At 47.2% G+C, this 288,358-nt stretch overlaps 4 protein-coding genes across 11 annotated transcripts; 3 read left to right on the forward strand and 1 right to left on the reverse strand.

The window, feature by feature from the left end:
* The first annotated feature begins 4,404 nt into the window (after positions 1–4,404).
* On the forward strand, positions 4,405–147,868 carry EPG5 (ectopic P-granules 5 autophagy tethering factor). The gene is made up of 44 exons (XM_069747033.1): positions 4,405–4,582; positions 26,924–27,784; positions 30,442–30,685; positions 31,012–31,148; positions 32,824–32,931; positions 33,043–33,116; positions 33,337–33,442; positions 33,828–33,942; positions 34,703–34,853; positions 35,527–35,682; positions 36,077–36,234; positions 48,901–49,055; positions 50,557–50,697; positions 54,885–55,049; positions 61,839–61,958; positions 62,319–62,557; positions 62,636–62,776; positions 70,885–71,029; positions 71,608–71,805; positions 74,536–74,646; positions 75,857–75,979; positions 76,063–76,229; positions 76,711–76,938; positions 84,232–84,355; positions 84,642–84,786; positions 85,520–85,694; positions 92,698–92,860; positions 92,948–93,090; positions 94,497–94,653; positions 95,096–95,290; positions 96,171–96,384; positions 96,602–96,762; positions 97,348–97,555; positions 100,716–100,791; positions 105,857–105,960; positions 106,849–107,024; positions 125,772–125,957; positions 126,036–126,245; positions 136,875–137,019; positions 138,998–139,240; positions 140,127–140,346; positions 141,330–141,545; positions 142,014–142,128; positions 146,713–147,868. The coding sequence occupies exons 1-44, from the start codon at positions 4,529–4,531 to the stop codon at positions 146,893–146,895; spliced, it is 7,656 nt and encodes a 2,551-aa protein (XP_069603134.1). The 5' UTR covers positions 4,405–4,528; the 3' UTR covers positions 146,896–147,868.
* Positions 15,244–18,886, forward strand: LOC138657611 (uncharacterized). 2 transcript variants are annotated; one of them, XM_069745354.1, is made up of 3 exons: positions 15,244–16,694; positions 16,896–16,979; positions 17,451–18,886. In XM_069745354.1, the coding sequence occupies exons 1-3, from the start codon at positions 16,551–16,553 to the stop codon at positions 18,087–18,089; spliced, it is 867 nt and encodes a 288-aa protein (XP_069601455.1). In that variant the 5' UTR covers positions 15,244–16,550; the 3' UTR covers positions 18,090–18,886. The 2 variants fall into 2 exon arrangements, with proteins under 2 accessions (XP_069601455.1, XP_069601454.1); XM_069745353.1 differs by having other exon boundaries at positions 15,246–16,694; positions 16,896–18,886.
* Positions 147,869–218,662: 70,794 nt separating the features above from the next.
* ARK2N (arkadia (RNF111) N-terminal like PKA signaling regulator 2N) lies at positions 218,663–267,457 on the reverse strand. Of its 3 annotated transcripts, XM_069747045.1 has the most exons (5): positions 267,171–267,457; positions 252,727–253,551; positions 229,806–229,985; positions 226,347–226,473; positions 218,663–222,909 (listed from the first exon to the last, which is right to left on the reverse strand). In XM_069747045.1, the coding sequence occupies exons 2-5, from the start codon at positions 253,454–253,456 to the stop codon at positions 222,720–222,722; spliced, it is 1,227 nt and encodes a 408-aa protein (XP_069603146.1). In that variant the 5' UTR covers positions 253,457–253,551; positions 267,171–267,457; the 3' UTR covers positions 218,663–222,719. The 3 variants fall into 3 exon arrangements, with proteins under 3 accessions (XP_069603146.1, XP_069603165.1, XP_069603155.1); XM_069747064.1 differs by lacking the exon at positions 229,806–229,985 and having other exon boundaries at positions 267,171–267,312; XM_069747054.1 differs by lacking the exons at positions 218,663–222,909; positions 226,347–226,473; positions 229,806–229,985 and adding an exon at positions 247,183–248,549 and having other exon boundaries at positions 267,171–267,308.
* On the forward strand, positions 267,445–284,452 carry FDX2 (ferredoxin 2). Of its 5 annotated transcripts, none has more exons than XM_069747082.1 (6): positions 267,445–267,541; positions 270,277–270,458; positions 272,040–272,091; positions 272,842–272,948; positions 281,559–281,646; positions 282,542–283,067. In XM_069747082.1, exons 2-6 carry the CDS (start codon positions 270,290–270,292, stop codon positions 282,696–282,698), a joined length of 573 nt encoding a protein of 190 aa, XP_069603183.1. In that variant the 5' UTR covers positions 267,445–267,541; positions 270,277–270,289; the 3' UTR covers positions 282,699–283,067. The 5 variants fall into 5 exon arrangements, with proteins under 5 accessions (XP_069603183.1, XP_069603176.1, XP_069603192.1 ...); XM_069747075.1 differs by having other exon boundaries at positions 267,533–267,897; positions 282,542–284,452; XM_069747091.1 differs by lacking the exon at positions 267,445–267,541 and adding an exon at positions 267,591–268,573.
* Positions 284,453–288,358: the final 3,906 nt, after the last annotated feature.

Consider the following 288,358-nt stretch of genomic DNA (forward strand, 5'->3'; position numbering starts at 1 on the left):
GGGGGCGGCCGAGGCTTCTTAGCTCCAGTGAAAAGGAATCTTAATTCTTCAGCACAAGACATTGTGGACAATAGTAGCTTTCACCTTCCCCATGACTGTTTCCAATGCACAAGCTCCATACAGACAAGGGGGGGGGGGGGGGGGAGGGAGGGGGGGAGAACATGAGCGGCCGCACAGAGCCCGGACCTCAGCTCCATCCAACACCTATAATGGAGAGTGTGAGCCAGGACCTCTCTTCCAACCCCAGTGCCATTACCTCTTAGTCAGAGGCCTGGTTCGCTTCTTCCAATATGTAGCATTAGTTTTAGTCCTCTTACTCCTTGAAGAGGCAGATGCATAGTTTATTTCCCAGAGAATCATTGCGTGGCCTATAAGCCTCCTTACACTGGCACGTTACTCTCCATAAGGAGAGGCGTTAGCTCTTTGACCATGCAAAAACATTGCCTGAACATACGTCTCCTGGGCAGGGGAGGAAACAAATCAAGACGGATTCTCTCTATTCGGTATAACAAGCAGCAAAAGCTTCACCCATCTCTGTCCTCTTCAGCGTCCTCCCCTGCCCAGGAGCTGTGGTCTGACCAAACCATGGTCCTGCACGGTCAGACACAGACATTACACAGCAGGGGCACAGTTAAAGATCTCACCAAAATGTGGAACCTATTAATCTGGGATCTATTAATTAAAATGTATTTTGTTTGTGCCAAAAACTCTTGAAATCCCACCGTAGGAAATCTTCAGGTGCGACCAAACTTCATGTTCCTCTTGTGTATTTTACAAAGGGATTCCCAGCTGAAAACCAAGGCAGACGCCGGCAAGCGACACGGGGATTGGCATCATTGACGCAGCTTTTTTGGACGGCATACAGTCATAAATCCATATAATAATAAAAAAAAATAATATTATAAAGTGAAAAATTATATATAAATTATTGAAAAACAATTAACATTAACACGGAACATCATAACATGCAGTAGAATGTATTATGTATGGCCACAATGAGTCACTAACTGGCCATGGAATTATTGTTGGAGTACACTTTATATTTACCGTAATTACTTATATGGCGCCATTAATTCCACAGCACTTTACATACATCATCATCACTGTCCCTGACGGGGCTCACAATCGAGATTCATGATCTGTGTCTTTGGAATGTGGGAGTAAACTGGAGAACCCAGAGGAAACCCACACAAACTCGGGGAGAACATACTAACTCCATGCAGATGTTGTCCTTGGTGGGATTTGAACCCAGAGCTGTAAGGTTACAGTGCTAACCACTGAGCCACCACACAATGCTAACCACTGAGCCACCACACAGTGCTAACCACTGAGCCACCACACAGTGCTAACCACTGAGCCACCGTACAGTGCTAACCACTGAGCCACCGTACAGTGCTAACCACTGAGCCACCACACAGTGCTAACCACTGAGCCACCACACAGTGCTAACCACTGAGCCACCACACAGTGCTAACCACTGAGCCACCACACAGTGCTAACCACTGAGCCACCACACAGTGCTAACCACTGAGCCACCACACAGTGCTAACCACTGAGCCACCACACAGTGCTAACCACTGAGCCACCACACAGTGCTAACCACTGAGCCACCACACAGTGCTAACCACTGAGCCACCACACAGTGCTAACCACTGAGCCACCACACAGTGCTAACCACTGAGCCACCACACAGTGCTAACCACTGAGCCACCACACAGTGCTAACCACTGAGCCACCACACAGTGCTAACCACTGAGCCACCACACAGTGCTAACCACTGAGCCACCACACAGTGCTAACCACTGAGCCACCACACAGTGCTAACCACTGAGCCACCACACAGTGCTAACCACTGAGCCACCACACAGTGCTAACCACTGAGCCACCGTACAATGCTAACCACTGAGCCACCGTACAGTGCTAACCACTGAGCCACCATACAGTGCTAACCACTGAGCCACCGTACAATGCTAACCACTGAGCCACCATACAGTGCTAACCACTGAGCCACCGTGCTGCGCCATATACGGCAGATTTATTGTTTGGTTCTGGTTGCTCATTTATTGATTTGGGTTCGATTTTTGGTAAATTGGTTCTGAGATATAAATCATGTGGCGAAATCCAGATTTTTGTCAGCCGCTTTCTTAGGATATAAACCCAGTCGGCCTATGTGTCCTCTATACGGACAGGTAAGATTTCCGGGCTGCGGTGATTGCAGCACACACAGGTAAGGTGTCATTTACACACTGGATTAGTAGACACGTCATTAACATACATAGGAGACACTCATCTGTATAAAATCACTGCAGGAGGGAATAGACGTCATTACTAATCCATAACTAAAGGAGAAATAATCCAGGGTGACTCATTGGGTAGCACAGATCCCCTTCCCACCATTTCTTTAACACGACCAGATCAGTAAAAATACACAGTGGTGCCCACACTGTAGTACCATGGACACCACGGTCACACACCAGCGTCTAAAGGATTTGTGTAGGATTAGAAAATCAAGACCATCATCGCTCTAAAACAGCGCCACCCCATCCACAGGTTGTATGTGGTACTGCAGCTCAGGTCCACCTGCTGTAATGCAATACTAGATAGAACCTGTATCAGCTTACTTTTTTCCTGAATAATGCCACCTCTCCTGTTTTACTAAATGACTATATACCTCACAAAATAAGTTTTCATGGAGCATCTTCCTTAGCTCTGTGTGTCAATCCTCCGCTATACTTTTTGGAACCATATGAATAAATCGACAAATGGGTGTTACAATTTGACAAATACCGTTACACAATTGGGCAATCTCAACACTGGACAGTGCAATATTATGTAGGTACAAACCCCTTTGACAGGGGGAATGGGAACACCCAATTGTCAATTATAAATATTTTGTAAGAATAATCAGAAGAGCGGCACAATACAAAGACCTGTGTGGGAGGTTTTTTTTTTTATAAATTGGTTAACCAGGAATAATAAAAGTCTTTTTTTGTGTAGGATTTATTTTTTTTGATCCCTGGGTTCCGATAACCTCAGGGCTTGATGGCAGCTATGTTTTTGGACACTACACAGCTGACATCAACCCCCAACTACCATTACCCTGATTGCTAACGCACCGAGGCAAATCAGGAAGAGCGAAGGCGAAACGGCGCATCAAATGTAATGCTCCAATTCTGGGGCGGCTGTGAGCTGGCAAAAACCATGGACCTTCCCAGCCTGATAATATCGGCTCTCAGCTGTCTGCTTTACCTTTGCTGGTTATCAAAAACTAGAGGGGAGCCCACGTCATTATTCATTTATCAGCTTAATACGTGGACAGTAAACCACACACACAAAGCACTAAAATATACATCTCACGGATATTGATTAACCCCATATCTGACTATTCTCTCTCTTTGCACGTCGTTTATACCACAAGTATGTTACAATCAGAATGTGTGAATGAGGCATAACCTGCATGGTCGAGCACAGACCGAAACAGCAACTGAGCAGGGAAGAGCGTCACCTGCGGCAAGTAACCACACTGCAGTCACTGGTCTGCTCTTCAGGACTGGTATCTACCACCAGCGGTGGATTGGGATGCCAAGGGCCCACCAGGAACCAACTCCGGGGCCCCACTTTGAACTTCATGTAAAACTGCTCAATCACAAATGTATAGAACAATGAGCTGGGGAGATTGGTAAATGAATATGCTGCCGCCGCTGTCTGTCCATGGCGATTCCAGTATATAGTGCTCCTATAAGAGGGTGGGGCTCTTCTCCTATGGGCCAGTCCAAGCCCGTCTACCACTATATGGTCACAGTATGGCGGCACTATCGGTCTCTTTATAGTACCAGTATTGGGTGCTCACTAGGGTTGGCGTGAATCGATACGCAGGACCCGCTCCTGTGGCGGCATCAGTGGTCTGTGGGCGCTGGACTCTTCCGGCCCCCGCCATACCTGGCTGTTCTTCTGATTAGCCGATGTGTTATCGATCAAAAAGAAGAGCCAAGTATGACAGGAGGGAGGAGGCAGCGCTCCAGCCCAGCGACCACAGACGTGGCCAAAGGGTGCGGCAAATCAACTCTAGTGCCCACCTTAACTGTGGTGCCCCCCTATCATTGGGCAATACCCATTTTATTATAAAATAATAATAATAAAAAGTGTATTTAAAAGAAACCCCAAAACACTACAATAGAGGTCCCTGCCCCTAGGAGACACTGTTCGGCCTATCCTTCTCCCCAGCTGCAGTGACACCGTGCTCTGGATGTAGCACAACCCCCATCATGCACACAACACCGGGAGCCGATCCTCCCCCTGCTGCGGGTGACGACGGCCAACAAGCAGCGCGGATCAAGGACACTTGTCCCTCGCCGCGGCCCGTACTCACAGAAGACGTCATCCCGCAGCATGTGATTGGTCCTCGTTCTGTATCACGTGATCACCTCCTTCCCCGAGCTCACAAGATTATGTCCGTGTTTACGGGCTCTCCCACAGCTAACGTCCTCAGCCCCGGTGCTCGTAACCAAGCTGAGCGGCCACCACCGGAATGGCTGAGGCGGTGAGACCCCGTAAGCTCAAGAGCAAGACGAAACATGACAAGGTATGGTGTCCGAGAAGTGACCGCTGACTGTCAGGACCCCCCTCCTGTCAGCTGACCGCACCTAAGAGATTGCTACCTGCATAGGGGCGGGGTTTTACTACTGACCAATCAGCTCTCTTATCTCTCCCCCCTCTCAAGCGCACCTATTAATTAACCAATCACCTTGGGGGTATTTAACCCAGTGGTTACCCATAGCAACCAATCATATGCTTGGTATCATTTCTATAATGCTCATTGGAAAATGAAAGCAGTGGTCTGATTGGTTGCTATCGGAGATGGGGCCATTTTGTATTTGGGCTGATTTTGGGGGATTCTGATACTTCCTTAGGGCGTCATTGTGCAGTGGAAATCCCCCGGTAACCTGATTCTCCAGGTCAGAGAGATTACGGCAATACCGGACTTGTATACGGTTTCTTTTTACATTATTTTGGTGCCAAAATGGCCGAACTTTGTACAGTTAATTGGTTTGTGTCGCCGTTTTCTGAAAACCGTAATCTGTTCTTTTTTAGGCCATGTTCACACAGTGCGTTTTTTACCGCGGAACCGCGGCGGTTTTGCCGCTGCGGTTCCGCAGCTGTTTTCCATGCAGGGTACAGTACACTGTACCCTATGGAAAACAGGACACACTGTGCACATGGTCCGGAAATTGTAAAAAAAAAGCCGCGCTGAATAGCTCCCGGAAAAAAGAAGGAGCATGTCAATTCTTCTTCCTGAACCGCAGCGGTTCTGCACCCATAGACCTCCATTGTGAGGTCAAAATCGCAGTAAAACACGCAGATCAAAAATATATCTGCGGGTTTTACTGCGATTTGATGTGCAGAACCGCTGCAGCAGGAAGTGCGGGGGAGCGGGCGGAAGTGCGTGGGCGGAGTGTGGCTGCCCCCCCGTGCTCCGATCCCGCCCCCCCGTGCTCCGATGCCCCCCCCAGTGCTCCGATGCCCCCCCGTGCCCTAATCTCCCCCCCTTATACTTACCCGGCGTCCCGGTGTCCGTCCGGCCGTCTTCTCCCTGGGCGCCGCCATCTTGCAAAATGGCGGGCGCATGCGCAGTGCGCCCGCCGAATCTGCCGGCCGGCAGATTCGCTCCAAAGTGCATTTTGATCACTGAGATATAACCTATCTCAGTGATCAAAATAAAAAAATAGTAAATGACACCCCCCCCCACTTTGTCACCCCCATTGGTAGGGACAATAAAAAAATTAAGAATTTTTTTTTTTTTTTTTTCACTAAGGTTAGAATATGGGTAGGGGTAGGGTTAGGGTTAGGGGTAGGGTTAGGGGTAGGGGTAGGGGTAGGGTATTTTCAGCCATTTTAGCCCTAAAAAGCTTCCTAGGAAACACAGTCTCTGCATAGAAAACTGCATAAAAAACGCATCAAAAAACGCATCAAAAAACGCATCAAAAAACGCATCAAAAAAGGACAAAAAAAGGACCAAAAAAAGGACCTGCGTTTTCTGCCAAGAGCTGCAGTTTTTTAAAAAAACTGTCCTGAAAAAAAAAGGATGGAAATCCTGAACGTGTGAACATACCCTAACCTTTCTGTCCATAGAGCCATGTGAGGGCTTATTTTTTTCTGTAGTGAGCTCAAGTTTCTATTGGTATCCTTTTGGGTGTGACTTTTTTTATTGTATTTTTTATGGAGGTTGCTGCAACCCGAAAGAAGAAAAAAAAAAAGCCCCCGTTATAATGAATGATGCAGTAGTGTGCCTGACCGACCTCTCATCCATCCGGCAGGGAGTTCCCGGGACGGCTGGAGGCCATGGCGGTCAGAAAGTGGCATACAAGTGGTTAAACAGCAGTGATGGAGGCCAGCTCCTGTCGCCGACACCTGACCTGTATAGAGCAGGCACAGCTTGTACGCTGCTCAATATACACCATAGATGTCACCGAGCAGGAAGGGGTTAACTAACTCCAACGTTAGCATAAAGATCTGATAGCGTGAAAGGATAAGCGTCTGTCAGATCCAGATGGCACCGCTTTTCCCAGGCGTAACTTTGGTCAGGCAGAGAGATTTCTTCCTGTTGAATAGTCCTAGCGATGGTTATTCTCCATAGAAGTAAATGAAACAGTGGTCGCCGCCGGTGCTCTACCACTTTAGTTACATGGGTCTTTGGCTCCCTTTTACTTGAGATACGTGAGATGGGCCTTCCCCACCCAACTTGCATTTATCAAGACTATCCTTGAAGGGCATTGTCCACTACTCGGACAAATCACATCCAGTTGGATTAACTGGGAGCTGTTGCTCCTCCTTCTGCTGCTGCTCCTCCTTCTGCTGCTACTCCTCCTTCTGCTGCTACTCCTCCTTCTGCTGCTGCTCCTCCTTCTGCTGTTGCTCCTCCTGCTGCTCCTCCTGCTCCTCCTTCTGCTGCTACTCCTCCTTCTGCTGCTGCTCCTCCTGCTCCTCCTTCCGCTGCTGCTCCTCTTGCTCCTCCTTCTGCTGCTACTCCTCCTTCTGCTGCTGCTCCTCCTGCTCCTCCTTCCGCTGCTGCTCCTCTTGCTCCTCCTTCTGCTGTTGCTCCTCCTGCTGTTGCTCCTCCTTCTGCTGCTCCTCCTGCTGCTGCCCCTCCTTCTGCTGCTGCTCCTCCTTCTGCTGCTGCTCCTCCTTCTGCTGCTGCTCCTCTTGCTCCTCCTTCTGCTGCTCCTCCTTCTGCTGCTCCTCCTTCTGCTGCTCCTCCTGCTCCTGCTTCCCTCTCCGCTTCCTCTGGATGTCCATGATCTGACTAAATGCGTGAGAGTCAAGCAGCCACTGATTGGCCACTTGGATCGCCGTGAGAGCCAGTGCCAACCCTACTGGGGCGGCGCCGACACTGGAGATTAGTATAAGTGTTATTATTTTCCAAGGGGGGAAACATGAAGATTGTGAAGGGATTATCAACAACCTTTTTTAAATGGTTGATAAATGTTATTTGTGGGAATGCACCTTCAGATTGTTTTTTGTGTTTTTTTTTCTCCTCATAGAAAATCCCTTATAGAGTATGTCCACACAACGTCTTTTCCAGATGGGAGAACCCACCGGGTTTTTCAAAATGAAGGCGCTCCTGGAAAACCCAGTGTTTTTTTTTCCCCTCTGTTTTATTAATGTTTTTATTTGTTGGTCATTTCCTGATCTTCTAATTTTCTGCTGTTCTTCGTTAGGTTTTTTCATTTTTGTCATTTGCCTGGGCTTTCATCCCCTACGCATAGGCTTTACATATGGTTATTAGGCCCCCCATCCCTTATGGCATTGTATTCATATATTTCCAGTAGGAATAACAGGGGATCAGCACGGTGCAGGGGTCAAATATGAAATACAAACTCCCTCCAGCATGCAATATGGGAACCGGACATGTCTGGGGTGGTACGGTCTGTGGGGGGCTCTCATGGTCTGGTCCCTTTGTTGGGGTGACTATGCCCCGGCGGAGCGGTGACTACTCAGTGACCTCATATTCCTGGCATGCAGACACCTGTGTCATCACCCATTAATGGGAGAGACTCGCCCCAAACATCCCAGTGATTGTGGATTATTCAACCGGCATGCTGCACGCTCACGATGATAAACACAGGCTGCACTCTCGTTCTCATGTCATTGGCATTTATCGGGCACGTTTTCCAATATGGCCAATGCCATCACAAGGCTACAAGACCAGGAGATCAGAGGTCATATAGCCGGGCTTATCGGCCACATCTGGCTGACAACCACTTGGAATAAAGTCTTTACCTAGCATTAAAAGTTCTCTCTCCAATGGATAGGGGATCACTTGCAAATCAGCGGCTGATCTGAAGAATGCAGCTGTAAAATGCCCCCGTTGTAATAAAGTGGTGGTCATTCTCCGCCAGCTCCATAGACGACGTCCTTATTCTGATGACGCATGTCAGAACATTATTCCTGGGATGGTTAAACCCCCCACTGATTCACAAATTATCTTTTAGATTGGTGAAAGCTTTTAAATAAGGGGAATAATCCTTATAGAGAACCTGTCGGTAGGATTGTCCACAGTAACCTACAGACAGTGTCAGGTCGGGCCGTTATACTGATTACACTGATACCTGGTGATGAAATCTGTCTTGTGGTTGTTGTTTAATCATTATTTTCAGTTTTGAGTTAATGATACGCTTGTGCTCCAGGGTGGTCTGTGGGGGGGTCTACATGTGGTGCGCTGATTAGGTATTCATGTGTATGGGCTTCTGATAGGTCACTGATCTGCCCCCTAGTATACATAATGAATATCTGTACATACTAAAAAAAAAAGTATGTATCTATATACTGTATATAATTGTCTAAGGGTTTTTCCATCTGTCTGTCTTTCTGTCTGTCTTTCTGTCTGTCTGTCCTGGAAATCCCGCGTCTCTGATTGGTCGAGGCCGCCAGGCCTCGACCAATCAGCAACGGGCACAGCGACGATGATGTCATAAAGGACGTAGACATCTCACGTTTCTGATTCAGCGACGGGCACAGTATCGACGTAGATATCATAATGGTTGCCATGGCGACGATGATGTCATAAAGGTTGCCTCGACCAATCAGCGACGGGCACAGTCTGCCGTGAATTCTGGAATCATCATTGTCCATATACTACGGGGACATGCATATTCTAGAATACCCGATGCATTAGAATCGGGCCACAATCTAGTATATAATATTCATTATTTAAACTAGAGGGCAGATCAGTGAGGGATCAGTGACCTATCAGAAGCCCATACACATGAATACCTAATCAGCGCACCACATGGAAACCCCCCACAGACCGCCCTGGAGCACAAGCATATCATTAACTCAAAACTGAAAATAAAGATTAAACAACAACCACAAGACGGATTTCATCACCAGGTATCATTGTAATCAGTATAACGGCGCGGACCTGACACTGTCTGTAGGTTACTGTGCACAATCCTGCTGACAGGTTCCCTTTAAGGCCGTGTTCCCACCATTACTTTTTGATGCTACGTATTTTCCCTGCATGAATAACACAGTGTAATGCCGTGCTGGCAAAGCAGATGGGATTTATAGAGATCTCACAGCCACTGTGCCTTTTCTTACTTAGTGTAAACTGACGTGCGCTGCGCGTTTCAGATCCACAACATGTCGATTCCTCTTTGGGGTACGCTGAGTTTCCTCTGCAGATTTTCCCCCATAGAATTGCATTAGATGTTAAAAATCAGCAAGTAAAAAAACGCATGTAATCGGCACATGACCGTATCAATAAAGTTATGTCAAAGCCAAATACCAGGAAGTATAAAAAAAACTATTCAAAATTTCAAACATGAAATCCCCCAAAAAGACAAAAAACGCAAAAGAAAACACAAAGAAAATGCATCTGCAACATCAAATACTCATGGTGGGAACGGAGCCTTAAGCCCTTACATATTGATGCACTTTAATGAGGACCTGTTATGTCACCAGGTCTAACATTGCCAGTGTTTTGCATTTGCTCCCCTGATTAATCCATTTTTTATTTTTTTCCTTCATGACATGAGCAGTACATGTACTGCTCATATCGTGTCTCCCCCTTTGATGTGGGCTCCGGCGGTGAGCCCACATCAAAGTCGAGACATGTCAGCTGTTTTGTACAGCTGACATGTGCGCGCAATAGCGGCGGGTGAAATCGCGATTCCCCCGCCGCTATTAACCTGTTAAATGCCGCTGTCAAACGCTGACAGCGGCATTTAACCGTCGCGCGGCCGGAAAAGAAGCGCATCGCCAACCCCCGTCACATGATCGGGGGTCGGCGATGCATCAGGAAGGTAACCATAGAGGTCCTTGAGACCTCTATGGTTACTGATGCTGGCCTGCTGTGAGCGCCCCCCTGTGGTCGGCGCTCACAGCACACCTGCAATTCAGCTACATAGCAGCGATCTGATGTTCACTGCTATGTAGCTGAGACGATCGAGTGGTGCCAGCTTCTAGCCTCCCATGGAGGCTATTGAGGCATGGCAAAAGTTAAAAAAAATGTTTTTAAAAATATGAAAAAAAAAAAAAAAAAAAAATGAAAGTTTAAATAACCCCCATTTCGCCCCATGCAAAATATAATAAAAAAAAAAAAATCAAACCTACACATATTTGGTATCGCCGCGTTCAGAATCGCCCGATCTATCAGTAAAAAAAAAGCATTAACCTGATCGCTAAACAGCGTAGCGAGAAAAAAATTTGAAACACCAGAATTACGTTTTTTTTGGTCGCCGCGACATTGCATTCAAATGCAATAACGGGCGATCAAAAGATCGTATCTGCACAAATGTGGTATCATTAAAAACGTCATCTCGGCACGCAAAAAACAAGCCCTCACATGGCCATATTGACGGAAAAATAAAAAAGTTACGGCTCTGGGAAGGAGGGGAGCGAAAAACGAAAACACAAAAATGAAAAAGGGCCGCGGCATGAAGGGTTTAAAATCCGCCATATACTTCTGGAGATAGTGACGTTATTAGTGCATCAGTATTCGGTCAGTATTTTACATCAGTGATGTAAGCCAAAACCAGAAGTGGGATAATCAGAGGAAAAGTATAATAGAAATATATGCACCACTTCTGTATTTATCACCCACTCCTGGTTCTGTCTTATAAATACTGATGTAAAATACTGACCAAATACTGCTAGTGTGAACGTGGCCTACTGACTGTGTTTGGGGTAGTGATCACAATCCCCTGCGGCCACTTTGGGGCTCGTGTCTATTTACTATCACCTTCTCCACCTTCAGATTTATCTCCTATAAGCAGAGTCAGTGGACGGTGTCCATCTTGTATATAGGGTGGGATGAATCTCTTCCCCCGATATCAAGTTTCAAGGGGATACAAATAGGATCAGGAATGTTCGATTTTTAACTTTTATTCCAGTAAGTGATAAGCCGCTGGCAGAGGCTTAAAGAACTATTCCCATCACTGAAAGTGGATGGGAAGAGATGGAAAGGTGATAACTTGCTGAGCGACAGGGATGTGACCGCTGGGATTCTACCTGATCCCAGGAACGGGGGTCGGCTATGGGAATGCAGCAATAGCCATGCATTGTTTGCCTTAAGCTCACCTGGTGAGGTGGATTCTCTAGGCCCAAGGTCTGGGTGGGCACATGGGCGTCAGTGCAGCAGGCAGGTGAGGCACGCGGGAATCGGGTAGCTGAGGTGCCGGAGGCTGCAGGCAGACGGGTAGCTGAGGTGCCGGAGGCCGCAGGCAGACACTTAGCTGAGGTGTGGGAGGCCGCAGGCAGACACGTAGCTGAGGTGCGGGAGGCCGGAGGCAGACACATAGTTGAGGTGCGGGAGGCATCAGGCAGACAGGTAGCTGAGGTGCCGCAGGTAGCAGGCATTCAGATAGCTGAGGTGCCGGAGGATGCAGGCAGACAGGTAGCTGATGTGCCGGAGGCCGCAGGCAGACAGGTAGCTGAGGGTCCGCAGGCAGACAAGCAGCTGAAGGGCCGCAGACAGGTAGGGTGGGCACACGGGCATCGGTGCAGCAGGCGGGTGAGGCATGCGGGAATCGGGTAGCTGAGGTGCCAGAGGCTGCAGGCAGACGGGTAGCTGAGGTGCCGGAGGCCGCAGGCAGACACATAGCTGAGGTGCGGGAGGCTGCAGGCAGACAGGTAGCTGAGGTGTGGGAGGATGCAGGCAGACAGGTAGCTGAGGTGCCGCAGGCATCAGGCAGACAGGTAGCTGAGGTGCCGCAGGTAGCAGGCATTCAGATAGCTGAGGTGCCGGAGGACGCAGGCAGACATGTAGCTGATGTGCCGGAGGCCGCAGGCAGACAGGTAGCTGAGGGGCCGCAGGCAGACAGGTAGCTGAGGGGCCACAGGCAGACAAGCAGCTGAGGGGCCGCAGACAGCTGAGGTGCCGAAGGAAGCAGGCAGACAGGTAGCTGAGGTGCCGGAGGCTGCAGGCAGACAGGTAGCTGAGGTCCCGGAAGCTGCAGGCAGACAGGTAGCTGAGGTGCCAGAGGCCCCAGGCAGACAGGTAGCTGAGATGCCGGAGGCCCCAGGCAGACAGGTAGCTGAGATGCCGGAGGCCGCAGGCAGACAGGTAGCTGAGGGGCAGCAGGCAGACACGTAGCTGAGGGGCTGCAGGCAGACAGGTGGCTATGGGGTGGCAGGCAGACAGGTAGCTGAGGGGCCGCAGGCAGACAGATAGCTGAGGAACCTGATATTGCAGGCAGACACAGCTGAGGCACTGGAGGCCGCAGGCAGACAGATAGCTGAGGGGCCGCGGGTAGACGGGTAGCTGAGGTGACGGAGGCCGCAGGCAGACAGGTAGCTGAGGCGCCGTAGGCAGACAGGTAGCTGAGGCGATGGAGGCCGCAGGCAGACAGGTAGCTGAGGCACCGCAGGAAGACAGGTAGCTGAGGCGACGGAGGCCGCAGGCCGACAGGTAGCTGAGGCGCCGGATGCCGCAGGCAGACAGGTAGCTGAGGTAACCACAAAAACCTCTCTGACATATTTTCGTCAGCAAGAAGGACTAGAGTTAGCCCATATAGCAAGAAGAAAAAGTATACCCACTCAAAACAACATACTTAAAAGGAGAAATTGGAGGTAAGTATGCCTACCGTATAAACAGAAACCCTTTGTATGCATGTCCCCACAAAGAGGCAATTGTAACCGCATAAAGGGTCGGCAGACACTTACCACTAGTAGGGGTGAGGGGGTCCTGGGCCGGGTGTTAGAAAAAGCCCCCCACCCGGCCCAGGACCCCCTCACCCCTACTAGTGGTAAGTGTCTGCCGACCCTTTATGCGGTTACAATTGCCTCTTTGTGGGGACATGCATACAAAGGGTTTCTGTTTATACGGTAGGCATACTTACCTGTGCCACAGTATTTTTTGCGCATGCACCTTATAATGAGACTGACTGATAGGTACTAATAGACTATGGCTACTGGTGAGTCCTGGTTACCCTGGTGTGTTGTCCTTACTCGTGTATCACTTTATTTATGTTTGTAAATGTATGTGAATATATATCACTAGATGGCAGCCCGATTCTAAAGAATCGGGAGTCTAGAATCCATATATACTTTATTTATTCAAATGTAAGAATAATACAATTAATAAATAATAGTAAGAAAGAACAAAAAATGGCTGCACTCACCAGCTCTTGACAATTCTTGTTATTTAAGGTACAGTTACACAGGATCCATGAACATGCTTATGAGGGGAGGGATGAAAGACATCAGACGACAACTTTGCGTGTTGTGGCAAATGCCACAACAACGGTTCTTTGCTTAAGGCTTTTCGCTCTGCATCATTACCATACTTTATATCAGACCTGATCTTACGTGCGCCATCAGCAGCTTTGGGCTCTGTGTCATTAGTATACTTAACAGTATCCAGGCACTTGCATCTATCCTCTGTACTCTTGTTAACACGCTGTTTGCGCTTACGTCCGGCATCGGCGGCTTTTCGCTCTGCATCATTACCATACTTTATATCAGACCTGATCTTACGTGCGCCATCATAAGCTTTGGACTCTGTGTCATTAGTATACTTAACAGTGTCCATGCGCTTGCATCTATCCTCTGTACTCTTGTTAGCACGCTGTTTGCGCTTACGTGCGGCATCGGCGTCTTTTTGCTCTGCATTATTAGTATACTTTCTATCAGACCTAATCTTACGTGCGCCATCAGCAGCTTTGGACTCTGTGTCATTAGTATACTTAACAGTGTCCATGCGCTTGCATCTATCCTCTGTACTCTTGTTAGCACGCTGTTTGCGCTTACGTGCGGCATCGGCGTCTTTTACCCTTCGCCACGACAGCACCCCACATGAGAGAGAGGGATCCGCCCATAGGAACAGGAAACCTACAGAATAAAAGGAGGCGGTCCCCTCTCCTCCTCAGTTTAGGTTTCCTGTTCCTACAGGGACCCGGCTTACCTACAGATGAAGAGGATCCCTGGGCCATGCACCCGCCTGCGCCGGTTTCTGTGGGAACGGCAGGGGCTGCGGTACCAGAAGCAGCGGCGGGGGAGCCCCTGCTTGCAGCCTCCCCCCTCGTCTGGCCAAACATCCACGGTCCGGGTCCGGTCACTGTAGGTCCGGCCGGCACTGTGAGGACGCGCGCGCTGCAGCGGCCGGCTTAATAGCCTCTGGCGGCCGCATGGTGGTGAGAGCGGCGCGTCTAACCCGGAAGTCGCGGGAGCACTTCCGGGTTGGTCCGGGGAGGCAGGAGAATGGGCGGCAAGTTTAAAAATGCAGCGCTAGCGTCGGGCCGGTGTGTGTGAAATGGCTTCACCGGCCGACGAAGCGCACCTGCCCGCAGTGCAACAGCGCTCTCCCAGCAGGGAGAGAAGCACGAGGAGCAGCACAAAGAGTGGTGGCCGACCTCCAGAGAAGAGTTCTACCACCAAACGAATTCCGCCTCCAGAACCGGTACCTGTCAGCTTCACTGGGTGAGTTTTTGAAAGAGTCTCTTCCTATATGCTGATATATGTTCCTCCTGTATCCTTCCTCTAGACTAAGAAAAGGACACACAAATCTAAGCATAAAGAGTGTGCTTTATGTACGCAGCCCCTCCCGGATGATTATGCCAAAAAACTGTGTGCAGAGTGTATCATGCAAACTCTACGGCAGGAAAATATCATGACTCCCTCAGATGTCAGAGCTATTATCCGAGAAGAGATGCAGGGTTTGGCGCAGACAAGTAGCGCCAGTACCCGTCAGCCTAGCAGGTCCCGGTCTCCGGTTAGTTCGGAGTCAGAGGGTGTATGTATTTCTTCAGACGAAGAGGGATCTCAGCCGAGCTCATCCGAGACTGAAGGGGGACTTTGTCTTCCCAACAGTAATGTGGACAATTTAATAAAATCTGTCAGGAGCACGATGGGGTGCCCAGATGGGAAAGAAAAGAAATCAGCACAGGACATAATGTTTGCGGGGTTAGGACAGAAGAAACGTAGGTCCTTCCCCGTCATACAAACCATCAAAGATATTGTCAAAAAGGAGTGGGACAAGCAGAATAGAGGGTTTTTACCATCATCCTCTAAAAGGCGCTATCCCTTCAGCGATGAAGACCTAAACACCTGGTCAAAGGTGCCAAAAGTTGATGCTGCGGTAGCCTCCACAACCAAACAGTCGGTCCTACCAGTGGAGGATTCAGGGGTCCTAACAGACCCGCTGGACCGTAAAGCAGAAGCTTTACTAAAGAGGTCATGGGAAGTCAATACGGGGGCGTTCAGGCCCGCCATATCTAGTACCTGTACTGCAAGATCTCTACTAGTATGGACGGAGCAATTGGAGGAACAGATTAGAGGCAAAACTTCGAGGGAATCTATCCTGCTGAAATTGCCTCAAATTAAAGAAGCAGTAGCATTCCTAGCTGATGCCTCAGTGGACTCGCTACGTCTTGCAGCCAGGTCAGCCGGCCTAGTCAACACAGCCCGGCGTGCACTCTGGCTAAAGAATTGGAAGGGGGACGCACAAGCTAAAGCGAAACTTTGTGCGATTCCCTGTCAGGGTGAGTTCCTTTTTGGGAAGACGCTGGATGAACTCCTGAATAAAGCAGGTGAAAGGAAGAAAGGCTTCCCTAACCAGTATCTTCCATCCTACAGGAGAGCCTTCAGGAGACGCCCCTTTACTAGGAACAAGCCGCTTGAACAAAGAGAGCGATGGGAGTCGAAGGACCCAAAGCAAAAAGGTGCCTTTTTTAGCGGGTCCCATAATCCGAGACGTAAATACCGCTAACCAGGAAGTAGGCGGCAGATTAAAATTTTTTCTTCCCCAATGGGGACAGATAACATCCAGCCAGTGGATTCTGGACATTGTGCAATACGGCCTTAAATTAGAATTTGATCGAATCCCTTGGGATTCCTTCATAATAACATCTCCAAAAGGTCAGGACCAACAGAGGGCTCTAGAAATAGAGATCCTATCTCTTCTATCTAAGAAAGTCCTGATTGAAGTTCCCCAGGATCAAAAAGGGAAAGGGTTCTACTCCCCTTTATTCCTGATTAATAAACCAGATGGTTCATTTAGAACCATCATAAATCTTAAAAAATTAAATTCTTTCCTGCGTAATCATACCTTCAAAATGGAATCCATTAGTTCTACCATAAAACTCTTATTCCCTAGGTGTGTCATGGCCGGAATAGACTTAAAGGACGCCTATTACCATCTTCCCATACATGCCGAACATCAGCAGTACCTAAGGGTAGCAGTCACCCTGGAGGGAAAGGTTCGTCACTTTCAATATGTTGCAATGCCATTTGGGCTTTCTATGGCTCCCCGCGTCTTCACTAAGGTGATACTAGAAGTGATGGCTCATCTACGCCAACGAGATACCTTGATAATACCCTACCTAGATGACTTTCTAGTGGTAGGAAGCTCTGCACTTCAATGTAAAACTCGTTTATCTAATACGATCTCGTCCCTACAGGAGTTAGGTTGGATCGTCAACTTCGAAAAATCTCGGCTGAATCCAGAAACCGTTCAGACATTTCTAGGAATCCAGCTAGACTCCGTAAGTCAGAAATGCTTTCTTCCTCAGTCAAAGAGGTTGACTATACAATCAAAGGTATCAGACGCAATACGCAAACCCTACATGACACTAAGAAAGGCCATGTCCTTACTGGGGTCATTATCATCATGTATCCCTGCTGTACCTTGGGCACAATTCCATACCCGTCAATTGCAGTACGAAGTATTGTCGGCTCAGGGGAAAGACGGTTATTTAGAAAGTAGAATAACTCTTTCCAGTAATGTCTTAGAATCGCTATCCTGGTGGCTAGACATGGACCACCTATCACGGGGTGTGCCATGGATAATAGACCCGTCTAAAATAATTACCACCGACGCCAGCCCTATTGGGTGGGGAGCACATATGGAAGACAATCTGGCCCAAAATACTTGGGATCAGACAGAATTAATATGTTCCTCCAACTGGAAGGAGTTAAAAGCAATAGAATGTGCCTTATATCATTTTCTTCCGCAGATTCATGGAACAAATGTAAGAATTTACTCAGACAATTCCACCGCAGTGGCATACTTGAACCGTCAGGGTGGTACAAAGTCAGGAAGTCTGATGACCATAGCTGCAAACATCTTTCAGCTGGCAGAGGCTCATCTAACATCCTTAACAGCCCTGCACATCAAAGGTGTAGAGAACATCAGGGCAGACTACCTCAGCAGAAACGAGTTGCGTCAAGGAGAATGGACCTTAAACAAATCCATATTCAGAAGGATAACAGAAGCATGGGGGATACCACAAATCGACCTATTTGCCACAAGAGACAACCGGCAAGTACAAAGGTTCGCTTCCCTGAACACCAGGGATCACCCAGATATGTTGGACTCTCTCCACCATCCTTGGCGGTTCAGACTGGCATATGCCTTTCCTCCAATGTCTCTGATTCCTCTAGTGATCAGAAAGATCAGGAGGGAACAGGCAAGAGTAATCCTCATTGCACCATTCTGGCCGAAAAGACCATGGTTCTCTTGTCTCCAGACCATGTGCCTATGCGATCCTTGGATCCTCCCATCAGACAAGGAGCTGCTGTACCAAGGCCCCTTTTTCCACCCGCAAGTGAAAGGTCTTCACTTGACGGCGTGGAATTTGAGAGGCAACTATTAAGTTCCAGAGGGTTCTCAACAGAACTAGTAAACACCCTCTTATTGAGCAGGAAAAGATCTACCACCCTAATATATAGTAGGGTATGGAATAAATTTTTAGACTTTTACACGGTACCGTTCACTAAGCAAGTTCCACTCACACCTATCCTAGAGTTCTTGCAAAAAGGCCGAGAGTTAGGACTATCTGTAAATACCTTAAGAGTTCAGGTCTCGGCATTAGGAGCCCTATATGGATGCAATATAGCAGCTAATAGGTGGATCTCCAGATTCATAAAATCTTGTGAACGTAGTAAACCGGTCCATATTCCCCGTCTACCTCCGTGGGATTTAAATCTAGTATTAGAGGCCTTAACAAGCTCTCCATTTGAACCATTAGATTCAATACCTTTAAAAATCCTAACATATAAAGTAGCCTTACTAGTAGCCCTAACCTCAGCTAGACGGGTTAGTGACATCCAGGCCCTATCAGTAGACCCACCTTTCTTACTGATATTTCATGATCGGATAGTCCTGAAACCAGACCCCTCATACCTCCCTAAGGTAGCGTCCACCTACCACAGGTCACAAGAAATATTTCTCCCTTCCTTTTTTGATTCACCTGTAACTCCAGAACATCATAAGTTCCACACCTTAGATGTCAGAAGAGCCATCCTGACTTATATAGAAAGGTGTCAGACATGGAGGGAGAGTAGGGCTCTGTTTATCTCCTTTCAGGGCCACAAGAAAGGACATGGGGTCACGAGAGCTACCATATCTCGGTGGATCAGAGAGGCTATCTGCTTGGCCTATACGTCAAAAGGCGATTCCTCCAGTGGGTATAAAAGCGCACTCAACACGAGCCATGGCTTCCTCCTGGGCGGAACAAGCAGATGTACCGATCCATTTAATATGTAAGGCTGCAACTTGGTCTACACCTTCTACCTTCTACAACCATTATAGACTTGATCTGTCCACGTCTTCTGATCTGACCTTTGGTAGAGCTGTTCTTAATACAGTAATCCCACCCAAATAATGACTCTCTGAAAATCTCTCATGTGGGGTGCTGTCGTGGCGAAGGGTAAAAAGCCGGATTACGTACCGGTAATGCTCTTTTAATGAGTCCACGACAGCACCCATGTATTACCCTCCCTAAATTATGCACAGCTCTTTCCTTTAAGGTCACAAATAATGGTTGTATAGAGTTAAGAAATTTATGTGACTGAATAAGAATGAATACTAACACTTTTGCGGTTCCCCTTTTTATACTCTGTAACTAAACTGAGGAGGAGAGGGGACCGCCTCCTTTTATTCTGTAGGTTTCCTGTTCCTATGGGCGGATCCCTCTCTCTCATGTGGGGTGCTGTCGTGGACTCATTAAAAGAGCATTACCGGTACGTAATCCGGCTTTTTTGCTCTGCATTATTAGTATACTTTCTATCAGACCTAATCTTACGTGCGCCATCAGCAGCTTTGGGCTCTGTGTCATTAGTATCCTTACTATTAGAGGTCATGTTGGCTAAGCTAAACAGCTTTAAGCGTGGTGGTGGCAAACAACAGGTTAATAAGAGGCAGTGTCAGGTAGTAGGAAAATAGCCAGTTAATAATAGGCAATAGTTCTTTGCAGGAATGCAGATATTAATAAATAGGCAGTTTACATTGCAGAGAAATTGCTGGGCAATAATGGACAATGTCCTTATGTGGCAAATAATAGAGCAATATACCCAATGTGGCAAAGAAGAGGTTAATAAACGGCAGTCTCTCAGTATAACAGTCAGTGAATAATAGGCAGTATATGGAGAAAACACCAAACAAAAGTTCAAAATTGGAGTGAAAATGTCACTGAACCACTTCACAACTAAATATATATAGTTTTGGTAAATGGTATTATCATTTTTTTGACGAAATTCGGCAGGAGCTTGAAGAGCAACGTCACTGGGCCCGCCTCCACGCAGTAGAAACTTGCTGTGAGGTAAAAATTCAAAAATCACACCAAAATGGCGGGCGGAGTGTGTCACAGTACGGCACGTTTCTGATTGGTCGCTCGCAGCAGGCGGCAACCAATCAGACACTGGACACTGTTGACGTCACTTATCTCCGGACATTATCTCCGCACATTAGCTCTGGACATTAGCTCCGGACATTAGCTCCGGACATTAGCTCCGGACATTATCTCCGCACATTAGCTCCGGACATTAGCTCCGGACAAAGCCACGGAAGTTGGCACAAATTGCAGGAAGTAGTATTCTAGGCAATTATATATTAGATGTGAACTTTCAATAAATTTTGATATTTTTACCTTGCATATACCTAGTACAACTCCTATTTCTCCTTTTAAGTAGGTAGCTGAGGCGCCTGATGTTGCAGGCAGACAGGTAGCTGAGATGCGGGAGGCCGTAGGCAGACAGGTAGCTGAGGCGCCGGATGCCGCAGGCAGACAGGTAGCTAAGGCGCCTGATGTTGCAGGCAGACAGGTAGCTGAGAAGCGGGAGGCCGTAGGCAGACAGGTAGCTGAGGCGCCGGATGCCGCAGGCAGACAGGTAGCTAAGGCGCCTGATGTTGCAGGCAGACAGGTAGCTGAGATGCGGGAGGCCGTAGGCAGACAGGTAGCTGAGGCGCCGGATGCCGCAGGCAGACAGGTAGCTGAGGCGCCTGATGTTGCAGGCAGACAGGTAGCTGAGATGCGGGAGGCCGTAGGCAGACAGGTAGCTGAGGCGCCGGATGCCGCAGGCAGACAGGTAGCTAAGGCGCCTGATGTTGCAGGCAGACAGGTAGCTGAGATGCGGGAGGCCGTAGGCAGACAGGTTGCTGAGGTGCCGGAGGCCGCAGGCCGGGAACTGTGCACAAACTAAAAGTTGTAATACCAAAATGCAGGTGTGTGTCTTGCTGAGCCTTATAAAGGCCTAGGCAGATTATCATATGGGATCACGCTTGGGCATCTGCAAAGCCCGATGTTGAGCACAACAGAGTTTAGCGGCCTGGAATAAGGGAGCAAAACCTGTTTTCGGGAGAGGTGTGTAACACTGCCGGAAAAATCTAAGCACAGCTCTTTGCCACTGCATGCACAACTACTGCTAATATCAGACGGGGCATTGCAGAGCCCGCTCCTGGGATCGGTGGAGGGGCCAGTGGTGAGATTCCAGATTATCCACAGGTTATCACTAATCGAGGGAACATTAAAGAAGTCCTCGTTCTTCCATCAAAATTGTTATCTTCTTAATTTATTGCAGCCATCATATTATATAGCACTGTATACTTACAATTGCTCATTTTGCGTTTCTACCCAGATAATTCTGTTTTCCATTATGTCTATGACACCATGGGATTACAAACTGCTGAGCTGACTCCTAAGCAATTTGCAGAAAGAGGAGGTCATTTTTCCGGTATGAGTCATTAGTTGCTGCAAAAGCCCCTGGCAGGGGGAGGAGGGAGCAGCTGGGTCAGGAGCTAAAGAGGGGAATGATAAATGCAGGGACAAGAGACTTCCTGTTTCTACATAGAAAAGAGAAGAATTATCTGGTAGAAAGGCAAAATGAGCAATTGTAAGCGCACAGTGATATATAATATGATAAATGCAGTATATTAAAAAGAGAACAGCTTTTATGGGAGGAGGAGGAGGAGGGCTTCCTTAAAGGGGTTGAGACACAATCTTTTTTTCTTCCAAAATGTTATACAGCTCTGTAGCATCTTTAACAATACAAGACAATCCACTTGTACAATCCAAACTGGCCATTTTTTACCCGGTGAAATGTTCTTTTTAAATGTAACCCCCTCACCCATATACATTTACTATTTCTTTTGTTTCCATGAATATTCTTGCCGTTTTTAGAAGCCCCCTGCAACGGGATCAAAATGTGTCTGGGTCGATGTCAACGATCACATGACTGTCACTTGCTCCTGGGGAACTGCAATTCCCAGAAGCACCTTGTATCTGTCGTAGGCTCCACGCACCACCCACCACTCTCCTCTACAGGAAGAGGAGATGGGAACATTGGAACTTATTATTTATAGGCCGGAATGGACACTAACAAGCACATTTACATGGGGGATGAAGGAAAACTGCAATTCCCATAATCCTCTAAGCTCCATTCATTTCAGCTCTGAATGCTGGGGGATTTCAGCTCTGACGCTTGCAGAATTGTGAATGCAGCTCTGAAGTATAACACATGCGATAATACAAGGTACCAATTCGCTGATCTTTACACTTGGGACAGCTTCTATACATAAAGCTGCTGTCCACTGCCTGACATTAAAAGTAAATGCTATAGGAAGGTATATGAAGATTGTGGAAGGGGGTTGCCCCTCTGCTCCTGGTTTCCTGTCTGCTAAATTGCACGCAGACATAACTGTCAGGAGCAGTGCATCCTTGGAAGTGAGGGGTAGAAAGTTCTAGCACCTATAGTGCTGGCAGAATGCCGATGAAGACGAATCTCCTACTGAAAAAGAGTGGATGGCAAGTTACAGAGCAGCAGAATGAAGATATTTACTCTACATATTAGATTAGTTTTATCTTGTGGGGCATGAAGACAGGTAGAGGTCTGCTCCCAAGACATCTAGACAGCGCTGAGACTTCTAGTTCCCCAGCACACACGAGATGTGTCTGCTGTGTGTTTCCTGTGTCTGGAGGCTGCAGGTCACGAGTCGGCGCTGGCCGGGATCTGATCATCTGCAGGGTCACACGCTCCTCATCCAGGATACAGAACCTCTGCATGGTACAGTATGTGTATCCTGCGGAACATGGCAAATGATAACCTTCCTGGGCATGCTGGGAGTTATAGTTCGTATCGGAGCAGAGTATTAGTGCTGCGTGCAGCATTTCAGAGGTTACACTATTCCACATACTTTTAGTTTACTAGTACATGGAATGCTGGGTGATTTCAGCTCTGGAGCCTGCAGATAAGTGATGCACCGTATTTACTAAGTGGCTCAGCCTTAATTTGGTTAATTACGTTCAAAGGTGAAGCTGCGCTCTGCTGACGCTGTGTCCGCACTCCTTAGTGCTGTTTCTCTCTGGCGATGCTGTGCATGTGCTCTGCAGTGACGATCTGCACTTTATCTCAGCACTATGTCCGTGATCTATACCTGCGCTCTGCCCATGCTCCTCCTCCACGCTGTGTCCACTCTAGCGCTCCGCAGTGGTGTGTTATCTGCATTCTGTTCATGTTCCTCAGTGGCCCTCTGCCCGCCCTCCGCAGTGGCCCTCTGTCCGCCTCCGCAGTGGCCCTCTGCCCGCCCTCCGCAGTGGCCCTCTGTCCGCCTCCGCAGTGGCCCTCTGTCCGCCCTCCGCAGTGGCCCTCTGCCCGCCCTCCGCAGTGGCCCTCTGTCCGCCTCCGCAGTGGCCCTCTGTCCGCCCTCCGCAGTGGCCCTCTGCCCGCCCTCCGCAGTGGCCCTCTGTCCGCCTCCGCAGTGGCCCTCTGTCCACCCTCCGCAGTGGCCCTCTGCCCGCCCTCCGCAGTGGCCCTCTGTCCGCCCTCCGCAGTGGCCCTCTGCCCGCCCTCCGCAGTGGCCCTCTGTCCGCCCTCTGCATTGGCCCTCTGTCCGCCCTCTGCAGTGGCCCTCTGTCCGCCCTCTGCATTGGCCCTCTGTCCGCCCTCTGCAGTGGCCCTCTGGCCGCCCTCTGCAGTGGCCCTCTGTCCGCCCTCTGCAGTGGCCCTCTGCCCGCCCTCCGCAGTGGCCCTCTGTCCGCCCTCTGCATTGGCCCTCTGTCCGCCCTCTGCAGTGGCCCTCTGGCCGCCCTCTGCAGTGGCCCTCTGTCCGCCCTCTGCAGTGGCCCTCTGCCCGCCCTCCGCAGTGGCCCTCTGTCCGCCCTCTGCATTGGCCCTCTGTCCGCCCTCTGCAGTGGCCCTCTGGCCGCCCTCCGCAGTGGCCCTCTGCCCGCCCTCCGCAGTGGCCCTCTGCCCGCCCTCCGCAGTGGCCCTCTGTCCGCCCTCCGCAGTGGCCCTCTGCCCGCCCTCCGCAGTGGCCCTCTGTCCGCCCTCTGCATTGGCCCTCTGTCCGCCCTCTGCAGTGGCCCTCTGTCCGCCCTCTGCATTGGCCCTCTGTCCGCCCTCTGCAGTGGCCCTCTGTCCGCCCTCTGCAGTGGCCCTCTGTCCGCCCTCTGCAGTGGCCCTCTGTCCGCCCTCTGCATTGGCCCTCTGTCCGCCCTCTGCAGTGGCCCTCTGGCCGCCCTCTGCAGTGGCCCTCTGTCCGCCCTCTGCAGTGGCCCTCTGTCCGCCCTCCGCAGTGGCCCTCTGTCCGCCCTCCGCAGTGGCCCTCTGTCCGCCCTCCGCAGTGGCCCTCTGTCCGCCCTCCGCAGTGGCCCTCTGTCCGCCCTCCGCAGTGGCCCTCTGTCCGCCCTCCGCAGTGGCCCTCTGTCCGCCCTCCGCAGTGGCCCTCTGCCCGCCCTCCGCAGTGGTGCTCTGTCTGCACTTCCTATAGGGTCTCTCTCCGCGCTCCCTTGAGGCGCTGTGTCCATGCTCCCAGCTGCATTCTGTCCATTCTCCTGCTGTTTAGTTCCGTGCTCCCCTCGTTGTCCTGTACGCTCGCAGTGCTGCAGTCTCAGTGCCCCCATTACATTGTCAGCCACAGGTCTCTGACCCCCTTACGCCTCCATAGGTGTAGCTGCCTGACTACTGCACTGCTTCTATAACAGCGCCGGCCACAGTGCCGCCGTAAGTGTCAGCCTGTGCCCCCATAACAGTGTCAGCCATTACAGTGTCAGCCAGTGCCCCCATAACAGTGTCAGCCAGTGCCCCCATAACAGTGTCAGCCTGTGCCCCCATAACAGTGTCAGCTAGTGTCCCCATAACAGTGTCAGCCAGTGCCCCCATAACAGTGTCAGCCAGTGCCCCCATAACAGTGTCAGCCAGTGCCCCCATAAGTGTCAGCCAGTGCCCCCATAACAGTGTCAGCCAGTGCCCCCATAACAGTGTCAGCCAGTGCCCCCATAACAGTGTCAGCCAGTGCCCCCATAACAGTGTCAGCCAGTGCCCCCATAACAGTGTCAGCCAGTACCCCCATAACAGTGTCAGCCAGTGCCCCCATAACAGTGTCAGCCAGTGCCCCATAACAGTGTCAGCCAGTGCCCCCATAACAGTGTCAGCCAGTGCCCCCATAACAGTGTCAGCCAGTGCCCCCATAACAGTGTCAGCCAGTGCCCCCATAACAGTGTCAGCCAGTGCCCCCATAACAGTGTCAGCCAGTGCCCCCATAACAGTGTCAGCCAGTGCCCCCATAACAGTGTCAGCCAGTACCCCCATAACAGTGTCAGCCAGTGCCCCCATAACAGTGTCAGCCAGTGCCCCATAACAGTGTCAGCCAGTGCCCCCATAACAGTGTCAGCCAGTGCCCCCATAACAGTGTCAGCCAGTGCCCCCATAACAGTGTCAGCCAGTGCCCCCATAACAGTGTCAGCCAGTGCCCCCATAAGTGTCAGCCAGTGCCCCCATAACAGTGTCAGCCAGTGCCCCCATAACAGTGTCAGCCAGTGCCCCATAACAGTGTCAGCCAGTGCCCCCATAACAGTGTCAGCCAGTGCCCCCATAAGTGTCAGCCAGTGCCCCCATAACAGTGTCAGCCAGTGCCCCCATAACAGTGTCAGCCAGTGCCCCCATAAGTGTCAGCCAGTGCCCCCATAACAGTGTCAGCCAGTGCCCCCATAACAGTGTCAGCCAGTGCCCCCATAAGTGTCAGCCAGTGCCCCCATAACAGTGTCAGCCAGTGCCCCCATAACAGTGTCAGCCAGTGCCCCCATAACAGTGTCAGCCAGTGCCCCCATAACAGTGCCAACCAGTGCCCACATTAGTGTCCGCCAGTGACAGGTGCAGTGTGCTGTCTGGCATCACCATGGCCGCTGCCCTCCTCACTCGCCGATCAGCCGGACCGCTCTGACACAAGAGCCGGTGATAACGCACAACCTGAGTGCAGAGACCCCGCGTCTCCCGACCCCGGCGGGCTGTAATTACCGCACTCTCAGCGTTACTATGGGAACTTCTTATAGAAAAGCCAGAACGCTGCGCTCCCATGATGCTTCAGTGCGGAGCCTGCTGTGCGCTGATCAACACTTTCTCTGCAGCGCAATTAATGTGCAGATGCTTTATATGCTTTGATAGTCCATCACCCGGACCCCCAGTATATGCATTGCAGTATCCTGGGGTCCTTGTCACGTGTGCACCCCCCATACCGCAGTGCACAGATAGGCAGCACACATCCATCAGGTCTCAAGGCACCAGAGCTTTCACTCCAGTCACTGCCAGAGCTGCATTCAGAATCTCCCTCACTTGGCTGCACAAGAGATCAAAGCCAAAAGAGCAGAATCTGGATTGCAGCTCCGGATGGGACTGTAGCACGCCACATGCAGAGTTATAAGTGCAGCTGTCAGAGGTGATTAGAGGATATTGTGTAAAAGGAGAAACCAGCAGATTTCTGGAGAATGTGATATATGGTAAGTGCAGTAGAATTAGGAATGCAGCTCTGGAGTATAGGATCTGCAAAGCCAGCAGAATTATAAATTCATTTTTTGTTGTGACTGGAGTATATGATGTGACGTGTGTACTGCAGAATTATTACTGCAGCTCTGGATGTGACTGTAGTGTATGATGCAATATGCTATGCCAGCAGAATAATAAATGCAGCTTTGGATGTGAATGGAGTAAGGATATGAAATTTGATACCTGCAGAATAATAAATGCAGCTTTGGATGTGAATGGAGTAAGGATATGATATTCGATACCTGCAGAATAATAAATGCAGCTTTGGATGTGACTGGAGTATAGGATTTGATATTTGAGCATGTGATATGTGAAACCCGGAGGATTCTAAATGCAGCTTTGGATGTGACTGGAGTACTTTCTCTCACATTGTGTTATTCCCTGTTTTCAGGCCAAGAAGAAGCAGCAGAGTCTTGTGGAGGTGCGAGCGGAGAAGCCTCTGGAGCTGGAGGTGGACAGCGATGCCCCTCAGGTGCTGGACGCCGGCCCCTCGCCTCAGAAGCAGACGGCGGGCAGCGAGCTCCCGGACAACTTTATAGAAATCCAGCTGAACGATGAGGTCTGCGGAGCGGCCAGTAAACGCCTCAGCAGCCTGTCCGCGGCCGACGTGGCCATTGTAAATCCAGACACCTTGGAGGACAAGCAGGAGCCGGAGTCCGGGGGAGCGGCGGCCGACACGAACGTTCCCTCCGCTTCTCCAAGTTGTGTCTCGCTGTCCAATAAGACTAAGGGTAGTGAAGTAGCGAGCCCTTCCGTGGACGGCCCGCACCCTGCAGAGGCTCCTCACCTCCACCCTGCTGTCCTGACTCTGAAGGAAATAGATGTAGGAAACACTCAGCATTTCGTGGAAGCCAAAGAGATCCTGCATCTGTCCACAGTGAAATCCATCTACCCGGAGCTGCCGGTGGAGGTCGTCGACCACACCAGAGATGTGGCCACCATCAAGCCTCTGGTTCCTAACGAGAAGCTGTATCCCGAGCTCCCGCAGCAGCACAGGCTCACCCCCTTCACTAGGGAGCAACTTAAGATATTTGAGCCATGTTCCTGGATAGAGAACGTGGACTCCTTCACCGAAGAGTTCGAGAGGATCGCCCACCAGGATCGGCACGAGTTCCACGAGCTCCTCATGAACTACGGACGGTGCAGGAAGCAGCTCCTTCTGGCCGAGGCCAAACTGCAGATAATGGTCTCTGACTGGAAGAATATCAAGAGCAAAGTCTGGGACTTTAAGGAGGAGCACATGACTGTACAGGTGATTAACCGGCCATTATGATAAACCTCTTCCACACCGCACAGGAGGTTTCGGTCTTGTAGAAATCCTGCAGAGATCTTCATTTTCCAGAGAGTTTTGACTTAACCTTGGTGGTGGGACTTAACAATAGGGTAGGGAGAGGCTCCTGCTGCAGCCAGTTAGCTACTGCTGTGCTGGGAACTGTACCAACTTCATTCACTTGGCAGAGAACGCCCCTGATTCTCAGCACTGGTGGAGGTCCCGGAGGTCTGAAGCTCAGCGGTCCTTAGAGGGGTGGCTGAACTTCATACTTCTAGTCTGACATGTCCAGTCCCAGAGGTTTGAGGCTCAGCGGTCCTTAGAGGGGTTGCTGAGCTTCATACTTCTAGTCTGACATGTCCAGTCCCGGAGGTCTGAAGCTCAGTCGTCCTTAGAGGGATGGCTGACCTTCTGACTTCTAGTCTGACATGTCCAGTCCCGGAGGTCTGAAGCTTAGCGGTCCTTAGAGGGGTGGCTGAACGTCATACTCCTAGTCTGACATGTCCAGTCCCGGAGGTCTGAAGCTTATCGGTCCTTAGAGGGGTCGCTGAGCTTCATACTTCTAGTCTGACATGTCCAGTCCCGGAGGTCTGAAGCTCAGTGCTCCTTAGAGGGGTGGCTGAACGTCATACTCCTAGTCTGACATGTCCAGTCCTGGAGGTCTGAAGCTTATCGGTCCTCAGAGGGGTGGCTGAACGTCATACTTCTAGTCTGACATGTCCAGTCCTGGAGGTCTGAAGCTCAGCGGTCCTTAGAGGAGTCGCTGAACGTCATACTTCTAGTCTGACATGTCCAGTCTCGGAGGTCTGAAGCTTAGCGGTCCTTAGAGGGGTGGCTGAACTTCATACTTCTAGTCTGACATGTCCAGTCCCGGAGGTCTGAAGCTCAGTCGTCCTTAGAGGGGTCGCTGACCTTTCGACTTCTAGTCTGACATGTCCAGTCCCGGAGGTCTGAAGCACAGCGGTCCTTAGAGGGGTCGCTGAACTTCATACTTCTAGTCTGAGATGTCCAGTCCCGGAGGTCTGAAGCTCAGCGGTCCTTAGAGGGGTCGGTGAGCTTCATACTTCTAGTCTGACATGTCCAGTCCCGGAGGTCTGAAGCTTAGCGGTCCTTAGAGGGGTTGCTGAACTTCATACTTCTAGAATGACATGTCCAGTCCTTGAGGTCTGAAGCTTAGCGGTCCTTAGAGGGGTCGCTGAACTTCCTACTTCTAGTCTGACATGTCCAGTCCTGGAGGTCTGAAGCTCAGTCGTCCTTAGAGGGGTTGCTGAGCTTCATACTTCTAGTCTGACATGTCCAGTCCCGGAGGCCTGAAGCTTAGCGGTCCTTAGAGGGGTTGCTGAGCTTCATACTTCTAGTCTGACATGTCCAGTCCCGGAGGCCTGAAGCTCAGTCGTCCTTAGAGGGGTTGCTGAGCTTCATACTTCTAGTCTGACATGTCCAGTCCCGGAGGCCTGAAGCTTAGCGGTCCTTAGAGGGGTTGCTGAGCTTCATACTTCTAGTCTGACATGTCCAGTCCCGGAGGTGTGAAGCTCAGTCATCCTTAGAGGGGTCGCTGACCTTCTGACTTCTAGTCTGACATGTCCATCTGTCTGACTATCAGACGTCTTTGAGGCCTTGTGTTGGGCTGCGTCCTCTGCGTGCGCAGCACATTCCTCCACGTCATGCTTTCTGGGCATTGACCATGGCTGGCATCGAATTGAATCCATCCCGTTGAATAACATCTGATAGAGGCGATGCCAGGGCACTGATGCAAGGATGTTATATCCGACTGTGAGAAAGGAAAAGCTGCCCGTGATTTATCCGACCGTGCGTAACACCCAATACTAGAGTAAATACACAGGCTTTCATGTCGTACCTCGCAGTGCCGCCCTTCACATGCCAAATATCGGGACGCCAGGATTCATCCTTCTATGGTTAGACTAATCAAGGAGTCATAAAAGTAAAAATAGCCAGTTTTAAGGGATCAAACACTGAGCCCAATCCGTACCCACCGGTAAGTGCTGTGGTCGGAGCTAGCTGGGTTCACAGCGGTTACCCGCTTAGGTGGGTGACATCTAAATGGTTACATGTCAACCTCCTTTGAACCGCCTCAATCGCTCCAAATCGGTCGTTCGCTTTGAGTCCCTGGATTTTTATATGTGTTTTGAAGGTGGGCTTGGATTTTACTATCTGGTCCCCCACTGATCGGCTGCACGGCTCAGGTCTTCTTCTTCAGTTCTGTCTTCTTTATAGTTAGTAATGTTGACTTGCAGCATTGGGGTTTGAATCCCCTGAGGGCCAAGAACTACATGGACTTTGCCTTTTCTCTGTTTACTTGAGGCCTGACTGACTTTCAGATTTATAGTTCATGCTTTCCCTTTGCCCACTGACTCCTAAGAGGTTAATCTGGTTCTGCTAATGGGTTAACGAGGTTGTTTCCTCTGGATTTCTCTTGTAATGAAGTGACCAGTGGTCAGAAGCCCCGGCTGGTCCTACGTTTCACTGCAATGGCCTCTGCTGGTAGAGTGTAGTATTACATGGTCTGACAAAACGAGAGCCAGTGTGGATACCTCCCCTCTAATGAATAGATAAATGGGGGTCTTAGAGAAGGGACAAAAATAACTACTAAGGCAAGGTAATAATTTTTTCTCCTACAGGGACTGTGCGAAGATCAGGCCAAAGTAGTTGGATACCACCACTACCAGACTGCTGAAGTCAACGCCTCGGCCTTAGGAGACCTGAAGAGACTCTTCGAGCTGAAGTCGGACCACCTGCACCAGACGTTCGCTCTGCACTCGTACACGTCGGTCCTGTCCCGCCTGCAGGTCGAGTCTTATATCTATGGGCTGGTAAACAACTCCCCTTTCCTGAAATCGGTAGCCGTGTACCATCCGGACCACGGTGAGTCCAAACGTGAAGCAAACATACCCACGTACGATGAAACATTTCTATCAATCTTTTTAATCTTTTTTTTCACTATTTTTAAGATCTCCGTTTCCTGTCAGTGCATGGGTGTAAAATTGTTTAGACCTGATACTTCTCACAGAGATATAACATGATGTATAATGGGGGTCCTCATCTGCCTTGCGCCATTTATATTACTTCTTATATGGCAGTGGTGGCCCACGGGCACCAGGGTCGGGGTGCGGTGCGGACTATGGATGGCGTATTTATTTGAACTACTTACTGTACATCTGATATTTTTGTATTATTATTATTTTCCACAGCCCCTCAGAAACTGGAAGGGACTCACTCGGATCTGATCCTGCTGAAGGAGTGCATCAGCGTCCTGTTCAGCTTTACAAGGAGACTTATAGAAGACACTCAGTTCCAGAACGACATCTTGCTCTGGCTTCAGAAGCTGGTGAGTCCTGTCCCTCCATACACCACAGGCCTTATGGCTACAAGGAGTGACGGCCGTGTCGCTTCTCGTTTGTCTATACGTATCTGTGGTTTATGGTTGTATCCCCTTTAAAGAGTGAAGACCCCAATACACATTAGATGACAGTCAGCCAAACCTGACAATTGTGCCCGATCTAATCTGTAGGGGGCATCCCGACTGTGTTCTGCAATGAACGCTCCCCACACACTTTCATCTCCTCTTGAGTGGGACCACTCAAAAACAGATGGGAGACACAGATCCCCCCCATCTCCAGCTATCAGCAGTCTCTAATATAAACAGTGCATGGAGCGGGACCGCAATCTGTAGGGGCCGCTGCCGGATATGGCTGTTCAGTAATGGGGGGGCAATGTTTGTGGTCACCTTGCAGCTTTAATGATGGCTACTACAAATATACTTGGCGCTGTCTACTCAGTTTTCCAGATCCCATGGGTTTCCTTGGTCTTCATCCTTTATCCCCTATACAGGACTACTAGGCTGGGGTCCACGGAGCAAGCTGCTGTTCGGTGGTGGGATCTGTAAAGAAGAATGGCCCGGTAGCTGGGTCAGAACCAGTAGGTCATTGCAAGCTGATTCCAAAAATCAAGAAAGTCTATTGGGAATTCCAGCAGGCTAGTCAAATTATAACTAGTAGTGGACAGCAGGCCCTCAGGACCTTAAATAGCCTGCAGCTGAACCCAGGCCTCACAGGAGAAAGCAAACACTGATAAGAGTTAACTCTTGAACTCCTAGAGTTGTAGTTTTGAATCACCGTCAATAACAGAGCGGCACCAACTGGCGACAGGAAGGTCAGGCAGCGATACAGATGACACTTATTCACTTAAACAGAGCTGTGGACTGGCCATTGCTGCGTTCTTGGAGTGGTGAACAAACATGCACAAGTGTCTTGTCATGTGCGAGTTTACACCACCAGCCGGGATCTCAAGAGCGAGCGTGCGAGCGGCCACCTATACCCAGCCGTATGCTTCTGGTCCTGCAGAGCGGCTTAGTGTTGTCCACTTTGCCTGCATGGTCAAACCAGTAGCACTTCATTGCCTCTATCCCGTGAATCCATCAGGAACATCCGGCCACCCACCAACCAAGAAGCCGGGTGTAACGGGGTCTACCAAGCTGGGGTACCTCTTTCAGTACCACCCCTTGTTTCAGGAGGTCCACTCTGCTTTGGCTGGAGTCTGAATGAAGGACGCTGGAATTGCTTGGTTACATGGGCACATACTAAAGATCACTGCTTCTCCACGTATTTCCAGTCTGACAACACTTTACTCACAGGACACAGAATATATCACACAGATACAGAGGGCAGGCCAATAGAAAAAAGGCAGGCCAGACATACATTACAATAGCCGCCGATGGCCGAAGCTTGCCGATATTTACTGTGGGAATTACAATGGTGGGGGGCGGACAAAAGGGGAATATCGTGTCCCCTCTGCCCAGGGGCGCAGCCTGTGGGCTGATGCATTAGGTTAGGGACATGCATCTCACATGGAACCTATTATACATACACATAACTGCACAACATATTCTGGGTGCTGAGTGGTTCCGTAACACGTAACACCGGGCAGTCGGGGGGAGTCGCGTGCTCCTAAAGATAAAATGATCCTTTCATACAGCTCTGTCTTAGGAACATCTTGTCTTCTAGGTTTCTGTGTTGCTGAAAGTGGGATGCCTCGGAGACCACCTGTTCCTCTTGAATCATATCCTGCGCTGTCCAGCCGGTATCAATAAATGGGCTGTCCCGTTTATTCAGGTGAGTAGTAAATTAATTTGCAGACCTCCACAAATCACAATCCCCTCAGTGAATGTGAACATATCTACAGATATGATTTATGGAGCACATATTGCCTTTTGGATATTTCAGGTCCGTGTCTTGCACAACCCGGCCGGCGTGTTTCACTTCATGCAGCAGCTGGCGGTCCTCATGTGTCCTGTAAGGTGAGACCTCACTTATACGTGCTGTCCTATAGTAACGGCCACATGACTTATCTATGGGGCTCCTGGTGGCCGCCGATCAGAGTCCTATTTCGTCCTTGCACCGCTGGTTGCAGGCTACCTCTCCGATCAGGACTGGTGAAAGCTGCTGTCTTCTGGTGGTATAAAATGACTTCACCTGATTACAAATTGCAGATACAAATCGAATCCTTTTTTTCCATAGAAATCGCGCTGACTTCCTGTGCCACATGAAACCCAACGAAAGAAAAGGTTCATCTTCAGGGAAGGAGTCCGGGAACTGGACTTTGGTGGATGAAGGTGGTGAGGAGGTCAGTGCCTTAGAGCGTAGAATATTGGGTTCCATATTTCTAATCTTATTTTCATCCTCTATCCGTAGGGTAGGTGATCACTTACTGATTGATAAGGCTCTGTAAAAACAGAAAATGGGTGACGTAGAGGATTGTATTGTTTTTATTTTGGAATAGATCCTTATACTTTCCCACTGAAAAATGTGTCACCCATATAAGAACCGGGAGGTAAAATATTCTACCGTCGTCACTAAAGTTCAAGCCGCGGCTTCGCTCATTTGCAGCTCTCTCCGTTGAGGCATATGGAAGCGAAGGAGGGAGTTGAGAAAGCAGAGAACAAATAACCTCCTTACAAAGCAAACATCTATTTTTTTTTCCTTTACTCCTTTCCTAACATCTTTTGCAGGACGAGGATCCAGAGACAAGTTGGATTCTGTTGTCGGAGGACGACCTCATTTCTATTTTGGGGCAATTTCCTTTTCATGAACTTTTCAAGAATGTTCTCGGATTTAACTCTAGAGGTGAGCTGAGCGTCCAGTTTTTTTGTTGTTGTCGCTGTTTATGGAATTAAAAGTTTATGGAAATAAAAAAAATAAATAAATAAATTCTGCATCTGTACGGACTGCCAGGTATTACATTGACTGCCTATTCACCCCTTCCCTTTGCATATTAGGTTTATTAGCAAAATGTGCAAACTTCCTGATATTTGTAAAAACACAAAATGCCAATTTTAATAACTCCTGCGGGCTCTAAATTATTCCCTCTATTTGAGACAGGCTTCTTTGATACTAAGTAGAACCCTTCTGGCTGTTATGACCTGCTGTATGGGGGAGGTATAGCCAGGCACCAGCTTCTGACAGCGTTTCTGAGCCAATTCCTAGCTTTTAATTCACTAATATGGCAATGTATGTATTTTCTGAAGGCCCCCCTTTTGCACATTGGATAAAAGTCAGATGGACCCGTTGATTTTGGCAGGATCGGACATCCGTCTAATATGTATGGGGGCTTCCCAACCGGCCCTGAACACCAAGCCAACACTCACTGCTATGTATTCTCTATCCCATCTTCAGAGATACATTATCAGAGAATATATAGTGACGCAAAATATCCCACGGCCACAAATAAAGAGCAACATCCATAGCATTGGGAGTGACGACATTGCTGGGGATGATAAGGCTGCGTGAAAGGGAAATGACTAAACCAGTTGCCATGAGAGAGCATAGGAGAAGACAGAAGCAGCAATAATCAGCAAACTTATTGAAATTATTTTCATTCCAACAGGTGAATATTTTCCTGATAAAACTACCCCCCAGGAAATGATGAAGATTTTTGCCTTTGCCAATTCTTTACTTGAGCTCTTGGCTCTCGGATTGGAGACCTTCAACAGGGCGCGATACCGTCAGTTCGTGAAGCGGATAGGCTGCATCATTCGGTAATCTCGGGCTTTTCTACTTTACGTCATTTATGTTGTGTTGTGTGTCAGACCGGAGCGTGGTCCTGCACTCGGATTCATGGTGTACATGGCTGACGTGTGGATATGGCCGCTGCAGGCGAGTGGGGGATATCTGAAATGGTGAAATCACAGAATTCAAGTGAATGGGGCGCCTGCAGAGGCGATAACCAAGGCGCCACTCTGCAGGGAACATGTACACGCAACACCTGTCTACACCTGCGCTGTGTCTCTTTAATTCTCGGGATTGGTAAGGGCCAAACGTATCGGACCCCCATTGATTTATGCAATATTCACCAGCAAAACACCATTATTTAATAAGTAGGGAATCCTCCGATAAATGTAGGGTGCAATAACCGTTAGTTCCTGCAGAAGGAATTAAAGGGGTGCATTTGTAACACATCCACAGCCTATTCCATGAATGTACAACAGATGTAGGTCTCACCAATAGGGACCCCTCAGCTCAAGACCTGGCCCTCGTCACGTTTGGTCGCTGCACACACGTGTCTTTCTCCATCCATTTACACGGGAGAAAGGCACATGAAGTGGCACCATCAGCAAGACTCATCCGTTATACGTTTGTGGCATACTCCGCCATAAAGGGACATGATTGAAAATACACCTGTGACGCTAAACCAGTGATTTTATCTTGCAGTATGACCCTGTGTTACGTCAGCGATCACTGGGCTCTGTACCTGAGCAGTAACCGTAGCCAGGAGCAAAGCTCGGAGCTGTACTCCCTGGGGAAGCTACAAGCCATTTATGATGAGCTCTTCCTGACTGCCGTCCTCCATGTCCTCAAAGCCAAGAGGTGAGGTCATCTGCGGGGATCACGTCCCATCTCTGGTCCTGTCGTTTTTATGCCATGATTGGGTTATAAGTTCCCACTGCAAAAAATAACTGTAGCCATAGACCATACCTGATGTAGGCCAAAAGGGCCCTCCTGTAGGCCTCTGCCAGGCTAGTACAATGCCACAGCCAAAAATGTAGGCCACGGCATATACTTATTTTACGTTTTTGGTCAGGAGCCAAACTACTTTATGCCACTGTGTCGCCGTATCCTCTGTACTGAGGCTAAAGTGTATTAGGGTCTCTTGCTTTTGGGGAAAAGCTGGATTGGGCATGTTTATATTCCACCTCTATTGGTTCAAGCTGCAAACCATGTCCGATCCAATGTGTATGTATTTCCTTCTTACACCCTCCAGGTTGGGAATTTGGCTCTTCATGTCTGAGATGCCTTATGGGACCCTGTCGAATGCCATGCTGTGGAAGCTGCTGTATCTCATGCACTACGCCGAGAGCGAGAATGCCGACAACCTCTATTCTAGGATAGATGTGGCCACCTGTCAATCTACATTAAACGGTACTGAACCTCTCTTACCCCTTCCACAAAACCTGGGGTCAATCTGTACATATCTCTGTTTAGTGTATTAGGAGCTGTATACAGATCGTCACCCCTCGTGGCAGCAACTGGAAGGCAAGAACTTTAGTACGTAAAGTAGGAAAACGTTCTGTTATGATAGTGTAGCAACTTACTCGGAAGAATAGATAAAGCTATAAACTGCAACTGACCCTGCCGGATCCTGTACGGACTAAATATCCTGACTCTGACTCTGCATTTTCTAGAGGTTCCTGCGTGAGCTGAGATAGCCCTAATCATAGACTAGACTATGGCAACTCAGACTTATGCTATATGAAAAGCAGTTGATCGCTACACGTTCCTTCTAAGGAGCCCTTGGGCAGAGCAGAGTGTAAATTACCTACAGAAGGGAAATTGTGCTGAAATAGAGTAACACAAATCACGAAATGTAAAATAAGGATTAAGTGCATACTGTTAGAAAATATGTCACCTACTTCCTAAAAAAAAGATAGAACATAAACAGCAGAGATCAACCCTAGCTGGTCTTTCCCTGACTGGCTTCAACTACAGCAGAATGGCTGGAAATCCAAATGAGACTATCACCTGCAGGAAATACCAGCAGGGGAAAGTATAAAGTATATCAAGCCGCACCCGATAGTGCAGACAAGTGAGTATCTGAAAACACCTTTTCTCCTTCGCCTCATTGGGGGACACAGACCATGGGTGTATGCTGCTGCCACCAGGAGGCTGACACTAAGTAATACAAAGAAAAAGTTAGCTCCTCCCCTGCAGTACACACCCTCCTGCTGGCTCCCAGCTAACCAGTTCTTGCTTAGTGTCCGTAGGAGGCACACGGACGGGTCTGCTATTCAGACCCAAAGAACTCCTTTTTACCGTTTTTTACCTTTTACAACGGACGAAGGGGGCGACGGATTCTTTCATGTTCCGATCTCCCCCGAACCAACAACAGGCGAGCACGGGAGTTTCACCTCTCCGTATCCTCTCCTGCGACGTGGGAAGCCACTGCCTGAGCTGATTTTAGGGGCGACGGGCCCCTTCAAGGGCACCGATCTCCCCCCTCCCTTATCAGACGAGCACTGGAGTTTCACCTTCAGTATCCTCTTCTGCAGCCAGGCCTATTGCCGGACATTCAGCCCTGTCCACCAGGTTCTACCCTCGGCTGTACAGAGGCACCTTCCAGCGTGGCGTCCGAGCAGCCCCCACTGCATCACCACTGAAAAAGCGGATGATGGAAGGAGGCAGACGGTTCCTCTCCACCCCTCTTCTGCAGGGATGGTGGATGGAGGCTCCCCAACCCTGCACCGTCCTATCTACCCGGGCACAGCTCCTACCTGCAGCATCTGCCACCCCCTCCATATTGGGGTAAGTGCTCCGTGAGATTTGGGTTTTCCGGCGGTCAGAGGAGGGCTCCATAGCGACTGGGTCCCCACAGAGCTTCGCGGCACTTTTCCCCTCAGTCTGCGGGTGCGCGCCGGCCAAAGCCATAAATTTAGTCCCCGGCTTCGGCCCTGTTTAGGCTGCATCCCGGTAAGCCCCGCCCACCGCTTGCTCCCTTCTAGCGGCTCCGCCCCCCTATTCAGGCGCTTCTCGTTCCAGACGAGATCTCGGCGGCCATCTTCTTCCTCCTCCATTGCGGTCACTATTTCTTCTGGAGGGGGCTGCGGCCGGCGGTTTTTCAGCGCTGAAGTCAGCGCTATTCCAGACGGGGGACTCAGAACCTGAGTAAGGTGAATCGCCCCAATATCCCCCCCCCCCGACACGCATCCCGGCAGCATTAAGGGACTAGCTTTCCCTGTTTTTTTATATACTTAAGGCTGCAATCTCTGGTGCTCCTGCACACTACAGAATGTATAGTACAGTGTGCAGGCTTGCAAACAGAGAGCTGTGAGTTCCCAGCAATGAAGCTCTCATGACTCATTCCCTGGTGACTCGTTCCCTGGTGACTCATTCCCTGGTGACTCGTTCCCTGGTATTTAATACTCTGCCCGGTAGTCGCTGGGCCCATAGGTGCATCCCCAGCTTTCCATGCCTTTTTATTAAACCCAGGACCAGCATTCCCTGGTCTTAAGGGTCCCCTAGTTTTAAAAGGGTCACATCCCCAGCATTCTCTGCTCTGCCAGAAGCCGGTCTCCTTTTCCTTAGTACTTAATCAGGCCAGTATGCCCTGGTCTTAAAGGCACAGGGCCAGTAGGCACTGGTCTTAAAGGCACATGGCAAGTATGCCCTCGTCTTAAAGGCACATGACCAGCATCCCTGGTCTTAAAGGAGCATGACCAGCATTCTTGTTCTTAAAGGCACATTACCAGCTTTGCTGGTCTTTAAGGCACTTGTTCCAACATTCCTTTCATGACCAGTATTCCTGGTCTTAAAGGCACGTGACCAGCATGCCCTGGTCTTATAGACTCGTGACCGGTATCCCCTGGTCTTAAAGACACGTGTCCAGTATACCCTGGTCTTAAAGGCACATGACCAGTATGCCCTTGTCTTAAAGGCACGTGACCAGTATTTCCTGGTCTTAAAGGCACATGACCAGTATGCCCTGGTCTTAAACGCTATAACCAGTAGGCCCTGGTCTTAAAGGCACATGACTAGTACGTCCTGGTTTTTCAAGGCCATGACCAGTATGCCCTGGTCTTAAAGGCACGTGACCAGTATCCCCTGGTCTTAAACGCAATAACCAGTATGCCCTGGTCTTAAAGGCACATGACTAGTACGTCCTGGTTTTCAAGGCACATGACCAGTATGCCCTGGTCTTAAAGGCTCATGTCCAGTATGACCTGGCTTTTAAAGGCACACGACCAGTATGCCCTGGTCTTTAAGGCACGTGACCATTATGCCCTGGACTTAAAGGCTCAGGACCAGTACGCCCTGGTCTTAAACGCAAATGACCAGCATACCCTGGTTTTAAGGGCACATGACCATTATCTCCTGGATTTCAGCATGCCCTGCTTTTAAAGGCACATGAACAGTATGTCATCTTACAAAAGGCACAAGACCAGTATTCCCTGGTCTTAAAGGCTCAGGGCCAGTAACCCCTAGCCTTAAAGGCGCATGACCAGTATTTACTGGTCTTAAGGGCACATCATCTATCCTAAGCTGGTCACCCTAACTGAGCTCTGGAGCACTCACATGCTCCCTCTCCTACAATGGGAGCCGTCGGCTAGCAGGGGCCGCAAGTATTCTAGAAAAACGTACAGGTTCTAGAAAATCTCCATCAACATTTGACGGTGATGCACTGGAAGACCTCTAAGTAGGATACCATACCTGGTCGGAATTTTATGGGCGACGGGTCCCTTAAAGGGCTCCGATTTCCCCCCACACCTTCAACAGACGAGCACACGGAGTGTCGCCTCCATGTATCTTCTTCTGCATCCAGGTCTATCGCCACAACCTGCCCTGTCCACTCGGAAACCTCAATTCTGGGGATGTGGCGTCCACATTTGTGGCGTCCCAACAAGGAGGTTTTCCCCCCTTTGTATCAGATGCAAGAAAATGGACGATTCCTCTCCACTTCCCTGTTAAGAAGATGGTGGATCGAGGTTTTTCCTTATTTTCTTCTCTGCACGACGATGGCAGAGACCTGCTGGTTACAGTCCCGCTTTCTGTCACTTGGCAGACTCGCCGGGCAGAATTTCTTGCGGTATTCCTACCAGTATCCTGGCCGGTGTATCATCAATTAAGATTCCACAGACAGTCGGATAGCAAATCTAGTTCGTTCCGTCTTGTGGTTTCGGGTTCAGCGCTCTACCCTTCCTTAGCCGCATGGGTTGCTTGACCAAAGGGAGAGAATGAAAGTCTCCGGGTCCCAGACCTTATCTACTTCGTTCCACAGTATAGCTGGCCAATCAAATCTTCTGAGCGGGAGACTAGCAAGGGATCGTATCTCTTCTTCAGGCTCAACCAGCAGTGGAAGCATTGGCCAGGACAGTCTAGATCTAAGGGATCTTGGTTCCAAAATGGAGGGAATGAAAAGTATCTCCATTCCTGGACCCCAAACTTCTAACAACCTTTGACAGGGCCCTTTCCTTTTTCGGATGGAGTTCCTCCGCTCAGCCACTACTTCAACAGAGAAACGTGGTCGTTTTCTGGCATCCATCGTCATTCGGGATTCTTACCCTCACATACCTATTTCTCCTCTCTACTATAATCTCTTCGCCTTTCCATTCGCGAACAGTATTTTCACGACCTGGCCCTTCTGCCTGGCTACCACACCAGAGTGGTCGCAAGGGTCATGACGGTTGTCATGTTCTTCTTGCACCTTAGAAGCATGGTCGTCCTTCCTCTATTTGGTCGACTTTGTAGCCGCTCTCCTAGGATTACGCTGAGTCGTCCATATCACTTGCAATTACCTCTCTATTGGGCTAGCAGCTAAACTTAGACAAGTTTTTTCCCTCATTCTCAGCCCAGCAGATCCTCTTTGAGGATGATCCTGCCCAAGAAGGATGGTTACTCTCTCTCGGGTCTAGGTCGTGGCCCTTCTACAGGGAGCTTGCGCACTCGATCTCTCATTCCCTCGGTTCTTTCAATTCGCTAGGAGGGTTCTGAGGGAAAGGACGTCTACGGAAGCAGTTTCCTTCGCTGCGCTCGTTTTCTGCAAGTCAATCAGGCTCTCAAAGGGTAGTCTCTGAGCTCCTTTCTCTTCCAGAGCCTTCTCCTGGCCCAAGGGCTATTGGGAGATACCATTGCCAGTTTTCTTCTCCCGATCATCTCTCTGTAGAACCGAACGGTACGGCTATTCCTTCAGCAGGCCCTCTGCCTTCTGGCGGGTCTTCAGTTGGATAATGTCTCGGCTGTGCCCCAAGTTAGCCATCTAGCAAGTACCCTCAGTCAAGCGCCATGGCTAAGGTACCTCGCACTCTCTGATGGGCCGAGTTCTATCTTCGGTGATCTCAACAGTACATTCCCTGGAGTAGTACACTGGGCGGCAGACATATTCAGCCGTCCGGGGTTTTTCCTCAAGTGAGTGGGAACTTCACTCGGAAATCTTCCATCGGACCTGCCTTCACTGGAGTACTCCAGAGGTAGTTCGGATGGCGTCCAAGCTGAACGCCAATGTACTCCAGTTCATGGTTTGGCCTCGCGATCCAGGACCATTGCAGTGCATGATCTATTCTTCCATGGTACCAATTTCCATAACCCCTCTTCCACTACGTCTGAAACCTTTTCGGAAGCGGGTAGGGCCCCAGTGATCCCGGGAGACCCGCACTGACCATGTCAGGTTTTTTTCTCGCTTGCGGTACTAGTATTTTTCCGGCTTATTGTCTCAAGCTGGAAATATGGTCTTTCTTGCAGGCCTCAACCTGTAGTTCTTCCCTACCACGTACCGTTAAATTCGTGGGACCTTAATGGTCCTGGGCATCTTACAGTGGACTCCTTTTCTGATCCGGATAGACTTTTCTATCAGGGAGGGTCTCTCCCCTTCTTTCTCTGCGTTCTTGTCCTCCTGATGAGTCTTCAGATCTCGACGCTCTGTTCTTTATCTTTTTTCCTTATTACCTTCAAGGCAAGGTTGCCCTCTAGCCATCCTATTCCCTCGTTGCCAAGGGGTATTATATCTCCACTGTTGCAGGGGCATTGTCCTCTCATCTCCTTCGGCTCTAGTCCACAAAGCGGAATGGGTTCTCCATAATCTGGAAGAAGCGAGTGCTCCGAGTGGGTACGTATCGAGGACGACGTCCTTCCAAAGGTTGGACATTTTACTCGGGTTTTTCGATGGTAAGTAGGCTTCCTGACGGTCGCAGGAAGGGTTTAGCCGTTTTTCTTCGGCCACGTTAGCCTGGTGGATTCTTTTCTCCATCCAGGAGTCCTTTCGCGCTAGATGCCAGCCTATCTCCCTGTCTCAGGGCTCTAGGCGCCAGACGTCGGCAAGCACGACCGCAGGCTTGCGAATTCCTCCAGGCCGCATGCATTCTTGAAGCACTATAATTCACTCACTTCCACAGATGTGAGTCTGGGCAGGTGGACTTTGCAGGCCGCGGTGGCGCACTTGTAAGTAGCGGCTACACGGCCTGAAGTGATGTTGTCCCCACCCAGGGACTGCTTTGGGACGTCCCATGGTCTGTGTCCCCCAATGAGGCGAAGGAGAAATAGGGATTTTTGTGTACTCACCGTAAAATCCTTTTCTCCGAGCCATTCATTGGGGGACACAGCTCCCACCCTGTTATTAGCTTATGCTTTGTTTTTATCTTTTGATATGTTATACTCTTATATATAATGTGACATGCTTTACGCTTATATGTCGTTATTGATCTCCTACTGCTTTTGCACCGAACTGGTTAGCTGGGAGCCAGCAGGAGGGTGTATACTGCAGGGGAGGAGCTAACTTTTTCTTTGTATTACTTAGTGTCAGCCTCCTGGTGGCAGCAGCATACACATGGTCTGTGTCCCCCAATGAATGGCTCGGAGAAAAGGATTTTACGGTGAGTACACAAAAATCCCTATTTCTCTATCGCCTTTCATTGGGGGACACAGGAACCATGGGTGTATGCTGCTGCCACTAGGAGGCTGACACTATGCAAATAAAAAAGTTAGCTCCTCCTCTGCAGTATACACCCTACCGACAGGAAGTAGGATATTCAGTTTAGCTTAGTGTCAGTAGGAGGTGGACACGGGTCTTTCATTAGACCCTTATCTACCTCAATGTGCGTCGTTCCTTTTCAGGTTTTTCCGGAGGGATACAGGGTGAGCAGTCACACCTGTAGTCCCACAATACGGACTATGAGTACGGCGTGTACTGCCACCCCGTATCCTCATAGATCCCTCTCCAGGACCAAGATCCTAGCACACAAGCGTGCTCAGAAGTCCGGTCCTGGCTCCATCCCCCACCCACTCGCCCACCAGAGCCTGTCGGTTGGAGGAGACGAGGACGTCCATCAGCTCCTGGACGTCTCAATCCCCTCAGGTTAGTAACTGCGTGGGATGTTTAGGTGAGTATTTCCCCTAAATTTTCAGATCATCCCCTTACTCTCGCAGTGTGGAGAGTAGAAGTCCCTAAATGCGCGCTGCACTATCTTCTAGGGCGGCGCTGATCCTATTTTAAAAGGGATCCCTGGGGCACCAAGACGAGCAGTAGCTCTGCACTATTGGCTATCCCCTTCATCAGGGCCGCAGTGTCCTCCCCGCGGCCGCACTGCGCAGCGGCCGCAATGTCACCTTTCTGGCGGCGCCGGCACCGCTCTCCCCTGCGGCCGCCCTGCGGGCTTCGGCGGCGCGTTCCTCTTTCCGGCGGCGCCGGCCTCTAATTTAGGTCCCGGCTTCTGCCGAAGCCTACTTCGGCGTCGCGTCCCTCAGCTCCGCCTTACCCTGCGGCCCTGGCAGGTTGCCGCGCTTCTCTGCGGCGCACTGTTCCGGGGCCGCAGTCTCTTTTCCAGCGGCGCCGGCCTTTAATTTAGGTCCCGGCTTCCGCCGGGGCCTACTTCCAGTACGCGCTCCTCCACTTCCGGTTTCTTCGGGCGGGCTTTCTCCCGCCCGACAAACTGCCCTGCAATCTCCGCCCACCGGCGCCATCTGGGCTGACTCCGCCCCTTCCTCCACGTCGCTGCTGAACACAGGGCAGGAGATTTCACTCGTGCCCGCATTTTCTCCTGGGGGCACAGCACATCGTTGCAACAGAGGCCGCAGGGCAGCAGCTCCATCCTTCTGTTCCACTGCTGTTCTTCAGGCCTGCAGAAAGTTCCGGACAAGAGTGCCCCAGATGTGTCTACCTGTTCTCCTGTTCCCTAATCTTCTGACATTTCCCTCAGGGGCCCGTTCGGTCTAATTTTAAGGGAGGTCGCTCCCGGCCTCCTACCTTTTCCTGTGTCTTAGTGAAACACTTTCAGGGTTCGCCTTGTACCCGCAAGCTCCCCTCAGACAGGCTTGCAGCAAACCACATTATGTTCAGCTCCGCCTCAGAGTGAAGTCCCCACCACAGGCTGGGTCTCCCCTCTGTCTCTATCAGTAGCGGATCTCACTCCGGTTTCCCAGACCCTTGTGTCCGTGCTCGATCGGTTGCCCCTGCAGACTTCCGTAGCAGCCAGCGGGTCGCAAGAAGCTCTATCTGAGTCTTCCAATACAGGCCGCGTAAGATCCAGACGGGAACGCCGGTCTGAGTTCTCTTCTCGATCCATCTCACGGTCCTTCTCTGTGGTCGAGCTCCCCCTTATCCTTCTCTCTCCCCCCCCCCCCCCGGAGTCAGGCGAGGCTTTCTCTGATGTGCCTTCGGAGGATAATTTGGGACCGGAGTCGAACCATATCTTAACATGAGGGATATGGTTCAAAGCCTCATTGGAGCGTCCAATCTGACCTGTGGCATCAAAGATTCCTCTACGGAACCCGCAGATCAGGCGGTTTCATTTAGACGGTCTAAACTTCCTCCCAAGGGATTCGCTCCTCATCCTGAATCGAGGAGCTTCTGGCCAGAGAGAGAGAGAATTCGACCAGACGTTCTCAAAGAGGAAAGCGTCTTGGAGTCTCATATCTCTTTCCTCTGGATCTCATCGCCAACCGGAATGAGAGGCGATGGAGAACGACCTCTCCCTCTGTGGATCCGCCGGCTGCTAGACTTGCCACTAACACAGTCCTCATGCGGTCCGGTGGGGCGACTCTGACAGATTCCATCGATAGGATCATGGAATCCTTCGTGAATTCGGCTCTCGAACCTGCCGCATCATCCCTATGCCCGGCTTTCGCTTCCACTTGGGTTTCGAAGTCGGTATCCGAAGGGGCTAAAACAACTCCGTTGGGGCATTCAAGCCGGAGCTCCACCAGACTGGCTGGCGGAAGTTACCACCCAGATTACTCACGTCAGGGAATAATTTGTTCCCTGCATGTCGCGTCTTCTGCCGCTCAGACACCCAGTAATGTTGCCAGCCGTCGCACTGCTTGGCACACGAGTCATCAAAGAAGTCCCTTACGAGCCTGCCTCCTTCAAGGATCACATCTTTTCGGTTCCAAGCTGGACCAAATTATTAAGGACGCCACTGGCGGCACCAATTCTCTTCTTAGGCGGCAACTTCTGTCCTTTCGGCCTTTTTTTCGTCGTTCACGACATCAGATTCCTTTTCGCAACAGAGGCCACAGGCACGTTAAGGGAAGAAGGTATTCTTCGACTCAATCCTTCCTGGTGTTCCCGCTACTCCTAAGGTGGATTCTCCAGGTCCAGGTCTGGAAGTTCCACCTAGGCAGGACCCACGACTAGACCCCAGCCCGTTTCTCAGGCTGGGCAGCCGTCTCCTGTTCCTCAGGGACGTCTGGGTCTCCTCAGTAGAGGACGCTTGGGCCAGGGCACTTGTATCCTCTAGATACAAAATCTTCATTTCTCAGCCCTGGGATCGTTTTTTTCGAATCCCAACTTCCAAGAGACCCCGCTCTGGTTCCGTGTTTCTTTACAGCCATTGTTTCCCTCCTTAAATCCGGGGTAATCGTTCCCGTCCCAGAACAGGAACGGTTCACAGGCTTCTCTTAGAATTTTTTTGTACTGACAGAGGACGACAAGGTTCGTCCCAGTCCGGATCTCAAATTGCTGAACAGGAAGTTTCGTCGGAGACACTTCAGGATGATATTCCCTCGTTCAGTAATCGCTTCCATGGAGGCTCAGGAACTTCGGTTTCAGGCTCCCGAAAGTCTATCCATCTTTCCCGACACTCTAGCCGTTGCGGGTGGCTCGTCAACAGGAAGAAGTTCAGTCTTGTTCAGTGCCTCGTATCTCCGGGCATGTTCTTCGACACTTGTCGGACCAGAGTCTTCCTTCCCGAAGACAGGATATCCCTCCTTTGTCAGGAAGTTCGCTTGCTCCAGGGTTTTCGGCTCCCCTCCTTTCCGATGGGCCTTAAAGGTCCTAAGGAGGTTGGTTGCAACATCGGAAGCAATTTTCCCTTTGCCCGTTTCATTCAAGACTTCTTCAGCAGGCTATTCTATCACAGGGGGACAGGTCTCTCATCTCCTGCATCGTCCGATCCGGCTTTCTCCCGGGTCAAACGGTTCCTCGACTGGTGGCCGAGGTCGCTTCTCTTATCCCGGTGTAGATCCTTCACAGCATATCCTTCCTTCCAGTTCCCTGGCAGGTGGTGACGACGGACGCCAGCCCGCTCGGCGGAGGCGCGGGACTTTGTCACCTGTTGTTTTCAGGGTTGTTTGGTCGGCGCAGGAGTCCTCTTTGCCGATCAATGTCCTCGAGTTCCGGATCTTCTTTCTGTCTTTCCTTCACTGGGCAAGGATTCTCGGCAGCCTGCCAATTCGAATCCAGACAGATAATGACACAGCTGTGGCATATGTCTACCACCAGGGGTGGACTCGGCGTTCTCTGGCATCGGCCGAGATTCCAGGATCCTCCTTTGGACAGAGGCAATGGTCCTGGTGAGCTCTGCAGTGCATGTCCCCGGCGTGGACATTTAGGCCGCCGACTTCCTCGGCCGCGAGGGCCTCGCGGCAGGGGAATGGTACTTTAGGAGGTTTCCTATCGGATTGTTCTTCGATGGGGGACCCCAGAGGTGGACCTCATGGCGTCCCGATTGAACAGGAAGGTCCCTCGGGTCGGCCCAAGGTTCCGCGACCCTCTCACAGTGGTGTTGACACTCTGGCCATTCCTTGGTCGCAGTTCGTGCTCCCCTATCGTTTCCCTCCCCTTCCCTTGCTTTCCAAGCTTTCGAAAAAGATAAAGGCGGGATGGGTGCCGGTCATTCTGATCGTCCCGGATTGGCCCAGGAGGTCTTGGTTTGCAGACATCGTCAATCTCCTCGCGGACTCCCCTGGTGCCTTCCAAACAGACCCGAGCTGCTGTCTCAGGGTCCGTTTTGCCACCCGAATTATCGGTCGCTCTGTTTAACGGCGTGGCTGTGGACTCCACAGTTCTAAGAGCGTCCGGCCTTTCGGCCCGGATGAGTCACACTATAATCCAGGCTAGGAAGCCTTCGTCTTCTTCAAGGATCTTCTATCGTACCTGGAAGGCTTACTTTCGTTGATGCGAGTCCAACCGCTTTTCACCTATGTCCTTTTCCCTGCCTTCCATTTGGGTTTCCTTCAGGCAGGACTGGATTTGGGCTTCGCTCTCAGTTCCCTAAAGTGTCAGGTTCCTGCGCTCTTCTTCCCTTTAAGAAGACGTTTTCTTCTTAGCCACAGGTTAAGACTTTCCTTCAAGGAGTAGCCCACACTGTCCCTCCGTACAGGGCCTCTGTGGATTCATGTGATTTAAAGGATGTGCTGGTTGTTCTAGGGGTTCCCCCCTTTGAGCCTCTCAGGGAGTTTTTCTCTGTCAGCACTATCTCGGAAGGTGGCTTATCTCAGGTCCATCTCTTCGATCCGCCGCGTTTTTGAGTCGGCGGCCATTTCTTGCCGACCTCCTTTCTTGATTTCCACCAGGACAAGGTGGTCCCAGGTCTCCGCCTTCCTTCCTTTCACGAGGTGGTTTTCATCTTTCCACCTCACCGAGGACATCGTTCTACCTTCCTTTGTCCAGTTCCGACTCATCCTCTGGAGCGATCGTTGAACAGGCTGGACCTCGTCAGGGCAGTGAGGATCTCCCTGGCTAGCACGGCCGCTTTCCGAAAGATGGATTCTCTTTTCGCCATCCCTGATGGCGTGCGTAGAGGCCTGCCGGCTTCCAAGGCGACTATTGCTCGCTCGATTAGAACGGCAATTTTGGAAGCTTACCGGGTCAAGAACAGAGTGCCCCCTCCTGAGATAAAGGCTCACTCTACCCGGGCAGTCGGCGCATCCAGTGCGGTACGTCACAGGGCTTTCGCCGACGGCTTTGCAAAGCGGCAACGTGGTCTTCCATCCACACGTTTCACCGAACTACAAGGTCCATACCTATGCTTCGGCTGACTCCAGCCTGGGCAGAAGGATCCTGCAGGCGGCAGTGGTGAGTCCTCGGACTTGATGGAAGTATGTTTTTCCCACCCCAGGGACTGCTTTGGGACGTCCCATGGTTCCTGTGTCCCCCAATGAAAGGCGATAGAGAAAACAGGATTTTTGGTTGCTTACCGTAAAATCTGTTTCTCGGAGCCTTCATTGGGGGACACAGCACCCTCCCAAGTTGAACAGCTCTGTTTACTGTATACGTTTGAGTTCTTTGAACACTCTTTGAGTGTTTGAAACTGTTAATCTGTGGAGCGCCGTGGAATTTGTTGGCGCTATATAAATAAAGTTTATTATTATATTATTATTCTTTCTCTTTTACACGTTGCTTCTCCTACTGCTTTCTCACTAACTGAATATCCTACTTCCTGTCGGTAGGGTGTACACTGCAGAGGAGGAGCTAACTTTTTTATTTGCATAGTGTCAGCCTCCTAGTGGCAGCAGCATACACCCATGGTTCCTGTGTCCCCCAATGAAGGCTCCGAGAGACAGATTTTACGGTAAGCAACCAAAAATCCTGTTTCACTCGCAAAAGACTGAAGCAAGGATAGCAGAAACTAAATACGCGGAGAAAAGGTGTGTCTGCTGTGGCTCGGTGGGCAGAGAAGCGACCACAAATTCAAGGCTCAAGGGTTCAAACTCAGAAGCATGACTTGTTCCAAAATATTTATGCTGCTGTTTTCTTGCTAAAAGAAAAAAAAAACGGGAATCCAGTAGATACGGCACAGTGTCCATAGTTAGGACTTCTGCCTCGGCTGAATTGAATGATGTTTCACTCTCTGATTTTTTTTTTTTTTTTTTACTTTGGCATAGATCCCGTAAATCGAGAGAAGTTTGAAGAATATTTTTCTACAATGAACAGCTCCGAAGGAATCTGCCTTCTCACCACGTTTGCTCAGATGGCACAAACGAAGCGAAGCGATGTCGATGAGGAGCTGGTGAAGACAATCGCTTTAGAGATTTATGAAGTAAGTCTACCAAGTATGCCCCAGCAGGTGTATGATACATTATATATATGTAGATACACACCACGGAAAAAAAGTCGTGCTGTTTTGGAAATTGCAGCATAGTTAGACATGTTAAAGATAAGCAAATGATGAAAAAATGTACAAGAAATTTTCAAAACATCTCGATTCATTCAGTATAAACTATGAGCACCTCGCCATGAAGAGGCTTTCACGAGAGAACGTCACACCGGTCCTGCTCACGGGATTATGGTGGGGGGTGGCATTATGTAGCCACTAGCCTTTATTCCAAGTACACCAACAGCTCAGTGTTACATTGACACGGTGAAGTACAGCCATTTCTCCGAAGTGTCCCAGGAGCCGTTTTTCTACACGACCTTATGTCGCATGTTGCTCGTATTACTGTGCGTAGCCTGCGTGGCCTAAATGGGCTTCTATGGCTGCAGCATCTCCAGACTTGTCTCTCAAAAAGCACATCTGGGACGTCATTGGTCGGTGATTACATAGGAGCTGCCAGCAGTGGATTTTGATGATTTCCCCAAGTACTTTCAGTATTGATCATTTTGTTTCCATTGTTTCATCATTTGCAGATCATTATCATGTCTCCATCCTGTGATCCCCATCATTCCACCAATTTTCATTCTTGTGGTTGTTATTTAAATGTTGAGGAGTGTAGATACTATTTGGCTGGCCAATCAGACGGCTTGTTCACAACTGCTAAATAAACCTACCTCAAAATATAGAAGAAGAAAAGGAGAGCAGACTGAAGAAAATTATATATTTTACAGGGAGACTACAAATGGTGTAAAGTTGCGTTTTAAATGGTCGCTGTTGAAAAAAATATACGTAATATATATAAGAGAAATCTGCTTCTTTCTCCACCCATGAGCTTCTTCATCTCCTCCCTACTTTCTGAACTCCTCATTCCCTCTAAAAAGCTGCTAAAACCCATTGTGGACATGTGTGTTTGCCAGCACCATGAGGGGTCAGGTTACATCTCATGTTAAACTCAATGAAAAGGAGAGGAGCAGCACGGAGAGACTCTAACACAGACACAGGCTCATAGATCATACAGCAGCTTCTGGCAAGTGATCTCACCCCAGTGCTGGATTTGCAGATACACTGCTCAGTACTGTGTAATATCCTCCATGCTGCTGTAGCTTCTGAAGATGTGCTACATAGAGACAGGAGAGCAACAATCCCTCATGTACATGTGTGCTATGTGTGGGAGACATAGTAGCGACTCTCCACCCACTAGCTCAGAGACAACTGAAAATTGGAGATAGAGCCTCCAGAAAAGAAAATTAGTTAAAATATAAAATACAAGTCATCTAATGACCAGAAATAGTTATTCCAGTTCCTCCCCAACCACAATTTTGCATTTACTTGTCACCTCTGCACCTATTGACATTAAATACTGAACTTTGGGTCGCTTCTAGTCAAGTTTAGGGTGTTTTGACAGGATTAAAGTGTATGAAGTGATGCCTTGCTTTGTATTTTTTAGGTCTCCTATGTCAGTATGTCTACAAGAGAAGCGTTCTCTAAAGTAGGCCGCGAGCTCCTCGCCACGATTACTAGTGCACACTGCAGTATCATATCTGTCCTACTGCAACGAGTCCGGGAAACCATCGATAAAGTGGGCATGGTGAGATATATTTTCAATACTAATGATGTCTGTATATATGAAAATATCGGCAAAAAATATTAAAGGGTTATTCCTATCGTAACCATTAAAGGGGTTGCTGTTCTGGTGGAGTGACCCGAAACTCCCCGGCAGGGCTGCTTGTTTTTGACCTTATATGCTTCAAAAATGGTAGAATAAATCCATCGAGCAATGACTGCCTTTAAAGGAAGAGAGACCTCGACCAGGTCTTTTGGGAATGACAGAGACTACTGACAAGTAGTGACAAACAATCCTGATCAGGTACAGATTGTGTAAGGAGCGCTCCGTGGGAAGAAAGGGAGAAGAACAGAATGAAGGGAAGACGATCTTCTCACTAAGGTGAAAAGAAGAAACCACTTAGTAAGGAAACAGGGTACCAGACACAAAACTAGTTGTAATAGTGAAGGTCAAGTAATAGAGAGCGACAAGATAGAGCTGCAAGTTCTGATATTCACCTGAAGGAAATGATCACAACTGAGAACGCCACCCTCCAGGAAAGCCAGGGCTGAGAAACATTCCATATTGGTCTAAACGGAGGACATTGTAAGGCGTTAAAATCTCAGGGATGCAAAGGAACAGAGTTAGCCACTCCCTGAAGAAAAGTCTTGACCTGAGTCTTGAAAACCAGGTTTCTCCTACAGACAGGGCCAAGACCTGGCTCTTGAGTGCCCCGGTTGTCAAAAAGACCTAGAGCAGGGAGAAAAAAAATATTTGTTAGATTCACAACAACGGAATGCAGCCTTCCAAGTACGATGGTAGATATGAGACGCCGATGGCTTCAGTGTCTTGATTATGGTCTGCACAACCTGGTCAGAGAAGACTCCGGATTTTAGAGCTGAAGCTTAGACAGCTATGCCGTTAAATTGAGCGCTCAAAAATAAGAGTGAAAGTGATGAACCTTGGAAAGTTCAATTGGTGTAACCAGAAGTGTCCACTGAATGTCTTCAAGGAGGTTGACCACTTCCATGATCTTCTGGGTAAGACAGACCACGAGGATGACAAGGATTACTTCCAACTTGATCTTGTTGATCAATTTGGGTAGCTGAGGTAGATTGGAAACTGATCAGTGAGGGATAATTGGGACCATGAGATCGCCATAGCATCGGAGACGACCGCTAACAGGTTGTGAGATCGGAACACGAACCCATAAATTTGTGGTTGTGTCTGGATGCCGTCACATCGACGTCTTGAATGCCCCACCATAGACAGATCTGGTCAAAGATGGTCGGATGCAGCGACCACTCTCCCAGTGTTAGTCCCTCGCAGATTAGAAAATCCACAGCCAAGATGTCCTCTCCTGGTTTGTGAACTGCTGAAATTGCTGAAATACTTTATTCCACCTAGGTGAGACTCTGTGAGACCTATAGCATGGTAAAAACAACTCTGAATCCCGCCTTGATGGTTAATGTAAGCCACGACGGCGGTGTTATCTCACTGAATAGGAGACCTGACAGTCAGTCCTGCCAATAGCTAAGGGACAGACGAATGGCTGTGAGTTCCAGGATGTCAATTAAAAGTAGGAATTCGTAACTTCTCCACGACCGTGCACAATAAGCTTCTGAAAGACTACTCCCCAACCGAGAAGACTGACGTGACAATTTGCCAATGAATCTGAAGGAATCTCCAAGAAGAATTAGGGGAAAGTTCCGCCACCAGATCACGGACGGCTTGATGCGGGGGGAAGAAGGATTGCGCGATCTGGGGAGAAAACATTCTTGCCCCAATGAGATAGAGGGTCGGTATGAAACTGAGCAAGTGGGAATCACCTCGATGGCAGCCACCATCATGCACAGGATGCTCATTCAGAAGCTGAGGGGAAAAAGCGAGGGACGGCTCAGAGATTGGATGCTGGTCTGAAGAGTCGATAAGTAAAACTTTCACTTGACCAGTGTCGAATACTATTCCCAGAAAGATGAGGCGCTGAGCTCGATTCAGAGACTACATTGATTAGGTGACAATTCATCCAAATCGAGAAAGTTTTTAGTGTGATTTGCAGACTCTGGAGGATCTCTGAGTAAGAAGGAACCTTGGTAGGGGATGGCTACTATTCCCCTGACACAAAAGGACTCTGGTTTTCATAAACACCCTGGGGGACCATGGCCAGCCCAAAAGGGATGGTAACAAATTCGAAGTGGGACTAATGGACTGTAAAACGGAGAAACTTTTGGTATACTGGAAAAATGCGGATGTGGAGATGGGTGTCTTGAATGTCCACTTAGCAAAGGAATTCCTTGAATTCCATCAAGGCTACAAAAGAAGAACGAGACTCCATTTTGAAGTGGCGTAGCTTCATCCACTTGTTTAGCAGTGTCAAGTTCAGAATTGGGCAAACCAAGCCATTCTTGGGCATGACAAAAAGGTTAGAGTAAAACCCATTGAAACGTTTTTGTGAAGAAACTGGAACAATAAAACCTAACTGAAGAAGGGAGGAAATTACTTGGAATAAATGGGAATGCCAAGAAGGAGTCTGAGGGGAGTGGGGTAGAAGAAACTATTTCACAGAAGAACAGTGAATTTTATCTTGTATCTGGAGGAGATCATTTCCTTGGCTTGAGCGTCTTTAACTGCGTCTTTAACTTTAGCCTTGTGTCCCAGAAATCCGAGAGGGTTCATGGGTTGGAGTGCCCTGCCATGCAGAGGAAAACTAGGTGCTTCTGGTTCTGGAGGCCTTAACAGGCCAAGAAGGAGCCAGCTTGAACGATGGTCTCTTCTTTTTTGAGGGGCGGTAGGCATCTCTTGGCACTTAGTTAAAAAAGCAAAACATAGGTAGAAACAAGTCTGGGTCTCGAACCTATGTCTGCCTCCTACGTGACACTAAGCTGAGTAGTTTGGTTAGCAGTAGCGGGGTGTAGCCTGCTGTGGAGTAGACAACTTAGATTGTAATTCTTAGGCCATGTTCACACAGTGCGTTTTTTACCGCGGAACCGCGGCGGTTTTGCCGCTGCGGTTCCGCAGCTGTTTTCCATGCAGGGTACAGTACACTGTACCCTATGGAAAACAGGACACACTGTGCACATGGTCCGGAAATTGTAAAAAAAAAGCCGCGCTGAATAGCTCCCGGAAAAAAGAAGGAGCATGTCAATTCTTCTTCCTGAACCGCAGCGGTTCTGCACCCATAGACCTCCATTGTGAGGTCAAAATCGCAGTAAAACCCGCAGATCAAAAATATATCTGCGGGTTTTACTGCGATTTGATGTGCAGAACCGCTGCAGCAGGAAGTGCGGGGGAGCGGGCGGAAGTGCGTGGGCGGAGTGTGGCTGCCCCCCCGTGCTCCGATCCCGCCCCCCCGTGCTCCGATGCCCCCCCCCGTGCTCCGATGCCCCCCCCCAGTGCTCCGATGCCCCCCCCGTGCCCTAATCTCCCCCCCTTATACTTACCCGGCGTCCCGGTGTCCGTCCGGCCGTCTTCTCCCTGGGCGCCGCCATCTTGCAAAATGGCGGGCGCATGCGCAGTGCGCCCGCCGAATCTGCCGGCCGGCAGATTCGCTCCAAAGTGCATTTTGATCACTGAGATATAACCTATCTCAGTGATCAAAATAAAAAAATAGTAAATGACACCCCCCCCACTTTGTCACCCCCATTGGTAGGGACAATAAAAAAAATAAGAATTTTTTTTTTTTTTTTCACTAAGGTTAGAGTAGGGTTAGGGTTAGGGGTAGGGTTAGGGGTAGGGGTAGGGTTAGGGTTAGGGGTAGGGGTAGGGGTAGGGGTAGGGGTAGGGTTAGGGGTAGGGGTAGGGGTAGGGTTAGGGTTAGGGGTAGGGTTAGGGTATTTTCAGCCATTTTAGCCCTAAAAAGCTTCCTAGGAAACACACAGTAAAAAAAGGATAAAAAAACGCATCAAAAAACGCATCAAAAAACGCATCAGAAACGCATCAAAAAAGGACAAAAAAAGGACCTGCGTTTTCTGCCAAGAGCTGCAGTTTTTTAAAAAAACTGTCCTGAAAAAAAAAGGATGGAAATCCTGAACGTGTGAACATACCCTAAGTGTCAGCTTTCTGGTGGAAGCAGTGTACACCCATAGTTTCCTGTGTCCCCCAATGAAGCGCACAAGAAAACTTTTTCACTGGAGAAACCTCTGTATTGGCTGCGATGGGAATAGTATTAAAGTGCTATGCTTCTTTTTTTTTGCATTTATTAATGATTTTTTAAATTGTTTTTCCATTATAAGGTTTCCTTATACTTATTTAAAGAATTGCCCCTCCATCAATGGAGACCCAGCGCCTCCGAAATAGGCATCATCAGGGACTGGCTGATCAGTCACAGCCTGTGTGAAGTGGAGAACAAGCTGTCCTGCATCATCCTCGAGGGTCTGAACTGGGGCATCACTGACACGGTACGGACCAATAACTGCGATGTAAAGCTGGAAAATCAGGCTGACGGTGGATTAACCCCTTTAGGACTGTGTAGTTCTCAGTGTTTCGCATTTTTGTTTTTCCCCTGTCCCTCTTGCAAGGGGCCATAGTTTTTTCATTTTTCCATTGACCTAGCCGTATGAGGGAATATTGTTTTGTGCCAGAAGTTGCATCTTTGAATGACACCATTTGCTTTAAAGCATAATGTGCTGAAAAATGCGAAAAACATGTCAAGTGTGATGAAATGGTAAAAAATATATCACATAGTTTTGAGCAGTGTTATTGTGGAGTATATGTGATGTTTTGATAACTTTTTATTTCATATCTTGGGGGGACAAAAGAGCAATTGTGGTGTTAAGATTTCTGGAGAAAACTGACTTTTATGAACTTTCTTCATTTTTCACTTCTTTATTTTTAATCTGGGAAAAGGGGAAATATATACTACTAGATGGTGGCCCGATTCTAACGCATCGGGTATTCTAGAAAATGCATGTTCACGTAGTATATTGCCCAGCCACGTAGTATTTTGTCCAGCTATGTAGTATATTGCCCAGCCACGTAGTATATTGCCCAGCCACGTAGTATATTGCTCAGTTATGTAGTATATTGCCCAGTCACGTAGTATATTGCCCAGTCACGTAGTATATTGCCCAGCCACGTAGTATATTGCCCAGCCACGTAGTATATTGCCCAGTCACGTAGTATGTAGTATATTGCCCAGTCACGTAGTATGTAGTATATTACCCAGTCACGTAGTATGTAGTATATTGCCCAGCCACGTAGTATATTGCCCAGTCATGTAGTATATTGCTCAGTTATGTATTATATTTCAGTCACGAAGTATATTGCCCAGCCACGTAGTATACTGCCCAGTCACGTAGTATATTGCCCAGCAACGTAGTATATTGCCCAGCCACGTAGTATGTAGTATATTGCCCAGCCACGTAGTATGTAGTATATTGCCCAGCCACGTAGTATATTGCCCAGCCACATAGTATATTGCCCAGCCACGTAGTATATTGCCCAGCCACGTTGCCCAGCCACGTAGTATATTGCCCAGTCACTTAGTATATAGCACAGCCCACATTGTATATAGCACAGCCCATGTAGTATATAGCACAGCCCACGTAGTATATTGCTCAGCCCACGTAGTATATAGCACAGCCCATGTAGTATATAGCACAGCCCACGTAGTATATAGCACAGCCCATGTAGTATATAGCACAGCCCATGTAGTATATAGCACAGCCCACGTAGTATATAGCACAGCCCATGTAGTATATAGCACAGCCCACGTAGTATATTGCTCAGCCCACGTAGTATATAGCACAGCCCATGTAGTATATAGCACAGCCCACGTAGTATATAGCACAGCCATGTAGTATATAGCACAGCCCATGTAGTATATAGCACAGCCCACGTAGTATATAGCACAGCCCACGTAGTATATAGCACAGCCCACGTAGTATATAGCACAGCCCACGTAGTATATTGCTCAGCCCACGTAGTATATAGCACAGCCCACGTAGTATATAGCACAGCCCACGTAGTATATAGCACAGCCATGTAGTATATAGCACAGCCCATGAAGTATATAGCACAGCCCACGTAGTATATAGCACAGCCCACGTAGTATATAGCACAGCCCACGTAGTATATAGCACAGCCCATGTAGTATATAGCACAGCCCATGTAGTATATAGCACAGCCCACGTAGTATATAGCACAGCCCACGTAGTATATAGCACAGCCATGTAGTATATAGCACAGCCCACGTAGTATATAGCACAGCCCATGTAGTATATAGCACAGCCCATGTAGTATATAGCACAGCCCATGTAGTATATAGCACAGCCCACGTAGTATATAGCACAGCCATGTAGTATATAGCACAGCCCATGTAGTATATAGCACAGCCCACGTAGTATATAGCACAGCCCACGTAGTATATAGCACAGCCCACGTAGTATATAGCACAGCCCACGTAGTATATAGCACAGCCCACGTAGTATATTGCTCAGCCCACGTAGTATATAGCACAGCCCATGTAGTATATAGCACAGCCCATGTAGTATATAGCACAGCCCACGTAGTATATTGCTCAGCCCATGTAGTATATAACACAGCCCACGTAGTATATAGCAATGTGGGCATCATATCCCTGTTAAAAAAAAAGAATTAAAATAAAAAATAGTTATATACTCACCTTCCGGAGCCCCCGGATCCAAGCGAAGTGGTTACCAACGCTCCTCGCGCGCTCTGGTCTGAAGAGTGCATTGCGGTCTCGCGAGATGATGATGTAGCGGTCTCGCAAGACCGCTACGTCATCATCTCGCGAGATCGCAGCATGGACCGGTTACCGGAGCGTTGCGAGCGGGAAAGGCCTGTTGTGGATCCGAGGAGCCGACGGACGGTGAGTATATAACGATTTTTTATTTTTTTTATTATTTTGAACATTAGATATTTTTACTATTTATGCCGCATAGGCAGCATCAATAGTAAAACGTTAGTCACACGGTTAATAGCAGCGTTAACCTAGTGCGTTACACCGTGGCATAGCGTGGTCGGTTAATGCTGCCATTAACCCTGTGTGAGGGGAGTATGGAGGGGGCACTGACTGGAGGGGAGGAAGGAGCGGCCATGTTGCCGCTGGACTGCGCCCGTCGCTCATTGGTCGTGGCTGTTTTGCCGCGACCAATCAGCGACTTGGATTTCCATGACAGACAGAGGCCACGACCAATGAATATCCATGACAGACAGAAGGACAGACAGACAGAAAGACGGAAGTGACCCTTAGACAATTATATAGTAGATTACTTTTCTTTATTTTTTTTAAAGTCGTTCCTAAGGGCCCCAAAGCTGATCACTTATATTCTGCAGTACTACAGTATTCCACTTTATAGGGTAATTTTATGGTCTCCTATGAAGCCCAACCAGAGGTGGAGGTGGAATAAGATGTCAGCCATGGGGGTGTACAGCGGGCCCCTATCTGCCAGGGTAACCCATCGTTTCTCCACAATCACAATGGCAAATAGTACATTTACATGCCTCTATTGGTGAATGAGAGCGACATTTACATGGTTAAACGGCAGTGATCAGAGATAAAAAAAAATGGTGGCTGCTGTTAGAGGCAAGTGCTGGCTGTATGACACTGCCGGCAACTGCCCAGTATGGAGGGAGCTCAGCTCAGCCCTCTCCATACATCCCGCATGCAACCTCCCACAAAGAAAATGGGAGACGTTTATTAGCATCCTGGATAGGACCTGTGCACAGTATATACCGTATGGGAATAAACATACTAGAAATAGGAGGAAACCAATATGGCTAAATAGAGCTGTAAGGGGCGCAATAAGTGACAAAAAGAAAGCATTTAGAGAATTAAAGGAAGTAGGTAGTGAGGAGGCATTAAATAAATACAGAAAATTAAATAAATTCTGTAAAAAGCAAATCAAGGCAGCAAAGATTGAGACAGAGAGACTCATTGCCAGAGAGAGTAAAAATAATCCTAAAATATTCTTTAACTACATAAATAGTAAGAAACTAAAAAATGATAGTGTTGGCCCCCTTAAAAATAGTCTGGGTGAGATGGTGGATGAGGATGAGGAAAAAGCCAATATGCTAAATGACTTTTTTTCATCAGTATTTACACAAGAGGATCCCATGGCAGACAAAATGTCTAGTGATAAAAATTCCCCATTAAATGTCACCTGCTTAACCCAGCAGGAAGTGCGGCGGCGTCTAAAAATCACTAAAATTGACAAATCTCCGGGCCCGGATGGGATACACCCTCGAGTACTGCAGGAATTAAGTACAGTCATTGATAGACCATTATTTTTAATCTTTAAAGACTCCATAATAACAGGGTCTGTACCGCAGGACTGGCGTATAGCAAATGTGGTGCCAATATTCAAAAAGGGGACAAAAACTGAACTCGGAAATTATAGGCCAGTAAGCTTAACCTATACTGTGGGTAAAATCCTGGAGGGCATTCTAAGGGACGCTATACTGGAGTATCTGAAGAGGAATAACCTCATGACCCAGTATCAGCACGGGTTTACTAGGGACCGTTCATGTCAGACTAATCTGATCAGTTTCTATGAAGAGGTAAGTTCCAGATTGGACCAAGGGAACCCAGTGGATGTAGTGTATATGGACTTTTCAAAAGCTTTTGATACGGTGCCACACAAAAGGTTGATACATAAAATGAGAATAATGGGGATAGGGGAAAATATGTGCAAGTGGGTTGAGAGCTGGCTCAGGGATAGGAAACAAAGGGTGGTTATTAATGGAGCACACTCGGACTGGGTAGCGGTTAGCAGTGGGGTACCACAGGGGTCAGTATTGGGCCCTCTTCTTTTTAACATATTTATTAATGACCTTGTAGGGGGCATTCAGAGTAGAATTTCAATATTTGCAGATGACACTAAACTCTGCAGGGTAATCAATACAGAGGAGGACAATTTTATATTACAGGATGATTTATGTAAACTAGAAGCTTGGGCTGATAAATGGCAAATGAGCTTTAATGGGGATAAATGTAAGGTCATGCACTTGGGTAGAAGTAATAAGATGTATAATTATGTGCTTAATTCTAAAACTCTGGGCAAAACCGTCAATGAAAAAGACCTGGTTGTATGGGTGGATGACAAACTTAAATTCAGTGGCCAGTGTCAGGCAGCTGCTACAAAGGCAAATAAAATAATGGGATGCATTAAAAGAGGCATAGATGCTCATGAGGAGAATATAATTTTACCTCTATACAAGTCACTAGTTCGACCACACTTAGAATACTGTGCACAGTTCTGGTCTCCGGTGTATAAGAAAGACATAGCTGAACTAGAGCGGGTGCAGAGAAGAGCGACCAAGGTTATTAGAGGACTGGGGGGTCTGCAATACCAAGATAGGTTATTACACTTGGGGCTATTTAGTTTGGAAAAACGAAGACTAAGGGGTGATCTTATTTTAATGTATAAATATATGAGGGGACAGTACAAAGACCTTTCTGATGATCTTTTTAATCATAGACCTGAAACAGGGACAAGGGGGCATCCTCTGCGGTTGGAGGAAAAAACGTTTAAGCATAATAACAGACGCGGATTCTTTACTGTAAGAGCAGTGAGACTATGGAACTCTCTGCCGTATGATGTTGTAATGAGTGATTCATTACTTAAATTTAAGAGGGGACTGGATACCTTTCTGGAAAAGTATAATGTTACAGGGTATATACACTAGATTCCTTGATAGGGCGTTGATCCAAGGAACTAGTCTGATTGCCGTATGTGGAGTCGGGAAGGAATTTTTTTCCCCAATGTGGAGCTTACTCTTTGCACATGGGTTTTTTTTGCCTTCCTCTGGATCAACATGTTAGGTTAGGCTATGGGTTGAACTAGATGGACATATAGTCTTCCTTCAACCTTAATAACTATGTAACTATGTAACCTGTGTCGAAAATGTACATCACAGATTTTTAAGAGACTAAAGGGGTTTCCTCATCTGGGACATTTATAGAACATGTCCTGTATATGCTATAAACGTCTAATCGAGCGCTCTGACACTCGTCTGCTAGATCCCTCTGTCGCTCATCTGATAGATCCCTCTGCCGCTCGTCTGCTAGATCCCTCTGCTGTTTGTCTGATAGATCCCTCTGCTGCTCGTCTGATAGATCCCTCTGCTGCTCGTCTGATAGATCCCTCTGCCGCTCGTCTGCTAGATCCCTCTGCCGTTCGTCTGATAGATCCCTCTGCCGCTCATCTGATAGATCCCTCTGCTGCTCGTCTGATAGATCCCTCTGCTGCTCGTCTGATAGATCCCTCTGCTGCTCGTCTGATAGATCCCTCTGCTGCTCGTCTGATAGATCCCTCTGCCGCTCGTCTGCTAGACCGTTCTGCCGCTCGTCTGATAGATCCCTCTGCCGCTCGTCTGCTAGACCGTTCTGCCGCTCGGCTGATAGATCCCTCTGCGGCTTGTCTGATAGATCCTTCTTCTGCTCATCTGATAGATCCTGCTGTGGTTGGTCTGATAGAATCTTCTACTGCTCGTCTGCTAGATCCCTCTGCCGCTCGTCTGATAGATCCCTCTGCCGCTCGTCTGATAGATCCCTCTGCCGCTCGTCTGATAGATCCCTCTGCTGCTCGTCTGATATATCCCTCAGGCGGCTCGTCTAATAGATCCTTCTGCGGCTCGTCTGCTAGATCCTTCTGCTATTTGTCTGATCCCTCTGCCGCTCGTCTGATAGATCCCTCTGCTGTTCGTCTGATATATCCCTCAGGCGGCTCGTCTAATAGATCCTTCTGCGGCTCATCTGCTAGATCCTTCTGCTATTCGTCTGATAGATCCCTCTGCCGCTCGTCTGATGGATCCCTCTGCCGCTCATCTGATAGATCCCTCTGCCGCTCGTTTAATAGATCCTTCTGCGGCTCATCTGATAGATCCTTCTGCGGCTCATCTGGTAGATTGCTCTGCTGTTCGGCTGATGATCTTCTGAAGAAGTCATCGAAGAGAGCCTGCTATTTCTCCATGTACAGGATCACTGACAATAGGCAGGTTTGAGGGCAGAGAACCCCCCCCCCCCCCCTTTCCCGAGATTTGCTCCTTATAAGACGACTACTAAAAGTTACCTTGTAATCTTAATCTTCATGTACTGATTTCCTTCACAGTTTCTTGTGGCTTCTGCCAACACTCAGACGCTAATCTGAACACGCTGAGCTTGAAAACTTGGCCGAATGCTCAGTTTTTTTTTATTGAATGAAATACTATTTTTCTGTTAACAGAAAACCCTGCACTTGGATCATCCTGTACACGTGGAGGTGGCGCTCATGGTCCTGGAGGCCTATCAGAAATTCATCTCTGACAAACCCTACACCGGGATCATCTCTGAGAGCATCAAGCAGGTGATTGATGGGGGAATCCGAGGTCACCAGGTGGTCAGCCACAACACCTCGGACCTCACACCGTCAGCTCCTGGGCTACCTACTGGTTAAGGGGATGACGTGGCTCCAAACAAACAGTGAGACCACTGTCAGACGAGCGCATTTCCCACTCCTTATACCGACCACAATGAGGTTTTATTTTTTTTAAGGACACCTCTTCATATAGTTTAGCCATTGTTTCTGGCTCACAGATGGAGTCCAGAGGTCCCCAGGGGTTGTGGACAGGGGTTGTTTTTATAAGAAAAAAAATAAAACGCCAGCTACATTAAATGGCCAACATCTTCTTGTACCGATGTGATAACAGTTAGGTGTGATCTTTAGGTGTCTTACTTGGCCAACATAGTCCGGACTGGGCAGACCCCAGAAGCCTCCTTTAACCAGTGGTCCTGGGATTTGGTCTTGAGACTTAAGTTGCACAGAAACGATCGTCTGGAGCAGATCTGCGACGCCGTCCCTGATTTGACGGAGGCCAATGTCTTACACCCGGTATTGAAGGCCGTGAAAAACGGGGTGCCGATAGGCTGCTACATCGCCCTGGCCACTGCTTCAGTGGGACACAGGTACTTCACTGCCATATGTGTGTATATATTATATATATATATGTTCTTCGCTAACTTCTGTGCCTCGCGTTTCTGCAGTGCCGATAAGTTTTGTGTAGAGGGAGTGACCATGCTTGGCGACCTGATACAAGCAAAGCATCTGCGCGCCGCGGTTCACATTTTGGATAAAGTTTTACCCATGTTTTATCCATGTCCGAGCTATCTCCTGAAGAATGAGCCGTAAGTTTACTTTATCTTCTATGACAGTCTTCTTCATTCAACCCCTTAAGAACTTAGGATTTTTTCATTATTACACTTTTTGTTTCCTATTTTTGTTCCAAGAGCTATAACTTTTTTTTTTTTTAATCAGATGACGTATAAGGTTTTTTTTTACTGCGGGACCAGTTGTAGTTTTGAATGTTGCCATTCACTTTATCCTATAATGTTTTGGAAAATGGGAGAAAAGAAATTCCAAGCAGAGTGTAATTGCAAATTAAAATGCAATTCCTCTATTATTATTTTTTTTATTTATTTTTTTTAAGCCATTCATTGTATGGTAAAAATGGCCCCACAACATAATTCTCCAGGTCAGTATGATTGCATCAATACCAAATTTGTTTGTATTTTTTTTTAAATATTTTAGTTAATTTGTACAAAAACAAAATTGCCGCCAATTGCTGAGACCTGTAGCTATTTTTATGTCAATGGAATTGTGTAAGGGCTTTTTTTGTTCTTATTGATACCATTTTGCAGATCATGTCGATCATTTTTTTTTATTAGATTTTTTTCTTTTTGCTGGTTAACTTATGAATTAGATAACTTTTATATTTTGGAAGATCATACTTTCTTGTACACGATGATACCAAATATGTCTATTTTTCAAATTGTTTTAAATTTGTACCTTTCAAGTGAGAAAATGTAAGATTTTGGGTACCTACCGTGAAATCTTTCTTGTTTGCAGCCTTCATTGGGGGTCACAGGAAACCATGGGTGTATGCTGCTGCCACTAATAAGCTGCCGCTATGCAAAATAAGTTTGCTTCTCCCCAGCAGTATATACCCACCAACTGGCACCAAGTTAATCCGTTAGTGAGAAAGGGGTAGGAGAAGTGAGTCACCTGCCAGGGCCGTGGGGTACTCGGTACCAGGTCCGGTACTTAAAGGGGATGTCACGATGGCTGCGACCCCATCCGTGGCCCTGGGTGCCCAAGTAAAAGGGGAAAGGTCTTTAAAGGGAGTTTAAGAATAAAGTTTGTGACGCCACCTTTGGTATTCGGTCAGTGGGGACCGACGCTGCTTAAAGGGGTGCTCTGATGTGATGTTATGGCAGCTAGATGGTATAGCTTCCCATAGGTGAACTAGGTCCCCAGGGCTCCTGGTGTAGGTGAAGATGGTGGATGGTGCAATAAGAAACGGAGGACACAGGTGTGCAGTCTCTTTACCTGGTTTACTGTGGGCTTCAGGCAACCGCAGTCCCGGTCACCAGATCACAAGTACAGGCAGGGTCCGGCCAGCTAGGAAGCAAGTTGGAAGTCCCCTGTACCAGGTGGAGTTAGAAGCCTTCCTCTTAGCGCGGTGATGTTGCAGTCCCCTACTGCCTATGGCTTCTGGTAAGATCCTCATAGTTCTCTCTGTCCTCCATGAAGGTTAGGACACAAACCCGTATGACAGGTGGCTCGAGACTTTTTATAGGGTCTCTATCATGACCCGGGCTCTAAATGCCACTGTCTCTCCTGGGTATAAAGGCGGACAGGTGATGTACAATCCAGCTGTCCTGCCGGTTTCTGCTGGGCCTCCTGAAATCAGACACAGCCTCGGTCTTCCGGCCACCGGAATCTGCGCTCAGCCAAGAAGACAGTCCAAATGCTGCTGTGCTCCCCTGGTATCACTCTACTGCGCTTCGTCCTCCTGCATGCTCAATCAACACTGTTCTTTCCTTCCTTAACGTCTGTTTCCAGGAGCTGCAGCATCTCTGGCTTCATGGCCCCTCAAACTGCTATCTGCCTCAGACTGCTCCTATCTGCTAGTATCCAACAAATGTGTTAGACCGCACCCAATACTGACACCGTCTCCATGGACATCAGGGCGCTCGTCCACACCAGGGGGTCCGTCCCAGCAAAAGAGTCCACAATCGAAATATAAAAAGGACAGCGTCACACCAGGAAGTGACAGACAGTAACTTTCTTTATTCTGCCTCCTGCGGCGACGTTTCGGTCCGTGGACCTTTTTCAAGCACAGTACAATCCCAATTCAACCACCATTTTATACCATTAGACACACCCACATGGTTAACCCACAACCAATGGGAGTGCCCTGACATCATAGAAAAAAAACAAAAAAAACAACAATATTACAAACATTATACAAAACAATAAAAACAGTATACAATGCGAAACAAACCATAACCAACCTCCCCATACACAGGAAAATCCCCCTTGATCGCTCCCCATATCATTAAACACTCCATAGAGTAAATCTAAACACTCCCGGCTACATAGATGTAAACATATCACCCCATCCAATAGAAGACATGCATCGGTGGTTGCCATGGCTCCATAGGTGTGCCCAGGGTAAGCTCTGCTCAATCAGAAAACAGCGCCGACCACATGTGACCGCACCGTTGCATGTCAGGTACGGTGCGGTCACATGTGGTCGGCGCTTCTTTGCTTCCAAGTGTGACATCACTCTCGCCGGAAAAAAAGCAATGCCACTGTGACGACCAGAACCCTGGGGCGTCACAGAAGCAACAGGTATACAACAATCATAACATAACTAGAACCAACAATAAACAACCAACAAGTACTGTGTTCCCCAATAAAAGCTCAGAGAAAGAGATTTTACATTAGGTAAACACGATCTGCATTTCTCTAATGTTTATTGGGGGGCACAGGAAACAATGGGACATCCAAAAGCAGTCCCTAGGGTGGGTAAAAGAGTGGTATTCTGAAGTCAGAGCTCAGGCCACTGCGGCCTGCATCACCTATCTACCAAGATTCGCATCCAACGAGGTGAAGCTATGAGCCTTATAGAAGTTGGCTCATCAAAGCCTTGCAAATCTTTGAGGTCGAAGCGTGGTGGCGGATAGCCCAGGAGGCCCCCACTGCGTGAGTGGAGTTCTTGGTGACCCCAAGTTTATGCGTTCTGACCCTTAGTCGGTAGGCTTCCAGAATGGCAAAATGAACCCAGCAGGCAATGGTAGACTTGGAAGCAGCCAAGCCTTTCTGAGGACCTTCGTGAATTACGAATAGCAAATCCGCACGTCTGATGGGTGATGTCGTGGAAAGGTAGAGACTGAGGGCTCTTACCAGATCCAGTTTGTTTAGGGATCACTCTTGAGGATGAGAAGGGGACGGATAAAAGGAAGGAAGAACAATATCCTCATTGAGGTGAAATGCAGAAACAACCTTAGGGAGAAAGGAAGGTATCGGGCGTAACTCTACCTTGACCTGCTGGAACAGTAGATAAGGGGAACGACAAGAGAGAGCTGCGACTTTGGAAACTCGTCTGATAAAGTGATGGCGAACAGGAAGGCAACTTTCCAGGAAAGGAGTGAAAGAGAAATTTCTCATACAGGTTCGAATGGTGACTTTTTAAGAACATCTAGCACTAGATTGAGGTCCCAAGGTTCTACCAGAGGGGAAGGGGGGACGGAGTGCGTGACTCCCTGCAGGAAGGTCTTGATCTGCAAGGGAGACGCTAGATTCTTTTGAAAACAGGATGGTAAAGGCAGACACCTGCCCCTTGAGAGAAATGAGGGGCAGGCCAGATTGCAGGCCCGATTGTAGGAAGGACAAAACAGAAGGCAGACCATCGGAGAGGTTCAATTAGTTTTGCACCAGCAGATAAAGGCTTTCCACATACGGTGGTAAAGGCGAGAGGAAGATTGCTTCCTAGCTTTGATCATGGTCTTAACAACTTATTGGAGAAACTGGTGGATTTCATAACCGCAGTCTCAACAGCCATGCTGTTAAATTGAGCAGCTGAAAATTCTGGTGGAAGATAGGACCCCGCAAGAGAAGATCTGGGAGGTCCGGGAGTTTCCATGGAGTGTCCATAAGGAGGTTAATTACTTCTGGGTACCAGTGTCTTCTAGGCCAGTCTGGAGCTATGTGAATGAAAGGCACTCTCTCCATCTTGATCTTCTTGACCACCCTGGGGATCAGTGGCAAGGGAGTGAACAAGTACTTAAGGGAGAACTGAGACCAGTGGATTACAGAGGCGTCAGTGCCAATTGCTAGCGGGTCACGTGATCTGGAGACGAACAGAGGAACCTTATCATTCAGACTGGATGCCATCAGGTCGATGTTCTTCTCTCCTGGGATGTGTACTGCCAAGATCATCAGTACGTTCTGCTCGGCCCATAACATAATACATGGCACTTCTGACAATACTGATCGACTTCGGGTTCCTTCTTGGTGGTGTATATATGCCACCGCCGTGGCATTGTTGGTTTGGAACCGAATCAGATGGTTGAGGAGAAGATCCTGCCAGTGAAGTAGAGCAAGGAAGATTGCCCTGAGTTCCAGAATGTTGATGGGAAGAGACGATTTCTGGGCAGTCTAACGGCCCTGGACTGTTTAGTTCTGAAAAACTGCTCCCCAACTAAGAAGAATGGCATCTGTTGTAACTATCTTCCAACGAGGTGGCAGAAAAATCTCCTGCAATGGACTAGGGGAGATTGAGTCCACCATTCCATGGACTTCTTTATTCAGGGAGGGAGCGTGATTAGTCGATCTCTGGAGTGAGTCGACCTGTCCCATCTTGATAGTTGAAAAAGTTGAAGGGGACAGGTATGGAACAGGGCGAATGATCCATCCATTGATGCGACCGTCCTGCTTAGGACGCTCATACGTAGGGAATTGGAGTGAATGAGGAGATGTGTCTTTTAGGGAGCGAATCCTGCATGATTAGAACAGAGTGTTGAAAAACTCTTGATCATGTGGTGTCTAACAGCATTCCCAGAAAAACGATACATTGGACCATAATAAGAGATGATTTTGGGATGTTGATAATCCAGTCTAGATGGTAGAGGATGTCTAGAGTGATCTATAGACTCTCTTGACATGCTGAGGAAGACGTAGCCTTGATGAGAATGTTGTCTAAATATGGGGTGACAAGGATACCTCTGCTCTGAAGAATGGCCATTATTGAAGTCTCTGGGCGCTGTGGCTAGACTGAACGGCAGCGCTGTGAATTGAAAATGGGATTGCTGCAAACCTAAAAAATATCTGGTGAGGAGGAAAAATGGTAATGTGTAGGACGGCATCTTGAATGTCCACGGAGCATAGGAATTCCTCAGGTTCCATGGAGGCTATCACCGAGCAAAGGGACTCCATTCTGAAATGGCATAGTCGAACATGTTTGCTCAATAGTTTGAAATCTAAAATGGACGAACAGAGCTAGCCTTCTTTGGAACCACGAACAGGTTTGAATCGAAAAGTGGTCTGGTGAAGGAACAGGGATGATGACCCCTGCCTCGGAGAGCAGGCTGTTACCCTTGAAAACCCAGGAATGAGGTAAAGGTACTTTCGTGGGCAGGTCTCACAAAAGCGAAAACGAGGGAACATAGAATATTTTATCTTGTAACTTTGGGAGACTACGTCTCGGACTCAGGCGTCGTTGATCACTGAGAGACACTCGATCCGGAAATAAAGGAGATGTCCGACCACCCTGAGAGGCTTCTTATGTGAAAGTGTCCTGTCATGCTGAGGAAAAGCTTACTCAGACCCTGGATTCCTGATTCCAGCTGTACTGAGTTGGTGTTGTGTGGAGGGGCTCGTGATGCTGTGCTGCGGTGACCGGAGCTGCGACATATGATGCTGTGCAGAGGAGAGCGTTGCTGCGACACTAGAGCCAGTAGCTCGGGATAACGCCAGGTAGACGAGAAGGAGCCAGTAAAACGCACAAAGGTTTCCTCTGGAGGAGAGAGGATGAGGTGGAGCTGGGAAAAAAGCACACAGAGATCCCTTGAGAGTGGGAAGTAGGATCGTCCTGATTGGTCTGGAGTGGTGAGTATGGCTTCTCAATGAGCTGGCGCTCAATATTGGCCAGGCTGACGGGGCATGCCCTGGCCTCTGGAGAAGTCCTGGAATGGAGCCGGGGAAGGGAGAGGGTAGCAAAGTAGGCGCAATATTTAAAGTTATTTGCCCTCTATGAAAGGAGTTTGCTTATTAAATGGGAAGGGACCTGTAGTAGTTCTTTCATGTCTAGGGATCTTATATATAATTGCCTAGAATACTACTTCCTGCAATTTGTGCCAACTTCCGTGGCTTTGTCCGGAGCTAATGTCCGGAGCTAATGTGCGGAGCTAATGTCCGGAGCTAATGTCCGGTGCTAATGTCCGGAGCTAATGTCCGGAGATAAGTGACGTCAACAGTGTCCAGTGTCTGATTGGTTGCCGCCTGCTGCGAGCGACCAATCAGAAACGTGCCGTACTGTGACACACTCCGCCCGCCATTTTGGTGTGATTTTTGAATTTTTACCTCACAGCAAGTTTCTACTGCGTGGAGGCGGGCCCAGTGACGTTGCTCTTCAAGCTCCTGCCGAATTTCAAGTATATATGGACTCTAGACTCCCGATTCTTTAGAATCGGGCTGCCATCTAGTTAGATATAAATCTATTAAAAGGATCCCCATTACTGCCTGGACACAGATATATGTCCTGAAGATCCATAATCCTTCATTGCAGACTTGATACAGGAGATGGACAGCAAAGATCTGGGAGCAAACCCTGGAGCAGCTGGACGCAGATCTTGACACTGTCATCTGAAGGCCTGTGGCCGACAACGGGTCCATTTTCCCACCGTGCACGTCTGGCTCTGGGGGGTAAGGCTACGTTCACATTTGCGGTGCTGCGTCGGCGACGCAACGCACAACGCAAACCAAAACGCATGCAAAACGCATTGTTTTGTGACGCATGCGTCCTTTTTTGGCATGATTTTGGACGCAAAAAAAATGCAACTTGCTGCGTCCGCTGCGCCCTGACGCGTGCGCCAAAAAAGACGCATGCGTCACAAAACGCAATGCAACGCATGTCCATGCGCCCCCATGTTAAATATAGGGGCGCATGATGCATGCGTCGCCGCGGCTGCGCCCGACGCAGCCCCGCAAAACGCTAATGTGAACGTAGCCTAAGCGGGCAGGGTGGTGATAGCGAGGACCGGTCTGCCAGTTACTCAGTGCGGATGCCATGAACACGCTTGATGTGTTGGAATAGGTTCCTGCTTGATGGACCATGGAGACCACAGTAGTGGCACAATCCCATAGTGTGCTCTCGGTCTTTAGGGAAAAAACAGAGTGACACAATTCCACTTCCAGCTGAACCTACAAAATGGGAATCATTACTAAAAAACCAACAAACCTAAGGTAGAAACGGGGCTGAGTGTAGCTGTCTGCCTCCTACTGACACTAAGCTAACGCCGATTCGCTCCGTGCCAGTTGGTGGGTATATACTGCCCCCAATGAAGCAATGGAGAAACTGTTTTCGAGCCCTTTATTCTTGAAAAGTCTCAAAACATAATAAATTATATTCGCTCTCACCGATTCCTGAGCTAATCTGCGCCCCTGTGATGCCAATGTGAGGCACAGATGGATTGCTATGGCAGCCGGTGGTCCGTGATTTTTACTATAGGCAGCAATACTGTGATCGAAAAAGCAGAGGGTGTTCCAGCGTCAGGATTTTCTTAAACCGGTCAAATTTATTAGGTAAATACAAAAATATAACAAGCAAGTCACAACCTGGCAGGGACACTTTGTCATATCAAACGCGTTTCAGACTTTAATCATGCAAAAATACTCCGCAAAAAAAATAAGCTCTCGCACGGCTCCATCCTCCTAAAAATGAAAACGTTACTTGTCTTAAAAATTGGTAACACAACTAAAAGAATGTTTATTTTTTTTGGGGGGGAGAAATTTCCGATTTTTTTTTTTTTTTACCACTAATATAATAAAAAAAACTGGCCAAGTTTGGAATCCCAGTAATCGTACGGACGAGGTGAATCCTATTGTTAGGTCCTTTTTGCCACACAGAATACGCCGTAAAACAAATAAAAACAATCGCCCAAAAAACTATTCTAGAATTGCGCCTTTTTTTTTGGCAATTTCACCGCACTTGGATTTTTTCCCCCCATTTTCCAAATACATTAAGTATTGAAAATAAGTACAACTCGTCCTGCAAAAAAACAAGACCTCGTACATCTACTGTATGCGGAAAAAAAAAAAAAAATTATGGCTCTTGGAAGAAGGGAAGAAAGAAACGAAAAAAATAATCGCTAAATCGAAAGTTGGCCCCGTCGGGAAGGGGCTGATGCAAAGCTGTAAAGTCACATCGCAGGGTCTGATACTATTGCAGGTTTCTGTCCTACATTCAGCTCTTCCTCCAGCTGGACAGCGGGATCCCGCAGGGAATGACCATGCAAATGACCCACAAGGTCACCCAACACCTCACCTCCATCAACTACGGGGAAAATGTCAAGCTGCTCACAAACATGATCCAGGTAACGGGGTTGTCCAGAGCGGGGTGGTATAATGAAAAAAAAGGATATGAGATTGGGTTGTCCACTTTTGGGGGAATTTTTTTTTTTAAACTTAGATATGTCTTTGGGGGTTAAAAATAATTTTTGCAATAGGGTTTCATTAAAAATATTGCACCGTTTTGGCCTTCGCAGGCTCTTTGTTTCTTCTTCTGGTCATAAGTCAGCTGAGGAAAGCGTAGAAAAAGACATAAAGAGCTACAGACTCTCCTGTTAGAGCATCACAGTGGGCTCACTGATGAATTCTCAGTTTACTCATTCTGCAGCCAGTGCAAACATACAGGCTATAGAAAGTTAACGGTGCAAAATTTTGTAATGATACACTATTGAAAAAATTTTTTTTTTTTTAGCTTCAAACACGTGAATTTAATTTTTTTTAAATAATGACCGCAAAGATGGACGACCCTTTTTAAGTTAGTAAATGTATTTAGAAGGCAATACATAAAGCAATCCTCAATATTAGAATGGCATTTTGAGGTGTGCAAGACAGCGTGAGCTTGAATGAAAAAGACTGATCCAGATCTCGTACGTTTCTTCTTTAGTCACATATCTCTGCCAGTCTTAGACCCAATGAAGTGGGCCCAGTGGCGGTTCTGGAGTTCTGGACTCAGGTTCTCATAAGCCAGCAGCTATGGCACCGGGACAAAGGCAGCCTGCACCTCATGGACCAGCTGTGCAAAGTGGCATTCAGGCACCTCCAGGAGGACTGTCTGCAGAAACTGCTCTACCAGCAGCACAAGGTGACCCGGGGCGCGGCGTATGGGAGCACAGGTCATGGCCCAGCATAGTACGGGAGTAAAATTAAAGGGGTTTTCTGGAACTTTTATAATGATGGCTTATCTTTACGATAGGTCATCAATACCAGATCGGTGAGGGTGAAACAACAAGCAGCCCCGCCGATCAGCTGTTTCCAGAGCTAGCCGGATGTGCTTGGTATGGAGCGGAAAACCACAGATCTGTCACTTGCACAGTGGCCGCAGCGGGGTACTGGAGATCCACCCCTGCACAGTGACCACAGCGGTGTACTGGAGATCCACCCCTGCACAGTGACCACAGCGGTGTACTGGAGATCCACCCCTGCACAGTGACCACAGCGGTGTACTGGAGATCCACCCCTGCACAGTGGCCACAGCTGGGTACTTGAGATCCACCCCCAATGTAGTGGATGCAGCAGGGTACTTGAGATCCACCCACTGTATAGTGGCCACAGCGGTGTACTGGAGATCCACCCCCTGCACAGTGGCCACAGTTGGGTACTTGAGATCCACCCCCAGCGTAGTGGATGCAGCAGGGTACTTGAGACCCACCCTGTGTATAGTGGCCACAGCGGGGTACTGGAAATCCACTCCCTGCATAGTGGCTGCATCGGGGTACTGGAGATCCACCTCCTGCACAGTGGCCATAGCAGGATACTGGGGATCCACCCCCTGCACAGTGGCCATAGCAGGATACTGGAGATCCACCTCCTGCATAGTGGCCACAGTGGGGTCCTGGAGATCCACCACCTGCACAGTGGTTACAGCGGAATACTGGAGATCCACTCCCTGCACAGTGGCTACAACGGTATACTAGAGATCCACTCCCTGCACAGTGGCCGCAGCAGGGTACTGGAGATCCACCCCCTGCACAGTGGACACAGCAGGATACTGGAGATCCACCTCCTGCATAGTGGCCACAGCAGGATACTAGAGATCCGCCTCCTGTATAGTGGCCACAGCGGGGTACTGGAGATCCACCCCTGCATAGTGGCCACAGCGGGATACTGGAGATCCACCCCTGCATAGTGGCCACAGCAGGATACTGGAGATCCACCTCCTGCATAGTGGCCACAGCGGAGTCCTGGAGATCCACCCCCTGCACAGTGACTGCAGCGGTATACTAGAGATCCACTCCCTGCACAGTGGCCGCAGTAGGGTACTGGAGATCCACCCCCAGCGTAGTGGATGCAGCGGGGTACTGGAGATCCACTCCTCGCACAGTGGCCACAGCAGGATACTGGAGATCCACTCCCTGCACAGTGGCCACAGCGGGGTACTGGAGATCCACCCCCTGCATAATGGCTGCGGCGGGGTACTGGAGATCCACTCCCTGCACAGTGGCCACAGCGGGGTACTGGAGATCCACTCCCTGCACAATGGCCACAGCGGGGTACTGGAGATCCACTTCCTGCACAATGGCCACAGCGGGGTACTGGAGATCCACTCCCTGCACAGTGGCCACAGCGGGGTACTGGAGATCCACTCCCTGCACAGTGGCTACAGCATTGTACTGGAAATCCACTCCCTGTATAAAAGCCCGCATGGGGTACTGGAGATCCACTCCCTGTATAAAAGCCCGCATGGGGTACTGGAGATCCACTCCCTGTATAAAAGCCTGCATGGGGTACTGGAGATTCACCCCTTAGTCATTTATATAGGGGCGGATGTGCAGGACCCGGCCAAGCCCTGTATGCAGACGATGCAGCTGATCGGCGGCGGTGCCGGGTATTGCAAGTCTACTGATGTGGTATTGACCTATCCTGAGGATAGATATATGTAAGTACTGGACAACCCTTTTAAATGTGCTGTCTAGGGTTACAATAACATGGCTGCTTTCCATTGAAAACAGTTATACAGATTATGTCTGTTATTACAGCTCAACACCCTTAAAGGGGTTGTCCGGTCTCTAAGTGCAGTCTGCAGCCGCTCTGTGTGGCTGCACAGTGCCGAATCATAAGAGTGTGGAATGTTTGCACTGTCACGATTCCCCTGTGTGCCCTGTCGAGTGGGCAGTCTCGTGCCAACTAATCTCCTGCACTGCTTTCTTCTATTGAGAGAAGCTGGGTGAGACTAATCAGCACATGACACCAAGTATGCAAATCGCATACACGATTCACACGGGGAACACAGGGAAATCGTGACCGTAGGCGCATCTCACATCGTCACAATTTGTCATTGTGCAGTCACATAGATCAGCTGCAGAGTTTTCTTCTGAGACCTGACAATCCCTTTTAAAGTGAATGGAACTGGACTTGTGGACAAGGATAATGTAGTTTTCTGCAAAAAAGAAGCCGCATTTAATCCTGTACAAGTTCAGTAAATGGCTTTCAACTTCCAATAGATGGGCGAAAAAATAGATATTTTAGGGTCCAGGCAGCTGGAAACAAAGATTTGGGGGTGCTCAGTGATTTTGTTTCTATAGCGAGTATATGCAAAACTGCTGACAATAAAGACTTGATCCTAGAGGTGTAGCGGGAATCTACAGGGCCCCAATACAAAATCTGTAGCTGTATTCTACTCATACCATGTGCTTGTATGGGCACCAGGCCTCGAGTAGGACTGCTACCCTTTAATGCCTTACAGCTGTGCCCCTGCCTGATCCCTTTGCTTTTGGATTGGGGAGGAATTCCAAGATAAAATTCTCAAATCTACATAGTAATTAATACCGTACTCTATAGATTATGCTTACTGATATAATGCTTGTGTTACCAGGATGCGCTTGGTTTTCACTGTGACCGGGGAATACTCTCCTCATTTGTGGGATGGATCGTTGCAGGCAATGTGACTCCTTCTTTCATAGATTCCAACTACAACCCCTCGCAGGTAAGTATACAACAACCATTTATGGATCAAAGCCACCATGTTTTTCAAATCCTGGACAAGCCCTTTACGAAGCAAATTGGGTTTAAAAATACTTATTTATAGATGGACATTTGTTTTAACCTTTTAAGAGGATCTTTCACTAAGTTTTGCATGTGGAACTGGATACACAATGTAATAGTGGCTGCTGAGTGGAATAAAACGTTTTGTTTTCTTAATTTCCCCTTCTCTGTCGCCGAGATTTAAGCAATCAAAGTATTTGGCACCTAAAGAGTTAACTTTTGTTAAGTTCAAGAGGGTGTTATCAGACAGTTTTCACTGGGGGGCGTGTACTTCTTCTCCTTGTATGATGCTGACCAATCATAAGTAAGCATCATCAACAGGAGAAAAAGAACACGCCCCCCACCACAAATTAGAGCAGGATTCTCATTGTATGAGATGCAATTATACAGCTTTGATCTACTGGTCTAACTACCTTGAGCCCGTGATATGACTTCAGGACGCTGCAGTTATGGCAATACCAATACTGATCAGGATTTTTTACAAATATTTTAGAAATTAAAAAACTTCAGAACTTTAAAAAAAAAAAAGTTTGCCACCATTTTCTTTCTTTTTTTCTTTGACGTATCTCAGTGAGAGTACATACAACTTTTTGATCAATTATAATTCCATTTTTTTTTTTTTTTCGTATCCACATGGGATAAATATTTTTATATATTATTAGTTTGTCAGCTATGCCATATCAAATACATTACTTTTGTTTTTATTATTATTGATTTTTGATTCGAACATTTTTTGGGGAGGGGTTTGTTTAATATAATTTTAGTTTTTTACATTTTTATTGATCCCAAAAAGGTGAAGTGAACTTGTGGTCTCTTGATCGCCCCTACTATGTGCTGCAGTATTGTAGTAGGGCATGGTGTATGGAGCCTAGTCGCAGGCATGGCGACCCATCAGCACCCGAAAACTGCGTCACGCCGGGCTGATGGGATCTAGATTGACTTATATAACCTATGGCGGAACTCACACTGCAGTGAGCAGGCTCAACTCCTGAGCCTGCTCCATGTAGTGATGGCACCTGGCCGACATACATGTGTGTAAGGCAGTCTACCGGAGACAAGGTGGCCCCCGCTGCCTTCCAGTAGTGTTTCTGTGGGTGCTGTCTGGATGTTTGGAGCACGGCTGACCCTCCTGTGATCATTCTCACCTTTAGATCTGGTTTTCATGGACTGTGCTTAATACGGAGTCTTTATTCGAAGAGGATTCACAGCTGCGTCGAATCTTGGAATATGAACTGCTCAGCCATCCGTCTATGAGTCCAGACCAGGCTCTGAAGGTATTTCATCATGCCTTTAAGTTCCAGATCGTCAGCTCGCTCCATACCTACGTTCTTCTTCATCTTTTGCTTTTCTTTTTCAGAAAGCCCAGCAGCAGTTGAAGTTGCCCATTGTGCCTTCCGTACAGAGGTTGATGATTTACCGCTGGGCTCACCAAGCGATGGCCACACCGGCAGATCACCCCCTCTTACCTCTATTTTGGCAGAAGTTTTTCCTTCTATATCTGAATCGTCCAGGACCACAATACGGGTACGATCGCCCTGCGGATATTTATGTTAAGGGGTTTAAGGAATTTCAGTATCCTCTCTTGTTGGCCTATCACTAAAAATACTGTCACTTTATGATCGGTGAAGGTTCCTGAGGCCGTCCTTCCCCACCGATCTTAAGATCAAAGAGGCCCCAAACCTACATCTCTTAAGTTTTCTCTTTATGGTGGTGTTCCTGCTTACCCTAGCCCTGTGTATTGAATTTGGTCATTTTGCCATACCCTCTTGAATGGGATGCAGGACACCATTGTGCAGGAAAAACAGCAAAGTGGACACAGCAATACCACCACCATTGCGGGTCCATTTGCATGTGCTATTGAAAAATTATTAGGTATGCTTTATTCCAATCAGTGTGGTTACCATATGTCAGGTTACCAGCTCATGTTTCTTTACATTTAGGATCTCTGGAAAGTGCCAGAAAATAATAAAATTAAATACCTTTTTTTTCTATCCTTATAATATAGATTGGCAGTAGAAGGCTGTATCGGAAAGAGGTTCTTCAACAGCTCAGCCCACCATCACCTCCTTAAACAGATGAAACGTCGTCTGATGGAAGTGGCCGATTTCCACCACTCAGCCAGCAAAGCGCTCCGAGTCCTTGTCCCGATCGATGGGTCCCCGGTTTTCTCAGATTCAGGGAGCTGCACCCAAGACTGTTTGTCTTCTCCAGATCTGCACAAGGAGCTGGTGAAGTAAGTAATGCCAGACTGATGGGCGCTAAATGAGAGGAGGTTGGGGGTGGTATCTGTGGATTATGAAGGGAGTATTATAGGGAGGCTCATGACCAACTTTGTTACCTCTCGCCATACCACTAAAGGCCGATTCAGACATCCATGCAAATCGGTCACAGCACCCACGTATCAGATTGGAGACGCTTCAGCGACCCAAGGAAGATGGCGGTTTGGCTTTGCCCAACCCTGAAGTATATTTTCTGGTAGCCCAGAGTCAGCATTTAAAGGGCTGGGCGCATGAGGTATCGTCCAATGCTGTACAACAGTTGATGAAAGAGGTGACGAAAAGAAGCCCAGTTGTGTACAGTGCCTGGAAGATGGATCCCTGGGTGCGCTTGGGAAAATCTATCCAACTATATTTCTGATACGTAAGCTGTGGGGCAGACTGAAACAAATTCGTGGGGTTACGGGTCTGACTAAGTTCTCCCCGCTATGGTATAATGATAATTTGTCGGAGTTTGTAACAGTGGGGGCTCTACCAGAGTGGCAAGCCAAGGGAATCCACTACGTGTATCAGATAATTGAGCGGCGAGAGCTGAAATCCTTTTCCCAATTGCAGGTGGAGTTCGGTCTCAGGTCCTCGGGGGAATACCAGTATGCGCAGATGAGACACGCGTTTAGAGCTCAGAACAGGGGTGAAAGTCTTAGAATCCAAGGAGATATAGTGCTGGAATATAAAAAAAAAAAAAAACACAAAATTGAGCTTAACTTAAGTTGATATACATGCAGAGGTAAAACGCATGTTAAAAATGGCCACAAAACATAAAACCTACAAGAGAAAAAAGTAAATGAAAACCCTGATATAACTAAGTAAAAAAGCAAAAATGCATTTAAATAACACAGAGTTTTTAGTAATACTGTTTTTTGATCAAAAAATAGCACAAAAGCCATCCCACCTCGTCACGGTAACTCTGATCGGGACAGTCCTAAACTATCTAATATTAAAACCTTACCATGTGTCATTGTTGACCTCAGTGTGAATAAGGGCAGATGCAAGGACTGAGCTCAAACAGTGAAACACTAGACTAGGGAAGCCTTATATAGTTTCTAGCTCAGAGTCTGTCCCGATCAGAGTTACCGTGACGAGGTGGGATGGCTTTTGTGCTATTTTTTTATCAAAAAACAGTATTACTAAAAACTCTGTGTTATTTAAATGCATTTTTGCTTTTTTTACTTAGTTATATCAGGGTTTTCATTTACTTTTTTCTCTTGTAGGTTTTATAGTGCTGGAACATGTTGCGGTAAAGGGACTGCGAGGGGGGTTATTTCCACTTTGTATAAAGACTTGCTACATACGTACCTCTTGGGATTCCCGATAAATGCGAGAATTAGGTGGGAAAGGAACTGAGCCCCCTGGAGGATGAAACGAGGGAATCTGTGTTGGAATGGGTTCCAGGGCTGTCAGTGAGTGAACCGTACAGGCTGTCGCAGCTTTATGTAATACACAGAGTGTACAAATCTCCGGAAGTATTGTATGAAGCAGGGTTACGAGCTAATTCTGAGTGCCCGAGGTGTAAGAATGAAAATGCCGGAATATTTCACATGATGTGGACGTGTCCGAGATTGGTTGCTTTTTGACTGGTGGTTCTGAGTAATGTTGAAGGAGCGTATAGATGCTCGATACCAAGGGATCCGCGGGTGTGTTTGTTGGGTTACGTAGATGAGATTGGAGTGCACAACACCCTGAAGATAGCAATTGCCAGATTATTGTATACGAGATGGTGGCCCGATTCTTCTAACGCATCGGGTATTCTAGAATATGCATGTCCACGTAGTATATTGCCCAGCCACGTAGTATATTGCCCAGCCACGTAGTATATTGCCCAGCCACGTAGTATATTGCCCAGTCACGTAGTATATTGCCCAGTCACGTAGTATATTGCCCAGTCACGTAGTATATTGCCCAGTCACGTAGTATATTGCTCAGCCACGTAGTATATTGCCCAGTAACGTAGTATATTGCCCAGCCACGTAGCATATTGCCCAGCCACGTAGTATATTGCCCAGTCACGTAGTATATTGCCCAGTCACGTAGTATATTGCGCAGCCACGTAGTATATTGCCCAGTCACGTAGTATATTGCCCAGTGACGTATATTGCCCAGTCACGTAGTATATTGCCCAGCCACGTAGTATATTGCCCAGCCACGTAGTATTTTGCCCAGCCACGTAGTATATTGCCCAGTCACGTAGTATATTGCCCAGTCACGTAGTATATTGCCCAGTCACGTAGTATATTGCCCAGTCACGTAGTATATTGCCCAGCCACGTAGTATATTGCCCAGTCACGTAGTATATTGCCCAGTCACGTAGTATACAGCACAGCCACGTAGTATATTGCCCAGTCACGTAGTATATTGCCCAGTCACGTAGTATATTGCCCAGCCACGTAGTATATTGCCCAGTCACGTAGTATATTGCCCAGTCACGTAGTATACAGCACAGCCACGTAGTATATTGCCCAGCCACGTAGTATATTGCCCAGTCACGTAGTATATTGCCCAGTGACGTAGTATATTGCCCAGCCACGTAGTATATTGCGCAGCCACGTAGTATATTGCCCAGCCACGTAGTATATTGCACAGAGACACGTAGTATATTGCCCAGCCACGTAGTATATTGCGCAGCCACGTAGTATATTGCCCAGCCACGTAGTATATTGCACAGAGACATGTAGTATATTGCCCAGTCACGTAGTATATTGCCCAGTCACGTAGTATATTGCCCAGTCACGTAGTATATTGCTCAGCCACGTAGTATATTGCCCAGTGACGTAGCATATTGCCCAGCCACGTAGCATATTGCCCAGTCACGTAGTATTTTGCCCAGTCACGTAGTATATTGCGCAGCCACGTAGTATATTGCCCAGTCACGTAGTATATTGCCCAGTCACGTAGTATATTGCCCAGTCACGTAGTATATTGCCCAGCCACGTAGTATATTGCCCAGCCACGTAGTATATTGCCCAGCCACGTAGTATATTGCCCAGTCACGTAGTATATTGCCCAGTCACGTAGTATATTGCCCAGTCACGTAGTATATTGCCCAGTCACGTAGTATATTGCCCAGCCACGTAGTATATTGCCCAGTCACGTAGTATATTGCCCAGTGACGTAGTATATTGCCCAGCCACGTAGTATATTGCGCAGCCACGTAGTATATTGCCCAGCCACGTAGTATATTGCACAGAGCCACGTAGTATATTGCCCAGTCACGTAGTATATTGCCCAGCCACGTAGTATATTGCCCAGTCACGTAGTATATTGCCCAGTCACGTAGTATATTGCCCAGTCACGTAGTATATTGCCCAGTCACGTAGTATATTGCCCAGTCACGTAGTATATTACCCAGCCACGTAGTATATTGCTCAGCCACGTAGTATATTGCCCAGTCACGTAGTATATTGCCCAGTCACGTAGTATATTGCTCAGCAACGTAGTATATTGCCCAGTGACGTATACAGCACAGAGACATGTAGTATATTGCCCAGTGACGTAGTATATTGCCCAGTGACGTAGTATATTGCCCAGCCACGTAGTATATTGCCCAGTCACGTAGTATATTGCCCAGTCACGTAGTATATTGCCCAGTCATGTAGTATATTGCCCAGTCATGTAGTATATTGCCCAGTGACGTAGTATACAGCACAGAGCCACGTAGTATATTGCCCAGTCACGTAGTATATTGCCCAGTGACGTAGTATATTGCCCAGCCACGTAGTATATTGCCCAGTCATGTAGTATATTGCCCAGTGACGTAGTATACAGCACAGAGACATGTAGTATATTGCCCAGTGACGTAGTATATTGCCCAGTGACGTAGTATATTGCCCAGTCACGTAGTATATTGCCCAGTCACGTAGTATATTGCCCAGTCACGTAGTATATTGCTCAGCCACGTAGTATATTGCCCAGTGACGTAGTATATTGCCCAGCCACGTAGCATATTGCCCAGCCACGTAGTATATTGCCCAGTCACGTAGTATATTGCCCAGTCACGTAGTATATTGCGCAGCCACGTAGTATATTGCCCAGCCACGTAGTATATTGCCCAGCCACGTAGTATATTGCCCAGCCACGTAGTATATTGCCCAGTCACGTAGTATATTGCCCAGTGACGTAGTATATTGCCCAGCCACGTAGTATATTGCGCAGCCACGTAGTATATTGCCCAGCCACGTAGTATATTGCACAGAGCCACGTAGTATATTGCCCAGTCACGTAGTATATTGCCCAGCCACGTAGTATATTGCCCAGTCACGTAGTATATTGCCCAGCCACGTAGTATATTGCCCAGTCACGTAGTATATTGCCCAGTCACGTAGTATATTGCCCAGTCACGTAGTATATTGCCCAGTCATGTAGTATATTGCCCAGTCATGTAGTATATTGCCCAGTGACGTAGTATACAGCACAGAGCCACGTAGTATATTGCTCAGCCACGTAGTATATTGCCCAGTCACGTAGTATATTGCCCAGTGACGTAGTATATTGCCCAGCCACGTAGTATATTGCCCAGTCATGTAGTATATTGCCCAGTGACGTAGTATACAGCACAGAGCCACGTAGTATATTGCCCAGTCACGTAGTATATTGCCCAGCCACGTAGTATATTGCCCAGCCACGTAGTATATTGCCCAGCCACGTAGTATATTGCCCAGCCACGTAGTATATTGCCCAGTGACGTAGTATATTGCCCAGCCACGTAGTATATTGCCCAGCCACGTAGTATATTGCCCAGCCACGTAGTATATTGCCCAGTCACGTAGTATATTGCACAGAGCCACGTAGTATACAGCACAGCCACGTAGTATATTGCCCAGCCACGTAGTATATTGCCCAGTCACGTAGTATATTGCCCAGTCACGTAGTATATTGCCCAGTCACGTAGTATATTGCCCAGTCACGTACTATATTGCACAGTCACGTAGTATATTGCCCAGCCACGTAGTATATTGCCCAGTCACATAGTATATTGCCCAGCCACGTAGTATATTGCGCAGCCACGTAGTATATTGCCCAGCCACGTAGTATATTGCACAGAGCCACGTAGTATATTGCCCAGTCACGTAGTATATTGCCCAGCCACGTAGTATATTGCCCAGTCACGTAGTATATTGCCCAGCCACGTAGTATATTGCCCAGTCACGTAGTATATTGCCCAGCCACGTAGTATATTGCCCAGTCACGTAGTATATTGCCCAGTCATGTAGTATATTACCCAGCCACGTAGTATATTGCTCAGCCACGTAGTATATTGCCCAGTCACGTAGTATATTGCCCAGTCACGTAGTATATTACCCAGCCACGTAGTATATTGCTCAGCCACGTAGTATATTGCCTAGTCATGTAGTATATTGCCCAGTGACGTAGTATATTGCCCAGCCACGTAGTATATTGCCCAGCCACGTAGTATATTGCCCAGTCATGTAGTATATTGCCCAGCCACGTAGTATATTGCCCAGTCATGTAGTATATTGCCCAGTGACATAGTATACAGCACAGAGCCACGTAGTATATTGCCCAGTCACGTAGTATATTGCCCAGCCACGTAGTATATTGCCCAGCCACGTAGTATATTGCCCAGCCACGTAGTATATTGCCCAGTCACGTAGTATATTGCCCAGTGACGTAGTATATTGCCCAGCGACGTAGTATATTGCCCAGTCACGTAGTATATTGCACAGAGCCACGTAGTATACAGCACAGCCACGTAGTATATTGGCCAGTCACGTAGTATATTGCCCAGCCACGAATGTCACAGGTTAAAAAATAAAAAATAAACATATACTCGCCTTCCGAGGGCCCCTGGCAGGTCGTTCTCGCGTAGGTGCGCAGGGCTTGTGATGACGTCGCGGTCACATGACCGGGATGTCATGGCAGGTCCTTCTCCCATACCATCCTTGGCACCGGAACCTGACGCTTATTTTTAACATTATTATTATTATTTATTTATATAGCACCATTGATTCCATGGTGCTGTACATGAGAAGGGGTTACATACAAGTTACAAATATCACATACAGTAAACAAACTAACAATGACAGACTGATACAGAGGGGCGAGGACCCTGCCCTTACGGGCTTACATTCTACAGGATTATGGGGAAGGAGACAGTAGGTTGATGTTTTTTACTATTGACACTGCATAGGCAGCATCAATAGTAAAAACTTGGTCACACAGGGTTAATAGCGACGGTAACAGAGTGAGTTACCCGCGGCATAACGCGGTCCGTTACCGCTGGCATTAACCCTGTGTGAGCGGGGAGTATGGAGCGGCCGCCGGGCACTGACTGCAGGGGAGATCTATTATGCCTCGCTTGAGGAAGCGGTAATAAAAGATGTAAGCTGTCTACTGGAAGGGGGGGATAAGTTGGGGATAATGGGATTTGACACTGTTAAAAATTTGAAGTGAAAACGAGGATGTTACATGTAAATGCAATCTTATTCTTAATAAAAAATCTATTTGATTAAAAAAAAAAAAAAAGTTGTGTGTGAGGATAAATCTGGGGAGTCTGAATAGACTCAGAAGGGATCCCATTAACTTCAAGAAACATTTGGCAGACGAATAGTCCACCTTCAATGTGGGAGGTTAGAATATAAGGATTCCACATCCATGGTGGCTGAGATGGCATTCTCGGGGAGAGGACCTATTGTAGACGGCCTTTTGAAGAGGTCCGTGGTGTTCTGTAAATAGCTGGCTCTCTTCTTTACCAGCGGTTTAAGGACATTTTCTACCCTCCCTGAGATGGTTCGCCTCCTTGGGTTTCCTGGCTTATGGATCTTGGGAAGCATGGAGAACATTCCTATCCTGGGATTCTCAGGTCTAAAGTCCAGAAGGTTTGTGGAACCTGTCCCCAGACCTCTGATGACTCTTCTACTCCCTCATATTTTGGAGTTGGGTCGTCATCCAGTTTGGTGTAATGTCGTATGTCCGTCAGCTGTCTCTGTCCTTCTTCAGTGCAGTTAGTTGTATTTCGGACTATGGCACCACACTGATCCTGATCTTCTTTTTCTTCAGGCTGTGAATTAGATATGTCCTTTCTTTTTTTATCCAATATCATGGACTGCACCAAATGTCTAAATGAGTCGATATATTGGTCCAAAATGATGTTGCGGCCAGAGACTGGCCCGTCTGGAAACTGTGGGATTTACAGAGAATTATTCTCCAAGGAGTCTTACATGATTGACAATTATTAATGATGGAGCTCAGATTTCCAGACCATTTTTATTTTTAATTGTATTTTTTTTGTATAGGTTATTTAACGTATTCATCGTTTGGCTGGACGACGACAAGCTGCAGAAAGGAGAAGTGTATATTCCATCCCTCCCCAAGCAGTATGACCCGCACCGACTGGCGAAGGTCTTGAGAAATGAGCAGGTGAGAAATGATTTAAAGAGAATCTTCTACAACCAGAGAGATCCATGGGATCTTCCAGGAGTTTGATATTGATGGCCTATCCTTAGGAAAGGTCATCAATATCGGATCAATATCAGACCTTTGGGGGTTCATGCGGTACTTTCCCCCAATGATCAGTTGTTTGCAACCACAAACAATGTGGGATCGCGCCATTCACTTCAATGGGAGTTGAGTGCACTCAAAATGGCAACCCAATAAAACCTGATGTCTTATTTCTTTGTCTCCCACATTTGTTCCCTTTCCCTAGAATCTCTGGATGGAGTTTATTAACATGGAGCGGATCATATTTGAAATTCAGGAATGTGTAAATGGCTGGAACCAAATCAAGGTAGAGATGGACACGAGTCTGCTGACTCCAGCCGTGACTTTGGACTTACCGTCCCCATCAGCAGGTACCAGAACATACATTGTGCACCCGTCCTGCTCTTTCTGGGGCTGAGATTATCCAGTGTCCGGGGTGTCACAGACCCCCATATTTCCTTTACATTTCTCGTTCCTGTAAGGGCACGTGCATACTGACAAATTTTCCGGACACATGCTATGTGTGGTTTTCGCGGATGATATTTTATGGGGCTAATTTTTTCTTCTGACCAAATAGTCCGCAGGAAAAATCGGAGACACGTCCAATTTTCATCCGCATGTCAGATCAAAATCGGCAATGCCAGTCTTCGGGTCCGTAGAAAAATCAGATTTTCACGGCCCAACAGAATGGAGTAGGTGGAGAAACTTTTTTTTTGTCTTCCTTTCTCCACGTCTGAGCAAAAACTGATGCCGCGCTAATCAAAGTCTGATCAGGATAATCGGATGTGGAGAAAATGACCGTGTGACCCTACCGTAAGACTAGGGCTATACGGCAACACATTTCACATTGTGACATCACACTTAAGGATTTTCAATTGTGTCCCATTGCAACCTACCAAGTGATAATCTCCTGGTGATAAAACACTGATTTTATTGAAACTACAGCACACAGTGTAATAAGTGACACATCCTTGGAATCAGACTCTCCGTCCCTACCTCATGCTGCTGATTGCTTAGCAGGAACTTGCTGATAGTTTCCCTTTATTTATTTTTTTTCTGATTCTAATCCCATCTGAGCCCAAATTATCACATTTATCGCTTTAGTTGCTAAAGAGAGAATCGTTCTGAACTTGAAGAAGCACCCTGCACCCTGTCCCGGCATCACCCTGCAGCTTATGAAACCTCCCGTTTCCGTCATTCCAACCTCATGTTATCTCAACACCCAGGATGCCATGAAGCTTGTGCACAAAGATCTTACTGTCCTGCAGCAGCATGCCAAGTAAGGGCCACCGTGTCATGTTGGTAGGGGTCTTTCAATGCTCACACTTTAAATGCCATTTTTTATGCAACTAGGTTTGTTTTAATAGCTTTATTGTGGTCAGCATGCTCTCATCTGGGCAAAGGTCATTGTGCAAGGAAGGAAGTAGGGAAGGTGAGATGTGATCATTACCTGCTGTGAATAATGGGTCCTTTGTTTACTATTTTATATGGCGGCGAGATCACAGGACCCACCATTCCCAATAAGTGATGTCTCCGCTCACATCCTCCTATTCCTCTACAGTGACTGATAACACCGGATCCACCATTCATAGTAGGTGATGTCACAGCTCACCTCCTCCTCCTGTACAATGACTGATAACTGTTATGACCTGGTGGTGAGGACAATAATGGACCTGGTGGTTAAGAGCACACGGAATGACCTGATAGTTACTAATAATACAGGACAAGCTCTGAGACGTGGGAACTCTGCTGACCGCAATCCCTAATCCTATCAAACACACTAGAAATAGCCGTGGATTGCTCCTAACGCTCCCTATGCAACTCATCACAGCCTAAGGAACTAGCTAGCCCTAAAGATAGAAAAATAAAGCCTACCTTGCCTCAGAGAAATTCCCCAAAGGAACAGGCAGCCCCCCACATATAATTACTGTGAGTTAAGATGAAAATTACAAACACAGAGATGAAATAGATTTAGCAAAGTGAGGCCCGACTTACTGAACAGACAGAGGATAGGAAAGGTAACTTTGCGGTCAGCACAAAAAACTACAAAAAGACCACGCAGAGGGCGCAAAAAGACCCTCCGCACCGACTCACGGTGCGGAGGCGCTCCCTCTGCGTCCCAGAGCTTCCAGCAAGCAAGACAAAAATCAAAATAGCAAGCTGGACAGAAAAAATAGCAAACAGAGAAAAACAAGCAAGAACTTAGCTTCTGCTGGGAAGACAGGTCACAAGAACGATCCAGGAGCGAACTAGACCAATACTGGAACATTGACAGGTGGCATGGAGCAATGATCTAGGTGGAGTTAAATAGAGCAGCCAGCTAACGAATTAACCTCGTCACCTGTGGAAGGAACCTCAGAAGCCGCAGCTCCACTCACAACCACCAGAGGAAGCCCATGGACAGAACCAGCCGAAGTACCATTCATGACCACAGGAGGGAGCTTAACAACAGAATTCACAACAGTACCCCCCCTTGAGGAGGGGTCACCGAACCCTCACCAGAGCCCCCAGGCCGACCAGGACGAGCCAAATGAAAGGCACGAACCAGATCGGCAGCATGAACATCAGAGGCAAAGACCCAGGAATTATCTTCCTGACCATAACCCTTCCACTTGACCAGGTACTGGAGTTTCCGTCTCGAAATACGAGAATCCAAAATCTTCTCCACCACATACTCCAACTCCCCCTCAACCAACACCGGGGCAGGAGGATCAACGGATGGAACCACAGGCGCCACGTATCTCCGCAACAACGACCTATGGAATACATTATGGATGGCAAAAGAAGCTGGAAGGGTCAAACGAAATGACACAGGATTGAGAACCTCAGAAATCTTATACGGACCAATGAAACGAGGCTTAAACTTAGGAGAGGAAACCTTCATAGGAACATAACGAGACGACAACCAAACCAAATCCCCAACACGAAGTCAGGGACCCACACAGCGCCGGCGGTTAGCGAAACGTTGAGCCTTCTCCTGGGACAATGTCAAATTGTCCACCACATGAGTCCAAATCTGCTGCAACCTATCCACCACAGTATCTACACCAGGACAGTCCGAAGACTCAACCTGCCCTGAAGAGAAACGAGGATGGAAACCAGAATTGCAGAAAAACGGCGAAACCAAAGTAGCCGAGCTGGCCCGATTATTAAGGGCGAACTCAGCCAAAGGCAAAAAGGACACCCAATCATCCTGATCAGCAGAAACAAAGCATCTCAGATATGTTTCCAAAGTCTGATTAGTATGTTCGGTTTGGCCATTTGTCTGAGGATGGAAAGCAGAGGAAAAAGACAAATCAATGCCCATCCTAGCACAAAAGGATCGCCAAAACCTCGAAACAAACTGGGAACCTCTGTCCGAAACGATGTTCTCCGGAATGCCATGTAAACGAACCACATGCTGGAAAAACAACGGCACCAAATCAGAGGAGGAAGGCAATTTAGACAAAGGTACCAAATGGACCATCTTAGAGAAGTGATCACAAACCACCCAAATGACCGACATCTTTTGAGAGACAGGGAGATCCGAAATAAAATCCATAGAAATATGCGTCCAGGGCCTCTTCGGGACCGGCAAGGGCAAAAGCAACCCACTGGCACGAGAACAGCAGGGCTTAGCCCGAGCACAAGTCCCACAGGACTGCACAAAAGAACGCACATCCCGCGACAAAGACGGCCACCAAAAGGATCTAGCCACCAAATCTCTGGTACCAAAGATTCCAGGATGACCAGCCAACACCGAACAATGAACCTCAGAGATAACTCTACTAGTCCATTTATCAGGGACAAACAGTTTCTCCGCTGGGCAACGGTCAGGTCTATCAGCCTGAAATTTTTGCAGCACCCGCCGCAAATCAGGGGAGATGGCAGACAAAATTACCCCCTCTTTGAGAATACCCGCCGGCTCAGGAACACCCGGAGAGTCGGGCACAAAACTCCTTGACAGGGCATCAGCCTTCACATTCTTAGAGCCCGGAAGGTACGAAACCACAAAATCAAAACGGGAGAAAAATAGCGACCAACGAGCCTGTCTAGGATTCAACCGTTTGGCAGACTCGAGATAAGTCAAGTTCTTGTGATCCGTCAAGACCACCACGCGATGTTTAGCTCCTTCAAGCCAATGACGCCACTCCTCGAATGCCCACTTCATGGCCAACAACTCTCGATTGCCAACATCATAATTGCGCTCAGCAGGCGAAAACTTTCTAGAAAAGAAGGCACATGGCTTCATCACCGAGCCATCAGAACTTCTTTGCGACAAAACAGCTCCTGCTCCAATCTCAGAAGCATCAACCTCGACCTGAAACGGGAGCGAAACATCTGGCTGGCACAACACAGGGGCAGAAGAAAAACGACGCTTCAACTCCTGAAAAGCTTCCACAGCCGCAGAAGACCAATTGACCACATCAGCACCTTTCTTGGTCAAATCAGTCAACGGTTTAGCAACACTAGAAAAATTACTGATGAAGCGACGATAAAAATTAGCAAAGCCCAGGAACATTTGCAGACTCTTCACAGATGTCGGCTGAGTCCAATCGTAAATGGCCTGGACTTTAACAGGGTCCATCTCGATAGTAGAAGGGGAAAAAATGAAACCCAAAAATGAAACCTTCTGAACTCCAAAGAGACACTTAGACCCCTTCACAAACAAAGAATTAGCACGAAGGACCTGGAACACCATTCTGACCTGCTTCATGTGAGACTCCCAATCATCCGAGAAGACCAAAATATCATCCAAATATACAATCAGGAATTTATCCAGGTATTCTCGGAAGATGTCATGCATAAAGGACTGAAATACTGATGGAGCATTGGAAAGCCCGAATGGCATAACCAGGTACTCAAAATGGCCCTCGGGCGTATTAAATGCTGTTTTCCATTCATCGCCCTGTTTAATACGCACAAGATTATACGCACCACGAAGATCTATCTTGGTGAACCAACTAGCCCCCTTAATCCGAGCAAATAAATCAGACAGCAGCGGCAAAGGGTACTGAAATTTGACTGTGATCTTATTAAGAAGGCCGTAATCAATACAAGGTCTTAAAGAACCATCCTTCTTGGCCACAAAAAAGAACCCTGCTCCTAACGGTGATGACGACGGGCGAATATGACCCTTCTCCAAGGATTCCTTTACATAACTCCGCATAGCGGTGTGCTCAGGTACAGATAAATTGAACAGTCGGCCCTTAGGAAACTTACTACCAGGAATCAAATTGATAGCACAATCGCAATCCCTATGAGGAGGTAGGGCACTGGATTTGGGCTCATCAAATACATCCCGGTAATCCGACAAAAACTCCGGGACTTCAGAAGGGGTGGATGACGAAATAGAAAAAATTGGAACATCACCATGTACCCCCTGACAACCCCAGCTGGACACAGACATAGATTTCCAATCCAATACTGGATTATGGACCTGTAGCCATGGCAACCCCAAAACGACCACATCATGCAGATTATGCAATACCAGAAAGCGGATATCCTCCTGATGTGCAGGAGCCATGCACATGGTCAATTGGGTCCAGTACTGGGGCTTATTCTTGGCCAAAGGCGTAGCATCAATTCCTCTCAATGGAATAGGATACTGCAAGGGCTCCAAGAAAAAACCACAGCGCCTAGCAAACTCCCAAGTCCATCAAATTCAGGGCAGCGCCTGAATCCACAAATGCCATAACAGAATAGGATGACAAAGAGCAAATCAGAGTAACGGACAATAGAAATTTCGACTGTACCGTACCAATGGTGGCAGACCTAGCGAACCGCTTAGTGCGCTTAGGACAATCGGAGATAGCATGAGTGGAATCACCACAGTAAAAACACAGCCCATTCCGACGTCTGTGTTCTTGCCGTTCAGCTCTGGTCAAAGTCCTATCACATTGCATAGGCTCAGGTCTATGCTCAGATAATACCGCCAAATGGTGCACAACTTTACGCTCACGCAAGCGTCGATCGATCTGAATGGCCAAAGACATAGACTCATTCAGACCAGCAGGCATGGGAAATCCCACCATGACATCCTTAAGGGCTTCAGAGAGACCCTTTCTGATAATTGCTGCCAGCGCGCATTCATTCCACTGAGTGAGTACAGACCACTTCCTAAACTTCTGACAATATATCTCTACCTCATCCTGAAACTGACACAGAGCCAGCAAGATTTTCTCTGCCTGATCCACTGAATTTGGTTCATCATAAAGCAATCCAAGTGCCAGAAAAAACGCATCAACATCACGCAATGTCGGATCTCCTGGCGCAAGGGAAAATGCCCAGTCCACGTAACAAAGAAATAATGATTTTCACTTGTTGAACAGGGTCACCTGAGGAGCGAGGTTTCAAAGCAAGAAACAATTTACAATTATTTTTGAAATTCAGAAAGTTAGATCTATCCCCAAAAAACAAATCAGGAATTGGAATCCTAGGCTCTAACATCGGATTCTGAACCACAAAATCTTGAATGTTTTGTACCTTTGCAGTGAGATTATCCATACAAGAGGACAGACCTTGAATGTCCATATCTACACCTGTATCCTGAACCACCCAGAGGTAAAGGGGAAAAGAGAGACAAAACACACTGCAAAGAAAAAAAAATGGTCTCAGAACTTCTCTTATCCCTCTATTGAGATGCATTAATACTTTTGGCCACATGTACTGTTATGACCTGGTGGTGAGGACAATAATGGACCTGGTGGTTAAGAGCACACGGAATGACCTGATAGTTACTAATAATACAGGACAAGCTCTGAGACGTGGGAACTCTGCTGACCGCAATCCCTAATCCTATCACACACACTAGAAATAACCGTGGAGCGCTCCTGACGCTCCCTAGGCGCCTCGTCACAGCCTAAGGAACTAGCTAGCCCTAAAGATAGAAAAATAAAGCCTACCTTGCCTCAGAGAAATTCCCCAAAGGAACAGGCAACCCCCCACATATAATGACTGTGAGTTAAGATGAAAATTACAAACACAGAGATGAAATAGATTTAGCAAAGTGAGGCCCGACTTACTGAACAGACAGAGGATAGGAAAGGTAACTTTGCGGTCAGCACAAAAAACTACAAAAAGACCACGCAGAGGGCGCAAAAAGACCCTCCGCACCGACTCATGGTGCGGTGGCGCTCCCTCTGCGTCCCAGAGCTTCCAGCAAGCAAGACAAAAATCAAAATAGCAAGCTGGACAGAAAAAGTAGCAAACCGAGAAAAACAAGCAGGAACTTAGCTTCTGCTGGGAAGACAGGTCACAAGAACGATCCAGGAGCGAACTAGACCAATACTGGAACATTGACAGGTGGCATGGAGCAATGATCTAGGTGGAGTTAAATAGAGCAGCCAGCTAACGAATTAACCTCGTCACCTGTGGAAGGAACCACAGAAGCCGCAGCCCCACTCACAACCACCAGAGGAAGCCCATGGACAGAACCAGCCGAAGTACCATTCATGACCACAGGAGGGAGGTTAACAACAGAATTCACAACAGATAACACCTCTATATACAGTAGATAACACAGGACCCACCATTCTCATTAGATGATGTCAGAGCTCACCTCCTCCTCCTGTACAATGACTGACTCATAACGCCTCTATATTCAGTAGGTAACACAAGATCCACCATTCACAATAGGTGATGTCACAGCTCACCTCCTCCTCCTGTACAATAACGGATAACTCCTATATATATGCAGTAGATAACACAGGATCCACAATTCATAGTAGGTGATGTTGTCACAGCTCACCTCCTCCTCCTGTACAATGACTGATAACCTCTATATGCAGTAGATAACACAGGATCCACCATTCACAATAGGTGATGTCACAGCTCACCTCCTCCTCCTCCTGTACAATGACTGATAACACCTCTATATACAGTAGATAACACAGGATTCACCATTCATAATAGGTGATGTCACAGCTCACCTCCTCCTGTACAATGACTGATAACACCTCTGTATACAGTAGATAACACAGGATCCACCATTCACAATAGGTGATGTCACAGCTCACCTCCTCCTCCTGTACAATGACTGATAACGCCTCTATATACAGTAGATAACACAGGATCCACCATTCACAATAGATGATATCACAGCTCACCTCCTCCTCCTCCTGTACAATGACTGATAACACCTCTATATATACAGTAGGTAACATAAGATAAATATGATGCATTGGCTACATGTTGCCACTAGGGGACACCATAAGGATTTATCACACTGGTCTATGCAGTGCTCGCAGTGTCAGACATTGATGAACCGATCTAGGACCTGTGAACCGTGTCTTTCATGGCAGGACAGCTTCCATGCGGGAGTCCCAGCAGGTGGCCCTGGACAGCGAGATGCTCGATACAATCCCCAAACTTTACGTCAATCGAGAGGAGCAGATAGAGATGAAGATGGAGTGTCGGGGGAATATGAATAAGACGTGCAGCGGGCCTGCGGTGGTGACCGTCAAGGTGAGGGGTTTTCAGAGACGGCCGGGTACAGTGGTACGAGGACCAGTTCCCTTAAATAATCTCTTCTGGAAATCCTGTCGTCTATAGTTTGCAGGAATGCAGATGGAAGAAGCCATAAGCCAACAGCTCCACGTTCTGCGGAGGGAAATGAAGCAACTGCAGGCTGAGGCCACCAAACCTACTCAGCTCAACATCATAGAAACCGCCGTTCATCTGGAGAACTTCATCACGTGAGTGGGTGCAGAGTGGGGGGTGTTCGGCGTTCATGCACACGGGTCGGCAGGTGTACGTCCAATACTCGAGCAGGTGTACGTCCAATACTCGGGCAGGTGTACGTCCAATACTCAGGCAGGTGTACGTCCAATACTCGGGCAGGTGTACGTCCAATGCTCGGGCAGATGTACGTCCAATACTTGAGCAGGTGTATGTCCAATACTCGGGCAGGTGTACGTCCAATACTCGGGCAGGTGTACGTCCAATACTCGGGCAGGTGTACGTCCAATACTCGGGCAGGTGTACGTCCAATGCTCGGGCAGGTGTACGTCCAATGCTCGGGCAGATGTACGTCCAATACTTGAGCAGGTGTACGTCCAATACTCAGGCAGGTGTACGTCCAATACTCGGGCAGGTGTACGTCCAATACTCGGGCAGGTGTACGTCCAATGCTCGGGCAGGTGTAGGTCCAATACTCGGGCAGGTGTACGTCCAATACTCGGGCAGGTGTACGTCGAATACTCGGGCAGGTGTACGTCCAATACTCGGGCAGGTGTACGTCCAATACTCGGGCAGGTGTACGTCCAATACTCGGGCAGGTGTACGTCCAATACTCGGGCAGGTGTACGTCCAATACTCGGGCAGGTGTACGTCCAATACTCGGGCAGGTGTACGTCCAATGCTCGGGCAGGTGTACGTGCAGTGCTCGGGCAGGTGTATGTCCAATACTCGGACAGGCGTACGTCCAATACTCGGGCAGGTGGAAGTCCAATACTCGGGCAGGTGTACGTCCAATACTCGGGCAGGTGTACGTCCAATACTCGGGCAGGTGTACGTCCAATACTCGGGCAGGTGTACGTCCAGTACTCGGGCAGGTGTACGTCCAATACTCGGGCAGGTGTACGTCCAATGCTCGGGCAGGTGTACGTCCAATGCTCGGGCAGGTGTACGTCCAATGCTCGGGCAGGTGTACATCCAATACTCGGGCAGGTGTACGTCCAATGCTCGGGCAGGTGTACGTTAGGGTGCCAAGGTAAAATGAACTTTGCAAATTGGTAAGTCTTACCCCTCAAATTTGTTCCTTTTGGCATAAGGATTCACCATGTAAAATATGTTGACATTAAATTTAGATTTACCACTTGCTGGGCCCTTCTACTGGCTATTAGCAAAACACTGCAGGTTCATTCCTAATCTGGACCGGCAGTGCTAGGACTCAACCCTCCCCTACCTGGCCTTGCTACAATATATATTATGTTCCTGTTTTCTCGCCCTGGGCTACATGTGTGTGCAGGCATCATAAGCCCAGGCTTGTCTTCCTCTGTCCCTCTTATGCCTGGAGCAGTGAGCAGATGACCATCTCTGGGTGGACGGTGCCCTCATATCTTAGTCCTGTTCCTCATGAACCTTCCTTGTCCCCACATAGTGCTCTTGTAAATGCGTACAAAGTGCAGTCTCCGCAGGAGATCCAGAAGATTGGAATCGGGACCTTCTTCGCTGTGGTTGAATTTGTGTGTGACGAGACTCAGCGCCATCCTCCATCTCGCCAGTTCTTCACCTCCTGCATTGAAATACTGGGACAGGTAGGTTTTCTCATACTTGGAATAGCTTTACAACATTCTCATGTCCGCTTGCCAGGTCTATCCGACATTCAGCTGTTTATACACTATACCCCAAACTTCGGCTGTCCTCCTAGCCATCAGACTGGCCGCAAATCATGTTTATGTCAATGGGATGTAATGTGTCTGACTCAGCTGGTCATAGAGACGTGCATCGTAGGATCTGCCCCGAGGTCAAATCCAACATGTCTATGAAGTTTCTGTGTTCTCTGGTTTCCTCCCAAACATCCCCAATGATTTATTGCCTCCGGCATTATATGTGCGCACTTCAGATGTCAGTGTCGGTGTAAACCAGTACTCTGCAGTCACGTCTGACACTCAGGTGACAGATGGATTGTGTGTCGGCTCCTACAATATTTGTCACTTCTGTCTCTAAATTGTGCGTCTTGGTCCTTTCTCGTCGCAGGTGTTTATAAGCGGGACCCAGTCCGAATGTCGGCCAATACTGCAAACTATCCTGCAGAATCGGAGGCTGTGTAACCTACTGTCTCCATATTTCACCCCCGCCGCCTCTCCCGGAGAGTTTGTGCATCTGTACGAGAAAGTGGTGGAGTCCATTTCTGAAGACAATAGTGATGTGATCTTTATGCTGCTGACTAAGGTAGGTCATAATCACTTTAGAGAGATCAGGATCGTGTTTTATCAAAAACTAAGGGTAATGGAGACGTAGCAGAGCTGAGTTGCGAAGATAGCAAAGCTGAGTTGCGGACGTGGCAGAACTGAGTTGGGGACGTGACAGAGCCAATTTGCGGACATGACAGAGCTGATTTGCAGACGTGGCAGAGCCGGGGTGGGGACGTGGCTGAGATGAGTTGGGGACGTAGCCGAGCTGAGTTGGGGACGTGGCCGAGATGAGTTGGGGCTGTGGCAAAGCCGAGTTGGGGACGTGGCTGAGATGAGTTGGGGACGTGGCTGAGATGAGTTGGGGACGTGGCCGAGATGAGTTGGGGCTGTGGCAAAGCCGAGTTGGGGACGTGGCCGAGATGAGTTGGAGATGTGGCTGAGATGAGTTGGGGACGTGGCAGAGCCGAGTTTGAGACGTGGCAGAGCCGAGTTGGGGACGTGGCAGAGCCGAGTTTGAGACATGGCAGAGCCGAGTTGGGGATGTGGCAGAGCCGAGTTTGAGACGTGGCAGAGCCGAGTTGGGGACGTGGCAGAGCCGAGTTTGAGACATGGCAGAGCCGAGTTGGGGACGTGGCAGAGCCAAGTTGGGGACGTGGCAGAGCCGAGTTGGGGACGTGGCAGAGCTGAATTGTAAATGCACCAGGGCCAATTTGTGGGCGCATCATGGTGAAACTTCAGAATTAGCAGAGCTGAGTTGCTGAGTTCACCTGCGGGTTTATGTAGTGATGCAGGGCTATGGTCGTCCTGGATGACAAGCTGCTGCCACATCTGTCCCGTCCCGCTGTTCCCTATTACCTGTACAGCTCATTGTTGCAGCCGCCGGCCCCATTCACAATTTTCTTGTTGTTATTTTGCAGTTTGATCTTAACCACTGGTTGAATTCTGCAAAGCCTTCCATGTCTGAGCGGAGCAAGCTGCTGGAGTCGGTGCACCTGGCTCTGACCCTGTGCGGCCTGACCCCGGAGGACGATCTGCTGATGCCTTTCAATATATTCTGCAAGCACTGGAACTCCATCCTGCGCTACCAGTTCCCGGACCATTACAGCGACTGCCTGAGGCTGCTCATGCAGAGTAAGCCGTCCTCTTGGCTCACATTGAACCCGCTCTTACCTGCACTTTCCCTTTAGGAGATTTAACTATAAGATGCATTATTGGCTCAGATAGCGTAACCACAGCGCGGCCCCAAGAAGACGGAAACTTGCTGCACTTTTGCACAGTTTGGCGCCGCAGTAGTTTTGTGAATGTATGGCCTTATGATATTTCTTCTGTTCCCGCTTATTTTTTCCAGGCTCCTCAGAGCAGCTGCTAAGTCCAGAGTGCTGGAAAACATCTCTGAAAGCAGTGGGATGTTACACCCCAAGAGTTCTGCCAAGTACCGTCAAGCTGGACCCTAAAGATCCCCTCATATTTCCAAATTGCACAAACAAAACGATGCTGTCGGCAGAGCAGGTTGGTCGGCTATCAGTCTGTGGCGGGTCTCAGCACATCCCTTCGCTCTCTGCTGGTATGCCTTACTCACCCTTCCCTGGTCCAGCACTGAGTATCCCCAGCACTGCTGCCGTTGTCCGTTATTGTCTGAACTTAGCAGCTCTGCCCGAGTTGACAGCACATGCAGCTAAGCTCACTGATTGGTTGCAGCGCTGTGACGTCAGCGCTGCAGACAATAACTGAAACCAGGAGCAGCGGCGGAAACTCAGTGCTGGACCAGGGGATGGTGAGAGCAAACAGTTTGTTTTCTGGAAGCACACAATCTTTTTAAGATGTCCATTGTCACTGATGCTCTATAGTTATCCTGACCGTGCTATGTACATGTGTGCACAGCGTAGCTGAGCGTGCATACACTGGGGAGAGAGGAATAATCTGCCACCAGACCAGATCCGGTAGCGTTCTAGATTTTGTAAAAAGGATCGTGGAAATCCAACATGGCGCATTTGTCTATCCTCCTGACAATGATCATCGAGTCGGGACTCCTCCGTAATCAGCCATTGTGAAGTCATGAAGTTTTTTGTTGCTGTTTTCCCTGTTTCTTTCTAGGTCCTGGAGACCATTAAATGGCTTTCAGACTTTTTCAGCAAGTTGCGTCTTTCTAAACCCGACTTTCAGAGCTTCGGGTTGTTGTCCAAATGGAGTCCGTATGTCCCGGAGGTGAAGACCTTCCTGGAATATCTGGTGAAGAGCCACATCGACTATGAGGTTCTCCATATCAAGCAGGAAGCAATGGGGAATCCTACAGTGCAGACAGGTAATGGGATGTGTATGTACCGGGGCTGGGGAGACGGCGCCACATATGTGATCATTTACACGCAAGCAATGCTGCCTGATAAAGGGGCAGAAACAGGTATCTGCAAAGGTCGGAAGTAATTTTCACATGGAAAATATTTCCTACGTTAGTACTATTGCTTTTTTTTCGGTTGCATCTATAATATAACGCTGGGAGCATCACTCTGTCCGAAGCCTTTATAGACTGTGCAAGCGCAAGCGCCGGCGTAGTCTGGCCCCCACAGACTGACGCTCCCAGGAGATCGCGGTATGCGTAAACACTAAACGCACACCGCGATCTCCACCGGAGAGTCAGGGACCGCCAGGAGGGTAAGTATATTGACCTGTCCTCCGTTCCAGCGCTGCGTGCGGCTCCGTCTCCCGGGTCCTCTGCTGTGACGTTCACAGTTCAGAGTGCGCGATGACGCGCTTAATGCGCGCCGGCGCCGCCCTCTGACTGAACGGTCACAGCCAGAGCAGCCGGAAGATGGCGGCGCGCAGCGGTGGAACGGGACAGACAGGTGAGTATAGCAAGTGCTGGGGGCCTGAGCTAGCGGTGATACCGTCACCTGACCCCCACAGCGCGCTGGTGTCCCCGCCTGCTCAGGCCCCCAGCACTCGGCACCCAGCGACCATAGGTGAGTATGGTATTTTTTTTTTTATATATGGCAGCAGCATACGGGGCATATACAATGGAGCATCTTATGGGGGGCATATAATACAATGGAGCATCTTATGGGGGGCATATAATACAATGGAGAATCTTATGGGGGGCATATAATACAATGGAGCATCTTATGGGGGGCATATAATACAATGGAGCATCTTATGTGGGGCATATAATACAATGGAGCATCTTATGGGGGGCATATAATACAATGGAGCATCTTATGGGGGGCATATAATACAATGGAGCATCTTATGGGGGGCATATAATACAATGGAGCATCTTATGGGGCCATCAACCATAATGGAGCAGTGTACGGGGGCATATATTATGGAGCATCTTATGGGGGCCATAAACCTTTATGGAGTAGTGTACGGGGGCATACACACTGGAGCGTCTTATGGGGGCCATAAACCTTTATGGAGCAGTGTACGGGGGGCATACACACTGGAGCGTCTTATGGGGGCCATAAACCTTTATGGAGCAGTGTACGGAGGCATACACTATGGAGCCTCTTATGGGGGCCATCAATCTTTATGGAGCAGTGTACGGGGGCATATACTATGGTGCATGTTATGGGGGCCATCAATCTTTATGGAGCAGTGTATGGGGGGGGGGGGGGGGCATACACTATGGAGCATCTTATGGGGGCCATAAACCATAATGGAGCAGTGTACGGGGCATATACTATGGAGCATCTTATGGGGGCCATCAACCATAATGGAGCAGCTTATGGGGCATATGGATGGGAGAAGCAAATTAAAGAATGGTGGCGCAGGATGGGAGCAGCACATGACAGAACGGGGGCGCAGGATGGGAGCAGCACATGACAGAACGGGGGCGCAGGATGGGAGCAGCACATGACAGAATAGGGGCACAGGATGGGAGCAGCACATGACAGAACGGGGGCACAGGATGGGAGCAGCACATGACAGGATGGGGGCGCAGGATGGGAGCAGCAAATGACAGAATGGAGGCGCAGGATGGGTTCAGAACATGTCAGAATGGAGGCACAAGATGGGTGCAACACATGGCAGGATGGGGGCGCAGGATGGGAACAGCACATGTCACAATGGGGGCACAAGATGGGTGCAACACATGGCAGGATGGGGGCGCAGGATGGGTGCAGCACGTGACAGGATGGGGATGCAGGATTGGAGCAGCACATGTCAGAATGGGGGTGCAGGATGGGTGCAGCACATGTCAGGATGGGGACGCAGGATGGAGCAGCACATGACAGGATGGGGACGCAGGATGGGAGCAGCACATGACAGGATGGGGACGCAGGATTGAGCAGCACATGACAGGATGGGGACGCAGGATGGAGCAGCACATGTCAGAATGGGGGTGCAGGATTGGAGCAGCACATGTCAGGATGGGGACGCAGGATGGAGCAGCACATGACAGGATGGGAGCAGCACATGACAGGATGGGGACGCAGGATGGAGCAGCACATGACAGGATGGGGACGCAGGATGGAGCAGCACATGAGAGGATGGGGACGCAGGATGGAGCCGCACATGACAGGATGGGGACGCAGGATGGGAGCAGCACATGTCAGAATGGGGACGCAGGATGGGTGCAGCACATGTCAGGATGGGGACGCAGGATGGGAGCAGCACATGACAGGATGGGGACGCAGGATGGGAGCAGCACATGACAGGATGGGGACGCAGGATGGAGCACCACATGACAGGATGGGGACGCAGGATGGAGCAGCACATGACAGGATGGGGACGCAGGATGGAGCAGCTCATGACAGGATGGAGACCATATACCAATATAGATGCTCGCCACCCGGGCGTAGAACGGGTTCAATAGCTAGTTGTATATAGGAAACAGGCAGAAGTGCAATATTATGGGATTTCTTGAACCCCCTTTTATAAATTAGCTCTACACTATTAGGGAAATGACTGCCGGGACCACCAGCAATCATCTAACATCCCCCATAAATATTATATGAAAGTTGGCCAAACTCACAGATTACTACTCATCTGATGACTGCGGGGGGGCAGAGTAAGAAATCTGTCTTGTATCGGCCTTAATAAATCCCCTCTTTCCTATCACCAATGTCTTTTCACTGGAAGTTCCCATTCAAGAAGTTTCCAAGCATCAATGTATTGATAGCTTATCCTAAGGAGAGGCCAGAAAACACTGGGGGAGCCGGACTCTCGGCGTCCCCACCAATGTTGCAGCCTGTGCACTGTTGACTTTGCTCCTTCTTCCCGCGCACCAGACGGGGTAATATGCAGCCCAGCCTAAGAAGAGGCCATTAATATCGCAGCCTCTATAATATGTACGATGACCAGATAATGGCTCTCAAGTAAAGGATTTGCAATGTGCGGCATTTTTCTCCTTTTTAGGTTGTTTTTTTATTATTTTTAAATACACCTTCTTGCAGATTACTGTATTTGGATCCTTTTCTCACTGTGATAATGCAAATGAACAAAATTCTCCCCTTCTTCCTTGTATTTAGTGCTGAAATCTCTACATTCGGTCATCACCGAGCTCTTTAAGCCATGGATAATGGTCCTGGATAAAGATGATAATAGGTAAGATAACGTTGCATTTCTCAGGCCCAGCGTCTAATTCTACGCTCTGAGGTTTCTGGCAATCACGACGTCACAAAGGCCGAGCATTTCCATTCAATTCTTCACCAATTTCCATATATTGGTTTGTGGTCCGATATCTTCAATGCATCTTACAGGTTCTATGCTTTAGCCATGATGTTCGGTATTGAAGACCGTATTATGCGTCATTTGTGCACATGGATTTCCTATAAAGTATTGTCTGTTTATGGGATGTCTCCTTCTTAAATCCTATATTCCCCAGTGTAAAATAAAAACATCAGATACTCCTCTCCTGCAGCGGCGCTGTCCCAGCGATGCCGCGTGAGCACTGCAGCCAATCAGCAGCTGTTCATGGGCTACCTCGCTCACACAAGCCTCAGACTTCCGCAGAGAAGTGTGTGTACTGCAGGCCATTACTGGATGCTGATTGGCTGCAGGAGACGCGGCATAATAATGTCATACAAGTTCCAGGAGAACCGGCGCCAACATCGCTAGAACGGCGCCAGCATTGGAAGTGAGTGTCTGGTATTTTTATTTTACTTTATTTTATTATTTATTTTATTTAGTCACCCTATGTGACTGCAGACAAGTAAATCCTCACATCGCAGGCACTTCGTGCGTGTGACTGCAAGTATGTGATTTTCATACAAGCGGTCACATACCAACTAGACGTGTGCCGCCTCGCTCACTGCAAGTGGATTGAGTGAGGCTGGACAAGTCTAGTCGAACGTCGTGCTGCCTACCTGGCGCTCGAGTCCGACACATCGCTGATCGGGTGGACAGATTATTGGGAGGGGCTGGTGAGGACCCAGCGGTCATGGTGCACATTGGCACTAATGACAAAGTTAGAGGTAGGTGGAAGGTCCTTAAAGATGATTTCAGGGAATTAGGCTGCAAGCTGAAAGCAAGGACCTCCAACGTGGTATTTTCCGAAATACTGCCGGTACCACGTGCCACGCCAGAGAGGCAACGGGAGATTAGGGAGGTTAATAAGTGGCTCAAGAATTGGTGTAGGAAGGAGGGGTTTGGGTTCCTGCAGAACTGGGCCGACTTCTCAGTTGGCTACAGGCTCTACGCTAGGGACGGGCTGCACCTCAATGGGGAGGGTGCAGCTGTGCTGGGGGAGAGAATGGCTAGAAGGTTGGAGGAGTGTTTAAACTAGGAATTGGGGGGGAGGGTATTCATTTTATAGGAGGGGAAGATAGTGCAGACAGAGTCCTGGGCACAAATAAGGAAGTTGGGGGTGGCGGTGGCATGGGGGGTGGGGTCAGAACAGTTAATAATTTAAGAAATAGAAGTACAGAGAGGAACATAAAGTGCATGTATACTAATGCCAGAAGCCTCGCCAACAAAATGGACGAATTAGAACTAATGTTGTTGGAGCATAATTATGACATGGTGGGGATATCTGAAACGTGGCTGGATGAGAGCCATGACTGGGCTGTTAACTTGCAGGGCTATAGCCTGTTCAGAAATGACCGTACAGATAAGCGAGGGGGAGGGGTGTGTCTATATGTAAAATCATCCTTAAAACCCATCCTGCGCGATAATATAGGTGAATTTAATGAAAATGTAGAATCCCTGTGGGTGGAGATAAGGGGAGGGGGAAAAAATAATAAATTACTGATAGGGGTTTATTATAAATCTCCAAAAATAATGGAAGCAATGGAGAATATCCTCGTAAAGCAAATAGATGAAGCTGCGACTCAAGGAGAAGTCATTATTATGGGGGAATTCAACTACCCTGAAATAGATTGGGGAACAGAAACCTGCAGTTCCAGCAAAGGTAATCGGTTTTTGACAATTATGAGAGACAATTACCTTTCACAACTGGTTCAGGACCCAACAAGAAGGGGGGCACTGCTAGACCTAATATTAACCAACAGGCCAGACCGCATATCAAATATAAGGGTTGGGGGTTACTTGGGAAATAGCGATCACAAAATAATAAGTTTTCATGTATCCTTTAAAAAGATGTGTAGTAGAGGGGTTACAAGGACACTAAACTTCAGGAGGGCAAATTTCCAACGGATGAGAGAGGATCTTGGTGCAATTAACTGGGACGATATCCTGAGACACAAAAATACACAGAGAAAATGGGAGACGTTTATTAGCATCCTGGATAGGACCTGTGCACAGTATATACCGTATGGGAATAAACATATTAGAAATAGGAGGAAACCAATATGGCTAAATAGAGCTGTAAGGGGCGCAATAAGGGACAAAAAGAAAGCATTTAGAGAATTAAAGGAAGTAGGTAGTGAGGAGGCATTAAATAAATACAGAAAATTAAATAAATTCTGTAAAAAGCAAATCAAGGCAGCAAAGATTGAGACAGAGAGACTCATTGCCAGAGAGAGTAAAAATAATCCTAAAATATTCTTTAACTACATAAATAGTAAGAAACTAAAAAATGATAGTGTTGGCCCCCTTAAAAATAGTCTGGGTGAGATGGTGGATGAGGATGAGGAAAAAGCCAATATGCTAAATGACTTTTTTTCATCAGTATTTACACAAGAAAATCCCATGGCAGACAAAATGTCTAGTGATAAAAATTCCCAATTAAATGTCACCTGCTTAACCCAGCAGGAAGTGCGGCGGCGTCTAAAAATCACTAAAATTGACAAATCTCCGGGCCCGGATGGGATACACCCTCGAGTACTGCAGGAATTAAGTACAGTCATTGATAGACCATTATTTTTAATCTTTAAAGACTCCATAATAACAGGGTCTGTGCCACAGGACTGGCGTATAGCAAATGTGGTGCCAATATTCAAAAAGGGAACAAAAACTGAACTCGGAAACTATAGGCCAGTAAGCTTAACCTCTACTGTGGGTAAAATCCTGGAGGGCATTCTAAGGGATGCTATACTGGAGTATCTGAAGAGGAATAACCTCATGACCCAGTATCAGCACGGGTTTACTAGGGACCGTTCATGTCAGACTAATTTGATCAGTTTCTATGAAGAGGTAAGTTCCGGATTGGACCAAGGGAACCCAGTGGATGTAGTGTATATGGACTTTTCAAAAGCTTTTGATACGGTGCCACACAAAAGGTTGATACATAAAATGAGAATAATGGGGATAGGGGAAAATATGTGCAAGTGGGTTGAGAGCTGGCTCAGGGATAGGAAACAAAGGGTGGTTATTAATGGAGCACACTCGGACTGGGTAGCGGTTAGCAGTGCGGTACCACAGGGGTCAGTATTGGGCCCTCTTCTTTTTAACATATTTATTAATGACCTTGTAGGGGGCATTCAGAGTAGAATTTCAATATTTGCAGATGACACTAAACTCTGCAGGGTAATCAATACAGAGGAGGACAATTTTATATTACAGGATGATTTATGTAAACTAGAAGCTTGGGCTGATAAATGGCAAATGAGCTTTAATGGGGATAAATGTAAGGTCATGCACTTGGGTAGAAGTAATAAGATATATAATTATGTGCTTAATTCTAAAACTCTGGGCAAAACCGTCAATGAAAAAGACCTGGGTGTATGGGTGGATGACAAACTTAAATTCAGTGGCCAGTGTCAGGCAGCTGCTACAAAGGCAAATAAAATAATGGGATGCATTAAAAGAGGCATAGATGCTCATGAGGAGAACATAATTTTACCTCTATACAAGTCACTAGTTCGACCACATTTAGAATACTGTGCACAGTTCTGGTCTCCGGTGTATAAGAAAGACATAGCTGAACTGGAGCGGGTGCAGAGAAGAGCGACCAAGGTTATTAGAGGACTGGGGGGTCTGCAATACCAAGATAGGTTATTACACTTGGGGCTATTTAGTTTGGAAAAACGAAGACTAAGGGGTGATCTTATTTTAATGTATAAATATATGAGGGGACAGTACAAAGACCTTTCTGATGATCTTTTTAATCATAGACCTGAAACAGGGACAAGGGGGCATCCTCTGCGGTTGGAGGAAAAAAGGTTTAAGCATAATAACAGACGTGGATTCTTTACTGTAAGAGCAGTGAGACTATGGAACTCTCTGCCGTGTGATGTTGTAATGAGTGATTCATTACTTAAATTTAAGAGGGGACTGGATACCTTTCTGGAAAAGTATAATGTTACAGGGTATATACACTAGATTCCTTGATAGGGCGTTGATCCAGGGAACTAGTCTGATTGCCGTATGTGGAGTCGGGAAGGAATTTTTTTCCCCAATGTGGAGCTTACTCTTTGCACATGGGTTTTTTTTGCCTTCCTCTGGATCAACATGTTAGGGCATGTTAGGTTAGGCTATGGGTTGAACTAGATGGACATATAGTCTTCCTTCAACCTTAATAACTATGTAACTATGTAGTCGGAATGTGTCCAGTAGTATGCAAATCGTAAACTTGCGGTCACATGACCACTCTGTGTTTGCACCAACAGTGGATGAAGAATCCTCAGTTTGCATAATGTGAGGATTCACAGGTGTGCAGTCACATAGAATAGAGTAGCCTAAGGCTGGACAGCCCGTTTAAAGGTACCGTCACACTCAGCGACGCTGCAGCGATATAGACAACGAGCCGATCTAAACTAGATCGCTGGAGCGTTGCTGTTTAGGTCGGTGTAGAGACGTCAAACACAGCAGCTCCAGAACGATGCAGGAGCGATCCAGTGATGTAACGGCGACTCACTTCTCGTTCTCGCTGGTTGTTAGCTCCATGTCAAACAGCCGGAGTGTACCGATCCGACACACATCTAGGGGCCCTATGCTCGTTGCTGGCGTCGTTGCTTTTGATGTCAAACATGACGATACACGCCGACCTGGCGACGAAATAAAGTTCTGGACTTCTAGCTCCGACCAGCGATGGCGCAGCGGGATCCTGATCACTGCTGCGTGTCAAACACAACAAGATCGCTATCCAGGATGCTGCAACGTCACGGATCGTTGTCGTTCTCTTTGCAAAGTTGCTGAGTGTGACGGTACCTTAAGAAGGAGTTGTCTAAGTAGTGGACAACCCTTTTAAGGTATGCTAATGAAGGTGATTCTGCAAGAACACAGAGCACAAGTGATAGCGCCTGTTCTTTACACTCTGCCCCTTCCTCAGTAATCAGCGCTGCTACCCCTGGCTGGAAAGCGACTCTCGCACCACGGTCGTCTTGGTCCAGCTCTTTTGTGACTGCATTTTGACGCTGCACCAGAAGTTTCAAGGTGAGTGCTGGATTCATTGTGTATGAGATGACGTAACCCTCGTGACAACGCAATGGGGAGACTTGTATATGCCGGACATCATTTCAAAATTACAACAGCTTTAGTTTTCACCCCCACAGTTAGTCACGTTTGCGGCCTAAACAGGAGGTTTCTGTATCATCAGGCGTAGTGTTCAGAGTGAAAGTCACAAGATTTCAAGAATTATTATTATTTTAATATTAAGTAAAAACACCCAAATTTAACATAAAAACATAATTGAAACATTAGTAGTTTTTGGCTTGTGAAGCATTATTCAGTGAAATGTCTGCTTCACCTTACCGTCCGGAATAAATCACCATGATTCATGCACAACGGTGTTTAGTGACTGGCTTTATAACTAGCAAATCACTAATGGCACTGTTCATCGATTTCGATTTTGCATTTTTTTTGTTTTACTCTTTTTTTTTTTTTTTTTTTTTTTTAAACCAATTTCTATGATATAGCGCACATGGTTCATGAATTTTTTGCAAAACAGACTGCTCTTTATATTTGACCTTTGTTTTTTTTAATGCTTTTTCGGAGCAAAAAGTCCCTAGTATGTTGGTAAAGTTGCACAAATAAACCGGGACTGCAAAAAAAACAAAAAAACACCAGAGGAAGCAAAGGGAGATTGGAATACATTTGTGCAAAAATTTTGAAACTTCTTTTTAAAAAAGGTGGAATTGATGAATAAGCAACACGCATCGAGAAAACAAAATAAAAACAAAACAAAACACATAAAATAGACTATAAAAAAAAAAGGTGCAAAATAAAAGAAGAATATGAAGGAAATGAAAAACAGGTTGAAAACACCTAAAGTGTCCTGCATTTACTAGCCTGTTACAAGTCCATCTCCTCATCTTCTTGCAGATCATCTTCTGCCTGGCCAGCGGGGGGCGCTGTGGTTACACCTGATGCACTATTGTGAGACCTGCACTGCACCCATGCACCCCGAGTATATCCTGTATACCTATCACACAGAGTACAGCAGGCTGCCCTGGAAGGACATGTATCCGGACCAGACGCTGATGGAAGAGTTTTTCAAGGTGAGAACCATTATTATTGTGTATTATTGTATTGTGTATTATTATAGTGTATTATTATTGTGTATTATGTCCTTGTTTTCTCCTTCGCCTCATTGGGGGACACAGACCATGGGTGTATGCTGCTGCCACCAGGAGGCTGACACTAAGTAATACAAAGAAAAAAGTTCTCTCCTCCCCTGCAGTATACACCCTCCTGCTGGCTCCCAGCTAACCAGTTCTTGCTTAGTGTCCGTAGGAGGCACACGGACGGGTCTGCTATTCAGACCCAAAGAACTCTTTTTTACCGTTTTTTACTTTTTACTACGGTCGAATGGGGCGACGGATTCTTTCATGTTCCGATCTCCTCGAACCATCAACAGGCGAGCACGGGAGTTTCACCTCTCCGTATCCTCTCCTGCGACGTGGGAAGCCACTGCCTGAGCTGATTTTAGGGGCGACGGGCCCCTTCAAGGGCACCGATCTCCCCCCTCCCTTATCAGACGAGCACTGGAGTTTCACCTTCAGTATCCTCTTCTGCAGCCAGGCCTATTGCCGGACATTCAGCCCTGTCCACCAGGTTTTACCCTCGGCTGTACAGAGGCACCTTCCAGCGTGGCGTCCGAGCAGCCCCCACTGCATCACCACTGAAAAAGCGGATGATGGAAGGAGGCAGACGGTTTCTCTCCACCCCTCTTCTGCAGGGATGGTGGATGGAGGCTCCCCAACCCTGCACCGTCCTATCTACCCGGGCACAGCTCCTACCTGCAGCATCTGCCACCCCCTCCATATTGGGTAAGTGCTCCGTGAGATTTGGGTTTTCCGGCAGTCAGAGGAGGGCTCCATAGCGACTGGGTCCCCACAGAGCTTCGCGGCACTTTTCCCCTCAGTCTGCGGGTGCGCGCCGGCCAAAGCCATAAATTTAGTCCCCGGCTTCGGCCCTGTTTAGGCCGCATCCCGGGAAGCCCCGCCCACCACTTGCTCCCTTCTAGCGGCTCCGCCCCCCTATTCAGGCGCTTCTCGTTCCAGACGAGATCTCGGCGGCCATCTTCTTCCTCCTCCATTGCGGTCACTATTTCTTCTGGAGGGGCCTGCGGCCGGCGCTATTCAAGACGGGGGACTCAGATCCTGAGTAAGGTGAATCGCCCCAATATCTCCCCCCCCCCCCCACCCCCCCGGCACGCATCCCGGCAGCATTAAGGGACTAGCTTTCCCTGTTTTTTATGTACTTAAGGCTGCAATCTCTGGTGCTCCTGCACACTACAGAATGTATAGTCACATTACCAGCTTTGCTGGTCTTTAAGGCACTTGTTCCAACATTCCTTTCATGACCAGTATTCCTGGTCTTAAAGGCACGTGACCAGCATGCCCTGGTCTTATAGACTCGTGACCAGTATCCCCTGGTCTTAAAGACACGTGTCCAGTATACCCTGGTCTTAAAGGCACATGACCAGTATGCCCTTGTCTTAAAGGCACGTGACCAGTATTTCCTGGTCTTAAAGGCACATGACCAGTATGCCCTGGTCTTAAAGGCACGTGACCAGTATCCCCTGGTCTTAAACGCTATAACCAGTATGCCCTGGTCTTAAAGGCACATGACTAGTACGTCCTGGTTTTTCAAGGCCATGACCAGTATGCCCTGGTCTTAAAGGCACGTGACCAGTATCCCCTGGTCTTAAACGCTATAACCAGTATGCCCTGGTCTTAAAGGCACATGACTAGTACGTCCTGGTTTTTCAAGGCCATGACCAGTATGCCCTGGTCTTAAAGGCACATGACTAGTACGTCCTGGTTTTTCAAGGCCATGACCAGTATGCCCTGGTCTTAAAGGCACGTGACCAGTATCCCCTGGTCTTAAACGCAATAACCAGTATGCCCTGGTCTTAAAGGCACATGACTAGTACGTCCTGGTTTTTCAAGGCCATGACCAGTATGCCCTGGTCTTAAAGGCACGTGACCAGTATCCCCTGGTCTTAAACGCAATAACCAGTATGCCCTGGTCTTAAAGGCACATGACTAGTACGTCCTGGTTTTCAAAGCACATGACCAGTATGCCCTGGTCTTAAAGGCACGTGACCAGTATCCCCTGGTCTTAAACGCAATAACCAGTATGCCCTGGTCTTAAAGGCACATGACTAGTACGTCCTGGTTTTTCAAGGCCATGACCAGTATGCCCTGGTCTTAAAGGCACGTGACCAGTATCCCCTGGTCTTAAACGCAATAACCAGTATGCCCTGGTCTTAAAGGCACATGACTAGTACGTCCTGGTTTTTCAAGGCCATGACCAGTATGCCCTGGTCTTAAAGGCACGTGACCAGTATCCCCTGGTCTTAAACGCAATAACCAGTATGCCCTGGTCTTAAAGGCACATGACTAGTACGTCCTGGTTTTCAAAGCACATGACCAGTATGCCCTGGTCTTAAAGGCACGTGACCAGTATCCCCTGGTCTTAAACGCAATAACCAGTATGCCCTGGTCTTAAAGGCACATGACTAGTATGTCCTGGTTTTCAAGGCACACGACCAGTATGCCCTTGTCTTTAAGGCACGTGACCATTATGCCCTGGACTTAAAGGCTCAGGACCAGTACGCCCTGGTCTTAAATGCAAATGACCAGCATACCCTGGTTTTAAGGGCACATGACCATTATCTCCTGGATTTCAGCATGCCCTGCTTTTAAAGGCACATGAACAGTATGTCATCTTACAAAAGGCACAAGACCAGTATTCCCTGGTCTTAAAGGCTCATGGCCAGTAACCCCTAGCCTTAAAGGCGCATGACCAGTATTTACTGGTCTTAAGGACACATCATCTATCCTAAGCTGGTCACCCTAACTGAGCTCTGGAGCACTCACATGCTCCCTCTCCTACAATGGGAGCCGTCGGCTAGCAGGGGCCGCAAGTATTCTAGAAAAACGTACAGGTTCTAGAAAATGTCCATCAACATTTGACGGTGATGCACTGGAAGACCTCTAAGTAGGATACCATACCTGGTCGGAATTTTATGGGCGACGGGTCCCTTAAAGGGCTCTGATTTCCCCCCACACCTTCAACAGACGAGCACACGGAGTGTCGCCTCCATGTATCTTCTTCTGCATCCAGGTCTATCGCCACAACCTGCCCTGTCCACTCGGAAACCTCAATTCTGGGGATGTGGCGTCCACATTTGTGGCGTCCCAACAAGGAGGTTTCTCTATCGCCTCATTGGGGGACACAGGAACCATGGGTGTATGCTGCTGCCACTAGGAGGCTGACACTATGCAAATAAAAAAAGTTGGCTCCTCCTCTGCAGTGTACACCCCACCGACAGGAAGTAGGATATTCAGTTTAGCTTAGTGTCAGTAGGAGGTGGACACGGGTCTTTCATTAGACCCCTATCTACCTGAGTGTGCGTCGTTCCTTTTCAGGTACCACGGAGGGATACAGGGTGGTCAGTCACACCTGTAGTCCCACAAAGAGACTATGAGTACGGCGTGTACTGCCACCCCGTATCCTCATATGTCTAGTCGGCAGGACCCCAGCCCCTAACACAGAAGCGTGTTGAGGTGATTCAGACCCGGGCCTGCCTCCGTCTCCCACCCACTCGCCCACCAGAGCCTGTCGGTTCGAGGAGACACGGACGTCCCACTATGCTGGATTATCGGACGTCCGATCTTGGATGGGGAGGTACTCTCTCTCTCTCTCCCCCCAGGTACAGAGATAAGAAGATCACAGAAGAAAGAAGAGGGGAAGAAAAAAAAAAAAAATTCCTTTATTTTAATAGTGGGCCCCTTAATTCAGGTTACCTTTGCAGCAGTTTTAGGGCTTTCCTCAACACTTCCCCCGTGCTCCGGTGGTCATGTGATGTAATCTAGGTCCCGGCCTCTTCCAGGCCTAGCTGCAGAGTGGGGCATCGGGGGTCTTTTCCCCTTTAATTTTGCGGGTATTTGGGGCTGCAGGCATTGTTTTGCAGCGTTTTTCAATCCTCCGCGCCGCTCCCCCATCCTCCGGCTTTCACCAGCTCTAATTTAGGTCCCGGCTTCACTCGGGCCTAGCTGCAGGGCTGGCTCCGCCCCTCTTCTTCCTGCTTTTCGGGCGGGCTTTTTTCCCACCTAGCTCTTAGTCAGCTCCTTCCTGCCGGGACTTAGCTCCGCCCCTTCACTTGGCTCCGCCCCCTGGTCCCGCGATTTAGCTCCGCCCCTTTTTCCTGTCTCAGAGCAGGCTTTTCAGCATGTGTCCCTGCAGTGTGCGCTTTTTCACTCCTGGACCTGGACACCCTCTTGTGACTGCCATTTTTCCTATTGATCCAGATTGTACTTGTTTCCTGTGGAGCCTTCTCTTCCTGACACAGCAGCCCTACAGTCTGGAGCTGAATACAGGATGACTGCACCTACTGTGAGTAGCTGCTCTGCAGCCCGACACTCTCCTCGGCTCTCCTATCCCCTAATGTTCTGGCATCAGTTAATGGGTCTGCTCATCATGAACCCACCGCCCAGGAGTTCCTACCCCGGGTGAGACCGAGGCCCCTATCCCTGGGTGGGCTTTCCTTCTGTCTCGGTCTGTGGCGGACCTCACCAGGATGTTTCGTCCCTGGTGTCCGTGCTTGACAGATTGTCCCTCCCAGCCCCCCGCAGTTGCCAGTGGGTCACAGGATTCTCCATCCGGCCTTTTCAACACAGGTCACAAGAGATCCAGACAGGAGCGAAATTCTGTCCTTTTCCCGATCCATCTCGCCCTCCGGTCTGGCACGGTGAGATCCCTCTTCCAGATCCTCCTCTCCCGAGGCAGACGGGCGTCCTCGGTCATGTTTTAAGAGGAAGATTCAGACTTTTTCACTACAGGCCTCTAGCATGAGTGATAAAGTGCAAAGCCTTATTGTTGCAGTCAACCAGACCTTAGGCATCATGGATACCTCTACGGAACCCGCAGAAAAGGCGGTTTTGTTTAGACGGTCAAAACCAACTTCCAAGGTCTTTGCTCCACACACTGAATTTGTTGTGGTACTTGCCAGGGGAAAGGTGAACCATACCAGATGCTTTCAGACAGGGAAGCGTCTCGGCATCCTATATCCCTTCTCCCCTGAGCTCATCGCTAACTGGACTGATTCCTCGGCAGCGGACTCGTCAGTCCCCAGACTGTCCGCCAACATGATCCTTCCACTTTCTAATGCAGCATCTCTCATGGATTCCAAGGATACAATTATAGAATCGCTGGGAAAATCAGCCTTTTGAAGTGGCTGCTTCTGCTTTGTGCCTCGGCCATTGCCTCTACCTGGGTCTCAAGGACCACAGCTAGATGGACCAAACAGCCTTGTAAGGGTACCACGGCTGGACCTCTTCCGGGGGAGCTGGCCGACCTGACGGACCAGATTTCCTATGCAGGGAAATATTTGGTAGCTGTCTCCCTAGATGCGCGTCTTGTGCAGCTCAGGTATCCAGCAATATGGTGACCATCTGGCGGAATATTTGGCTCAAGACATGGCAGGTGGACTTGTTTTCAAAGAAGTCCCTTACCAGCCTCCCTTTCCAGGGGGCCAGTCTTTGACTACATGCTGGAACAAATAATTAAGGATATGGCAGTTCAGCTCCCTTTTTGTCCTTTCGCTGGTTCGCGGCGTCAGAATATTCCTCTGGCTAGCACAGACCGCGGTCTCGCCTGGCTAGAGAAAAGGCTTCCTTCAAGCCTACCCCTTCCTGGCGTTCCCTCAATTCCCATGGTAGGTCCACCAGGCCCAGACCTGGCAGATCTTCCTTGGCATAACTCGTGCTAAGGGCCCAGCGTTCCTCCCAGTTTGGGCGGGCGTCTGTTTTTCTTTTTTGCAGGGACGTTTGGCTTGCCTCGGTCGAGGTCAGGGAGGTGGTATCCTCTGGATACAAGATGGGGTTCGCTTCGCGGCCCCGGAATCGCTTCTTCGAATCCCACCCTCTAAAGGATCCTAATCTGATCCCAGGTTTCTTTGCGCCTAATGCCTTTCTTCTTTGTTCGGAGGTTATCGTTTCCATCTCAGAGTAGGAACGCTTCACAGGTTTCTATTCAAACCTGCTTGTAGTGCCGAAGAAGAACGGCACAGTTCGACCCATCTGGTTCCTAAGTTAGTGAACAAAAGGTTCCGCCTGCGGCATTTCAGGATGGAGTCCCTCTGTTCAGTATTGGCTTGCATGGAACCACAGGAATTCCTGTGCTCCATAGATATCCAAGAAGCCTATCTTGATGTTCTGATTTTCCCAGCACACCTGTGTCTCCTGCGTTTTGTGGCGCAGAAGAGTCATTTCCAGTTCATCGCCCTGCCACTCGGTCTTGCGACCGCACCCAGTGTCTTCATAAAGATCATGGCTACATTTATGGCCATTTTGAGGATCAGGGGCCTAGTGCTCATTCCGTACCTCGAAGACATCATCAAGGCTCCGCCCCTCTCTCAGGCCCAGGAGAGTGACAATCGTCCTCGACTCCCTGTCCCGTTTCTGGTGGCTGGTCAGCAGAACAAAGTCTTGTCTTGTTCCGAGTCAGTGCCTCGTCTTCTAAGGCATGCTGTTCGACACCTGTCAGTCAAGGGTTTTTGTTATTTTTTTCTTCTCAAGGAGAAACGGGCAATTCTCCAGGACGGAGTTCTCTGCAAGGCCCTCGGCTGCCTTCCTTCCGTTCAGCAATGAAGGTCCTGGGACGAATGGTGGCAGCATCGGAAGCGTTCCCTTTTGCGCTGTTCCACTTCAGCAGGCCATCCTTTCTCAGTGGGGCAGGTCTGTGCTGTCTCTGGATCGTCCGATTCGGCCTTCCGTCCGATTCTAATGGTCTCTCAGCTGGTGGCTGTCATCCCCTCTCATTCCCCAGGTCCGGTAGTTCCTTCTCGCCCATGGCAGGTGGTGACGACGGTCGCCAGCCTTCCCGGCTGGGGCGCGGTTTCCCGCAATCCGTCAGTTAAAGGGGCGTTGGTCGGAGCAAGATTCTCCTCTGCCGATCGACATCCTTGAGATAGCGGCCATTCTTCTGTCCCTGAGTCACTGGGAAAAGGTTCTCAGAGGTCTGCCAGTCAGAATCCAGACGTCCAATGCCACGGCTGTGGCATATGTCAAACACCAGGGAGGGAATCAGTCTCTTGGAAATGGCGGAGGTATCCAAGATCCTCTTCTGGGCAGAGGCGACGGTTCCGGCACTATCCGCAGTGCATATTCCCGGCGTTGGTAACTAGGCTGCGGTGTTTTTCTCTGCCACGAGGGCCTTTCGGCAGGAGAGTGGTCCCTGCATCGGGAGGTCTTCCTTCAAATTTGCCTTTGATGGGGATCTCCGGACGCGGATCTCTTGGCGTCGCGACTGCTTAGGAAGGTTCCACCGTTTGTTTCCAGGTCCGCGATCCTCTTGTAGTGGAGACCGATGCTTTGGCCATTCCTGGGTCGCATTTTGTATTTCCCTATCTGTTTCCTCCCCTTCCCTTCTTCCCAGGCTGTTGAAGATCATTGCGGAGGGGGTGCCGGTCTTTCTGATCGCACCAGATTGGCCCAGAAGGTTCTGGTTCGCTGAGATCGTCAATCTCCTCACGGACTTCCACTGGAGGCCCCAGACAGGCCAGATCTTCTGTCCCAAGGACCGATCTGCCACCAGAGATCTTGGTTGCTCAATTTAACATCTTGGCTGTTGAATCCTTCCATTTGGCCTTTTCTCAAGGCGGGACTTGATGCTGGCCTTGCCCTTAGTCCTCTAAAGGGTCAGGTAGCAACGCTTTCCATTCTCTTTCTGAAGTCCCATTTCAGAAGTCCTTGACTTCCCGTTCTCAGGTCAGATATTTAGATCTGAGAGACCTCGGTGGTTGATGCCCCTTAATGGCTAACTGAAAAGATTTTAGTAAATTGCAAACCTTCGAGACTTCTCAGGCATCATCAGGCATAGACTAATTCAATTCCAAATATTTGTCTATCACGGTACAAGGATATATATCAGTCCCGTTCTCAGGTCAGAACTTTTCTTCAAGGAGTGGTGCTTGCAGCTCTCTTGTACTGGACTCTCGTGGATCCCAAGGACCTTAATCTTGTTCTGGAGGCTCAGTGGGGTTCTCCCCCCCCCCCCCCTTGAACCTCCCCATGAGGCCTCACTGTCTGTTCTGTCCTGCAAGGTGTCGTTTCTGGTGGCCATCACCTCCATTAGGCGCGTCTCGGAGTTGGTGGCTCTCTCCTGTCGCCCCATTTCTTGGTTCTTCACCAAGATAAGGTAGTTTTACGGCCATCGTCGCCTTTTCTTCCCAGGATGGTGTCCTCCTTGTTACTTCAATAAGATTGTCCTTCCCACCTTTTTGTTCTGCTCCGACCTATTCTCTGGAGTGTTCGCTGAACAGGCCAGACCTGGTCAGGGCGGTGAGGATCTATTTGTCTAGGACCACCTTCTTTAGGAAGACGGACCGTCTATTTGTCATTCCAGACGGTGCGCCAAGAAGCCTGCCAGCCTCCAAGGTTATGATTGTTCTCTGGATCAGACCTGCTATTCTGGAGGCTTACCGGGTCAGGAACAGAGTGACTCCTCCTGGGATTAAGACTCACTCTGCCCCGGGCAGTGGGCGCCTCCTGGGCGGTATACCATGGGGCATCCGCCCATACAACTTTACAAGGCAACCTGGTGTTCCATTCACTCATTTGCCAAATGTTATAAGCTCCATACCTACGCTTCGGCAGTTGCCAGCCTAGGCGGAAGGATCTTGCAGGCAGCAGTGGTAAGTTCTCCGACCTGAATGGAGTTTTTTTCTGCTGTTCCCACCCCAGGGACTGCTTTGGGACATCCCATGGTTCCTGTGTCCCCCAATGAGGCGATAGAGAAAACAGGATTTTTGGTTGCTTACCGTAAAATCTGTTTCTCGGAGCCTTCATTGGGGGACACAGCACCCTCCCAAGTTGAACAGCTCTGTTTTATTGTGTTATATTGTCACAGTTTGACTTTCTATCTTTAACATGTTGCTTCTCCTACTGCTTTCTCACTAACTGAATATCCTACTTCCTGTCGGTGGGGTGTACACTGCAGAGGAGGAGCCAACTTTTTTTATTTGCATAGTGTCAGCCTCCTAGTGGCAGCAGCATACACCCATGGTTCCTGTGTCCCCCAATGAAGGCTCCGAGAAACAGATTTTACGGTAAGCAACCAAAAATCCTGGTTTTCCCCCCTTTGTATCAGATGCAAGAAAGTGGACGATTCCTCTCCACTTCCCTGTTAAGAAGATGGTGGATCGACGTTTTTCCTTACTTTCTTCTCTGCACGACGATGGCAGAGGCCTGCTGGTTACAGTCCCGCATTCTGTCACTTGGCAGACTCGCCGGGCAGAATTTCTTGCGGTATTCCTACCAGTATCCTGGCCGGTGTATCATCAATTAAGATTCCACAGACGGTCGGATAGCAAATCTAGTTCGTTCCGTCTTGTGGTTTCGGGTTCAGCGCTCTACCCTTCCTTAGCCGCCACATGGGTTGACGAAAGGGAGAGAATGAAAGTCTCCGGGTCCCAGACCTTATCTACTTCGTTCCACAGTATAGCTGGCCAATCAAATCTTCTGAGCGGGAGACTAGCAAGGGATCGTATCTCTTCTTCAGGCTCAACCAGCAGTGGAAGCATTGGCCAGGACAGTCTAGATCTAAGGGATCTTGGTTCCAAAATGGAGGGAATGAAAAGTATCTCCATTCCTGGACCCCAAACTTCTAACAACCTTTGACAGGGCCCTTCTTTTTTCGGATGGAGTTCCTCCGCTCAGCCACTACTTCAACAGAGAAACGTGGTTGTTTTCTGGCATCCATCGTCATTCGGGATTCTTACCCTCACATACCTATTTCTCCTCTCTACTATAATCTCTTCGCCTTTCCATTCGCGAACAGTATTTTCACGACCTGGCCCTTTGTCATGTTCTTCTTGCACCTTAGAAGCATGGTCGTCCTGCCCTATTTGGTCGACTTTGTAGCCGCTCTCCTAGGACTATGCTGAGTCGTCCATATCACTTGCAATTACCTCTCTATTGGGCTAGCAGCTAAACTTAGACAAGTTTTTTTCCCTCATTCTCAGCCCAGCAGATCCTCTTTGAGGATGATCCTGCCCAAGAAGGATGGTTATTCTCTCTCGGGTCTAGGTCGTGGCCCTTCTACAGGGAGCTTGCGCACTCGATCTCTCATTCCCTCGGTTCTTTCAATTCGCTAGGAGGGTTCTGAGGGAAAGGACGTCTACGGAAGCAGTTTTCTTCGCTGCGCTCGTTTTCTGCAAGTCAATCAGGCTCTCAAAGGGTAGTCTCTGAGCTCCTTTCTCTTCCAGAGCCTTCTCCTGGCCCAAGGGCTATTGGGAGATACCATTGCCAGTTTTCTTCTCCCGATCATCTCTCTGTAGATCCGAACGGTACGGCTATTCCTTCAGCAGGCCCTCTGCCTTCTGGCGGGTCTTCAGTTGGATAATGCCTCGGCTGTGCCCCAAGTTAGCCATCTAGCAAGTACCCTCAGTCAAGCGCCATGGCTAAGGTACCTCGCACTCTCTGATGGGCCTCGTTCTATCTTTGGTGATCTCAACAGTACATTCCCTGGAGTAGAACACTGGGCGGCAGACATATTCAGCCGTCCGGGTTTTTCCTCAAGTGAGTGGGAACTTCACTCGGAAATCTTCCATCGGACCTGCCTTCACTGGAGTACTCCAGAGGTAGTTCGGATGGCGTCCAAGCTGAACGCCAATGTACTCCAGTTCATGGTTTGGCCTCGCGATCCAAGACCATTGCAGTGCATGATCTATTCTTCCATGGTACCAATTTCCATAACCCCTCTTCCACTACGTCTGAAACCTTTTCGGAAGCGGGTAGGGCCCCAGTGATCCCGGGAGACCCACACTGACCATGTCAGGTTTTTTTTTTTTTTTTTTCTCGCTTGCGGTACTAGTATTTTTCCGGCTTATTGTCTCAAGCTGGAAATATGGTCTTTCTTGCAGGCCTCAACCTGTAGTTCTTCCCTACCGCGTACCGTTAAATCCGTGGGACCTTAATGGTCCTGGGCATCTTACAGTGGACTCCTTTTCTGATCCGGATAGACTTTTCTATCAGGGAGGGTCTCTCCCCTTCTTTCTCTGCGCCTCCTGATGAGTCTTCAGATCTCGACGCTCTGTTCTTTATCTTTTTTCCTTATTACCTTCAAGGCAAGGTTGCCCTCTAGCCATCCCCTTCCCTCGTTGCCAAGGGGTATTATATTTCCACTGTTGCAGGGGCATCGTCCTCTCATCTCCTTTGGCTCTAGTCCACAAAGCGGAATGGGTTCTCCATAATCTGGAAGAAGCGAGTGCTCCGAGTGGGTACGTATCGAGGACGACGTCCTTCCAAAGGTTGGAGATTTTACTCGGGTTTTTCGATGGTAAGTAGGCTTCCCGACGGTCGCAGGAAGGGTTTAGCCGTTTTTCTTCGGCCACGTTAGCCTGGTGGATTCTTTTCTCCATCCAGGAGTCCTTTCGCGCTAGATGCCAGCCTATCTCCCTGTCTGAGGGCTCTAGGCGCCAGACGTCGGCAAGCACGACCGCAGGCTTGCGAATTCCTCCAGGCCGCATGCATTCTTGAAGCACTATAATTCACTCACTTCCACAGATGTGAGTCTGGGCAGGTGGACTTTGCAGGCTGCGGTGGCGCACTTGTAAGTAGCGGCTACACGGCCTGAAGTGATGTTGTCCCCACCCAGGGACTGCTTTGGGACGTCCCATGGTCTGTGTCCCCCAATGAGGCGAAGGAGAAATAGGGATTTTTGTGTACTCACCGTAAAATCCTTTTCTCCGAGCCATTCATTGGGGGACACAGCTCCCACCCTGTTATTAGCTTATGCTTTGTTTTTATCTTTTGATATGTTATACTCTTATATATAATGTGACATGCTTTACGCTTATATGTCGTTATTGATCTCTTACTGCTTTTGCACCGAACTGGTTAGCTGGAAGCCAGCAGGAGGGTGTATACTGCAGGGGAGGAGCTAACTTTTTCTTTGTATTACTTAGTGTCAGCCTCCTGGTGGCAGCAGCATACACCCATGGTCTGTGTCCCCCAATGAATGGCTCGGAGAAAAGGATTTTCTCTATCGCCTTTCATTGGGGGACACAGAAACCATGGGGTGTATGCTGCTGCCACTAGGAGGCTGACACTATGCAAACAAAAAAGTTAGCTCCTCCTCTGCAGTGTACACCCTACCGACAGGAAGTAGGATATTCAGTTTAGCTTAGTGTCAGTAGGAGGTGGACACGGGTCTTTCATTAGACCCTTATCTACCTCAATGTGCGTCGTTTCTTTTCAGATTTTTCCGGAGGGATACAGGGTGAGCAGTCACACCTGTAGTCCCACTATGCGGACTATGAGTACGGCGTGTACTGCCACCCCGTATCCTCATAGATCCCTGTCCAGGACCAAGATCCTAGCACACCAGCGTGCTCAGAAGTCCGGTCCTGGCTCCGTCCCCCACCCACTCGCCCACCAGAGCCTGTCGGTTGGAGGAGACGAGGACGTCCATCACAGCTCCGTGGACGCCTGATACCTTCAGGTTAGTAACTGCGTGGGATGTTTAGGTGAGTATTTCCCCTAAATTCCCCTATCTTCTATGGCGGCGCTGATTTTATTTTAAAAGGGATCCTAGGGGCACCAAGACGAGCAGTGGCTCTGCACTACGGGCTATCCCCTTCATCGGGGCCGCAGTGCCCTCCCTGCGGCCGCACTGCGCAGCGGCCGCAATGTCACTTTTCTGGCGACGCCGGCACCGCTCCCCCCTGCGGCCGCCCTGCGGGCTTCAGCGCCGCGATCCCCTTGCCGGCGGCGCCGGCCTCTAATTTAGGTCCCGGCTTCTGCCGGGGCCTACTTCGGCGACGCGTCCCGTTCTCCCTGCGGCTCTGGCAGGCTGCCGCGCTGCTCTGCGGCGCACTGTTCTGGGGCCGCGGTTTCTTTTCCAGCGGCGCCGGCCTCTCCTTTAGGTCCCGGCTTCAGCCGGGGCCTACTTCGGCGCCGCGTCCCGTCCCTGCGGTCCTGGCAGGCTGCCGCGCTGCTCTGCGGTGCACTGTTCCGGGGCCGCGGTCTCTTTTCCAGCGGCACCGGCCTCTAATTTAGGTCCCGGCTCCCGCCGGGGCCTACTTCCGGTACCGCGCTCCTTCACTTCCGCTTTCTTCGGGCAGGCTTTCTCCCGCCCGACAAACTGTGCCCTGCAATCTCCGCCCACCGGCGCCATGTGGGCTGTCTCCGCCCCTTCCCCCACATCGCTGCTGAGCCAGGGCAGGAGATTCCAACGTGCCCTCATTTTCTCCTGGGGGCACAGCACATCATCTGCGCGGATCACACCAGAGGCTGCAGGGCAGCAGCTCCATCTTTCTGTTCCACTGCTGTTCTTCAGGCCTGCAGTAAGTTCCGGACAAGAGTGCCCCAGATGTGTCTACCTGTTCTCCTAGGGGCTATCGTTCCTGAGGAGCATCTTCCAAGCCGTGCAGCCTTCCATCTGGACACCGCAGCGCCTGCCGTGAGTACCTCTGCACCGCAGTTTGACTCAAACCCCTAATCTTCTGACATTTCCCTTAGGAGCCCGTTCGGTCTAATTTTAAGGGAGGTCGCTCCCGGCCTCCTACCTTTTCCTGTGTCTTAGTGAAACACTTTCAGGGTTCGCCTTGTAACCACAAGCTCCCTTCAGGCAGGCCTTCAGCAACCCACATTTTGTTCCCGCTGCTCCACCTCAGAGCGAAGTCCCCACCCCAGGCTGGGCCTCCCCTCTGTCTCTATCAGTAGCGGATCTCACACGGGTGTCCCAGACCCTTGTGTCCGTGCACGATCGGTTGCCCCTGCAGCCTTCCGTAGTAGCCAGCGGGTCGCAGGAAGCTCTGTCCGAGTCTTCCAATACAGGCCGCGAAAGATTCAGACGGGAACGCCAGTTCTCGGTCCATCTCGCCCCACGGTCTTTCTCTGTGGTCGAGTTTCCCCTTATCCTCCCCCCCGGAGTCAGGCGAGGCTCTTTCTGATGTGCCTTCGGAGGATAATTTGGGGCCGGAGTCGAACCATATCTTATCATGAGGGATATGGTTCTAAGCCTCATTGGAGCGTCCAATCTGACCTGTGGCAACAAAGATTCCTCTACGAAACCCGCAGATCAGGCGGTTTCGTTTAGACGGTCTAAACTACCTCCCAAGGGATTCGCTCCTCATCCTGAATCGAGGAGCTTCTGGCCAGAGAAAGAGCGAATTCGACCAGACGTTCTCAAAGAGGAAAGCGTCTTGGAGTCTCATAACTCTTTCCTCCGGATCTCATGGCCAACTGGAATGAGAGGTGATGGAGAACGACCTCTCCCCCTGTGTATCCGCCGGCTGCTAGACTTGCCACCAACACAGTCCTCACGCTGTCCGGTGGGGCGACTCTGACAGGTTCCATCGATAGGATCATGGAATCCTTTGTGAATTCGGCTCTCGAACCTGCCGCATCATCCCTATGCCCGCTTGCACTTGGGTTTCGAAGTCGGTATCCGAAGGGGCTAAAACAACTCCGTTGGGGCATTCAAGCCGGAGCTCCACCAGACTGGCTGGCGGAAGTTACCACCCAGATTACTCATGCCGGGGAATAATGTGTTCTCTGGACGTCGCGTCTTCTGCCGCTCAGACACCCGGTAATGTTGTTGCCAGCCGTCGTTCTGTTTGGCTCAAGAGTCATCAAAGAAGTCCCTTACGAGCCTGGCTTTTTCAAGGATCACGTCCTTTCGGTTCCAAGCTGGACCAAATTATTAAGGACGCCACTGGCGGCACCAGTTTTCTTAGGCGGCAACTTCGGTCCTTTTCGGCCTTTTTTGCGTCGTTTCGCAGCATCAGATTCCTTTTCGCAACAGAGGCCACAGGCACGTTAAGAAAAGAAGGTATTCTTCGACTCACTCCTTCCTGGCGTTCCCGCTACTCCTAAGGTGGATTCTCCAGGTCCAGGACTGGAAGTTCCACCTAGGCATGACCCACGACTAGACTCTAGCCCGTTTCTCCTGTTCCTCAGGGACGTCTGGGTCTCCTCAGTAGAGGACGCATGGGCCAGGGCACTTGTATCCTCTAGATACAAAATCTTCATTTCACGGCCCTGGGATCGTTTTCTTCGAATCCCAACCTCCAAGAGACCCCGCTCTAGTCCCGGGTTTCTTTACAGCCATTGTTTCCCTCCTTAGATCCGGGGTAATTGTTCCCGTCCCAGAACAGGAACGGTTCAACGGTTCACAGGCTTCTCTTCGAATCAGAGGATGACAAGATTCGTCCCAGTCCGGATCTCAATTTGCTGAACAGGAGGTTTCGTCGGAGACACTTCAGGATGATATTCCCTCGTTCAGTAATCGCTTCCATGGAGGCTCAGGAATTTCGGTTTCAGGCTCCCGAAAGTCTATCCATCTTCCCGACACTCTAGCCGTTGCGGGTGGCTCGTCAACAGGAAGAAGTTCCGTCTTGTTCAGCGCCTCGTATCTCCGGGCATGTTCTTCGACACTTGTCGGACCAGAGTCTTCCTTCCCGAAGACAGGATATCCCTCCTTTGTCAGGAAGTTTGCTTGCTCCAGAGTTTTCGGTTCCCCTCCTTTCCGATGGGCCTTAAAGGTCCTAAGGAGGTTGGTTGCAACATCGGGAGCAATTTTCCCTTCGCCCGTTTCATTCAAGACTTCTTCAGCAGGCTATTCTATCACAGGGGGACAGGTCTGTCTTCTCCCTGCATCGTCCGATCCGGCTTTCCCCCGGGTCAAGCGGTTCCTCGACTGGTGGCCGAGGTCACTTCTCTTATCCCAGAGTAGATCCTTCACAGCATATCTTTCCTTTCAGTTCCCTGGCAGGTGGTGACGACGGACGTCAGCCCGCTCGGCGGAGGCGCGGGGCTTTGTCACCTGTTCTTTTCAGGGTTGTTGGTCAGTGCAGGAGTCCTCCTTGCCGATCAATGTCCTCGAGTTTCGGATCATCTTTCTGTGTTTCCTTCACTGGGTAAGGATTCTCAGCAGCCTAGACAGACAATGACACAGCAGTGGCATATATCTACTACCAGGGGTGGACTCGGCGGTCTCTGGCCTCGGCCGAGATTCCAGGATCCTCCTTTGGACAAAGGTAACGGTCCTGGTGAGCTCCGCAGTGCATGTCCCCAGCGTGGACATTTAGGCCGCCGACTTCCTCGGCCGCGAGGGCCTTGTGGTACTTCAGGAGATTTCCTATCGGATTGCTCTTCGATTGGGGGACTCCAGATGTGGACCTCATGGCGTCCCGATTGAATAGGAAGGTCCCTTGGGTCGGTCCAAGGTCCCGCGATCCTCTCACAGTGGTGTTAACACTCTGGCCATTCCTTGGTTGCAGTTCGCGCTCCCCTATCGGTTCCCACCCCTTTCCCTTGCTTTCCAAGCTGTCGAAAAGATCAAGGCGGGATCGGGATGGGTGTCGGTCATTCTGATCGTTCCGGATTGGCCCAGGAGGTCTTGGTTTGCGGACATAATCAATCTTCTCGCGGTCACCCCTGGTGCCTTCCAAACAGACCCGATCTGCTGTCTCAGGGTCCGATCTGCCACCCGAATTATCGGTCGCTCAGTTTAATGGCGTGGCTGTGGACTCCAAAGTTCTAAGAGCGTCCGGTCTTTCGGCCCGGATAGGTCACGCTATAATCCAGGCTAGAAAGCCTTCGTCTTCTTTTAGGATCTACTATCGTACCTGAAAGGCTTACTTTCGTTGATGCGAGTCCAACCGCTTTTCACCTATGTCCTTTCCCTGTCTTCCATTTGGTTTTCCTTCAGGCAGGACTGGATTTGGGCTTCGCTCTCAGTTCCATAAAGGGCCAGGTTCCTGCGCTCTTCTTCCCTTTAAGAAGACGTTATCTTCTCAGCCACAGGTTAAGACCTTCCTTCAAGGAGTAGCCCACGCTGTCCCTATGTACAGGGCCTCTGGATTCATGGGATTTAAAGGTTGTGCTGGTTATTCTCAGGGGTTCCCCCCTTTTGAGCCTCTCAGGGAGTTTTCCGTGTCAGTTCTATCTCGGAAGGTGGCTTTTCTCAAGTCCATCTCTTCGATCCGCCGCGTTTTTGAGTTGGCGGCCTTTTCTTGCCGACCTCCTTTATGGTTTTTCCACCAGGACAAGGTGGTCCCAGGCCTCCGCCTTCCTTCTTTTCACGAGGTGGTTTTCATCTTTCCACCTCAACGAGGACATCGTTCTACCTTCCTTTTGTCCAGCTCCGACTCATCCTCTGGAGCGATCGTTGTACAGGCTAGACCCCGTCAGGGCAGTGAGGATCTCCCTGGCTAGCACGGCCGTTTTCCGAAAGATGGATTCTCTTTTCGTCATCCTTGATGGCGTGCGTAGAGACCTGCCGGCTTCCAAGGTGACTATTGCTCGCTCGATCAGAACGGCAATTTTGGAAGCTTACCGGGTCAAGAACAGAGTGCCCCTCCTGAGATAAAGGCTCACTCTACCCGGGCAGTCGGCGCTTCCAGTGTGGTACGTCACAGGGGCTTTCGCCGACGGCTTTGCAAAGCGGCAACCTGGTCTTCCATCCACACGTTTCGCCGGACTACGGCGGACTCCAGCCTGGGCAGAAGGATCCTGCAGGCGGCAGTGGTGAGTCCTCGTACTTGATGGAAGTCTGTTTTTCCCACCCCAGGGACTGCTTTGGGACGTCCCATGGTTTCTGTGTCCCCCAATGAAAGGCGATAGAGAAAACAGGATTTTTGGTTGCTTACCGTAAAATCTGTTTCTCGGAGCCTTCATTGGGGGACACAGCTCCCTCCCAAGTTGAACAGCTCTGTTTACCGTTTACGTGTGAGTTCTTTGAATACTCTTTGAGTGCTTGAAACTGTTAATCTATGGAGCGCCGTGGAATTTGTTGGCGCTATGTGGATAAAGTTTATTATGTTATTATTATTCTTTCTCTTTTACACATTGCTTCTCCTACTGCTTTCTCACTAACTGAATATCCTACTTCCTGTCGGTAGGGTGTACACTGCAGAGGAGGAGCTAACTTTTTTGTTTGCATAGTGTCAGCCTCCTAGTGGCAGCAGCATACACCCCATGGTTTCTGTGTCCCCCCATGAAGGCTCCGAGAAACAGATTTTACGGTAAGCAACCAAAAATCCTGTTTTACGGTGAGTACACAAAAATCCCTATTTTGGGTCAGGATTTTATTTCCTAGATTCCTTTTTATAATAGTCACACAGCAATATGCAGCCTCGCGTGGACAGCACCCTCCAGGGCTCCATTCATTATAGCCAATTTTAAAGGGGTTTTCCATAGCAATAAAGAGTTTATTTTGGGTTAAAAATAAATAAAAAAAAAACAATACTTGCCCCACTGATCTCTTGCACTCCTGTGTCCCTTCTTTCTGAGTCCCCCACCTGCCTCTACTTTCTGGTTCCTACTGACACAGGAAATGACTGCTCAGCCAATCACTGCTGCAGCTGTGACAGTTCTCAAGCAGTGATTGGCTGCAGCGGTCACATGTCCTGGAAGCAGAGACTGGAGGGGAACCGGTAGGATCCAAAAGGAGCAACGTACGGCTGGTGAAGTCAGTTTCTTTATCGCTTCATTGGGAGACACAGGACAACCATGGGGTGTATGCTTTGCATCCTTTTTCTTTTAAAATAATTTTAACCCTTTTTATTATTGTAAATGTTTTGAAAAGGTCCGATAATTCAGATTGTAGTAATACGCCGCTCAGTTATCAGGGTGCACAGTAACTAACACAACCACAGCTGATCACCGGAGGTGTCTGATAACGCCCCCTGCACGTTCCTCCTGGGGGCATGGATGAGGGTCGCACAGTATGGTCCAGTATATGTCGATCATGGATTTTCTGCCCTAATTGTCTTCGTCCACTAGGTGGAGCGAGGAAGCCCCAAGAGCTGTTTCCTGTTTCTGGGGGGTGTATTATGTGACGTGAACTGGATGAACGTCCTGGCCGATGCCTGGGGTCCCATTCCGCGGCCAGAAACCCACCGCATGCTGGTTTGCCTCCTGTACATGCTGGTATTTCTCACCAAAGAGGAGCAGCTGATAGAGGAGCCGGTACGCTGTCTTACCACTCTGCATAGCCTGAGATTTCCGCTAGGAACAGATCTCTCATTGCTATTCTTCTTTTTGCAGGGGGCTCCTTTAATTAGCCTCTTGGGGCAGGCTGGCACTTTGTCCTGGCATTTGGTGGATGCCGTGTCTTACCAAAATGTCATAGGGTATTTCAGCAGCCATTACCCTCCCTCTGTCATCCTGAGCTCCCACCTGGCAGACGAGCTGCTCCTGAAGCTCCTCCGTGTCTCCGCCGGATTCTCCTCGTTTCCTGACTGCAGCATTTACTCCGTGAGTGCAGGACGCCATATGTACAGGGGCTCAGGGATACCCTTACTGCTTTGGGGAAGGGGTGGATTTCCCGGCACTGTGCAAACGTTACACTTAACAGGGGAGTAATTATGGATGTTCCTAACTTTCATGATATATAACACTGGCTCATGTGTAAAGGCTGATTTCCTCACAGTACAGGGATAATACACAGTGATGTCACAGTACAGAGATAATACACACAGTGATGTCACAGTACAGGAATAATACACAGCGATGTCACAGTATAGAGATAATACACAGCGATGTCACAGTACAGGGATAATACACAGTGATGTCGCATTACAGAGATAATACACAGTGATGTCGCAGTACAGGAATAATACTCAGTGATGTCACAGTACAGGGATAATACACACAGTAATGTCGCAGTACAGGGATAATAAACACAGTGATGTCACAGTACAGGAATAATACACAGCGATGTCACAGTACAGAGATAATACACAGCGATGTCACAGTACAGAGATAATACACAGCGATGTCACAGTACGGAGATAATACACAGCGATGTCACAGTACGGAGATAATACACAGCGATGTCACAGTACAGGGATAATACACAGCGATGTCACAGTACAGAGATAATACACAGCGATGTCACAGTACAGGGATAATACACACAGTGATGTCACAGTACAGGGATAATACACAGCGATGTCACAGTGCAGAGATAATACACAGCGATGTCACAGTATAGGGATAATACACACAGTGATGTCACAGTACAGGGATAATACACAGTGATGTCACAGTATAGGGATAATACACACAGTGATGTCACAGTACAGGGATAATACACAGTGATGTCACAGTATAGGGATAATACACACAGTGATGTCACAGTATAGGGATAATACACAGTGACCTCACAGTACAGGGATAATACACACAGTGATGTCACAGTACAGGGATAATACACACAGTGATGTCACAGTACAGGGATAATACACAGTGATGTCACAGTATAGGGATAATACACACAGTGATGTCACAGTACAGGGATAATACACAGTGATGTCACAGTACAGGGATAATACACACAGTGATGTCACAGTACAGGGATAATACACAGCGATGTCACAGTACAGAGATAATACACAGCGATGTCACAGTATAGGGATAATACACACAGTGATGTCACAGTACAGGGATAATACACACAGTGATGTCACAGTACAGGGATAATACACAGTGATGTCACAGTACAGGGATAATACACAGTGATCTCACAGTACAGGGATAATATACACAGTGATGTCACAGTACAGGGATAATACACAGTGATGTCACAGTATAGGGATAATACACACAGTGATGTCACAGTATAGGGATAATACACAGTGATGTCACAGTACAGGGATAATACACAGTGATCTCACAGTACAGGGATAATACACACAGTGATGTCACAGTACAGGGATAATACACACAGTGATGTCACAGTACAGGGATAACACACAGTGATGTCACAGTACAGGGATAATACACAGTGATGTCACAGTACAGGGATAATACACAGCGATGTCACAGTACAGAGATAATAAACACAGTGATGTCACAGTACAGGGATAATACACAGTGATGTCACAGTACAGGGATAATACACAGTGATGTCACAGTACAGGGATAATACACACAGTGATGTCACAGTACAGGGATAATAAACACAGCGATGTCACAGTACAGAGTTAATACACACAGTGATGTCACAGTACTGAGTTAATACACACAGTGATGTCACAGTACTGAGATAATAAACACAGTGATGTCACAGTACAGGGATAATAAACACAGCGATGTCACAGTACAGAGATAATAAACACAGCGATGTCACAGTACAGGGATAATAAACACAGCGATGTCACAGTACAGCGATAATAAACACAGTGATGTCACAGTACAGGGATAATAAACACAGTGATGTCACAGTATAGGGATAATACACAGCGATGTCACAGTACAGAGATAATACACAGCGATGTCACAGTATAGGGATAATACACACAGTGATGTCACAGTACAGGGATAATACACAGTGATGTCACAGTATAGGGATAATACACACAGTGATGTCACAGTACAGGGATAATACACAGTGATGTCACAGTATAGGGATAATACACACAGTGATGTCACAGTATAGGGATAATACACAGTGACCTCACAGTACAGGGATAATACACAGTGACGTCACAGTACAGGGATAATACACACAGTGATGTCACAGTACAGGGATAATACACAGTGATGTCACAGTACAGGGATAATACACAGTGATGTCACAGTACAGGGATAACACACAGTGATGTCACAGTACAGGGATAACACACAGTGATGTCACAGTACAGGGATAATACACAGCGATGTCACAGTACAGAGATAATACACAGCGATGTCACAGTACAGGGATAATACACACAGTGATGTCACAGTACAGGGATAATACACAGCGATGTCACAGTACAGGGATAATACACAGCGATGTCACAGTACAGGGATAATACACACAGTGATGTCACAGTACAGGGATAATACACACAGTGATGTCACAGTACAGGGATAATAAACACAGTGATGTCACAGTACAGGGATAATAAACACAGCGATGTCACAGTACAGAGATATAAAACACAGCGATGTCACAGTACAGAGATAATAAACAGTGATGTCACAGTACAGGGATAATAAACACAGTGATGTCACAGTACAGGGATAATAAACACAGCGATGTCACAGTACAGGGATAATACACACAGCGATGTCACAGTACATTGATAATACACAGTGATGTCACAGTATAGGGATAATACACACAGTGATGTCACAGTACAGGGATAATACACAGTGATGTCACAGTATAGGGATAATACACAGTGATGTCACAGTATAGGGATAATACACAGTGATGTCACAGTACAGGGATAATACACAGTGATGTCACAGTACAGGGATAATACACAGTGATGTCACAGTATAGGGATAATACACACAGTGATGTCACAATATAGGGATAATACACAGTGATCTCACAGTATAGGGATAATACACACAGTGATGTCACAGTACAGGGATAATACACAGTGATGTCACAGTATAGGGATAATACACAGTGATCTCACAGTACAGGGATAATACACACAGTGATGTCACAGTACAGGGATAATACACAGTGATGTCACAGTACAGGGATAATAAACATTGATGTCACAGTACAGGGATAATAAACACAGCGATGTCACAGTACAGAAATAATATACACAGCGATGTCACAGTACAGGGATAATACACAGCGATGTCACAGTACAGGGATAATAAACACAGCGATGTCACAGTACAGGGATAATACACAGCGATGTCACAGTACAGGGATAATACACACAGTGATGTCACAGTACAGGGATAATAAACAGTGATGTCACAGTACAGAGATAATACACAGTGATGTCACAGTACAGAGATAATACACAGTGATGTCACAGTACAGGGATAATAAACAGTGATGTCACAGTACAGGGATAATATACACTGTGATGTCACAGTACAGGGATAATACACAGTGATGTCACAGTACAGGGATAATACACAGTGATGTCACAGTACAGGGATAATACACAGCGATGTCACAGTACAGAGATAATACACAGCGATGTCACAGTACAGGGATAATACACAGCGATGTCACAGTACAGGGATAATACACAGCGATGTCACAGTACAGGGATAATACACAGCGATGTCACAGTACAGAGATAATACACAGCGATGTCACAGTATAGGGATAATACACACAGTGATGTCACAGTACAGGGATAATACACAGTGATGTCACAGTACAGGGATAATACACACAGTGATGTCACAGTACAGAGATAATACACAGCGATGTCACAGTATAGGGATAATACACACAGTGATGTCACAGTACAGGGATAATAAACAGTGATGTCACAGTACAGGGATAATACACACAGTGATGTCACAGTACAGGGATAATACACAGTGATGTCACAGTATAGGGATAATACACACAGTGATGTCACAGTATAGGGATAATACACAGTGATCTCACAGTATAGGGATAATACACACAGTGATGTCACAGTACAGGGATAATACACAGTGATGTCACAGTACAGGGATAATACACAGTGATGTCACAGTACAGAAATAATATACACAGTGATGTCACAGAACAGGGATAATAAACACAGCGATGTCACAGTACAGGGATAATACACAGTGATGTCACAGTACAGAAATAATATACACAGTGATGTCACAGAACAGGGATAATGCACAGCGATGTCACAGTACAGGGATAATAAACACAGTGATGTCACAGTACAGAAATAATATACACAGTGATGTCACAGAACAGGGATAATGCACAGCGATGTCACAGTACAGGGATAATATACACAGTGATGTCACAGTACAGAGATAATAAACAGTGATGTCACAGTACAGAGATAATAAACAGTGATGTCACAGTACAGGGATAATACACACAGTGATGTCACAGTACAGGGATAATAAACAGTGATGTCACAGTACAGGGATAATAAACAGTGATGTCACAGTACAGGGATAATAAACAGTGATGTCACAGTACAAGGATAATAAACAGTGATGTCACAGTACAGAGATAATAAACAGTGATGTCACAGTACACGGATAATAAACAGTGATGTCACAGTACAGGGATAATACACAGTGATGTCACAGTACAGGGATAATACACAGTGATGTCACAGTACAGGGATAATAAACAGTGATGTCACAGTACAGGGATAATAAACAGTGATGTCACAGTACAGAGATAATAAACAGTGATGTCACAGTACAGGGATAATAAACACAGTGATGTCACAGTACAGGGATAATACACAGTGATGTCACAGTACAGGGATAATAAACAGTGATGTCACAGTACAGGGATAATAAACAGTGATGTCACAGTACAGAGATAATAAACAGTGATGTCACAGTACAGGGATAATAAACACAGTGATGTTACAGTACAGAGATAATAAACAGTGATGTCACAGTACAGAGATAATAAACAGTGATGTCACAGTACAGGGATAATACACAGTGATGTCACAGTACAGGGATAATAAACAGTGATGTCACAGTACAGGGATAATAAACAGTGATGTCACAGTACAGAGATAATAAACAGTGATGTCACAGTACAGGGATAATAAACACAGTGATGTCACAGTACAGGGATAATACACAGTGATGTCACAGTATAGGGATAATACACAGTGATGTCACAGTACAGGGATAATACACAGCGATGTCACAGTACAGGGATAATACACAGCGATGTCACAGTACAGAGATAATACACAGCGATGTCACAGTATAGGGATAATACACACAGTGATGTCACAGTACAGGGATAATACACAGTGATGTCACAGTATAGGGATAATACACACAGTGATGTCACAGTACAGGGATAATACACAGTGATGTCACAGTATAGGGATAATACACAGTGATCTCACAGTACAGGGATAATACACACAGTGATGTCACAGTACAGGGATAATACACAGTGATGTCACAGTACAGTGATAATACACACAGTGATGTCACAGTACAGGGATAATACACAGTGATGTCACAGTATAGGGATAATACACACAGTGATGTCACAGTACAGGGATAATACACAGTGATGTCACAGTACAGGGATAATACACAGTGATGTCACAGTATAGGGATAATACACAGTGATGTCACAGTATAGGGATAATACACACAGTGATGTCACAGTACAGGGATAATACACAGTGATGTCACAGTATAGGGATAATACACACAGTGATGTCACAGTACAGGGATAATACACAGTGATCTCACAGTATAGGGATAATACACAGTGATCTCACAGTACAGGGATAATATACACAGTGATGTCACAGTACAGGGATAATACACAGTGATGTCACAGTATAGGGATAATACACACAGTGATGTCACAGTATAGGGATAATACACAGTGATCTCACAGTATAGGGATAATACACACAGTGATGTCACAGTACAGGGATAATACACAGTGATGTCACAGTATAGGGATAATACACAGTGATCTCACAGTACAGGGATAATACACACAGTGATGTCACAGTACAGGGATAATACACAGTGATGTCACAGTACAGGGATAATACACAGTGATGTCACAGTACAGAAATAATATACACAGTGATGTCACAGAACAGGGATAATAAACACAGCGATGTCACAGTACAGGGATAATACACAGTGATGTCACAGTACAGAAATAATATACACAGTGATGTCACAGAACAGGGATAATGCACAGCGATGTCACAGTACAGGGATAATATACACAGTGATGTCACAGTACAGAGATAATAAACAGTGATGTCACAGTACAGAGATAATAAACAGTGATGTCACAGTACAGGGATAATACACACAGTGATGTCACAGTACAGGGATAATAAACAGTGATGTCACAGTACAGGGATAATAAACAGTGATGTCACAGTACAGGGATAATAAACAGTGATGTCACAGTACAAGGATAATAAACAGTGATGTCACAGTACAGAGATAATAAACAGTGATGTCACAGTACACAGATAATAAACAGTGATGTCACAGTACAGGGATAATACACAGTGATGTCACAGTACAGGGATAATAAACAGTGATGTCACAGTACAGAGATAATAAACAGTGATGTCACAGTACAGGGATAATAAACAGTGATGTCACAGTACAGAGATAATAAACAGTGATGTCACAGTACAGGGATAATAAACACAGTGATGTCACAGTACAGGGATAATACACAGTGATGTCACAGTACAGGGATAATACACAGTGATGTCACAGTACAGGGATAATAAACACAGTGATGTCACAGTACAGAGATAATACACACAGTGATGTCACAGTACAGGGATAATACACAGCGATGTCACAGTACAAGGATAATACACAGTGATGTCACAGTACAGGGATAATAAACAGTGATGTCACAGTACAGAGATAATAAACAGTGATGTCACAGTACAGGGATAATAAACACAGTGATGTCACAGTACAGGGATAATACACAGTGATGTCACAGTACAGGGATAATAAACAGCGATGTCACAGTACAGAGATAATACACAGCGATGTCACAGTACAGGGATAATACACAGCGATGTCACAGTACAGGGATAATACACAGCGATGTCACAGTACAGGGATAATACACAGCGATGTCACAGTACAGAGATAATACACAGCGATGTCACAGTATAGGGATAATACACACAGTGATGTCACAGTACAGGGATAATACACAGTGATGTCACAGTACAGGGATAATACACACAGTGATGTCACAGTACAGAGATAATACACAGCGATGTCACAGTATAGGGATAATACACACAGTGATGTCACAGTACAGGGATAATAAACAGTGATGTCACAGTACAGGGATAATACACACAGTGATGTCACAGTACAGGGATAATACACAGTGATGTCACAGTATAGGGATAATACACACAGTGATGTCACAGTATAGGGATAATACACAGTGATCTCACAGTATAGGGATAATACACACAGTGATGTCACAGTACAGGGATAATACACAGTGATGTCACAGTACAGGGATAATACACAGTGATGTCACAGTACAGAAATAATATACACAGTGATGTCACAGAACAGGGATAATAAACACAGCGATGTCACAGTACAGGGATAATACACAGTGATGTCACAGTACAGAAATAATATACACAGTGATGTCACAGAACAGGGATAATGCACAGCGATGTCACAGTACAGGGATAATAAACACAGTGATGTCACAGTACAGAAATAATATACACAGTGATGTCACAGAACAGGGATAATGCACAGCGATGTCACAGTACAGGGATAATATACACAGTGATGTCACAGTACAGAGATAATAAACAGTGATGTCACAGTACAGAGATAATAAACAGTGATGTCACAGTACAGGGATAATACACACAGTGATGTCACAGTACAGGGATAATAAACAGTGATGTCACAGTACAGGGATAATAAACAGTGATGTCACAGTACAGGGATAATAAACAGTGATGTCACAGTACAAGGATAATAAACAGTGATGTCACAGTACAGAGATAATAAACAGTGATGTCACAGTACACAGATAATAAACAGTGATGTCACAGTACAGGGATAATACACAGTGATGTCACAGTACAGGGATAATACACAGTGATGTCACAGTACAGGGATAATAAACAGTGATGTCACAGTACAGGGATAATAAACAGTGATGTCACAGTACAGAGATAATAAACAGTGATGTCACAGTACAGGGATAATAAACACAGTGATGTCACAGTACAGGGATAATACACAGTGATGTCACAGTACAGGGATAATAAACAGTGATGTCACAGTACAGGGATAATAAACAGTGATGTCACAGTACAGAGATAATAAACAGTGATGTCACAGTACAGGGATAATAAACACAGTGATGTTACAGTACAGAGATAATAAACAGTGATGTCACAGTACAGAGATAATAAACAGTGATGTCACAGTACAGGGATAATACACAGTGATGTCACAGTACAGGGATAATAAACAGTGATGTCACAGTACAGGGATAATAAACAGTGATGTCACAGTACAGAGATAATAAACAGTGATGTCACAGTACAGGGATAATAAACACAGTGATGTCACAGTACAGGGATAATACACAGTGATGTCACAGTATAGGGATAATACACAGTGATGTCACAGTACAGGGATAATACACAGCGATGTCACAGTACAGGGATAATACACAGCGATGTCACAGTACAGAGATAATACACAGCGATGTCACAGTATAGGGATAATACACACAGTGATGTCACAGTACAGGGATAATACACAGTGATGTCACAGTATAGGGATAATACACACAGTGATGTCACAGTACAGGGATAATACACAGTGATGTCACAGTATAGGGATAATACACAGTGATCTCACAGTACAGGGATAATACACACAGTGATGTCACAGTACAGGGATAATACACAGTGATGTCACAGTACAGTGATAATACACACAGTGATGTCACAGTACAGGGATAATACACAGTGATGTCACAGTATAGGGATAATACACACAGTGATGTCACAGTACAGGGATAATACACAGTGATGTCACAGTACAGGGATAATACACAGTGATGTCACAGTATAGGGATAATACACAGTGATGTCACAGTATAGGGATAATACACACAGTGATGTCACAGTACAGGGATAATACACAGTGATGTCACAGTATAGGGATAATACACACAGTGATGTCACAGTACAGGGATAATACACAGTGATCTCACAGTATAGGGATAATACACAGTGATCTCACAGTACAGGGATAATATACACAGTGATGTCACAGTACAGGGATAATACACAGTGATGTCACAGTATAGGGATAATACACACAGTGATGTCACAGTATAGGGATAATACACAGTGATCTCACAGTATAGGGATAATACACACAGTGATGTCACAGTACAGGGATAATACACAGTGATGTCACAGTATAGGGATAATACACAGTGATCTCACAGTACAGGGATAATACACACAGTGATGTCACAGTACAGGGATAATACACAGTGATGTCACAGTACAGGGATAATACACAGTGATGTCACAGTACAGAAATAATATACACAGTGATGTCACAGAACAGGGATAATAAACACAGCGATGTCACAGTACAGGGATAATACACAGTGATGTCACAGTACAGAAATAATATACACAGTGATGTCACAGAACAGGGATAATGCACAGCGATGTCACAGTACAGGGATAATATACACAGTGATGTCACAGTACAGAGATAATAAACAGTGATGTCACAGTACAGAGATAATAAACAGTGATGTCACAGTACAGGGATAATACACACAGTGATGTCACAGTACAGGGATAATAAACAGTGATGTCACAGTACAGGGATAATAAACAGTGATGTCACAGTACAGGGATAATACACAGTGATGTCACAGTACAGGGATAATACACAGTGATGTCACAGTACAGGGATAATAAACACAGTGATGTCACAGTACAGAGATAATACACACAGTGATGTCACAGTACAGTAATGATATACACTGTGATGTCACTGTTTAGAGATAATAAATATATAATATGTAAATAATAAATATATTGATGTCACAGTACCAATGTTATAAATAGGTTTTAGTTTGCAGGTACTGTATATATTTTTTAGAATTAATAATTGCTTTCTTTAATCCTTGTACAGCTGTCACGCTCCTTCACTATCTGTAGAAGGCCCAGGAGCTGACCCCACTATAAACCGTGTATTGCACAGCTGACACCAAGCTAATTTTTTCAGTAGCAAAGAATCGCCAAGACCCACTTTCTGTCACCTTAGTTTACATTGATTGCATGGATCCTCGGAGCGCACATGCTGGAGCGTTGTAACTTTCACTTCTGCCGCTCCCTCCGCTCACACGTTCACCTTAAATTGCTGTTTATTTCCCAGGACGTGACCCCTAAATGCCGGATCTACATTCAGCAGATGGTCCAGTTTATGGGCTCCTTGGAACAGAATGGGAAGATCAGCGTTTCTGCCCTAGAGCAGGAGATGTCCAAACTACTGGACGATATTGTCATCTTCAGCCCTCCAGGTGGGAGATCTGCTACCTCTGAGTGATGCTACACTATCTGATAGGAAAGATTTACCACCACTGATCTCAGCTCAGCTTCCAATTTCTGTAGCTGTGTACACAGTGACTGCACCAGCAGAATAGTGAGCGCAGCTCTGGGGTATAATAAAGGATGTAATAGTATAGGGAGCAGAACGGCACTAGAGCAGAATGTTTCCAAGCATGCAGGACTGTTAATGGACAGCTGTTTATTCAGGCGTCACAATCGTAAAGGGTAATGGTGCTCTGCATGAATGTCCAGAGAGTAATCGGTATGCAGTAAAAGAGAAGAAACTAATGCGGCACTCACCCCGAATTTGCTGTGAAGATTGTGATCTTTAATGGAGAAAGATGAAAATTACATCCATCAGGACATCAGGTACATATGAGGGTGTGGTATAGGAGCACGGACGACGGCCGTTTCGCACACACAGGTGCTTCTACCCGTAGGTGCTTCTGGACCCGTAGAAGCACCTGTGTGTGCGAAACGGCCGTCGTCCGTGCTCCTATACCGCACCCTCATATGTACCTGATGTCCTGATGGATGTAATTTTCATCTTTCTCCATTAAAGATCACAATCTTCACAGCAAATTCGGGGTGAGTGCCGCATTAGTTTCTTCTCTTTTACTGCATAATAAAGGATGTAACTCAGGATCAGTAATGTAATGTATGTACACAGTGACTGCACCAGCAGAATAGTGAGTGCAGCTCTGGGGTATAATAAAGGATGTAACTCAGGATCAGTAATGTAATGTATGTACACAGTGACTGCACCAGCAGAATAGTGAGTGCAGCTCTGGGGTATAATACAGGATAAGTACAGGATCAGTAATGTAATGTCTGTACACAGTGACTGCACCAGCAGAATAGTGAGTGCAGCTCTGGGGTATAATACAGGATAAGTGCAGGATCAGTAATGTAATGTATGTACACAGTGACTGCACCAGCAGAATAGTGAGTGCAGCTCTGGGGTATAATACAGGATAAGTACAGGATCAGTAATGTAATGTATGTACACAGTGACTGCACCAGCAGAATAGTGAGTGCAGCTCTGGGGTATAATACAGGATAAGTACAGGATCAGTAATGTAATGTATGTACACAGTGACTGCACCAGCAGAATAGTGAGTGCAGCTCTGGGGTATAATACAGGATAAGTGCAGGATCAGTAATGTTATGTATATACACAGTGACTGCACCAGCAGAATAGTGAGTGCAGCTCTGGGGTATAATACAGGATGTAACTCAGGGTCAGTAATGTAATGTATGTACACAGTGACTGCACCAGCAGAATAGTGAGTGCAGCTCTGGAGTATAATACAGGATGTAACTCAGGATCAGTAATGTAATGTATGTACACAGTGACTGCACCAGCAGAATAGTGAGTGCAGCTCTGGAGTATAATACAGGATGTAACTCAGGATCAGTAATGTAATGTATGTACACAGTGACTGCACCAGCAGAATAGTGAGTGCAGCTCTGGGGTATAATACAGGATGTAACTCAGGGTCAGAAATGTAATGTATGTACACAGTGACTGCACCAGCAGAATAGTGAGTGCAGCTCTGGAGTATAATACAGGATGTAACTCAGGATCAGTAATATAATGTATGTACACAGTGACTGCACCAGCAGAATAGTGAGTGCAGCTGTGGGGTATAATACAGGATATAACTCAGGATCAGTAATGTATGTACACAGTGACTGCACCAGCAGAATAGTGAGTGCAGCTCTGGAGTATAATATAGGATGTAACTCAGGATCAGTAATGTAATGTATGTACACAGTGACTGCACCAGCAGAATAGTGAGTGCAGCTCTGGAGTATAATACAGGATGTAACTCAGGATTAGTAATGTAATGTATGTACACAGTGACTGCACCAGCAGAATAGTGAGTGCAGCTCTGGAGTATAATACAGGATGTAACTCTGTCTATCCTGCTCTGTCCTATTTTCTAGATCTGGAGGTCCAGAAGCGTCACATGGCGTTAAGCAGTTTGTTCATGGAGCTCCTGATGGTGATGAATAACGCCAGTGTGACCACCGCTGAATCTCTGCGTGGAGCTCTGCTGAAGTGGATTGATAGCAAAGTACAAGGCATGATGGTGATGCCGCTCTTAACAGCAGCGTGCCAGAGCTTGGCATCGATTAAACACATGGCGGAGGCGACTGAAGCCTGTATACTGGCGTACTTCAGAGACGGTAAGCAGCTCCTCCGCTCTCTGTATGACAATTGGTGCCGTCACATTGTTCTTCTTTTATAGGGGGACGACTGTTGTCTCCTCTCCACCATCCAGCGGTGATGCATGAAGCTTTCATTACATCTGCTTAGGTCACATAATCTGTTGTTTTCATTCATCACACTTAAAGGGGCTGTCCAGTTCGGATAACGCTTCTTATATGCACTTTACGGGAGGTAACAGAGGGGGCTTCCTGATATCTTGATGCAAGCATTTACCTAGAGCTTTTCTCTGTCTGCAGAGGAGCTGCCCTGTCCTCTGTTATTGCTGCACCTCGCCCCCATAGATCACTGCTGATTGCTAGAGGGTCCCAGGGGAACACTGTACTGATCAGTGAGGGTCCCGGAGGGTTGATTCCTTCCAGCACCGGCAATGCTAGTCTCTCAGAGGACCCCCTGAACACCTGTATGCAACGTGTATCCTCAATGCAAATGATTGATAGGAGGGTGATAACACGAGGAAAAGTTCCTGCTTCATCCTCCCCTGGCAATGGAGGCAGCACAGGGGTAGGATGACCGTGACAGACTGTGATCTGTAGTCCTGATGTCACTTACCGTTCCCCCATTCCTACTCTGCCACTTTCCTATCTGTGTTATACTTCAGAGCTGCATTCACAATCTGCCAGCATCTCATCCGCTTCTGCACAGAGCTTGTTCTCTTGTATTCTGAGTGTCATCTCATACTAAACACCATGCATAGGTGTGTTTGACGACAGGCAGAATTGTGAATGCAGCACTGGACTATTTACAAAAACACAACCCAGGACCCTTCCATCTACTTATAGTTACCGTATACTGAATATGTAGAATGGTGTTTAACGTCGTCCCCCCTATTCATTTCATTCCCAGAGACCCTGCACAACCAGAACCCAGGCTGGGGCCCGATCCTGGCGTCCTTGCAGGTGCCCGAACTTACTACTGAGGAGTTTCTCCAAGAATGCCTCACCCTGGGCAGTTACCTGACGCTTCACGTGTACGTTCTGCAATGTCTGAACCAAGAACAGACCCTCGCCAACGAGCTGCGGATCCTGGTGAAAATCTCCAAGTGGATAGAGCAGGCGCAGCCGAGGTAAAAACCCCATATAAAACCTCACATCCCGTAGACTGTAAGTGGGCTGCAAGGGGATTTACCAGGATTTGGAGGCCTCTTCCTGCAAGCGCCAATTGGTGCGGTTCCTTAATTACTTACGTTTTGTTTGTTTTTTGGCCCCTTTATTTTTTTTTCTCCTACCCATATTCTAGGAATCGTACTTTTTTTTCATTCTTCTTCTATCAACTTATCTGTAAGAGGGCTTGTTTTCTTGTTTTCTGCAGGACGTGTTTTAGCTTTTGAATTACACCATTCATTTTACCATATAATGCAATAAAAAAAAAAAACGGTAAAAAAATACCAAAATTTAAAAGAAAAAAAAAATAACATTCCGCCATTTTTTTTAAGTTTGTTTTTATCACGTTGTCTTTGCAGTAAAAAAATAAAAAGACCCGGGGACATGTTTCATCGCGCTGGTACAGTTACAGTGGTGGCAAAAAAAAAAATATGATGTGTTGGCACCTTCTCAGACCCATAATATTTCAGTTCTTAATTGCATTGGGGGCACAGGATATAAACCCTGCCACTAGGAGGTGTAACATTAGGTATAAAAAAAAAAAAGAGTGTTGGCTCTGCCGGGTAGGCTATCCCAATTTCTCAGAGATGAGGCAGTTTTAACAGTGTCATTCGGAGGCAGACACAACCTGGATCAGGTCTTTATTATCTTTCCGGTGGTGTGGTTGTCCTCCACCTTTAGGTTGTTATCCACGAAGGACACACCGTACAATCCACAGTGTAATTTCTGCCTTTGACGCGTCCCTCATGGCTGCTGCGAGCATCCCTTTCTCTCAGCCTTTATTGGGGGGCACAGTTCTCCCTCCTACGGACCCCCAGGCATGGTTTTTCTTCCTCCTGGTGGTAGCAATATACACCCATGGCTTCCAGTGTTCCCCATGAAGGCTATGGAAAATGGATTTTACACTAAGTACCAAAAATCCTGTTTGTTTTTTCTCCATTTTTAGCTCCGTCAATGAAGAACCCAAACTCTTCCTGTGGATCCATAAGATTCTGCAGTTGTCTCTGATTCAGGTGGAGCAGAATGACATTGAAGTGACCGAGCATGTCCTCCGGACCCTGGTCTCAGTCCAGGCTCGCCTCTGCCTCCTCAGTGAGGAAAGAATGTCTACTGGTATCCTGGGGGCGATCGGCCTTGGAAGAAAGTCTCCTCTCTCAGCCAGGTAAGGCCTCCTTGTCGTAAGTGACATCTTCGCTATATCTCAGCAACAGTTAGATCATGTTTCCTTACCTGAAGACATCTGTAAATGTTCAGAAACCTAAAAAGTCCCACAAAAATCTGTCTAGCAATTTCCAGGAAATAAGAGAGCGAGGAGGGGGATGCAGCTGCAGTTTATTTCTGTGTCTACAAGTGCATGCTGTGAGAGGGGAGGAGGAGCAGGGGTAGAAAGACACCTGATTACGTGAGAGTGCAGCAGTAGCATCCCCACAAGCAAGGGACCGCTCAATACACCATGTGAAGTGATAAGGATGGAAAAGACCCCCGAAAACACAGATTATTGCTATGCAGTATTGCATATAGATTTACAGCTTCCTACCCTTTGTACATAGCCGTAGTTTTCTAAGTGAGCTGAGCTTGTGAGGTCTCTTTAGAGCGTGCCGTATGATCTCTTGTTTTATGCTCATTTCAGATTTAGGATTATCGCTCGCAGTCTGGCAGCCTTTGTTTTAGCCCAGATTCCTGCTGAAAATAAAGTGCGCCTTAAGGCAGGGACTGGCCCGCATCTGTCACCAAAAGCTCAGCAGGTACCTGTATAACTTTATTATATTCAGATCAGACGTGTAAGTGCGGTCTTTTCTTGCACAGATCCTGAGGTCCTTATTGTTTTATTACTGCTCAGGGCAGTATTCACTATTCTGCAGGCTTCAGAGCTGAAATATCCCAGCATTGCCTGATTTATTAGGGTCTGTAAGCCTAGTGTGCACAGTCCAGTAATTACATGTTCCCCTGCATTCAGTGCCAGACAAATGCCAAATGGGCCAGTACTGGCAGTGGGCCACATACAATCCACTTAACCTTCAGTGATCTGTTTTCTCAAGGCACGGCTACTGTTAAAGTCTGTGGCAAAGTAGAAAGCCATCCGATCCCTGCTCCGTTACCTTGGCATTCTGCAAGCTGCCTCATACTGCTGCATTATTACTAAAGGGGGCTTTATTACTAAATTGAGACAGTATTATTACTATGTGGAGGAACAAAGGGGGCTTTATTACTATATGGAGACATAACCGGGGTATTATTACTATGTGGAGGAACAAAGGGGGCTTTATTACTATGTGGAGACAAAACAGGGGTATTATTACTATGTAGAGACATAAAGGGGGCATTATTAATATGTAGAGGAACAATGGGAGCATTATTACTATGTAGAGACATAAAGGGGGCTTTATTACTATGTAGAGACATAAAGGGGGCATTATTACTATGTAGAGGAACAATGGGAGCATTATTACTATGGAGAGACATAAAGGGGGCATTATTACTATGTAGAGGAACAATGGGAGCATTATTACTATGTAGAGACATAAAGGGGGCATTATTACGATGTAGAGACATAAAGGGGGCATTATTACGATGTAGAGACATAAAGGGGCAATATTACTATGTAGAGGAACAATGGGAGCATTATTACTATGTAGAGACATAAAGGGGGCATTATTACTATGTAGAGACATAAAGGGGCAATATTACTATGTGGAGGAACAATGGGGCATTATTACTATATGGAGACATAACAGGGGTATCATTACTATGTAGAGGAACAATGGGAGCATTATTACTATGTAGAGACATAAAGGGGCATTATTACTATGTAGAGACATAAAGGGGGCATTATTACTATGTAGAGACATAAAGGGGGCATTATTACTATGTAGAGACATAAAGGGGGCATTATTACTATGTAGAGACATAAAGGGGGCATTATTACTATGTAGAGACATAAAGGGGGCATTATTAGTATGTGGAGATATAGCGGCCTCATTATTACTTCAGAGGAACTATGCTAAGGACTGTTGTTGCCGGCTGCAGGGGGATACACTGGATCCCCAGTTATAATTAACTAGCTATTGAACCCGTTCTACGCCCGGGTGGCGAGCATTTATATTGGTATATGGTCTTCATCCTGGTATGTGCTGCTCCATCCTGCGTCCCCATCCTGTCATGTGCTGCTCCATCCTGCGTCCCCATCCTGTCATGTGCTGCTCCATCCTGCGCCCCCATTCTGTCATGTGCTGCTCCGTCCTGCATCCCCATCCTGTCATGTGCTGCTCCCATCCTGCGCCCCCGTTCTGTCATGTGCTGCTCCCATCCTGCACCCCCGTTCTGTCATGTGCTGCTCCCATCCTGCGCCTCCATTCTGTCATTTGCTGCTCCCATCCTGTCATGTGCTGCTCCCATCCTGCGCCCTCGTTCTGTCATGTGCTGCTCCCATCCTGCGCCCCCGTTCTGTCATGTGCTGCTCCCATCCTGCACCCCCGTTCTGTCATGTGCTGCTCCCATCCTGCGCCCCCGTTCTGTCATGTGCTGCTCCCATCCTGCGCCCCCGTTCTGTCATGTGCTGCTCCCATCCTGCACCCCCGTTCTGTCATGTGCTGCTCCCATCCTGCGCCTCCATTCTGTCATTTGCTGCTCCCATCCTGTCATGTGCTGCTCCCATCCTGCGCCCCCGTTCTGTCATGTGCTGCTCCCATCCTGCGCCCCCGTTCTGTCATGTGCTGCTCCCATCCTGCGCCCCCGTTCTGTCATGTGCTGCTCCCATCCTGCGCCCCCGTTCTGTCATGTGCTGCTCCCATCCTGCGCCCCCGTTCGGTCATGTGCTGCTCCCATCCTGCGCCCCCGTTCTGTCATTTGCTGCTCCCATCCTGTCACGTGCTGCTCCCATCCTGCGCCCCCGTTCTGTCATGTGCTGCTGCCATCCTGCACCCCCATTCTGTCATGTGCTGCTCCCATCCTGCGCCCCCGTTCTGTCATGTGCTGCTCCCATCCTGCGGCACCGTTCTTTAATTTGCTGCTCCCATCCATATGCCCCATACGCTGCTCCATAAGATGCTCCATAGTATATGCCCCGTATCAGGTGGCGTAAGTAACAAATAGCTGTGGCATGAAGTGCCACAGCCTCATGCCACAGCAATTTGTTACTTGCGCCACCTGATTCCTTTCCGCCGCCATTTTCTTGGTCCTCCTGCTGGCGGAATCGGCGCCTGCGCAGTCCGTGCTTCCGGCGCCATTTTCTTGAAGACACACCTGCAGTGTGTCTTCAAGAAAATGGCGCCGGCAATGTGTCTTCAAGAAAATGGCGCCGGAAAGCGCGGACTGCGCAGGCGCCGATTCCGGCAGCAGGACCAAGAAAATGGCGGCGGAAAGGAATCAGGTGGCGTAAATAACAAATTGCTGTGGCATGAAATGCCACAGCAATTTGTTACTTACGCCATTCCTTTCCGCCCATTTTCTTCGTCCTCCTGCTGCCGGAATCGGCGCCTGCGCAGTCCGCGCTTTCTGGCGCCATTTTTTTGAAGATACACCTGCAGTGTGTCTTCAAGAAAATGGCGCCGGCAGTGTGTCTTCAAGAAAATGGTGCAGGAAAGCGCGGACTGCGCAGGCGCCGATTCCGGCAGCAGGACCAAGAAAATGGCGGCGGAAAGGAATCAGGTGGCGTAAATAACAAATTGCTGTGGCATGAAGTGCCACAGCTTCATGCCACAGCAATTTGTTACTTACGCCATTCCTTTCCGCCCATTTTCTTCGTCCTCCTGCTGCCGGAATCGGCGCCTGCGCAGTCCGCGCTTTCCGGCGCCATTTTTTTGAAGACACACCTGCAGTGGAGCCGGAGTGTGTCTTCAAGAAAATGGCGCCGGAAAGCACGGACTGCGCAGGCGCCGATTCCTGCTGCCAAAATCGGCGCCTGCGCAGTCCGCGCTTTCCGACGCCATTTTCTTGAAGACACACCTGCAGTGGAGCCAGAGTGTGTCTTCAAGAAAATGGCGCCGGAAAGCGCGGACTGCGCAGGCGCCGATTCCGGCAGCAGGAATCGGCGCCTGCGCAGTCCGCGCTTTCCGGTGCCATTTTCTTGAAGACACACTCCGGCTCCTCTGCCTGTGACTGGTCAGAGGGCGGCGCCGGCGCGCATTAAGCGCGTCATCTTGCCCTCTGAACTGTCACAGCAGAGGAGCCGGGAGACGGAGCCGCACGCAGCGCTGGAACGGGGAAAGGTGACTATACTTACCCTCTTGGCGGTCCCTGACTCTCCGGTGGAGATCGCGGTATGCGTTCAGTGCTTACGCATACCGCGATCTCCTGGGAGCGTTACTCTGTGGGGGCCAGACTGCACCGGCGCTTGCGCCTGCGCAGTCTATAAAGGCTTCGGACAGAGTGACGCTCCCAGCGTTATATTATAGATCCCATATGTTCAATGTGAGGGTGATATGTCCCCTCTCAGGAGATGTCTTTATGGATTTTTTTATTTTTCTCTATGACACCTAGACCCATAAATAAAGCAAAAAGTTATCAAAATTGACGACATGCGACGAAAAGCGACCTGTCTGCAGCTCCAGTGTTTCACAGAGCGGCGCCGAGGTCACTTTTCAATACAAGTCAATGACCGCCTCGTTCTGGCCTCATAGACTTGTATTGAGAGCTTGTGACATCGCCTCTGGCTTCTGGCCAGTCAGAAGATACTGTCACAAGATGACGCCGCAGGAGTGGAGCGGAACTGGAAAACGGTGAAGACGCCGGAGGGTGAGTGTATGACTGGGGCAGGAGGCTTAGATTTAAAGCACCACTCCAGTGCTAAAAAAAAAAACCCTCTGGAGTGGTGCTTTAATGTTACCAGCAGGGTAAAGGTATTGGAGGTTGTATATGGCACATCAGAGACTGTAGTAAGTAGTAATGTAACTAAGTGTTCGGGGAGGGCAGATCAGAGCCTGAAAATAGAGAGGAAAGCACAGTGGAGGCCGATTATGGAGAGACGAGGAGCATCAAACACCCTAAGCATAAGTGCCAGTTCCAGTTAGAAAAGATCGCTGATGGTCAGTAGAAGGAGGAATCAGTCCAGGAATGAAGCTGTGCTGATACAAGAGGCCTAGTGAAGACAGCAGCACCCTGGACACACAGGCCGCACATCCAGCCTATATTACTGGGGGGATGGAGAGGAAAACATGAAAACTCAGAGCACCCTGTATATAAGGGGGGAATTAATGAATAAATGAAGCAATGGAGATCAGCAGTGCTGGTCGACTTCAGGATTTCCAATCACTAAGAGCCAAATGAGGCGACCTTGACACAATGTTAGTGATGTCTTCACCCATAAGGTAATCTGTATTTCTATATTCCAGGCATTGAATACCGTGGAGTCCCTGAGCTCCGGGAAACAGTATGCGGAGTACCAGGAGCAGATCTCGCAGGCCGTTCAGTTTATCCAGTACCCGGGCCACTGTCTTCAGGACGGGAACACGCTGCTAGCCCTCCTCATCAACTCCCTGTACCCAGAAGTGCATTATCTGAACATCATCCGATAACCGGGAAAGATCCCGCATCTGGGACTCGTTTTTTTTCTATCCCTCCATGTTTCGGTGACTACTTTGTTTCCCCACACGTTTCATGTTTTTAGAACAAAAAATGACGTATTGATGTTTATGTGTGTGCAATAGTCAAAGGAAGAAAAGTTATCCACGTGTCGAGTCTGGTGGAGCAGCAGGAAAGAGATATATTATGTATAAGAGTCATCCGTAAAGGACCGAGATGGGAACGGAAATTGCCAATACGATTCAGGCATGTGCCGCCTTAAAGGGGCTCTCCACTAAAAAAAATGTTCTTTTTAATCTGATTACTAATGCAGGCTAAAAATGGGATGACATGACGTGATTGCCGTCAGGCTGCTTTTCTTCTGTTTTGCCAGAGGCACAATTCATTCCAAATTACAGCCATTTTTTTTTTGGTGTAGTTATATCTGTGTCCAGAAGAGGGCAGTATTATATTAAATTTTTGTGAAGAAGAGGGAGAAGTAGAAATATTCCTCTGATGGGCGACAGCGGGCGCAGGGAAAAGTGTATAAAGTCTGCGCTCCTTCCCGAGACATGATGGCAGAGACATAGAATATAAAAGTGTATTTAGCAAATGTTAATTATTTTATCACCATTGGAGGAATGTTTCCCGCACCAGTAATGTGAATATCCGTTGCAGTCGGAGTTGCCCTTTAATTGTTCCTATACAGTTGTTTATGACTACTTGATGGCAATTTACACAATCCCCTGAATATAGAGTGACAGTGCCAAAAAAAAAGATGCCATGATCCGCTGTGCCTGAAGGACAGAAGTGGGATGTAGTGATGTTATTGGATAGTTTGGAAGATGGACTAAAAGGGTCAGCAGCTAAAGGGTTAATTGCCAAACCAGAAATGTATATGTGTATTATGTGTCTGTAGTTACTAGTGGAAGTGATGTATGATGTATATGTGATTTATTTATAAAAAGGGCTTTCATCATTATGTAACTGGCTTCTTGTCAGCCATTTGTTGGGGACAAATCAATCCACGTACCTGTTCTGTACAGAAGCCGAACACATGTAACTGAAAGGGTACGTTCCCCCTAATAACAAGCTGATCCACTGTGTGTATACATTACTGATCCTGAGTTACATCCTGTATTATACCCCAGAGCTGCACTCACTATTCTGCTGGTGCAGTCACTGTGTACATACATTACATTACTGATCCTGAGTTACATCCTGTATTATACCCCAGAGCTGCACTCACTATTCTGCTGGTGCAGTCACTGTGTACATACGTTACTGATCCTGTATCTCTTTTTATTATAAAAGTACCAAACAAAACTTACAGGCAAAGCTTACAGACAAACTCAAAACAAATTATTTACAATCCCCAAAAAGTCCAATGTCCAGCAGATTTATACAAACAAAATGTTCCTCCATTTCATTAATACCCCCAGCAAGGGAAGAGACCTCAACCTATATCCTTTTTCCCCCTCATACACACATACCCACGCATTCATCCCTAGAAAAATAAACAAGTCGGCCAACTGCCCTAAACAAAGTAAATAGGCCACCTGGCCGAACTTAATCATATATTTTTATATATTTTTAAATTTTATATATTTATTTTTTTTTTATAATTTTTTTTTTTTTTTCCTCCTAAACTATACCACCACCATTCCCCCAAAGGTCCCACGAAAGTTTGTGGCCTATCACACCAGGTCCCACGAGAGTTTGTGGCCTATCACACCAGGTCCCACCAAAGTTTGTGGCCTTTCCTATACAGCAAGGTCCATAAAAGTTTATGGCCTTTTTTTCCTCTTCTTGGCATCCCGCCGGACGTCCATTCTCCAAAACCCATCCCCCCACCCCCCAAGAAACCCCCCACCCCACCTAAACTAAATCCCCCTACACGCATCATAATACACATGTAACATATATATACAACCTTATAATAACATATCAATAATAACATAATAATAATAACCACTACACACCTTAACCATGACCAAAGAACAGGCCCAAGTTCAATGCTTGCAAGCCCTATACCCAGGTTACCAATTACAAAACAAAAATCTGTAAGTGAGGGTTACAGCCCACCACCAGGAACTGGAGACCAGAGGCTCTCACCCTAATCTACCGCACATCACCCTGACCCTCCCTAACAACACAAAAGAGAAAATCCTGTCCCTATAACCCTACCAATCTCACCCTACCTGCCCCTATCTGTCCCTCACTGACCCTCACTACCAACCTAATACTAACTACCTGTCCCTAAAGACTGTCCCTATCTGTCCCTCCCTGTCCCTACACATCTATCTGACCCTACAAAATAAAGATAAAAGGATAAAACTCAACCCTATCACAGGCACACAGAACCTAATTCTCCCTAGGGCACATTAAAGGAGAAACCCCTCCATAGAAGAGAGGCCCTCCCTGCACCCAGCCTCTCAAACTCCAGCAAGCGCACTTTTGCCAGGTCACCCAGGATGTTCCTAATCACCTCTTCCCTGGGGAGGACTTTCCGCTGAGTAGACACTAGACACCGTGCATTCCACGTGTGGAACCTAGTTACTAAACTAACTAAGAAAACAGTGCCCCGATCTCGGCCACCAAGGGACCTGAATGCCCCATAGGCCCACTCCGCATAGGAAAGGCCTGCCAGCCTGGGCCAGCCAATGGAAGCACCCACCCTGCTATAGACCTCTGTATTAAAGGGACACCGAAGCAGGAAATGCTCCATGCTTTCAAGCATGCCGCCACACTCCTCGCGGGGACAATCCCGGTCATCAGAGCGTCTGCACTTCAGGTTGTCCCTCACATACAGCTTCCCATGGAAGCAGCGCCAAGCCAAGTCCCAAAACTTCCAGGGGATCCGCTTAGAGTTCAATAACCCGAGCCCCACCTCCAGATCCCAGCTTGGGCAATCCCTGAGCGCCAGGGGCTTCTGAAAGTGGGTCAACAGGACCCTATTGTCAAGAAACCTTCTCAACATGGTCCTGATCTCCCACACTCCCAGACCCCACCGACGGATCACCTTCAGAACTGGGGTAGCATAAGCCGGAAGATGCCCATGAGGTGTACGAAGGTCCTTCACCTGCCCTCCTGTCTCCCATTCCTGGAAGAAAGGCCGAAACCACCCCCTACAGGAGAATACCCACAGAGGAGCCCTCTCTAACCAGAGGTTGGCGATGTTTGCCTTAAGAAAGGTGTTTACTAGAAACACCACTGGGTTGACCATACCCAACCCTCCTAGTCTCCTCGTGCGGTACGTGACCTCCCTCTTGATTAGGTTCAGCCTATTTCCCCATAATAATTGGAAAAACAGGCTGTAAACCCGTGTCCAAAGAGGCTCTGGCAAGATGCAGACGCTGCCCAGATATATTAGCAAAGGAAGCAAATAGCCCTTGGCAAGACTAACCCTTTCCCTTAGGGTCAAAGACCAACCCTTCCACTGATTCACCTTCTGAGCGGCAATCTTAAGTCTGCCCTCCCAGTTTTGCTGGGGATAGTCCCCCGGGCCGAAACTGATGCCTAATATTTTTTCTGTGGCCTGAGGCCCTGGAAGGGTGTCCGGGAGATCAAAACTTGGATCTCCCCCTCCCAGCCAGAGACTCTCACACTTGTCCCGGTTGATCATGGATCCGGATGCCACCGAGTAGCGTTCAACCTCAGACATCACCCAATCTGCCTCCTCTCTCGAGGATACAAAAAGGGAAACATCGTCAGCGTACTCCACTACCCTCAAGGCGGCCTCAGGATCCGCCTGGTCCATCCTGACTCCCACCAACGGTCCACGCTCCACCCTCCTTAAAAGGGGGTCGATCACAAACACGTATAACAGTGGGCTCAGAGGACAGCCCTGGCGGACACCAGACCTCACCTCAAAAGGGTGTCCGACCCAACCGTTCACGAGCGGAAAAGTCTCTGCCCCATTGTATAAAACTCTCAACCAATCAACAAACCTCCCAGGCAGACCATATCTCAGAAGGACGGACCAGAGGTACTCATGGTTAACCCGGTCAAAGGCCTTCGCCTGATCTAAGGACAGCAAGTACCCCTTCCAGTGACCCGCCCTGCCCTGCTCCACTGCCTCCCGGACACCGAGCACAGCACTAAATGTACTGCGGCCTGGAACAGAGCAGTGCTGGGCCCCCGAAAGGAGCCGGGGCGCAAACTGCACCAACCGATTAAAAAGCACCTTTGCCAGAACCTTTCGGTCCGTATTGAGAAGCGCTATGGGACGCCAATTCTCAATACGGGACGAGTCTTTACCCTTTGACAGGATAATCAGGGCTGACTTCCTCATTGAACTGGGCAGAATGTCCGAGGAGAGACACTCATTAAACATCTCAGTCAAGAGGGGGACCAAAGAGTCCCTAAAAGTCTTGTAGAACTCGGATGTTAAGCCATCCGGACCGGGCGACTTTTTGGGCCGGAGCCCATCAATCGCCCGTCTCACTTCCTCTTCCCTGATTGCTTCTGTCAAAACATGAAGAGAGGGGTCATCCCCTGGCTCAGGGATGGTTTCAGTCAGGAAAGCCGACATCTCATCTCGATCAGGATCCCTCCTCCCCAAGAGGTGCAAGTAGAAGGATCTGACCACCTCCAGAATCCCCGATTTGGATCTGTTCAGGGACCCCGTACTGTCAATCAGTCCTCTCACCATCTTACAATTCACTGACAACCTGCAGTTTCTGTAAGGGTCGGGTGAGCGGTACCTCCCGAAATCCCTCTCAAAAACCAAGGATGTGTGCCTATCATACTGGCACCCCTTGAGCAAGGTCTTCACCCTGGAGATTTCCTCTCGGTCCCCTCCAGTCGAGACGAGCTGCTCGAGTTTCCTCCCCAGCTCCCGATACAGGCGGTACCTGTTCAGGCCCCTGAGGCTCGAGAGCTGACGGAAGAACCCCGCGACCCTTCTTTTGAAGATCTCCCACCACTCAGACTTACTGCTACAAAGACCCAAGAGAGGTACCTGGCTCTGAAGAAATTCCTCAAAGGACTGTCTTACTTCCGCCTCTTCCAGAAGGGACGAATTCAGCTTCCATAGGCCTCTCCCCATGCGGGGGGTCTCTGTAACATTCAAAGTAAAGAAAATGAAACAGTGATCGGAGAACTCCACCTCAACAGCGGACACTGCAGAAGAGACGGCTTCCTCCTTTAAAAAAAACCTATCTATCCTAGACCTACTGCTTCCCCTAAAAAAGGTGAAACCCCCGTGACCTGGGGTGTGCCGGATGTGGACATCCACCAGGCGAGCTTCGCTTACTATGCTATTCAAGGCTACGCTATCATAAGCCAGCCGGTCTCCGGGGCCTCCCCTATCACGGAGTCTGGTTACAGTATTAAAATCCCCACCGAAGACCACCTGCCGGCTTGTAAAAAGATAGGGCTTGATCCTCAGGAAGAGACATTTACGGTCCCACTTAGATTGCGGGCCATAGATATTGATGAGCCGAAGCTCCTGTCCCCTCATGAAGACGTCAAGGACCAAACATCTCCCCATTTCTACCTCAATCACCCGTCTGCATTCCACCTCCGCGGTCTTAAAAAGGACCGCTACCCCGCTATACGGCTCGGCCGCAAGAGACCAGTATGAGGGCCCACTCCTCCATTCCCTCTTTGCTTTGTAGATGGACCCCAGGTCCGTTAGTCTGGTCTCCTGCAAAAATAAAATATCAGCCTCAACCCGGGTGAAAAAATCAAAGGCCGTAAATCTAGCCGTATCTGACTTTATGCTGGCGACATTAATTGACGCCAGAGTCAACGGGGTAGGTTCCGCCATCATGGGTGATTGAGTTAGATGGCCTGTTTTTTAACCATACCCCCTGATTTCCTCTTCCCCTCTGAGGAGGAGCCCGATTCACCCCTCCTCTTTAAAGACACCGAGGTGTCCATATCCTCCTTTACAGTACAGGACTTCCCAGAAATAGATTCCTCGCCCCTGGACCCCGAGGTAGTCCCCCCCCCCCAGAGGAGTGTGAATCCCCCGGAGGACAGACCTCACCATTCCCCGAAGGCACCCCAGATGTTGCGTCCGGCCCCTCACCCCCGACCTCCGACACAGCAGAGTCATCGAGGGCTTGGAACCGATTGGAGAGGGGGATCAGAGGGGAGTCGGTGAGCCCTTCCGTAGGCACCCCAGTGGCCAGGGGGGGGGGGGCTTAGATTTTTTAGCCTTGTTCTTCTTCTTCTTCCGACTCTTACCGGTACGATTGTCACCCGTTTTTTTAGGCTGCTCCACCACCTCTTCATCCAGACTTTCATACTGGGAAGAGTTATCAGAAGCAGCCAACTCCTCCCTCTCCATCCTCCGGATCTCCTCGCTCACCGCCTTCTCCCCCAGGGCCTCAGAGGCTTCGGCTGCCGCGTCCAGGCTGGGGGCAGTCATCACCCCAGTTGCCTGAGGCTTATCCTGCCCCCTGCCCTTACGGCGCCTCACCTGTTGCCACTGGTGGGCAGATGTACCAGCCTCGCCTTTCCTCACTGACCCCTCAGCTCCCCTCAAGCCTCCACCCTCAGCCCCAGCAGAAGCTGCACCACCAGGGACCCCCCCGGGGCTCCCCCCTGCCGGGCCAGAGATGGTGCTGGAAAAGGAACGGGGGCAGCGGCTATACGGGTGACCTAGGTCACCACACAGGTGACACCTAATGTCACCACAGGCTGCGGCAAGATGGCCTACCCCGCCACACAAGGCACATTTCTGCACCTTGCAGCTTGCGCTGAAGTGGCGGGGATCACCGCACCTGTGGCAGACCTTCGGTTGCCCCTGGTAGAAGATCTGGATTCTGTCCCTCCCCAGAAATGCTGAGGAGGGGATGTGGGTGACCGTACCTCCTGAAACCTTCAACTTTACCATGAAGGTCCAGCCCCCTGACCAAATGCCAAACTCGTCCCTATTTTTCTTAGGGACCTCGGTGACTTCCCCATAACGGGAAAGCCACGTCATTATGTCGACCCCAGAGAGTGACTCGTTACCTGTCAGAACGGTCACCCTCTTTACACTATTTTGACGAGACACCGCCTGCACGGCAAAGTCTCGCCAGCCGGGCTCCCCCTTTGCCAGTTCAAAATTCGACCAGAAAAGCTCCAAGCCCTCCGGCCGAACAAAACTGACATCGAAGAAGGAGGTGCCAAACAGATGAATCAGGGCAAAGATGTCCGTTGCCCTGAAGTCCATCTTCAGAAGGAGCTCCACAACCCTCGCTCTTGGCGGGCACGCTTCACTGCCCCTCCACCGAAGACGGACCACATTCCGCCTGGCCACCCCCTGCCCGGCTGTCGGGAGGGACCAAACCGTTTCCCCTTCCCTTTTATCTTGGAAGGCAGCCAGGCCGTGTCTATCCAGCCAAAAGGCCAAGTCCACCACTCTTCCCTCTACTTCGATCGTCCGTTCTCCCTTTTTGAGGGCCTCCAGGAAACGGCGCCGCAATACGCTATCCCTGAGGTCCAGAGGCGAGGAAACCCCTTGATTAGGCCCCGAGGCTCCAGCCACCACCCCCGAATAACTCAGAGGACCTGTGGCCGGGGGGGCAGATGGACCGACCCCCTCCCCCCTTCTCCCACTACCATCAGACACCGTACTCACACTTGCCACGATATTCACACTTGCCACCTCAGACGCACTACCACTCGCATCCTCAACCACAGACACTTCCATACCCACACCCTCCTCATCCACTCCATCAGTCACCCCACTCTCACTCACATGCACACTGGGGTCAGTATTATTTTGCCTCACCTTTTGGGTATTTCCAGGTTTTGTTTTCCCACTGCTACCGCCACCTACTGGTGGCATCTTCCCTGCTGGGGGGTTTGGAACACACAGTGCTACTGTCCCTTTAAGAGTCCTGCTGCCATTGGGTTTAAGCAGCACTGTCTTACCTTCCACCACAGCAGGCACAGAGCTTCCTCCCTCACTGGCAGGTAGGAAGTCAGGAGCAGACCCGCCTCCAGCTCCATCCTGCCTTGTGGCCAGAGCCCCCACCGCAGGTAAGCCCCCCGACACAGGGGACCCCGCCAGGCAGGCGCCCTTGCTGCTATCTGCAGCAGCTGCAGTTCCTGCACCATTGCTGACCGCAGCTAAGACCATTTTTTTTTCTTTGGCTTGGGAAGCCACGCCCCCAGCCTCCAGCCGCACAGCACAGCTATCCAAAGCTGCTCCTACATGGGCAGCGGGTGCCGAGGAGGCCACGCCCCCTGAGACCGGCCGCAGCGGGACCCCCAGAGCCGACCCAGAGTTGGATCCACCCCCAGGAATCCCCCCAGCGGTACCAGTCCCCCGAGGCACAGCACCCCCCACCACCACACCCTGGGCCACAAACAGCCTGGCCACAGCAACTCCAGCGGCTGGCCCCAGGCTAGGCCACTCCCCCTCAGCATCCACCAGCGGCGGTGCCCCCAATGCAGGAGACCCCGACTTCACCGCAGACCCCGCCAGGGGAGCTTCCACCATTTTCTTTTTAGGAGCCTGTTCAGCCGGAGCCGCAGGCCCCTCACCCTTTACTTTACTAGGTGCCTGGGTCCCCAGAAGCGATCCAGCTTTAACGGATCCGTAAGTGGGGGACCCGGACACCCCAGCGCTCACCGCCGGAGATGCGGTTCCGGCTGTCACTCTCCTGCCCACCACTGGGCCGCCCTCCACATCATGCTCCATATCAGACACATCACTACCCCCTCCGTTACCACAAACAGAGGCAGCGCCCTGCGTGTCATGGCCTGTAATCTCCCCGCTCCCTCGCTGCGGACCCACAACAGAGGCCGAGCCGGGGTGGGTAGCGGGTGCCGCACAGCGGGACCGGGGGGCCCCAGAGAGGGGGACATACACAAATTTCTGCACAGTAGATGTTTTCTGCTTATTCCTCTTCTTAGCCTTTCTCTTCATCCCCCTCCTGGTTGCCTCGTCCTCGCAGATCTCATCCCCGAACCTCAGCTGGTTAAAACGGACCGGGGACTCGATCTGCCGGATCTGCTGCATGACGAGGCAGCCCCCCTCACTGCTACTACTCCCACCATCCTCATCCTCCCCTTCGCTCCCGCTGTCCCCTGAAGGGCCAGAATCTGATGGGAGAGCCACCTGCTCGGGGGCTATCCCGCTATGCGACGCCTGGAGATCTCTTACCAGGCCACCAGGCGGTGGGTAGGGCACGACCTCCTCCTCGCATTCCTCTTCCTCATCATCCTCCTCCACCACCTCCTCCACCACCTGGCCAGAGCTCCGTGACCCCTCCAGAGCCCCACCGGCCATGGCTCTGAACCGGTCATCGTTCTCCAGCTTTTCACGGAAGGCCCCGCTACCATCCAGGATCTCACATCTCCGGCTTTCCAGGTCTTGTATGGATTTCTTGATCTTCTTGACCGCGGCGGATAGCTCGGCCTTCTTATTGCCGGAGGCCCTGTCAGACCTCTCCTTAGCTACCCTCAACTCCCCCCAGAGGGATTTTAGCTTCCTTGAGGCGTCCTCATACTCGCAGAGGTGCGCATGGACGCGGGAACCATAGACCAGGGCGGATTCTCTAGCCGCCTTGGTGCCCCAACCAAGAGGCACCGCTGCAGCACCCCTGCTCGTACTCGGCCTACCTCCGGGGGAAGGAGCCGCCGCGGCCCCAGGGGTCCTACGGGTCTTCATGTTGGATCCTTGGCCAGATCTTGTGGCCCTAGCCGGAGTTGGAGTCCTCCCACCCCCCGCCGACTTGGACCGGGAGGTGGGAGCCGGGGGCCCAGCCCCGGAGGCCAGTCCCAAAATGAGCCTTCTTTCCTGGGAAGGGGGCAGACAAAAAGTCCTGGATGGAAAACTTTACCTCCCTTCCCAGGAGCTCTCTCTAGGCAGCACACAGAGCACACGGCAAACAGGCTCCGCCTCTTCCTGTATGACACTCCAGAGCTGCACTCACTATTCTGCTGGTGCAGTCAGTGTGTACATACATTACATTACTGATCCTGAGTTATATCCTGTATTATACCCCAGAGCTGCACTCACTATTCTGCTGGTGCAGTCAGTGTGTACATACATTACATTACTGAACCTGAGTTACATCCTGTATTATACTCCAGAGCTGCGCTCACTATTCTGCTGGTGCAGTCACTGTGTACATACATTACATTACTGATCCTGAGTTACATCCTGTATTATACCCCAGAGCTGCACTCACTATTCTGCTGGTGCAGTCACTGTGTACAGACATTACATTACTGATCCTGTACTGATCCTGAGTTACATCCTGTATTATACTCCAGAGCTGCACTCACTATTCTGCTGGTGCAGTCACTGTGTACGTACATTACATTACTGATCCTGAGTTACATCCTGTATTATAGTCCAGAGCTGCATTCACTATTCTGCTAGTGCAGTCACTGTGTACATATATTACATTACTGATCCTGAGTTACATCCTGTATTATACTCCAGAGCAGCGCTCACTATTCTGCTGGTGCAGTCACTGTGTACATACATTACATTACTGATCCTGAGTTACATCCTGTATTATACTCCAGATCTGCACTCACTATTCTCCTGGTGCAGTCACTGTGTACATACATTACATTACTGATCCTAAGTTACATCCTGTATTATACTCCAGAGCTGCACTCACTATTCTGCTGGTGCAGTCACTGTGTACATACATTACATTACTGATCCTGAGTTACATCCTGTATTATACTCCAGAGCTGCACTCACTATTCTGCTGGTGCAGTCACTGTGTACATACGTTACTGATCCTATATTATACTCCAGAGCTGCACTCACTATTCTGCTGGTGCAGTCAGTGTGTACATACATTACATTACTGATCCTGAGTTATATCCTGTATTATACCCCAGAGCTGCACTCACTATTCTGCTGGTGCAGTCAGTGTGTACATACATTACATTACTGAACCTGAGTTACATCCTGTATTATACTCCAGAGCTGCGCTCACTATTCTGCTGGTGCAGTCACTGTGTACATACATTACATTACTGATCCTGAGTTACATCCTGTATTATACCCCAGAGCTGCACTCACTATTCTGCTGGTGCAGTCACTGTGTACAGACATTACATTACTGATCCTGTACTGATCCTGAGTTACATCCTGTATTATACTCCAGAGCTGCATTCACTATTCTGCTGGTGCAGTCACTGTGTACATATATTACATTACTGATCCTGAGTTACATCCTGTATTATACTCCAGAGCTGCGCTCACTATTCTGCTGGTGCAGTCACTGTGTACATACATTACATTACTGATCCTGAGTTACATCCTGTATTATATTCCAGAGCTGCACTCCCTATTCTGCTGGTGCAGTCAGTGTGTACATACATTACATTACTGATCCTAAGTTACATCCTGTATTATACTCCAGAGCTGCACTCACTATTCTGCTGGTGCAGTCACTGTGTACATACATTAAATTACTGATCCTGAGTTACATCCTGTATTATACTCCAGAGCTGCACTCACTATTCTGCTGGTGCAGTCACTGTGTACATACATTACATTACTGATCCTGAGTTACATCCTGTATTATACCCCAGAGCTGCACTCACTATTCTGCTGGTGCAGTCACTGTGTACATACATTACATTACTGATCCTGAGTTACATCCTGTATTATACTCCAGATCTGCACTCACTATTCTGCTGGTGCAGTCACTGTGTACATACATTACATTACTGATCCTGAGTTACATCCTGTATTATACTCCAGAGCTGCACTCACTATTCTGCTGGTGCAGTCACTGTGTACATACGTTACTGATCCTGTATTATACTCCAGAGCTGCACTCACTATTCTGCTGGTGCAGTCACTGTGTACATACATTACATTACTGATCCTGAGTTACATCCTGTATTATTCTGCAGAGCTGCACTCACTATTCTGCTGGTGCAGTCACTGTGTACATACATTACATTACTGATCCGGAGTTACATCCTGTATTATACTCCAGAGCTGCACTCACTATTCTGCTGGTGCAGTCAGTGTGTACATACATTACATTACTGATCCTGAGTTACATCCTGTATTATATTCCAGAGCTGCACTCCCTATTCTGCTGGTGCAGTCAGTGTGTACATACATTACATTACTGATCCTGAGTTACATCCTGTATTATACTCCAGAGCTGCACTCACTATTCTGCTGGTTCAGTCACTGTGTACATACGTTACTGATCCTGTATTATACTCCAGAGCTGCACTCACTATTCTGCTGGTGCAGTCACTGTGTACATACATTACATTACTGATCCTGAGTTACATCCTGTACTATACCCCAGAGCTGCACTCACTATTCTGCTGGTGCAGTCAGTGTGTACATACATTACATTACTGATCCTGAGTTACATCCTGCATCATACTCCAGAGCTGCACTCACTATTCTGCTGGTGCAGTCACTGTGTACATACGTTACTGATCCTGTATTATACTCCAGAGCTGCACTCACTATTCTGCTGGTGCAGTCACTGTGTACATATATTACATTACTGATCCTGAGTTACATCCTGTATTATACTCCAGAGCTGCACTCACTATTCTGCTGGTGCAGTCACTGTGTACGTACATTACATTACTGATCCTGAGTTACATCCTGTATTATAGTCCAGAGCTGCATTCACTATTCTGCTGGTGCAGTCACTGTGTACATATATTACATTACTGATCCTGAGTTACATCCTGTATTATACTCCAGAGCTGCGCTCACTATTCTGCTGGTGCAGTCACTGTGTACATACATTACATTACTGATCCTGAGTTACATCCTGTATTATATTCCAGAGCTGCACTCCCTATTCTGCTGGTGCAGTCAGTGTGTACATACATTACATTACTGATCCTAAGTTACATCCTGTATTATACTCCAGATCTGCACTCACTATTCTGCTGGTGCAGTCACTGTGTACATACAGTGGGGCAAAAAAGTATTTAGTCAGTCAGCAATAGTGCAAGTTCCACCACTTAAAAAGATGAGAGGCGTCTGTAATTTACATCATAGGTAGACCTCAACTATGGGAGACAAACTGAGAAAAAAAATCCAGAAAATCACATTGTCCTGTTTTTTTTAACATTTTATTTGCATATTATGGTGGAAAATAAGTATTTGGTCAGAAACAAAATTTCATCTCAATACTTTGTAATATATCCTTTGTTGGCAATGACAGAGGTCAAACGTTTTCTGTAAGTATTCACAAGGTTGCCACACACTGTTGTTGGTATGTTGGCCCATTCCTCTATGCAGATCTCCTCTAGAGCAGTGATGTTTTTGGCTTTTCGCTTGGCAACACGGACTTTCAACTCCCTCCAAAGGTTTTCTATAGGGTTGAGATCTGGAGACTGGCTAGGCCACTCCAGGACCTTGAAATGCTTCTTACGAAGCCACTCCTTCGTTGCCCTGGCGGTGTGCTTTGGATCATTGTCATGTTGAAAGACCCAGTCACGTTTCATCTTCAATGCCCTTGCTGATGGAAGGAGGTTTGCACTAAAAATCTCACGATACATGGCCCCATTTATTCTTTCATGTACCCGGATCAGTCATCCTGGCCCCTTTGCAGAGAAACAGCCCCAAAGCATGATGTTTCCACCACCATGCTTTACAGTAGGTATGGTGTTTGATGGATGCAACTCAGTATTCTTTTTCCTCCAAACACGACAAGTTGTGTTTCTACCAAACAGTTCCACTTTGGTTTCAACAGACCATAGGACATTCTCCCAAAACTCTTCTGGATCATCCAAATGCTCTCTAGCAAACTTCAGACGGGCCCGGACATGTACTGGCTTAAGCAGTGGGACACGTCTGGCACTGCAGGATCTGAGTCCATTGTGGCGTAGTGTGTTACTTATGGTAGGCCTTGTTACATTGGTCCCAGCTCTCTGCAGTTCATTCACTAGGTCCCCCCGCGTGGTTCTGGGATTTTTGCTCACCGTTCTTGTGATCATTCTGACCCCACGGGGTGGGATTTTGCGTGGAGCCCCAGATCGAGGGAGATTATCAGTGGTCTTGTATGTCTTCCATTTTCTAATTATTGCTCCCACTGTTGATTTCTTCACTCCAAGCTGGTTGGCTATTGCAGATTCAGTCTTCCCAGCCTGGTGCAGGGCTACAATTTTGTTTCTGGTGTCCTTTGACAGCTCTTTGGTCTTCACCATAGTGGAGTTTGGAGTCAGACTGTTTGAGGGTGTGCACAGGTGTCTTTTTATACTGATAACAAGTTTAAACAGGTGCCATTACTACAGGTAATGAGTGGAGGAAAGGGGAGACTCTTAAAGAAGAAGTTACAGGTCTGTGAGAGCCAGAAATCTTGATTGTTTGTTTCTGACCAAATACTTATTTTCCACCATAATATGCAAATAAAATGTTAAAAAAACAGACAATGTGATTTTCTGGATTTTTTTTTCTCAGTTTGTCTCCCATAGTTGAGGTCTACCTATGATGTAAATTACAGACGCCTCTCATCTTTTTAAGTGGTGGAACTTGCACTATTGCTGACTGACTAAATACTTTTTTGCCCCACTGTACATTACATTACTGATCCTGAGTTACATCCTGTATTATACCCCAGAGCTGCACTCACTATTCTGCTGGTGCAGTCACTGTGTACATACATTACATTACTGATCCTGAGTTACATCCTGTATTATACTCCAGATCTGCACTCACTATTCTGCTGGTGCAGTCACTGTGTACATACATTACATTACTGATCCTGAGTTACATCCTGTATTATACTCCAGAGCTGCACTCACTATTCTGCTGGTGCAGTCACTGTGTACATACGTTACTGATCCTGTATTATACTCCAGAGCTGCACTTACTATTCTGCTGGTGCAGTCACTGTGTACATACATTACATTACTGATCCTGAGTTACATCCTGTATTATTCTGCAGAGCTGCACTCACTATTCTGCTGGTGCAGTCACTGTGTACATACATTACATTACTGATCCGGAGTTACATCCTGTATTATACTCCAGAGCTGCACTCACTATTCTGCTGGTGCAGTCAGTGTGTACATACATTACATTACTGATCCTGAGTTACATCCTGTATTATATTCCAGAGCTGCACTCACTATTCTGCTGGTGCAGTCACTGTGTACATACATTACATTACTGAACCCGAGTTACATCCTGTATTATACTCCAGAGCTGCGCTCACTATTCTGCTGGTGCAGTCACTGTGTGCATACATTACATTACTGATCCTGAGTTACATCCTGTACTATACCCCAGAGCTGCATTCACTATTCTGCTGGTGCAGTCACTGTGTACATACATTACATTACTGATCCTGAGTTACATCCTGTATTATACTCCAGAGCTGCACTCACTATTCTGCTGGTGCAGTCACTGTGTACATACGTTACTGATCCTGTATTATACTCCAGAGCTGCACTCACTATTCTGCTGGTGCAGTCACTGTGTACATACATTACATTACTGATCCTGAGTTACATCCTGTATTATTCTGCAGAGCTGCACTCACTATTCTGCTGGTGCAGTCACTGTGTACATACATTACATTACTGATCCGGAGTTACATCCTGTATTATACTCCAGAGCTGCACTCACTATTCTGCTGGTGCAGTCAGTGTGTACATACATTACATTACTGATCCTGAGTTACATCCTGTATTATATTCCAGAGCTGCACTCACTATTCTGCTGGTGCAGTCACTGTGTACATACATTACATTACTGAACCTGAGTTACATCCTGTATTATACTCCAGAGCTGCGCTCACTATTCTGCTGGTGCAGTCACTGTGTACATACATTACATTACTGATCCTGAGTTACATCCTGTACTATACCCCAGAGCTGCACTCACTATTCTGCTGGTGCAGTCAGTGTGTACATACATTACATTACTGATCCTGAGTTACATTCTGTATTATATTCCAGAGCTGCACTCCCTATTCTGCTGGTGCAGTCAGTGTGTACATACATTACATTACTGATCCTGAGTTACATCCTGTATTATACTCCAGAGCTGCACTCACTATTCTGCTGGTGCAGTCACTGTGTACATACGTTACTGATCCTGTATTATACTCCAGAGCTGCACTCACTATTCTGCTGGTGCAGTCACTGTGTACATACATTACATTACTGATCCTGAGTTACATCCTGTATTATTCTGCAGAGCTGCACTCACTATTCTGCTGGTGCAGTCACTGTGTACATACATTACATTACTGATCCGGAGTTACATCCTGTAGATCTTTTATTATAAAAATGAAAAACATAACAATAATAATAGCAGAAAACATAACAAAAATATTAGCCAGAAAATAATCAGTATACTGAACACTGGTCCAGCCGCTCATTCTCTCCTCTCACACATATTATACAGTATACACAGAATAACTACTTTGACCTTCTGGTCCGGTCACCAAACAAAATAATAATAACAAATAAAATAAACAATGGCAAACAAAAACTATATACATTAACTTTTTTTTTTTTTTTTTTTTTTTAGTTTTAAATAAAATAACTACAAATTACACAAATATATACAATACTAAGCTATCCTTCATTCCCAACCCCCCGCACTGACCTGAGAGCTGGTCCTGCGTCTCATGCCTCAGTCCAGGTCCAACGTCCATAGGCCAGATCAGGCAGTGACAGTTTTCCCCCAAACAACCCAGTGTCCTATAGTCCCACAAGATAATCCCACCTCCCCCCTTTTCCCACCACCCAACCTAACACCTACACCCAATTCTATATCCCTATATACAATATATTCATTATATACAGCAGCACACACCACAATAATTACAAATCACGAAGCCCAAGTTCGGCGCCTGCAGCCCTACATCACTGTATAATGATCAAACAAAACAAAAATCTACAGTGTCAGCATCAGCCCACCACCAGGAAAGGAGATGACCAGACTAGGGCACACTAAAAGAAAAGCCCCTCCAGAGGAGAGCGGCCCTCCGTGCGCCCAGTCTCCCATACTCCAGAGAGCGCACCTTCACCAGGTCACCGAGTATGGTCCTAAACACATCTTCCACTGGGAGGATTTTTCGTTGCGTCGATACTAAGCACCGTGCGTTCCACGTGTGATACCTAACCACTGCGCTAACTAGAAATAAGGTGCAGCGGTCCCGACCACCAAGGTCTCCGAATGCTCCATAGGCCCATTCCGCATAGGAGAGACCGGCCAGCCGAGACCAGCCAATGAAGGCGCCCACCCTGTTGTACACCTCTGTGTTGAAGGGACAATGAAGCAGGAAGTGGTCCATGCTTTCCAGCAAGGTACCACAATGCTCCCGAGGACAATTCCTGTCCTCAGAGCTCCTACACTTCAGATTGTCCCTCACACACAGTTTCCCATGGAAGCAGCGCCAAGCCAAGTCCCAAAACTTCGAGGGGATCCTGATAGAATTCAAAAGATGCAGACCCACCCCAAGATCCCGACTTGGGCAGTCCCTGAGCGCCAGAGGCCTCTGGAAATGGGTCAACAGAACCCTATTGTCAAGGAGTTTCCTTGGCAGAGTCCTGATCTCCCCCATTCCCAGACCCCACCGACGAATTACCTTCAGAACCAAGGTAGCGTAAGCCGGAAGATGTCCATGCGGTGTGCGAAGATCCTTCACTTGCCCTCCTGTCTCCCATTCCTGGAAGAAAGGCTGAAACCATCCCCTACAGGAGAATACCCACGGAGGAGCCCTCTCTTTCCAGAGGTTTGCGATATTGATCTTAATGAAGGTATCCACAAGGAATACCACAGGGTTGACCATACCCAACCCTCCTAGTCTCCTCGTACGGTAAGTAACCTCCCTCTTGACCAGGTTCAGTCTATTCCCCCATAACAGTTGGAAGAACAAACTGTAGACCCGAGTCCAGAGAGATTCCGGCAAGATGCATACACTGCCCAGATAAATCAGTAAAGGGAGCAGGTAAGTTTTGATCAGGTTTACCCTTTCCCTTAGGCTCAAAGACCAACCCTTCCATTGGTTCACCTTCTGAGTGGCGATCTCTAGCCTGCTGTCCCAATTTTGTTTGGGGTAATCCCCCTGGCCAAATTCGATGCCAAGGACTTTTGCAGAGACTTTGGGTCCTGGAAGGGTGTCCGGGAGATCAAAACCAGGAACTCCTCCTCCCAGCCAGAGACTCTCACACTTATCCCGGTTGATCTTGGACCCGGATGCCTCCGAGTAGCGATCTACCTCTGACATCAGCCACCCTGCCTCCTCATGAGAGGAAACAAACACAGTGACATCATCAGCATACGCCACCACCCTCATAGTGGCTTCCGGTGCTGCCTGGTCCATCCCAATCCCGGCCAACGGTCCACGCTCCACCCTCCTAAGAAGAGGGTCAATCGCAAACACGTACAGCAGCGGGCTCAAGGGACAACCCTGGCGAACACCGGACCCAACATCAAAAGAGCTGCCAATCCAACCATTCACAAGCGGGAAACTCTCTGCCCCACTGTACAAGGTCTTAAGCCAATCAACAAACCCCCCCGGCAGGCCATATCTCAGAAGGACGGACCAGAGGTACTCATGATTAACCCGATCAAACGCTTTTGCCTGGTCCAGTGACAGCATGTACCCCTTCCAGTGACCAGCCCTACCCTGCTCCACTGCCTCTCGGACACAGAGCACAGCACTAAATGTGCTGCGGCCTGGAACAGAGCAATGCTGGGCCCCCGAAAGGAGTCGGGGTGCAAATTTCACCAGACGATTAAACAGCACCTTTGCCAGAACCTTCCTGTCTGCATTGAGAAGCGCTATGGGACGCCAGTTCTCAATGCAAGACGGGTCCTTACCCTTTGACAAGATGATCAGAGCAGACCTCCTCATTGACTTCGGCAGAGTGCCCGAGGAAAGACACTCATTGAATACCTCAGTCAAGAGGGGAACCAAAACGTCCTTAAAGGTCTTATAGAATTCAGATGTTAAGTCATCTGGACCAGGCGATTTTTTGGGGGCAAGCCCTTCAATCGCCAACTGAACTTCCTCTTCCCTGATCATTTCTGTCAAAACGTCAAGAGAGGGGTCTACCCCTGGTTCGGGAACAGCTTCAGCCAGGAAAGCCGACATCTCATCCCAATCAAGATCACTCTTCCCCAAGAGGTGCGAGTAGAAGGATCTGACAACCTCCAGGATCCCTGATCTGGATCGCCTCAGGGACCCCGTAGTGTCGACCAGTCCTGTAACCACTTTACTATTCACTGACATCTTGCAGTTTCTGTAAGGGTCGGGTGAGCGGTACTTCCCGTAATCCCTCTCAAAAACCAAAGATGCGTGTCTATCGTACTGACACCTCATAAGCAAAGATTTCACTCTGGAGATCTCCTCGCGGCTACCTCCAGTTGAGACAAGATACTCGAGTTTCCTCCTCAGACCCTGATACAGGCGGTACCTGCTCAGACTCCTGAGGCTCGAGAGCTGGCGGAAGAATCTCGCCACCCTTTCCCTGAACATCTCCCACCACTCTGACTTACTACTACAAAGATCCAGTAGTGGTACCTGGCTCTGAAGAAAATCCTCAAAGGACTGTCTTATCTCCGCTTCTTCCAAGAGAGATGAATTGAGCCTCCAAAAGCCTCTTCCCATCCGGAGGGTCTCTGTAACATTCAGAGAAAACAAAATTAAGCAGTGGTCGGAGAACTCCACCTCAACAACAGACACTGCTGAAGAGACAGCTTCCTCCTTTAAATAAAACCTATCTATTCTGGACCTACAGTTACCTCTATGATAGGTGAACCCCTCGTGGCCTGGGGTGTGCCGAATGTGGACATCCACCAGGCGAGCCTCACTAGCTATACTATTAAGGGCGACGCTATCATAAGTCAGCTTGTCTCTGGAACCTCCTCTATCTCGGGGCCTCGTGACAGCATTGAAGTCCCCTCCAAAGACAACCTGCCGACTTGTAAAAAGGTAGGGCTTGATCCTCATAAAGAGACACTTCCGGTCCCACTTAGATTGGGGACCATAGATGTTAATGAGCCGGAGCTCTTGTCCCTTCATGAGGACATCTAAGATCAGGCACCTCCCCATTTCTAACTCAATAACCCGTCGGCATTCCACCGGTGCGGTAAAAAGGACCGCCACTCCGCTATACGGCTCGGCCGCAAGAGACCAATAGGAGGGCCCGAGTCTCCACTCCCTTTTAGCTTTAAACACATCTGCCATGTTTGGCAGCCTGGTCTCTTGCAAAAAGAAAATGTCAGCTTCAACCCGGCTGAGAAAATCAAAGGCCGCAAATCTAGCTGTATTTGACTTTATGCTGGCGACATTAATGGACGCCAGCGTCAACGGAGTGGGTACCGCCATCATTGGTCATTGAGTTAGATGGCTTTCTTTTTCCCACTCCCCTTATCCTCTGCCTCAGAGGAGGAATCCTTCCCCCTCTTTAATGACAATGAAGTATCCATTCCCACGTGTTTTTTATTTTTTTGGTCCTCGTCTCCGGACTCTGGGCCAGTCCCTCCCTCCAAGGATCTTACATTCCCAGAAGGAGGAGACTCTGCGTCCCCTGTGAGCCCCGCCGAAGCCAGAACCTCACCCTCAGCTTCCTCCTCAGAGGAAGAGATGTTTTCAAGGGCTTGGAACCGGTTGGAAAGACCAACCAGAGGGGAGTCGGTTTTTCCTTCCTTAGGTACCTTGGTCAGAGCGGGAGAAGATGTTTTATCTCCCTTCTTTCTCTTCTTTTTGGTGCCGAGCTTACGCTTGTCCTCTAGCCACTGCCTATTATCCTCATCCATACTTTCATAATGGGAGGACTCTGAGGCAGTGGCACTTTCCTCCCTGTGGATCCTCCTGACCTCCTCATCCAACTCATCATCCCTCGGGGCCTCAGCAGCAAGACTGGCATCCAGAACAGGGGCCGCCCCAGTAGTACGAGGCTCGCCCAGCTCCCTATCCTGTCTGCGCTTGTCTAGACGCCTTAGCTGGGCTGGCGTCTTTTTATTGCTTTTCTTCCTTGGCCCCTCAGCTCCTTCACCCCTGCTAGTCCCTTCCCCAGCAGAATCAGCCTCACGGCTTTCTCCCACCGGGGTCACGACTGCATTAGCGAAGGAGCGAGGACAACGGCTGAATGGGTGACCTAAGTCACCACACAGGTGACACCTAATCTCCACACAAGATGCAGCAAGATGGCCGATATCCCCACACAGTGCACACTTCTGCACAGTGCAGTTTGCGCTGAAGTGTGTGGGGTCGCCGCACTTGTGGCAGAGCTTCGGTTGCCCCTGGTAGAAGACCAGGATACGATCCCTACCCAGGAAGGCAGATGATGGTATGTGGGCAACCGTACCACCTGAACGCTTAAGTTTTACCATAAACGTCCAGGCCCCTGACCAGATACCAAACTCGTCACGGTTTTTCTTTGGCATTTCTACCACCTCTCCATACCGGCTAAGCCACGTCATGATGTCATAACAAAAAAGTGACTCGTTACAAGTCATCACGGTCACTTTCTTGACTTGGTTTTGGCGAGACACCACCTGAACGGCAAAGTCTCGCCAGCCGGGCTCATTTTTTGCCAACTCATAGTTCGACCAGAAGAGCTCCAGCCCCTCTGGCCGAACAAAGCTGACATCAAAATTAGGTGTGGAATAGGGATGTATCAAGGCGTAGATGTCAATCGCACTGAAGCCCATCCTCAGCAGGAGCTCCACAACTTTAGACCTTGGAGGACACGCATCATTGCCCCTCCACTGAAGACGGACCACATTCCTACGCACACTACCCGGCCCGGCTGTTGGGAGGGACCACACTGTATCCCCCCCTCTTTGCTCTCGGAAGGCCCCGAGGCCATGCCTCTCTATCCAGAAGGATAGATCAACCTCTCGACCCTCTACCATTAGTGATCTTTCCCCCTTCTTTAGAGCCTCCAGGAGACGCCGTTGCAACATGCCGTCCCCAGAGCCCGGAGATGAGGAGGATGCCCTATTTCCCCCGGAGGTGACAGCGGCATAACTCCTGACAGGCGCTGCCACCACCGGGGGGGCAACCGGACCAGTGACCACATCCACACCAACAGCATCACTATTACCCACCTCCATAACCCCCTCACCCTCTACCAAACCAGCAACCACACCACTAGACAAAGAGTTTTCCTCATCCATACCCACCACCACATTCACTCCTGCTGGACCAGTGACAACAGGGGGTGACATTTTGACCTCCGCATCATCAGGCACAAGGGGCTGATTCTCCTCCACAGAACTGGAGGTGACCTCACCCCTGGTCTTACGTGTGCCCTCCGCATCATCAGATGATATTTTCCGCTGCTTTACTGTTACCATGCGCCGCTGATCTTTCGCCACTGTGGGGCGCCACTGATCTTTTATGTCAGCATCTTGTTGACCAGCAGCGCCAACACAGAACAGGACTTTGGGAGGAGGACCGGAACTCCCAGCCCCAGCAACCCCCTCACACTGCCGCCGCTCCTCAACTAAGTGATCAGCGGCAACAGCATTCAAGGGCACCGAGGCTACCGGAGCTGCCCCCGACACTGGGCCGCTCCCCCCTCCCACTGAGGAGCGCACCACAGCATCGTGGCCTGATCGTTTGCCCGCCGCCGGGCCGCCCTCACTGTCCAGCCTCTTGGCTGATGCACCTGCTGCTACATCCCCGCTACTACAAGCAGAGACGGAGCTCTGCGCCTCATTACCGTGCTCTGTAATCTCCCCGCGCCTTTGCACCGGATCCACAGCAGAACCCGGGCTGGGCTGGGCAACGGGGCTTATACAGCGAGCTGACCCTGCAGCCGACTCAGGGGAGACAGGGAGGGGGGCATATACATAGCTTACCGCTTCCTGCAGCTTAGGTTTGATCTTCTTTACCTTTTTCTTCTGGCCCCCAGGTGCCTCCTCTGGTAAATCATCACCAAGATGGAAGTTCTGAAGGCACACTGGGGACTCCAGCAGCTTGATCTCTGCCATTAGCGCCCCTCCCTGGCCGATGTCACTGTCCTCCCCAGAGCCAGCAGAACTGCGACGAGATGTCATCGTCGCCTGTCCAGCAGGGAGCTCGCTGCACGTGGCCTCTGAGTGACTAAGAGGGCTGCCAGGTGGAGCTTTCTGCTGGTCATCCTCCTCCTCATCATCATCATCCACCTGGCACTCAGGCTGCAGCCCCATCTGCCTTTGCTATCTGTTATCAGCCATTTCCCTGAATCGATCTTCATTAATAAGTTTTTCCTTAAACGGTCCACTTTTTTCTCTTATGAAAGCTTTTCTGACTTCAAGCTCATTGATGTCCACTTTCAGTCTCCTTACCTCCACCTGGAGCTGATTCTTCCTCGGTTTGGAGGAACTTGCAGCTTTGTTGCTTGTGCAGCGCTGCTCCTCCCGGAGTCTCATCAGTCTCTTGCTAGCATCTTCATACTCACGGAGGTGGCTCATGACCCGGGAGGCATAGGTGGTCACAGACTCCTGGGGACCCTGCAGCGCCCAACCCTCCTCGGTGAGGTCGGCCTCACCTCCGTGAGCACTCAGCTTTCCTCCAGAAGGGCCGCCATCTTGCATACTAGCAGGCTTCTCCTCCATGGAAGCCTTGCGGCTTCTCTGGGTCTCTGCAGACCTGGGGGGAGTAGGAGCCACATTGCTGCGACTCCTGGTGGAGCGTCTCACCCCCGAATCCTCTGATGTGCAGGCTGGTTGCTGGTTCCTTCTGCCCCCCGCCAGCCTGGTCCGGGAAGCAGAAGCCTGGGACTTGGCTCCCTCACTCATCCCAGGAAACCCACTCCCTTCCTGGGTAAGAGAGAGAGCAGGTCCCCAGGTGGAGAGATGGTGGTTCTCTGGAGCTCAGGAGCACACTGCAGGTTCAGCAGCGACCGCACCCACAATTAGCACAATGAGCAGCAGCTGAGCAGAGCTGCACCCACTATCCTGCTGGAGCAGTCACTGTGTACATACATTACATTACTGATCCTGAGTTACATCCTGTATTATACTCCAGAGCTGCACTCACTATTCTGCTGGTGCAGTCACTGTGTACATACATTACATTACTGATCCTGAGTTACATCCTGTATTATACTCCAGAGCTGCGCTCACTATTCTGCTGGTGCAGTCACTGTGTAGATACATTAGGTCGGTTTCACATTAGCATTTTGAGGAGCTGTGGAGGGCTGCAGACTTCCTCCGTGTCGCCCCGCCCTCGTCCACACCTCTGCCGCTAGCTCTGCCTACTTCTGCATGTGGCCTGCGTACCTATCTTTAACATTAGGTATGCAGGTCGTGCGGCTGTATGCGGATGCTTCTGCATGCGCCGTTTTGACGATGCGGCCAACAGCGTAGGACACAGCTGGTAGCAATTTCTTTTTTTTCTCTGCATCGTTAAAACGACGCATGTGGAAGCATCCGCATACAGCCGCACGACCTGCGTACCTAATGTTAAAAGATAGGTACGCAGGCCGCATGCAGAAGTAGGTGGAGCTAGCGGCGGAGGTGCGGCCTCGGAGGAAGTCCGCAGCTCCTCAAAACGCTAATGTGAAATTAGCCTTACTGATCCTGAGTTACGTCCTGTATTAGGGTGGATTTCCACGGTCAAGAAACGCTGCGTGTTTGACGCTGTGTAGAGCAGCAGTGTCAAACACGCAGCGTCCAGATGTTACAGCATAGTGGAGGGGATTTCCTGAAATCCTGTCTCCACTATGCATTAAAACACTCATGCGGCAGACCCACGTAAACGGACATGCGCCGCGTCTTTCCAGAACGCAGCATGTCTGTTTACAATGCGGTGATGCTCTGTCGCCGCACCATAAATTTACCATAGACTATCATTAGATGCGGTAAATCCACATCTAATGATTAGTCACATGCGTAATAACTGCGAAAACGCAGCTTACTACGCATGTCTACTAATTTACATGCCGGCTCACCTGTTCCGCCGTCAGAAGTCCGCGTCCACTGCAGTTCTCACGATAACTTTTCTTATCGTGAGAACTGCCGTGCACGTGACCGGGGGGGGGGGTTATCTCCGGTCACTAGTCTGGTTCTCTCGATCAGCTGATTGTGAGAACGCTGCAGTGTAGGTGATCGCTGGTGACTTATCTCAGGTGGTCATCTACAAGCTCTGCTATGTCAGGATGTCAGGCATCCAGATGTAGCAGAGCCGGACTCGTCGTGGGATACTCGTTATTAAGGACTGCGTCAGACACAGGGAGCATACTGTTGGTTTATTATTTTTTTTTATCCTTCGCCTCATTGGGGGACACAGCCCGTGGTGTACGCTGCTGCTGCCACTAGGAGGCGACACTAAGTGATACAAAGAGAGTTTGCTCCTCCCCTGCAGTATACTCCTCCTGCTGGCTCTCAGCTCCTCCCCTGCAGTATACACCCTCCTGCTGGCTCTCAGCTCCTCCCCTGCAGTGTACACCCTCCTGCTGGCTCTCAGCTCCTCCCCTGCAGTATACACCCTCCTGCTGGCTCTCAGCTCCTCCCCTGCAGTATACACCCTCCTGCTGGCTCTCAGCTCCTCCCCTGCAGTGTACACCCTCCTGCTGGCTCTCAGCTCCTCCCCTGCAGTGTACACCCTCCTGCTGGCTCTCAGCTCCTCCCCTGCAGTGTACACCCTCCTGCTGGCTCTCAGCTCCTCCCCTGCAGTGTACACCCTCCTGCTGGCTCTCAGCTCCTCCCCTGCAGTATACACCCTCCTGCTGGCTCTCAGCTCCTCCCCTGCAGTGTACACCCTCCTGCTGGCTCTCAGCTCCTCCCCTGCAGTATACACCTCCTGCTGGCTCTCAGCTCCTCCCCTGCAGTGTACACCCTCCTGCCGGCTCTCAGCTCCTCCCCTGCAGTATACACCCTCCTGCTGGCTCTCAGCTCCTCCCCTGCAGTATACACCCTCCTGCTGGCTCTCAGCTCCTCCCCTGCAGTATACACCCTCCTGCTGGCTCTCAGCTCCTCCCCTGCAGTATACACCCTCCTGCTGGCTCTCAGCTCCTCCCCTGCAGTATACACCCTCCTGCTGGCTCTCAGATAACCAGTTCTTGCTTAGTGTCCATAGGAGGCACATGGACGGGTCTGCTGTTCAGTCCTAAAACTCTTTATTATTTTATTTTTACCTTAAAATCCTTTTCTCCAAGCCATTCATTGGGGGACACAGCTCTCACCCTGTTATTAGCTTGTACTTGTTTTATAATTTGACATGCTATACTCTCATATGTTGTTATTGATCTCCTACTGCTTTTTCACTGAACTGGTTTTCTGAGAGCCAGCAGGAGGGTGTATACTGCAGAGGAGGAGCTAACTTTCTTTGTATCACTTAGTGTCAGCCTTCTAGTGGCAGCAGCATCAGCATACACCCACGGTCTGTGTCCCCCAATGAATGACTCGGAGAGAAGGATTTTACAGTGAGTACACAAAAATCCCTATTTTAGGGCTTCTCATGGATTACCAGTACAATAAAAAGATTGCAAAACTGTGTCGTGTTTTATTTCATTAAAATACTTCATTCTGCCTGTGTGTGTGTTTTATTGACCCTTTCACAACTATAGGATTAGTAATGGTAGGTATCTTATTGATGCCTCTCCATTACTAAGCCGGCTTAATGTCATCTTACAAAGGTGACATTAACCCCTTATTACCCCATATGCCACCGCTACAGGGCAGTGGAAAGAGAGAGGCTAAGCGTCGGAATTGGCGCATCTTACAGATGCGCCATTTCTGGGGCAGCTGAGAGCTGGTATTTGTAGCCAGGGGGGCCAATATCCATGGTCCCTTCCTAGGCTATGAATATCAGCCCATTCTGGCCACAAATTATAGGGGGACCCCATGTCATTTTTTGGGGGGGGGCATCCTCCTATTTTAATAGCCAGTGAAGGCTAAATATACAGCTGCAGGCTGAGATTCATAGCCTGGGAAGATCCATGGGTATTAACCCCTTCCCAGGCTACAAACATCGGTGCCCCAGTCGTTGGCTTTCCCTCTCTGGCGCGGGAGCCCACACCATTTTTAAAAAAATTTTTTTTAAATTAAACAGATAGTGCGTTTAAGGCTGGGGTCACACTTGCGAGGAACTCGCACGAGCCTCTCACATCAATACCTGGCACTGCCGCTGGTACTTGGACTGGAGAGTTCAGCTACATAAAAATACATGCAGCCGCACGCTCCGGTCCCAAGTGCCGGCGACAGTGCCAGTATTGAGCTGTGAGACTCGTGCAAGTTTCTTGCAAGTGTGACCGCGGCCTAACGCAGATTTCGTATGTGTGTGTCTTTATTTAAGGCCGGGATCACACATGCGAGAAACTCGGACGAGTCTCGCATCCTAAAACCCGGCACTGCCGCCGGCACTCGGGAGCGGAGCGTGTGGCTGCACGCTCGAGACTCGTCCGAATTTCTCGCATGTTTGGTCCCGGCCTATTACCATTTTATTATGGTTATTACTAAACGTCGGGCTTGGTATTATCTATCGATATATCTATCTATTTCTAGCTATCATCTTTTATCTATTATCTATATATTAATCTATTATCTATCTATTGTATATCAATATATCTATTATCTATATCGATATATCTATCTGTAGATATAGATAGATAATAGATAGATCCATCGATCGATCTATCTATGTTTCTATCTGTGAGTAAACATTCTTCAATGGAGTATGTAAAAGAAGAGGTTGGATAACCTCTTTGTATATCTTTATTTAGCTTACAAAAACACACACAAATCCGCATGAAAAAAATGCATCAAAAATGCAGGTGATCTGCCAGTGACCTCAAGTGCAGATCTGGTGCAGATTTTACCTGCGTCAAATCCTGAGCAATTCCTGATGCAATCCTGACCGTGGAAATATATACCCCAGAGCTGCACTCACTATTCTGCTGGTGCAGTCACTGTGTACATACATTACATTACTGATCCTGAGCTACATCCTGTATTATACCCCAGAGCTGCACTCACTATTCTGCTGGTACAGTCACTGTGTACATACATTACAGTACTGATCCTGAGTTACATCCTGCATTATACTCCAGAGCTGCACTGACTATTCTGCTGGTGCAGTCACTGTGTACATACATTACTGATCCTGAGTTACATTCTTTATTATACTCCAGAGCTGCACTCACTATTCTGCTGGTGCAGTCACTGTGTACATGCATTACATTACTGATCCTGAGTTACATCCTGTATTATACTCCAGAGCTGCACTCACTATTCTGCTGGTGCTATCACTGTGTACATGCATTACATTACTGATCCTGTACTGATCCTGAGTTACATCCTATATTATACCCCAGAGCTGCACTCACTATTCTGCTGGTGCAGTCACTGTGTACATACATTACTGATCCTGAGTTACATCCTATATTATACTCCAGAGCTGCACTCACTATTCTGCTGGTGCTATCACTGTGTACATGCATTACATTACTGATCCTGTACTGATCCTGAGTTACATCCTATATTATACCCCAGAGCTGCACTCACTATTCTGCTGGTGCAGTCACTGTGTACATACATTACCATAATTATCCAGCAGAATAGTGAGTGCAGCTCTGGAGTGTAAAACAGGACATACGGTAATTATAAATCAAACCCAAGAATGAAATACTTAGCTCAGAAAGGAGGGGTACGTGCCTCTTTACACATAATAATTTCTAATTATTTTGTACAAAGTGATTTATTTACAAATTATAATCTTCATGTAGATTTTATTGTAAATGATTCATAATTCTGAATAGCGAATTAATGTGTGGTTATGAGTGGAAACATTTCTTTTATTTTTACTCTCAGGAATACTGGCTGATGTCAGATATATTGTATAAACAGATAACAGCGTCATCAAATAAATGTGGAGCAGAGAAGTAGAATTCCGAGACTTTGCTAGGAGTCGCAAGAGTTTAAAAACTTCAAATTGCACACACTAGTGTATAGAGAAACGCAGCATCTGTGTGACCCGACAATAATTACTCCCTTTGCTGACAATTTTTCCCCTTTCCATACTGATAGATTATTAAGTAAGAATTAAGTAATGTATTTACAGTGCAACAGCTTATCTTGGACACCAGAGCTGCATTCACAATTCTGCAGACTTCACAGCTGAAATCTTCCAATATCTTTTATCAATCAACTGCAGATGGGTAGATGGTCAATTTCCAAACACTGGACTTTACGCTCACAGAGAGCTGAAACTAACAAAAGTTTATCCAGATGGCTGCATATTCTTCTTCCCTTCCCTAGCTCTTCAAATCAGCAGCTTGTAATAGATGACAAGATGAAAAGTAGCCAGTTTTTGCTCTTACTTTATTCCTTCCGCTTCCCTGAGTATTCAGTTTTTTATCTTTTAAACATCTGCCATACAGTTCCAGAGATATGGGACTATTTATTTAGAGATAACTTTTATGGTCTTTCCTAGGGGGCATGGCTCACAGGGTTCCTCGGGGGCGTGTTGCTGTGCATAATTAGCCAATGAGCAACACCTCCTTGTAAAAACCATAAAAGTCAGCACTAAATAAAAAGGCCCATATCTCAGGAACCGTTGGGCAGATTTTAAAAAAGATAAAGACAAAATTCTTTGGGAAACGGCAGGAATCAGATAAAGAGGATGTGTCACCCAGTGAAAATTAGCTAGTTTTTGCTTTGTTTTAGGTATCATCTTAGATTTTGTTCTACAGATCTCATCTGTTATGCCTATGTTGGTGAATAATCTTAAATCCATGAGGGCACAAAAACTGAACCCCATAACTGTCCTAGAGAGCAAAATGGTCCCTTGGGTTATTTTACATTTCTGATCGTCATGTTGTACCAGGTGCCTGGTAGTCCCTTATCCTACCTGCTCACTAGTCATCTTTATTAACATGGATCCAGGTGGTACTGTCATATATTAATCAGCTCTGGGGAACGGAAGAGTATGCAGGTATGAAAGCCTCACATCGAAGGAAAAGGAATGGTGTGAGCCGGCAGAGATCAGTGCTGGGGAGATAAATACCAACTACCTGCCTGTAGGTTCTTAGTCCCATAAGTGAAAAGTCCTGGATAACCTCTTTATTGGTCTTCTGAGGAACCTTGTACCACACTGGATGTTCTCGGACAAATCATTAAGATCCGCTGCTGTCAGCTCCCTGCGCAATTCCCGAACAATGACGACTCAGATGTGCGTGGATGTTGCAGCCATGAGAACACGTTTAGGCCACGCACGATGCTCACAGTAACATGAGCAACATGCAATCGGTTGGTATTGTGATGGTGTAGACTCTTTGGAGAAATGGCTGCACCACTGGTTCCACCAACAAATCAATGTAACGCCAAGCTGTTAGTGCACTTGGACCTAAAGTCTAGGGGGGGTCCATCTACCGTACATTATGCGGCCCACCCAGAAGAAGGAGCGGTGTCATGTTCTCTCATTAAGGCCTCGTCATGGTGTTACCCACGTGGTCTCCAAATGGAGACCGGAAGCAGGAATGGAGGTCTGTCCTCTTCAGCAACGAGTCCCTCTTTTATTTTAGATGCTATAATTACTGGAGATTGGTCAGGAGACCACGTGGGCAGTGCCAGGAAGAGACCGTCACACCGGTCCTACTCTCGGGAAATGTTTTGATAAATGTTTCCATTTTTTTTATATTATTAACATGTCTGTCCTTCCTGTGTTTTCCATAATTTCAATGTCATCATGAGTTTTCATTGCTATAATGTCATTAAAATTACCTTGTGTGTTCACATGAAGAGCGAGGGGCACCGAGCGGTTATCTGGGGGGATCAACAGGATGGAGGCAAATAATATACTCATGGTTAAGGGACATTTCTCATACGTCCATGTTTCTTAGTAATGTTAGGAATGCTTAATGATACACTCTATTAATTCAATATTAAATGGGTATGCAGTGAGCTCCCCCTAGTGGTGGCCCAGGCAATTAACATTGTATCACATAAAAGGGTTGTCCACCAAGATTCTAAGGCAATTTTTTTTCTTTCTTTTAAGGTAAACGCATGTATTTGGGGTTAAAAAATTGTTTTGCAATTTGGTTTCATTAAAATGTTTGCACCGTGGCTTTTCCAAGCTCTTTGATTCCCTGCGCATTTAACTTTCATGTGATCTGTGGTGATAAATCAGCTGAGAAGCGCTCCGAAAAACACAGATAAAAGAATTCCAAACTCAGCGTCATTATATCCCCCTCATGACCTTGGGATTTTTCATTTTTCCGTGTTCGTTTTTCACTCCTCTCCTTCCCAGAGCCATAACTTTTTTATTTTTCCTTCAGTTTGGCCATGTGAGGGCTTATTTTTTGCGGGACGAGTTGGACTTTTGAACGACATCATTGGATTTAGCATGTCGTGTACTAGAAAACGGGAAAAAAATTCCAAGTGCAGTGAAATTGCAAAAAAAGTGCAATCCCACACTTGTTTTTTGTTTGGCTTTTTTGCTAGGTTCACTAAATGCTACAACTGACCTGCCATTATGATTCTCCAGGTCAGTACGAGTTCATAGACACCAAACATGTTTAAGTTATTTTTTATCTAAGTGGTGAAAAAAAATTCCAAACTTTGCTAAAAAAAAAAAAAATTGCGCCATTTTCCGATACTCGTAACGTCTCCATTTTTCATGATCTGGGGTCGGTTGAGGGCTTATTTTTTGCGTGTCGAGATGATGATTTTAGTGATAGCATTTCGGTGCAGATACGTTCTTTTGATCGCCCGTTATTGCATTTTAATGCAATGTCGCGGTGAACAAAAAAACGTAATTCTGGCGTTTCTAATTTTTTTCTCGCTACGCCGTTTAGCGATCAGGTTAATGCTTTTTTTTAATTGATAGATCGGGCGATTCTGAGCGCGGCGATACCAAATATGTGTAGGTTTGATTTTTTTTAATTGATTTATTTTGATTGGGGCGAAAGGGGGGTGATCCACTTTTTTATTTTTTTTATTTTTTTCACATTTTTTTTTTAACTTTTGCCATGCTTCAATAGCCTCCATAGGAGGCTAGAAGCAGGCACAACGCGATCGGCTCTGCTACATAGTAGCGATCTGAAAATCAGCAGATAGCAGAAAATCAGGTGTGCTGTGAGTGCCGACCACAGGGTGGCGATCACAGCTGCCGGGGATCAGTAACCATAGAGGTCGCAAGGACCTCTATGGTTACAATACTGAAGCATCACTGACCCCCAATCATGTGACGGGGGTCGGCAATGCCGTCATTTCCGGCCGCCCGGCCGGATGCGGTAGTTAAATGCCGCTGTCTGCGTTTGACAGCGGCATTTAACTAGTTAATAGGCGTGGGCAGATTGCGATTCTGCCCGCGCCTATTACGGGCACATGTCAGCTGTTCAAAACAGTTGACATGTCCCGGATTTGATGCGGGCTCACCGCCGGAGCCCACATCAAAGAGGGGCTTCTGACCTCTGACGTACTATCCCGTACGAGGTCAGATAGGGGTTATGTGAATAAGCTCACTTATGGGTTCTCAGTTAACTCATTCTACGGCCAGCAATAGACAGTGCAACACAGAGGCTGGAAAAGGTAAATGGGGCAAAATTTTTAATGAAATCCAATTACTAAAACTATTATTTTTTAGCTCTAAGTGTAGGGATGGATAATCATTATGAGAATGGAGGAGGCCCAACGTCCAGCACCCTCACCGATCAGCTAAAAAACCCTCCAGCCACAGAGTGAAAAGGAGATAAAGCGCAGTGCTCAACAATGGCCACTGAACAATGTACAGGGCTTCATTTTCCGCTGAACCGTGTGTGGTGCCGGTTGTCGGACCCCCACTGATCTCATATTGATACCCTATCCTACACTTAGGCCAGTAACAGGGCCGGACTGGCCAGCTGGCAATTCTGGAAAATGCCAGATGGGCTGGTCCAGTCGTGGGCTGCATTTTCTGCTATGCTGTTAACAGTATCAGCGTCCCCAGGGTGCATTGAGACGGAGCATCAGGGAAGAGGAACAACAGGGGCTTATGTGCTTTCAAAGGCCAGGGCTGAATTTCACTCCCAGTCCGTCGCTGGCCAGCAATATTCCCTTTAAACAGTCAAAGGATATATTACAAACTCAATGAGACTCTCAAGTTCTGTAGAACTGTTATACCGCAGCCATGTAAAGAATTCACCCAACATTCAGAAACACTTCTAAGGGAAGGAAGGCCTTCATACATTTCAGGTCCTTGCGGTCGATTTCTTGGATCTGCCCACAATTCTTTTAAAGGGCCACTGTCACCCCCCTCCAGCCGTTATAAACTAAAAGAGCCACCTTGTGCAGCAGTAATGCTGCAGTCTAACAAGGTGGCTCTTTTAGTTTTTGTTTCTGTTATTGCCCCAATAAATGTATTTATAATTCTGCTGAAATACCTGTCTTTGTCCATGGAGGCGGGACTGAAGCCTCCTCTTAGAAGCGCCCAACTGCCGTCACTCATCTCTTGTGTAGATTTTCGCCGCCCCCTCAGCGCTGTTATTGTGTGAATTCCGGCGCCTGCGCTCTGCTCTTCTGCCTTGCGCAGGCGCATAGAGCATTATCCGTCCGAGCGCTGGTGTCGGGTTCCTTTCTGCGCCTGTGCGGGCAGTGCGGCCAGCCTGCAGAGCGGCATTGGAAGAAAACAAATTCACAAGAAGACTTCACTGCATTCAAACAGGCAACACTTGCTTTTAAATCTGCTCTCACCTCTGCTAAACAGGCCTACTTCACAACCTTCATATCTTCCCTATACTACAACCGCAAACAGTTATTCAAAACCTTTAACTCCGTCCTCCGCCCCTCACTGCCCCCTCCAACCTCCCTCATCTCTGCTGAGGACTTTGCCAAACACTTTAAAAATAAGATCGACCAGACAAGGCAAGTCTTTATTGTTCAACCACCACAACCCCTTTGTATACCAGACCAATGCCCAAACCCCATAACCTCCCTATCCAACATCACTGAAGGGGGGCTTAATTGTCTCCTCTCCAAATCGCACCTCACCACCTGTGCGCTTGACCCTATCCCATCCCACCTCCTCCCCAACCTCACCACCACTCTTATCCCATCCCTAACCCACCTTTTCAACTCATCACTATATTCTGGCACCTTTCCTTTTGCTTTCAAACATGCCACAATCACGCCTATCCTTAAAAAGCCAACCCTCAACCCAACTGCTATGTCCAGCTATCGCCCAATATCGCTGCTCCCATTCGCTTCCAAACTCCTGGAGCAGCATGTCCACGCTGAACTTTCCTCCCACCTAACTTGCTCTTTGACAAGCTACAATCTGGTTTCCGCCCCATCACTCAACTGATACTGTGCTGACCAAAATCACTAACGACCTACTTACAGCCAAAGCTACTGGACAATACTCTGTACTCCTCCTTCTAGACCGGTCCTCTGCTTTCGACACAGTTGGCCACTGCCTCTTAAGGTACCGTCACACTAAGCGACGCTGCAGCGATACCGACAACGATCCGGATCGCTGCAGCGTCACTGTTTGGTCGCTGGAGAGCTGTCACACAGACAGCTCTCCAACGACCAACGATCCCGAGGTCCCCGGTAACCAGGGTAAACATCGGGTTACTAAGCGCAGGGCCGCGCTTAGTAACCCGATGTTTACCCTGGTTACCATCCTAAAAGTAAAAAAAACAACCGCTACATACTTACCTACCGCTGTCTGTCCTCGGCGCTCTGCTTCTCTGGTCTGGCTGTGAGCGCCGGGCAGCCGGAAAGCAGAGCGGTGACGTCACCCTCTGCTTTCCGGCCGCTGTGCTCACAGCCAGAGCAGAGAAGCAGAGCGCCGAGGACAGACAGCGGTAGGTAAGTATGTAGCGGTTGTTTTTTTTACTTTTAGGATGGTAACCAGGGTAAACATCGGGTTACTAAGCGCGGCCCTGCGCTTAGTAACCCGATGTTTACCCTGGTTACCAGCGAAGACATCGCTGAATCGGTGTCACACATGCCGATTCAGCGATGTCTGCGGGGAGTCCAGCGACGAAATAAAGTTCTGGACTTTCTTCCCCGACCAGCGACCGCACAGCAGGGGCCTGATCGCTGCTGCCTGTCACACTGGACGATATCGCTAGCGAGGACGCTGCAACGTCACGGATCGCTAGCGATATCGTCTAGTGTGACGGTACCTTTACTACAGATCCTCTCCTCCTTTAGCATCAAAGACCTTGCCCTATCCTGGATCTCCTCATACCTTTCCAACCGCACATTCAGCGTCTCCCTCTCCCACACTACCTCCTCATCCCACCCTCTCTCTGTTGGAGTCCCCCAAGGCTCTGTTCTAGGACCCCTACTCTTCTCAATCTATACACTCGGCCTGGTACAACTCATAAAGTCTCATGGATTCCGGTACCACCTTTATGCTGATGAAACCCAGATCTACCTTTCTGGCCCAGACGTCACCTCCCTGCTGTCCAGAATCCCGAAGTGTCTATCAGCCATATCCTCCTTCTTCTCCTCTCGCTTCCTCAAACTCAATGTGGACAAATCTGAACTCATCATCTTTCCTCCATCTCATAGATCTTCCTTTTACCTGACCTATCTATTGCAATCAATGACATCATGTTTTCCCCGTACCGGAAGTCCGCTGCCTCGGAGTAACCCTCGACTCTGCCCTGTCCTTCAAACCGCACATCCAAGCTCTTTCCACCTCCTGTCACCTCCAGCTCAAAAATATCTCCAGAATCCATCCTTTCCTCAACCGTCAACCTACTAAAATTCTTGTGCATGCCCTCATCAACATCCTTTTCTGCTGCCTCCCTGCTAACACCCTTGCACCTCTCCAGTCCATCCTTAACTATGCTGCCCGACTAATTCATCTCTCTCCTCGCTACTCCTCCGCATCCCCCCTCTGCAAATCTCTTCACTGGCTCCCATTTCCTCAGCATATCCAGTTCAAATTACTAATACTGACCTACAAAGCCATCCATAATCTGTCTCCTCCATATATCTCTGAACTAATCTTCCAATATCATCCCTCACGTAATCTCCGGTCCTCCCAAGACCTCCTTCTCTCCTCCACACTTATTCGCTCCTCACCCAATCGCCTCCAAAACTTCTCCCGAATATCCCCCATCCTCTGGAATTCTGTTCCCCAACACGTCCGACTATCAACCACATTCGGATCCTTCAGATGGAACCTGAAAACCCACCTCTTCAGGAAAGCCTACAGCCTGCACTGACCCCGCTGCCTCCTCACCACTACTGAAGCTACTGCCTCACCCACCAACACCGGAGCTCCTGCAACCCTCAACCTACTGTCTCCTTCCCCACCATCCTGTAGAATGTAAGCCCGCAAGGGCAGGGTCCTCGCCCCTCTGTACCAGTCTGTCATTGTTAGTTTGCTAACTGTAAGTGATATCTGTAACTTGTATGTAACCCCTCCTCATGTACAGCACCATGGAATCAATGGTGCTATATAGGGTTGAGCGACCTTGACCTTTTTAGAGTCAAGTCGTGTTTCACGAAACCCGACTATCTTAGAAGTCGAGTCGAGTGGAATCGGCCGATTATCGCGAAAAGTCGGGTATCGACCGAAACACGAAACCCAATGCAAGTCAATGGGGGAGCATAGTCGGCAGTGAGTGGAGGCCAGGAAAACACCTACACTGCCCATTCGAAGGCCTAACATAAAAAATATTGGGCTGTAGGCACTTTAACATTGGTTCCAGGGGTAAACGGGCAGCAGTAGACTGGTCAGTGTCGTACTAGTAGAAAGAACGGGCCGCAGACAGGCTTCGAAGGCCTAACATAAAAAAATATTGGGCTGTAGGCACTTTTAAATAGGTTCCAGGGGTACACGGGCAGCAGTGGTCTGGTCAGTGTAGGAGTAGTAGAAAGAACGGGCCGCAGACAGGCTTCGAAGGCCTAACATAAAAAAAATTGGGCTGTAGGCACTTTAACCCCTTTACCCCCAAGGGTGGTTTGCACGTCAATGACCAGGCCAATTTTTACAATTCTGACCACTGTCCCTTTATGAGGTTATAACTCCGAAACGCTTCAACGGATCCTGGTGATTCTGACATTGTTTTCTCGTGACATATTGTACTTCATGATAGTGGTAAAATTTCTTTGATAGTACCTGCGTTTATTTGTGAAAAAAACGGAAATTTGGCGAAAATTTTGAAAATTTCGCAATTTTCAAACTTTGAATTTTTATGCAATTAAATCACAGAGATATGTCACACAAAATACTTAATAAGTAACATTTCCCACATGTCTCCTTTACATCAGCATAATTTTGGAACCAATTTTTTTTTTTGTTAGGGAGTTATAAGGGTTAAAAGTTGACCAGCAATTTCTCATTTTTACAACACCATTTTTTTTTAGGAACCACGTCTCATTTGAAGTCATTTTGAGGCGTCTATATGATAGAAAATGCCCAAGTGTGACACCATTCTAAAAACTGCACCCCTCAAGGTGCTCAAAACCACATTCAAGAAGTTTATTAACCCTTCAGGTGTTTAATAGGAATTTTTGGAATGTTTAAATAAAAATGAACATTTAACTTTTTTACACAAAAAATTTACTTCAGCTCCAATTTGTTTTATTTTACCAAGGGTAACAGGAGAAAATGGACCCCAAAAGTTGTTGTCCAATTTGTCCTGAGTACGCTGATACCCCATATGTGGCAGTAAACCACTGTTTGGGCGCATGGGAGAGCTCGGAAGGGAAGGAGCGCCGTTTGACTTTTCAATGCAAAATTGACAGAAATTGAGATGGGACGCCTTGTTGCGTTTGGAGAGCCACTGATGTGCCTAAACATTGAAACCCCCCACAAGTGACACCATTTTGGAAAGTAGACCCCATAAGGAACTTATCTGGATGTGTGGTGAGCACTTTGACCCACCAAGTGCTTCACAGAAGTTTATAATGCAGAACCGTAAAAATAAAAAATCATATTTTTTCACAAAAATTATATTTTTGCCCCCAATTTTTTATTTTTCCAAGGGTAAGAGAAGAAATTGGACCTCAAAAGTTGTTGTCCAATTTGTCCTGAGTACGCTGATACCCCATATGTGGCAGTAAACCACTGTTTGGGCGCATGGGAGAGCTCGGAAGGGAAGGAGCGCCGTTTGACTTTTCAATGCAAAATTGACCGGAATTGAGATGGGACGCCATGTTGCGTTTGGAGAGCCCCTGATGTGCCTAAACATTGAAACCCCCCACAAGTGACACCATTTTGGAAAGTAGACCCCGTAAGGAACTTATCTGGATGTGTGGTGAGCACTTTGACCCACCAAGGGCTTCACAGAAGTTTATAATGCAGAGCCATAAAAATAAAACAAATTTTTTTTCCCACAAAAATTATTTTTTAGCCCCCAGTTTTGTATTTTCCCTAGGGTAACAGGAGAAATTGGACCCCAAAAGTTGTTGTCCAATTTGTCCTGAGTACGCTGATACCCCATATGTGGGGGGGAACCACCGTTTGGGCGCATGGGAGGGCTCGGAAGGGAAGGAGCGCCATTTGGAATGCAGACTTAGATGGAATGGTCTGCAGGCGTCACATTGCGTTTGCAGAGCCCCTAATGTACCTAAACAGTAGAAACCCCCCACAAGTGACACCATTTTGGAAAGAAGACCCCCTAAGGAACTCATCTTGATGTGTTGTGAGAGCTTTGAACCCCCAAGTATTTCACTACAGTTTATAACGCAGAGCCGTGCAAATAAAAAATATTTTTTTTTTCCACAAAAATTATATTTTAGCCCCCAGTTTTGTATTTTTCCAAGGTTAGCAGGAGAAATTGGACCCTAAATGTTGTTGTCCAATTTGTCCTGAGTACGCTGATACCCGATATGTGGGGGGGAGCCACCGTTTGGGCGCATGGGAGGGCTCGGAAGGGAAGGAGCATCATTTGGAATGCAGACTTAGATGGATTGGTCTGCAGGCGTCACATTGCGTTTGCAGAGCCCCTAATGTACCTAAACAGTAGAAACCCCCCACAAGTGACCCCATATTGGAAACTAGACCCCTCAATGAACTTATCTAGATGTGTTGTGAGAACTTTGAACCCCCAAGTGTTTCACTACAGTTTATAACGCAGAGCCGTGAAAATAAAAAATCTTTTTGTTTTCCCACAAAAATTATTTTTTAGCCCCCAGTTTTGTATTTTCCCAAGGGTAACAGGAGAAATTGGTCCACAAAAGTTGTTGTCCAATTTGTCCTGAGTACGCTGATACCCCATATGTTGGGGTAAACCCCTGTTTGGGCACACAGGAGAGCTCGGAAGGGAAGGAGCACTGTTTTACTTTTTCAACGCAGAATTGGCTGGAATTGAGATCGGACGCCATGTCGTGTTTGGAGAGCCCCTGATGTGCCGAAACAGTGGAAACCCCCCAATTATAACTGAAACCCTAATCTAAACACACCCCTAACCCTAATTCCAACGGTAACCCTAACCACACCTCTAACCCTGACACACCCCTAACCCTAATCCCAACCCTATTCCCAACTGTAAATGTAATCTAAACCCTAACCCTAACTTTAGCCCCAACCCTAACTGTAGCCCCATCCCTAACCTTAGCCCTAACCCTAACCCTAGCCCTAACCCTAGCCCTAACCCTAACCCTAGCCCTAACCCTAGCCCTAGCCCTAACCCTAGCCCTAACCCTAGCCCTAGCCCTAACCCTAGCCCTAACCCTAGCCCTAGCCCTAACCCTAGCCCTAACCCTAGCCCTAGCCCTAACCCTAGCCCTAATGGGAAAATGGAAATAAATACATTTTTCTTATTTTTCCCTAACTAAGGGGGTGATGAAGGGGGGTTTGATTTACTTTTATAGCGAGTTTTTTAGCGGATTTTTATGATTGGCAGCCGTCACACACTGAAAGACGCTTTTTATTGCAAAAAATATTTTTTGCAATACCACATTTTGAGAGCTATAATTTTTCCATATTTTGGTCCACAGAGTCATGTGAGGTCTTGTTTTTTGCGGGACGAGTTGACGTTTTTATTGAAAACATTTTCGGGCACGTGACATTTTTTGATCGCTTTTTATTCCGATTTTTGTGAGGAAGAATGACCAAAAACCAGCTATTCATGAATTTCTATTGGGGGAGGCGTTTATACCGTTCCGCGTTTGGTAAAATTGATAAATCAGTTTTATTCTTCGGGTCAGTACGATTACAGCGACACCTCATTTATATCATTTTTTTATGGTTTGGCGCTTTTATACGATAAAAACTATTTTACAGAAAAAATAATTATTTTTGCATCGCTTTATTCTCAGGACTATAACTTTTTTATTTTTTTGCTGATGATGCTGTATGGCGGCTCGTTTTTTGCGGGACAATACAACGCTTTCAGCGGTACCATGGTTATTTATATCTGTCCTTTTGATCGCGTGTTATTCCACTTTTTGTTCGGCAGTATGATAATAAAGCGTTGTTTTTTGCCTCGTTTTTTTTTTTTTTTTCTTACGGTGTTTACTGAAGGGGTTAACTAGTGGGACAGTTTTATAGGTCGGGTCGTTACGGACGCGGCGATACTAAATATGTGTACTTTTGTTGGTTTTTTTTTTTTTATTTAGATGAAGAAATGTATTTATGGGAATAATATATTTTTTTTTTTTTCATTATTTTGGAATATTTTTTTTTATTTTTTTTACACATTTGGAAAATTTTTTTTTTACTTTTTTACTTTGTCCCAGGGGGGACATCACAGATCAGTGATCTGACAGTTTGCACAGCACTCTGTCAGATCACTGATCTGACATGCAGCGCTGCAGCCTTCACAGTGCCTGCTCTGAGCAGGCTCTGTGAAGCCACCTCCCTCCCTGCAGGACCCGGATCCGCGGCCATCTTGGATCCGGGGCTGGACTGAGCAGGGAGGGAGGTGAGACCCTCGCAGCAACGCGATCACATCGCGTTGCTCCGGGGGTCTCAGGGAAGCCCGCAGGGAGCCCCCTCCCTGCGCGGTGCTTCCCTGCACCGCCGGCACATCGCGATCATCTTTGATCGCGGTGTGCCAGGGGTTAATGTGCCGGGGGCGGTCCGTGACCGCTCCTGGCACATAGTGCCGGATGTCAGCTGCGATAAGCAGCTGACACCCGGCCGCGATCGGCCGCGCTCCCCCCGTGAGCGCGGCCGATCGGCTATGACGTACTATCCCGTCCAGGGTCAGATAAGCCCAGGGCACCTCGACGGGATAGTACGTCTAAGGTCACAGAGGGGTTAACATTGGTTCCAGGGGTACACGGGCAGCAGTAGACTGGTCAGTGTAGTAGTAGTAGAAAGAACGGGCCGCAGACAGGCTTCGAAGGCCTAACATAAAAAAATATTGGGCTGTAGGCACTTTAACATTGGTTCCAGGGGTACATGGGCAGCTGTAGACTGGTCAGTGTAGTAGTAGTAGAAAGAACGGGCTGCAGACAGGCTTCGAAGGCCTAACATAAAAAAATATTGGGCTGTAGGCACTTTTAAATAGGTTCCAGGGGTACACGGGAAGCAGTGGTCTGGTCAGTGTAGGAGTAGTAGAAAGAACGGGCCGCAGACAGGCTTCGAAGGCCTAACATAAAAAAATATTGGGCTGTAGGCACTTTAACATTGGTTCCAGGGGTACACGGGCAGCAGTAGACTGGTCAGTGTAGTAGTAGTAGAAAGAACGTGCCGCAGACAGGCTTCGAAGGCCTAACATAAAAAAATATTGGGCTGTAGGCACTTTTAAATAGGTTCCAGGGGTACACAGGCAGCAGTGGTCTGGTCAGTGTAGGAGTAGTAGAAAGAACGGGCCGCAGACAGGCTTCGAAGACCTAACATAAAAAAATATTGGGCTGTAGGCACTTTAACATTGGTTCCAGGGGTACACGGGCAGCAGTAGACTGGTCAGTGTAGTAGTAGTAGAAAGAACGGGCCGCAGACAGGCTTCGAAGACCTAACATAAAAAAATATTGGGCTGTAGGCACTTTAACATTGGTTCCAGGGGTACACGGGCAGCAGTAGACTGGTCAGTGTAGTAGTAGTAGAAAGAACGGGCCGCAGACAGGCTTCGAAGGCCTAACATAAGAAAATATTGGGCTGTAGGCACTTTTAAATAGGTTCCAGGGGTACACGGGCAGCAGTGGTCTGGTCAGTGTAGGAGTAGTAGAAATAACGGGCCGCAGACAGGCTTCGAAGGCCTAACATAAAAAAATATTGGGCTGTAGGCACTTTAACATTGGTTCCAGGGGTACACGGGCAGTAGTATACTGGTCAGTGTAGTAGTAGTAGAAAGAATGGGCCGCAGACAGGCTTCGAAGGCCTAACATAAAAAAATATTGGGTTGTAGGCACTTTAACATTGGTTCCAGGGGTACACGGGCAGCAGTAGACTGGTCAGTGTAGTAGTAGTAGAAAGAACGGGCCGCAGACAGGCTTCGAAGGCCTAACATAAAAAAATATTGGGCTGTAGGCACTTTAACATTGGTTCCAGGGGTACACGGGCAGCAGTAGACTGGTCAGTGTAGTAGTAGTAGAAAGAACGGGCCGCAGACAGGCTTCGAAGGCCTAACATAAAAAAATATTGGGCTGTAGGCACTTTAACATTGGTTCCAGGGGTACACGGGCAGCAGTAGACTGGTCAGTGTAGTAGTAGTAGTAGTAGAAAGAACGGGCCGCAGACAGGCTTCGAAGGCCTAACATAAAAAAATATTGGGCTGTAGGCACTTTAACATTGGTTCCAGGGGTACACGGGCAGCAGTAGACTGGTCAGTGTAGTAGTAGTAGAAAGAACGGGCCGCAGACAGGCTTCGAAGGCCTAACATAAAAAAATATTGGGCTGTAGGCACTTTTAAATAGGTTCCAGGGGTACACGGGCAGCAGTAGACTGGTCAGTGGAGGCCTAGTGGAAGGAGGGACCGCAGACAGGCTTCGAAGGCCTAACATAATAAAATTTGGCTGTTGGCAATTTAACATTGGTTCCAGGGGAACACGGGCAGCAGTAGACAGGTCAGTGGAGGCCTAGTGGAAGGAGGGACCGCAGACAGGCTTCGAAGGCCTAACATAATAAAATTTGGCTGTTGGCAATTTAACATTGGTTCCAGGGGAACACGGGCAGCAGTAGACAGGTCAGTGGAGGCCTAGTGGAAGGAGGGACCGCAGACAGGCTTCGAAGGCCTAACATAATAAAATTTGGCTGTAGGCAATTTAACATTGGTTCCAGGGGAACACGGGCAGCAGTAGACAGGTCAGTGGAGGCCTAGTGGAAGGAGGGACCGCAGACAGGCTTCGAAGGCCTAACATAATAAAATTTGGCTGTAGGCAATTTAACATTGGTTTCAGGGGAACACGGGCAGCAGTAGAAAGGTCAGTGGAGGCCTAGTGGAAGGAGGGACCGCAGACAGGCTTCGAAGGCCTAACATAATAAAATTTGGCTGTAGGCAATTTAACATTGGTTCCAGGGGAACACGGGCAGCAGTAGACAGGTCAGTGGAGGCCTAGTGGAAGGAGGGACCGCAGACAGGCTTCGAAGGCCTAACATAATAAAATTTGGCTGTAGGCAATTTAACATTGGTTCCAGGGGAACATGGGCAGCAGTAGACAGGTCAGTGGAGGCCTAGTGGAAGGAGGGACCGCAGACAGGCTTCGAAGGCCTAACATAATAACATTTGGTTGTAGGCAATTTAACATTGGTTCCAGGGGAACACGGGCAGCAGTAGACTGGTCAGTGGAGGCCTAGTGGAAGGAGGGACCGCAGACAGGCTTCGAAGGCCTAACATAATAAAATTTGGCTGTAGGCAATTTAACATTGGTTCCAGGGGAACACGGGCAGCAGTAGACAGGTCAGTGGAGGCCTAGTGGAAGGAGGGACCGCAGACAGGCTTCGAAGGCCTAACATAATAGAATTTGGCTGTTGGCAATTTAACATTGGTTCTAGGGGAACACGGGCAGCAGTAGACAGGTCAGTGGAGGCCTAGTGGAAGGAGGGACCGCAGACAGGCTTCGAAGGCCTAACATAATAAAATTTGGCTGTTGGCAATTTAACATTGGTTCCAGGGGAACACGGGCAGCAGTAGACAGGTCAGTGGAGGCCTAGTGGAAGGAGGGACCGCAGACAGGCTTCGAAGGCCTAACATAATAAAATTTGGCTGTTGGCAATTTAACATTGGTTCCAGGGGAACACGGGCAGCAGTAGACAGGTCAGTGGAGGCCTAGTGGAAGGAGGGACCGCAGACAGGCTTCGAAGGCCTAACATAATAAAATTTGGCTGTAGGCAATTTAACATTGGTTCCAGGGGAACACGGGCAGCAGTAGACAGGTCAGTGGAGGCCTAGTGGAAGGAGGGACCGCAGACAGGCTTCGAAGGCCTAACAATAAAATTTGGCTGTAGGCAATTTAACATTGGTTCCAGGGGAACACGGGCAGCAGTAGACAGGTCAGTGGAGGCCTAGTGGAAGGAGGGACCGCAGACAGGCTTCGAATGCCTAACGTAATAAATTTGGGCTGTAGGCACTTTGAATTCTCTTGCAGGGGTACACAGGCAGTGGGCACCATTGGTGTTGTCAGCGGCGGCCGATTGTAATGAGTGTCTGCCAGTTAGTAGTCCCAAAAAATAAATACATGTTAATGTCTCGCATTACAAGAAAAAGAAAAACCAAAAGGGTGCAATCATTAGGTACAGGGGTGTGCTCCTCTGCGTAGTTTCAGACCTAGTAATTTGGCACAAAGTATTTACTTGGGTAAATATAGGACACTGCCCCTGACTATGTTAAGTACCATCATACATGTCAATACACACAATGGTATTGTCAGTGGCAGTAATTTACGGATGTCAGCGCATAGACTAAACATAGGTGGAACTGTGAGAGATAATTGTGCAAGTGGTAGAGCAATGTTTGAGCTGGGGGTGGGGGAACTCTCTTGTGGCCGACGGTACATGCCCAGGGCCCCTCATGTTACAACAGTGTGTCTGACGTTGGGTGCGCACCACCACCGCCAGAGACACTTTATTGTACTATGAGGGACCCAGTGGCAGTGCCGTCGACCAAAAGCGTGCACACCCACCTCTTCAGACAAACAGCACTCTCACGGGTGCTTGTGCCAAGTGGCGATACCACGGCCCCGTGTGGGGAGTTTGGTCATTTAGGGAGGTGTAAACATGTCGTATGCTGGACAATCAGCTGCTGCAAATTACGAGATTGGTAAAGTCATTCAGAGTAGTCCACAGGCAATACCTTTTCATAGGAAAGCTAGGTGTCGGCCGGGCAAGATGGGGCAAAAGAATTCGAAATCCAGTTGTGGTTCATTTTAATGAAGGTTAGATCATCAACATTTTGGGTAGCCAGACGAGTCCTTTTTTCGGTTAATATTGAACCTGCAGCACTGAATACTCTTTCGGATAGGACACTAGCTGCCGGGCAAGCAAGCTCCTGCAATGCATATTCTGCCAATTGCATATTCTGCCAATTCTGGCCAGGTGTCTAATTTGGATGCCCAGTAATCAAATGGGAATGACGGTTGAGGTAGAACATCGATAAGGGATGAAAAATAGTTAGTAACCATACTGGACAAATGTTGTCTCCTGTCACTTTGAATTGATGCAAACCTGGTCAGAAAACCCCTCTGTCCAACGCCACTTCTGATGTGTGCACCCCTAACACTCCTGGTCTGCTGCCCCTTGGAGCTCGTGTGAGAACGATCACGTGCGCTGTGTGCTGGGAATGCCTGAAGCAAACGGTCAACAAGAGTTGATTGTTTGGTTGCTAATATTAGTTCCAAGTTCTCATGTGGCATAATATTTTGCAATTTGCCTTTATAGCGAGGATCAAGGAGGCAGGCCAACCAGTAATCGTCATCGTTCATCATTTTAGTAATGCGTGTGTCCCTTTTGAGGATACGTAAGGCATAATCCGCCATGTGGGCCAAAGTTCCAGTTGTCAAATCTGCGGTTGTGATTGGTTGAGGGGCAGTTTCAGGCAAATCTACGTCACTTGTGTCCCTCACAAAACCAGAACCCGGCCTTGCCACGCCACCAATTTCCAGTGCCCCCGGGAAAGCTTCCTCATTAAAAATATAGTCATCCCCATCATCCTCTTCGTCCTCCACCTCCTCTTCGCCCGCTACCTCGTCCTGTACACTGCCCTGACCAGACAATGGCTGACTGTCAACAAGGCTTTCCTCTTCCTCTGGTGCAGACGCCTGATCCTTTATGTGCGTCAAACTTTGCATCAGCAGACACATTAGGGGGATGCTCATGCTTATTATGGCGTTGTCTGCACTAACCAGCCGTGTGCATTCCTCAAAACACTGAAGGACTTGACACATGTCTTGTATCATTGACCACTGCACACCTGACAACTCCATGTCTGCCATCCTACTGCCTGCCCGTGTATGTGTATCCTCCCACAAAAACATAACAGCCCGCCTCTGTTCGCACAGTCTCTGAAGCATGTGCAGTGTTGAGTTCCATCTTGTTGCAACGTCTATGATTAGGCGATGCTGGGGAAGGTTCAAAGACCGCTGATAGGTCTGCATACGGCTGGAGTGTACAGGCGAACGGCGGATATGTGAGCAAAGTCCACGCACTTTGAGGAGCAGGTCGGAGAACCCAGGATAAGTTTTCAATAAGCACTGCACCACCAGGTTTAAGGTGTGAGCCAGGCAAGGAATGTGTTTCAGTTGGGAAAGGGAGATGGCAGCCATGAAATTCCTTCCGTTATCACTCACTACCTTGCCTGCCTCAAGATCTACTGTGCCCAGCCACGACTGCGTTTCTTGCTGCAAGAACTCGGACAGAACTTCCGCGGTGTGTCTGTTGTCGCCCAAACACTTCATAGCCAATACAGCCTGCTGACGCTTGCCAGTAGCTGGGCCATAATGGGACAACTGGTGTGCAACAGTGACAGCTGCCGATGGAGTGGTTGGGCGACTGCGGTCTGTGGAAGAGCTCTCCCTTCTGCAGGAGGACGAGGAGGAGGAGGGGGTGCAAACGCCTACAGCCAACTGTTTCCTAGACCGTGGGCTAGGCACAACTGTCCCGAAATTGATGTCCCCTGTGGACCCTGCATCCACCACATTCACCCAGTGTGCCGTGATGGACACGTATGGCCATGCCTACTGGTCCATGCATCTGTAGTCAGGTGCACCTTTGTACTCACAGATTGCCTGAGTGCATGGACGATGCGCTGTTTAACATGCTGGTGCAGGGCTGGGATGGCTTTTCTCGAAAAGAAGTGTCGACTGGGTAGCTCGTAGCGTGGTTCAGCATACTCCATCAGGGCTTTGAAAGCTTCGCTTTCAACTAACCGGTAGGGCATCATCTCTAACGAGATTAGTCTAGCTATGTGGGCGTTAAAACCCTGTGTATGCGGATGCAAGGATGAGTACTTCCTTTTTCTAACCAGAGTCTCATGTAGGGTGAGCTGGACTGGAGAGCTGGAGATCGTGGAACTAGTGGATGTGCCGGTGGACATGGCAGACTGAGAGATGGTTTGAGACGGTATTGTTTCCGCCGGTGCCCTAGATGCAGTATTTCCTCCTACGTAACTGGTGATTCCCTGACCCTGACTGCTTTGGGCTGGCAAAGAAACCTGCACAGATACTGCTGGTGGTGCGGAAAATGGTGGCCTTACAGTGACGGAAGGGATGTAGCGTTGCTGACTAGCTTCAATGGCCGAGGGTGCTACAACCTTAAGGGACGTTTGGTAGTTAGTCCAGGCTTGCAAATGCATGGTGGTTAAATGTCTATGCATGCAACTTGTATTGAGACTTTTCAGATTCTGACCTCTGATTAAGCTAGTTGAACATTTTTGACAGATTACTTTGTGCGGATCAATTGGATGTTGTTTAAAAAAATGCCAGACTGCACTTTTTTGAGCCTCAGATCCCTTTTCAGCCATTGCAGACTGAGCTTTAACCAGATGGACACGCTGTCCTCCAACAGTTTTTGGCTTTGCCACGCGTTTTGGGCCAGATACTGGCCCGGCAGATGGAACCTGTTGCGATGTTGATGCCTGCTGCGGCCCCTCCTCCTCCGCTTCAGAACTACTGCCGCCTGCACCCTCTTCCCCCAATGGCTGCCAATCGGGGTCAACAACTGGGTCATCTATAACCTCCTCTTCTAGCTCGTGCGCAACTTCGTCTGTGTCACCGTGTAAGTCGGTGGTAGAGCGTTCGTGATGGGGCAACATAGTCTCATCAGGGTCTGATTCTGGATCAGTACACTGCGAGGGCAATGTTGTGGTCTGAGTCAAAGGACCAGCATAGTAGTCTGGCTGTGGCTGTGCATCAGTGCACTCCATGTCAGATTCAACTTGTAATGGGCATGGCCTGTTAACTGCTTCACTTTCTAAGCCAGGGACGGTATGTGTAAAAAGCTCCATGGAGTAACCCGTTGTGTCGCCTGCTGCATCCTTCTCTGTTGTTGTTTTTGCTGAAGAGGACAAGGAAGCGACTTGTCCCTGACCGTGAACATCCACTAACGATGCGCTGCTTTTACATTTACCAGTTTCAAAAGAGGAGGCAAAAGAGCTAGAGGCTGCTCCAGCTTTAAAAGCGGTTTTCCTACTCCCAGAAAAGGGAGCGTTCGAGGCCTTCTGTAGCCAGACGACGAACCTGGCTCCACAGCTCCAGACTTAGGTGCAATATTTCTTTTCCCACGACCACCTGATGCTCCACTACCACTACCATCATTACCAGCTGACAATGAACGCCCACGGCCACGACCTCTTCCACCAGACTTCCTCATTGTTTTAAAAACTTAACCAAAGTAACGGTATTTGTTGCTGTCAAACAACTTACACGGTGAGCTATAACTTCAGTATGATTTCGATATCCCTTTACAGGTTGGTGAGACCGCAAAGAAAATCAGGCACAATGTTACACACTCTGTTTTCTGTGGCACCAAATCAGAGAGATGCCACACACGCAGGACTGTCACTCAAGCACAAATGTCAATATTAATCTCCCACTGTATTTTTTATTTTTTTTCAGGGAGAATTTAGAAAGCAAAAAAAAAAAAATTGCCTTTCTATGGCCCAGTGCCCACTATTTGAGAGAGAGAGATGGCACACCCAGGAGTCAAGACTGGCACACAAGCAGAAAGGGCAATATTAATCTCCCACTGATTTTTTTTTTCAGGGAGACTTTAGAAACAAAATAAAATAAAATAATTTTTTCAGGAAGAATTTAGAAACCAAAAAAAAGGAAAATGATTTTTTCCGGGAGAATTTAGAAAGCAAAAAAAAATAAAAAAAAATTTGCCTTTCTATGGCCCAGTGCCCACTATTTGAGAGAGAGAGAGAGATGGCACACCCAGGAGTCGAGACTGGCACACAAGCAGAAAGGGCAATATTAATCTCCCACTGATTTTTTTTTTTTTTTTTTCAGGGAGACTTTAGAAACAAAATAAAATAAAATGATTTTTTTAAGGAAGAATTTAGAAACCAAAAAAAAGTAAAATGATTTTTTCCGGGAGAATTTAGAAACCAAATTAAAAAAAAATTGCCTTTCTATGGCCCAGTGCCCACTATTTGAGAGAAAGAGATGGCACACCCAGGAGTCAAGACTGGCACACAAGCAGAAAGGGCAATATTAATCTCCCACTGATTTTTTTTTTTTCAGGGAGACTTTAGAAACAAAATAAAATAAAATGATTTTTTCAGGAAGAATTTAGAAACCAAAAGTAAAATGATTTTTTCCGGGAGAATTTAGAAACCAAATTAAAAAAAATTGCCTTTCTATGGCCCAGTGCCCACTATTTGAGAGAGAGAGATGGCACACCCAGGAGTCGAGACTGGCACACAAGCAGAAAGGGCAATATTAATCTCCCACTGATTTTTTTTTTTTCAGGGAGACTATAGAAACAAAATAAAATAAAATGATTTTTTCAGGAAGAATTTAGAAACCAAAAAAAAGTAAAATGATTTTTTTCCGGGAGAATTTAGAAACCAAATAAAAAAAATTGCCTTTCTATGGCCCAGTGCCCACTATTTGAGAGAGAGAGATGGCACACCCAGGAGTCAAGACTGGCACACAAGCAGAAAGGGCAATATTAATCTCCCACTGATTTTTTTTTTCAGGGAGACTTTAGAAACAAAATAAAATAAAATGATTTTTTCAGGAAGAATTTAGAAACCAAAAGAAAAAGTAAAATGATTTTTTCCAGGAGAATTTAGAAACCAAATAAAAAAAAATTGCCTTTCTATGGCCCAGTGCCCACTATTTGAGAGAGAGAGATGGCACACCCAGGAGTCAAGACTGGCACACAAGCAGAAAGGGCAATATTAATCTCCCACTGTTTTTTTTTTTTTCAGGGAGACTTTAGAAACAAAATAAAATAAAATGATTTTTTAAGGAAGAATTTAGAAACCAAATAAAATAAAAGGATTTTTTCCGGGAGAATTTAGAAACAAAAAAAAAAAATAGGCTTTCTATGGCCCACTGAGTGAGAGATGGCACACACAGGAGTCAGGAGTGGCACACAAGCCCAGAGGCCAATATTTATCTCCCACTGATTGATTTAGTGATTTTTTCAGGTAGAATTTAGAAACCAAATCAACAAAAAAAAAAAAGGCTTTCTATGGCCCACTGAGTGAGAGATGGCACACACAGGAGTCAGAAGTGGCACACAAGCCCAGAGGCCAATATTTATCTACCACTGATTGATTTATTGATTTTTTCAGGTAGAATTTAGAAACCAAATCAACCAAAAAAATAAATAGGCTTTCTATGGCCCACTGAGTGAGAGATGGCACACACAGGAGTCAGAAGTGGCACACAAGCCCAGAGGCCAATATTTATCTACCACTGATTGATTTATTGATTTTTTCAGGTAGAATTTAGAAACCAAATCAACCAAAAAAATAAATAGGCTTTCTATGGCCCACTGAGTGAGAGATGGCACACACAGGAGTCAGAAGTGGCACACAAGCCCAGAGGCCAATATTTATCTCCCACTGACTGATTTATTGATTTTTTCAGGTTGAATTTAGAAACCAAATCAACCAAAAAAATAAATAGGCTTTCTATGGCCCACTGAGTGAGAGATGGCACACACAGGAGTCAGAAGTGGCACACAAGCCCAGAGGCCAATATTTATCTCCCACTGACTGATTTATTGATTTTTTCAGGTAGAATTTAGAAACCAAATCAACAAAAAAAAGAAAATTGGCTTTCTATGGCCCACTGAGAGAGATGGCACACACAGGAGTCAGAAGTGGCACACAAGCCCAGAGGCCAATATTTATCTCCCACTGACTGATTTATTGATTTTTTCTGGTAGAATTTAGAAACCAAATCAACAAAAAAAATAAATAGGCTTTCTATGGCCCACTGAGTGAGAGATGGCACACACAGGAGTCAGGAGTGGCACACAAGCCCAGAGGCCAATATTTATCTCCCACTGATTGATTTATTGATTTTTTCAGGTAGAATTTAGAAACCAAATCAACAAAAAAAATAAATTGGCTTTCTATGGCCCACTGAGTGAGAGATGGCACACACAGGAGTCAGAAGTGGCACACAAGCCCAGAGGCCAATATTTATCTCCCACTGACTGATTTATTGATTTTTTCTGGTAGAATTTAGAAACCAAAGCAACAAAAAAAAAAAATAGGCTTTCTATGACCCACTGAGTGAGAGATGGCACACACAGGAGTCAGGAGTGGCACACAAGCCCAGAGGCCAATATTTATCTCCCACTGATTGATTTATTGATTTTTTCAGGTAGAATTTAGAAACCAAATCAACCAAAAAAAATAAATAGGCTTTCTATAGCCCAATGAGTGAGAGATGGCACACACAGGAGTCAGGAGTGGCACACAAGCCCAGAGGCCAATATTTATCTCCCACTGATTGATTTATTGATTTTTTCAGGTAGAATTTAGAAACCAAATCAACCAAAAAAAAATAGGCTTTCTATGGCCCACTATGTGAGAGAGATGGCACACACAGGGATGGCACTCTAGCAGAAATGCCAATCTTAATCTCCCACAATTTATTTTTTGTAGGGAGAATTAAAAATAAATAAATAAATAAAAGGGACTGTCCTACAATTACTATCTCCCTGCAGTAATCTCAGCCAGGTATGGCAGGCAGCAATAAGGAGTGGACTGATGCACAAATTAAATAAAAAGTGTGGACAAACAAAAAAGATAGCTGTGCAGAAAGGAAGGAACAAGAGGATTTGTGCTTTGAAAAAAGCAGTTGGTTTGCACAGCGGCGTACACACAGCAATGCAGCTATCAGGGAGCCTTCTAGGGCAGCCCAATGAGCTACAGCGCTGAGGAAAAAAAAAAATGTAGCCTCCACTGTCCCTGCACACCGAAGGTGGTGTTGGACAGTGGAAATCGCTACAGCACAAGCGGTTTGGGGGTTAATGGACCCTGCCTAACGCTATCCCTGCTTCTGACGAAGTGGCAGCAACCTCTCCCTAAGCTCAGATCAGCAGCAGTAAGATGGCGGTCGGCGGGAACGCCTCTTTATAGCCCCTGTGACGCCGCAGACAGCAAGCCAATCACTGCAATGCCCTTCTCTAAGATGGTGGGGACCAGGACCTATGTCATCACGCTGCCCACACTCTGCGTTCACCTTCATTGGCTGAGAAATGGCGCTTTTCGCGTCACTGAAACGCGACTTTGGCGCGAAAGTCGCGTACCGCATGGCCGACCCCGCACAGGGGTCGGGTCGGCGATTTTTGAAAATGAACGACCCGTTTCGCTCAACCCTAGTGCTATATAAATAAAAATTATAATATGGCTACCATAGGGGTGTGATGGTGACTGAAAGGGTAGTGTAAGAGCTTAAACAAGAAATATTGGCACCTATGTACTATATCTTCTATATCTCAAAGAACACAGCTCTTCCTCCCCTCTCACTACACACAGCCTCATAAAGGAACAGCAGCTGCATCCCCCTCCTCACTTTAGACAGATTTCAGTGCTTGTGTTTTGAAGTTTCTAAACATTTATAGAAAGTCTGCAGGCAGGAAAACACACACACACACACACACAAAAAAAAAAGTAATAACAAGTAACCTTTTTATATCCTACCGCCCCGATTCATTGTTGCTGTTGCATCTTTTTTGTCTACTTTTGTGTTTTTCTCCATATTCATCTTTTCGATTGCATCATTTTAAAAGCCACTTTTTTATGTGTTCATCTGTTTTTTTTTCTATTAGTTTGTCAATTTAGGCTTCCAAAATGTTTTCGAAAAAGGGTATTTCTTTCCTATCCTGGAGTGATTTTATTGATGCCAAATCACCGTAAGAAATTTTCAGGGTGATCTGTGAAGACACTGAGCTTGAACTGTGGTGACCTCATTACTGGCATTTTCCCACGGTCCAGAGGTAATCGCAGTTCAGCACGGCTGGCAGCCTCAGCGACGTCACTGAAGCTCCGCTCCCATCAGCTCATTCACCAGTGGTTTTCAGCCCGGGGTGGCACCGTCCTGCTTGAAAACTAATTATCCCCGACCCCAGACATGGATTAGGGCGTGGGACAGAACAACCGACAGGTATGGTATATTGTTGCTTTTTTGTTTTACTTTTGTTACAGGATATCGATGGCTTCAGTGGAATTAGGCGAGGTCGTAAGTATGGTTTAATTAAGATTATTAAAAGAATCTGTCTTTCTTTCAATTAAAGGATTGTTTTTCTGGGTATCTGTGTTTTCTTACAATGTGACTATGGGGGATAGTAATGGTGGTGACTTATTGACGCCTCTCCCATTATTAACCTCGGGGCTTGATGTTACCTGACAGTGACATCAAACCCCCAAATATTACCCCACTTGCCACCACTACAGGGCAAGTGGGAAGGCGAGGCTAAATGCCAGAATTGGTGCCTCTTATAGATGTGCTCTTTCTGGGGCGGCTGAAAGCTGATGTTTTTAGCTGGGGGAGGGGAAGAGTATCCATGGCCCCTTCCTAGGCTATTAGTATCAGCCGCAGCTGTCTGCATATCCTTAGCTGGTTACTAATTATGGGGGAAGCCCATGTCATTTTTTGGGGGGGTACCCTACTTTAATAGCCAGCAAAGGCTAAGTGTACAGTTGTGAGCTGATATTAGTAGCCTGGGAAGCTCCATGGGCATTACCCCCTTCCCAGGCTATAAACATGTGCTCCCAGCTGTCGGCTTTCCCTCTGCCGGTTACGAAAATTATGCGGCAGCCCACATTTTTTTCCTCAAAAAATATTTTTTTAATTAAATACATGTACAGTAATTGTATTTGTCACAGACATCTATATATCTACCTATTCTATAGGTATTTACTGTATGTAATCCATCTCTTCTATCCTGTCTGCCCCTGCAGTGATTTTACAGAACATGGCAGATGATTTACCGGCTTTTCTTCTATCTCTCTATGCAATACAAATAAATATATATATATATATATATATATATATATATACAGTATATATGTGTGTGTGTGTCACTGACACTGAACCCCTTAGCGACCGCCGATACGCCTTTTTAACGGCGGCCGCTAAGGGTACTTAAACCACAGCGCCGTTAATTAACGGCGCTGTGGAAAAAGTGAATAGCGCCCCCCAGAGTCGGATTTTCTTCGGGGTCTCAGCTGCCGGGGGTACAGAGAACATGATTCGGCGGGTTTTTTACCCACCCCGCATTTGCGATCGCCGGTAACCGAATAAAAAAAAAAAAAACGCGATCTCTTTTTAATTTCTCTGTCCTCCGATGTGATCGCACATCGGAGGACAGAGAAAAGGGGTCCCAGGTGGCCCCCCAATACTTACCTAGCTCCCCCGGTGCTCCTCGTGTCTCCCGGTGGGCGCCGCCATCTTCAAAATGGCGGGCGCATGCGCAGTGCGCCCGCCGGCCGGCCCCGCGAGAATCTTTGGGGTCTCGGCTGCCGGGGGTAGCCGAGACCCCAAAGAGCATGTTTTGCGATCGCCGGTAATTAACTGTTTACCGGCGACCGCAAAAAAAAAAAAAAAAAGTAAAGTGTAATTCTCTGTCCTCTGATGTGATCGCACATCAGAGGACAGAGAAATAGGGGGATTCGGGGACCCTATCATACTCACCTGTGTCCCTGGATCCTCTGGCCGCCGGCAGAAGAAAATGGCGGGCGCATGCGCAGTGCGCCCGCCATCTGTCTCCATCTCCCGGTCGGCAGGAGAACAGCAGTTGGGGCTAAAAGTAGGGTTAGGGGTAGGGTTAGGGGTAGGGCTAGGGGTAGGGTTAGGGGTAGGGTTAGGGTTAAATTTAGGGTTAGGGTTGGGGCTAAATTTAGGGTTAGGGTTGGGGCTAAATTTAGGGTTAGGCTTCTTTCACATTTACGTCGGTACGGGGCCGTCGCAATGCGTCGGCCCGACATACCGACGCACGTTGTGAAAATTGTGCACAACGTGGGCAGCAGCTGTAGTTTTTCAACGCATCCGCTGCCCAATCTATGTCCTGGGGAGGAGGGGGCGGAGTTACGGCCACGCATGCGTGGTCAGAAATGGCGGATGCGACGTACAAAAAATCGTTTCATTGAACGTTTTTTTGTGCCGACGGTCCGCCAAAACACAACTGATCCAGTGCACGACGGATGCGACGTGTGGCCATCCATCACGATCCGTCGGCAATACAAGTCTATGGGCAAAAAACGCATCCTGCGGGCACATTTGCAGGATCCGTTTCTTGTCCAAAACAACGGATTGCGACGGAATGCCAAACGACGCAAGTGTGAAAGTAGCCTTAGGGCTAGGGTTAGGGTTGTGGCTAAAGTTAGGGCTAGGGTTGGGGCTAAAGTTAGGGTTAGGGTTGGGGCTAAAGTTAGGGTTAGAGTTGGGATTAGGGTTAGGGTTTGGATTAGGGTTGGTATTAGGGTTACGCTTGGGATTAGGTTTGGGATTAGGGTTGAGATTAGGATTAGGGGTGTGTTGGATTTAGGGTTTTGATTAGGGTTATGGTTAGGGTTGACATTAGGGTTGTTTTGGGGTAAGGGTTGTGATTATGGTTAGGGTTAGTGATTAGGATTATGGATCAGGTTGGGATTAGGGTTAGGGGTGTGTTGGGGTTAGGGTTGGAGCTAGAATTGGGGGGTTTCCACTGTTTAGGTACATCAGGGGGTCTCCAAACACGACAGCCAATTTTGCGCTCAAAAAGTCAAATGGTGCTCCCTCCCTTCTGAGCTCTGCCGTGCGCCCAAACAGTGGGTTACCCCCACATATGGGGCATCAGCGTACTCGGGATAAATTGGACAACAACTTCTGGGGTCCAATTTCTCTTGTTACCCTTGTGAAAATAAAAACTTGGGGGCTACAAAATCTTTTTTTGTGGAAAAATATATATATATTTTTTTTTATGACTCTGCATTATAAACTTCTGTGAAGCACTTGGGCATTCAAAGTTCTCACCACACATCTATATAAGTTCCTTGGGGGGTCTAGTTTCCAAAACGGGGTCACTTGTGGGGGGTTACTACTGTTTAGGTACATCAGGGGCTCTGCAAACGCAACATAACGCCCACAGACCATTCTATCTAAGTCTGCATTCCAAAATGGCGCTCCTTCCCTTCTGAGCTCTGCCGTGCGCCCAAACAGTGGTTTACCCCCACATATGGGGCATCAGCATACTCAGGATAAATTGGACAACAACTTTAGTGGTCCAATTTCTCCTGTTACCCTTGTGAAAATAAAAACTTGGGGGCTACAATATCTTTTTTGTGAAAAAAATTTTTTTTTTATTTTCACGACTCTGCATTCTAAACTTCTGTGAAGCACTTGGGCATTCAAAGTTCTCACCACACATCTAGATAAGTTCCTTGGGGGGTCTAGTTTCCAAATTAGGGTCACTTGTGGGGGGTTACTACAGTTTAGGTACATCAGGGGCTCTGCAATCGCAACATAATGACCACAGACCATTCTATCAAAGTCTGCATTCCAAAAAGGCGCTCCTTCCCTTCCGAGCTCTGCCGTGCGCCCAAACAGTGGTTTACCCCCACATATGGCGCATCAGCGTACTCGGGATAAATTGGACAACAACTATTGCAGTCCAATTTCTCCTGTTACCCTTGTGAAAATAAAAACTTGGGGGCTACAATATCTTTTTTGTGGAAAAAAAAATATTTTTTATTTTCACGACTCTGCATTCTAAACTTCTGTGAAGCACTTGGGCATTCAAAGTTCTCACCACACATCTAGATAAGTTCCTTGGGGGGTCTAGCTTCCAAAATGGGGTCACTTGTGGAGGGTTTCTACTGGTTAGGTACATCAGGGGCTCTGCAGACGCAACATAATACCCACAGACCATTCTATCAAAGTCTGCATTCCAAAACGGCGCTCCTTCCTTCTGAGCTCTGCCGTGCGCCCAAACAGTGGTTTACCCCCACATATGGGGTACCAGCATACTCAGGACAAATTGGACAACAACTTTTGGGGTCCAATTTCTCTTGTTACCCTTGTGAAAATAAAAACTTGGGGGCTACAATATCTTTTTTGTGGAAAAAAAAATATTTTTTATTTTCACGACTCTGCATTATAAACTTCTGTGAAGCACTTGGGCATTCAAGGTTCTCACCACACATCTAGATAAGTTCCATGGGGGGTCTAGTTTCCAAAATGGGGTCACTTGTGGGGGATTTCTACTGTTTAGGCACATCAGGGGCTCTCCAAATGCGACACGGCGTCCGATCTCAATTCCAGCCAATTCTACATTTAAAAAGTAAAACGGCACTCTTTCTCTTCCAAGCTCTGCGGTGCGCCCAAACAGTGGTTTACCCCCACATATTGGGTATCGACGTACTCAGGAGAAATTGCACAACAACTTTAGTGGTCTAATTTCTCCTGTTACCCTTGTGAAAATAAAAATTTGTGGGCAAAAAGATCATTTTTGTAGAAAAAATGCGATTTTTTTTTTTCACGGCTCTACATTATAAACTTCTGTGAAGCACATGGGGGTTCAAAGTGCTCACCACACATCTAGATAAGTTCCTTAAGGGGTCTAGTTTCCAAAATGGTGTCACTTGTGGGGGGTTTCCACTGTTTAGGCACATCAGGGGCTCTCCAAACGCGACATGGCGTCCAATCTCAATTCCTGCCAATTCTACATTGAAAAAGTAAAACGGCGCTCCTTCACTTCCAAGCTCTGCGGTGCGCCCAAACAGTGGTTTACCCTCACATATGGGGTATCGACGTATTCAGGAGAAATCGCACAACAACTTTTGTGGTCTAATTTCTCCTGTTACCCTTGTGAAAATAAGAATTTGTGGGAGAAAAGATCATTTTTGTGTAAACAAAAGCGATTTTTTATTATCACGGCTCTACGTTATAAACTTCTGTGAAGCACTTGGGGGTTCAGAGTGCTCACCACACATCTAGATAAGTTCCTTAAGGGGTCTAGTTTCCAAAATGGTGTCACTTGAGGGGTTTCCACTGTTTAGGCACATCAGGGGCTCTCTAAACGTGACATGGCGTCCGATCTCAATTCCAGCCAATTCTGCATTTAAAAAGTCAAACGGCGCTCCTTCACTTCTAAGTTCTGCGGTGCGCCCAAAAAGTGGTTTACCCCCACATATGGGGTATTGACGTATTCAGGAGAAATTGCATAACAAAATTTATGGTTACATTTCTGTTTCTACACTTGTGAAAATAAAAAAAAATGGTTCTGAATTAAGATGTTTGCAAAAAAAAGTTAAATGTTCATTTTTTCCATCCACATTGTTTCAGTTCCTGTGAAGCACGTAAAGGGTTAATAAACTTCTTGAATGTGGTTTTGAGAACCTTGAGGGGTGTAGTTTTTAGAATGGTGTCACACTTCATTATTTTCTATCATATAGACCCCTCAAAATGACTTCAAATGTGATGTGGTCCCTAAAAAAAAATGGTGTTGTAAAAATGAGAAATTGCTGGTCAACTTTTAACCCTTATAACTCCCTAACAAAAAAAAAATTTTGTTTACAAAATTGTGCTGATGTAAAGTAGACATGTGGGAAATGTTATTTATTAACTATTTTTCATGACATATCTCTCTGATTTAAGGGCATAAAAATACGTTTGAAAATTGCAAAATTTTAAAAATTTTCGCCATATTTCCGTTTTTTTCATAAATAATCGCAAGTAATATCGAAGAAATGTTAACACTAACATGAAGTACAATATGTCACGAAAAAACAATCTCAGAATCAGCGGGATCCGTTGAAGCGTTCCAGAGTTATAACCTCATAAAGTGACAGTGGTCAGAATTGCAAAAATTGGCCTGGTCATTAAGTACCAAATTGGCTCTGTCACTAAGGGGTTAAAGAAGAAGTTACAGGTCTGTGAGAGCCAGAAATCTTGATTGTTTGTTTCTGACCAAATACTTATTTTCCACCATAATATGCAAATAAAATGTTAAAAAAACAGACAATGTGATTTTCTGGATTTTTTTTTCTCAGTTTGTCTCCCATAGTTGAGGTCTACCTATGATGTAAATTACAGACGCCTCTCATATTTTTAAGTGGTGGAACTTGCACTATTTCTGACTAAATACTTTTTTGCCCCACTGTATATATATATACATCTATTCTATGTGTATATATCTACTCTATTCTAACTTGTCACTCTGTAATTATACTGTACACGGAAGATGATTTGCCGGCTTTTCTATCTATCTAATATATATGTATATATGTGTGTGTGTATGTGGTGATGAAAATTTCCTTTGAAAACGATGTATAAATGACAGAGAAATGCTGAATGTAAAAGCTCATGATAAAATCGCACTGCATTCGGATGCTAGATGTGAAAAATTGGATTGTGCTTGCATGAAAAATGCATTACACTCGCATGACACTTGCGTTAGACTGCACCATGTAATTGTAAATCGCTCCACAATTTTTCATTATTTTCAAGATCTCAGCTTGCTGTCAATTTTTATGACTTCCATAGACTAAAAAAAAAAAAATACACTTGGGATTTTTCCTGTCCAGGCTGCCGCTCCGAATATACCGGATGGCTGTATTCTCAGACACTGCGTAGATGGCAGGCTCTCTAGCTTTGCAGTCAGGTTGTGCCAGGGCGGCTTCTGCTTGTAAGAAGCGCTCTGGTGTCAGTGACATAACGGGAATCTTTCTGGCTGCAGATCTGCATTGCGGAGACTGAAGGATGAATCTCATCACAACACTTAACTGAAATAATCAATGTAACCTCCCGGAAGAAGGGGAATGGCTGACACTGCCAGGGATCAATACTCCGTCTTTCTCCACAGACGGTCATCACTGGGTGTAGTTAGCGCTGCCTTATGTACCACCGGGGTTCAAACCTAACCAAGGGAAACCATCACCATGGAGCTTGTATGTTCTCTCCCATCCCCGCCCAAAACAGAGTTGGGTAAGTGGTAGAGATGATCAGAAAGATTTGCAGGGCTATGATCCAGTGGTCACGTGGGTAATCCTTGCAGATCTCCTCAGGCCTGGAATCCTCGGCTCCCCTTCTGATTTATGATGGTGGCAGGTAGGTGGATTGCAGGGCCAATGTCTGCTGGGTCACGGTCCTCCATATCTTTGGTTTCCGGGAGTACTCCAAGATCCAATCCCAATAAGTAGTAGGTGTAATAATAATAATATTAGAAAATACCTTCAATTAGAAATGTAGTGTAGTTTTTCTGATTCGCTTTCTCTTTCCTGCAGGCATTGCAGGACCTTACGTATCCATGGTTACAACCACTGACATATTGATTGTTAAATAGCTAGTTGATAGTGGATACCTAAGTTCCTGCTCATGAGGAAAGAAACATAGTGAATCAGAAGAACTATACATTTGAAATTGAAGGTATTTGTTAATATTATTATTACACCTACTACGTATTGGGATATGACCTTGGAGATGGGAACACCCCTTTAAGGGCCAGTATGAATTTTTAATGATTCCACAAGTCCCTTCCTGTTATATTAGGCCACACTTTGCCAATCGGGCCATGATGGAATAACCTCTCCGTAGTCACTTATCCCAGGTTGACATCGATGCCGATAAAAAACTGCAGTAATATTTTCTTCTGCTGCAGATCTATGGTTGTATCGCGTTTACTCCAGTGTCCCCGAAGGATCTATGACTTACCAAACTATCTGGGCCGACGCTTAGATATTGATAGCCTCTCAGTCTCCTTGGTGACTCACAGCATGAAAACAAGCACTGAATCTGTTCTGAAGGAGGATATTTTCAGACCAGGGTGTTGAGCGCAATTTGGCAGAGAAACTCCATATGAATAATTAATAATTTTATTTTAATCTTTAAATCTGTTCTAAGTGTTAAATCCACTTAAATCTGATGAGAGATTTGTTTCATAGGGAGTTTGATATAGTAATTGTTGGTCTTTTGCAATGCTGTGATTGATTGTGAAGAACTACTATAATACTGCCCCTATGTACAAAAATATACCTAATATAATACTGCCCCTATGTACAAGAATATAACCACTATAATACTGCTCCTATGTACAAGAATATAACTACTATAATACTGACCCCTATGTACAAAAATATAACTAATATAATACTGCCCCTATGTACAAGAATATAACTACTATAATACTGCTCGTATGTACAAGAATATAACAATTATAATACTGCTCCTATGTACAAGAATATAACTACTATAATACTGTCCCTATGTACAAGAATATAACTACTATAATACTGCCCCTATGTACAAGAATATAACAATTATAATACTGTCCCTATGTACAAGAATATAACTACTATAATACTGTCCCTATGTACAAGAATATAACAATTATAATACTGCTCCTATGTACAAGAATATAACTACTATAATACTGTCCCTATGTACAAGAATATAACTACTATAATACTGCCCCTATGTACAAGAATATGACTACTATAATACTGTCCCTATGTACAAGAATATAACAATTATAATACTGCTCCTATGTACAAGAATATAACTACTATAATACTGTCCCTATGTACAAGAATATAACTACTATAATACTGCCCCTATGTACAAGAATATAACAATTATAATACTGCTCCTATGTACAAGAATATAACTACTATAATACTGTCCCTATGTACAAGAATATAACTACTATAATACTGCCCCTATGTACAAGAATATGACTACTATAATACTGTCCCTATGTACAAGAATATAACTACTATAATACTGCCCCCTATGTACAAGAATATAACTACTATAATACTGCCCCTATGTACAAGAATATAACTACTATAATACTGCCCCTATGTACAAGAATATAACTACTATAATACTGCCCCTATGTACAAGAATATAACTACTATAATACTGCTCCTATGTACAAGAATATAACTACTATAATACTGCCCCTATGTACAAGAATATAACTACTATAATACTGCCCCTATGTACAAGAATATAACTACTATAATACTGCTCCTATGTACAAGAATATAACTATAATAATAATAATTTTTATTTATATAGCGCCAACATATTCCACAGCGCTTTACAAATTATAGAGGGGACTTGTACAGACAATAGACATTACAGCATAACAGAAATACAGTTCAAAACAGATACCAGGAGGAATGAGGGCCCTGCTCGCAAGCTTACAAACTATGAGGAAAAGGGGAGACACGAGAGGTGGATGGTAACAATTGCTTTAGTTATTCGGACCGGCCATAGTGTAAGGCTCAGGTGTTCATGTAAAGCTGCATGAACCAGTTACCTGCCTAAGTATGTAGCAGTACAGACACAGAGGGCTATTAACTGCATAAAGTGAATAAGAACATGATGCGAGGAACCTGGGTTTTTTTTATTTTACTATAATACTGCTCCTATGTACGAGAATATAACTACTGTAATAGTGCCCCTATGTACAAGAATATAACTACTATAATACTGCTCCTATGTACAAGAGTATAACTACTATAATACTGCTCCTATGTACAAGAATATAACTACTATTATACTGCCCCTATGTACAAGAATATAACTACTATAATACTACCCCTATGTACAATAATATAACTACTATAATACTGCCCCTATGTACAAGAATATAACTACTATAATACTGCTTCTATGTACAAGAATATAACTACTATAATACTGCCCCTATGTACAAGAATATAACTACTATAATACTGCCCCTATGTACAAGAATATAACTACTATAATACTGCCCCTATGTACAAGAATATAACTACTATAATACTTCCCCTATGTACAAGAATATAACTACTATAATACTGCTCCTATGTACAAGAATATAACTACTATAATACTGCCTCTATGTGCAAGAATATAACTACTGTAATACTGCCCTTATGTACAAGAATATAACTACTGTAATACTGCCCTTATGTACAAGAATATAACTACTATAATACTGCCCCCTATGTACAAGAATATAACTACTATAATACTGCTCCTATGTACAAGAATATAACTACTATAATACTGCTCATATGTACAAGAATATAACTACTATAATACTGCTCCTATGTACAAGAATATACAGTGCCTACAAGTAGTATTCAACCCTATGCAGATTTAGCAAGTTTAATAAGATGCAAATAAGTTAGAGCCTTCAAACTTCAAACAAGAGCAGGATTTATTAACAGATGCATAAATCTTACAAACCAAAAAGTTTTGTTGCTCAGTTAAATTTTTTAAAATTTTAAACATAAAAGTGTGGGTCAATTATTATTCAACCCCTAGGTTTAATATTTTGTGGAATAACCTTTGTTTGCAATTACAGCTAATAATCGTCTTTTATAAGACCTGATCTGGCCAGCACAGGTCTCTGGAGTTATCTTGGCCCACTCCTCCATGCAGATCTTCTCCAAGTTATCTAGGTTCTTTGGGTGTCTCATGTGGACTTTAATCTTGAGCTCCTTCCACAAGTTTTCAATTGGGTTAAGGTCAGGAGACTGACTAGGCCACTGCAACACCTTGATTTTTTGCCTCTTGAACCAGGCCTTGGTTTTCTTGGCTGTGTGCTTTGGGTCGTTGTCTTGTTGGAAGATGAAATGATGACCCATCTTAAGATCCTTGATGGAGGAGCGGAGGTTCTTGGCCAAAATCTCCAGGTAGGCCGTGCTATCCATCTTCCCATGGATGCGGACCAGATGGCCAGGCCCCTTGGCTGAGAAACAGCCCCACAGCATGATGCTGCCACCACCATGCTTGACTGTAGGGATGTATTCTTGGGGTCATATGCAGTGCCATCCAGTCTCCAAACGTCACGTGTGTGGTTGGCACCAAAGATCTTGATTTTGGTCTCATCAGACCAGAGAACCTTGAACCAGTCAGTCTCAGAGTCCTCCAAGTGATCTTGAGCCATCTGTAGACGAGCCTTGACATGACGCTTTGAAAGTAAAGGAACCTTACGGGCTCGTCTGGAACGGAGACCATTGCGGTGGAGTACGTTACTTATGGTATTGACTGAAACCAATGTCCCCACTGCCATGAGATCTTCCCGGAGCTCCTTCCTTGTTGTCCTTGGGTTAGCCTTGACTCTTCGGACAAGCCTGGCCTCGGCACGGGAGGAAACTTTCAAAGGTTGTCCAGGCCGTGGAAGGCTAACAGTAGTTCCATAAGCCTTCCACTTCCGAATGATGCTCCCAACAGTGGAGACAGGTAGGCCCAACTCCTTGGAAAGGGTTTTGTACCCCTTGCCAGCCTTGTGACCCTCCACGATCTTGTCTCTGATGGCCTTGGAATGCTCCTTTGTCTTTCCCATGTTGACCATGTATGAGAGCTGTTCGCAAGTTTGGGGAGGGTCTTAAATAGTCAGAAAAGGCTGGAAAAAGAGATAATTAATCCAAACATGTGAAGCTCATTGTTCTTTGTGCCTGAACTACTTCTTAATACTTTAGGGGAACCAAACAGAATTCTGGTGGGTTGAGGGGGTTGAATAATAAATGACCCTCTGAAAAAACTTTTCACAATTTATAAAAAAAAATAAACAAAGAAATAACATTCTTTTTTGCTGCAGTGCATTTCACACTTCCAGGCTGATCTACAGTACCAATATAATGCCAAGTTAACCCCTTCATGACCCAGCCTATTTTGACCTTAAAGACCTTGCCGTTTTTTGCAATTCTGACCAGTGTCCCTTTATGAGGTAATAACTCAGGAACGCTTCAACGGATCCTAGCGGTTCTGAGATTGTTTTTTCGTGACATATTGGGCTTCATGTTAGTGGTAAATTTAGGTCAATAAATTCTGCGTTTATTTGTGATAAAAACGGAAATTTGGCGAAAATTTTGTAAATTTCGCAATTTTCACATTTTGAATTTTTATTCTGTTAAACCAGAGAGATATGTGACACAAAATAGTTAATAAATAACATTTCCCACATGTTTACTTTACATCAGCACAATTTTGGAAACAAAATTTTTTTTTGTTAGGAAGTTATAAGGGTTAAAATTTGACCAGCGATTTGTCATTTTTACAACGAAATTTACAAAACCATTTTTTTTAGGGACCACCTCACATTTGAAGTCAGTTTGAGGGGTCTATATGGCTGAAAATACCCAAAAGTGACACCATTCTAAAAACTGCACCCCTCAAGGTACTCAAAACCACATTCAAGAAGTTTATTAACCCTTCAGGTGCTTCACAGCAGCAGAAGCAACATGGAAGGAAAAAATGAACATTTAACTTTTTAGTCACAAAAATTATCTTTTAGCAGCAATTTTTTTATTTTCCCAATGGTAAAAGGAGAAACTGAACCACGAAAGTTGTTGTCCAATTTGTCCTGAGTATGCTGATACCTCATATGTGGGGGTAAACCACTGTTTGGGCGCACGGAAGGGCTTGGAAGGGAAGGAGCACCATTTGACTTTTTGAATCAAAAATTGGCTCCACTCTTTAGCGGACACCATGTCACGTTTGGAGAGCCCCCGTGTGCCTAAAAATTGGAGCTCCCCCACAAGTGACCCCATTTTGGAAACTAGACGCCCCAAGGAACTTATCTAGATGCATAGTGAGCACTTTGAATCCCCAGGTGCTTCACAAATTGATCCGTAAAAATGAAAAAGTACTTTTTTTTCACAAAAAAATTCTTTTAGCCTCAATTTTTTCATTTTCACATAGGCAACAGGATAAAATGGATCCTAAAATGTGTTGGGCAATTTCTCCTGAGTACACCAATACCTCACATGTGGGGGTAAACCACTGTTTGGGCACATGGTAAGGCTCGGAAGGGAAGGAGCGCCATTTGACTTTTTGAATGAAAAATTATTTCCATCGTTAGCGGACACCATGTCGCGTTTGGATAGCTCCTGTGTGCCTAAACATTGGCGCTCCCCCACAAGTGACCCCATTTTGGAAACTAGACCCCCCAAGGAACTTATTTAGATGCCTAGTGAGCACTTTAAACCCTCAGGTGCTTCACAAATTGATCTGTAAAAATGAAAAAGTACTTTTTTTTCACAAAAAAATTCTTTTCGCCTCAATTTTTTCATTTTCACATGGGCAGTAGGATAAAATGGATCATAAAATTTGTTGGGCAATTTCTCCCGAGTACGTCGATACCTCATATGTGGGGGTAAACCACTGTTTGGGCACTCGGCAGGGCTCGGAAGGGAAGGCGCGCCATTTGACTTTTTGAATGGAAAATTAGCTCCAATTGTTAGCGGACACCATGTCGCGTTTGGAGAGCCCCTGTGTGCCTAAACATTGGAGATCCCCCACAAGTGACCCCATTTTGGAAACTAGACCCCCCAAGGAACTTATCTAGATGCATATTGAGCACTTTAAACCCCCAGGTGCTTCACAGAAGTTTATAACGCAGAGCCATGAAAATAAAAAATAATTTTTCTTTCCTCAAAAATGATTTCTTAACCTGGAATTTCCTATTTTGCCAAGGATAATAGGAGAAATTGGACCCCAAATATTGTTGTCCAGTTTGTCCTGAGTACGCTGATACCCCATATGTGGGGGTAAACCACTGTTTGGGCGCACGGCAGGGCTCGGAAGGGATGGCACGCCATTTGGCTTTTTAAATGGAAAATTAGCTCCAATCATTAGCGGACACCATGTCACGTTTGGAGAGCCCCTGTGTGCCTAAACATTGGAGATCCCCCAGAAATGACACCATTTTGGAAACTAGACCCCCAAAGGAACTAATCTAGATGTGTGGTGAGGACTTTGAACCCCCAAGTGCTTCACAAAAGTTTATAACGCAGAGCCATGAAAATTAAAAAAAAAAATTATTTTCTCAAAAATGATCTTTTAGCCTGCAATTTTTTATTTTCCCAAGGGTAACAGGAGAAATTTGACCCCAAAAGTTGTTGTCCAGTTTCTCCTGAGTACGCTGATACCCCATATGTGGGGGTAAACCACTGTTTGGGCACATGCCGAGGCTCGGAAGTGAAGTAGTGACGTTTTGAAATGCAGACTTTGATGGAATGCTCTGTGGGCGTCACGTTGCGTTTGCAGAGCCCCTGATGTGGCTAAACAGTAGAAACCCCCCACAAGTGACCGCATTTTGGAAACTAGACCCCGAAAGGAACTTATCTAGATGTGTGGTGAGCACTTTGAACCCCCAAGCGCTTCATAGAAGTTTATAATGCAGAGCCGTGAAAATAATAAATACGTTTTCTTTCCTCAAAAATAATTATTTAGCCCAGAATTTTTTAATTTTCCCAAGGGTAACAGGAGAAATTTGACCCCAATATTTGTTGTCCAGTTTCTCCTGAGTACGGTGATACCCCATATGTGGGGGTAAACTACTGTTTGGGCACATGCCGGGGCTTGGAATTGAAGTAGTGACGTTTTGAAATGCAGACTTTGATGGAATGCTCTGCGGGCGTCACGTTGCGTTTGCAGAGCCCCTGATGTGCCTAAACAGTAGAAACCCCCCACAAGTGACCCCATTTTGGAAACTAGACCCCGAAAGGAACTTATCTAGATGTGTGGTGAGCACTTTGAACCCCCAAGTGCTTCATAGAAGTTTATAATGCAGAGCCGTGAAAATAATAAATACGTTTTCTTTCCTCAAAAATAATTATTTAGCCCAGAATTTTTTATTTTCCCAAGGGTTACAGGAGAAATTGGACCCCAAAAGTTGTTGTCCAGTTTCTCCTGAGTACGCTGATACCCCATGAGTGGGGGTAAACCACTGTTTGGGCACACGTCGGGGCTCAGAAGGGAAGTAGTGACTTTTGAAATGCAGACTTTGATGGAATGGTCTGCGGGTGTCACGTTGCGTTTGCAGAGCCCCTGGTGTGCCTAAACAGTAGAAACCCCCACAAGTGACCCCATTTTAGAAACTAGACCCCCCAAGGAACTTATCTAGATATGTGGTGAGCACTTTGAACCCCCAAGTGCTTCACAGACGTTTACAACGCAGAGCCGTGAAAATAAAAAATCATTTTTCTTTCCTCAAAAATTATGTTTTAGCAAGCATTTTTTTTTATTCACAAGGGTAACAGTAGAAATTGGACCCCAGTAATTGTTGCGCAGTTTGTCCTGAGTATGCTGGTACCCCATATGTGGGGGTAAACCACTGTTTGGGCACACGTCAGGGCTCGGAAGTGAGGGAGCACCATTTGACTTTTTGAATACGAGATTGGCTGGAATCAATGGTGGCGCCATGTTGCGTTTGGAGACCCCTGATGTGCCTAAACAGGGGAAACCCCTCAATTCTAACTCCAACACTAACCCCAACACACCCCTAACCCTAATCCCAACTGTAGCCATAACCCTAATCACAACCCTAACCACAACCCTAATTCCAACCCTAACCCTAAGGCTATGTGCCCACGTTGCGGATTCGTGTGAGATATTTCCGCACCATTTTTGAAAAATCGGCGGGTAAAAGGCACTGCGTTTTACCTGCGGATTTTCCGCGGATTTCCAGTGTTTTTTGTGCGGATTTCACCTGCGGATTCCTATTGAGGAACAGGTGTAAAACACTGCGGAATCCGCACAAAGAATTGACATGCTGCTGAAAATACAACGCAGCGTTTCCGCGCGGTATTTTCCGCACCATGGGCACAGCGGATTTGGTTTCCATATGTTTACTTGGTACTGTAAACCTGATGGAACTCTGCTGCGAATCCGCAGCGGCCAATCCACAGCCAAATCCGCACCGTGTGCACATAGCCTAATTCTAAAGGTATGTGCACACGCTGCGGAAAACGCTGCGGATCCGCAGCAGTTTCCCATGAGTTTACAGTTCAATGTAAACCTACGGGAAACAAAAATCGCTGTGCCCATGCTGCGGAAAAACTGCACGGAAACGCAGCGGTTTACATTCCGCAGCATGTCACTTCTTTGAGCGGATTCCGCAGCGGTTTTACAACTGATCAAATAGAAAATCACAGTTGTAAAACCGCAGTGAAATGCGCAGAAAAACCGCGGTAAATCCGCCATAAATCTGCAGCGGTTTAGCACTGCGGATTTATCAAATCCGCAGCGGAAAAATCCGCAGAGGACCAGAATACGTGTGCACATACCGAAACCCTAACCCTAACCCTAGCCCTAACCCTACCCCTAACCCAACCCTAGCCCTAACCCTAACCCTACCCCTATTCTAACATTAGTGGAAAAAAAAATTTCTTTATTTTTTTATTGTCCCTACCTATGGGGGTGACAAAGGGGGGGGGGTCATTTATTATTTTTTTTATTTTGATCACTGAGATATAATCTATCTCAGTGATCAAAATGCACTTTGGAATGAATCTGCCGGCCGGCAGATTCGGCGGGCGCACTGCGCATGCGCCCGCCATTTTGGAAGATGGCGGCGCCCAGGGAGAAGACGGACGGGACCCCGGCTGGATCGGTAAGTATGATGGGGTGGGGGTGGGGGGGACCACGGGGGGGATCGGAGCACGGGGGGGGGAAATCGGAGCGCGGGAGGGGTGGAACGGAGCACGGGGGGCGTGGAACGGAGCACGGGGGGGCTGGAATGGAGCACGGGGGGGTGGAACGGAGCACCAGGGGGGGTGGATCGGAGCACGGGGGGGTGATTGGAGCACGGGGGGAGCGGACAAAAGCACGGGGGGGAGCGGAGCACTGGACGGAGGGGAGCCGGAGCAGTGTACCGGCCAGATCGGAGGGCTGGGGGGGCGATCGGTGGGGTGGGGTGGGGGCACATTAGTATTTCCAGCCATGGCCGATGATATTTCAGCATCGGCCATGGCTGGATTGTAATATTTCACCCGTTATAATAGGTGAAATATTACAAATCGCTCTGATTGGCAGTTTCACTTTCAACAGCCAATCAGAGCGATCGTAGCCACGAGGGGGTGAAGCCACCCCCCCTGGGCTAAACTACCACTCCCCCTGTCCCTGCAGATCGGGTGAAATGGGAGTTAACCCTTTCACCGGATCTGCAGGGACGCGATCTTTCCATGACGCCACATAGGCGTCATGGGTCGGATTGGCACCGACTTTCATGACGCCTACGTGGCGTCATGGGTCGGGAAGGGGTTAATTCCAAATGTGTAAACCTGCTAAATCTGCAGGGGGTTGAATACTACTTGTAGGCACTGTAACTACTATAATACTGCTCCTATGTACAAGAATATAACTACTATAATACTGCCCCTATGTACAAGAATATAACTACTATAATACTGCTCCTATGTATAAGAATATAACTACTATAATACTGCCCCTATGTATAAGAATATAACTACTATAATACTGCCCCTATGTACAAGAATATAACTACTATAATACTGCTCCTATGTACAATATAACTACTATAATACTGCTCCTGTACAAGAATATAACTACTATAATACTGCTCCTATGTACAAGAATATAACTACTATAATACTGCCCCTATGTACAAGAATATAACTACTATAATACTGCTCCTATGTACAAGAATATAACTACTATAATACTGCCCCTATGTACAAGAATATAACTACTATAATACTGCCCCTATGTACAAGAATATAACTACTATAATACTGCCCCTATGTACAAGAATATAACTACTATAATACTGCCCCTATGTACAAGAATATAACTACTATAATACTGCCCCTATGTACAAGAATATAACTACTATAATACTGCTCCTATGTATAAGAATATAACTACTATAATACTGCCCCTATGTATAAGAATATAACTACTATAATACTGCCCCTATGTACAAGAATATAACTACTATAATACTGCTCCTATGTACAATATAACTACTATAATACTGCTCCTGTACAAGAATATAACTACTATAATACTGCTCCTATGTACAAGAATATAACTACTATAATACTGCCCCTATGTACAAGAATATAACTACTATAATACTGCTCCTATGTACAAGAATATAACTACTATAATACTGCCCCTATGTACAAGAATATAACTACTATAATACTGCCCCTATGTACAAGAATATAACTACTATAATACTGCCCCTATGTACAAGAATATAACTACTATAATACTGCCCCTATGTACAAGAATATAACTACTATAATACTGCCCCTATGTACAAGAATATAACTACTATAATACTGCCCCTATGTACAAGAATATAACTACTATAATACTGCCCCTATGTACAAGAATATAACTACTATAATACTGCTCCTATGTACAAGAATATAACTACTATAATACTGCTCCTATGTACAAGAATATAACTACTATAATACTGCTCCTATGTACAAGAATATAACTACTATAATACTGCTCCTATGTACAAGAATATAACTACTATAATACTGCTCCTATGTACAAGAATATAACTACTATAATACTGCTCCTGTACAAGAATATAACTACTATAATACTGCCCCTATGTACAAGAATATAACTACTATAATACTGCCCCTATGTACAAGAATATAACTACTATAATACTGCTCATATGTACAAGAATATACAAGAATATAACTACTATAATACTGCTCCTATGTACAAGAATATAACTACTATAATACTGCTCCTATGTATAAGAATACTACTATAATACTGCTCCTATGTATAAGAATACTACTATAATACTTGCATGCTAAAGATACAATAATATAACAGTGCTTACCTCTCAGTTACACTTGGACTCCGCAGGGCGAGTTGTCCACATAATCGCCCACACACCCCAATAACGACAAGGAACGTTTTTTTTTTAAATAATTCACTCTATTTTATTCGGTCTTAAAATAGTTGTAACTTTTATTCTACAGACTTGTTTGAAAAACAGAAGTTCTCATCTCGCACCAAAAAATATATGTATTTATAATAACACTCTTATTATCTCCCCTCCCTGCCCCCAACGACCAAAACTAAAGAAAAAATACAACTGAGGAAACGTTTAAAGGAAAAAGAAGAGAAAAACAAAACAAACAAAACAAAAACAAAGCACATTGTGAATCTCATAGTTTAACCTCCTTATTTAACGGGTGATAACGGGGCAGGAACTACGGAGACTTGTCCTCGACATTCCCTGAAATGGTGAAAGAAACGAATATACAACTGATCTGCAAGACGGGAGAGCGAGGTCCATGTCTGGAGAACAGGGGGGGATGGGACAGCAATCAACGCGAGGAGAAGAGAAATGAGCGGCCGGACCGCGGCAGCACTCGCTGAAATCTGATTGGTTACTGTGACCCAATTTTTTTTTACTATGCCCGCTATGTTGGCCATCAGGTCGTCTCTAGACTAAAAAGGAGCATAAATATTATATATGGGAGCAAATTCATCCATGTAAGTGCCAGAATTATGGTGTCATTTCATGACTTGTGCCGTATTTATGATGATAATGTGTATTATACATTTTTTTTAAAACTTCTGCTCCTCGTGGGCGTGACCTGGCTGAAAGGGGTGTGGCTTATTGTGAGACAATGTGCAAAAAATAAAAAATGTGGCAACACATTTCTGGCACAAAGTAAGCCTATAGGTGGTGTAAACAGAGGGGTGTCTGCAAGTTTGAAAGTTAGCTCCTATACAAAAGTTTGCGGGAAAACTTTCCGATTGTTGGGGGGGTCCGTTCGCCGTGGCCCTCACCAATCCGGAGAACCGGGATTCTCTAGAGCCCTAGCTGGATGGGGCAGAGGTAGATCGTGCCCACTACCGCTCTAGATATTCTAGTCTGAGCGCTGAAGACCAGCCGAGTGCTGCGCTCAGCCATCTTTACGCACTCCCATTAGAATGAATGGGGTGGCGGTGCGCAGGAGCGGCGTCTACTCTATTCACCACTTCTCTAAATGGGTGGGGGCCATGGTGGTTGATCTCAACAATCGGAAAATGATTCCCTACCCCGTGGATAACTTTTAAACTTCAGACTACCCCCTACATATAAGACTAATGTTGGCTGGACCCACCGATATTGTTGAGCTCAGCCGACAGTCTAATGTGTATGGGGGGGGGGGGGGGGGAGGGAGAGATGACCAAAATATGGATACCCCTCTTTCGAGGGTTTGTACAAGCAAAACAGCACCGCCTCTCAAGAAAGGCCGTGTCTGGTATTGCAGCTCAGCACCATTGTTTTTCATATGGATGAGCTGCAATACCAGGCAAAAAGCCATGGATGAGAGTGGCGCTGTTTATGGGGGGAAAAAAACTATGACATCAATGGCCCACGTCTTGTCTTCCCACAAGATGGCCGCTTCCCCTCCGAGCGCACGGCCACCGAACCGTTAAGTGCATTGACCTTAGAAGAGTAAGGCGACTCGAAAAAAGGATAAAAAAAAAAAAAAAAAGACAAAAAAGGTGTCAAATAATAAAAAAATAAAAGGTTGGCGTCATTTGTGTAGTTGTCCGGCCCCCACGTATGTCCAGTGATTGCGTCCGCTCGTCTAACTATTAAACTCTTAAAATGAATATAAAGTAGTGTCTGAATGTTAAAAAAAAAAATGAAATAAAAACCAACGCTAAAACATGTAAAAATTCTGAAAGGGCAAAAAAATAAGCAAGAAGAACAAGAGTTCCTGAGCCGGAGGAGCCTCTGTGAGCACAGCGCCAAACCTATGGGCACACAACCTGACAAAAGATCGGTCCATCTGTCCACCGTAGAGGGGCTGGGCGAGCACAGACATGGCGCCGGGGCCGCGGGGTGATATAACCCATGGGGGGGCTTGGCGTATGAAACAGAAAGTTCCCTACAAACGCCAGTGTTTTTGTTTTTTTTAAAGCTGCGGGACATGGAGGCAATAGAGGAGCCGGCACTGCTATGGGGGACAGACTGGTGTAATGTGCGGCAAGGAAGAATCACGGTAGATACCAGTCACCTAAACTGCCTGTCTGCTAATAGATCGGGGTGGTGGGGGGTCCGCCATTCAAGACCCTCATGTGTAAGCCAAAATGGAGAACAGAAACAAAGTCTCCCCCTTTTGGAGGACCCGACAAATTCCGGCATTACACGGAAAGGTTACTGATGTGAGTAATGCTCCATTTCCCCTCTGGAGGCGCTGTAGGGAAATGAAACCCTTGCTACCAGGTTCGTTAAAGGGTCCCCCGAAGTGGTGCCCCCCTCATTGTAGACGCAGGCCCATCTAGTGCACCGACACTGATGACATGGGAGAGGCAGAGGTGCCATATTCACCAAGGAGCAGCATCCTTGTTTGCGGATAACGGAGTAGACCACCACCAACGTTGAGTAATTTTCATAAACTGGAAAGTAACTGCTTTTCTGAGACTCCCCAACCCTCCCAGCAAGTCTCAGCCCTATGAGACCCTCTTTTATAAAGAGGTGGTCTTCACAAATGCTATATATGGGTACTACATATATATTTGTTCCAGGAGCGTACATGTCCCCGGAGGGACCAATGAAAATCTGCGTGATCTCACGGGTGGCAGGTCCTTAGACTACCGCTGCCCCCTATGGGTCGTAGTCTGCAATTTCCCCGTTACCGCAGTACGGTAGTGATGCAAAACCTGGGGCCGTATATTACATGAGCGTCATCTACGGGGAAAGGGGGCGTCCAGTGTTAGCGGGTGGCTCTGGAGCAGACGACTGCCAGATGACTCCGTTACCACACACCACATATGGGAACCATCAGTGACCGCCTTTACTGCACTTCAGAGCTGCACTCACAATTCTGCTCACTCAAGAGCTGAAACCTCTGAACAGTTTCTGCGCATTCATTTCCTGCTGGACTCCCGCGGTTATAAAGCTACAACTCCTGGTGTGTCATGACAGTCTACCGCTGTCAGCGCATCATGAGCGTCATACTTTCCCAGATCTGGAGTGACGCGGGTTGCTGATCCCTGCCCTGGTAACGTGCTCTTCTGGAAAATGTTGTCCATGCGTCAGATGCTGCGGGCGATGTTATAGTAGCTCAGAAAAAGTAGGTGCTCGCCACTAAAACAGCAAATACCTGGTGTTCAGTCAGCAGAATTGTGAATACAGCTCCGGAGTACAAAACCGATTTACACAGCTACTCCGAATCGCTTACATGTAACACATACAAGTTATCTGTTACAGATGGACATGCCCTTTAATTTCGGTCTCCATTTGGGTATCTTAAGCCTCTGCCATCGATGTATATACCGTATTAGGTAACTGTTATTTAAGCAATTGCTTAAAGGGATGATTTCTAATCAGAAATAAGCTTCATGGTCTCCTCTAAATAAAAGGGGCGGCGAGTCCTGGCCGTAGTGGTTGTGACGTAATTCAAGCTACTGTTTCCACCTCTCATCTGACGTCACGGCGGCGCCATTTTCATCAGCCCTATGTCCAGACTATCCATTCTCCAGTCATTACTGGCAGTGACTAATGTGGCTACTGCCCCCCGGGATCGGGCTTGTAAGTCCTCCCTGGCCCGGCGCCCCTCTCTGCGGGGGCTCAGTGTAAGTCTCCGCATCTAAGGATACAGTATAAATATTTATGCATATATTATTATTATCATTTACCTTTTCATCAAAGAATTTAAATTAGTTAAGCACAAAAAAAAGGGTGGGGGAGGGGAGAAAAAAAAAAACCCCAAAACAACCCATCCCCCTAAATATGGAAAGTGCTTTATCTCATCATTTTTCTTTTTTTGGGGTTAGGTATCTCAATGGTGAGGGCAGGAAGCAATTTGGCTGGCCGCGCCACGAACGATAAAATAAAGTTACCCATGAGCTCGTTAATTCGAGACGCGTTTCTGGCCTCCTGGAAGAGAGCGACGGAAACTTCACAAGAGACGGTTGTGCCGCCGGGAAGAGGCGAGGACAGACCCCCGGGAGGGGTCAATGTTACAGTAAGTATTTGCGCCTGGAGTCCTCGTCCAGCGTTAGGTCCACTACTTCTGGGGGTGAAGTCCACGTCTGCTGGGCGCTGACGTTTGTCCATGATGGAGTTTGGTGCGAGCTGTGGTACTGAGAGCCGGCGGCGTGCTTCCAGGAAGACACACTCTGTATGACACCCCCCCGGGGATGGACGAACCTGTGAGGATAGACAACATATGGCAGCGTTACCCCCTCCGCAGACATGTGCATGCATGGGATACTATGCGAAATCTGTATGCAATGAGCTCCCCCTAGTGGTGGCTGCATGAAGTCATAATCTTATGTATCTCTGTATATGGTGAGCTCCCCCTAGTGGTGTCTGCAGGAAGTCACAATCTTATGTATCTCTGTATATGGGGAGCTCCCCCTAGTGGTGGCTGCAGGAAGTCACAATCTTATGTATCTCTGTATATGGGGAGCTCCCCCTAGTGGTGGCTGCAGGAAGTCACAATCTTATGTATCTCTGTATATGGGGAGCTCCCCCTAGCGGTGGCTGCAGGAAGTCACAATCTTCTGTATCTCTGTATATGGGGAGCTCCCCCTAGTGGTGGCTGCAGGAAGTCACAATCTTATGTATCTCTGTATATGGGGAGCTCCCCCTAGTGGTGGCTGTAAGAAGTCACAATTCTTATGTATCTCTGTATATGGGGAGCTCCCCCTAGTGGTGGCTGCAGGAAGTCACAATCTTATGTATCTCTGTATATGGGGAGCTCCCCCTAGTGGTGGCTGCAGGAAGTCACAATCTTCTGTATCTCTGTATATGGGGAGCTCCCCCTAGTGGTGGCTGCAGGAAGTCACAATCTTCTGTATCTCTGTATATGGGGAGCTCCCCCTAGTGGTGGCTGCAGGAAGTCACAATCTTATGTATCTCTGTATATTGGGAGCTCCCCCTAGCGGTGGCTGCAGGAAGTCACAATCTTATGTATCTCTGTATATGGGGAGCTCCCCCTAGTGCTGGCTGCAGGAAGTCACAATCTTATGTATCTCTGTATATTGGGAGCTCCCACTATCTCTGTATATGGGGAGCTCCCCCTAGTGGTGGCTGCAGGAAGTCACAATCTTATGTATCTCTGTATATGGGGAGCTCCCCCTAGTGGTGTCTGCAGGAAGTCACAATCTTATGTATCTCTGTATATGGGGAGCTCCCCCTAGTGGTGGCTGCAGGAAGTCACAATCTTATGTATCTCTGTATATGGGGAGCTCTCCCTAGTGCTGGCTGCAGGAAGTCACAATCTTATGTATCTCTGTATATGGGGAGCTCTCCCTAGTGGTGGCTGTAAGAAGTCACAATTCTTATGTATCTCTGTATATGGGGAGCTCCCCCTAGTGGTGGCTGCAGGAAGTCACAATCTTATGTATCTCTGTATATGGGGAGCTCCCCCTAGTGGTGGCTGCAGGAAGTCACAATCTTATGTATATCTGTATATGGGGAGCTCCCTCTAGTGGTGGCTGCAGGAAGTCACAATCTTATGTATCTCTGTATATGGGGAGCTCCCCCTAGTGCTGGCTGCAGGAAGTCACAATCTTCTGTATCTCTGTATATGGGGAGCTCCCCCTAGTGGTGGCTGCAGGAAGTCACAATCTTATGTATCTCTGTATATGGGGAGCTCCCCCTAGTGGTGGCTGCAGGAAGTCACAATCTTATGTATCTCTGTATATGGGGAGCTCCCCCTAGTGGTGGCTGCAGGAAGTCACAATCTTATGTATCTCTGTATATGGGGAGCTCCCCCTAGTGGTGGCTGCAGGAAGTCACAATCTTATGTATCTCTGTATATGGGGAGCTCCCCCTAGTGGTGGCTGCAGGAAGTCACAATCTTATGTATCTCGGTATATGGGGAGCTCCCCCTAGTGGTCGCTGCAGGAAGTCACAATCTTATGTATCTCTGTATATGGGGAGCTCCCCCTAGTGGTGGCTGCAGGAAGTCACAATCTTATGTATCTCTGTATATGGGGAGCTCCCCCTAGTGGTGTCTGCAGGAAGTCACAATCTTATGTATCTCTGTATATGGGGAGCTCCCCCTAGTGGTGGCTGCAGGAAGTCACAATCTTATGTATCTCTGTATATGGGGAGCTCTCCCTAGTGCTGGCCGCAGGAAGTCACAATCTTATGTATCTCTGTATATGGGGAGCTCCCCCTAGTGGTGGCTGCAGGAAGTCACAATCTTATGTATCTCTGTATATGGGGAGCTCCCCCTAGTGGTGGCTACAGGAAGTCACAATCTTATGTATCTCTGTATATGGGGAGCTCTCCCTAGTGCTGGCTGCAGGAAGTCACAATCTTATGTATCTCTGTATATGGGGAGCTCCCCCTAGTGGTGGCTACAGGAAGTCACAATCTTATGTATCTCTGTATATTGGGAGCTCCCCCTAGCGGTGGCTGCAGGAAGTCACAATCTTATGTATCTCTGTATATGGGGAGCTCCCACTAGCGGTGGCTGCAGGAAGTCACAATCTTATGTATCTCTGTATAGGAGCAGCTCCCCCTAGCGGTGGCTGCAGGAAGTCACAATCTTATGTATCTCTGTATATGAGCAGCTCCCCCTAGTGGTGGCTACAGGAAGTCACAATCTTATGTATCTCTGTATATGGGGAGCTCCCCCTAGTGGTGGCTGCAGGAAGTCACAATCTTATGTATCTCGGTATATGGGGAGCTCCCCCTAGTGGTGGCTGCAGGAAGTCACAATCTTATGTATCTCTGTATATGGGGAGCTCCCCCTAGTGGTGGCTGCAGGAAGTCACAATCTTATGTATCTCTGTATATGGGGAGCTCCCCCTAGTGGTGTCTGCAGGAAGTCACAATCTTATGTATCTCTGTATATGGGGAGCTCCCCCTAGTGGTGGCTGCAGGAAGTCACAATCTTATGTATCTCTGTATATGGGGAGCTCTCCCTAGTGCTGGCTGCAGGAAGTCACAATCTTATGTATCTCTGTATATGGGGAGCTCTCCCTAGTGGTGGCTGTAAGAAGTCACAATTCTTATGTATCTCTGTATATGGGGAGCTCCCCCTAGTGGTGGCTGCAGGAAGTCACAATCTTATGTATCTCTGTATATGGGGAGCTCCCCCTAGTGGTGGATGCAGGAAGTCACAATCTTATGTATCTCTGTATATAGGGAGCTCCCACTAGTGGTGGCTGCAGGAAGTCACAATCTTATGTATCTCTGTATATGGGGAGCTCCCCCTAGTGGTGGCTGTAAGAAGTCACAATTCTTATGTATCTCTGTATATGGGGAGTTCCCCCTAGTGGTGGCTGCAGGAAGTCACAATCTTATGTATCTCTGTATATGGGGAGTTCCCCCTAGTGGTGGCTGCAGGAAGTCACAATCTTATGTATCTCTGTATATGGGGAGCTCCCCCTAGTGGTGGATGCAGGAAGTCACAATCTTATGTATCTCTGTATATGGGGAGCTCCCCCTAGTGGTGGCTGCAGGAAGTCACAATCTTATCATTAAACCCTCCAACAAGGAGGTGGGCAGTCACCCAGATACGTGAAGCCTTTAATCTCCTCTACGGCCGCCGTCCTAATTACGTCAGACTGAAATGTAAAGGTAGCAGTGGAAAACTCACGGGCAGATTTATGTAATGATGGACGTACCTGGCTTGTTCCTGCACCCCCACAATCTCCACCTCGCTGCCGGAAGATGCAATGTGAATTTCATCATTGTTCTGCGCACCCCCAGGGGGTAATTTATCACAAGATGGCAGCCCTGAATCTATATGACCTGCAAAGAAAAGAAAAAAAAAATCATAAGGACCGATGTGTAAGATCGGGCAAAGCAATAACCAGGCAATAGCACCAATCACAGCGCGGACGTTCTCGGGGCGTTTAGAGACCGGTCCTGATTCGGGGGCTTTTCTTTGATGTGAGCTCGGCTGATTTCTGCAGACAATGTAGTAGGAAATATTTGAGTAGGGTCCCGTCAGGACTTTGCAGCTCAATGATGTCGCCATAGCCCAGGGGTGCACAGACAGGCCTACAATGTGGATCTCTGTGGCCCCCTCCACTTTCAGGACACAGACAGGATTGTTTTGTAGCAGAAGAACAAATAACACCATGTCTCGCTCACACCAATGAAAAGCTCAGTGAGTTTGGTGCTGATATGGGGAGAAATAAATCTGGTGTCTCTCAACAAAATAGGAGGCACTGAGCAGCACTGGGAGTCTGGCACCGTTACACGCGGCACCGATGAGCAGTGGGAGTCTGGCACCGTCACAGGCGGCACCGATTAGCAGTGGGAGTCTGGCACCGTTACACGCGGCACTGATGGGCAGTGGGAGTCTGGCACCGTTACACGCGGCACTGATGGGCAGTGGGAGTCTGGCACCGTCACAGGCGGCACCGATTAGCAGTGGGAGTCTGGCACCGTCACAGGCGGCACCGATTAGCAGTGGGAGTCTGGCACCGTTACACGCGGCACCGATTAGCAGTGGGAGTCTGGCACCGTCACAGGCGGCACCGATTAGCAGTGGGAGTCTGGCACTGTTACACGCGGCACTGATGGGCAGTGGGAGTCTGGCACCGTTACACGCGGCACTGATGGGCAGTGGGAGTCTGGCACCGTTACACGCGGCACCGATTAGCAGTGGGAGTCTGGCACCGTCACAGGCGGCACCGATTAGCAGTGGGAGTCTGGCACCGTTACACGCGGCACCGATTAGCAGTGGGAGTCTGGCACCGTCACAGGCGGCACCGATTAGCAGTGGGAGTCTGGCACCGTCACACGCGGCACCGATTAGCAGTGGGAGTCTGGCACCGTTACACGCGGCACTGATGGGCAGTGGGAGTCTGGCACCGTCACAGGCGGCACCGATTAGCAGTGGGAGTCTGGCACCGTCACAGGCGGCACCGATTAGCAGTGGGAGTCTGGCACCGTTACACGCGGCACCGATGAGCAGTGGGAGTCTGGCACCATTACAGGCGGCACCGATTAGCAGTGGGAGTCTGGCACCGTCACAGGCGGCACCGATTAGCAGTGGGAGTCTGGCACCGTTACACGCGGCACCGATGAGCAGTGGGAGTCTGGCACCGTCACAGGCGGCACCGATTAGCAGTGGGAGTCTGGCACCGTTACACGCGGCACCGATGAGCAGTGGGAGTCTGGCACCGTCACAGGCGGCACCGATTAGCAGTGGGAGTCTGGCACCGTCACAGGCGGCACAGATTAGCAGTGGGAGTCTGGCACTGTTACACGCGGCACCGATTAGCAGTGGGAGTCTGGCACCATTACAGGCGGCACCGATTAGCAGTGGGAGTCTTTAACCTGTAGTATGATTATGGGGAAGAACCGGAGTATTTGGGTCGGTCACAGGGGATGGGGTGGTGTACATGAAACCCAATGCCGACCTCTGTCACCGGTGAAATGATTGGGACTACGCCATGGTTAAAAGGGTTTCTTAAGACTTTCTCATGGCCGTCTGGTCCATTCATCCGGCTCTCTCCACTGCAGTTTGTGAAATGTTCAGGAGGTTTCACTCACACATTGTGATCCACGGAGCGGCCGTGTGCCCGTAGTCACATAGGTGGCTGCCCATTGTGAACCAGGCCCTAGACAGTGACCTGTCGGGTGATGCAGAGGCAGTGACCTTGTAAGGGTATGTGCACACGTTGCGGATTTTGCTGCAGATCCGCAGCGGTTTTGACGCTGCGGATCTGCAGCTTTTTCCATGAGTTTACAGTACCATGTAAACCTATGGAAACCAAAATCCGCAGCGCACATGCTGTGAAAAAAAACGCACGGAAACATAGCGTTGTTTATTCCGCAGCATGTTCATTCTTTGTGCGGATTCCACAGCGGTTTACACCTGCTCCATTATAGGAATCCGCAGGTGTAAAACTGCAGGTGGTATCCGCACAAAAAAAGCAGTAATTCCGCAGGTAATCCACAGTGCGGTTTACCTGCGGATTTACAAAAACAGGTGCGGAAAAATCCGCAGACATCCCACCTACGTGTGCACATAGCCTAAAGCTGCACTTCATCTTGACCACCGATGACCCCAGAGAGAGGCAGAAACCCCCATGAAGCAGAAGTCAATTCTCTTAATATTCCAGAAAAAAAAAATCTCCAATGCCAAATCTGGCAATCTGAATTTTGAGGTAAGAGCTTTATACAAATTTTTTTTTTTTAGAAATTCAGTGTGTACCTGTCCAATGAGATAGATAAATGTGTATGTGTGACCCGACCTCGATCAGGGCATTGACATTACAGTGGCCCCGGGCAGGGATCTCCAGTGTCACTGCTCTTACTGTAAAGAACCCTCTCCATTTCTGACTGGCAGGTGAGGGTCTCTGGGGCTAATGGGGGAGAGCTGCTTCTGAGCAGACAGCTGCCTAACAGCCAGGAGGAGCTTCTAGGTGATGTTTGTGAGAAAAAAGGAATGACTAAGGACCAGGGAATCTGTCAGCAGGTAGGCGGCGGCAACAGGCCAGTAGGTGAGGACGAGGTTTTTTTTTTCTTCTTTTTGTTTTATTTTCCACCTCCCTTTCCCAATTAAAGGGAGTAGGTCAGCAGGTTTTGCCATGCAATTCGAAAGAAGAATAATGTAGGGGCAGAGAGCCCGATTCCAGCTATGTGTCACTTACTGGACTGCCTGATACAGTTACGATAGAATCTCTGCTGTTGATGTAGCAGTGCTATAAATGCTGAGCTGTGTATAACCCCGCCCACATCCCCGATTGGCTGACAATGCACAGGATACACAGGAAGCAGCCAATCAGTGGTGGGGGCGGGATTGGACCAGACGGCACGAAACACCTAGTCTCGCAGTGATAATCTCTTGCTGATAAAACACTGATTGTATTGAACCTACAGTACAAAGCCTGTTAAGTGACATAGCTGAAATCAGGGTCTCTGCCCCTACATCATGCCGCTCTCAGATTAAATAGAAACTACCTTCTGACAGATTCGCTTTAATAATTTTCGCTTTGACAACATGATTGGTCACCCCAAGCCTACCCCCCAACTAAGCAACAAATCCCCTAAATGACATCCATGCGCCCTAATAACAAAAACGACATTAAAATCGGGTAAGGCGGTAAACAGAGCCACAGATGTACCAGAATCGGCGTTGAGTTCTTCTAGTAGCCCCCTTGTGCGCCATGATGCCAGAGGTTCCTGCTTGGACACAGAATTATGCTCCTTGACAACTGTGGCGGCCAGCATGTTGTCAACGCTCAACACCTCGGGGTCGGAGTTTGTGTCGGAGATGTCATAATGGGTGACAACGGGTGGACCGTCTGTAACAAGAGAGGAGCATACGGTAAACCCAGGGGGCGCAGCACACTATATAAAAAGCACATGACTAAATCCCTGATGAGCCCTGCGTGCGTCCATACGGGGGGCAGCGTCATACGGACCGCCAGTAACTGCATCTAGTCCCATCCAGAGCAGCATTCATAATTCTGACACCCGCTGATGCTGTAACACCATGTACTCTCGTGTAGGGGTCTCCAGCGATACCCTTCATCATGGCATATTACATAGGAAGACACTGAACCAGCAGGGAGCTGCGAGCATAATCACTGTACGATAAAAAGTTTGGCCTCGGCGCCATTTTCCAGATCTCTGCTTGCTGTCAGTGAATCGTGAAATTCTTGCTTACACAGCTGAGGGTATGTTACAATTGCATCCGGTGTAAAGAGGAGGAGTCCCAGTGGGGGTTCGATTGCATTTTAGGGGAACTTCATGTCATACTCTGGGGATACACCACAATTAGGGGTCCCAGGGAGCCCCCCGATCCATGCTTCTGCATTCAGTCTCCGCCCATGTACATAACTGAGGGTCTCTGATGGCCAGTGCTGAATGAAGGGGCTGCAGCGCTCGGGTGAGTGTCGCACCCCCACACTTCTTACCCCGGCACGGCCAGGAGCTGCTAAGACCGATAGTCATTATTATGGGAAAAGATTCAGCAGACGTTTGTATGCCGATGAGTCAAGTGGGCGGAGTTACACAGTGATTGACAGCCTTCCCTGTGTGAGTATGTATGCAGACATAGCTGTCAATCACATTAGGACCGCCCATCGGACTCGCGTACAGACAGAATGGATTACAATGAATAAAGCACACGTTATGCTGGATCTTTTCCCACAAATCTTTATATCCTTCTGCTCAGCACCGTCCTGTCCGCAGATCAGGCTGCATGACGGGTTCCCTTTAAGTGACTATTTGGGGGGGAAGGATCTGAATGGGATTTATATGCAGCACCAGAAGCTGCCATGACTGAATGGATAAACATGGTGTCTGGGAAACTACGAGGGGGTGGACGCTTTATGGAGCATCGCGGCCCATTATTCAGCAGTTTGGTGGGAGCACCAGGAATTCATCCTCCACTGATCCACCTGGAAAACCCTTTACAAAATGGGCTTAAAGGCAATCTGCCAGCAAGTTTTTACTATATAATCTACGTGCTGCATAAAATCGAGGCAGATACCCTGATTTCATGGATGTCTCACTTATCTTATCAGGCTTGGGGCTGTAATTTCAATACAATCAGTGTTTTATCAGCAAGAGATTATCACTGCAAGACTAGGTGTCTTGTGCCTCCTGGTCCAACCCCCCACCACTGATTGGCTGACAATGCATAGTGTACACAGGAAGCAGCCAATCAGATGTGTGGGCAGGGTTATACACAGCAGTCTGAACATGACTACTTCTACAGCAGAGAAAATAGGGATTGTATCAAAACTGAACTAAGCAGCCCAGTAAGTGACATCACTGGAATCAGGGTCTCTGCACCTACATCATGGTACTAACAGATTACAGAGCTGACAGATTCCCTTTAATTGGAGGTGGAAAATAAAACAAATAGAAAATAAAAAAAAACCTTCATACTCCCCTACGGACCTGGTGGATCTGACTATTGCCCAATAGGCTCCTGTCTTCCTCTTTTGGCAGGGAGACGTCATGTGAACACTGCAGCCAATCAGTGGCTGCAGCCGATCTATTGCCCAATAGGCTCCTGTCTTCCTCTTTTGGCAGGGAGACGTCATGTGAACACTGCAGCCAATTAGTGGCTGCAGCCGATCTATTGCCCAATAGGCTCCTGTCTTCCTCTTTTGGCAGGAAGACGTCATGTGAACACTGCAGCCAATCAGTGGCTGCAGCCGATCTATTGCCCAATAGGCTCCTGTCTTCCTCTTTTGGCAGGGAGACGTCATGTGAACACTGCAGCCAATCAGTGGCTGCAGCCAATCTATTGCCCAATAGGCTCCTGTCTTCCTCTTTTGGCAGGGAGACGTCATGTGAACACTGCAGCCAATCAGTGGCTGCAGCCGATCTATTGCCCAATAGGCTCCTGTCTTCCTCTTTTGGCAGGAAGACGTCATGTGAACACTGCAGCCAATCAGTGGCTGCAGCCGATCTATTGCCCAATAGGCTCCTGTCTTCCTCTTTTGGCAGGGAGACGTCATGTGAACACTGCAGCCAATCAGTGGCTGCAGCCAATCTATTGCCCAATAGGCTCCTGTCTTCCTCTTTTGGCAGGGAGACGTCATGTGAACACTGCAGCCAATCAGTGGCTGCAGCCGATCTATTGCCCAATAGGCTCCTGTCTTCCTCTTTTGGCAGGAAGACGTCATGTGAACACTGCAGCCAATCAGTGGCTGCAGCCGATCTATTGCCCAATAGGCTCCTGTCTTCCTCTTTTGGCAGGGAGACATCATGTGAACACTGCAGCCAATCAGTGGCTGCAGCCAATCTATTACCCAATAGGCTCCTGTCTTCCTCTTTTGGCAGGGAGACGTCATGTGAACACTGCAGCCAATCAGTATGTGTTTGTCCCCCCCTCCCCAGTAATAAATTTGTGGATGACCCCATTAAGCAATCTTTCCTACAATGTATCAGCGCAGGTAGGAGGCATCATCCCTCGCAATGGATAAGTAACTAGCTGCGGAGACTTTTTGATTTGTTCGGTGTTTAGTTGCAAACAAGATATTTTTCCCATTTGCCAACAGCAAGCAGAGATCCTGAAGACGGCGAGAAATTAAGAAGGACGTGACAAAGCTCTGCAAACTTTACAGAATACAGCAATTAAGTTTTATTAGCACAGCAAGAACAATCCCCTTTAATTGCACGAATAATGGCGCCCCATCATCAGAAAGAATTGTTGCAATTTGGCATTAGCCGTCACCCTTGTGGCACAGTAATCGCATCCGTAGGGTCTATGATGTGGGTGGGGGGGTCCGCCGGCCCCCCGATATACGTCCCACCTAACGTGTCACCTCCTATGTGCTCATTAATATGCGATGCCCATCAGCTCAGATGGAAAACGAGAACCTGATTAGCTCGTTACATAGAAAAAATAAAAATAAAACAAAACTAAAGACGCCCACAATGTCTCAGTACAGGACGTAAGAAGCACATGGACACGGGAGAAGATGACGCGGGTCATTAGTGCAATACAGAACATGATGTTAATACCACGGTCAGAAGAAAAAGCCAACTCTGAGGTCACCGCCACGGACGCACAATGCCGCCACTCGCAGGGGGCTTGGTGGTCCATATTGGAATTGGTGCGGAGGACGGGGCAGGTGGAACAGGCAAATTTCACAAACATGGGCTTTCACATTTTTCTTGCCTGCAGCAAGGAAACAAAAGGTATAACCATAGTCAAAAAAGGGAGTCTACCAGCAGGTTTTTACTATGTGATCTCAGCATAATGTAGGGACAGAGACCCTGATTCCAGCACGGTGTCACTTACTGGGTGCAGCAGGTGTGATGGAAACACAGTTTTCTCTCTTGCGGATCTAGTAGAGCTCAGAATGCCACGCTCTACCTTATATAGTTACATCAAATTTCTAGTCAGTGTAGGGGTATAGTTGGACTAATAGTTAAGAGACACCTACTGCTGTAGTGATAATCTCCTGCTAATAAAACACTGATTGTATTGGAAACAGCCTAATAAGGGACACATCGCTGGAATTGGGGTCTCTGATCCTACATCACACTGCTCTCCAATAACACCTGCTCTCAGATTCCTCTTTAGACAGGCATCACCCATCAGATCTGCCAGATTTAGACTAGATCTGCCCACTGTGAGCGAAGGAGGGGGGGAAAGTTTTTTGATAAACCATTTTGGGTACATTTTGGTGAATGGATAAGCTGATAATTAGGAAGTTTGCATGAGGTTGTTAAAAGTTAAAAAATCTAGTAGAGTGAGTTAATGGAATAAACCTAAAAAAAAAAAAAATACTAAATATATATATATATATATATATATATATATATATATATATTTTTTGCTAAAAAATACTTTTTGATTATTTTCTCCCATCTGAAGCAACATAGATTTTTCTGCTCAGGTCCACTCTGGTCACTGAACTAGTCTTTAGCCGATCCACTTCGATTTTCGGCGAAGTCACGTGATCTACTCTAGTCACATCCCAAGCTGCATTCACAAATCTGACGATCTGTAACATCTCAGGGGTTGTCGTGCGCCCCAGGAAGGATTTTGCCCATCTTTTTACAACCTGACATGGTTTTATCCATTCAAGTGCAAAGATAAACTGGTTTCCAGTTTGCAAAGCAGTGCATTGTGGGAGCTTAGCTGTTACGTCACATGTTTGGTGGGGGGGTGGAGCTAAATTGCAGACTTTCCATATGCTGCCAGCAGTAAGACAGTAAGGTGAGAGCAAAAAAAAAAAAAACCTACAAAACTGACTCCTCAGCTGCAAATTTGTGCCAATTATAGGGAGTGAAGACTCCAGAAGGGGGCGCTGCGTGCATTGTGTGGCCGATGGTGATGGCCGACCTCAAAATTGCCTGTATATTAGCTTTAACATCCAATACAGCGACATTAGCTCAGTGCAGAAGATACGAGGGTCAAGTACAATATTGACAATCCGATCGTGACTGCGGCCACCGTCCGCGCAGCAGTGTGACCCCCCCTACCTGGATTACAGTCGGTGGGTACACCTTACATGCAGGATTTTAGTCATTTTATAGCAAATACTTGATAAATTCATCATGATTGAGAATATTGGATTACTCTGCATGTTATATATAAGGCAAAGATCAAGTCAAAATTGTACCACTCCTACATGTACAATCATGCAATAGATGGATCCGGAATGTATATACATGCAGAGTGATTGAGATTGTACCACCTACCCAGAGGATAGACTCGGACAGGGAGGGGGCTACGTCACATCTTCATCAGTATTAACTGCACTCTGGTATCTTCCACACTCCCAAACAGAAAAGCTCAGGACTTATCGTAAATCACGTGTACAGAGGAAGCAGACACTGCTGCACAAGGTTATAACATGCGCCCCCCACAGTGCAAGTGCAGAAAAACATCAGAAAGTCAAGACCCCACTAGCAATTTCTTTGTGTAAACAGGAATTAAAGGGCATGTCCACTTTCATAATTTTACAGATGGATAGCAGAGTAATGTGTTTAATATATATTACTGATCCTGAGTTACATCCTGTATTATACTCCAGAGCTGCACTCACTATTCTGCTGGTGCAGACACTGTGTACATACATTACATTACTGATCCTGAGTTACATCCTGTATTATACCCCAGAGCTGCACTCACTATTCTGCTGGTGCAGTCACTGTGTACATACATTACATTACTGATCCTGAGTTACATCCTGTATTATACTCCAGAGCTGCACTCACTATTCTGCTGGTGCAGTCACTGTGTACATACATTACTGATCCTGAGTTACATACTGTATTATACCCCAGAGCTGCACTCACTATTCTGCTGGTGCAGTCACTGTGTACATACATTACTTTACTGATCCTGAGTTACATCCTGTATTATACCCCAGAGCTGCACTCACTATTCTGCTGGTGCAGTCACTGTGTACATACATTACATTACTAATCCTGAGTTACATCCTGTATTATACTCCAGAGCTGCACTCACTATTCTGCTGGTGCAGTCACTGTGTACATACATTACTGATCCTGAGTTACATACTGTATTATACCCCAGAGCTGCACTCACTATTCTGCTGGTGCAGTCACTGTGTACATACATTACATTACTGATCCTGAGTTACATCCTGTATTATACTCCAGAGCTGCACTCACTATTCTGCTGGTGCAGTCACTGTGTACATACATTACATTACTGATCCTGAGTTACATCCTGTATTATACCCCAGAGCTGCACTCACTATTCTGCTGGTGCAGTCACTGTGTACATATATTACATTACTGATCCTGAGTTACCTCCTGTATTATACTCCAGAGCTGCACTCACTATTCTGCTGGTGCAGTCACTGTGTACATATATTACATTACTGATCCTGAGTTACCTCCTGTATTATACTCCAGAGCTGCACTCACTATTCTGCTGGTGCAGTCACTGTGTACATATATTACATTACTGATCCTGAGTTACCTCCTGTATTATACTCCAGAGCTGCACTCACTATTCTGCTGGTGCAGTCACGGTGTACATTACTTATCTTGCATACAGTGACATCAGGTTACATGTAGATAACAGGTGGACATGCCCTTTAATGTTACAGTTAAACATTTTTTATAATCATTTGTGAATAATAAACATAATACAGAACATTAATGCAGCAGATACATCATCAGGATATAATATATTGTAACATTTGAAGACATCGTTCTCAGTACATGGAATAAAAAACGTGAACGTCTTTACCGCCGACCTCTCAGGCAGTAGTATAATCTGCGGCTTCAAGCATTTGCAAAATTACAACTGCCAACAGCTGTCAATAAAGCCACAGGTTGCGGAGCACCGCTGTACAGGACGCGGAGCACAGCTGTACAGGACGCGGAGCACAGCTGTACAGGACGCGGAGCACAGCTGTACAGGACGCGGAGCACAGCTGTACAGGACGCGGAGCACAGCTGTACAGGACGCGGAGCACAGCTGTACAGGACGCGGAGCACAGCTGTACAGGACGCGGAGCACAGCTGTACAGGACCTATCACATGCCATGAATTATCACATCATTGAGTGAAGTTATAACCTATCGTTATAATCTGAAAGTCCCAGAGGTGTAAAGACAACCCCTTTTAAGGGTCTCACAGGAGTTAACCAACCATAGTGCCTTATGTCAAATATCTGATTAGTGAGCTCCAGCTTCTATAGGCCATGCTACAGGTTGTCTGACATCAGCTTTTATGTCCTGGAGAAGTGCTTTGTCCAGGAAAGGTATAGTAGCACTCTAGTATGGCAAATTGCTAGCAATAGTCTGATTTCATCCAAGCAGTCTCATTTTTAAATTGCTTAAACTACGGTACATTTCTCAGCAGCACCCCTCTTCTCCTCAGTGCTGCATACTCCTCGGTCGCTCTACTGTGCGCTCCTGACTTGTTTATCTGGATTGATGACTCAGCACAGTTCTGCTTTTCTGCTGTATGGTTCTGTACACAACTCTGCCTGATGAATTTTATATTCTGCCACAACTAACAGTATATAGCAACTAGTGATGAGCGAGTATACTCGTTGCTTGGGTTTTCCCGAGCACGCTCGGGTGATCTCCGAGTATTTGTTAGTATACGGAGATTTCGTTTTCATCGCCGCAGCTGAATGATTTACAGCTACTAGCCAGCCTGAGTACATACATGTGGGGGGTTGCCAGGAAATCCCCACATGTAATCAAGCTGTCTAGTAGCTGTAAATCATTCAGCTGTAGCGATGAAAACGAAATCTCTGAACATTAACAAATACTCAAGAGACCACCCGAGCGTGCTCAGGAAAACCCCAGCAACGAGTACACTCGCTCATCACTAATAGCAACCTGTGATGTCATTCTTTTAGTACACATGAAGTCAGAGACTGTCTACACATAGAAGCATGTACTTTGCCGCTCTGCTGATGCATATGGCAGAAGATAACCCTTTGCCATAGGCTTTAAATGAGTAGCAGTTTTGTCAGTACAAAGCAGGAAACAAAGCACAGCAATGCTGATGTCAGCTCTATTTCTACTGTAAAAGCAGAGAGAGGGGAGTGCAGAACTGTTGATCTCTGCTGGAACCAAGCTGAAAAATGATGTAAAAACACACAAGCTGCCATGATGACCATGATGATGCAAATCGAAGATAAAATCTGAACGAAAAACTACTGCACAGGACCATACAGTACACAGAAGAATAAACAGTATTCCAAATGAAGAACACACCGGCAGAGGTTAGTGGTATGCTGGACAATACAACAAGATGGATCCAGTGACAACCTGGAGAGACGTCACTGGAGAGAATGGATTAAATAGGGTGATGTGCACAAAAAGTAACAAAAAGTTTTGTTGGCAAAAATATCTATAGTGGTCCATTATTATAAGACCACGTTGTGATTGTGGGAATTCTTTAAGGTTGGCTGTGTCAAGAGCTCTGCAGTCCGACCACCAATCTGGCACATGCTACTATGTGCCGACAGGAAGTCAGTCTCTAACTTCCTGTGAACTAAAAGGATGACATCACTTATGAACTCCCCCCTAGCAGCTCTCCCAGGATCCTACCCTTTCCATCTAGCTCCACATTCCCTGGTCTTTAGCAAGTCCCCATGCAACTGTAGCTCTCATCTCTACTAACACTGCGTGGTGAGTGGACAGGGAGAAACCTTTCACAAGCAAGAGGCAGGGAAGAGTGTAAAAAAAACTGGATCACATCACATAGAGATGCCGCAGTGTGAAACTGCCACTCCTGGGAGAGTCTGACACTAGGCAGTATGAACATACATCATGTAGGAAGCCCTGAATGTGCAGATCTTTGTTATTGATCCATCACTGGCTGCCACTAGATAGAAGCAAATACATGTGATAGGATTCCCACACCCTCTGCAAAGCCAAAGAACTCCTGGGAGGTTGTACTCTGCCTTAGATATGATGCATAATGAAAGGGAAACCCCACTTGCCACATTTATGCAATTCCCCTGTGCAAATTCTGATGTTCTCCTGAATTTGGAGTTTTCTTTTGTTCCTGTGCCTCTTTATTTCTGAGACAAAAGGCCCGAATGGCTCTCACTGGGCGCAAAGTGACAGTGTTTGGAGGCCAAAAACCCACCAACACATCAGTTTTGGCGGCAGGTGTACAGGGTCTGAACTGCATTATAGCCGTAACTATTTGACGAGCGGAGCCAAGTAATGCAGATCACCAAAAAGAGAAAGATTGTGCACCACTAGCTCCCAAATTATGGCCCCTTCATCCCTGTAAGCAAATAGGGTCACGTAAAAAGGGTGCTTACACGTTGCATCGCCGTTCCGTGGCCCCTTCGGGGCTTTTGTTTCAACCCCCCGCAAAAAAAGGGGTTTAGACGTATGCACCAATAGGGCCACAAACTAATGGGGTGTCATTTTTGGGAGTGTGCGGCCACTGGAGGAGGACACCTAGATGCAGTCTACTATGTCAGGGCGCACGTTTTGTGGGGGGCTCAGATGCGAGCCCCGACGGGGCCTGGAACACGATGATGTGCAAGCACCCTAAGCAAAGGGGGTTTTGCCCTCATGAAGACACCCACCGAGAAGAGTTGATGAAATGCACCCCCCGAGGGGCTAACAAGACTATTTACCTAGAGGGATGAGGGGGCGCCCCCTAGCTACAGCCTAACGCCTCCACTGTCTTGGCCCCAGAGTTCTGCATTATAGAAGAAATAAAACAAAGAAAGTCAGAGACGAGCGGCGCCGGGGCCAGAAAAGCAGCGACACAAGGAGGCACAAGGTAGATCTCTTTATTCATTATAAGGTACACTCGCTACATGGTCACATGGCGGCAGGTTACACAATGGAAATGCATTAACACTTTCATCTCCGGCAGCTAAGACTATAGCGCCATTGTACCCCATTCTTCTCAGGACTTACACACAGCGCCGGGAGCCCCTGCTGCAGTCATACTCCGCCTCCAGAGTCACACCTTTGCATTATTTTGGGAACCCCCTGGCAATGATGGGGGTCAGCCAAGTCCATGGTTATATTGGTAATTTATATCTATAGCTTATCCCCTCCCCCAAATAGACCGGTGTCTTGTTTCTCACTGATGAGGTCCACTACAGTTTTTGGCCTGAATAAGCCCTTAAAGGAGAAGTGTCTGCAGTCACTATGTGCGCACTGTCACTGTTCGCCATGCGGCTGAGCGGTCACATGTACGTGATCTGTGTACCGGCGGCCACATGCAGACTAGTCTTACCCCGCTTGTCTCAATAAAAGAGAGGAGCACATGTCTAGTTGGCATGTGACAGTGCGAAAACTACATCTGGTCAAGTAACCGCTATCAGCGCGCTCTGCACACCGGCAGGCTACAGTCGGAGTGACCGTGGACTTTTCTTCTGAGACTGGACAATCCCTTTAAAAAAAAAAAAAAAACAAACAAACCAAACAGCAGCAGACAGGCAGGATTATTCCCTGCTCCATATAACATGTGCCAGCTCAAATATATGTGTACATATATATTTATTTCACTCCCTGTACAAAGTATATATGTGGTCAGTATTAAAGCACACACTCAAAAGCAAAAACATCTCACTTCTAACACCAAGACTAAAACCTTATGGGCATCTCTCATTGGCCTATATTCCGGCATCTTGGACTAAAAATAATATAGATTAGATATAATATACTTAGCGCTGTTTGTCTTCGTGTTGCACAGTATTTGCTGGCTGCAGAAGGAGTTTTCTAAGAATCCGTCAGTGAGCTCGTTCTGACGGGGAGTGTGACGCTTATCTGTCTAGATTCTCTCAGCGCATTTAGGGTGTGTGCACACGTTGCGGATTTGATGCTGCGGATCTGCGGCAATTTTCCATGCGGTGTACAGTACTATGTAAACCTACGGAAAACAAAATAAGCAGTGCACATGCTGCGGAAAATACCGCGCGGAAACAATGCGGTTTTAATTTCCGCAGCATGTCAATTCTTTGTGCGGATTCCGCAGCGTTTAACACCTGCTCCATAATTGGAATGTGCAGGTGTAAAGACAGGTGAAATCCGCACAAAAACCGCAGGTAAATCCATTTTTCGGAAACATCCGCAATGGAATCCGCAACGTGGGCACATAGCCTTACGGTCTCTACTCGGATGTGGTCCGTTGGTAAAAGACAGATAAGAGTAACAAACTCTCAGAACTCCCTGAAGGATTCTTAGCTGACTCATTCCGCAGCCACCAACATACAGGGGAAATATAGAGCTTGTAGATACCGAATGGAGACATTTTTTAATTGAAACTCAATAGCAAAAATTATTTTTAGCCCAAAACACACACAGGTTATAAAAAAAAAAAAAAAAAAAAAAAAAGGCGCCCCTGAATGGGGTCCATATAGTTATATAGTGTGCGGCCCTTGTCCTATACTGCAGTCGTTGCCAGAGCTGCATTCACAGCTACAATGCAGACTGGTGCAAAGATGACACCTGCCCTTAAAGGGGTTGTCCACTTATTGGGTCAGATTTTATTTTCTTAATTAAACACATGTAATTGTGGCTTTCAATTTTTTTTTTTTATTACAAATTTAGCACTATTTGACTTTGTGATCTGAGGTCATGAATCAGGTGAGAGAAGATGATAAAAAGACAAATAAAAAATGGTTGCACACTTTCCCACTGGATTCCCAGAATGAGCTCGCTGATGGATCCTCAGTTAACCAATTCTGCAGCCAGCAACAGTCCGTGCTTTAAAAGTGGAAAATCCCTCTAACACAATACAGCATAAAATGGAATGACCGCACACCGCGAGCACTTGGGAGAATTTTGAATACGGCTCCTCCCAGACCCAAGAGAGGCCATCACATCATTACTAATGACCTCTATGGAGGAATACTACGGGGGAAGATTTGGGGACTGGCTTTTAGGGCCTGTCAATGCCTCCTCATGTGTCCACATATTGGATCTGCCAATATGTAGCCTCATCAGGTCCAAAATCTATTTACTATTATTATTTTTGCAGTTTTTATTAAGAAATCAGGAGACAGATCCGCTTTAACATTGACGACCTTTCCTTAGAATAAGTCATCAGTCTGATCGGTGGCGGTGCTACACCCAGAAACCCCACCGATCAGCTGCACCCAATGCTGGAACTGCTGCATGGCACAGGTCTGAACTATTTAGTGGCCGCAGCTGCCTTATTCGGATCAATAGGGGGCGCAGATGTGCAGTACCTGACTGTGACCACTATGCCAATGATGGAGCTGTGCGGAGCAGATCCTGTTGTCTCCACCGCTGGGCACAGCTCATCGGCAGGGAGCGGAGGGGGAATTGCGGGTCGTACCGCCATTGATGACCTAGTCTAAAGACAGGCCGTGCAGGCTAAAATCCCGGACAACCATGTTAATAGTCTGAGCCTCTTGGCTCTTCTCTGCTGGGTGGAAAGTCTGACTTGCAATTAAGGACTACGAAATCAGGGATGGGGACTCCTTGGGGAACTTTAAAATAAAAAAAAAAGTCTGGTTGTTATGCAGTGTATTCCTGGACAGGGCTAGAAAAGAAAAAAAAAAGGATTGCTGCCAGGAGAGACTGTCCTACTGAGATCGCAAACTTCAGCTACGAATGTGCAGCCATATTGTGCCTCCTCCTCCTCTTCGCTTTTCTTGTAAAATGATATTTGGCACTTGCAGGGATATTACAGTGCCTTGCCTGGCAGAAACGAGGACATTAAAGGGGACCAGTACTTTCAAGACACTCGGTATAAATCAACAGCACAGGTGAATATGGGGAAGAGAAAGGAGCAGAGTGAGGAAACAGGCAGAGGGAGAGAGACGGTGCTGAGCAGTCTAACAAGTCTCATCTCACTGCAGAGCTGGATTCACATCTACGCTGATCACCAATGCTGTGTAATGTCCTTCATGCTGTTGCTTCTATCCTGTGCTAAAAAAACCCCCAAAAACAATGAAGACTGTGTGTGCTGTGCATATGATACATCATAACTAGTCTCCACTCAGCAGCTCAGAGTGGATTGCAAGTTAGAGACCGAGCACGCAGTAGGGGGAAACTGGTGAAAATGCAAACTTGAGAGTCAAATAATGGCCAGAAATAGTGTTATTCCTCATGTGCAGTTTATTCTGAAATTAAGTTCCTAGTGATGAGCGAACGTGCTCGGATAAGGCGCTATCCGAGTGTCTTCCGTGTGCTCGAGAGATATGCTCGAGTCCCGGCGGCTCCATGTCTCGTGGCTATTAAGACAGCTACAACACAGAGGGATTGCCTGTCTAACAGCCGCGAGACATTTTCGAACATTTTTTGAGCATGCCGAAGCCAATCAGTTAACAAGAGCATGCTTAGAAAACACCTTATCCCAGCGCGGTCGCTCATCGCTAGAAGTTACCCTTTAATGCAAAGCTGAGCCACTTTGTGCTGATCCTCAGTTCTAGTCTCGGAGCTACAACAATCTGATGTAGAAAAAGAAGCTACGCTGTTCGCTAGTGTTGTGGGGAGGGAGAACAAGCTCGCTAACACTTTCCAAAGCAAGGCAGAAGTCTGTCCACAGTATAATCGCTTTATGTAGATTATATTCATATAAAAAGGAGTTAGTCCATAAATATTTATTTGAACCCTGAGTTACCGCATATCCTGTGTTTTTCTCCAGAGCTGCACTCACTATTCTGCTGGTGGAGTCACTGTACATACATTACTGAATTATATACTAGATTATTCTCCAGAGCTGCACTCACTGAGCCAGCAAGATTACCGTAATATATTGGGAAGGGTGCAATCATGACACATTCCGAACATTCAAGCCACCACAGCAAGTTAACACCAGGAGATTTCAGCTCTGAAGGCAGAAGAATTAAGAATGCAGCTCTAGATCGCAGGTTTTAAAAGAGATCTTGTATGTGATGAAGTGATGGCAGAACACTAGGATGACATCACGTTATGATTAGAGGGGCGCTTCGGAGCCTCTATGAACAAACAGGCCACAACACTTTCTGGAGACAGCAGGCGCCCACTCACCACCGGCTGTGTAAGGGTCAGTGCGCATGAGCCGACCTGGGGCACTAAACAACCACTGATCAGCTGTTTGCAGATCAGCGGTTGTCTACTAGTGATGAGTGAACGTGCCTGGATAAGGTGTTATCTGAGCATGCTCGAGTGCCGAAAAATAGGTGCGAGTCCCTGCTGCTGCATCTCTAGCGACTGAGACAATCCCTGCATGTGTTGTGGTTGTCGAACAGCCGCCAGACATGCAGGCGCGGGGACCCTTTGTTAGCATCCGAGCATGCTCAGATAACACCTTATCCCAGCACATTCGCTCATCACTAATTATTAACCATTTACATCACACAATATGTAACAGATTGGTGTACACTGGCCACCATATTTGCTAGCATGAATCCAGTTTTATCCAGGATGAATGATTTTTTTTTTTTTTATTTGCACTACACAAAAATGCTTGTACGTTGGGTGATCGGCACCCTGGTAAAGCTTCAAGGTTATTGAGAAATCCCAGGAAGGCTAGCTCACGATAATCTTGCAGTGAAAATGGACCTTAAAAGAGGAATTTGTCAGCAGTTTTTTGCTATAGTAATTTCAGAGCTGCATAAAGGAGGGGCAGAGACCTTGATTCCAGCAATGTGCCTCTTACTGCATTGCGGTTTGCTGTTACAATAAAACCAGTGTTTTATCAGCAGGAGATTATCACTACAGGACTAGGTGTCTCACGCCTCCTGGTTCAACACTGCTCCCACCACTGATAGGCTGCTTTCTGTGTATTCTGTGCATAGGCAGAAAGCTGCTAATCAGTGGTCTAGGCATTCTGATCTGCCACAGAGAAAACTGTGAATGTATCAAAACCACAGCAGGTAGACCAGCAAGCGTCATAGCTGGAATTAGGGTTTCTGCCCATACATCATACTGAGCTTAGATTAGATGGCAAAATCCCGCTGACAGATTCCCTTAAAGGGACTGCAACCCCGCACCATTCAAATGACTAGATCCAGATGCAATCCCCGTGAAGTTGGGTGTGACGTTATGCAGGGAACCTTGCGATGGGACCCCTTTATTTGGAGGATTTGACCGCCAAGAACCCCACACGTCATCACCCCAATTATATGGCATATCCATGTTGTGTGGTCCATGTGGTAGAGGAGGCTGTGGAGTTCGGGTCAGGAGTCGCGGCTGGTCACGGGCCGACTATGGAGAAACACTGATGTGTGAAACTGGTCTGAGGGAGGACGCGCTGGGACGCCGAGGGAGGACGCGCTGGGACGCCGAGGGAGGACGCGCTGGGACGCCGAGGGAGGACGCGCTGGGACGCCGAGGGAGGACGCGCTGGGACGCCGAGGGAGGACGCGCTGGGACGCCGAGGGAGGACGCGCTGGTTCCTACACTGCTCGGTTTTGGGGGAAACGGCAGCATTGGCCTAATTACAGTCTTTTAAATAGGGACAGTAGTATAGCAGTTATAGCACCGTCTACACAGGGCAGCATTACATACAGTACTTATAGTCTTGTGTTTGGGGGGCACAGATTCCACTCTAAAGTATGACAGGCATGAACATGAAGGATGTATAAAAGAAAAAACAAAAAAAAACAGAGTATGGTGCTTGCAGCCAAGTGAACAGGTTGAGCAGCAGCCGTTCTCCCTTCTCCTGCAAACATATAAGCATGCATGCTTATGGAGGGTCAATGCTTTGCATTCTCCATCCTATCAAGAATGCACATATATCATCTATAATAATCTAGATTATTAAATAAAATAAAAAAAAGTCTAACTGAAATATCTCCATCTCGAGTGTCAAAGTCTATCTAGCCTACAACAAAGCAATAAAAGCAAAGAAACTAAACCTGCCCCTACCATAATCTGTGTATGGTAGATCTGGGCACTTACATCGGCCAGACAATTGCGGAGAAGGATTTCTCTGGATCTGCTTGGATTAATGGGGACGTGGGTACATTTACCGGCGAGGTCACTGATGCAACCACCTGGGGGAGCTCTGCTCTGACCACTGGGGGGACGGAGGTACAGAACAGATGTGGAAGGCCGGGCCTAACATCCAGCGTGACAGATCAATATTGGATGAAGGATGGGCTCCCCGAGGAAGAAGTCCAATACCGGAGAGCAGGCAATGCCCAGCGTCGGGATCGTCACCTACAGGGGCCGCATGGGACCTTGTGACCGCCATCAGTGAGGGTCTGGCACCCTGCACCCCGACAATCCGATATGGATCCTAAAAATAGGTCATCTATATAGTAAGCGCTGGGCACCCCGTATAAAGGCGTCTGCTGAGACATCGAAGGAGGATCTAGTCCCCCCTAACACAGCGCTACTCTATCCGTGGGCCGCGTGTAGTACTGCAGCTCAGCAGACTATTTCAACAAGAAGCTGCAATATCACACACAGCCTGCGACCAAACGCTCCTCTACCAGGTAATATGGACATGGTATAAAGGGAATCTGTCAGCACCATGATATAGGGGCGGAGACCCTCATTCCAGCAATGTGTCACTTACTGGGCTGTGTGCTGTCACTTTGGTACAATCAGTTTTCTCTGCTGCAGATCTCAGAATGCTGAGCTCTGTAACTCCACCCACACCACTGATTGGCCTATGTATACACTGTGCATAGGCAGAAATCTGCCAATCAGTGGGTGGGGGGCAGGACTAGACGGCACTATACACTTAGGGTACCGTCACACAGTGCAATTTTCATCGCTACAACGGTACGATCCGTGACGCTCCAGCATCGTAACAATATCGCTCCAGCGTCGTAGACTGCTGTCACACTTTGCAATCTACGACGCTGGAGCGATAATTTCATGACGTATGTGCGATGTAGAAGCCGTTGGTTACTATGCGCACATCGTATACGATATATGTTACACCATGCGATCATGCCGCCACAGCGGGACACTAGACGACGAAAGAAAGTTTCAAACGATCTGCTACGACGTACGATTCTCAGCGGGGTCCCTGATCGCTAGGAGCGTGTTATACACTGCGATCTCGTAACTATATCGCTCAAACGTCACGAATCGTGCCGTCGTAGCGATGAAAATTGCACGGTGTGACGGTACCCTTAGTCCTGTAGTGAATCTCCTTCTGATAAAACACTGATTTTAGTGAAACACACGGCCCAGTAAGTGACACATCGCTGTAATCAGCGTCTCTGCTTCTACAACATGCTCCTCTCAGATTATATAACAAAAGCCTGCTGACAGATTCCCTTTAACAATATCATTCCTGGGCCAAAGAAATGTTTGATAGATGTGCGGCCCGTTGCAGAGACCAGCGTCCGTCCAACATGGGAACGCTGCAGATGAGGATCCAGGCTCGGGACAGGAGTAGGCGACATGGCCGTTCACTAATGGTCCAACAGTATCTCCCATGAGGCAGAACGGGGCTCAGGCTATGTGCACACGGCAGGATTTTCTGCAGAATTTTCCTGAACAAAATCGGACATTTTCTGCAGGAAATCCGCATGCGTTTTTTTTTCCCCCCGGAGCTTCCCGATGCATTAAATAGCGGGAAAAACGCGAAAAAGCTGCAAACTTAATGAACATGCTGCGTGTTTTTTTTTTTTTTTTTAATCAGCGAAAAAAAAAAAAGCATCATGTGCACAAAAATTGCAGAATGCATTAAAAATTATGGGATGCTTATGTATGCGTTTTTCCCGTGGAAAACGGCAGAAAAGACGTGAAAAAAAAACAAAAAATCCTGAACATGTGCACATAGCCTAATAGTAGCCTTTAGATGCACCCAGAGGTCATGCCAAGTGAACCTATTTTGGAGGAAATGGCTGACGGTCATTTTGCAGGAGATGAGAGGAATAAAAGGTTTCGCCCTCAATGCCTCCTTCAGGGGATATAAGCTGGCGCCAGAGGAGTCAGATAGCGGCTTACTACGGGGCCACGTGCACCCGCGGAGACGCCTCTGGCCACTTCCATAATCATTTACATACAGCATAGCCATCTTGTAGGTAGCAGAAGAGTTACAGACAGTAAATGTGAGAAGAAAGCGGGTGACGGCATCGTCAGGGTGTCCTTTACAGGCATTTCTCATACAATTCATACAATTGTAAAAAAAGAGGCAGCGTATGGAGGCACACAGCGGGGGGCATACACAGACGGACAGCAACGCATGGAGCGGACCCTACCGGAGCATTCTCTTGCATATAAATTATAATACTTGGTAGGGTTTGGATTCTCTGTCAGAATATTACATCAGCAATATTACAATAGTAGCATATATCTGTATCAATAGTGTAAAAAAACAACAAACAAAAAAAGTTATTTTGCCCCGATATATCAGATTGCTTCTCTAGACGTCCTCCCTTCATCGGTCGGGTGGGCCGGCATGCAAATGGCGCAGACAGGTATCGGACAACCAGCCAAGCAAAAAGGACTTGGTAATCATCGGCCCCAAAAAAGAAAGAAAAAAAAGAAAGGGCCCCCATCTAGTGCGTTTGGAGAAGAAAGAAGATTCGGGTTGGGATTAGGACGGATTTATTTCCTGGTCGGCCATGTTGTTACCGTTCTCTGGGAAGTTGTCGGGCAAGTTGTTGTTGTTTAGGGCGGATGCCGGGAACTCTAAGGTGTCGACGTTCTGGTAACTGATGTAGGAGCCCAGGCCTTGCGGGGGGCAGCTGGGGCTGTCTTGCCCCGCCACGAATGTACTGGACGAGCTGCTCGGGGTAAAGGTCGGGCCGCCTAGACGGAGCTTGGTTTCGCCGGGCTCCAGCTGCTGCTTACTCTCCTCGTCAGTGTCTAGCCGGGTCAGTTTCTCTATCCACAGGCGGAACTTCTCCTCTGTCTGTCTCTGCATCTCTGCAAAACAGTTCATAGCTTCTTCCAGGACATTGCCTATGCAGTTCCTATCCCACACGGTGCCCCTTTCAAGCAATCGCGGAAAATCCCTGGGCGCTCCTGCCGATCCCCCAGCGCGGATGAAGCCAGCTTTAAAGACATTGAGGCCATTGGGTAAGAAAACATAAAGCAAGCAAGCAGACAACATATCAAGCTGTGTATCCAGAGTAAGCATGCCTTAGTACGGACACTGATGGGACGCACAGAGGGGGCCGCTTAGGGACACAAATGTCTCACGTAAGTCGTAAAATGCAACATCTAAAAAGGCAAAACTATAACAGACACCATGATAAAGCTCTCAGGAGGACGCTACAGACCGATCAGACGGCAACCGGTCCTGCTGAACTGACTGCAGAGTCAACCAATTGCATCCAGATTATAGGATCCGATCAACGGGCCTAAAGACTACGCACACCGCCAACCTGCCCCGCAGCTTCTCAGATACCGCACACCATCTATACACAGGTGGTGCGGCCATAGAGAACAGCCACAGACAAGAGGCCTCCACACAGCCGACCCCGGCGAGACCTGGGCTCGCCAACAGTCCAATGTGTACAAGACCTGCGGGTGATTGTCAGGGGAAATGAGGATCCAGCGGGTCCAATATGGACTGCCAGTGTCCGGTAACATAAGACACCAGGAGCCTAATGGTGGTTCTCTGGGTACGATGGAGCGCAAGTGCTACTCTGTATAGGGGCAGTATTACAGCAGTTATATTCTTATATATGGGCAGTATTATAGTAGTTATATTCTTATATATGGGCAGTATTACAGCAGTTATATTCTTATATATGGGCAGTATTATAGTAGTTATATTCTTATATATGGGCAGTATTACAGCAGTTATATTCTTATATATGGGCAGTATTAAAGTAGTTATATTCTTATATATGGGCAGTATTACAGCAGTTATATTCTTATATATGGGCAGTACTACAGCAGTTATATTCTTATATATGGAGCAGTATTATAGTAGTTATATTCTTATATATGGGCAGTATTACAGCAGTTATATTCTTATATATGGGCAGTATTATAGTAGTTATATTCTTCTATATGGGCAGTATTACAGCAGTTATATTCTTATATATGGGCAGTATTAAAGTAGTTATATTCTTATATATGGGCAGTATTACAGCAGTTATATTCTTATATATGGGCAGTACTACAGCAGTTATATTCTTATATATGGGCAGTATTATAGTAGTTATATTCTTATATATGGGCAGTATTACAGCAGTTATATTCTTATATATGGGCAGTACTACAGCAGTTATATTCTTATATATGGGCAGTATTATAGTAGTTATATTCTTATATATGGGCAGTATTACAGCAGTTATATTCTTATATATGGGCAGTATTATAGTAGTTATATTCTTATATATGGGCAGTATTACAGCAGTTATATTCTTATATATGGGCAGTACTACAGCAGTTATATTCTTATATATGGGCAGTATTATAGTAGTTATATTCTTATATATGGGCAGTATTACAGCAGTTATATTCTTATATATGGGCAGTACTACAGCAGTTATATTCTTATATATGGGCAGTATTATAGTAGTTATATTCTTATATATGGGCAGTATTACAGCAGTTATATTCTTATATATGGGCAGTATTAAAGTAGTTATATTCTTATATATGGGCAGTATTACAGCAGTTATATTCTTATATATGGGCAGTACTACAGCAGTTATATTCTTATATATGGGCAGTATTATAGTAGTTATATTCTTATATATGGGCAGTATTATAGTAGTTATATTCTTATATATGGGCAGTATTATAGTAGTTATATTCTTGTATATGGGCAGTATTATAGTAGTTATATTCTTATATATGGGCAGTATTATAGTAGTTATATTCTTCTATAGGGGCAGTATTACAGCAGTTATATTCTTATATATGGGCAGTATTATCTATATATATAATTGTCTAAGGGTTTTTCCGTCTGTCTGTCTGTCTGTCTGTCTGTCTGTCCTGGAAATCCCTGCTCTCTGATTGGTCGAGGCCGCAAGGCCTCGACCAATCAGAGACCGGCACAGCATCGACGTAGAAATCCCGCGTCTCTGATTGGTCGAGGCCGCCAGGCCTCGACCAATCAGCAACGGGCACAGCGACGATGATGTCATAAAGGACGTAGAAATCCCGCGTCTGATTGGTCGAGGCCGCCAGGCCTCGACCAATCAGCAACGGGCACAGCGATGATGATGTCATAAAGGACGTAGACATCTCACGTTTCTGATTCAGCGACGGGCACAGTATCGACGTAGATGTCATAATGGTTGCCATGGCGACGATGATGTCATAAAGGTTGCCTCGACCAATCAGCGATGGGCACAGTGTGCCGTGAATTCTGGAATCATCATTGTCCACATACTACGGGGACATGCATATTCTAGAATACCCGATGCGTTAGAATCGGGCCACAATCTAGTAGTAGTTATATTCTTCTATAGGGGGCAGTATTATAGTAGTTCTATTCCTGTACTTAGGGAGCAGTATTATAGTAGTTATATTCTTGTACATATAAGCAGTATTATAGTAGTTATATTCTTGTACATAGGAGCAGTATTATAGTAGTTATATTCTTATACATGGGGCAGTATTATAGTAGTTATATTCTTATATATGGGCAGTATTATAGTAGTTATATTCTTATATATGGGGCAGTATTATAGTAGTTATATTCTTATATATGGGCAGTATTATAGTAGTTATATTCTTCTATAGGGGCTGTATTATAGTAGTTATATTCTTGTACACAGGGAGCAGTATTATAGTAGCTATATTATTGTACATAGGAGCAGTATTATAGTAGTTATATTCTTGTACATAGGGGCAGTATTATAGTAGTTATATTCTTGTACATAGGGGCAGTATTATAGTAGTTATATTCTTGTACATAGGAGCAGTATTATAGTAGTTATATTCTTGTACATAGGGGGCAGTATTATAGTAGTTATATTCTTATACATAGGAGCAGTATTATAGTAGTTATATTCTTGTACATAGGGGCAGTATTATTGTAGTTATATTCTTATACATAGGGCAGTATTATAGTAGCTATATTCTTGTACATAGGGGCATCATTTACAGTATTTGAACAGATTATTAAGTGCTGCATTACACATCTCATAAACGTGCCATGACAGGTAAATGACGTCTGCAGTAGATGCCGACATGCCGTCTGGAATCCGGTCGCTCTGGTTAAGCGGCAGGATATAGAAACAGGCAGCTATAAGTCATATGGAGCCATCTTGAGTGAACGTATCTTTAAATTAATTATATAATTACACTAACACACCGTTTGTAAACTCTTCCCCTTAGGCAACGTTTCATCTTGTCTATTGGTGACTGATTTTTTTTTTTATTATTATTTTGAGAACTGCATTTAAATATACTATATTAGGGGCCTGTCAGTACAAAAAGTCTCACGCTGGGGGACGTGGTCTCTGTGTTTTATCACCACAGGACAAGACACCACTAATGAGGAAAGGAGAAGGAAAAGAAAGCGCATGCCCTTCCTCGGCAGCGACACTTTAATTCCCCGGATGCCTGGAGAGTCATGTCAGGCATTCCTCCTCTCACAGCCGCTGATGCAGACGGGAAGGCATTTCCTTTAGAAAGTGCTCGAGTCCAGTCCTGTCCGATACTCTCCGTGAAGCCTACTTCATAGTAAGGGGGTCTTCTCTACCCACTCAACAGTCCTTTTGGACTAAAGTGGTCCCGTATACACCAAGTTAACCTAATGCTTAGCGGAGAATATCATCTACTCCCCCTACGATTTGGGTTCTTTTTGAAAGCTTAAAAAGGATAAGCCATTAATATCCAAGTCCCGATCAACATCTTTAAAAGGGAACCATTCATGTCGAATAACCCCATCAACCTGCAGATATAGGGTTAATCGGCAGGATAATGGTGTTAGAAAGGTGCCGGAAAGAATATTGGGCGTTCTTCTTGGACAAATACAGACTAAGGCCCTTTAAATGATCGGGGTCAATCAGTGGGTGCAATATGGTTGAGGCAGCAATTGATCAGTTCACGCGCTAAACCAATTTGTGACTTTACGGCCCGAATGGAACTCAAGCAACCGCGACCGGAATAAGACGCCAGCCGTCACTAGACAGGAGGAGATTGAGTTAACACCGGCCATCTCTACGCGATTAATACGAGGCGTCTACGGTCAGACTAGAGGGCCATCGACATAAACCATACAGATTGTCAGCTCTGCGTCCGGCCGGGGACGGCACCTTACCTGGAATCTCCGCTGTGATTGTCTTACTGCTCCCTGAGACCTCCTCCTCCTCGTCAGACGAGCTGGTGCTCGAGTCGCAGGTGAGGTCGCTGTCGCTGGTGCTACTGTCCTGCAGCAAGTTGTACTTCTTCCGGGCGGCCGCCTCCCTCTTCTGTCTCAGCAGCCGGATCCGCTCTTTGTGCTTTTGGCTCCTGTGACCTTTGATCTTGGTGACCCGACCGTTTTGCTTATCGCTGGACTGGCGGTTTTTCTTGGCAGCCATAGTGGAGGTTTCGCTCTCTGAGCGAGACCTCCGGGACTTGCGAGCCACCGCGGCTCCTTGGCCGGCAGGATCGCAGCCTTCGCTTATTGCTTCGGGACGTCGCACCTGAGTCTCGTCTGCGGAAGACAATGTGTCGGAGTCGGCCAGGTGTCCGCTGGAAGAAGGGGAAACCATGCAGTGGTTAGAGGAATCGCTTTCGTCCACCCGGCCGCCCGCGGGCTTGTCGCTTTCGGTAGACGCTAGCTGGGACTCCGAGGAGTCTCTTCTCAGTTCCATCAGTAGGCAAGGCATGGAGGCGAGCCCAGAAGAGTCTGGGGCGTCTTCGGCGCCATCTTTTAGCGAGGGAGACTGCAGGTCTAGGGCGCCTTCTTCTGCTTCGGCCTGAGAGTCCGCTTTCTCCTGGGCGACGTGAGGAGGCACTTCAGAGTCTAGAAGTTGTTCATCCTTGCTGACTGCCTCCATCTTCATGACAAAGACACAAGTGTGTCCAGTTTTCAAAGCATGGAGTGCGAGCTGGAAGACTTCTTGTCAGATTGCTCGGCAGCAATGAACGTGGGCATATACTGGAAAGAAGAAAACAAAAACAAGTTTAAATGCTTGAGATCAGCAACGAAGAATATGTCACTGTTATGCTGTACATCGCCTGTGGGGGCGCTGCAGGGAAAGTGATCACCAACCAACAAGTTTAAAGAGGTTGTTCGCTAATTTTGCATTGATGACCTATCCTTAGGGTAGGTCATCAATGTCTGATCGGAGAGAATCTGAGGCTGATCAGCGGTCATCACTTCTGGAGACGCTCAGTATTCGGATAGTGGCCGAGGTTGGATACTGTACATCCTTCTAGTCAAATCAATAGGAGGCGGATGTGAGTACCAAGCCTCGGACACTACAAGTAGACGGCCAGCTCCGCAAGCGAGTACTTCCGGCTGGCGGCCACCGACACCACTAATACCAGCTGATGGGCGGGGGTGCCGGACCCCAGATGATCAGACATTGATAACCTACCCTAAGGACAGGTCATCAAGGAGCGGACAACCTCTAACTACAGAATACAGCTGATAACTGGGTGCCCCAACAGGCGGGACGTTTTGTGATCGGCTTAGCTCATAATCTAGGAAATTCATCGTGGGAATATCCCTTTAATTCTGCAAAATAGGTTACGGTCCGACACTTAAAGGGATGTGTCGCTGTAAATAGAAAAGGATTATACACAGACATTATGAACAATTGATATGAGAAGTATGATGATATATCTCTGCCTGCAGTCAGTGAATGGACACATTCATTATTGCCATACTGTCAGACTATTCATGAGCTGGCTCACACAGCTGCAGTTTGTTACAATGTTTCATTGTACGTCGTCGTCTTGCACACACTAGATGCAGTATCTGTGACGGCTCCCATCTCAGACTGTTCCCATCACACCGATTTGAGACTCCCCATCAATGCCTGAGAATTAAGGGGTGTAAGTGCAGCGACCCCTTTACTTTTGGTGTCCTAATGTGCAGGGAGCGGCAGCACGGCCCGTCCACGTGAATGTGGTCAGATGCTGCTTAATGCAGAGCCGGGGAGATGGGGAGGAAAATAGATCTATATGACAGAAGATGGAAGGGGATTAGGCGACATTGAGGAGGGAGACCCCCACTGTGCTGCTGGAGACCCTTCAGCCCGCTGTATTCTCTCACTGTCACATACAGTGGTGACTTCACTTAAATGCTCTGTGCTGCTGTGTGCTCCATTCTTCCCCCCTACTGCGGCCATATATTACAGGATTTGCCTGGGAGGGTCTCCTACAATGCAGCACTGTGGCTACTCTACAGGTAATGGCGTCTTATAACCTGCCTGTTGTGGAGCAGATAATAGCAGGCTGGTGACGCAGGGTGCGCGGCGGTGCCGTCTGCATTATCCGGCACCGACTAATAGGACCAGAGACGAATATCTCCTTGGGGAAATGAGTCATCCGGTGACAGATGTGGGTTCTGCTGGCTCGGTAACAGGCAGAAATGTAGTGACAGGCTGAGACAGGGCGGATGAATGTGTGCCGACATGCTCCGCGCACAACAGTCCCCTTATGTAAAGGGCTTGGGCTCCATTACATGCGGAGATGATGCAAAAAAGGGACGAGCTGGGAAGCCCTGCGGGTGGTCACCAGATCACTGGCCTGACCCCCCCTACCATCCGAACGTCACCAAAGCTACTGCTGACAATGCGGCCTTCTGAATAGGAGTGATCACCTCCGCCATATGTACAGGAGGTGCGGGGCCTGCGGGTATCTCCACTACTGTGAACGGAGAACTGACTCTAGCAAGGCTTCCACCCTTCACCTCCATACAGGGGCACCCACAGGTATCAAGTGTATGGCTTACCCTGGGCCGGTGGGAAAAGCAGTTAATAATCAGGTAACAAGGTGCTCGGTCGCTTTATCAGCCACTAAGCTTCATACACATAACAACCTGCAGCTGCATCCCCCTCCTCTCCAGCTCCCATGTACCCATTTCCTCCAGACCACTTTTGTTGACAGTGAGGATTTCTAAAGAGCAACATGGTGATCACGTGTGACGCCACATTGTGCGGACGGCCCAGTAATCTACACGTACGTCCATTTTCTTTAGATTCGAGGGCAGCTTGTCGGAGTCCTCTTAAGGTCCCGTGATAACAAGGCCATGCTATACAGTGCAGCAGCGGTCCGAACACCCTCTACTGAAGGCGAGTTTGGAGCAGATGGGGTTAATATAGATATTTACAGCCACTGGGAACCTGCAAACATCATTCTGTATCGCAGCTCCCCGGAGGGTGACATGGCTGGAGGATGCAACGTGGTTCGTTTGTATCCCCCCTGGATTTGTGGGGTTTACAGCACAGTTTGCGCTGCGCAGTCTGAGGACCTCCTGCAATATTCATGCCCCCAGGTCTGTGCCCGGAGCGGCTCCTCTGAGGGTATCACAGGCAGGGTGCCCGCCTCCCCTGGCAGCTGTGACTACAAGATACTGCATTTAGGCCTAGTGGGAACGCGAGACGAGACCTAAGGTTACAGCGCTGGGTTTCATGAAATAAATACACTCCAGATCCAGAAACTTCGCGGCCAGGGGGACATTACCGCTCCTCCCAGCGCCTCCTTTATAAAACATTCAGGAGGAGATTTTCATTGCAGCCGATGCTCGGAGCGAAGAGGCCGCGGCTCAATTAGCTAATCTGCTCGGTTTCCTATTTTGAGATGTGATAGGTCCTGGTACATGTGATGTTAAGCGGAGGCCAAAGTGTCTACAAATGTGAGAAATGCTATTTACAGCTGCAATATGGCAGAGCGCCCCCCACAGGGATGACATACGGGGGGGCAGCCAGAGCCAAGGATGCTCAGTACGAAAAAGACATTTACCATATTGTAGGGGCTGATAGGGCTTTACCACTTGTAGAAATCACAGGCGTTTTGTCACCTCTAGGTGGGGGATCACCACAGACGAATCCCACCATAAACGTAATCTGCCCCCCTGGGACTCATCTAATGTCACCTCCCCAAACTCATAAAAGGGCCAGTGGGTGTATGGAGTACTGGGGGAAACTGGGAAACCTAAACAAACATGCTGGATAGATGATAGATGAGTCTGGGTACGCTCCCATTGAGGACTGCGGAAAATTTCACTATGGCCGCACTGTGCGAGGTCTGCCATAAGTGTGATAGATAAGGTCGGACCCCCTATGATGTGAAGAAATAGGGGACCCAAAACAGCACATGGAGGTGATGGCTCCCCCTCACGAGAGGAGAGGTTGTTTTGTGTGCACGATTCTAGGGAGGAACAAAATCAGCTGACTCATTTTCCACACAGGGGCAGCAGAGTCCCCCATTCATCACACAGGGGCAGGAGAGTCCCCCATTCATCACACAGGGGCAGGAGAGTCCCCCATTCATCACACAGGGGCAGGAGAGTCCCCCATTCATCACACAGGGGCAGGAGAGTCCCCCATTCATCACACAGGGGCAGGAGAGTCCCCCATTCATCACACAGGGGCAGGAGAGTCCCCCATTCATCACACAGGGGCAGGAGAGTCCCCCATTCATCACACAGGGGCAGCAGAGTCCCCCATTCATCACACAGGGGCAGGAGAGTCCCCCATTCATCACACAGGGGCAGGAGAGTCCCCCATTCATCACACAGGGGCAGCAGAGTCCCCCATTCATCACACAGGGGCAGGAGAGTCCCCCATTCATCACACAGGGGCAGGAGAGTCCCCCATTCATCACACAGGGGCAGGAGAGTCCCCCATTCATCACACAGGGGCAGGAGAGTCCCCCATTCATCACACAGGGGCAGGAGAGTCCCCCATTCATCACAACAGGGGCAGGAGAGTCCCCCATTCATCACAACAGGGGCAGGAGAGACCCCCATTCATCACACAGGGGCAGGTGAGACCCCCATTCATCACACAGGGGCAGGTGAGACCCCCATTCATCACACAGGGGCAGGTGAGACCCCCATTCATCACACAGGGGCAGGTGAGACCCCCATTCATCACACAGGGGCAGGTGAGACCCCCATTCATCACACAGGGGCAGGTGAGACCCCCATTCATCACACAGGGGCAGGTGAGACCCCCATTCATCACACAGGGGCAGGTGAGACCCCCATTCATCACACAGGGGCAGGTGAGACCCCCATTCATCACACAGGGGCAGGTGAGACCCCCATTCATCACACAGGGGCAGGTGAGACCCCCATTCATCACACAGGGGCAGGTGAGACCCCCATTCATCACACAGGGGCAGCTGAGACCCCCATTCATCACACAGGGGCAGCTGAGACCCCCATTCATCACACAGGGGCAGCTGAGACCCCCATTCATCACACAGGGGCAGCTGAGACCCCCATTCATCACACAGGGGCAGCTGAGACCCCCATTCATCACACAGGGGCAGGTGAGACCCCCATTCATCATTCAGGCGAGACCCCCATTTATCAGAAACCATGATGACCCTTGAGGTCCCTTCCAACTACAACATTCTATGAAACCTGGGACAAATATCCCACACTCAGACAAGTGTATTAGGGTCAGCATCGCCCTAATAACAGAACAGACCCCGTATACCAGCGGTTTCCCACAACTATTAAAACTACAACTCCCAGTCGGCAGCTGTAGAGTAACCTGTGAATGCGTCGTGCCCAGCAGTAAGTTGTGGTAGCCACATTTTGCTCAGAGTCCTAAATGGTAGCCACATGAATCCATCCCCCCCCCGAAGATCCTGACAACTACACAGTCAATTCTGAGATTGTATAATCCACGTTAAATCCCTGAACTCTCCTTCCTCCACTTCGGACACGTTTTGCCTTCTTCTCCACTTAGTAAAAGGTGTCCCCGGACTGGCCATGAGGTATGAAGAAAACTTGGCCTTTTGCCCTTTAGAATTGTGCTCTATTGCTCCAATGCAACCACTTTCCTGAAAACCTCCTACCGTTTTGAGTTTACAGCACCTCTGCAGGCCTATGACTATAGCCGACAACATCCGATCCTGCAGTCTTAGGGATGGTTTACACTGGTCGACCAGCTGCTGATTACCCGCTGACTGACTGTCCTTTTACAGCCCGTTTACACAGGACATAGCGTTAAGTGCATTGTTCTCAGCAGCACAGATGCCGTTTACACAGGAACAATGTGCTGCTGAGAACGATGACTTTTTTAGGCAAACCAAAAGATCATTTTGCTCATTCCTTGGATCATAGGAAACCTGACAGCACGTTATCTGGAAAACAACAATTCTAGGAGCGCAGGTTCATTAGTCGGCATCTTTGCTTCTGAGCTACTGGGGAAATTAAAACTGTTACAAAGGACTAAATGCTAATTACAATAGAAGAAATCTCACGAATCTCCAGCTCTTCTCTTCCACACCGCAGTTTACTACAAAGAAGACTCGTTGGGCAGATTCAGAATATTTCTGCCTCCAGCAGGATAGACTGCGGTAGGGGCAGGCGTCTAATTAGATGGGTGGTGATGGGCGGCCACCATCCTACTGACACTGGACGCCTGATACCAGGGAGCAATAGACTGCATTTAACTGTACTCTCTGTAAACTACAAATGGCTCATGGTTCATCTGTCCCAACATCGGCTTCCCCTCCCGTTCTAATGGCTGATAACAGGGAACACCAAACAGCCGATAGCCAAGCGGTCGTGGATGATAACAGGGAGCGCTAGGCTGCAGCCACCTGTCCAATAGTGAGCATTTACTCTGGCCACAGTGGCTGATAACAGGGGACAATAGACCGTCCAATAGTCAGCTTTTACTCTGGCCACAGTGGCTGATAACAGGGAACAATAGACCGTCCAATAGTCAGCTTTTACTCTGGCCACAGTGGCTGATAACAGGGAGCAATAGACCGTCCAATAGTCAGCTTTTACTCTGGCCACAGTGGCTGATAACAGGGAACAATAGACTGTCCAATAGTCAGCTTTTACTCTGGCCACAGTGGCTGATAACAGGGAACAATAGACTGTCCAATAGTCAGCTTTTACTCTGGCTTTTACTCTGGCCACAGTGGCTGATAACAGGGGACAATAGACCGTCCAATAGTCAGCTTTTACTCTGGCCACAGTGGCTGATAACAGGGAACAATAGACTGTCCAATAGTCAGCTTTCAGTCTGGCCACAGTGGCTGATAACAGGGAACAATAGACCGTCCAATAGTCAGCTTTTACTCTGGTCACAGTGGCTGATAACAGGGGACAATAGACTGTCCAATAGTCAGCTTTTACTCTGGCCACAGTGGCTGATAACAGGGAACAATAGACCATCCAATAGTCAGCTTTTACTCTGGCCACAGTGGCTGATAACAGGGAACAATAGACTGTCCAATAGTCAGCTTTCAGTCTGGCCACAGTGGCTGATAACAGGGAACAATAGACCGTCCAATAGTCAGCTTTTACTCTGGTCACAGTGGCTGATAACAGGGGACAATAGACCGTCCAATAGTCAGCTTTTAAGGTACCTTCACACATAACGATATTGTTAACGATATCGTTGCTATTTGTGACGTAGCAACGATATCGTTAATGAAATCGTTATGTGTGACAGCGACCAACGATCAGGCCCCTGCTGGGAGATCGTTGGTCGCTGAATAAAGTCCAGAACTTTATTTCGTCGCTGGACTCCCTGGAGACATCGCTGGATCGGCGTGTGTGACACCGATCCAGCGATGTCTTCACTGGTAACCAGGGTAAACATCGGGTAACTAAGCGCAGGGCCGCGCTTAGTAACCCGATGTTTACCATGCTAAAAGTAAAAAAAAACAAACACTAGATACTTACCTACAGCCGTCTGTCCTCCAGCGCTGTGCTCTGCACTCCTCCTGTACTGGCTGTGAGCCGGAAAGCAGAGCGGTGACGTCACCGCTCTGCTTTCCGGCTCACAGACAGTACAGGAGGAGAGCAGAGAAGCAGAGCGCAGCGCTGGAGGACAGACGGCGGTAGGTAAGTATCTAGTGTTTGTTTTTTTTTTACTTTTAGCATGGTAACCAGGGTAAACATCGGGTTACTAAGCGCGGCCCTGCGCTTAGTTACCCGATGTTTACCCTGGTTACCGGCATCGTTGGTCGCTGGAGAGCGGTCTGTGTGACAGCTCTCCAGCGACCAAACAGCAACGCTGCAGCGATTCGGATCGTTGTCGGTATCGCTGCAGCGTCGCTTAATGTGAAGGGGCCTTTACTCTGGTCACAGTGGCTGATAACAGGGAACAATAGACTGTCCAATAGTCAGCTTTCACTCTGGCCACAGTGGCTGATAACAGGGGACAATAGACTGTCCAATAGTCAGCTTTCACTCTGGCCACAGTGGCTGATAACAGGGGACAATAGACTGTCCAATAGTCAGCTTTTACTCTGGTCACAGTGGCTGATAACAGGGAACAATAGACTGTCCAATAGTCAGCTTTTACTCTGGTCACAGTGGCTGATAACAGGGAACAATAGACTGTCCAATAGTCAGCTTTCACTCTGGCCACAGTGGCTGATAACAGGGAACAATAGACTGTCCAATAGTCAGCTTTTACTCTGGCTTTCACTCTGGCCACAGTGGCTGATAACAGGGAACAATAGACCGTCCAATAGTCAGCTTTTACTCTGGCCACAGTGGCTGATAACAGGGAACAATAGACCGTCCAATAGTCAGCTTTTACTCTGGCTTTCACTCTGGCCACAGTGGCTGATAACAGGGAACAATAGACCGTCCAATAGTCAGCTTTTACTCTGGCCACAGTGGCTGATAACAGGGGACAATAGACTGTCCAATAGTCAGCTTTTACTCTGGCCACAGTGGCTGATAACAGGGAACAATAGACCGTCCAATAGTCAGCTTTCACTCTGGCCACAGTGGCTGATAACAGGGAACAATAGACTGTCCAATAGTCAGCTGTCACTCTGGCCACAGTGGCTGATAACAGGGAACAATAGACCGTCCAATAGTCAGCTGTCACTCTGGCCACAGTGGCTGATAACAGGGAACAATAGACCGTCCAATAGTCAGCTTTCACTCTGGCCACAGTGGCTGATAACAGGGAACAATAGACCGTCCAATAGTCAGCTGTCACTCTGGCCACAGTGGCTGATAACAGGGAACAATAGACTGTCCAATAGTCAGCTTTCACTCTGGCCACAGTGGCTGATAACAGGGAACAATAGACCGTCCAATAGTCAGCTTTCACTCTGGCCACAGTGGCTGATAACAGGGAACAATAGACCGTCCAATAGTCAGCTGTCACTCTGGCCACAGTGGCTGATAACAGGGAACAATAGACCGTCCAATAGTCAGCTTTCACTCTGGCCACAGTGGCTGATAACAGGGGACAATAGACCATCCAATAGTCAGCTTTCACTCTGGCCAGAGGCTGATAACAGGGAACAATAGACCGTCCAATAGTCAGCTTTTACTCTGGCTTTTACTCTGGCCACAGTGGCTGATAACAGGGGACAATAGACCGTCCAATAGTCAGCTTTCACTCTGGCCACAGTGGCTGATAACAGGGGACAATAGACTGTCCAATAGTCAGCTTTCACTCTGGCCACAGTGGCTGATAACAGGGGACAATAGACTGTCCAATAGTCAGCTTTCACTCTGGCCACAGTGGCTGATAACAGGGAACAATAGACCGTCCAATAGTCAGCTTTCACTCTGGCCACAGTGGCTGATAACAGGGAACAATAGACTGTCCAATAGTCAGCTTTCACTCTGGCCACAGTGGCTGATAACAGGGAACAATAGACAGTCCAATAGTCAGCTTTCACTCTGGCCACAGTGGCTGATAACAGGGAACAATAGACCGTCCAATAGTCAGCTTTCACCATGGCCACAGTGGCTGATAACAGGGGACAATAGACCGTCCAATAGTCAGCTTTTACTCTGGCCACAGTGGCTGATAACAGGGAACAATAGACTGTCCAATAGTCAGCTTTTACTCTGGCCAGAGGCTGATAACAGGGAACAATAGACCGTCCAATAGTCAGCTTTTACTCTGGCCACAGTGGCTGATAACAGGGAACAATAGACTGTCCAATAGTCAGCTTTTACTCTGGCTTTCACTCTGGCCACAGTGGCTGATAACAGGGAACAATAGACTGTCCAATAGTCAGCTTTCACTCTGGCCAGAGGCTGATAACAGGGAACAATAGACCGTCCAATAGTCAGCTTTCACTCTGGCCACAGTGGCTGATAACAGGGGACAATAGACCGTCCAATAGTCAGCTTTCACTCTGGCCACAGTGGCTGATAACAGGGAACAATAGACTGTCCAATAGTCAGCTTTCACTCTGGCCACAGTGGCTGATAACAGGGGACAATAGACCGTCCAATAGTCAGCTTTCACTCTGGCCACAGTGGCTGATAACAGGGAACAATACCGTCCAATAGTCAGCTTTTACTCTGGCCAGAGGCTGATAACAGGGAACAATAGACCGTCCAATAGTCAGCTTTCACTCTGGCCACAGTGGCTGATAACAGGGGACAATAGACCGTCCAATAGTCAGCTTTCACTCTGGCCACAGTGGCTGATAACAGGGAACAATACCGTCCAATAGTCAGCTTTTACTCTGGCCAGAGGCTGATAACAGGGAACAATAGACTGTCCAATAGTCAGCTATCACTCTGGCCACAGTGGCTGATAACAGGGGACAATAGACCGTCCAATAGTCAGCTTTCACTCTGGCCAGAGGCTGATAACAGGGAACAATAGACCGTCCAATAGTCAGCTTTCACTCTGGCCACAGTGGCTGATAACAGGGGACAATAGACCGTCCAATAGTCAGCTTTTACTCTGGCTTTTACTCTGGCCACAGTGGCTGATAACAGGGAACAATAGACCGTCCAATAGTCAGCTTTCACTCTGGCCACAGTGGCTGATAACAGGGGACAATAGACTGTCCAATAGTCAGCTTTCACTCTGGCCAGAGGCTGATAACAGGGAACAATAGACCGTCCAATAGTCAGCTTTCACTCTGGCCACAGTGGCTGATAACAGGGGACAATAGACCGTCCAATAGTCAGCTTTTACTCTGGCTTTTACTCTGGCCACAGTGGCTGATAACAGGGAACAATAGACCGTCCAATAGTCAGCTTTCACTCTGGCCACAGTGGCTGATAACAGGGGACAATAGACCGTCCAATAGTCAGCTTTCACTCTGGCCACAGTGGCTGATAACAGGGGACAATAGACCGTCCAATAGTCAGCTGTCACTCTGGCCACAGTGGCTGATAACAGGGGACAATAGACCGTCCAATAGTCAGCTGTCACTCTGGCCACAGTGGCTGATAACAGGGGACAATAGACTGTCCAATAGTCAGCTTTCACTCTGGCCACAGTGGCTGATAACAGGGAACAATACCGTCCAATAGTCAGCTTTTACTCTGGCTTTTACTCTGGCCACAGTGGCTGATAACAGGGAACAATAGACTGTCCAATAGTCAGCTGTCACTCTGGCCACAGTGGCTGATAACAGGGGACAATAGACCATCCAATAGTCAGCTTTCACTCTGGCCAGAGGCTGATAACAGGGAACAATAGACCGTCCAATAGTCAGCTTTCACTCTGGCCACAGTGGCTGATAACAGGGAACAATAGACCGTCCAATAGTCAGTTTTTACTCTGGCCTTTACTCTGGCCACAGTGGCTGATAACAGGGAACAATAGACCGTCCAATAGTCAGCTTTCACTCTGGCCACAGTGGCTGATAACAGGGGACAATAGACCGTCCAATAGTCAGTTTTTACTCTGGCCTTTACTCTGGCCACAGTGGCTGATAACAGGGAACAATAGACCGTCCAATAGTCAGCTTTCACTCTGGCCACAGTGGCTGATAACAGGGAACAATAGACCGTCCAATAGTCAGCTTTTACTCTGGCTTTTACTCTGGCCACAGTGGCTGATAACAGGGGACAATAGACCGTCCAATAGTCAGCTTTTACTCTGGCTTTTACTCTGGCCACAGTGGCTGATAACAGGGAACAATAGACTGTCCAATAGTCAGCTGTCACTCTGGCCACAGTGGCTGATAACAGGGGACAATAGACCATCCAATAGTCAGCTTTCACTCTGGCCAGAGGCTGATAACAGGGAACAATAGACCGTCCAATAGTCAGCTTTCACTCTGGCCACAGTGGCTGATAACAGGGGACAATAGACCGTCCAATAGTCAGTTTTTACTCTGGCCTTTACTCTGGCCACAGTGGCTGATAACAGGGAACAATAGACCGTCCAATAGTCAGCTTTCACTCTGGCCACAGTGGCTGATAACAGGGGACAATAGACCGTCCAATAGTCAGCTTTTACTCTGGCTTTTACTCTGGCCACAGTGGCTGATAACAGGGGACAATAGACCGTCCAATAGTCAGCTTTTACTCTGGCTTTTACTCTGGCCACAGTGGCTGATAACAGGGAACAATAGACTGTCCAATAGTCAGCTGTCACTCTGGCCACAGTGGCTGATAACAGGGGACAATAGACTGTCCAATAGTCAGCTTTTACTCTGGCTTTTACTCTGGCCACAGTGGCTGATAACAGGGGACAATAGACCGTCCAATAGTCAGCTTTTACTCTGGCCACAGTGGCTGATAACAGGGGACAATAGACCGTCCAATAGTCAGCTGTCACTCTGGCCACAGTGGCTGATAACAGGGAACAATAGACCGTCCAATAGTCAGCTTTCACTCTGGCCAGAGGCTGATAACAGGGAACAATAGACCGTCCAATAGTCAGCTTTCACTCTGGCCACAGTGGCTGATAACAGGGGACAATAGACCGTCCAATAGTCAGTTTTTACTCTGGCCTTTACTCTGGCCACAGTGGCTGATAACAGGGAACAATAGACCGTCCAATAGTCAGCTTTCACTCTGGCCACAGTGGCTGATAACAGGGGACAATAGACCGTCCAATAGTCAGCTTTTACTCTGGCCACAGTGGCTGATAACAGGGAACAATAGACCGTCCAATAGTCAGCTGTCACTCTGGCCACAGTGGCTGATAACAGGGGACAATAGACTGTCCAATAGTCAGCTTTTACTCTGGCCACAGTGGCTGATAACAGGGGACAATAGACCGTCCAATAGTCAGCTTTCACTCTGGCCACAGTGGCTGATAACAGGGAACAATAGACTGTCCAATAGTCAGCTTTTATTCTGGCCACAGTGGCTGATAACAGGGAACAATAGACCGTCCAATAGTCAGCTGTCACTCTGGCCACAGTGGCTGATAACAGGGAACAATAGACTGTCCAATAGTCAGCTTTCACCATGGCCACAGTGGCTGATAACAGGGAACAATAGACCGTCCAATAGTCAGCTTTTACTCTGGCCACAGTGGCTGATAACAGGGGACAATAGACCGTCCAATAGTCAGCTTTCACTCTGGCCACAGTGGCTGATAACAGGGGACAATAGACCGTCCAATAGTCAGCTTTTACTCTGGCTTTTACTCTGGCCACAGTGGCTGATAACAGGGAACAATAGACCGTCCAATAGTCAGCTTTCACTCTGGCCACAGTGGCTGATAACAGGGGACAATAGACTGTCCAATAGTCAGCTTTCACTCTGGCCACAGTGGCTGATAACAGGGAACAATAGACCGTCCAATAGTCAGCTTTCACTCTGGCCACAGTGGCTGATAACAGGGAACAATAGACTGTCCAATAGTCAGCTTTCACTCTGGCCACAGTGGCTGATAACAGGGGACAATAGACCGTCCAATAGTCAGCTTTCACTCTGGCCACAGTGGCTGATAACAGGGGACAATAGACCGTCCAATAGTCAGCTTTTACTCTGGCTTTTACTCTGGCCACAGTGGCTGATAACAGGGAACAATAGACCGTCCAATAGTCAGCTTTCACTCTGGCCACAGTGGCTGATAACAGGGGACAATAGACTGTCCAATAGTCAGCTGTCACTCTGGCCACAGTGGCTGATAACAGGGAACAATAGACCGTCCAATAGTCAGCTTTCACTCTGGCCACAGTGGCTGATAACAGGGGACAATAGACCGTCCAATAGTCAGCTTTTACTCTGGCTTTTACTCTGGCCACAGTCGCTGATAACAGGGAACAATAGACTGTCCAATAGTCAGCTTTCACTCTGGCCACAGTGGCTGATAACAGGGGACAATAGACCGTCCAATAGTCAGCTTTCACTCTGGCCACAGTGGCTGATAACAGGGGACAATAGACTGTCCAATAGTCAGCTTTCACTCTGGCCACAGTGGCTGATAACAGGGAACAATAGACCGTCCAATAGTCAGCTTTTACCTATACAAGAATCACCACCCTGTAATCCGCCTGCCCCTAAACTGAAGTGGCTGATAACAGGGAGCAACAGACTACACTTGTCTGTCCTATAGTCAGTCAGCTCTTACCTTGGCTGATAACAGAGAATACTGCCTTACAGCCACCAATGATCTAAGCTTTATTGGCTGATAACAGAGAACACTGCATCCACCGGCTTAACCCGATATGTAACCAACAGTAAACTGGCTGATACCAGAGAGTAATAGAGCGCGTGCTGTAGCAGAAGCGGCTGATACCAGGGAGCAGCAGCTGTCATCCAGGTCTCCGCACAGTATACGTGCAGGGCTGCAGGCCCCTCCATCCTGTGTCATCCTCCCACTCACTCACTCTCCGCCCGGTTGAGGCCTTGGCGCCGCCCGCACTTCCGGAACAACTCACCGGCTCGGGAGTCAGTCAGTGCCCAGACTCCTCCGTACAGCGCCGGCCAGAAGCATCTCCCTCCGCCTCAGCCTCCGCCGGACACTTAGCTCCGCCAAGATGTCATCGCACTGCCGCTCGATCCAATCTGGCAGTCACTTCCGGTGCAGAGGGGAAAGGCGGGGCTACAAGAACGTTGTCCAATTAAATTGCAGTAAGTGGGCGGGCCGGAGGACCTTCCGCCACAAAGGGCATTCAGGGACGACTGTCTTCAACTCCATGGTATTAACCGTCCAGGAAGACGATACGGGTTTTGGATGACGTGTACGTCGTGGAAGGACGGCAGCGCCATATTGGAGGAGGCAAAGTACCCAACCGGAAGTGATTCCTGGGTGAGTGTGCTGTAGGTTATGGGTCTGAGAACCTTTTTACGTGTTGTACGTCATTGTCTGTAGTCAGGACGGGGCTGCACCCTGCGAGCGCTGTGTCCCTTTCCCTGGCTATAGAGTGACCATTGAACAGTGAGCGGGTCCCTGCAGAGTCACGTGACTGCACTTCCGCCTGCTGCAGCCGGGTCTGCACCTCGGGTCACGTGATGATGTGGACTTTTGGGGGGTGTTCGTAGAAGGAAAAATACAGTTTTAGTGTAGAAATGAAAACCACTAAAGACTGTCTGACCCGTGCACCGGAGACATCGCCGGAGGCCTCTGCTGGGAGGAGTCTGCGGGAATATGTGAGCATTAGTGAGGTGAGCCCCTGATGTTGGGGGAGGCCGGGCTCACAATCTCCATTCTAGGTGTTGGATGGGGCTGAGGTCCCTGTATGGAGCCTGCGCACTGGGGACAGAAATGGGCGAACCCCAAACTGTTCCCACAAAGCTGAAGCTACAATTGTCCACAATGTCTGGTGCTGAAGAATTAAGATTCACCTTCACTGGAGAGGCCCCTGATAACAGCCCCTAGCATTATCCTCCTCCACCATCTGTACACAGTGCGGTCAGGGGTAACGTCCTCCTTCACCAAACCCAGACCCCTCCATCAGACACCAGACAGAGAAGTGTGATCCATCACTGCACAGGACACGTCTCCTCCAGAATCCAGTGATGGCGGCTTTACACCACTCCATCTCAGCATTGTGCTTGGTGATGTACGGCTGCTCGGCCATGAAGCTCCCATAGGGGGCGCAGTGTCTGTGCTGGAGTTATACCAGAGGAGGTGTGGACTCTGCAGTTATGGAGTCAGCATTGGTGACTCTTCTGCCCTCTGCTCCTCAACACTCGCCCCCCTGAATGGAAGGTTACAGGGTCTCCACTTCGTGGCTGAGTTGCTGCAGTTACTTCCACAATTTTGCCTTGCGCAGGCGTGTACTACGGAGGACAGAGAATGAACTTCAATCCCATTTTGCAGCCAGCATGCAGCCAGCGGGTAAGGAAAGGGTGAATCAAACATCTGAAAACCTCGCCCCTATGGCTGAAAATTGTTCCCTCCAAATTCAGGTGACAGAGTCCCTTTAATAATATCTCTCACAGGTGATGGGGGCAATGTGAATTATTGTAAAACATGAATTCAAACACATGCAGACCTAAACTTCTCTCCATATAATGTGTATTGTATTACTTATTCTGTATTAATTCTGAGTGCAGCTCTGGGATATAATACAGGATGTAACTCAGGATCAGTAATGTAATGTATGTACACAGTGACTGCACCAGCAGAATAGTGAGTGCAGCTCTGGAGTATAATACAGGCTGTAACTCAGGATCAGTAATATAATGTATGTACACAGTGATGGCACCAGCAGAATAGTGAGTGCAGCTCTGGGGTATAATACAGGATGTAACTCAGGATCAGTAATGTAATGTATGTACACAGTGACTGCACAAGCAGAATAGTGAGTGCAGCTCTGGAGTATAATACAGGCTGTAACTCAGGATCAGTAATGTATGTACACAGTGACTGCACCAGCAGAATAGTGAGTGCAGCTCTGGAGTATAATACAGGATGTAACTCACGATCAGTAATGTAATGTATGTACACAGTGACTGCACCAGCAGAATAGTGAGTGCAGCTCTGGGGTATAATACAGGATGTAACTCAGGATCAGTAATGTAATGTATGTACACAGTGACTGCACAAGCAGAATAGTGAGTGCAGCTCTGGAGTATAATACAGGCTGTAACTCAGGATCAGTAATGTATGTACACAGTGACTGCACCAGCAGAATAGTGAGTGCAGCTCTGGAGTATAATACAGGATGTAACTCAGGATCAGTAATGTAATGTATGTACACAGTGACTGCACCAGCAGAATAGTGAGCGCAGCTCTGGAGTATAATACAGGATGTAACTCAGGATCAGTAATGTAATGTATGTACACAGTGACTGCACCAGCAGAATAGTGAGTGCAGCTCTGGAGTATAATACAGGATGTAGCTCAGGATCAGTAATGTAATGTATGTACACAGTGACTGCACCAGCAGAATAGTGAGTGCAGCTCTGGAGTATAATAGAGGATGTAACTCAGGATCAGTAATGTAATGTATGTACACAGTGACTGCACCAGCAGAATAGTGAGTGCAGCTCTGGGGTGTAATACACGATGTAACTCAGGATCAGTAATATAATGTATGTACACAGTGACTGCACCAGCAGAATAGTGAGTGCAGCTCTGGAGTATAATACAGGATGTAACTCAGGATCAGTAATGTAATGTATGTACACAGTGACTGCACCAGCAGAATAGGGAGTGCAGCTCTGGGGTGTAATACACGATGTAACTCAGGATCAGTAATATAATGTATGTACACAGTGACTGCACCAGCAGAATAGTGAGTGCAGCTCTGGAGTATAATACAGGATGTAACTCAGGATCAGTAATGTAATGTATGTACACAGTGACTGCACCAGCAGAATAGTGAGTGCAGCTCTGGATATAATACAGGATGTAACTCAGGATCAGTAATGTATGTACAGAGTGACTGCACCAGCAGAATAGTGAGTGCAGCTCTGGAGTATAATACAGGATGTAGCTCAGGATCAGTAATGTAATGATCTATAATAATTTCTGTCTTCCAGTAGTGTAGATTTGTGGACGTCTGCATCAGGACATTCACCTGTTTGTTCCCCCAGATGTGTCGGGCACATGGCCGTCTCCCTGATGAGAAGAGGCATTAGAGCCGTATGTGTGACGTCCTGGTGTTGCAGGAATAATGGAGCATGGAGGACGTCCCAGGTCTCCGCAGGCTTTAGGCAGCACAGTCCAAGGAATCTACAGAGCGATGCGCACGGATCCAGAACGCGTCAGACCACAGGTGAGATGTGTATTACTGAGTATTAGGATCTGAGGATAATCCATCAGTGTGTAATGGTGAGCGGTCCAACGTCCTGGGAGCCACCAGCGCTCGGCAGCCTCATGGGGAATGAATGGAGAGGCGGGAGGGTGTGCGCACTGCTCCAGTGGTATGAAAGTCCCCCGTTCTGCCAATAGATGCGCGTCCCGGCAATCAGTAAGTGATCACCAGCCCGCATTTAGGAGAACTTGGTTTCACCTGACAAGTCCTGTAACTTTATTAGATGAGAACGTCCTTTTAAATGATTGTTTGTTTCCTATCCTACATGTAAGAAAATCCATGATCACAAATGTCTGATCGCAGCAGTCCATCCCCTCGGAACGGGCCGGTGCCCCCGTCTCTTTAGTCTGAGCCAAATCCAGTAGTGACCCAGTAGGTCCATTCTCTCCCAGGTTGTGAGTCAGGTAGAACATTTTCTTGCCACTGAGGACACTATATTTACACTGTTGCTTATAAGAAGAAATAATCTCCCCTCATCGTGTATAACTAGTAGTGTCCTCCTAATAGACGGAGCCACGGAGAGCGGAGCAGCGAGCAGGGACTGTGCGTTTCTATAGAGCCTGGGTGACTCTGTGACTGAACGACAGCTCCGCAGCGGCTACTGTTGTGAATTCTGCTTGTGGGTTCCCTCCGGTGGTTATAGGTGGTAATGCAGTTGTCCCTGAGTCCCTGAGTTGTCCTGGTCAGGTGTATCTGCTGATTGCAGTTCTGACTGGGATATTTAGGTGTGCAGGATTCATTAGTCCTTGCCAGTTGTCCATGGTTTTGGGAGGATTTGGATCTCTGTCTTGTTCCTCCTGCCTTGCTGCTAAATCAGCTAAAGATAAGTGGCTGGTTTTTGTTTCTTGGGCACACATGCTGTGTGCTTTATAATTCTGTGCTATTCATTTGTTTTTTTCTTGTCCAGCTTAGATTTTGTCTGTATTTACTCAGTCTTGTTGGATTCTCAGGAGTTGCAGATATACGTTCCACGTCTTTAGTTAGATTGTGGAAATTCTTGTATTATCTGCTGTGTATATTTTTGGAAGGGTTTTAATACTGACCGCTTAGTATTCTGTCCTATCCTTTCCTATTTAGCTAGAGTGGCCTCTTTTGCTAAATCCTGTTTCCTGCCTGCGTGTGTCTTTCCTCTACTACTCACAGTCAATATTCGTGGGGGGCTGCCTATCCTTTGGGGTTCTGCTCTGAGGCAAGATAGAATTCCTATTTCCATCTATAGGGGTATTTAGTCCTCCGGCTGTGTCAAGGTGTCTAGGATTTGTTAGGTACACCCCACGGCTACTTCTAGTTGCGGTGTTAGTTTAGGATTTGCGGTCAGTATAGTTTCCACCTACTCCAGTGAAAGGTTCATGCGGCTCCAAGGTCACCGGATCATAACAGGCTACAAATGGCTTCTGCAATTCTGCTGCTAACTTTCTGACCCAATTTTAAGTGCAGACGTGTTCTCATATTTATTATACATACTGAATAAAAGCATTCGTCTCATTGTGATATCATTCTGCATTTTATAACTTATTTTAACCCAAGTTATTTTTTCTTTAGCCGACTCCCAGGCAGACGAGGAAGGAGCAGCAAAAGAGCCCATAGAGGAGACGTAAGTAAAAAAAAAAAAAATAATAATGGTCAGGAGGAATAGTAATAGTTTTAGTTTAGATTCCCAGGATTAATAACTGAGGAACAGTAGAGGAAAGGTGCTGTGGTATTGGTTCATGTGCTCCTTTAATAAGGACCTGGGATCTGCGCCATCCAGATTTATTAACTTTTTCTTTAACCACCCAGAATTAGTTAACATAAAGAGAATTTCTCACCGCTTTTTTTTTTTTTTTTTTACGTTGTTGGTTCAGGGTAGGATTGTGACCGCTGCAGCCAATCATTGACCACAGCGGTATATCTTTCACCTGCCTATTGGGAAGTATGGAGACCGTCTGGAGATCGGGACAGCAATGGAAGAGGAGCCGCGGGGGGTTATTAAAGCCATTATATGTTAGTATTTTAGGCCATTCTGGATGGTTACAAAATGAAAAAAATAATGGGTGAACAACCCCTTTAAATGCCTTTAAAGGCTTCTGTACATTTATTAGGGAAGTCCGTATCCCACCTTTGGCATCCAGACTCTACATTCTGTTACTGATCTTTAGTTATTAAGGATAATCACGGCAGCGACACATGAAACATATGCCAGGTGCCATCCCTGGAGTCTTAGGAAGTCAGCAGAATTATGAATTCAGCTCTGGAGATGATGGAGTATAAAATGCGATGAAACTCGGGATCCTTAACAAAGTATTGACCAAGTTGTAACGTTGTATGTAAAAGTCTTGATATTCCGTATACTGTGTCCCCACAGGGTGGATGTCTTGTTCATAGACCGGGAAGGCAGTAGAATCCCTGTGAAAGGGAAGATCGGGGAAAGTGTCTTATACCTTGCTCATAGGTACGGCATTGACTTGGAAGGTACGTATAAAATGTGTCACCCTCCACCAGAACTGGGGCGGACTAAGGTCGTCATTATTCTCCCAGAATACAGGAACTTTCCCATAGTTTGAGACAGAGCATTCACTTCTGTTCTATGACACCATGAAGAGTCCGGAGCAGCGGGGGAACGGGCAGAGGTGAGGTGAGTATTTTTTTTTTCCAAGTGAGGCCATTATACTATATGGAGCACTATATGGGGCTATTATTCTGTATGTAGCACTATGTGTACCTATTTTACAGTGTGGAGCAATATATTGGCTTATTATACTGTATGGAGCAATATATGGGCTTATTATACTGTATGGAGCACTATTTTGGCCCATTATACTGTATAGAGCCCTATTTGGGGCCCATTATACTGTATGGAGCACTATATAGGGTCCATTATACTGTATGGAGCCCTATTTGGGGCCCATTATACTGTATGGAGCACTATATAGGGTCCATTATACTGTATGGAGAACTATGTGAGGCCGTTATACTGTATGAAGCACTATGAGGGGCCCATTACACTGTATGGAGGACTATGTGGGACCCATTGTACTGTATGGAGGACTATGTGGGGGCCATTATACTGTATGGATAACTACATGGGGCCCATTATACTGTATGGAGCACTATGTGGGACCCATTGTACTGTATGGAGGACTATGTGGGGCCCATTATACTATATGGAACACTATATGGGGCCATTATACTGTATGGAGCTCTATTTGGGGCCCATTATACTGTATGGAGCACTATATAGGGTCCATTATACTGTGTGGAGCCCTATTTGGGGCCCATTATACTTTATGGAGCACTATATAGGGTCCATTTTACTGTATGGAGCACTATGTGAGGTCATTATTCTGTGTGGAGCACTATGAGGGGCCCATTACACTGTATGGAGGACTATGTGGGACCCATTGTACTGTATGGAGGACTATGGGGGCCCATTATACTATATGGAACACTATATGGGGCCATTATACTGTATGGAGGACTACGTGGGGCCCATTATACTGTATGGAGGACTATGTGGGGCCCATTATACTATATGGAACACTAGATGGGGCCATTATACTGTATGGAGCACTATGTGGGGCCCATTATACTGTATCCAGGACAATGTGAGACCCATTATAGTTACATAGTTATTAAGGTTGAAGGAAGACTTTAAGTCCATCTAGTTCAACCCATAGCCTAACCTAACATGCACTAACATGTTGATCCAGAGGAAGGTAAAAAAACCCATGTGGCAAAGAGTAAGCTCCACATTGGGGAAAAAAATTCCTTCCCGACTCCACATACGACAATCAGACTAGTTCCCTGGATCAACGCCCTATCAAGGAATCTAGTGTATATACCCTGTAACATTATACTTTTCCAGAAAGGTATCCAGTCCCCTCTTAAATTTAAGTAATGAATCACTCATTACAACATCATACGGCAGAGAGTTCCATAGTCTCACTGCTCTTACAGTAAAGAATCCACGTCTGTTATTATGCTTAAACCTTTTTTCCTCCAACCGCAGAGGATGCCCCCTTGTCCCTGTCTCAGGTCTATGATTAAAAAGATCATCAGAAAGGTCTTTGTACTGTCCCCTCATATATTTATACATTAAAATAAGATCACCCCTTAGTCTTCGTTTTTCCAAACTAAATAGCCCCAAGTGTAATAACCTATCTTGGTATTGCAGACCCCCCAGTCCTCTAATAACCTTGGTCGCTCTTCTCTGCACCCGCTCTAGTTCAGCTATGTCTTTCTTATACACCGGAGACCAGAACTGTGCACAGTATTCTAAGTGTGGTCGAACTAGTGACTTGTATAGAGGTAAAATTATGTTCTCCTCATGAGCATCTATGCCTCTTTTAATGCATCCCATTATTTTATTTGCCTTTGTAGCAGCTGCCGGACACTGGCCACTGAATATGAGTTTGTCATCCACCAATACACCCAGGTCTTTTTCATTGACGGTTTTGCCCAGAGTTTTAGAATTAAGCACATAATTATACATCTTATTACTTCTACCCAAGTGCATGACCTTACATTTATCCCCATTAAAGCTCATTTGCCATTTATCAGCCCAAGCTTCTAGTTTACATAAATCATCCTGTAATATAAAATTGTCCTCCTCTGTATTGATTACCCTGCAGAGTTTAGTGTCATCTGCAAATATTGAAATTCTACTCTGAATGCCCCCTACAAGGTCATTAATAAATATGTTAAAAAGAAGAGGGCCCAATACTGACCCCTGTGGTACCCCACTGCTAACCGCGACCCAGTCCAAGTGTGCTCCATTAATAACCACCCTTTGTTTCCTATCCCTGAGCCAGCTCTCAACCCACTTGCACATATTTTCCCCTATCCCCATTATTCTCATTTTATGTATCAACCTTTTGTGTGGCACCGTATCAAAAGCTTTTGAAAAGTCCATATACACTACATCCACTGGGTTCCCTTGGTCCAGTCCGGAACTTACCTCTTCATAGAAACTGATCAAATTAGTCTGACATGAACGGTCCCTAGTAAACCCGTGCTGATACTGGGTCATGAGGTTATTCCTCTTCAGATACTCCAGCATAGCATCCCTTAGAATGCCCTCCAGGATTTTACCCACAGTAGAGGTTAAGCTTACTGGCCTATAGTTTCCGAGTTCAGTTTTTGTTCCCTTTTTGAATATTGGCACCACATTTGCTATACGCCAGTCCTGTGGTACAGACCCTGTTATTATGGAGTCTTTAAAGATTAAAAATAATGGTCTATCAATGACTGTACTTAATTCCTGCAGTACTCGGGGGTGTATCCCATCCGGGCCCGGAGATTTGTCAATTTTAGTGATTTTTAGACGCCGCCGTCCTTCCTGCTGGGTTAAGCAGGTGACATTTACTGGGGAATTTTTATCACTAGTCATTTTGTCTGCCATGGGATTTTCTTTTGTAAATACTGATGAAAAAAAGTCATTTAGCATATTGGCCTTTTCCTCATCCTCATCCACCATTTCACCCAGACTATTTTTAAGGGGACCAACACTATCATTTTTTAGTTTCTTACTATTTATGTAGTTAAAGAATATTTTGGGATTATTTTTACTCTCTCTGGCAATGAGTCTCTCTGTCTCAATCTTTGCTGCTTTGATTTGCTTTTTACAGAATTTATTTAATTTTCTGTATTTATTTAATGCCTCATCACTACCTACCTCCTTTAATTCTCTTATACTGTATAGTACACTATATGGGGCCATTATGCTGTATGAAGGACTATGTGGGGCCCATTATACTGTATGGAGCACTATGTGGGGCCCATTATACTGTATCCAGGACAGTGTGAGACCTATTATACTGTATAGAGCACTATATGGTGCCATTATACTGTATGGAGGACTATGTGGGGCCCATTATACTATATGGAGCACTATGTGAGGCCAATTATATTGCATGGAGGACTATGTGGGGCTCATTATACTATATGGAACACTATATGGGGCCATTATACTGTATGGAGGACTGTGGGGCCCATTATACTGTATGGAAGACTGTGGGACCCATTATACTGTATAGAGCACTATATGGTGCCATTATACTGTATAGAGCACTATTTGGGGCCATTATACTGTATGGAGGACTATGTGGGGTCTATTATACTGTATGGAACAATATGTGAGGACATTATACTGTATGGAGCATTATGTGGGGCCCATTATACTGTATGGAAGACTATGTGGGGCCCATTATACTGCATGGAGCACTATGGGAGGCCATTGTACTGTATAGAGCACTATATGGGGCCCATTATACTGTATAGCACTATGAGGCCATTGTCCTGTATGGAGGACTATGTGGGGCCCATTATACTGTATGGAGCACCAGGGTGGATTTGATTTAAATCTAACTGATTTATATCACTAGTCAGTAAGGCTTGATTTAAATCAGTGATTTAAATCAAAGTTTCTACCTAAACTAGTTCTTGCTACTTTAACATGCAAGTAGATGAAGATTTTTAGAATCACTTTTTATATTACTTTTTTCTCCCCAGTTTAATGGGTTAATCATTCATATTTGGACACCACTGTTCTGTTGTACATAGGAAGGAGAAAAATAATCCTGACCTTAATAACAATTTTAAATAGATTTATACAACTGAAACAATAACAACATTACAGCATAAGTTATTTGCTTAAACAAACATCCATGTTTGTTAACTAATTTGGCTAAACAAAATATATATATATTATAAGAAACTTAGACTGTCAGCCCAGCCGACACATGAAAAACTTAAATACTACTGTCCCTGCTGTCCTCTGTAGCTCACTTGTCGTCATCTTCATCATCATCATCATCTTCTTCTTTGTTCCTATTCATAATCTGGAAAAGAAAAACAAGCTTTCCTGCTTTATTGGATCCCAACCGATTTCTCAATTTAGAATGAATGAGTCCAAAGAAAGAGAATATTCTTTCAACGCCTGCAGAAGAAGCTACTGCTGTTAAAAGTGAAATCATTACTTGAACAGTCTCTAAATCCAAGCGCTTAAGTGACTTCCACCAGTTTACTGGTGTGACCTTCCTTAAAATATCTTCAGCAAACATATATTTCTTGAATGGTTCCCCCTTGGCTCTGAAGTTTATTATAGTTGGCATTAAAGATAGATGATTGCTGGATATCCATGTCATAGCTAACTCCTCTTCCTCAGCACTTAGGTTTTGACCCTGATATTGGATATTGACAATATTTGCCAAAAAAATGAGCTGGAGTCAGTGCTTGTCCCATTCGTTTGTTTACTGCTTGTAATTTAATTCTGTCCATGTGTAGTTCTGTTTTTAAGTGTTCACTCCGTTCCTTCCAAATTTCAACAGCATCCGCAATAAAACAGCTATTTTTCTGTATTTTGTTTAAAGCTTGAGAGATGGGTTTCAGGAAGCTCAGCATATGTTCAACATTTCTCTTAAGCCCAATGTTGAGGATTTTGGCCGTGACAGTGCCATCTATTTTATCTCGATTTTCTTCACAAAGTGTCATCAGAATAGGCCAGTTTTTGATATACTGCTCAAAACAGTCCACCACAGAGTTCCATCTAACATCTTGTGGGAGCGTTAGCTTGGTTCCACCCATCCTTTTCAGAGCTGCTGCAGCAAAATGATTATTACGGAAGTATTTAGCAATTTCAACATCATTAGCCTTTTTCTGGAACACTTAAGTCTTTGGCTAAGAGGTGCAGCAAATGAGCACTGCAACCATATGTTATTAGCAGCTTTGTATTCCCTTCCTGCTCTTCTAAATCTCTTCTCATCTTGGATACGTTTGCAGCATTGTCAGTGACCAAACTGCGTACTAGACATTTGAAGTTTTGTTCACATGTCGTTATAGCTTTTACTGCCACTTCTTGTAAGTATTCTGCTGTGTGTGCATTTCCTGACGTATCAGTTGTTTGTGCAAGGAAGACTTTACCTTCTTCTGTTGTTATACAAGCACATACAATAGGATCATTGTTGACATTACTCCACCCATCAATACTTAGGTTAACAATTTTACCCTCCAGAGCTGTTGCACATTGCTCCATTTCTCTGTCATACACTTGAACCAGCAGTTTCCCTGCAACATCAGCTCTGCTGGGTGGACTGTATCCTGGTCTCAGTGACTGAACCATATTAATGAAATGTGGGTTCTCAGTCAGACGGAAAGAAGAGTTCGTTGCATAAATAAACTGGGCAATTTTTTCATCAATCAACTCTTTTTCTAATCTGCTAGTTCTTATCACAAACCTATCTATGGTGGTTCCAGGAGGTAAAGGTTTTTTCTTCCTTTTGGGTGATGGTGATATGTGGCTGTGGGTGTCTGATGATGATGATGCTGCTGCTAATGAAGCACTATCCTGGATGGATAACTCTGAAACTGTAGAACAGGATGATGGTGATCTTGGAGGTGGATAGTTTCCAGAATCCATGAATTCCCCTAAACAAAAAAAGTCAATGCTGTTATTTTATTGTTTATACAATTTCTGCTTATTGTACACAACACATCACTGCCCCTGCCCCAAAAGGAATATTTGTTTTTCTTCATAACTGTACCAAATGACAGTAACATGCAGTAATAATAAGAAATATAATTTTTCTCACACATGACAGTTCAGTCTTTAGAAATAGGATTCAATAAAAATGTTTACCAACCTGAAGATCCTGCCTGTGCAGAAGTGTTTCTTTGGTCATCTTCATCACTGCACTTCTCATGATGTTGCCTCATTCGCGCCACCAGGCCTTGCATCTCTTTGTTGCATCGTTTGCATTTTGCACGCATGCCTGTCTTACCGATAGGCGAAGGAGCTTCATTAAAATATTCCCAAACTGGGTCTCTTTTACGGCCTGCTGCCATTATAAGGAAAGAATGTAATAAACGTCAGATCGTACACACAAACAGATCCAGACTTGTCTGTCTGTGGCTATGCTGCAGTATTGTGCACAAAGTTTCACTTTCATTTTCTTGTCTGCTTGCCCTTCCTCCTCCTCACACTTAGATTCACATTCTTCTTGTGTTGTGCAGATCTATTCCACTCCAAACAATCAGAAACATATTGTCTAACTTCTTGGACTTGGCACTGAAGGGGTTGATTCTGTATTCATAGGTTTGTAGAACAATAGGATTAAGGTCTTTTTCTAAACTCTGTTCATGTTGTAACATTTTTGCTGTGAAGAAGAGGCTGGGACCTCTGCGGAGTCAAATTCAGTTTTGAGAACTGCGTAAGTAAAGCGAGCGTCTGTGATAATATAGGAGAGAAACTGCCCACTAATCCCACAGAAACCTCTGGAAGAGCATGGCATTGTGAATGTTACACATTTACAGCCTTTATTCTACTGAGTTAAACAACTCAGCTTTATCTCATGATGGAAGAACCTTTGGATGGTAAAATATTTTCCTCAAAAAGCAGTTTATTGAAAAAAATCCGATTTAAATCAAAAAAATCCGATTTAAATCAAAAAAATCCGATTTAAATCAAAAAAATCCGATTTAAATCAAAAAAATCCGATTTAAAAAAAAAAAAAAAACATTGATTTTTATCCACCCTGTAGAGCACTATGTGAGGCCATTATACTGCATGGAGCACTATGTGGGGCCCATTATACTTTATGGAGGACTATTTGGGGCCCATTATACCATAAAAAGGGCTGTGTGTGGATTACTGTTTGGAAATCATACTGTGATGGGATCACCATTCTTTGTCGGGGGATTGAGGGAGGTGGATACAGTAGGATCATCATACCGTGTGGAGGGTACTGTGGAGGAATTAACTGTGGGTTTTTATACTGTTTGGGGGCACTTTTGTTGGCATCATACTTTTTATTATCTGTGTATTATACAATGGTTTTTATCCTTTGTTATTACATATTTATATTAGGCCATTCGGTCATTAGCCTTTTACTGCTCTTACATAACGTATTCTATTATTCCAATATTTTATTCTAGGATCTATTAATTAAAATGTACTTTGTTCTTGGGAAAACCCCTTTAAGTTTGTTTCCATATGAAAAAGTTAATCGTTCTGTTTGATGATAAAGAAAAACGTCCTCCATTGTAGACATGTTTTTAATAAATATCAAGGTCGTCCCACGACCTTGTGCAAGTTTTTAAATTTTGTCCCTCTGTGTATTGGAGTTTGCCATCCCCTCTATAGTATATATGGTGTAGGCTATAACCTCACTACGGGTGAAAGGTCATTGTGGATCATAGCCAGCTGGTGCTCGCCCTCCCCCACGACACTAGTGATGCGACCACTATAGTACAAGTCACTGCTGCAGCCAATCACTGAGCTCAGCGGTCAGTGCCGTCTGCATCAGCAGAGCCGTCTGCATCAGCAGAGCCATCGTTTAATTTTTTTTCCTACCCTTCTCCGAAGAGGCGAAACTATTCTGGTTCTTTTTCCATCGACCTAGAACTTTTTTTTTTCATTTTTTTTTTTTTATTTTCAGGACTGGTCGTAGTTTTGAATGACGCCGTCTGCTTTATCGTATGATGTAGTGAAAAAATTAGGGAAAAAATTTGATGAAATTGGTGAAAAATAAATAAATAAATTCCATAGTTTTTTTGGGGGGTGGGTTTCGTTTTTATTGCATCCATTGTGCTGGAAATAAAATTACCCAGTGGCGTCATCCTGCAGGTCAGTAGTTAGCGGATTAAAAAAAAAAAAAAATGTAGTAATTAAAAAAAAAAAAAAAAAAAAAAAAAAAGCTTGTCGCCAATTTCTGATCCCTGTAACTTTATTTTTTTGGTTTTTTTTTCTATTAATTGAGCTGATTTATTTTACTTTTTTCTTTTTGTGGCACAAGCTGATTTTTATGTTCATACCATATTGGAGTAAATATGATCTGTTTTTTTTACTTTTTTTTTATTTTTTCCGAGCAGTCAGACCCCCTTATGTCACCATGTTGTCCTTTGGAGAGGTGACGTGGTGGTATGCTGGAGTAACCCAGTTGGCTTCGGCCGGCCTCATACTGACTGCAGCATTTACCTTATTATTCCTGGTTTCTGCTGCTTTTATCATGGTCCGGCTCCTTTTTTTTTGTTTCTTTTCCCTTTTTTTGCTCTCATCCATTAGCTTCTACCTTGTGTCGCACACAGGAGCCTGTGAGTCGTCTCTCGCCTGTTCCACCTGTCAGGTGTACGTCAGCACCGAGCATTACGATAAACTCCCTGATCCGGACGAAAGGTAATTCTTCTATTAATATACGGGGGGGACATATATCCCAGCAAGCTCTGAGAGAAAGTGGACTAGTGGTCCTGAAACGCCCATTAACGGACCCCCGTTGTTTTTTTTTTTTTTTTTTTAATTTTACATGGACAATCCCTTTTAAGTTGCATTTTTAGACCTAAAACTCCTAATAAATAAGAGCTGGAATCTGATTGGTTGCTCCACTTTTCCTTTGCACTTCTGTATTTGTCCCTGTCCTGAGATTGGATATTATTGGGATATAGAGGCGGGTGGTCTTGGGACGGCCACCTGTTCATCTTGGATGACTCGCAACATCTTTACGTGGTCGGCCATTCTGAAAAGTCAGGGTGTAATACTACATTTGTCCTGTAGTGGCCGCTGCTGCTTCCACCCGATCCTCAGAGGCCAGGCTTGCATCGATCAGCTGATCACCGTAGCTCAGATGGAATAGTGAATGCTGCAGCCAGTCAGTGGCTGCAGCGGTCACTTGACTGTTAGGAGATTGGATGAAATGCACTCGTCTGGTAGATAAGGATTGTTTTTGTTGTTTTTTTTTTGGACTGGCCAGTAGAACTGTTAGAAGGGGGTAGCAAGTACTGGTCAACTCCTTTAATCGTTAAGGGTCTCGTCTCTGGGACCCCCACTGACCTTGTATTTTTGGCCACTCTGCTATGCAACCATCCCTTTTTCCCTGCGGCATGTGGCCAAGAAGCCCCTTAATCAGGATACAGCACGGCATCCCTTTTATTTCTCATGGTTATGGTGGGTGAGGAGTGGGGGGTTAGAACTATCCATTGACTTGCATTGTACCCGCGCCATCTAGTGGTGATAAGTGAAACTGCACTCCATCTACATTAGCCAGAAGCGTCTCACAGTCTTTCTGCTTTTTCAGGGAAGACGACATGCTGGACATGGCACCGATGCTCCAAGAAAACTCCAGACTCGGATGCCAGATCATCCTCACTAAAGAACTGAATGGAGCAGAGTTCACGCTTCCTAAAATAACTAGAAACTTTTACGTGGACGGTCACGTGCCAAAGCCGCACTGAGGACGATCCAAACGGTTGATCCATAACGTAACGCACAAGGGGAGATGTAGCCGGTGAAGTCTCTGCAGACCGGGGAAGATGTTTTTCTTTCATCCACCAGGGGGCGCCTTCATCATTATATTCCCCAGAGCTGACATTTTGCCTTTAAACCAAAGTCCTTTTTGTTACGCACTGACTAATGATCGACTATCTGACGACGACGCACAAATCGGGAAGAGGAAAGTGCTGGACGTCTCAGAATTTACCGCAGACGCCTTAGAATAGGAACATCCTGCAGCTCATACAATAAGACACAGTGGTCATTTTTAGGGTCACTTATTAGGGGGGATGCAGTGGTTTCATTTAATAATAATTCTGCACTCTTCACCATTTCTAGTTTTTGTGTTACACTCTGTATTGCTGGCAGCAGAATGAGTTAACTGAGAATCTATCAGTGAGTTCATTCAGATTATATGACGGCGAGTTTGTAGCTTTTATCTTTTTCTCCTAATTTATGACCGCAGACTGCGTCAAAGATTAATTTTGCAGTCTGTGAAAGCCAAACCAAGCCAATCAAATATAATTTTAGCCAAAAAAATACATGCATTTAAGTAAAAAAAAAAAAAAAAAGAAATGTCCTCAAAGGTGGGCAACCTCTTTAATATTCCACCTCGGTAAAGTAGGAACGTTTATAAATAGTATTCAATGGGTATTCCAGTCTATGTAGAGTGATAGGCGATAACTGTCAGATCAGTGTGGATCCCGCTGCTGGCAGTAAGACGGTGACTAGGAGAAGTGTCATGGAGCAGCTGGTCGCATGGACATCCTGACACTCTAAATACAAGGACAGCCGTGAATGGTGCGGCAGGGCGCCTGAGCAACCTGATGCTGCTTTCTATCTCGCCTCTTGTGTCCTTCACAATTCCTACCCATATTGCACCCCTCATGGACGGTCCACGTTTCCGAACCAGGGCACTTGCTTCCTTAACATGTCCCCCTCCGGTCTGGACTCTCTTTAATATGTGACCTTAAAGGGGATGTGGACTATTGCAATGATTTTTCACTATGGCCAATTTTCAAAATAACCATATCACCCCCCTCCCCCACCAATGTGATGAGAGTGGCAGAGGTTTGGGAAAAGGCCTCTTTAAGGGAAAGGATATGAAAGAAATGCACCCCCTGATTTTCAGGCCTTTCACTACGGTGAGGCTCTTTCTGGCCTCCCTTTTACCATACAAAAGCGCAGTCACATTTCTCACTCCTCCTCTGTGATTTGGAGAAAAAGTAGAATTAGCACGTGACCGCTGGATCGCAGGAGATGCATACATAAAACGCTAGCATTTTACTCAAAATGAGTTGTAAACCCTGCTGCTTAGTTTGTATTGGATGTATCAAAGCAATGAAAACCGCCTACATATCCCCCTCCTCTTTTTTTTCTTTAAAGCAAAGGTAAAGTCCGCAGCATAAATCAACGGCCGTAGAGTTAAAATCCACACCGCAGGTCAAATTCTGTAGGGGTGGATAAGATTTGGTGCAGTTTCATCCACTCTTCCGCTTCCGTAATTTTCTTTTAGGGCTTATTACTGCCATGATGAAACTCAGATGGGACTGTGCGGGGGATGGGATCACACAGAAATACTCTGGATGCCTAAATACGTGTAACTCTATTGTGTGACTATTATTTCCGGAGGCTGCTAGACAGAATGGATACTGACTATTTCATGTTTTAGACTTTTAGGTCACGGTGATGAATAAAGCTATTTTATGCAGTACGACGAGTGGTAGATAACAGTGACATCGTCCTTTTTGTAGGTGCAGCTTTCATACACCGTATACCTGCCAGTCAGGTGACCAATACGCGCCCCTGTAATCTTTTTCACTATATGGTGCATTTTTCCAACATTGAAAAATCTTTTTGTAATTCTCAACATTGTTGCGGGGGTGGGTCATTGCCAAATGCTTCAGATAGGTGTTTATTAATTAAGTACCAAAGAAACAATGTCCAAAAAATATATCCAAATGTTATCAATATGCACAACACTAAAGGAAAAACATTTAAAAACGCCCCGTAAAACTCAGATAAAGAGAAGGCAGCGTGCTCAATACAAATAACATTAAAGGGGTAGTCCACTACTAGGATAACCCCTTCTCATTTCCCACTCTTGGCCCCAATAAAAAAGCCTATACTCCTGTACCGGTGCCGTTCCCGCGGTTTTGGCACTCGATCCCTGGGGCTCTTGTGCAGTTGTATGACACGTGACCCTGGCGTCCAATCAGCTCTGGCGTCACTGTCTCCGCCTTCGGACAAATTGAAGAGGAAGTCCGGGCTGCAGCTGATCTCTGACTTCCTGTTCAATTCAACAGAAGGCGGAGACAGTGATGCCGGAGCTGATTGGGCGCCGGGGTCACGTGTCATCATAACCGCACAAGGGCCCTGGGACCACGAGTGCCGACACCACAGGAACGGCAGCGGCACAGGAGTATAGGTTTTTTTTATTGGGGCCAAGCGTGGGAACTCAGAAGGGGTTGACCCCTTTACATTTTTTCACCCTTTGTTTTATTGCAGCCATTTGGTAAATTAAAAAAAGTTCTTTTTTTTCTCATTAATGTTCACTCTGCACCCCATTTTGACTGAAAAAAAAACAGAAATGTAGAAATTTTTGCAAATTTATTAAAAAAGAAAAACTGAAATATCACATGGTCATAAGTATTCAGACCCTTTGCTCAGACACTCATATTTAAGTCACATGCTGTCCATTTCCTTGTGATCCTCCTTGAGATGGTTCTACTCCTTCATTGGAGTCTAGCTGTGTGTAATTAAACTGATAGGACTTGATTTGGAAAGGCGCACACCTGTCTATATAAGACCTCACAGCTCACAGTGCATGTCAGACCAAGGAGAATCATGAGGCCAAAGGAACTGGCCAAGGAGCTCAGAGGCTGAATTGTGGCAAGGCACAGATCTGGCCAAGGTTAGAACAGAATTTCTGCAGTAATAAAGGTTCCTAAGAGCACAGTGGCCTCCATAATCCTTAAATGGAAGAAGTTTGTGACCACCAGAAGTCTTCCTAGACCTGGCCGTCCAGCCAAACTGAGCAATCGTGGGAGAAGAGCCTTGGTGAGAGAGATAAAGAAGATCCCCAAGATCACTGTGGATGAGCTCCAGAGATACAGTAGGGAGATGGGAGAAAGTTCCACAAAGTCAACTATCACTGCAGCCCTCCACCAGTCAGGCTTTTATGGCAGAGTGGCCCGACGGAAGCCTCTCCTCAGTGCAAGACATATGAAAGCCCAAATAGAGTTTGCTAAAAAACACATGAAGGACTCCCAGGCTACGGTCCAGATTGCCCTCATTGCTAGCCACCCCGCAGGGGTCTCCCTCCACCTCTGGGCTCCGGTGCAGCAGCACAGGCTGCACGTGCGGTGTGTCCGCCCATGGCCTGCCGAGCGCAGTAGGGCCACCTTGAGAAGTCCGTAACTCTCCTTGTCATGTAAGTTAGGGTTTTAACAATAGATGAGAAGTTTCAGATACATTTCGGTTAATAATTTGCAAACCCCAAAAAGCGTTGTAATGCTTTCAGATTTTCTGTGAGGTTCCATTCTAGGACCTTATCAGGATCCATGTAGAAACCTGCAGCTGACACTTAGAAACCTAAAAACTGAACCTCTTGTACAACGAATACATACTTTTCCAACTTGGCATATAGTTTATTATCCTGTAGAACCTGTGGACATGTACTTGGTGAGACTTGAGATCGGGCGAGTAGATTAAAATATCGTCATGATCCACTACAACAAATCTACCCACGGGGTGACGGAAGATGTCATTAAAGAAATGTTGGAATATGGCGGGAGCATTAGTCAAACCAAAAGGCATGACAAGGTTTTCATAATTCTGGGATGTTAAAAGTCGCCTTCCACTCATCCCCCTCCTTAATCCTGATCAGATTATAGGCTCCCCTGAGATCCAACTTGGAGAGCCATTTTGCCCCAAATCAGGAATGAGTGGGTGAGGATATGGGTCCTGGATAGTAATCCGATTTAACTCACGAAAGTCTAAACAGGGATGCAGGCCCGCATCTTTCTTCTTAACAAAGAAAAACCCTGCCGCAACGTGAACGCACGGGCTAAATGGAAGATCTGCTGTTCACAATACATAGTGATCTTCTAACCCCAGGTCTCCAAGGACAATGTGACCCTCTCGTGGCAAATTGTTTGGCTCACAGCCCCCTCTCCCGACATCCCCGTGCACATGTTCACTTGTCTGGGCCGAGCAATCTTGTGTTTGACAAGGAGAAGGGACTAATTCAAGGAACCTCAGCCCCCTCAGCTCATTAGAACAAAAGGACTGAGATTTTTTTTAAATTAAAATTCCCCGTCCTTCTATGACCCAACATAACTCGTAGGTGGATAGTTGTTCGGACCTTATGCACATTAGATATTTCTGCAGTCTTGACATTTTTGGTTTAGAGATTTTCACCGCCAAACTCTGGAGCATAGTGTTATATTTTATAAATCAGCCTAATCACCTTATCTATTCCCACCGTCCCTGTACTTAAACCGCTTTCCTGCCAGTTTCTTTGCCGGACATGTGACTGCTGCAGCCGTTGACTAGCCGTTGTTGCGTCATGTTGGTCACCTCAGTGATAACTTACCGTCCCGGATGGAAGAGGAAGCGCTGTGACCGACGAAGGATCCGGCGTTATTAGACGGGCAGTGGCTAGGATCAGTAAGGTGAGTGTACAGTTCTGGACAATATAAACCCATGATGTATAAAAACCTGATGAAGACCCTGTAAGGCCAAACCGCGTTGTATTTAATTAAGAGCAGACAGTGGATGTGTGCTCTCTCTGAATTGTATACTCGATCCGTTGTCCTATAGATACTTGCTATATCTGAGCTCTTCGTTCGAATGGTTAAATAATTTTTGTCTGTGTCTTCTGGTGGCACGCAAACAGTGCTCAATAGCAAGCAAACGCAAAACCGCCAAGCCATGAGCGCCTCTCAACGCCTTCATGATTCCCAGCACTTGGCTGGCACCCAGCGCCATCATTACTGTGACACATTACTGTGTGCTGCTGGCTTGAAGGTCACCGACTGGAAATCAGAAGTCACGTGACGGGGCGGGCACTTGACATCATGCGCCGCATGTATAAGTATAGCTAATGTAATGAATATTAATTAAGGCCTGATATAATGAGAAAGGGTAAATACCAGAAGGGGTTAAACACGTAAAATCATCAACAGTATTGGTTTCCCTATCTCAAATGTATGTGTAAAGCCTCCTAAATATAACCTGTGTGGTACATAGGTTAGGAAAGTGACATGAGCTTGTCTCATATAGCATGAAAAAGAAGTGATGGTGGTCTGCCGGTATCCCCCTGCGCCCCGACGCGCGTTTCGCCCTTTACTTCTTCCGGGGCCCCCCGGGTTTCTGGCCGGGTTCCCTCTCTAAATACGCACCCTCTTCCTGGGTCATGGGGCCTGTCCAGTCCCCTATTCCTTTCATCAAGAAACAGGGGATGCAGCCTCGGCAGTTCCGGACACGGCTCACTACAGGTACTTGCAGCCTGGTCTTCTTCCTTACATCTACGCCATCCCCAATCCTGAGCCCCTTTCTGGTATCATATCTTCCATCCTGGTATAATATCTTCCATCCTGCTGTAATGTCTCCCATCCTG

This window comes from Ranitomeya imitator, chromosome 1, assembly GCF_032444005.1.
Source record: "Ranitomeya imitator isolate aRanImi1 chromosome 1, aRanImi1.pri, whole genome shotgun sequence".
In the NCBI taxonomy this organism is placed as follows: domain Eukaryota; kingdom Metazoa; phylum Chordata; class Amphibia; order Anura; family Dendrobatidae; genus Ranitomeya; species Ranitomeya imitator.

Bases quoted from the DNA above. Each gene is read 5' to 3' on its own strand.
- EPG5 (XM_069747033.1), top strand. From the start codon at position 4,529: ATGGCTGAGGCGGTGAGACCCCGTAAGCTCAAGAGCAAGACGAAACAT. The intron at 33,943-34,702 runs GTGAGCTGAGCG...TCATTCCAACAG, and splicing joins TCTCGGATTTAACTCTAGAG to GTGAATATTTTCCTGATAAA. The intron at 126,246-136,874 runs GTGAGTGCAGGA...TTTATTTCCCAG, and splicing joins CTGACTGCAGCATTTACTCC to GACGTGACCCCTAAATGCCG.
- FDX2 (XM_069747082.1), top strand. From the start codon at position 270,290: ATGGCCGTCTCCCTGATGAGAAGAGGCATTAGAGCCGTATGTGTGACG. The intron at 270,459-272,039 runs GTGAGATGTGTA...TTTTTTCTTTAG, and splicing joins CAGAACGCGTCAGACCACAG to CCGACTCCCAGGCAGACGAG. The intron at 272,949-281,558 runs GTACGTATAAAA...TGTCGCACACAG, and splicing joins GTACGGCATTGACTTGGAAG to GAGCCTGTGAGTCGTCTCTC.
- LOC138657611 (XM_069745353.1), top strand. From the start codon at position 16,551: ATGGAATCCATTAGTTCTACCATAAAACTCTTATTCCCTAGGTGTGTC. The intron at 16,695-16,895 runs GTTCGTCACTTT...TCGTCCCTACAG, and splicing joins CAGTCACCCTGGAGGGAAAG to GAGTTAGGTTGGATCGTCAA.
- ARK2N (XM_069747045.1), bottom strand. From the start codon at position 253,456: ATGAAGATGGAGGCAGTCAGCAAGGATGAACAACTTCTAGACTCTGAA. The intron at 226,474-229,805 runs GTACATCTGTGG...TTTTCTTTGCAG, and splicing joins AGAACTCAACGCCGATTCTG to GTCATATAGATTCAGGGCTG. The intron at 222,910-226,346 runs GTACGTCCATCA...CTATCCTCACAG, and splicing joins GGGGTGCAGGAACAAGCCAG to GTTCGTCCATCCCCGGGGGG.